Here is a 216,045-nt window from a genome sequence, read left to right as displayed (position 1 = left end):
AGAGATGGTTTTTTAGTATCTATTTTCTGGGTGGCTTTTAAATCTTCTCAGTAGCTCTGAAAGGCTTTCAGTTGTAAGAAGGCAAATTTGGCTTATGGGACACCCCCCACCCACCCTCCACACACACATATTGTTTCCCTAGATTTTCTTCTCATTCCCTGGAAATGATTTCTTTTGGAGATGCAGGCCACATTATTATTAAATAATTCTTACTGTATTCGTATGTATGTGGTGCTGGACTCATGTGAACCTGGAAGAGCTTTAATGTTCCAGTTTCCAAGGAATTGAGTCTGCAAGAAAGTTTCAGTGAGTGTGTGTGTGTGTGTGTGTGGGGGGTACTGGGGAGGGAGCCTAGGGGCCTTCTATCTCCATGCTACACCTCCAGACCTATTTTATATTTTATTTGGAAACAGGGTCTAACTAAGTTGCTGAGAGCCTCACTAAGTAGCTGAGGCTGGCTTCGAACCTGTGCAATCCTCCTGTCTCAGCCTCCCAAGCGTGGGGATTACAAGCATACACCACCATGCCTGGCTCAGCAATTTTTATAAAGCCTTAGAATTCCAGTCACATGAACCCTCTAACTTGGTTTTTGGTAGGATTTTTTCTTTCTTTCATGCTTTAGTTCTTAAAAATCTTATAAGGCTGAGCATGGTGGCGCATGCTTGTAATCCCCATGCTTTGGCTGGTGAGACAGGAGGACCGCACAGGTTAAAAGCCAGCCTCAGCTACTTAGTGAGGCTCTCAGCAACTTAGTGAGAACCTGTTTCCAAATAAAGTATAAAATAGGTCTGGGAGTGTAACCAGAGGTAGAAAAGCCCCTGGGTTCCACCCCCAGTACCACACACACATACAAATCTTATAGCCAAGGATGGTGGTGAATGTCTGTAATCATAGTACATGGGAGGCTGAGACAGGAGGATCGCAGGTTTGAAGCCAGCCTCAGCAGTTAGTGAGGCTCTCTTTCAAAATAAAGCATAGATAGCTGGGTGTGGTGGTGCACACTTGTAATCTTGTACTTGAAAGGCTGAGACAGGAGGATCCCAGGTCCAAAGCCAACCTCAGCAACTTATTGAGACTCTGTTTCCAAATAAAAAGTAAAATAGGTCTGAAGGTGTACCCTGGAGGTAGGAGGCCCCCTGGTTTCCATCGCCAGTACCACCAAAGAATAAATAAAATATAATAAAAACTGGAAAGGGTGAGGGGCTAGCTCAGAGGTAGAAGGCCCCTGGGTTCAATTCTCAGTATCCCTCCTCTCCAAAAAGAAAATATTTTAATAAAGTAATAAAATTTCAAAGTTGCATAACAGTAAAGTGAATATTATAAAGGAATGTTCATATTCATGGTACCTGGGATGTGATCAAGAAAGGCCCTCGGCCTGGGTCCTGTGGTTTAGAGCTGCGTTGGCCTTCTGGCCGCGTTGATCTTCATGGGAAGAGAAGTGAGTGGGTGTCGCGTCCCTCGACCAGCGATTAAGACACGACACGAAGCTCTTCTTGCAAGCCGTTTATTCAGGATACTCGTAATAACGGAATGGCGAAGATCTGCCTCGCGCAGGGCATTATAAACATTAACTCTCCCAATCACTTCTTGCCACATCTCACTCACTCACTGGCTCACGCTCGTCAGGTCACCACCACGTCATGTGTTACGTAACCCTAGCCTCCAAATATGGAGTTGCTTCCTGCACAGCCATGTGCCAATCAAGCTCTGAGGCAGGAAGCCGGCGCCATCTTTCAATGGCGGCTCACCACAAGTGGGGCTGAGAACGTGGCCTCCTTGGAGTTTGCGCCTTCTCTTTTGGAATTTGCACCTGGAATCCTGGAATTCCTTGGCCAAATGGCCTCACACCTGCTTCCGTGCGCACTGCTAGGTTTGAGGAGGCTACGAGGGGATTATTTGAAGAGGGATGGGTCAACAGCTTGAACATGGGCACTGGGGTCTCTATGTGTGTGAGTGACTCTTCCTGTAAGTGTGGGCTGTGAACTGGGGCTGGCTCTTCTCACACGATGTATCAGGGGTGGAGCCTTGAGGAGTCTGAATTCTGAGTGAACCTGGTCTTCTGGGTCATAAAGGTATATATTGGTCAAAGTAGGATAATAGGGTACATGTCCTATAACAATACGCTTACTTGATTTATCATTTAGAATGATATGCTCAAACTTAAGCAGGGCATGGTGGCTCATGCCCGTAATCCCAGTACTTGGAAGGCTGAGACAGGAGGATCGTAGGTTCAAAGCCAGCCTCAGCAACTTACTGAGACTGTTAGCAACTAATGAGACTCTATTTAAAAAAAAAAATAGCTGGGGTGGTGGCGCACACTTGTAATCCCCACGCTTGGGAGGCTGAGACAGGAGGATCGCACAGGTTCGAAGCCAGCCTCAGGTACTGAGTGAGGCTCTCAGCAACTTAATGAGACCCTGCTTCCAAATAAAGTATAAAAATAGGTCTGGGAGTATAGCCTGGAGGTAGAAAAGCCCCATGGGTTCTACCTCCAGTACCACAAAAATAAATAAATAAATAAATAAATAAATAAATAAATAAATAAAAAATAAGACTGGGAATGTTGAGGGTAGAATGCCCCTGTGTTTAATCCCCAGTACCTGCATCTACCTATTACTGAGAGAAATTTTAAGGGAGGAGAATTTAACCCCACAACTTAGAGATCGTTAACTTTATACTGGATCTTTTTTCTTCTTGTGGCATTAGAAATCAAACCCAGGGTCTCATGCGCACTGATCAAGAGCTCTACCTCTGAGCTGTACCCCAGGCTGCTCTGTACCTCATTTAGAAGGCTGGGTCGGTGGGCTGAGAGGGGCCTGTGTCTGGACTGAGGTCGCTCAGTGGTGCAGCAGGCTGCAGGCGGGTCTCCGGTGTGCAGTCAGAGCTTTCTGCTTCTCTCTTAATTCCTTCTCCAGAACCATGTTAGATGTTCATGTTGAATCAGAGACTTGTTGTGGTTTGGGATGATGTCACTGTGGGTTCCTGCTCTTGGCTAGTTTAGGGGGAAAGAAAAGCCAGAACTGCTGCAAGCTTATGCCAGGATTTATTATTACAGGTGGGGGTTGGGGGACTGCAGTGAAAGTTGCATGTCAGAGACACGACGGAGTGCCTCAGAAGCGAGACACCGATGCCTTAGCAAATGCAGTCTTTTAGCTGGTGAGGTGGTGCACGCGTGTCATCCCAGTACCTGGGAGGCCGAGACAGGGGGATCGCAGTTTCAAGGCCAGCCTCAGATACTTAGTGAGGCCCTCTGCAATTTAGTGAGAACCCGATTCAAAATAAAGAATTAAAAAACAGGGCTGAGGGCTATAGCTCAGAGGCAGAAGGCTCCTGGGTTTAATCTCCAGTACCCAAACAACAAGCAGAAAATGTAGTCTTTTTTTTATAGAACTTTATTATCTTGGCCCTCCTATCTTGCCAGCCAATAGCCTTCTTTTCCCACCACAGGCAGGTGCTGGGCTGTTAGTTATCTCTGCTGTGTAAGCCTCTTTGTTAGTCTTCTTTGTTCACCCTCACAAGGACAGACAGGTCTGACATCACTGATCAGAATGTGTCACTTAGCAAGATCAGGGGCTGCAAGGTAGAAGCCCTCATTGTACTTTGTTTACTTTTAAAGCTTAAAGCCTTTACTGTCCACCTGTGTCCTTGGTAAGTCTCAGCATCCCCTTATCTCTGTCTGCTAGAAGTTACGCGCTGTGTTGGAAGTCTGCTTTACGAGAGAGAAAAGAAAGACACAGGAATATAGCCTTTTAAGTGTAGAGATTTGGGGGCTTTAACTATTTTGTGTTATTAGTAATTAATATTGGGTTAATACAGCTTGCTTTTACATCTTTTTTAACAGTCTAAACTTTTGTGAGAGTCTGCATAATTCTTTCCTTCTAACTGCAAAATCCAACATTCCGTGTTCTCCACTTTATCTCTGGCCCCCAGGGCTAACGGCCAATTTTGAACTGAACAAGGTCAACCTTAGCTGGAGCTTTTGGCCTAGAGACAGAGAAGAGGGTTTTATTGTTGTGCCTAAGTACAGCTTATTCTTATTAGCAACTTAAGTACAGTTTATTCTTACAAGCAACTAGTACTACCCTTATTAGCAACACCGGTTCAACGCCCATCAAGGCTGGCTTTGTTCCTTCCTCATGGGTTACCCATCTTCCCCTCTGAGTGACTGGAGTGGGTCCCAGGTAAACAGGAAAGCACAATGGTTAACGAGCTCCCATAGAGCCGTCTAACAGTGATTTAGGGTCGTTCTTGTTTCATCTATCCCCTCCCCCCACCCTGAACTGGTTTATTTGAAGAAAAGCTCATTTTCTCCACAAATATTTCAATATGCATTTCTAAAAGAAAAGTATTAAAAGTAACCAGGACATCATTTCATGCCAGCAGTTAATAATAATTGTTTAATAAAATATCCAGGCATATTTAAATCTCCCTGTCTTACTTTTTTAAACAGTTGATATGTGATACGTTCAAATTAGGATCCAAACAAGGTTTATAAATTGCATTTGGTTGGTAGGCTCTACGGTCTCTTAATATTTATGTTCATTTTTCTTTTTCTTTTTCCCCTTTTTTGTAGTATTGTTGAAGAAATGAGTTATTTGGTTTTGGATTTTGGATTTTGCTGACTATATCCCCATGATAATGTTTAACACATTTAAGTGTTCTCTTTTACTTCCTGCACAGTGTTATTTAAATCAGAAGGCTTGAGCCGGCCATGGTGGCCCACGCTTGTAATCCCAGAATTTGGGAGGTTGAGACAGGAGGATCACGGTTCAAGGACAACCTCAGCTACTTAGTGAGGCCCTTTGCAACTCAGCGAGACCCTGTTTCAAAATAAAGAATAACAAACAAAGATAGGGCTGGGGGTGTAGCTTGGAGGTAGAGTGCACCTGGGTTCCATCCCCGCTACTGCAATAAATAAATAAATAAAAATAAAAAATAAAAAATCTAGAGGCTTGAGCTCATTCAGGTTTTATGGACAAGAAAACCCCATAGATGGCATTGTGTACTCTGTTAGGAGACCCATAGTATCTGAGCATCCCATCTCATCTCTCCCCTTAGTGGCCAATGAGGACCTTTGCTTGATTGTTTTGTATATCAATATTATTTTCTGCAACTTTGCTAAATTTGTTAATTCAAATAGTTTTTTAAATGAATTTCTTAGGCGCATTCTAGCTCTGAGCTGCATCCCCAGCTTTTTCTTCTTCTTTTTTTTTGGGTTGTACTGGGGGTGGGGTTGGAACCCAGAGGCTTTCTACCTCCGGGCTATACTCCCAGACCTATTTTATATTTTATTTGGAAACAGGGTCTCACTAAATTGCTGAGAGCCTCACTGAGTAGCTGAGGCTGGCCTCGAACCTGCGTGATCCTCCTGTCTCAGCCTCCCAAGCGCAGGGATTACAAGCGTGCGCCACCAGGCTCGGCTCGTTTTATCTTTTAATTTTGAAATAGGGTTTCCCTAAGAGGCTGAGGCTGGGCTCTACCCTGCAATCCCCCTGTCTCAGCCTCCCACATACTGGGATTACAGGTATATGCCACCACACCTGCTATAAGTGAGATGTGTCGTGTGAAAATAGAGATAGTTTGATTTCTTCTTTTCCAATCTAGATTCCTTTAATTTCCTTTTGTAAATCTAAGCACCCTAGCTAGCCCTTGGCTAGACAGTACTGAATAGAAGTGGTGAGTGGACATCTTTGACTCATTCCCAGTCTCAGGAGGAAAACATCCAGTCTTTCACCGCTAAGTATGGTGTTCGCTCTGCGTTTTTCATAGACACCGCAATTAGGTTGATTTTATTTTTATTTATAGTTTGTTAAAAATTTTTAATGATAAAAGGACACTGGATTTTATAAATGTTCTGTGTATTTTTTTCTTTTTGCGGGTCTGGGGATGGAACCCAGAAGCAGTTGACTTCCAAGCTACATTCCCTGCCCTACTTTTTATTCTTTATTTTGAAACAGGGTCTCACTGAGTTGCGGAGGGCCTCACTAAGTAGCTGAGGCTGTCAGTGAACCGCGATCCTTCAGTCTCAGCCTCCAATGCTGGGATTACAAGCGTGCGCCACCATGCCCGGCTTGCTGTGTGTATTTTGATGTTTATATATCTTTGGTTTTAAATTTTATCAATATAGTATGTTAATTGAATTTTGGATATTAAGCCAACATGTATTCCTGGGATAAGTTTTATTTGATCATAGGGTATACTTATTTTTATGTTTTTGGATTTAGTTTGCTGGAATATTTGCATCCATCTTATAGGAGATACTGGTCTGTAATTTTTTGGGGGTCTTCGGTTTTGATACTAGGGACTCATAGAATGAGTTGGGAAGTATCCCCTTCTCTACTATTTTTGAAGAGTTTGTCGAGGAAAGGTATTTAATTCTTTATATTTTGGTGGCATTTACCAGTGAAGAAGTCTGAGCTTTGCTTTGTGGGTATTTTTTTATTGCTAATTCAATATTTAATAATTATAAGTCTATTCAGATTTTCTGCTTCTTTTTGAGCAGGTTTCTGTAGTTGACATATTTCTAGAAATTTTTTTATTTTATTTGTTATTTATTAGCATGTAATTTTTTTTTTTTTTTGGTGGTACTGGGGTTCCTGAAACCCTTCTATCTCCAGGCTACACTCCAGACCTATTTTTATACTTTTTTATATGGAAACAGGGTTTCTTAAGCCAGCGCGGCTGGCTGGCTTCGAACCTGCGTGATCCTCCTGTCTCTGCCTCCCAAGCGGGGATTACAAGCGTGCGCCACCACGCCCGACTGTATTTCTTATAATCCTTTTTTATTTCTGTAATATTGGTATTAATATTGTTTTATTTTTTATTCTAATATTGTGAGTCTTCTTTCTTTTTTTCTTGGCCAACTAGTTAAGAGTTTGTCAATTTTGTTAATCTTTCCAAAGAACCAGCTTTCGTTTTCATTTGATTTGAATAAATCTCTTTGATTTTTTACTCTTGTCTTTATTATTTCCTTCTTTCTGCTTGTTTTAGCTATGTCTTTTTTTCATTTTTCCATCTTGACTTAAGGTAGAAGATTGGCTATTGATTTGAGGTCTTTTTTTTCCTTTTTATATTTTATTATATACTTTAATTGGTACATTATAGTATTACATCATAACTTTCTTCCTTTTTTGGGATGGAACCCAGGGGCATTTTACCTCTGAGCTACACCCCCAGCCCTATTTTTTATTCTTTATTTTGAAACAGGGCCTCCTCACTGAGTTGCAAAGGGCCTCACTAAGTAGCTGAGTCTGTCTGTGAACCTTAATGTTCCTGTCCTATCCTTCCAAATGCTGGGGTTTTAAGTGTGTGCCACCATGCTTGGCTTAACTTTCTTCCTTTTTAAAAAAGGCATTTTTCCTACAGAATGGGAAAGGATCTTTACCAGCCACCATTCTGATAGGGGGCTAATATCCAGAATATAAAAAGAGCTCAAAAGACTCTACACTAGCAAAACAAACAACCCAATCAAGAAATGGGCAAATGAACTAAATAGACACTTCACAAAAGAAGAGATACAAAGGGCCAATAGATACATGAAAAGATGTTCTTCATCACTGGCCATCAGGGAGATGCAAATCAAAACTACACTGAGATTCCATCTAACCCCAGTCAGAGTGGCAAGCATAAAGAAATCAAACAACAACAAATGCTGGCGAGAACTGTTGGTGGGAATGCAAACTAGTTCAGCCACTATGGAGATCTGTGTGGAGATTCCTAAGAAAGGTGGGAATAGATCCACCATATGATCCAGCTCTACCACTTCTGGGTATCTTTCCAAAGGGGTTGAATTAAGAAATACAGCAACATATGCATACCTATGTTCATAGCAGCACAATTTCTAATAGCCAAAATATGGAACCAACCCAGATCACCATCAACAGATGAATGGATAGCAAAACTGTGGGAAATACACACAATGGGATTCTATTCAGCCATAAAGAAGAACAAGATTATATATCATTTGCAAGAAGATGGAAAGCCCTGGAGAACATAATGTTAAGTGAGATCAGCCAACCACAGAAGGAGAAGGTACATATGTTTCCTCTAATATGCCCAAACTAGGAAACACAAAGGATACCAGTGAGACTCCAGATAATGGAGGGGAAATACCAGCAAAGTTTGAATGGAAAGATAGGAGAGGAGGAAGGCTGATCTTGATTAATGAGGGTCTACATCTGAACATGTGTAAAATTATGAATAAGACATGGTTAACCTGGACAACCATTGGTGGGAGGGGGGAAGGGAAAATGGGCAGGGGGGAGAGGGCACCAAATATAGTTTAAATGTATACTATTTATGTTCAATAAAAAAATTGTTAAAAGAAAAAAAAAGACATTTTTCAGCCAAGTGTGATGCCCATGCCTGTAATCCCAGTACTTAAGAGGCTGAGACAGGAGGATCACAGGTTTGAAGCTAGCCTCAGCAATTTAGTCAGACCCTGTTTCAGAACAGAAAATAGAAAGGGCTAGGGGGTAGGGCTTGGAGGTAGAATTTCCAGTACAACAAACAAACAGACAAGCAAGCTGGGCGTGGTGTGCACGCTTGTAATCCCAGGAATTGGGAGGCTGAGACGGGAGGATCGCAGTTCACAGACAGCCTTAGCTACTTAGGCCCTTTGCAATTTAGAGAGACCTTGTTTAAAATAAACAAAAAATAGGGGTATAGCTCAGAGGTAGAATGCCCCAGGATTCTATCCCCAGTATTGCTAACAACAACAACAACAACAATAACAACAAAAATAAAAACCCCAAAAAGTAACCAAAAAACAAAAAAAAACCCCAAACAGGCATTTTCAAGTATGAGTCTCTATGTACTATTTTAGCTGTATCCTATAAATTTCGATATGCTATATCTTCCTTTATTTATCTTAAAGTATATTTCTCTTTTGATGATTTCTTTCACCCATTGCTTATATAGAAGTGTGTCATCATTAACACATATTTGCAAGTTTCCCAAATCTGTACCTGGGGATGTCTCTGAGCTGAGGCTTGGGTGGTGGGGTGGGACAATGGTGCACTTCTCTCTGAGTGACACCCGTGTTAGGAGCTAAATGTATGGTAGATGGGGTGGGGAAAAGTCACAGGACTCTTTGGCTTATCTCTCAGCATGGACCCCTGCCCATAGCCAGGGCAAGGGTAGCCAGGGCCTGGCATTCTCAGTGGTGCCGCACCCAAGGGAAAGCCTCTTTTCACAGTGGGGTCTGGATAGAAGGGAACCCCCTTATTTCGGCTGTATGCACGTAGAACTCAGTCATGGCAACAGGTACCCGAGAGAAGGCTGACAAAGGACAACACCCAGTCACTCCTGGCAAGAGACGGCTCTGTGTTCTTGGCTATAGCCAGCTGGAGTGTTTTCTTTCTCACTGCGGTGGGTACAGAGAGGGCATGGATCTTGGTTCATATACCATAGACACTTGGAGTTCTGAGTTTTGGTCCTTCTCTCCCTCTTTTCCTTTTATTTTTGTGGTACTGGGGATAGAACCTAGGGACATTCTACCTCCAGCCCAATTTTATTTCTTATTTGGAAACAGGGTCTCGCTTAGTTGCTGTGGCCAGTTGGAACCTGCAATTTCCTGTTTCAGCTTCCCAAGTACTGAGATTACAAGCGTAAGCCACCAGGCCTGGGTCCCTCCTTCCTTCTCTGCCCTCTTCCCTCCCTCCCTCCTCCCTTCCTTTCTTTCTTTCTTCCCTAGGAATTGAACTCAGATGTGGCCTACCTCTGAGGTACACCCTAGTCATATTTTACTTTTGGGAATTAAAGCCAAGGGCAATCTACCTCGGAGCTATACTCCAGTCCTATTTTATCTTTTATTTTGAAATGTGGTCTCGATAAGTTAATGAGTCTGGTCTTGAACCTGTGATTCTCCTGCCTTACCCTCCCAAATACTGGGATTACTGGCATGTACCACTGCACCTGGCTTTACTTTTTATTTTGAGACAGGGTCTTCAAAATTGTCCAAGCTGGCCTCTAATTTCCCATCTTCCTGCCTCCACCTCCCGAGTTACTGGAATTGCAGGTGTATGCCACTGTGCCTGCCTGTGGGTTTTAAAAACAATGTTTCTTCATTTGCTGCATGCACTTATGACAATTCCCAGACACAACTTATTTTTTTTAATTTTTTAAATTTTACTTTATTTTTTGTGGTACTGGGGCGTGATCCTGGGTCTTGTGCATGCTAGGCAAGTGCTCTACCACTGAGCCACACTACCGGCCCACCCAGAGACTTCCAGTGCTTATTTATTTATTTATTTATTTGGTGGTACTGGGGGTGGAACCAGAGGCTTTCTACCTCCGGGATATACTCCCAGACCATTTTTATATTTTATTTGGAAACAGGGTCTCACTCAGTTGCTGAGAGCCTCACTAAGTAGCTGGGGCTGGCCTTGAACCAGTGCAATCCTCCTGTCTCAGCCTCCCAAGTGCGGGGATTACAAGCGTGCGCCACCACGCCCGGCATCTTCCAATGCCTTTTTAAAGTGATTCACATATGTTTCTGGAGAGCAGCCCATGAATCTCTGCCCTGTCCTGCCACAGGTGGAATATGGACTGGGCCCGAGCTCTTTCTCTAAAGAGAAACTCTTCCCTCGTCAATTATTTGGTTACTCTAAGTACAGTTTGTTCAAGAGGGGCAGATTAAACATTGCCTCAAGATAGACTAAATTAGGAAGCCAGATCTTCTGCCTAGTGGTTCCTCTTCCCGAGCCAAATCACAGCGATGTGATATCATTTGTGCTCTTAGACTGAACTGTATTTAGCTGACTCTTCATGGTGAGACGAATCAAAGAGGTGTTATATGAGTCGTTTTTCTGAAAATGATTTTTTTTTAATATAGATCACACTGTAGAATGACTTCTGTGCGCTGCATTTTTAAAATTTAACAACTTCTTTACACTTGGACTTAGTTGGCCTCAGACTTGTCCATAGACACAAACTCAATTTCTAGGCGTCAGTAGTAGGGTGAGGATGGGGCTTACGTTTCATTGGGGCTTACGTTTCATTTGCCTTTTCCCCCCAGTACTGGGGATTGAACCCAGGGGCATCTACCTCCCAGCTATACCACCAGCCCTACTTTTTTTCTTTATTTTTGAAGCAGAGTCTCACTTTGGAGGGCCTCACTAAGTAGCTGAGGCTGGCCACGCACCTGTGATCCTCCTGTCTCAGCCTCCCAAGTACTGGGATTACAAACTTGTGCCACCACACCCTGCTATTTGCTTGTTTTATCTGAAGACTGAAACAGAGAAGAAAAAAAATCTAACTTTTATAAGGAATCTTAATGAAGCAGCTCTCTGAAATTGGAACATTTTTTTTTTTTAATACTGGGAATCGAACTCAGGGACAGTCTACCTCCAAGCTATACCCCTAGCCTTTTTGATTTTCTGTTTTGAACCAGAGTCTCACTAAGTTGCTGAGGCTGGCCTTGAGTTTTCAATCCTCCTATCTTGACCTCTCCAAATTAGGTGTGCACCTCAAGACCGGCTTGGAATGTTTTTTTAAGTCTTGTTGATGAATACAAAATAACCTTTTGAGTCATGGCATATTTGGAATAAGAAGATATTTGCTATCTGAATACTAGCATTTGCTTTTCCTTTTTAAAGGGAGGGAAAACATTTGCAGGCTAAAACGTGTTTCATCTTCATCATATCAAGTCCTTAAAGTTGGAGGGTCACAAAGAGAACTTTGGGAAACACACCTATGTTCCAGTTCCTTATGATAGTGCTTTACATCCACTGTTCTGGTTAGCTCTCTGGTAAACTCCTTATAGATAAGGCTCAGAATTCAGGATAGATAGCCCAGTAGGCTTTGAGAGCATTAGAAAAAAGGCACCCCCGGGGCCAGCAGGGTTGGGATCGGAGCCTGTCGTGAGGCTAGACCGGTGCTGGGACCTCTGAGGCTGGGAGAGGAGCCAACCGAGGGGTTCGTTTGGTGCGGGGGCCAGCGAGGCCAGGATCGGGGCCTCCCATGAGGCAAGGCCGGTGCTGGAGCCAGCAAGGTCGGGATCAGAGTCTTCCGGGTGGCCAAGCCACTACTGGGGCCGTCAAGAGTGGGATCGGAACTTGCAATGCGGCATGCACAGAGAAATAGCACAGAAAATAAAATCCAGATGCTTCCCCTAATTAGCAAGAACTAGGAGGAAAGGGGGTACAGGAGGAGGTCGAGTAGTAGAAAGGGCCCTATTGAAAAGCAATTAAGGTGACCAATCAGAGGGGAGGGGATGAGGGAGGATGGAATCTCTTTAAAACTCATGAGGTACGTAAACAATTATATCAAGCATGGGATCGAGGGAGGGGGAGGGAATGGGATGGGGATTGGATGAGGGCTTACTGGATGATATGTGCTTGTATATCCTCTCAAGTCTTGTATTTCAAAGTCATGTATCATTAAAAAAAAAAAGCACCCCTTTAAGACACTTGACTGAATATCTGTTGAAAAATTCTCTCAATGAATCTACAATCTACAATGATTACCAGATCAGTAGCACTCCCAGAGTTGGTCTACAGCTTTTACAACGCACCCGGTGGCCATGCTGGAGAACTTAATTTTCCAGAAGTCAAAGGGCAGCAAGAGCTGTGCTTAGGACCTGGTGCTCTCACCATGGTCGGTGTATCCTGATGACCCTCTGACCCCCTCTCTTCATGTCAGCGGAGACTAGGATCCCTTAAGCAAAAAGGAAGGATGGGGCCACGTAGAAAAGAACGGTGTGAGGGGGAGGAGTGCCTGCCAGCCCCTTGCTTCAGCCTCCCAACGTTCTGAGCGGAGAGCAGCCGGGTAACTGTGGCTAACTGCCATTTCCCACCATCTGGGCCGTAGAAAACAGAAGTGAGACTCAGCCAGAATTGCTAGGAGATGTACTACTACTACTACTACTACTACTACTACTACCACTACTACTACTACTACTACCACTACTCACACTGATCTATACCTCCAGTCCCTTTTTTAAAAAATTTGAAACATGGGTCTCGCTAAGTTGCTGAGGCCTTGAAACCGAACCTCCTGCATCAGCCTCCAGTACTGGGTTATAGGCCTATATCAAATGCCTGTCTTGCTTTATATGCTTAATCTGAGAAGAGTACTTGAGGTGTAGCTTGTTGAAATATTGGCCTAGGAGGAAGCTAATATTCCCAAGACTAGCCCTTAGGTGTTTCTGTTCTTTGCTACTTTCTTTGCAATCCCTGTTGGAGACAGGCCCCCTGATTTGGGTCTTTGTGATTTTCTGAGCACATTTCCAGTGATCCTTGGCCCAGTTTGAGCTGTGTATAGAAGCAGGCTGTGACGGCACAGTCGGGCCTCCTGGGTCCTCTCTCTCCTCCTGAGCCAATCTCCTATGTTGCTCCTCACCTCAGGGGTGACAGACTCTGTTCTAGGTTTTTGAATTATGGAAAGCACTCTGGGTTTGGTAAGAAGGGATCTGTGTTTTTTACAGTGATTCTTAAAAATTCAGGGTATTCAAATGTGCCTAAAGGAATCACTGGCTAAATGAAGGTCATGCATCTCTCTGTCCTTTAGATGGAAATGATTAGCGGCCCTTTGCAGTCCAGGAGACTCTGGTACCAGAGTATGAATTTATTTAACATTTATGCAATACCCATTATGTGTTAGACAGTCAATTCTTAGACTCTCTTAATAGAAAAAGTTCTGGAGAAAGGGTAGAAAGTCATTTCCAGAAATAGAGCTCTTTGGGGAAAATTTCCTCGATCGATGGGTACCGTTGTTCATGACCACTAGGTGGCGCTATTACACCATTAAAACAACACTCGACACTTCAGCCTGGAGGCCTCTGGTTACTGAGGCCAGTGTTTTCGTCCACACATCCAAAGAGACTGACTCCTTTAGCGTAAATGAAGAAAAGCACATTCGATCCAGTTCAAAAGCTCAAGGTAGCACTTTGAGTTGTGGGGCTGTGTTTATTGTCATAGTTATGACCCCAGGGCTAGAACCTGGCATGTAAAAGGTACTTGCCGAATCTAATCAGAATGTCAGCGAGATAACTATTTCAAGAGTGTGGCAGGTTATGGATTTGGGAAAGTTGTGAACTATTGATGATCTGAACAACTTGTCGGTTGGGCAGAGACACGGGGAGGCAGTATTTGGAAAGGTAGAAATGTCAAAAGGGGTTGATACAGCTTTATACTCACAGTGTTTATCTTGAACAGATATCACTTAACTAAAAACACAAGGAGGGTATAACCCCAGACATTCTGATTTTGTTTTTCTTGAGTTTTGAAAGTATAGCTCTGCCATGGAAGTGATCTCTGAAGTCATTTACTGTCTCGTCTCTCATTCACTGATCTGTGATAAATCCATCCACACCACTCTTATTTATTGAGCAGCTGTTGTGTGCAGAGCCCTGGTGTGGGCTGTGCGATCATGGCCTTTTCTCCTCATGGTGACTTTGAGTTCAGTCATTACCACGTCATCTTGGCTGAAGCATCCACGTCTTTCCACGTTGCTCTCTTCTTCCTGCTACTACCCTAGTTCAGGCCTCGGCCTCCTGTCATCTGGCTGCTAAGTCAACCTTGAACTGTGTCACTGCCCTTGATTCTCCAGTTCTGCATAACTGTCATTATGGCACACTTTCTTTGAAACTTTCTCTTGCCCTTGGGATCAAACCCAACCTCTTTCAGTGGTTTAGGAGCCTCACAAAGCAGAGCTACAACCCAGCTGGGCTGTGCTGGCCTCCCTCCCCTCCCTCCCCACCCTTGTTGTATGTTCCCTAGCCAAGACTGATGATAATCGACCTTTCTCCTCCTCTGTACTGGGGATGGAACCTAGAGACATTCTACCTCCAAGCTTCTCCTAGCCCTATTTTATTTTTTTATTTTGAAACAAGATCTTTCTAAGTTGCTGAGGGCCTCACTAAATTGCTGAGACTAGTCTTGAACTTGCAATCCTCCTGTCTCAGCCTCCCAAGTATTGGGATTACAAGCTTGTGCCCCCATCCTTGACTTCTTTTCATTCTTCTAATGAGCCATGTTCTTTCTTACTTCCATACTTTTAATTTTGTTTCTTTGTCTTCATCCTGGAACATTTTTTTCTTTCCTTTGTTTGCTGGCTACTTTTGACTCATTCTTTAGGTCTCAGCTTACATTTTACTTAATTTGGAAATCAGCTTTTTTTTTTTTTTTCCTGATTGCTGTCAAGATGAGGCTCCCTCTTTTCCTTTCCTTCCACAGCCTGGCTGGGTTCTGGTCCTCTGCCTCCCTCCTGCTAGACTATGAGCCCCGAGCCATCTTCACTGCCCACCTCCAGCCCTAGCACAGCGCCTGGCAAATGGCAAAGGCTCAATAGCATATGTTGAAGGAGGAAGGAATGGAAACAATTGGAACCCGTCTCCTTCTTTAGGGCACTCACAATCTAGCGGTGCGAGGTAAGTGCTACAAAGGAGGTGGGAGAGGGGGGAAGAAGGGCTGGATGACGCAGTCGGGCTGGGCTGGGTGGACATGTTTGTTGGGGGATCTGGGCCGTAGGAAGACAAGTTTGGGGGTGCAGTAAAGTACGGAGCAGAGTGTTCTTGTGTGGGAAGAGCGAGAGGTGGGATGGGAGGAGGCAGCTTGTCCAATAGCCATTGGGAAGCCATGGATAGCTTTGGAATGAGGGAGCCATCCGACAGGAGAACTGTTACCAAAAATGCGGATCTGATGGAGTGTGAAACATGAACCAGAGAGGCCAGTTAGGAGGCTAGTGGAGAAGTCAAGATGGGAGGTGGTCAGGGCCGGGATTAGTAGATGGTGGTAAGGATGGAGACAAAAGGCTGTAGGCAAAGGAAGGAAGAGTGAACAATGAAGCTGGAAACCGGGACGGAAGGGCGAAGGGTAGAGAGGGAGCGCTGGGCCTGTTTGGGGGCAGCTACCACTATTGGAAAGGTGAGGCCGGGAGAGCTGGCTCGGGGGAGATAATAGGGCCCATCTGTCAAACTGTACAGCGCAGTTATGGCTTCATGGTCGTTTTACTTATGGAAACGCAATCAATGTATGGGATTAAAACATAAAGCGCAGGGGAGGAGGGAGTGACGGGGATAATATAATGCCACTAATGGGGGCCGATCCAACTCTCCCACTCAGTGAAAATACCTCCCAGAGGGAGGGCGAGATGGGGAAGGCAAATTTGCGGTTCCCCTTTTTATTTATAAAGCCATGTTTATTTTATGAGTGACATAAGGGCTTATTTGAGGGTAATTGTGGCTATTCACAATCTACATCTTATGGGCTATTTTGGAACTGAATTCCCTGGCAAGATTTAGCTTTGAAAAGATGTGTGCTAGGCTCTAGGTTGGGCAACGGGAAGACATGATGAAGACACATTTCAGGCCCTGCATGGGAGCAGCTCACAGTCTAGCTGAGTAGAAAGGTACAGAAGCATTACAGGTTCAAGGCCAGCCTGAGCAACTTAGTGAGACCGTCAGCAGCCTAGTGAGACCCTGTTTCAAAATAAAAAAAGAAAGGGATAGGGGTGTATCTCAGTGGTAGAATGCCCCTGGATTCAATTCTTAGTACCAAAAGGAAAAGAAAGGAGTGGGGGGAGAAAGAGAGAGAGAGGCAGATGCTTAGGGCTACAGACTCTGAGCATAGTCAGGAAGATAGGTGGCTGGTATTCTCCAGGGGAAGCAGCCCAGGAGCCTGGGTTGGAGAGATCTGGGTATCCTCATCAGAACAGGTGAGAGTAGCAGACAGGAGCACCCGAGATCTCAGGGCAGAGAACCATGAGCAAGAGGGGGGTCGAGAAACTTTTAGAGTGGGAGAAAAACCACAGCTGGCTGAATACTGACCAGACAGGTGTGTGTGTGTGTGCATGTGCGTGCATACATATGTGTCTCACTGGGGATTGAACACAAGGACCTTCTACCTCTGAGTTATACCCTACAGCCTTTTTTTTTTTTTTTTGTGGTGGTACTGGGGTTCTTGGAAGCCCTTTTACCTTAGGGCTACACTCCCAGACCTATTTTATACTTTTATTTGGAAACAGGGTCTCTTAAAGCCAGAGAGGCTGGCTTCGAACCTGCGCGATCCTCCTGTCTCCGCCTCCCAAGCGCGGGGATGACAAGCGCGCGCCACCGCGCCCGGCTTTTTTATTTTATTTTTTGGAAACAGGGTCTCACTAGGTTGCTGGGAGTCTTGCTGCAGAGGTTGGCCTTGGGAACCTGCAATCCTCCTGTCTCAGCCTCCCAAGTACTGGAATTAGAGGTGTGTGCCAGCACGCCCAGCCCAGGCAGGTGCTTTTTAAACTTAGGGTGACTGCTTAGTGAATGCACTGTTTCAGGAGAGTGGTGGGGGCGGGAAAAAAGGACCAAGAGTCACAGGAAAGCATAGGGAGTCCATGCCACTTCTCCGCTAGGGCTCCAGTAGGACTGACGTAGTAGGTTCCCTGGTTCCTGATGAAGTTTCCCTGGAGCCTGGGCGCTCCGGATGCCGTGGCCTCTTCCCACAACGATCTGCTACTGTCCCCTTGGCAGGGCGCTTCCCCATCACAGCGCACCGATCCAGAAACAGGCTCTGCTCTCCATCAGCCCATGTCAAGCTCGACGGGAGTCCAGCTGGGCCACAGATGTCAGCTGCGGCGGCTGCGCTGAACCAGACGAGTCTCCATTGTTTTCTTCCATAAGTAGAATCCATGCTCCTATACGGCAGCGAATGCTAACTTGCCAACGGCTTCCCTGGAGTTTGCTTCTTGTAATTATCTCATCAGAGTTTAGACAAGGCAGCCAGCTTCTAACATTTTATTCCAGGATGCAGGGAGCTCGGGATGTTTTTTATCCAATGGCTCCTCCTCCTGGTTATAGTGCTCTTTTAACAATAAGAAAATCCCTCTTGCATGTCCCCATATTGTTACCATTTCCGGTGCTCTCTTTATTCTTTTGCGTAGATCTGGACTTCAATATGGTATCATTTTTCCTCACCCTAAAAAGATTTTCAACATTTCCTACAGTGCATATTTATAGGGTTTGCATCATTTGCCTTTTGTAAGCCCGGGAAAAATCTTTATTTTGCATTTATTTATTTATTGTACTGGGGATTGAACGCAGGGGCATTCTACCTCTTAGTTACATCCCCAGCCTTTTAATTTTTTTAGTCAAACCTGCAATCCTCCTATCTCAGCCTCCCGCGTATTAGATCAGACACAAACCACCATGCTCAGCTTTTTGCATTTATTTACGAAAGATAATTTTGCTAGGTAAAGAAATCTTTCTTTCAATATATTCAAGACGCTGCTTCACTGTTGTTTGGCATATACTTTCCGATGAGAAGTCTGATGTCATCTTTGTTTCTCCATATGTAATTTGGGCTTTTTTTTTTTTTTTGGCACTGGGGGTTGAACCCAGGGGCGTCCTACCTCCTAGCTGCACCCCAGCCCTTTTTCATTCTTTATTTTGAAACCGGGTCTCACTGAGTTGCAAAGGGCCTAAGTAGCCGAGGCTGTCCGTGAACTACGGTCCTCCTGTCTCAGCCTCCCAAATGCTGGGATTATAGGCATGCGCCACCACGCCAGGCTAATTTGGGCTGTTGTAGTGTGGCTGCTTTTAAGATTCTTTTGTTTTTTCCCACTGGTTTTAAACAGCTTGACCACGATGCCCTTTGATAGAGGCCTCTGCATACTTCTTTTGCTCTGAGTTCATTGAGCTCCTTGGATTTGTGTGTTTATAGTTTTCATCCAATTTAGAAAAAGCCTAGCCATTATTCCTTTTTCTTTTCTTCTTCTTGTGGCGTTGGTGTGGACCCCAGGGCCTTGCACATGCAAGTCATATCCCAGCACCCAACCATTATTTCCTCAAATAGAGTTTCTGTCCCCTACTTCCTTTAGAGATTCCAGTTACCTATCCACTAGGCTTCTAGAAGTTCTCGCAGCTTGGTGAAACTCTGTACATTAAAAAAAAAATTTAAGACTTTTTGTTTCATTTTGGGTGGTTTTTATGCTATGTCATGTTCACTAACCTTTTTTTCCTCCAGTATCCAATCTATTATTAATTCCATCCTGTGTGCTTTTCATCTCTGACATTATATTTTTTACTTTGAGATGTTCATTTGGGTCTTTTTAAATATCTTCTGTGTCTCTACATATGCTTTTTTTCTCGTTTCTTTCTGGTGTTGTGGATTGAACATAGGGGCCCTCTACCATTGAGCTACACCTCTAGTTTTTTTTTTTTTTTTAAGACATGATCTGGCTAAGTTTCCCAAGCTGGCCTTGAACTTGCAATTGTCCCACCTCAGTTTCCTGATTCTAGGGGTGCACTACCACTCCCAACTCTATCTACCATACTTTGACAGCACATCTTGAACATGAGAGTTATGATGGCGATTTTAACGTCCTCATATACTAATTCTAGCATTGATGTCATTCTGGGTTCATTTTTATCAGTCACACTTTCTCCTCATGATGGGTCCTGCTTCTTTGTATGCCTAGTAACTTTTCATTGGATATCAGGCCTTATGAATTTGCCATGTGGGTGCTGGATATTTTTATACTCCTATAACTATTCTTGAGAGCTTGTTCTGGGATGTAGCTAAGTTACTTGGAAATAGTTTGATCCTTTGGGGTCTTTGAGCTTTTTTGAGATTGGATCAGAGCAGCATTGAGTCTGGGGCACAATCAAGGCAAGACCGTTTTGTGTTTTCTGCCCAGTTCCTGGTGAGTCCGGGGTCCTTCCATTCTGGTTCATGAGAATAAGAACTATTCCTGTGTATTTGTCAGTGGTTATTCCTTCTTTCGGTGGGTGGCTTTTCCTCAGCACTTTTCTCACAGCCCCGAGGGCATCGGTACTTAGCAGGAGATTTGAGGGAGACTCTGTAAGTCTTGGAGCTATCTCTCTCTGTGGCTTTCTCCTCTCTGGTACTCTGTCCTGTGAACTCTAGCTGCCTTAGCCAGTTGACCCAAGTTCCTTCGCCATTGTGACATTTAAGGCAGTAAGCTGGCATGACCATAGGGCTTGCCTTGACCATGGGGCTGACCTGACCATAGGACTGGCCTGACCATAGGGCTGGCCTTGACCATAGCACTGGCCTGACCAAGGGCTTGCCTTGACCATGGGGCTGGCCTTGACTATAGGGCTGGCCTTGACCATAGGGCTGGCCTGACCATAGGGCTGGCCTGACCATAGGGCTGGCCTTGACCATAGGGCTTGCCTTGACCATAGGGCTGGCCTTGGCCATAGGGCTGGCCTTGACCATAGGGCTTGCCTTGACCATAGGGCTGGCCTTGGTCATAGGGCTGGCCTTGACCATGGGGCTGGCCTTGACCATGGGGTTGGCCTTGAGCATAGGGCTTGCCTTGAGCATAGGGCTGGCCTTGGCCATAGGGCTGGCCTTGACCATGGGGCTGGCCTTGAGCATAGGGCTGGCCTTGAGCATAGGGCTTGCCTTGACCATAAGGCTTGCCTTGACCATAGGGCTGGCCTTGACCATAGGGCTGGCCTTGACCATGGGGCTGGCCTTGACCATGGGGCTGGCCTTGAGCATAGGGCTGGCCTTGAGCATAGGGCTTGCCTTGACCATAAGGCTTGCCTTGACCATAGGGCTGGCCTTTACCATGGGACTGGCCTTGACCATAGGGCTTGCCTTTTTTGGGGGGCAGGGAGGGTAGGGTGGTAACTGTCTTCTGTAGCCTGATGGCCAATATCTTTTTTTAAAATTTTGGTACAAGGGTTTAAACCCAAGGCCATTCTACCTTAAAGCTACACCCCCAGTTCTTATTTATTTACTTATTTTTGGTGCTGGGAATTAAACCCAGAGTGTTATGCCTCTAAGACATACCACAACCCTTGTAATTTTTTTTTTGTTATTGTTTGAAACAGGATCTCACTAAATTGCTGAGGCTGGCTTCCAGTCTGCAATCTTCCTGTCTCAGCCTCCTAAATTCTGGGATTCCAGGCATTTGCCACCTGGCCAGCTCTGATGTCCCAAATCCTCAAAATCATTATTTCCTATATTTTGTCTAATCTTTTAGTCATCTCAGGGGAAAGAAAAAATCCAGTCCTGTTATTTCACCTTGGAGAGAAGCAGAAAGCTATCTTTTAAGTTTGAAACACTTTTTGAGGGTCCCAGAATACACGACTATGCCAAACCAAATTGCTATGATCAGGCCAGGAAAAGAGGTGCTTCTGGAAGAGGACGAAAGGGCTTCCAAACCAAGTGCAAGGACACAGTTACTTGGGGAGAGACAGAGCACTCTGGTTCTCGTTTTCTGGCTCTTATTAAGTCTTTGATCTTTTATCAACTCAACTACTTCACTTACCTTTGGGTTTTGGTCTCGCTTACTTTGAAGCAATACTTCTCTGCCAATGCTGGAAATCTTCGATTTTATACTTGATATTCCCACTTAGCCCCTATTTGTCTATTGAGGCCACCAGAGGCTTCTATATCTGAGGCAAATTAGAAAGCTTCTCAGGGGCATTTAAAGCAACCAGTATCTGCTCCCGTAGAGAGCTACTAACCCAAAGATAGTGTTCTACCTTGAAGATGAATTGGTCACACACTCTTAAAAGGCAAATCCTTCAAGGGTGAATAAAATACCACTTAACAAAGCATTCCTGCTGCTTAAATTTAGGACAAGAAAAAAACCTGGCCTAACAATATTCCCTGGCTTTGAGCCCAGGGTATTTTTCCTCTTGGAATGAATTTGGTGCGCATTCATTCATGTGGAGTCGCAGCCTCCCGGCATTGATGTGGGATGGAAGGTCAACGACGACCGCCTTGTCACCAAATCTAACGGTCACTTCTCGGTTGTTAACCTACTTTACCTCTCAGCGGCACTCGACATCTTGTTGACAGTGATCTCCTTCAACCTGCGGTCCCTGGCTTTCCTTCTCCCCTCTGGCCTTTCATCTCTGTCTTTTCAGTTGGTTGTCGTCTTGATGCTGAACTGAGCCTCCTTCCTCGCTCTCTTATCAGGCCCTTGGCATCCCTGAGAACCCCCAAATCTGCACGTCTAAGCCTAAGTATTTTTTCTGAGTCCTGTTCAGGATGTGAGTGCTCACGGTCCTCCTCACTCGCCCGTCACAGCCTCCTGGCGTGGCTCTCCGCTTGTTCAGCCCTCCTTCCCAGGTTCTCCATGTCCGTCAGGCTCCCTCTAAACATGTGATTTTCAGGCCAGAATTCTTTGCATTCAGTCCTCCCCTCAGTCACCAAGTCCTATGGATTCGACCTCTTTCCATTCCAGCCTGCTGCTACTACGCTAGTTTGGTTTCTATTGGCTTTTACCTTGACGTCTGGAAAAGACTTCTAATAGCATTCTTTGCTTCCAACCCTCCTGCCACCTCTACTCCCATGCATTTTTAAACACTTTTATTTTTTGTGTGGTCTCAGGAATTGAATTTAGGGACTTTTGCATGTTAGGCAAGCACTCTACCACTGAGCTATATCCCCAGCTATTTATTTATTTACTAACTTATTGTAGGATTGAGGATTGAAGCCAGAGGCATTCTACCTCTGAGCAACAATCCCAGTCCAATTTTATCCATTCAACCAACCTTCCTTCCTTCCTTCCTTTTTTTTTTTTGTGTACTGGGATTCCTGGAAACCCTTCTACCTCCGTGCTACACTCCCAGACCTATTTTATACTTTTTATTTGGAAACAGAATCTGCGCGATCCTCCTGTCTCCGCCTCCCAAGCGTGGGGATTACAAGCGTGCGCCACCATGCCCGGCTTATCTTTTTTATTTCTTCTTATTATTTTTGTTTTGAGACACGTCTTGCTAGGTTTCTGAGAGTCTGACTGCTTGTTGGGGCTGTCCTTGAGCCTGCGATCCTCCTGTCTCAGCCTCCTAAGTGCTGAGATTACAGGCATGCACCACCATGCCCAACTCCCATTTAAGAAAAAAAACAAAACAACATGAATTAAAGCCTGATGGACTGTTGTCTTTTGATTTCTTTCTAAAATCTTTCAATTCTTTTAAAAAATCTTTTGATGATGGCCCTATGCTGTTAGGATAAAGCAGATGCTCCCTTTGTTTTGCTGTGTGGAGCTGGACATGTGTGAGGGCCTCACACAGGCTCCAGAAGGGCTCTATAGCTGAGCGGCTACCCCCCAGACCCTGTGCTCCTTAGACTCAAATATGGCTTGCATTTATTCCCTCCTTCGCACTCCAAGTTCCCTGTTAGGCTTCCTATTGTTCAATTCTTCAAACTACACGGCTCCTGTCTTGGTTTTTGTTTTTTCCGCTTTACAGATTTGCTTTCTGCGTGTAACTCTTTCTTTGCCTCCTTTGCTTTGTAACTCATCTTCCAAGTCGCTGTCCCTGGAAGTCTCCTCCGACATCTTTCGTCCTCTTGGTCTACAGCCTCCCCAGAACAGTGCTGCATTATTCTGTGCTCCCAGAGGATTTCCTCTGCTGTAACCCTCCTACCACCTCCTGCTGGGCCGCGCACTCCATTTTGTTCACGTTTATATCCCCAGTGTCCAGGATAAGGCTCAGACTGATAGGCACAGAGCAAAATTTGTTGCATTTATTTATTTATTTATTTATTTATTTATTTTTGGTGGTACTGGGGATAGAACCCAGAGGCTTTCTACCTCCGGGCTATACTCCCAGACCTATTTTCTATTTTATTTGGAAACAGGGTCTCACTAAGTTGCTGAGAGCCTCACCAAGTAGCTGAGGCTGGCTTCGAACCTGCGCGATCCTCCTGTCTCAGCCTCCCAAGTGCGGGGATTACAAGCGTGCGCCACCACGCTGGGCTGTTGCATTGAATTTATATATGAGCAACCATGGAGGTCTCAGTCCTGCTGATCCACAGCCGTCACTCTGAGCAAGGAGCACTGGTGTGGAAGATAGCCTTCTGCGGTGGGTCTCTTGCTGGGGGCTGGATCCTCGTTTCTCCACTATAAATTTACCAGTTCAGAAACTTGATTCACTTAACAACTCTACCTATGTTCCTTTATCTATAACTACAAATGCTGAACTTCTTAAAGGCAAATAGTACAACCAGAAGACTTATTTTCTTCTTCATTCTTTTGGTTCCTAATATTTTGTGCATTATCTAGTTATATTTCTTTTTTTATAAAAAGGTAGTATAAGCCCAGCGTGGTGGCGCACACTTGTAATTCCAGCATTTGGGAGGCTGAGACAGGAGGATCGTGGTTCGCGGACAGCCTCTGCTACTTAGTGAGGCCCTCTGCAACTCAGTGAGACCCTGTTTCAAAATAAAGAATAAAGCCGGGCATGGTGGCGCACGTTTGTAATCCCCGCGCTTGGGAGGCAGAGACAGGAGGATTGCGCTGGTTCGGAGCCAGCCTTGCTAGCTTAAGAGACCCCTTTTCCAAATTAAAAAAAAAAAATATGTGTGTGTGTGTGTGTGTGTGTGTGTGTGTGTGTGTCTGGGAGTGTAACCCGGAGGTAGAAGGGCTTCCAGGAACACCAGTACCACCAAAAAAATAAAATAAAATAAAATAAAAAAAAAATAAATAAAAAATTGGGCAGGGGGTGTAGCTCAGAGGTCAAATGCCGCTGGGTTTCATCCCCAGACCCCCCAAAAAAGGTAATTATATATATATATATATATATGTATATATATTTGGTACTGGGGAATGAACCCAGGTATATTCTACCTCTAAGCTATACCCCCAGCTCTTTTTCTATTTTTTAAATTTTGAAACAGTTGCTGGGACTGACCTTGAATCTGCCATCCTGTTTCAGCCTCCCAAGTACTGGGGTTACAGCCATGTACCACTGTGCCTGGTTTATAAATATTTTCAGCCCCTTCCTTCCTTCCCTCCTTCCTTCCTTCCTTCCTTCCTTCCTTCCTTCCTTCCTTTCTTCTCTTTCTTCAGAATTGAGCCCAAGTCCTCATGCATGTATACTAGATAAGTACCCTACCACTTAGCAGCTATATCCTCAGCCGTTAACTAATTTTTTAGTTAAGCTTGTTTTTATTGTTTTTCAATGGCCATTGAAAAGTCTATAATTTTTAAATTTTTCCCCAACCATTTGAAAATGTACAATCCATTCTTAGATTACCTATTGTACAAAAACAGGCAGTCAGCCAGACTTGGCCTACAGGCCATAGTTTGCCAAATGCTGAAATAATATGTTCACTAAATCCGAATCATCTTTGTATTCCTGGAATAAATGTCACTTGATGATGAATATATAACAGAGATTTTTGCATCTATATTCATACGTTAGATTGGTTTATGCAGGGATTTAACTAGTGGCGGGCACAGATATATTCTATTTATCCCATATAATATTAAATTTTTTGAATGAGTTGTCTGTATAAAACAATTTAGAAATAATATATTAAAATTTGAGTTTTGACTTTTTTTTTTTTTTTGAGGGTCTGGGGATGAAATCCGGGGCATTCGACCACCGAGCTACACCTCCTGCCCTATTTTTTATTCTTTATTTTGAAGCTGGGTCTCACTGAGTTGCAAGGGCCTCACTAAGTAGCTGAGGCTGCCCGCAAACTGTGATCCTCCAGTCTCAGCCTCCCGAATGCTGGGATTACAAGTGTGCCCCACCACACCCGGCTGAGGTTTAGACTTTTTAATAAAAGAAATGTGGCAAAACTTGGTGAATGTTAGATCAGTTTTGCCATTTTTTTTTTTTTTTTGTACTGGGGATGGAACCCAGGAGCATTCTACCTCTGAGCTACAGTCTTAGCCCTATTTATTATTCTTTATTTTGAAACAGGGTCTCAGTGGGTTTGCAGAGGGCCCTCACTAAGTAGCTGAGGTTTTCTCTCAATTTTAATAATTAATACTCTATTTTTTTGTGGTACCAGGAGTGGAACTCAGGGGCTTTTCTACCTCTGGGCCATACTCCCAGACCTAATTTTTTTGTTTTTTTGTTTTTGCGGTACTGGGGATGGAACCCAGGGGCATTCTACCTCTGAGCTATACCTCTGTTCCTACTTTTTAGTCTTTATATTTTTGAAACAGGGTCTCACTTAGTTGCAAAGGGTCTCGCTAAGTAGCTGTCCGTGAACCGAGATCCTCTGGTTTCTGTCTCCTGAATGCTGGGATTACAAGAGTGAGCCACCACACCCTGCCCCTATTTTTTTTGGTCTTTTTTACTTTATTTGGAAACAGGTTCTTACTAAGTAGCCAAGAGCCTCACTAAGTAGCTGAGGCTGGCTTCGAACCTGTGCGATCCTCCTTTCTCAGCCTCCCGAGCACTGGGATTATAAGCGTGTGCCACCACACGTGGCTATAAATACTCTTTTTGTGCACTACTGGAGATAGAACCCAGGGGCATTCTACCACTGAGATACACCCCCAGCCTTATTTTTTATTCTTTATTTTGAAACAGGGTCTCATGAGTTGCAAAGGGCCTCACTGAGTAGCTGAGGCTGTCCAAGAACCTCTATCCTCCTGTTCAGCCTTCCAAATGCTAGGATAACAAGCATGTGCCACCATGCCTGGTTAGTAATTAATACTTTCTAGAAAATCATACATTTTCCTTCAAATTTTCAAATTTATACAATAAGGTTGCAATATTTTTTCTTATAATTTAAAAATTATCATTGCATCTTAGCCCTTTTTCTCTTTTTTAAGCATATTAGTAACTTTTTTTTTTTTTTTTTTTGGTGGTACTGGGGTTCCTGGAAGCCCTTCTGCCTCCGGGCTACACTCCCAGACCTATTTTTTACATTTTCATTTTGGAAACAGGGTCTCCTAAGCCAGCGCGCGCGGCTGGCTTCGAACCTGCGCGATCTTCCTGTCTCTGCCTCCCAAGCGCGGGGATTACAAGCGTGCGCCACCACGCCCGGCTAAACATATTAGTAACTTTCTAAGTTTTTTTTTTTTTTTTTTTTTTTTTTTTTTTTTTTTTTTTCCGTGTCTGGGGATGGAACCCAGGGGCATTCGACCTCTAAGCTACACCTCCTGCCCTATTTTTTATTCTTTATTTTGAAACCAGGTCTCACTGAGTTGCAGAGGGCCTCACTAAGTAGCTGAGGCTGTCTGCGAACCATGATCCTCCGGGTCTCAGCCTCCCGGATGCTGGGATTACAAGCATGCGCCACCATGCCCTGCTTACTTTCTAAGTTTTGACAAAGGTCTATTTTATTGGCCTTTTCAAAGTCCAGATTTTAATTTTTTTTTGTTGAGGTCTATTTTTTCTATGAATCTATTTCAACTTTAACTTTATCACTTCATTTTATTTATTTATTTATTTATTTATTTATTTATTTATTTATTTAATTTTTGCGGTACTGGGAATGGAACCAGGGGCATTCTACCTCAGAGCTTCACCCCCAGCCCTATTCTTTACTCCTTATTTTTGAAACAGGGTCTCCCTGAGTTGCAAAGGGCCTCACTAAGTAGCTGATGCTGGCTGCAAACTGGGATCCTCCTGCCTTAGCCTCCCAAATGCTGGGATTACAAGGGTGCCCCACCACTCCCGGCTTATCACTTCATTTTAAAATTAGCCTCTGAATTAAACAGTGCCTCTTCAAACTTTTTGAAATGAATCTACTTTTCTTGTTTTCTAAATAAAATACATTTTTCGTTTGGACTTTTTATTCTATTCCATTGATCTGTTTGTCTTTTCTTTCTGATATTACATTATTAAAACAATATTTAATATTTGGTAGTCCAACTCTTTTTTATTATTTTCTAAAATTTCATGGTTATTAGGCCAGATGACATCTTAGTCACTAAGATTCTTTGATAGTTAATGTGAAATGTATCCAAATAAATCCTTTTACTCCCCACTTTCCAAACTCAAACATTCTTTTTTTTTTTTTAAATTAGTCTCTTAAAAATGCCAGTCGCCAGGCATTAAGTGGTGCATGCCTGTAATCCCAGTACTTGTGAGGCTGAGACAGGAGGATCAAAGGTTCCTGGCCAACTTCCGCAATTTATTGAGACTGTCAGCAACTTAGTGAGACACTGTTTCAAAATAAAAAATAAAATAGGGCTGCTGTGTAATGTCCCTGAGTTCAATCTCAGCAACATACACATATGCACGCATGCACACATGCACTAGCACTGCCTAGCAATTTGTGTATATGAACATGGCATATGTATGTAATATATTTAAGTATATTTTATGTGCTTGTGTGTTTGTGCATGTACATAGGATGCATGTAGAGTATGTGGGGTATGTGTACATATATGTGAAGCGTGTATGCAGTGTGTTTACTTGTGTGTATATGGGAGTATATATATGTTAATGGGATGTGTTACAGTCTGTGCTGTAACACATGTATATGTAAGTGAAATGCATATGTAAGTGTGCAGCGTATTGCCAGGCATATGTTTGTGTGTGGATGTGTGGGCTATTTATGCACGGATGGAGTGGGTGTGGGTGTGGGTGGAGTGAAAGAGAGATACTGAGGCCCACAGGGATGCTAGAGTCCTTAGGGCATGTCAGAGACAGCCAGGCTTGGTCCTCAAACTCCCCTGCCTTCTTGGGGAGAGCAAGGGCAGGAACTGACCCTTTCTGGATGTCACCTGTGGGTGGCAATATAGTCAACAGGCATCTCTCCTCCAGTGCCACTGCCCAGGCCTTACTCACGTGTCTTTCATCTCCTAACAAAATGGTAACCTGACCCTTTAAGAAAAGGAAACTTCCTGGGCTCCACCAAGAAAGGAGCCTTAGGGTGCAACGAAGCTGGTAACGGTGGTGTCACCAGAGGGGTCAGATCAGGGTCAGGGGGCTCCCGATGGACGGGTTAGCTACTGAGTGGGGCAGAAGGAGTCAAGAGTGAACCTTCAAGGTCCCCACGAGGGGTTGAAGTGCCCAGCACAGGCCTCCATCCTTTGTTCCCCCAGGCCACATCAGACAGTGCAGCTCAGCCGTTCTCCTGCCAGGTCCCACCCTCCTGAGCATTGCACCTGCCAGTTGCAGCATCCTGAGTCCAAGGTGGTCCCCGCAGCCCAGGCTCTGCAGCGGTCCCCAGCAGAGCTATGAAGAGGGTGACTGTCACCTTGGGCACTTCACTCTCCTCTTCCCTGTAGACATTCCTTCCCCCAGCTTCTGAATACCAAGCTTTCTAGTTCTAGGGACTGAGCATCCCCTCCGAGGGGACATCCTGAGGCCATGCTAAGCTCCTGCTCTGTTCTTGCTCCTGCAGGCCTACTGCACCTTGGGGCTCAGTGTCCTGTCTGCATTCCGTGGCTTGAGGCTAAGGCTGCCTATTTTCCCTGACTGGATGGAGTGGCCGGGCCCGGATACCTCCCTAACCAGAAAGGATGTCTGGACTCAGACTTCCCCAGCCAGGAAGAGGATCAGGCGTGCCCAAGTCCAGGGTGCAGGTAAGTCAAGGTGGGGGCCAAGACAGTGGGCCACACCTGCTGAGGGCAGTGTTCACTGTGTATGGGGGACAGTGGGGTGAGAATGGGGAGGGGCTTCACAGAGTGCCAGGATTCCAGGGTGCCACCCTCCTGTCTGACTCACTAGCACTTGACCACTAGTTGGCTGATTTCAGGGCCCCTTGTCCAGTTTCTGGGGACCAGCTGAACTTGTGGCATCCAGGCAGGTCAGCTGTCTCTGCCTGCTGTTAGCCATGGGGCAGGCGTGGAGGCCACGGAACAGGCTTTGGGCAGAGAGGCCTTGGTTCAAGTTGCAGCTCTGCCTGTTCCTGGCTCTGTCAACAGTGGACACCCCCTTTGGCTCCCTGCCTGAGGTTCAGATTTCTCCCTGGGAAATTGGAGCTAATACTTCCTGGGCTTACTGGGAAGATGGAATGAGGTGATAAGTGTAAACTGCTCTGCTTGGCTTCTGGCACCTGATACTCAGTATATGTACCTAACTCTTGTCTCTCGCATCCCTAGTCTCGGCTGGCGTGCATCACTGAACCACAAACACCCACTTGGTGCTCAAGTCAGGGCACCAGGGACAAACCGGCATTTCCCATTTTTAGATGTACAGCAGCTTTCCCTCCCACAGCAGCAGTCAGATAGCAGAGCAGATGTCTTGGTGTGAAAGCCTCCCTGGAGGTGTCTCATGAATGTTTGCCGACAAATCCACGCAAGGGCTAGCTCTGCCACTTGGCACCAGGCTGGGGAGATTCGGGGTGCCTACCCACTCCCTGTCCTCAGATGCTGGGGACCGTCCTTCTATCCTGTGGCACCAGCCAGGGGCTGGCTGGAGCTACTGCTCCCCTCTGCGCCTGTGCCAGGCTGCCCTCATCCAAGAGGAGGCTCAGGAGGGGCATCCCTGCTAGCGGGTTGGGCCAGTGCTAGCGTGGCCCCCACCAGTGTGGAGAACACTTCTCAGGGCCACAGCGCCGGCCCAGGAGCGCGCTTTTTTGCCCTCCCCTGCTTGGGGCTGATGATTATAGGTCTGAGCTTCAAAGCTGGCTACAGACCGGCTAATTGCAGCCTGGGGGAGCTGGGCGAGCAGGCCAAGCCCGCCCGAGTGGGCACCCCGGGCTGGGCCCCTCGTAGGATTGGCACCTCCAGCCTGAATCGCCGGGCTGGAGCCCGGGGTCTGGGTGTGGGCGCCGGGTTCCGGGCTCCTCGGGGAAGGAGCCGCCTCTGGCCACCGCCGGGCTGGCTGGGGCGCGCCAGCCTCCTCCCTCTGGCCCGCGCCCGCTGGGTCAGGTGGAAATCTCCCCATTCAAACGAGCGCGGGCCAATCAGGGCCCGGCGCGCCCGGCGTCCCAGCCCGCCGCGCCTCCGGCTCCCGCCCGCCCGGCTCCCAGGCTGGCGCGGGGGGCGGCGACCTGCGGCCTCGGTTACCCGCAGCAACGCCGCCGCTTCGGTCCCCCGACGCCATGCAGCACGCCCTGCACCGGGTCTCCCTCGGCAGCCGGCGCGCCCGCCGGGACCTCTCCTTCTACCTCTCCACTTTTGGTAAGTGCCTCTGGGGACAGGCTGTCAGGGCTACTCGCCCCAGCCCTCAGCCCCCAGAAAGGCCACCCCGTGGGCGACAGGCGGGGCGGGGCGGGGCGGGCGCCCTTCCTGGGGGGCACTCTCTCTGGCCCCTTCCTCCTGGATCGCCCAGGAGGGCTCCGCGCACAGGCCCGGGAGCGCGCAGGACACCACCTGCTGCCGCCCTGGTGCCAGCTGCGGTTGGTTCTGCCTGGCTTGGCTGGAACAATCACGCCCCTGTTCATCTCTCAGAGACCCCCGTCTGTTCCTCATTAGCGGACAGCTCAGGTTAAATCAAGGTCTGGTTATTACATTGGAAACTCTCATTCATCCTCTTTCCTTTGGCTCAGCGACTGGACAGGTGCAGGGTCAGCCCAGGCGGCCTGGCCTCCGGTGGGCTCACCTTGGAGGCTGTAGTCTGCCTTCTCTATCCTGTATCCCACCTGCGGTGGAGATGGGGAAATTCTCTCCTACAAAGCAGACCTCAGGAGATTCCCAGGGCTGCCCTGGGGGCTTGAGGTTGAGGGCCCCTGCCCAAGCCTCTGGGTTGTAAACTGGCCCCCAAGTCCCAGCTGGGCAGCAGCTGCGCCAGAGGCCTGTGCAACCTGCTGGCCTTCCAAGCTGCCATGGCAGCGCTAACAACCCTTCCCTGGGGTGCAGATCTGCAAGGCTCTTCATTTCCTCCCTGGGCCCGCAGCTCCCTGCGGGCAGCAGGTGTTTTTCCTCCGTGAAGACTTGGACCCAGGGAGAGGAAGATCTCCCAGGAGCCAGTTGGCAGACCTGGTATCTGAACTCAAGAATCTGGGGATGACCTGATCACACATTTTTGTTTGACTTTGCATACAATTTCCTGATAAAGTTTGGGGGAATTAACTAAGACAATTGGACTTTGCCCCAGTTTCAAAGACAGAACACTCCAGGAGTTAGGCCTTTGCCGGGGCCCCTGGCTCCCCTGCTCTCAGGCGGACTCCTGCCAAACACTTCTGGCTCTTCACAATCTGCTCTTTTCTTTAGGGGCAGAGGCAGGGATGGAAAAGAAGTGAAGGTTCTGGAGATGAAGGTGCAGTCTGGTGTCGTAGAATTCACTGGTCTGGTTGGTAGAGAATAGGAAAGAGATCCTTAATTAGACACCATCTGTTGAACACTCGCTAGGTGCCGTGCCTTGGGCCTCTTGTGTTGCCCACAAGCTCTCATTTAATGCTCCCGACCCTACAAGGCAATCCCTGTCAATCCCACTGAGATGGGGGGCGCTCTGAGACAGGGGGGGTTTCCAGGATGACCTGGGCTGGCAGGTTGGGGGTCGGCAGACAGTGTCAGGAGCGGTGGGGCCCTGTTACCTTAGCTGTGTCCTGATAAAAAACTGAAAATAGAGCTCACCTCCCGCCTTATTTTGGTTTATGCTCTTTCAGACTCCTCTCCCTCTAGCTCTCTGCTCTTCTCTGTGTGTCTCTCTTTTACCTAAAAGACCTTTTACCTAAAGGTCTTTTAACAAAACCAAGAGCCCATTCCTCTTCCTTACTGGTACGATGTGACGATTTCCTTGCATCAGGCCACATTCTTCTAGTGATTCATCTCCCTAGCAGATCTGGGAAGCTGGGGAGGGGCCGGCCCAGCAGGTGTGTGTGGGTCCTGCCCGCATGGCCTCAGGGCTGGGTCCATCCGACCCAAGGGCACAGCGAGGCTGGAAACAGCGGCTGCGGCCTGAGTGTGCACAGGCGGGCGGGAGCTGGGGAGGAGTGGGAGCCTCCTGCTCTAATCACGCACTTTCCTTCCAAATCTCTCTGAGGATACTATTTGGAGCATTTGAGCAATTCTCTTTTGTTTCCTGCCATCGCTCTGTTTCTTGGGGTGCCGTTTGTCATGGTACCCCTCTTTCAGGCAATTGGTTTTCCTAATACACGGAATGACCTCTGCTCCTCTGCTCATGAAGATTCCTGTCAGTGCTTACCAAACCCGCCCAAATGTCAGAAGGATCTTGGGAGTCTACTCAAACACACAGATTCCTAGGATCCTCTCCCAGAAATGTTGGTGTGACAGGTCCGGGTGGAGCCTGCCAATCTCTAATGTTAAGAAGCCACAGACATCTTTTGACCATCAGCCAGGTGTAGAGGCTGCAGATTCAGAGTCTGTTGGCCTCCCTTTACTGGGAAGTCTTTGCTAAGTTTCCTTTCCCTGCGTGGCAGGTCGCCCCTGGCCTTCAACAGGGGCTTGGCCTTGCAAGAACCTGGTGAAGACGCTGCTCCGATGGTGATCTTCTGAGTACAAACACGTAAAGGGAGTGTAAGCATCTCTGGAAATGTAAAGGGACAAAATTGTTTGGGTCACAGTTCCCTCAGGAGTACTGTATGTGTATTTTATGTGTGGGCATGAGGAAGAGGCCTGTTCACGTAGCATTCGCTGCCCGCCCTCCTGTCTTCTGGCCGATGTCAGGGGCAGAAGCGTGCAAGCCGAGGCTAGGACCCAACTACTTTAGTTATTCTTTATTGGAATAACCGATGTAATTTAAAGAAGTCATTATATAATATTTTCCCCAGGATTGATTATTTATTTATTTATTTATTTATTTATTTATTTTTGGTGGTGCTGGGGGTGGAACCCAGGGCCTTTCTACCTCTGGGCTATACTCCGAGACCTATTTTATACTTTATTTTGAGACAGGGTCTCACTAAGTTGTTGAGAGCCTCACTAAGTAGCTGAGGCTGGCTTTGAACCTGTGCGATCCTCCTGTCTCAGCCTCCCAAGCACGGGGATTACAAGCATGGGCCACCTCGCCCAGCTTATATGTTTTATTTTGATCAGGATATTCATTAGCTATTTTTGGTAACATCTTTGTTGACGTAATTGATAAACATGTATACAGATAATTCATTTAAAGTGTACATATCAGCCAGGTGTGGTAGCACATGCTTGTAATCCCAGTACTTGGGAAGGCAGAGACAGGAGGATCACAGATTTGAGGTCAGCCTCAGCAATTTAGTGAGGTTCTGTTTCAAAATAAAAAAAAAAAATAGGGCAGAGAGTGTAGCTCACAGGTACAATGCCCCTGGTTTCAATCCCCAGCACCACCCCAAACAAACAAACAAACAAACAAACAAACAAACAAACAATATAATTCAGCCAGGTGTGGTGTACAGCTATAATCTCAGTACTTGGGAGGCTGAGACAGGTAGATTGCAGGTTAGGAACCAGCCTTAGCAACTTAGAGAGGCACTCTGCAACTTAGTGAAAACCTGTTTCAAAATTAAAAACAGTAAAATAGGGCTGGGGTGTAGCTCAGAGGTAAAACAGCTCTGGGTTTAGTAAGACGCACACATGTGCATGCACGCTCACACACAAACACACACTCAAAGTGTACAATTCAGTGGTTTCTAGTAGAGCCACAGAGTTGTGTCCTCCTTATCACTGTCAACTTGAGAACATTTTCATCTTCTCAGGATGAAACACTGTACCCTTTAGGTTATTACCCCGACCCCGGTCCTTCGTCACCCCCAGCTGGTCTACTTCCTGTGTATAGATTGATCTACTTTTGGACATTTCATGTAATCATATAAGTGACTTTCTGTGATTAATTTCTTTCATTTATCATGATGTTTCCAAGGTTCACTCATGTCATAGCATATACAATATTTCATTTTTAATGAATAATATTCCACTGTATGGGTATACCACATTGTGTGTGCCCATTCATCTGTCAGTGTGTGTTGGGGTTGTCTCCACTTTTTGGCTCTTAGAATAATGCTACCATGAACATTTTTGTATATATTTTTATATGGACATTCTCATTTCTCTTGGTCATACCTAGGAGTAGATTTGCCGGGTGATATGGCATCTCTCTGTTCAGCTAGCCGAAGAATTGCCGAGTGTGTACACCTTGTTATGTTCTCAGCAGTACGTGCGGGTTCTGATTTCTCTACATCCTCGCCAACACTTGTTATTATCTGACTTTATAATTGTAGCCATCCTAGTGGGTGGAAAGTGGTATCTCATAGGCTTTCATTTTGGGTTTCCCTGATGACCAGGGATGTTGAACATTTTTATATGCTTATTTATATTTGTATATATTCTTTGGAGAAAAGCTTATTCAGATTCTTTGTTCATTTTTAAGTTGTGCTGTGTGTCTTTTAATTACTGAGTTTGAAGAGTTCTTCCTATATTCTAGATATGAGTCCTCTATCAGGTATATGCTTTGCAAATATTTTCTCTGAATCAATGGATTTTTCATTTTCTTTTTAGAATTTTTGAAGACCAAACATTTATAATTTTGTAGAAGTTCAGTTTATCTTTTCTTTTGTTGTTTATACGTGTGTATGTGTGTGTGTGTGTGTGTGTGTGTGTGTGTCTGTGTGTGAGACTTGGGATTGAACCCAGGGGCATTCCATCTTTGAGCTACACTTTTAGCCCTATTTTGTTTTTTAATTTTGCAACAGGGTCTCAATAAGTTGCAGAAGGCATTGCTAAGTTGCTGAGGCTGACCTCGAACCTAAGATCCTTCTGTCTCAGCCTCCCCAAAACTGGAATTACAGGTGTGCGCCACCACACCCAGCTTTTGTTGCTTATACTTTTGATGTAATAGCTCTGAATCTATTGCTAGGCGTAAATTCTCAAAGATTTACTCCTCTATCTTTTTCTAAGAGTTTCATAGTTTTGATTCTTACATTTAGGGCTTTGATCCATTTTGAGTTAATTTTTGTATATGGTATGAGGTAAGGGTCCAATTTCATTCTTCTGTAGGCTATCCAATTGTCTCAAGACCATTTATTGAAGATATTTTTATAATAACCCCATTAGATGATCTTGGTACCATTATTGAAAAGCAATTGACTATAGACACACGGGATAATTTTGGACTTTCCATTATACCTCTACCCATTATATCTCTGAGCTACACCCCCCGCCCTATTTTATTTTATTATTAAATTTTGAAACCGGGTGTGGTGGCGCACGCTTGTAATCCCCTCCGTGGGAATCTCAGACAGGAGGATGGCACAGGTTCGAAGCCAGCCTCAGCTACTTAGTGAGGTCCTTTGCAACTCAGTGAGACCCTGTTTCAAAATAAAGAATTAAAAAAAATAGGGCTGGGGGTGTCGCTCAAAGGTAGAATGCCCCTGGGTTCTATTCCCAATACCACACACACATACACACACACACACAAATAGGGCTGGAAGTGTAACTCAGAGGTAGAATGACCCTGGGCTCCATTCCCAGTACTGAAAAAAAAAAAAAAAAAGAAAAAGAAAAGAAAAATCCAAGTTCATAAAGATATTGGCTAAATAACTACAAACTATATTCTTGAAGGGATACCAACTTATTAGCTTGCTCAATAAACCAATTTACTAACCTACCTGGGGATTTCTGAACCAAATGCCTACTCTACCTGGGGTCTCTGGTAGCCTGGAAGGCACGAGTGGTCAGGGGAGCGAACAGGTGCCTTGCTCCAGGGTGTCCAGACCAGGAGACGAGGGGCAGCTTGGATGTGTTCTAAAGGCTGCTGGTAACTATGGGCGTGGATGACACAACCCACCTTTTTTTTTTAGAAATGTTACTCTCGATGAACCCGCAAGCTAAAACCTGTAGGAAGCATTTTTTTTTTTTTTTTTTTTTTTTTTTTTTGTGGTACTGGGGATTGAACTCAGGGGCATTCTACCTCTGAGCTACATCTCCAGCCCTTTTTATTTTTTGTTTGAAACAGGGTCTTGCTAGGCTGCTGAGAGTCTGACTGCTTGCTCAGGCTGTCTGTGAACCTGCGATCCTCCTGTGTCAGCCTCCCAAGTACTGGGATTACAGCTGCACCACCAGGCCCCGCTTGGGAGGGAGCAGGCGTAGGTGCAGGCTCTAGAGGCGTGCCTGGAGTCTATGGTTCACCAGAGAAGGCGCAGTTCTCAGGGCAGAGTAGACCAAGGAGTGGCAGGGATCTGCGGGCCATTTTCTTTCTCTTTCCATGTCTGTAGTGGCAGCATAATGTTGACCGGGGCCCCATTGGACCTTTTGTCCGCCTCTCATTGAAAGCGGCTGAGGTAAATGATCTCTTTCTGTAATGAGAGTGGAGCTTGAGGACAGATGCTCACAGCGGCTGGCTCCCTGTGCTGGGCAGAGCGAGGTCAGGCCCTGACCCGAGGCCTCCTTGCGTCCCTGCAAGCTGCTGCCGTTAGCCCTAGTCCAGCCCTGCTGCCCTGAGCCTGGCAGTTTACTTGGCTTGGCCAGGGAGGCCCGTCCACTCTTTAGGAGTTTAGCGCGTGCTGGGCAGAGCCCTCGGCATTTGCTGGTTTTCCTTTCTTTTGGAGTCCATCTGCTTGGGAGCTTTCAGAAAATTCCTCAAGGTTTCTGATGGTTTGATAGCTCTAGGTCTCTCTTTCTTTTTTTGTGATACTGGGGATTGAGCCCAGGGGCATTCTAACCCTGAGCTACACCCCCAGCCCTTTTTATTTTTTGGTTTTGAAACAGAGTCTCGCTAGGGTTGCTGAGAGGCTCACAACATTGCTGAGGCTGGTCTTGAACTTGTGATCCTCCTGTCTCAGCCTCCCAAGTACTGGGATTACAGGCATGTGTCACCGCATGCAGCTTCTTTCTCTTTCTCTTTTTCTTTTTCAATTCTATGTTTTTTTTTTTTTAAAACATATTCTATTATGAAGCATTACACACATACAGAAAAGTATCTCCCACAATGCTGGGTGATATATCAGAAAACACACCTTTGTAACTTTCACCAGTCAGAATTTGAACATTACCAATATCCTAAAGAAACGCATTTAAGTAATTTAAGCTTTTCAGTTCAAAATATTTTCTAGATTTTATTTTGTATTTTATTGGGGCTTTTCTAGAAGTATTCTCAATTTCTAAATGTTGAGGATTTTCTAGAAAAAAATTTCTTGTTTATTTTACATTTTGGTCAGGAAACATCCTTTGTATCCCATAGTTCTTTGAAATTCATTGAAATTTGCTTTAGGGCTCAGCATATTGCCAGTTTTCATAAATACTGTGTGTGATCTCAAAAAGACCGAGGGGGCTGTGGTGGTCCTTGTATATGTCAAGTTCAGGTCGGGCTTGCTAGTTATGCTGTTCCAATATCCTGATCCTCATGGACCATTTTTCTTCCAGTTTGTTCTATCAGTTACCAAGAGAGGTGCGCTCAGGTTCCCACTAGAATTGTAAACTTGACCATTTCTCACTGGAGTTGTCACTTTTTCCTTTATAAACTGTTTTGAAGCTCTATTAAGAACATACACACTTAGGGTTATCGTTTTGTTGAATCGCATCTTTTATTGTGAAATTTTCTTTTGTTCTGAAATCTTCTCTTTATTTCTATTAGGGACGAAATCGACTTTTCCTGGTATTAACATGGCTACCCAGGCATCTCATTTGCCTGGCCCAGCCTTTCCTGACCCTTGCCAGTCCCTACTTCTGTGTCTTTACATTTTGGAATGTCTATTACAGAGGGCAGGCACAGGGCGGTAGGGTGATTTTTTCTCTCCATGCACACCTGGGAGTGAGTATGTGTGTATGTGTGTGTGTGTGTGTGTGTGTGTGTGTGTGCGCGCGCGTATTTTGACCTCAGCCTCCTGAGGAGTTGGATAAGCTTAACTCAGTGTTAGAGACTGAGATTATTTGAAGTTGAGCTATAGTTCCTTGAAAAACTCTATCTGATTATAGTTTATCCTCTCCCTGAGGGGCAGCCTTTTAGGGTCCTAGTGCAAGAGGGACGGGCTCAGGAGAAGCCCACTTCTTGGCAAGTCCTGGCTTCCGACGCAGGCAGGGCCTCAGCTCAGCCTCTCCGCCTTCCAGTTGTCCCCTTGGAGCTTGGAGACACCAGGAGAAATCAGCCCAGGAGAGGACTAGGCTTACTTCCACAGGCTGCCGTCTCCCATATGCTGCTCAAAGAAAATGCTTTTAAATATTTTGCCTGGCGTTTCCAAAGCTTTCCTCAGTGGATCTGTCATCCCAGAAATGGAAGTCTCTGATATACGTTTTCTATTTTTTTAAAATCTTTTTTGTCTATCTTTTTTTTTTTTCAGTACTAAGGATTGAACCCAGGGACATTCTACTTCTGAGCTACACCCCCAGCGCTATTATTTTTTATTCCTTATTTTGAAACAGGGTCTCACTAAGCTGCGGCTCCTATCTTAGCCTCTCAAGTACTGGGATTCCAAGCATCAGCCACTGTGCCTGGCTTTGTCCATCTTTTACTCCCTCCTTCCCTCCCTCCTACTCCCTCCCTCCATTTATTCCTTCCTCCCTCCCTTCCTTATTTTCTCCCTTCCTCCCTCCTCTTTTTTGTTTAATTTTTGGTGGTACTGGGGTGGAACCCAGGGGTTTTTCTACCTCTGGGATATACTCCCAGTCCTATTTTATACTTTATTTGGAAACAGGGTCTCACTAAGTTGCCGAGAGCCTCACTCAGTAGCTGAGGCTGGCTTTGAACCTGTGCGAGCCTCCTGTCTCAGCCTCCTAAGCGCGGGGATTACAAGTGTGAGCAACCACACCCGGCTTCCCCTTTCTTATTTCCTTCCTTCCTTTCTTTCTTTCTTTCTTTCTTTCTTTCTTTCTTTCTTTCTTTCTTTCTTTCTTTCTCCCTTTCTTCCTCCCTCCCTTCCTTCCTCCCTTCATTTCTCATTTCCTTCCTTCCTTCTTTCTTCCCTTTCTTTTCCCCTTCTTTCCCTTCCTTTTTACTCCCATTCTTCCTTCCTTTCTCCCTTTCTTTTTTTTTTTTTAAAACTTTTTATTGGTACATTGTAGTCATACACCTTAATGGGATAAAAGACTTGTGGAGACATAGCTGCACACATAGCTAACACACCAGTTAACCTCACCCGATCCTTCCCTCCTTTCTCCTTTTCTTCCTTCCTTCCCAATGGAGCACCATCTGTGTGCCAGGAACTTCACATATATTAGTTCTCATAGATCTGTTAGAACAACAACTTCTTCTTCTTCTTCTTCTTCTTCTTCTTCTTCTTCTTATTATTATTATTATTATTATTATTATTTGCACTGTATGGGGTGGAGCTAGGGTTTGCACCAGGTCTCACTCCGAAACCCCCAGGATCTGTTCATAGTTCCATGCTTTCTCTCTTATGTTTTCTGTGTTATACTCGTTCTTCTAGAAAACCTTGATTGTTTAAAAATAATATAAATGTAAAACATAATGGAGATAAATGATGGATTCCTTTGTGTAGCTTAAAGCTATCAACAAGCACAGAACAGATGCTCATCACTATGAAATAACATATTTGACTATGGAGAAAAAGTTGTAATATGAAATAGATAAGGACGCTGAGTACTTTATAAAATATAGAGTTGATAATTTGGGATTTCAAATTACATGAATTTATATGTATGATTAAAAACATTATAATAAGCCGGGCGTGGTGGCGCACGCTTGTAATCCCTGCGCTTGGGAGGCGGAGACAGGAGGATCGCGCAGGTTCGAAGCCAGCCCCGCTGGCGTAAGAGACCCTGTTTCAAAAATATAAAATTGGTCTGGGAGTGTAGCCCAGAGGTAGAAGGGCTTCCAGGAACCCCAGTACCACCAAAATAAATAAATAAATAAATAAAAATTATAATAAAATCTGAAGGAAAATCACAAAAAGCAGAATAATGTGAATTTTCTACATAAATAGCATTGTATACAAATGTATATAAAAGCAAACCTTTTCTCTGCAGACGGAGCACCGCATGAATGTGCTGGGCCGTCCTTGGATTATACAGGCAACTTCACATTTTTTTAGTGGCAATGAATGTGGTTTGAATCTATCAATGTTCTTGTTTTGTGTGTGTGGTGCTGGGGATGGAACCCAGGAGCATTCTAACTCCAAGCTACACCCACAGTAGTATTTTTTATTCTTTATTTTGAAACAGGGTTTCACTAAGTTGCAGAGGGCCTCACTTAAGTATCTGAAACTGGCCACAAACCCAGAACCTCCTGTCTCAGCGTCCTAAGTACTGGGATTATAAGTATGTGTCACCACGCCCCGCTATCAATGTTCTTTAGTAAGAAAACTAAAAAACAGGGTGTAGGCGGCTGAGACAGGAGGATTGCAGGTTCGTAGCCAGCCTCAACTATTTAGTGAGGCTCTCTACAACTTAGTGAGACCCTATTTCAAAATAAAGAATAAGAAATAGGGCTGGGGGTGTAGACCAGAGGTAGAATGCCCCTGGGTTCAATTCCCAGTACTGAAAAAAAAAAAAAAAAAAAAGAAAAAAGAAAACCAAAGACCATGAAACAGGAGGGCTTTGTTCCTTAGTCATATTGGTTTAGCTTAAAACAATATTTTGTTTTCACATTTTTAAAATTGAAAAAATTTGAGCTAGGCATGGTGAGGCTGAGACAGGAGGATCAGAGGGTGGCAGCCAGCCTCAGCAACTTAGCAAGGCTCAGCAACTCAGTGAGACTCTGTTTCAAAATTAAAAAATGAAATAGGACTGGGGGTAAAGCTGGGAGGTAGAATGCCCCTCGGTTCAATCCTCAGTAACACACACACACACACACACACACACACACACACACACTTCTAAAAAATGGCTGTATGTGTGTAGCTTGGAGTTAGAATGCTCCCAGATTCAAACCCCAGTTACCAAAATAAATAAATAAATAAAATTGAAAATTGATTCATAATTGAGATCAGATTTATTTGACTTAATTGTGGAAGCAATTTATCCCAATATTTATTGACTTAAAGACCAAACATTTAGCTGGGTGTGGTGGAGCTTGTGATTGTAGTTCTTGGGAGGCTGAGACAGGAGAATCACAATTTCACAGCCAGCCTCAGCTACTTAGCGAGACCCTCTGCAACTTAGTGAGACCCTGTTTAAAAATAAAAAATAAGCCGGGCGTGGTGGCGCACACTTGTAATCCCCGCGCTTGGGAGGCTGAGACAGGAGGATCGCACGGGTTCGAAGCCAGCCTCAGCTACTCAGTGAGGCTCTCAGCAACTTAGTGAGACCCTGTTTTCAAATAAAGTATAAAATAGGTCTGGGAGTGTAACCAGAGGTAGAAAAGCCCCTGGGTTCCACCCCCAGTGCCACACAGACACACACAAAATAAATAAAAAATAAAATAGTACTGAGTATAGCTCAGAGAAAGACTGTTTCTGGATTCAGTCCCTAGCTTCCTTCTCTCTCTTCTCTTCTCTTCTCTTCTCTTCTCTTCTCTTCTCTTCTCTTCTCTTCTCTTCTCTTCTCTTCTCTTCTCTCCTCTCCTCCCCTCCCCTCCCCTCCCCTCCCCTCCCCTCCCCTCCTCCCCTCCCCTCCCCTCCCCTCCCCTTCTCTCTCTCTCTCTCTCTCTCTCTCTCTCTCTCTCTCTCTCTCTCTCTCTCCCTCCCTCCCTCCCTCCCTCCCCCCCTCTCTCCCTCTCTCTCTCTCTCTCCCTCTCTCTCTCTCTCTCTGCCAAACATTTATCAGTGTGTCTGTGGGTCAGGAGTTTGGGAGTAGCTGAATGGGATGGTTTTTACTCAGGGCTTCTCTGGGGGGTTGCAGCCAAGATGCTAGTGAGGGACACAGTTATCTGGTCAGGCTAAACTGGGGCCCGAGGGTCTCTTTCCAAGACGTTTATTCCCATGCCCCTGCTCTCGGCAGGAGGCCTGGGTTCCTTGCCACCTAGGACTTCTTGTCACATGGGCCTCTTCACAGAGCTGCTTGAGTTTCCTCTTGACATGGCAACTGGCTTCCCTGTGAGCAAGTGACAGGAAGATGGAAGAAAGAACCCCATGAAAAACAACCCGGTTCAAAAAATGGACCAAGGACTGGAGTAGATGTTTTTTATCTGTAAAAGACATACTAACGGCAAATAGCACACGGAAAGGTACTCAGCACACATTAGTTATCAGGAGAATGCCAACCCAACCCACCACAAAATGCTGTTACGCGCGAATGGCCATAATTAAAAAGACAGGCAGTAGCAAGTCTTGGAGAGGATGCGTAGAAACTGGAGTCCTTGTATATTGCTGGCAGAAATGTAAAAACGGTGCTACCACTATGAAAAAGAGCCTGGCAGTTCTTCAGAAAGTTAAAAACAGAATTATCATCGTATCCAGCAATTCCGCTTCTAGCTATATATCCAAGAGGAGTGAAAACGTGTGCCCACAAATATGCACAGGACATTTGTTGGGCACAGGTTGTATTTGTGCCCTATAACTGTGTCCACATATCTGTTGTACACAAATGCTCAGCGTAGCATTATTCATGATAATACCCCCAAAGCAGAAAGAACCCAGATATCCATCCCCAGATGGATGGATAAACAAAATGCGGTATATCCATACAAGGGAATATTGTTTGGCCGTGAAAAGGAAAGAAGTGCTAACACCTGCTGCAATATGGGTGATCCTTGAAAACATGCTAAGTGAAAAGAAGCCAGTCACAAAAGGCCACGTGTTACACGATTCCATTTACATGAGGTGTCCAGAACAGGCAAATCCAGAGAGTAGATTACTGGCTGCCAGGGCAGGGGGAGCAGAGAATTGAGGGTGACTGCTGATGGATAGCGGATTTCTTTTAGGCGAGGATTGCAATGTTCTAAAATTATGTAGCAGTGCTTGGTTGCACAACCCTGTGAGTATACTAAAGAACAAGGAGCGACATGCTCTAAGTTGGTGAATTTAAACCAAGCCGGCTGTTTAGAAAGAGGATAATGCCTATTATATCTTGTTTTTGGAAGTTAGCCACTGCCACCTCCACCACATTCTATTTCTTAGAAACAAGTCACTAAGCCGGGCGTGGTGGCGCACGCTTGTAATCCCAGTGCTTGGGAGGCTGAGACATGAGGATCGCATGTGTTCGAAGCCAGCCTCAGCTACTTAGTGAGGCTCTCAGCAACTTATACAGACCCTGTTTTCAAATAAAATATAAAATAGGGCTGGGAGTATAGCCTGGAGGTAGAAAGCCTCTGGGTTCTACCCCCAGTACCACCACCAAAAAATAAATAAATAAATAAATAAATAAATAAATAAAATTAAAATAAAATAAAAAGAAACAAGTCACTAAGTCCATCCCATATCAGAAGAGAGGAACTAGCCTCTATTTCTTGAAAGGAGGAACATCAATGCTATGGAACGGTTTTGAATCCATCACAGGGACAAAGCTGCTAAGAGCAGGGTGCCTGCAGCTGGCTGGGCTCTGGCCCTATCCCGCCCTGCACACAAAGCCCCAGTACAGACTGGTCCTCACACATGGAGGGCCAGCCTGTGACTGTTAGTGGCTGGCTGGGCTCTGTGTATACTCAGTCTCCTCGATACGTTTGTCTTGGTATCATCTTCCTGAGGTTTTCAAGACCTGACAGTTCTTAAATGGGCAGCTGCTTTTGGGGTGAATTGGGTTTTAGGATGACGAATGCTTTTGTTAGCTAGGTGATTTCTCATAGATGTGTTCTCTGCACACCCCAGGTGGCATGGGCTCCTTGGGGACACAGGCCTTCTGACCCCTGAGGCCAACCATGGGGTGTAGCCTGCTTTATTTATTTTTTGTATTGGCGCTGAACCCAGGAGCATTCTACCTTTGAGCTACACTCTCTTAGCCTGAGTTTATATTTTATTTTGAAACAGGGTCTCTCAAGGTTGCTGAGGCTGGCCTCCAACCTGCCATCTTCCTGATTAGCCTCCCAAGTCCTGGGATTACGGTCGTGTATGACAGTGCCAGGCTGCAGCCCACATCCTGATCTCTTTCTGACTGCGTCCTGAGAGTCAGGTTTCCTCTTCCTGTGGTCCTCTGTGGAGGAACGTCTGCCAGGAGCCCTTCTTTCTCTGGCTCCCACATCCTCTGCATGGTGTGGCCGAGCCCCTCACTCCTGTGTCCAGCAGCCCTGTGGGCTTGGTGGCTTCTCCAGGTCTTCTGAAGCTCTCTCTTGCCAGCAGTTTCTCTGGCCTAAGGGACTGTGTCTTCTCACTTTGGCTCCGATCCCACTCCCTGGGACTCTTGTAGCTTCTCTGGGTACCCATCACCCTTTGCAGCTGGAGTTGGTGCCCAGTTGCAGGCCGGTGGGAACTGGGAACATGCCCTCCGCATGGGATGACTTCAGACTGAACCCCCTGGCATTGTCTAGATAACCCCCCTGCCTGGCACAGGGAAAGAACAGGGATATTGGGAAGGGCACAGAGGCAGGTGCCCTGTTTTGAGGCTGCAGAGATTCAGCCAGATGACTCCTCCTCCACTCAGTGGCTTATTTCTTTCAACTTGGAGTCATTCCTTGGAGCCTGGCTTCTTTGGCTTCTCCAGAACGAGGAAGGCAGCCTGTCCCGAGCTTGCTGGCTCTCCTCTCCTGAACCTTAGGGTTGCATCGGCAGGTGCCATGGTGCCCGTTGGAAGAGGTACAACAAGAGGGCTGCGGGTGTTCTAGAAGGCGGCTTGCAGGACAGAGTTCTGGGGTCAGGGCAGACTTCTGGCCTGCAGTCCTGCCCTGGGTCTGCCTGAACACTGGGGCCCAGAGTTGCCTTCCATCTCAGGCACAATTGTTCTGGCTACCCCAGGCGGACCCAGGAGAGATGAGCCCCAAGTGTTGGCCATCAGAGGGCGTGGGCTCATGGGGAGGAGGCGGGGACAGGCGTGGTCCAGGGGAGAATCTCATTCTTTATCTTTCCCTCCTCTGTGAGCCCACAGCGGCTGAGGCAGGCTGCCTGGAGCCTGGTCTGCTGGGTTTGTTCTCTGTGTAATAGACCCTGCTTGGCAGGGCCTGTAAGGGGAGCTGTGGGGAGCAGTGGGGAGCTTGCAGACGCATCTCCATTCTGAGTCCATCTTTTCCTGGCCCATTCTTCACTCTGGCTGCAGTCTTGGTCTTACTTGTGTACCAATTTAAGCCACTGGGCACCCGGGGGCAGCGCTAGCATCTGCTCTCCCTCCCTTCCTCCCTCCCTCCCTCAGGGCCATGGGCAGGAGCCCAGCAAGTGTTTGCCAAATAGAATTAGTGTTGGAGACTTCTCCATCTTGATTTCTGGGAAGGGCCATCATTAGGGGATAGGTGTTGGAGAGAACAGCTCTTCCCAGGGCTTTGGAAAAACCTAAACGCACTTGGGTCAGAGCTGGATTTGTGCTGGTGGTGATTTCAGAAAAAAAAAAGAAAACAAACAAACAAACAAAACAAACAAATGTCTTGGTCCGTGTACTGGTGCACACCTGTAATCCCAGCTGGGAGACTGAGACAGGAGGGTCACAGGTTCAAGGTCAGCCTCAGCAACTTAGCAAGAACCTGTTTCAGCATAAAAAAAATAGAAAGTGCTGGGGATGTAGCTTGGAGGTAGAATGTCTCTAAGTTCAATCCCCAGTCCCAGTAAATAAATAAATAAATAAATAAATAAATAAATAAATAAATAAATAACAGTGTGGGGTGTAGCTTGGAGGCACAGTGCCCCTGGGCTCAATCCCTGGTATCCCTCCCAAATGTCTTGTGCTAAACCTGCCTCATTGCCACTGAGTTGTTGAGAGCAGGTCTGGTCTGGGCCAGCTGGCTGTGTCTGCTTCAGACTTCTCTCTCCCGCCCTACACTGGATTGGGCACCATTTTTATAGGAGGTTCCTCAGCTCTATGGAGCCTAGAAGTGGTAGGTGCTCAGGCCTGGAGGTAATGATACTGTGGAGCCTTTCTGCCGAGGACTCACCTTCCAGCAGGAGCTGATTACAGCCCGGGGAGGGTAGTAATCCCTGTTATTAGCTCCACCTCCAGGCTCTGGACACTGTGGTCCTGGAGACAGGAAGGCCACTCAGGCTGGACCTGGAACAGACCTCCTGGGCTTCTGAGACCTGTGTCCTGGGCAGGAGAGTGGCAGGGATTCTGATGGGCAAAGCCTGGACCGGAGTTTCCTGGCATCTCAGTTGCTTCTGGCTCGCGCTCAGCTCCTTGCAGTGCGAGGATGGGGGCTTGCCAGCTCCCAGCGGCTGGGATTCATGCAGAGTTAAGCAACACGCAGCTTCAACTCCTTTCTGTTCTTCAAAGCCTGCCAGCCAGCCCTGTAGCACAAGCCCCAGCCCCAGCCCGGATCCACGAGGCATCCAGAGATGAACAGCTGGGGCGACGAGGGGCTCTCTCACTGTGCCGGGGGGTGCGGGTCTCAGAGGGACTTTGGACTTCAGGTCTAGCGGGGAGAGCACCGAGCTGGCATAACCAGGTCCAGTTAATGAAAGTCACTAGGAGGTTGCAGTTGGCTCGACAGAAGAGGAACGCTGAACCATCCGTGATTTCTTTGTGGTACTGGGATTGAGCTCAGGTGTTCTACCCCTGAGCTGCACCCTCAGCCCTTTTTACTTTTTAGTTTGAAACAGGGTCTTATTAAGTTGCCGAGACAGGCTTCAAACCTGCACTCTTCCTGTCCTAGCCTCCCAAGTATTAGAATTGCTGGTGTGTGTGCCATCACACCTGGCGACAATCAGCTATTTCAAAAGAGAAAGGGCACTCATCGTGGCAAGGGCGCTCTCCCTCCCTGAGATGACGGCTGAGGGAGGTGACTGACGGCACTCAGGGTTATCACAGATGGAGCAGGTGCAGGAGCCACCCCCCTGCCCCGCCCCAGCATGTGTCCCCTGGGTGGATGGAGTCCAGCAGCTTTTTAAGGTTCCAGGGAGAGTCCAGAAGCTGGGCTGGGGTGGGGGTTATTTTTCCAGGGTTGGACAAGTGCTCTGCACTGAGTCTCACCCTCTGCCCTAAGGAGGATTTCGTTTGTTTGTTTGCAATACTGGGGGGTGGAACCCAGGGGCATTGTACCTCCGAGCTATACCCCCAGCCCTATTCTTTTATTCTTTATTTTATTTACTAAGTTGCAGGGCCTCACTAAGAAGCCGGGGCTGTTCATGAATCTGTGATCCCCTTGTCTCAGGCTCCCAAGCACTGGGATTACAAGCATGTACCACCATGCCCAGCTCTGAGGAGGATCTTTATTTTATTTTTGGATTGGAGATTGAACCCAGGGGCATTATACCACTGAGATTACACCCCTAACCCTTTTTATTTTTGAAACAAAAGACCTTAGTGACAGGGTTTTGTAAGCTGGGGAGGGTCTCGCTAAATTGCTGAGGCTGACCTCAAACCTGTGATCCTCCCGTCTCAGCCTCTCAAGTATGGGGATCACAGGGGTGCGCCACCACGCCGGCCCAAGGGAGTTTTTGATGGGTCACTGAGGAAGAGGAGTGTGACCTCTCTTCTCTGCCTCTGTTGGAGGCCTTGGGTGTCTGCGAGGATTACCTGAAGTTTTGTCTCGTCTTTTCTTTAAATAAAAACAGGAGAAGCTGGGAGAAAAACCTCTTCTAGCTCCACACTTTTTACTGCTGTCCAGCCTGGGGCCCCTCTTAGCTTGACTTTTCCTTTCCTCTTCTGTCTTTTGTTTGTTTGTTTGGTGGTATTGGTATTGGGGTTGGAACCCAGAGGCTTTCTACCTCCAGGCTATACCCTCAGACCTGTTTCATATTTTATTTGGAAACAGGGTCTCACTCACTAAGTTGCTGAGAGCCTCACTACTTGTGAGTAGTGAGAGCCCCAGCACAGAGCAGCATCAGCTGGGCGCGACGACCACTGCTGGGCGGTCCCGCAGGAGGAGCCCCTGATGGGGAGGAGGCTGAGCGGGGGCCTCCGAGTTCCCTCCTGACCAGGGGCCCTGTGCATCTTTGGAAGGCTTCCCGCTAGCAAAAGAGCCCCTGTCGCCCCCGCTCCGCGCTCAGGGCGCCGCAGTGAGCTGTCTCTCTCGTTTTTTCAGGTCAGCTGAAGCTGTCCATCGCCGTCCACGACCGCGTGCTGCTGCTGCACAGTGAGTATGGCTGGCTGCGGGCACCGGCTAGGGGCGGCCATTTACCTTCTGCCTGGAGCCAGGCTTGGGGATTGATGTCACCCTGGGCCATAGGTGTATCCAGTGTCCTGCTGTACGTCCATTGACAAGCGCCCGGCCCGGGCACTGACGCACCTGGAGCTGCCCAGTGGGCCTTCAGAGCTGTCCCCGGCTGCCTCAGTGTTGTCTTTGGCCCCTGTAGAGCAGGGCCACTGAAACGCCTTCCTGTCCTCCTCCCTCCTCTCTTCTGCCCTTCTGCCTTCTCTTTCTTTCTCTCATTCCTTCCTTCATTGATTCATTCATTCACTGACTGGCTGCTCAGTGTCAAGATTTGGGCGACAGACTTTGGAGTCAGACCACTGGCGTCGGAATCCCGGGCCCACTGCTCTCCGCACAGAGGGGCCTGGAGCAACGGTGCAGTAACAGTCCTTACTGCGTGGGTCCTTACAAGGCTTGAAGGAGTTAAGATGCGCGAAGAGCTTAGAACAGAGCCTGGCACAGAGGAAACCCTGTATCCGTGTTTGCTACATAAAATGGGAAACGGCAGATTCCAATGATAGGGAGTGAGCTTGGCTCTGTGCGAAGGGTTGGGGACACCAAGAAGCGCCTACCCCTGCCTTGGTGGCACTGATGGGGCGGCAGGGGGACGACACACACGGTAACAGGGTCTACACTCTACCCTGAGGTCCACACTCGACTCCCTCTCCCAGGCAGAAGAGCGGGAGGCCTGGGCACTTCACGCAGAGGGAGCAGCTAGTGCCGAGGCCCAGGGGCGGACAGGGTGCTTGCATGATGGGGGCTCAGCACAGAAGGATCTTAGATGTCACCTGTCCGTTTATCCATTTGTCCTTCCATCTGTCCGGTGCGTAAATAGTTACCAAGCTTCTGTTGAGGCCCCACCGCGGGACCCTTCTGCTCAGCTCAGAAGGCGCTGTCTGCCTCCAGCCTCCCTGGTTCCTGCTGTCCAAGGCCCCCACGGCTCTGTGCAGCTACTGGACCCCGTTGCTTTCTGCCTGCTCGTGCCTTGGTGCCGAGGCACCCACTATTCCTGCGCTTGCAGTAACCTTCCTTCTTTGTTGACCTCTTTTTGAAAACTAACTTTCCCTGATTTTGCCTTTGCAAGAAATGTGTCTGCCTTTGTCATTAAGGTTCAGGAAGGAATGCCTGTTGTGCTCATCGTTTTCCTCCAGGGGTCGCCCCCCCATCCACCTGCCTGGGCTGAGCTCCTTGCTTCCTCCTCCGATCTCACCGCAGCCTGGCTACACTGTGCCACTCTGGGTCTGGCCAAGCCATGGGCACGGGAGCGCAGTGAGGGCAGGTGCCAGGGAGACCCGTGGGCCATCAGGCCTGCATCCTGCCCTCGAGAACCACGCCCGCTGGGGCGGGAGGCCGGCAGGGGTGGTCACTGGGATACGAGGCAGAACAAACCGGCTGGCGCCTGGGGTCTCCTGGTCCTGGCCTGAGGGGGTCCAAGGTGAAGTTCCCAAGGACCAGACAAGGGGTGTTCTCTGCCCGCCAGGGCCCGACTCCAGCTGTGCAAACAGTTTTTGCAAAATGCATCTTGGCCTCCACCTCTCCGTTTGTCCTGCACAGTTTGCTTTGGCTTCTCCCCAGTCTCGGCCCTTCTTCCTTTCCAGCCTGTCCCCACTCCCAGGCCTCATGCCCCAGACTGCTGGGGACTCTGTCCAGGCCAGACTCTAGGGCGCAGTCACCCGAACACAAAGAAAACAGAAAAGAGGCTCAGGCTCTTTTTTTTGGCGTGTGTGTCCAGTGATGCTAGAGATTGAACCCAGGGGCATTCTATCTCTAAGCTACAGCACTGCCCTGGCCATTTATTTATTTATTTATTTATTTATTTATTTATTTATTTTTAAATAGGGTCCTCTAGGTTGATGAGAGTCCCACTGCTTGCTGAGGCTGTCCTGGAACCTGTGATCCTCCTGTCTCAGCCTCCCGATACTGGGATCACAAGTGTGCACCACCATGCTTGGCTAAGACTCAGGTTCCACCAGGCCTACTGTCTGATTTCTGTAGACTTCAGCAAATGCGTCATTCTTGCCTTCATGACCACTTCTGCACCCTCCTTTCTATTTCCTCTTGCCTTTATGTACTTGTGTGTATGTGTGTGTATGTGTGCATGTGTGTTTGTGTGTGTGTGTGTGTGTGTGTGTGTGTGTGTTAATGAGGCTCGAACCCAAGGATTGTCTACCTCTGAGCTACACCCCCAGCCCCATTTTATTTTTCATTTTGAAATAGGGTCTAAGTTGCTGAGGGCCTTATTAGGTTGCTGAGGCTATCCCTAAACCTGCGATCCTCCTTTCTCAGCCTCCTAAGTACTGAGATTACAGGCATGCACTGCCACACATTTTTTCATTTAATGGGTAAAACTACCCCATGAAATGCATATTATTGTCACTAACTCATGAAAAAATGGCAAATTCAGTCTCAGAGAGGTAAAGCAACTTCCTCTAGTACACAACGGTTAAAAAATACAGCTGGGATCTATGCTCTGGTCCGTCTGCCTCTGGAACCCAAGCTTGGACTACCGCGCTGCTCTGCCCACTGCACAGCACGGCTCACCGGGCAGGGCAGGTTCTCCAGCTTGGCCCCTCCTTTTCAGAAGGCAGTGTGGTGTGGTTGAGGGAGCACTGGCCTGGGAGTCAAGAGACTTGGGCTCGACATCCAACTGTCGTTCTCACTGCTCTGAGATTCGGGGCAAGTTTCCTACTGGCAGCCTCAGTTTCCCCACTCAGTGAAGGTTTGCACTCAACACGTTTGGAGTTCCCTTCCGGCTGGTGGATTCAGGGAATCGTCTGCACCCCATGAAGTCACGGTCAGGTGCTGCTAGACCTAGGCAGATGGTGGCGATGGGCTGGGCCACAGAGGTTCCCAGGGTCATTACACAGATTAAGGGCGGGGGAACTGAGGGCCAGGGCCTGCTACTCGCAGGTTCACCTTGTATTTCTTTCAGATCTTTTCGTTAGGGTGAGTGTGAATGTGTTGAGTATGTGTGTGAGTGTGTGTGCATGTGTGCATATGTGTGTGAGTGTGTGTTGTCTATTTCCATCCATCCACCCCAACATCTTAATTCTCTTTTAGTCATGGAGGGAAGAGGCCTGCTGAGCAAGGAGCTGGGCGCCTGTGATCCATATGTGAAGGTATGCCCTGGGGCACGCTGGAGTCCCAGGTCCCCACATGTCTGTCAGCTCAGGGCCTTTGAGGAGTGGCTGCCACCTGACTCACTGCCTCATTGATTAGGCTCTGTGCTAGGATGGATCCTTCCCTTTTACCCAGCTTGGTTCCTAGGGCTTTGGGCAAGAGCTCAAATCTACTCAGGGGCATTCTACCACCAAGCTACACCCCTCCTCCCCAGATCTATTTTTTATTTTAAACAGGGTCTCACTAAGTTGCAGATGGCTTCCCTAAGTAGCTGAGGCTGGCCGTGAACCTACAATCCTCCTATGAATAGCTGCAATCCAAGCCCTCGTGAAAAGCAATACCTTTCCCCCTTTCCATCCCAAACTAGAGGGAGGATGGCAGGTCTGTGCAGGGGAGTGAGGGACTGTTTCCGAGGGCTGGACAGTCCTTCTGAGGTGGGCCCTTGTGGTAAGGCCCCCTACTCCTTTGCATTCTTCCGGAAACCCTCCCCAGCTCAAGTCCTGGATGAGGCTTGATCCAGTGCAGGACTGGGCCCCTGCACTGGGCCAGGACGTGGACTTGGGCCTCACGGGAGGCTGACCCGGGGCCGCTTACGGAAGGCTTGCTGGCACTGCCTGGGAATTTAGAAGAGAGGAGGCCTTTGACTTAGGGGGAAACCTCCCTACTGGGAGGGAGTACAGAGATGATGTACTCTGGCTGGGCCCAGAGGCTGCCTTCTAGGTACCACCCACCACGAGGTTCTGACATCTGACATCTGACTCCTAGCAGGTCTGGCCCTGGGCTCCTGTTCCGGCATCCACCTGGGGACTCCACTCTGGCCTCTGCAGAGGCTGGTTTGAGGGACACTGGGAAGCCTGCAGCGTGGCGACGTGCGGAATTAGCAGCTGGGCTTGGGTGTCTGCCTGGCTGCGAGGTCAGCTAACGCTTATTTTTCTCCAATTTAAGATTTCACTGATTCCTGAAGACGATCGCATACGCTGTCAGAAGACGCAGACCATTCCAGACTGCAGAGATCCGGCTTTCCATGAGCACTTCTTCTTGTAAGAGTCCGGCCCTCCAGAAGAGAGGGAAGGGGTGTTTATCTGGAAGCAGCTCCACTTGCCAAATCTAGAGCTAGATCTAAGCAGAAAAACAGCAACTCGAAAGGATGTCTTTGTTCTCTCATTCTCTTGTGTCTTTGCATCCCTGGCCCGGGGCCCAGCAGTGAGGTGCATTGCGATAAGGTATCACTTGGTTTCTCTGATAGCTGAAATGCCCCGCCTGGAGCTGGCAGCCCCTGAAAAGGGCAGGCAGTTTCCCACTGTGCTGCAGGTCAAGCTTTCTCCTTTTTGCAGAAAGAATCCAAGCTGAGGGACGTTTAATTCCCTGTTCTCCTTTTTATTTAAACTTGCTAACCTCCCCGAGCCTCCGGCTTCCTGGTTTGTGAAATGGGGCTAATAATAGTACCTGCCCCAGGGAACGTGAGCTGTAACTGGGACAGGAACGCCCGGCAGAGAGGGAGCTGCTGCTATGGTTATTATTATTTCTCTTCCCAATTTCTGTGCTCTGGGGCCAATGGGAAGATCATAGACATTGGTCTTTTCCTATTAGTGAAAATTAATAATAATACTTTGTTCCTTTCCCCTCACACTTTACAATTTTGCATATTGTGGAAAATTAGAAAACATAGATAAGCAAGGGAGAAACCAGAAAGCAGCCAGCGTTCTGCCGAGACAGATAGGCCTGTCTGCATTTCTTGTCGGATCCTCTCATTTGCCCGGGTTTGTATGTCTGTGTTTACAAGATGAAATTGTTTTATAATGGTGTGTTGTGACCTCCCTTTTGTCCTTAACAATGTAATATAAACTCTATCTCCCATGTGAGTACTCGTCTCCTACCCTATTTGTACTATAGTTTATTTAACCAGCTGTTTAGGTTTTTTCCCCCGCATTTTTGCAGTCGAGACCGAATCCATGGATCTGGCCTACAGCTCTGCCCCGCCCAACCCCCACACACTGTGTTTGTCTATTTTGCTTTGCAGCCCTGTCCCCGAGGAGGACGATCAGAAACGCCTACTGGTTACGGTGTGGAACAGGGCCAGTAAGACCAGGTAAGGAGAACTGCTGAGCTGGATGGAGACCCTGCTCTGGGCCATAGCTGGAGCCAGGAGGCTGGCCTGCAGCAGGAGGGCCAATTAGTGCCTGTTGGCTAAGACGCTCCAGGTGAGGCTGAGGACCCTGTTATCAATGAGGATTTGATGGGCGCTTGATATCAGCAAGGCGCTGAGCTGGCCACGAGGTGCCAACCAGCCCACATGTGAACTGTACTCTTAAGGCGCCCCCTGTTCAGGTAGGGACGTGGGGTGCTGCCTGGAGATGAATGCAGTAACAACACGCACATATCCAGTTCTACAGGACTCTGGGCACCTTGAAAAATGGGCCCATTTTGCTCCGAGTCTCCATCGTACCTAGCGTGTAGCACCCAGATGGTTAATAAATATTGGCTGCATAAATAAGGGAATGGAACGCATCATAAAGACAGTAAGTGTGGGAAGAAGGAGAGTCCACTGGGCTGGCAGGATCAAGGAAGGCAGAGGTTAAGACCAGGAGAGAGGTTTGGAAAGGGCATTTAAGGCAGGACACAGCCCAAGAAACGGCAAGAGGCAGGGATGTGCATGGTGGGCTCAGCTGCCAAGAGGAGGCCAGCTCAGGGGCACAAAAGCCTTGGCAGGAGAATCTGAACAGGCTGGGCGTGCAGGCAGCCTGGATGCAGAGGCCACATGTCATCAGAGAGGGGAGGGCAGCCTGGTGCAGGGAGGTGTGCATTCAAGAGAGGGTGAGGATGGGCGGCTGAGGGAACCGGTGGGAGCAGTTCAGTGCTGTGGTCCCCATGGAGAGCAGGGCTCATTTAGCAGGTGCAGCCTAAGGAGTCAGGAGAGTGGTGGTCAGTGGCTAGTCAAGCACTCAGAACTGGATGGGACTGAGCAGGGGCCCATGTGAAGGAAAACCAGCTCCATGCACCAGCTTAGACCTGGGAAATATTTTTTTTGGGGGGGTTGAATACTATTTTATTTTTTTATGGTGCTAGGGATGGAACCCAGGGTCTTTCCCATGCTAGGCAAACCCACTACCGCTGACCTAAATCCTCAGCCCATGAATGCTTTTTAGGTTTTTTTTTTTTTTTTTTTTTTGGTGGTACTAGGGATAGAACCCAGAGGCATTGTACCTTTGAGCTACATCCCCGACTCCTATTTTTTATTCTTTATTTTGAAACATGGTCTCACTAAGCTGTAGAGGGCCTCATTAAGTAGCCGAGGCTGGCCGCGAAAATGGATCCTCCTATCTCAGCCTCTCAAATGCTGGGATTACAAGCATGTACCACCACGCCCGGCTTTAGTAATTTTTTTCTTACTAAATTTTATTAGCTAGCATACTTTTGAAAGTTGAGCCTTAGTCAACCTTCAAAATGAAACTTTTCATTTGAATAGAGTATCTCCTTTCCATTTATAGAATGATGATTATGGTGCTATAGACTCCATCCATCCATCCATCCATCCATCCAGCCAGCCAGCCAGCCAGCCAGCCAGCCAGCCATCCATCCCAGCCAGCCAGCCAGCCAGTCAGCCAACCAGCTACCATTTCCTGGCAGCAATATGTTAGGTGCTGAGGACTCATGGGGACAATCAGAGATTGTCCTGCTCTCCGGAGGATTACTGGTAGAGACATGAGGGTGTGGACACGGAGGGAATTATTATACTCATAAGGAGAGCAGCTGCTTGCTGAGTGTCAGCCTTGAGTGGAGTTAAAAGTGTATTAGCCCGTTTAATTATTATTATTATTATTATTATTATCATTATTGTGCTGGGGACTGAACCCAGGGACATTCTACCTCTGAGCTACACCCCTAGCCTAATTTTTGTGTGTGTGTGGTACTGGGGGTGGAACCCAGGGGCTTTTCTACCTCCGGGCTATACTTCCAGACCTATTTTATACTTTATTTGGAAACAAGGTCTCACTAAGTTGCTGAGAGCCTCACTCAGTAGCTGAGGCTGGCTTCGAACCTGTGCGATCCTCCTGTCTCAGCCTCCCAAGTGCGGGGATTACAAGCGTGTGCCACCACGCCCAGCGTGTCCCGATTTTTTATTCTTTATTTTGAAACAGGGTCTCACTAAGTTGCGGAGGGCCTCACTAAGTAGCTGATGTTGGCCGTGAACCCGGATCCTCCTATCTCAGCCTCCCAAGTACTAGGATTACAAGTGTGTGCCACCAAGCCTGGCTAAACCCATTTAATTCTTATAAATAAAGTTTCCTTTAATTTAAATTAAATTGAGAGTTTCCTTTCTAGTTTTTGGGAGAGGAAACTGGAGCTGAGAAAGGCCAGTAGCTCGCTCAGGGTTGGACCCATTTCTTCACCCTTCACACTCTCTTGCCTTGTGAGAGCTCGAGGGAAAGGACGGGAGAGCCCATGGAGTGGAGGGGGGGGCAGCAGCAGAGTGGACAGGCATCTGCAGACTCCTGGGTGCTGCTGGAGCACCAGAGCATGGCAGGCACTGGCTAGATGAGTTGAGGAGCTGGCACAGGCCGGGTCGCACCATCTGGGAGGTTCTCTTTGGAGAGTGGTTTTCCTCTCTGGTCAGTGGTTCTCCTTCCTGGATGTGCGTCAGCATCACCTGGGATGTTTGGGAGGAAAGCTGGTTCCCAGGTGCCATGCAAATCAACCAAACTGTCAGGCGTGGTGGCACACCCTTGTAATCCCCGCGCTTGGGAGGCGGAGACAGGAGGATGGCGCAGATTCAAAGCCAGCCGCGCTGGCTTAAGAGACCCTGTTTCCATATAAAAAGTATAAAATAGGTCTGGGAGTGTAGCCCGGAGGTAGAAGGGCTTCCAGGAACCCCAGTAAAGCAAACAAACAAACAAACAAACAAATCAACCAAACCCAAATCTTCTTGGGCAGGACCTAGAAATCTGCAATTAAGCAAGTTTGAGGGGTGAACCACTCGCATCCCATTTGGTCTTTGGGAAGCCGGCTGCCTAGATATACTACTGAAGGGTGTTGAGAGAGGGAATGGCAGATGTGCAGCCGAGCTCTTCGGTTTTGGTTGGTTGGGGTGAGAGAAGAGATCTGGGGATAGAGGAGGGTCGGAAGCAGAGCCAGGAAGCATTCAGGAGATTAGATCATCTGTACTTAGTGGTGATTTGCCTGTAAGAGCGGGAGTCATGTTGGGTAGCCGGTGTCCCAGAGCGAGAGGGGCTCAGCTTTGGATCTGGTGAGATGCAGGTGTGTAGTGAGCTGGAGGAGGAGGGGCAGCTCGGGGGAGTGAGGTCTGTACCAGTGGTGGGGGTGTGGGACTCAGGGTCAGAACCCTGTCTTTAAAGGGACAGAAAACGCAGAGAGGTCCCTGAAGGGGACAACACAGGGGTGTCAGAGAGGCAGACAGATGCTCGAAAGCCCACTGGGGTGGGGGACAAGGACCGGAGCCCGCCTCCTTCCAGAAGAGGGACAGGGACAGAGGTGCTGGGGAAGGAGCCAGTAGTGTAGGCCTCAGTTTTGGAAGCGAAAGTGCGTCTGGGGAAAGTGAGTCAGCCCCAGCGAGGCAGCGCGAGCCGGGCAGCCTCTCCGCATGTTGCCTATTTTGGGAAAGTGAGCTTCCTTGTTAAATAAATCATAGCCAAACTCGTGGTCACAGTCCCCAGCTCAGGGCTCAAGGGGGACGGGACAGGCTCAGGCCTGTGTGTGAGCAAGTGGCCTCCCTGAAGCCACCGGTCCCAGGGCGACTGGCTCAGCCTCTGTGGACTCTCTCCTTTACGGATCCATTTCTGAGCGAGGAGGCCTGAGCCAGAGGCGACAGACGGAGGACTTGCAGGAAACTTCAGCTCTGCCCAGCGCTCCCAAATCAAACTGTGCTTCACCGAGAGACGGGTGTTCAACTTATCAATGTGAAAAACATTATGGAAGGAAAGAAACAGCTTTTACTGGATTCTTTTCTGTGCCAAGCACGTTCCATACACTACTTTATTTAATCCTCATAATGACCCTGAGGAATAGGAATGATTATTGCCCTTCTTTGCAGAGAAGAGGAAACCGCGGCCTGTGAGGACTAAGGGCCTGGCTTTACGAGTACATAACAGCTTGCACTTACTTCCTCTGTGTGGATATTACCCTAAGTACTTATCATGCATTATCTCATTTAATCCTCATAGCATCCTACCAAGTGGGTATTTACTGTTGCTCTTTCACAGGTAAGGAAACAGGCACAGAAAGGCTATGTAACTGGCCCAAGGTGATGCAGCTGTAACTGGCCCAAGGTGATGCAGCTGGGATGCGGGAAAAGCTAGCTGCAAATCTAGGTATCTGGGTGCCAAGTCTGTGCGCCACCACCGCGCTGCAGTCCACCCGACTGCCTTGCTCGGGTGATAAATGACTCTAAATCATACTTGTTCTGTGTCCTTAGCTTGCTGCTCAGGCCTTGGGCTCATTCTTTGGGCTTGAATAGTGTAGTTTTATACCAGTCACCCGGCCATATGAGTGGTGGTCACATTTTGAAACGGTAGGCACTTGGAGGGAAGCATGGGGACCACGAGTCCTCACGCTACTCCCAGTGATGGCTGGAATCTCAGAGAAACAAGATGACCCCCAAAGAAGTGCTGGCGAGGGCCGGGTGATTCCAGGGCACCCTGGTGATGACAGTGGTCACCAGGGAGAAGTGGCCTTAGAGCACCACATCGTGACCGGGGGCCAGGCCCTTCCCTCCTGCAGGCCTCTGTCTCCAGGCCTGAAAAATACAGTGATCTCCTAGGGCTTCTCTCAGCTTCAAGTTCTGTGAGTTTTAAAAAATTACAGATATTTTCAAAGTATGCAAAGGTAGAAGGTATCGAGTAAGAATCCCTTCTGGACTCATGGGCACTTTGTCGCTTACCAATAGATGGTCAGGCTTACTTCCTCCTCATCCCACTTTTTTCCTTTTCCTTTTTTTTTTTTTGCGGGTCTGGGGATGGAACCCAGGGGCATTTGACCTCCGAGCAACACCCCCTGCCCTAGTTTTTATTCTTTATTTTGAAACTGGGTCTCACTGAGTTACAGACGGCCTCACTAAGTAGCTGAGGCTGTCCGCGAACCGCAATCCTCCAGTCTCAGCCTCCCGAATGCTGGGATTACAAGCCTGCGCCACCACGCCTGGCTCACTTTTCCCTTTTCTAATGGATTATTTTAGAGCAAATCTCAACTATCTCTTCATTATGCAGCATTATAGCTCATTGCTATACATCTCCAAATGATAGCTTTTAAAATCAACCATAGCCAGGCATGGTCGTGCACTCTTGTAATCCCAGTGCTTGGGAGGCAGAGACAGGAGGATCGCAGGTTCTCGGCTAGCCTCAGCTACTCAGTGAGGCACTCTGCAATGTTGTGAGACTCTGTTTCAAAATAAAGAATAAAAATAGGTCTGGGAGTGTAGCTTGGAGGGAGAATGCCCTGGGGTTCAATCCCCAGTATTGCAAAACAAAACAAACAAAAAACAACAAAAAATCATGATGGCGTGATCACATTCAGGAATAATAGTACTTTCCAGTAGCACTGGATACAGAACGAAGCTGCTTAAAAGTTCTGTTTGATGACGTGCTGAAAGCCAAATGGAAGTTTCTAGTCAATGATAGCATTTTCAGAACTTGTAGCCAGAGAGCAGTCTTGGAGAGAATTGTGATGGTATGTACCAAGTTTTTAAAAACCATATATGAGCTGGGCGTGGTGGCGCACACTTGTAATCCCTGTGCTTGGGAGGCTGAGACAAGAGGATCGCACAGGTTCGAAACTAGCCTTAGCAACTTAGTGAGACCCTGTTTCCATAAAAAAGGTCTGGGAGTATAGCCCTGAAGGTAGAAAGCCTCTGGGTTCCACCACCCCCAGTACCACCAAAAAAAAAAAAAAAAAAAAAAAACCCCACAAAAAACCAACCATATATAATTCAAGAATATAATCTTTTATACGAATAGTAGCTACATTTACGGAGGGTCTGCTTGCTATGTGTCCTGTGCCATCCTGGGCACGACAGGTGTCCCCTGTCCTTTAACCCATTTTACAAACAAAACCCCAGTGCCAAAGACAGTGGCCTAGTGTCAGAAAGCTCATGGCCCATAATGGGTACTTAACCTAGGGAAAAAACCTAATATAAAGCATGTACTAAATTTAAACCATCAAATTAAAAAACCAAGATTAAATTGTGGAACCTTAGCCGGGCATGCTGGTACATACCTGTAATTCCAGTACCTGGGAGGCTGATACAGGAGGATTGCAGGTTTGAGGCCAGCTTCAACAACTTAGCAAAACCCTCAGCAACTTAGTGAGAACTTGTTTCAAAATAAAAGATAGGCTGGGCATGGTGGCACACGCTTGTAATCCCAGCATTTGGGAGGCGGAGACAGGAGTATCACAGTTTGTGGACAGCCTCAACTACTAAGTGAGGCCCTTTGCAACTCAGTGAAGAACAAAAAACCAGGTGTGGTGGTGCACGCTTGTAATCCCAGCATTCAGGAGGCTGAGACCAGAGGATCGCGGTTCGCCGACAGCCTTGGTTGCTTAGTGAGGCCCTCTGCAACTTAGTGAGACCCTGTTTCAAAATAAAGAATAAAAAATAGGTCAAAGGGTATAGCTTGGAGATCAAATGCCCCTGGGTTCCATCCCCAGACCCACAAAAATAAAATAAAATAAAATAAAGAATAAAAAAAATAGGGCTGGGGGTTGTAGCTTGGAAGTAGAATGCCCCTGGGTTCCATCTCAGAGGTAGAGTGCTCCTGAGTTCAATCTTGCTACCAAAAATATTTTTATGTAACCCTGTAATGAAAATAATTTCAGTCTGAGGGGGAGGGAAGAGACAGACAGACAGACAGACAGGCAGGCAGAATTGAAGTTCTTTCTGCAGAAAAGAATGCATTTCATCTTGCAGTGGGTCTCTTCCACCCTCTGTTCAAAAGCAGCCCTAGCTCTGTTTTCCTATGTGCCCCGTGGAGTTGCCTCTGAGCTGTGGACTGGCTCTTCCCTCTGCCCGGAATGCTCTTTCTGTCATTCTCTCTGGCTCAGCTCCTTAGGCCTTCTGCAAGTATCTCAGCCCTAAACTACCTTTTGCCTCCCGAGCCTTCGAAATTGCTGCCTGTGTCATTCATCTGCCAGTCTCAGCCTGCCTGGTGACTGTATTGCTGTCTTGAGCTGCTCTGTGAATTCCTGCCTGTTTGTCTTGTTTCCTTAATACTGCGGCTCCTTGCCCGGTGCCTGCCAACCGTGGGCATGATGGATTCACCCATTTGTCAAGCCTTCGCTGAGTGTCCTGAGCCCGGAGCTCAGGCCTGGCAGTCAGACCTATCAAGGCTTGATTCCAGACATTCTGCACCTACTGGGATTTCAGACCTCTCCAGCTCTAGTTCTCAAGATTATAAGCTGACCAGTAGATTGCTGTATACTCAAGTTGCTTATAAAAAAGAAGTCTTCCATCCTCCAGAGGCTTTGCAAAAGCAGCCTTCAGAAATAGCTAATTGAAGAACACTCAGAGAGAGGTTCCTGCTTGTGGACATTAATTGTGACAATTTACTCTGCCTGAATGATCATGAAATCACTGGAGGCCCCTTAGCAGGAAGCAAAGCTCAAGGGAAGCTATTAACCATTTAGCATTCTCTAAGCACCAGGGAATAAAAATTCCACTTATTGAAGAGCCAAGGAGGGGCAGCCTTTATTACAGCTAATGCATCGGCCTGGACATTTAGGAAGTTTCAGCCATACCCTGCACCAGAGAAGTGTGTATAGCAAGGTGGTGTGGGCACCCACACATCAGCCAGGGTTCTCTTGAATGTTTCGACAAAGTGCAATCAGTAGGAGGATGCTCGCAAAGTCGAGTCAGCTTTGAGTGGCAGCTCAGATGTGTCTGCCACTTACGATGGTCGCTCAGCCGCCTCTCTTGGCGCTGCCCTGGCCACTTCCAGAGGGGCAGGAGTACATGTTTCTGGAGGTGAGCTGGGGGAGGTGGACGTGGAAAGGCTGCTTTGCTGGGGTGACCGCAGTGTCCTCCTGGAGTGGATTATTAATATGGCTTTGTATGATGGGAGGGGCAAGGAAGAGGGGGAGTGATGGAGCCGTAGCTGGAGGAGTGGCAGAGTGAGCACAGCGGGCAAGGCCCAGTAGGAGGCAGAAGCCTCGCCCCATGGCCGTGGTTCAGAGCATGGCTTGGCAACAGGTGGACCGGGCCCCTCAAGCATCCTGTGCCCCCACCCAACACTTGGCTTGGCTGCCTGTGAGGAGCTACTTTTATTTTGCTTAGGACTGTTGAGTGATGAGCTGCCACCCTTTCCGGAGGATCCAAACAGTATGTATTTATAGAGATCTTCTAGGTCTCTGGTCTCTGACTGAGACTGAGCCTGGAGAGCGTTCTCCGGGCTCCCATCCCCAGACCCCACTTTGGACCCTCTGAGTTTGGGTCCCAGGTGCAAGATCCCAGATCTCCTGATCCTGCTGGTCAGCATGACTGCATGGCTCCCTGGCTCAGGCTCCTGTAGACCGGGCCCTGGGAGGCATGTCTGCAGGCTCCCTGTCCAGGCGGTCCACCCCATCTTTGCCTTTGGTATTTGCCCCACAGGACAGGCTAGATTCCTCATCTATGTGGGCAGTTCAGATGTTGAATTTATGGTATTTCTTGATTAATAGTTATTAAAATAATCTATCAAGGAGTCTGAGTTGGGAGATACAGTTAGAAGAACAGGAAGAACAAAACAAAACAAAAGAAAACCCACAAAAGACTCCAGTGTTAAGATGGACAGGATGAGGTACAATAGAAGTACTTAAAATACATTTATATCACATTTTTTTTCCCTGATTGCAAAAATAGTGCTTGTTTCCTGTGAAATTTTGGAAACGGCGAACACTCAAAGAAGAAAACAAAAATCTCTAATAAGCGCCCTTACCAGACACAAACATTGCCGGTATTTGGGGTGTCTGTTTCTCATTAACCTGAGCTTTAAAAGCTTCCTTTCTCCAACCATGGCAAGGTGTTTTGCATTTCATTCATATTAATCCACAACGTCATTACTGGAAGCTGTCAAGAAGGAATCAGTCCCTGCTTGTTGGACGCTGAGGCTCCATGGTGGACATTCTTCAGAACATTCAGATTCTTCTTAACCAAGAGCCCAGACTGAGCTCAGCCCCTCTCCATAGCCTGACATTTCCCTGAGGCCTGGCCCTGGCTTGAGCCTCCATGCCCCACTGGCAACCAGGTCAGAGGGTCACAGTGACTTTTGTGTGTTGGGTATGTTTGGGCCTTAGTCTGAGAGCTGCTCAGGGCCTGAGACTAATCTCCTCCTCCTCCTCCTCCTCCTCCTCCTCCTCCTCCTCCTCCTCCTCCTCCTCCTCCCCCTCCTCCCTTCCTTTTTGCAGTACTGAGGATTGAACCCAGGGGAGTTCTACCTTCAAGCTACACATCCCAGCCCTATTTTTTTTTTTTTTTTTGTGGTACTGGAGTTCCTGGAAGCCCTTCTACCTCCAGGCTACACTCCCAGACCTATTTTATACTTTTTTATTTATTTATTTATTTATTTATTTATTTTTTTTTTTATTTTATTGGTGCACTGTATTCATACATCATAGTGGGATACAAACTTTTGTAGACATACATGCACACATCGCCCAGTCAGCCCCCACCCGATCCCCACCCCATTCCCTCCCCATCCCTCCTTCCCATGCTTGGCTTAGTGGTTGACATCTAGTATTATAGCAATTTATCCAAAATTAAAAATGATAATCTCACATAACAGTTTCATTTGTCTGATGCCAAGCTTTTGATGATTTAAAGATAACATTTCAATATTACTTTTTGCTTTCTTTCTTACCAGAGCATATTTTTTTCTGTTTTTTTGGGTGAAACTATCATATATTTATATATTCATTTTTCAGAAAAAAATCTATCCTAATATGGAATATGAATTCTAGATACCCAAAACGATCTTGAAAAGGAACAAAGCTAGCAGATATATATTTTCTGATTTCAAACCATATAAAGCTACAATAATTGAAACAGTGTAGTACTGTTCTAAAGGCAGATATATAAACCATTGGAGTTAAATACAAGCCTAGAGCTAAATTCTTCCCTATATTGTCAAGTTATTTTTGACAAGGTTTCCACGAACATTTGGTGGTGGAAATAATAATCTTTTAACTAAATATTGTTGAAAAATAATAATTACATGGAAAAGAATAAAATTGGACCCTTACCTAATCCCATATACAAGTATTAACTCAAAATAGATAAAAGACCTAAATATAAATCTTAAGACTATAAACTTTTAGAAGAAAATCTGGGTCATAAAACCTCACAACATTGAAATTGGCAGTGATTTCTTGGATATGATTTCAATGGCACAGGAAACAGAAGAATATACAAACTCCCTAAAAAATAAAAAAAAATATTGTATATCCAAAGACAATGTAAACAGAGTTAAAAGTTACTAATAGAATTGGATAAAATATTTCCAAATGCTATATCTGAAGGTATATTAATATTCTAACTAGAAATCCTAAAAATTAACAACAATAAAGGCAAACAATACAATTTAGAGATAGGTAAAAGACTAACATAAATAATGAATCTCCACAGATAACCAATCTTAGTTGTCTGTTGGATGGAAAATCTTGTTTCTCTGGTTCTGGTGAGTGTTACCTATTTCTTCTTTGTAGTTAATCTCTTTGAGTATTTTCTCTAGCGCTGGTTTTGAAGACATAAATTCCTTCAGTTTCTGTTTTTCATGGAAGCTTCTTATTTCTCCATCTAATTTGATAGAAAGTTTTGCTGGATAGGAAATTTTTGGCTGGAAGTTGTTTTCTTTCAGAGTTTGGAATATGTTACTCCAAGCCCTTCTGGCTCTCATGACTTGGTTTGGGAAGTCTGGAGTGATTCTAATTGGTTTGCCTCTGAATGTCACTTGGCCCTTTGTTTTTGTTGCCTTTAAGATTCTCTGCTTGGCTTCCACATTGGTCATTTTGACAATTATGTGGCGTGGGGATCCTCTTCTCTGATCCTGTCTAAAGGGAGTTCTATAAGTTTCCTGGACCTGTGTATCAACCTCTTGCTTTACGTTTGGAAAATTTTCTGCTATTACTTCCTTGAAGAGATTGTTGATCCCTTTGGTGTCACTTTCTTTTCCCTCCTCTATTCCAATTATTCTTAGGTTAGCTCTCTTAAGATGGGCCCATATTTCTTCAATGTCAGATTCCTGCTGTCGGATATTTTTTCCGAGATTAGAAACCATGCGTTCATTTTTGGATTGCTCATCTTCTAAGAGCGAGATTCTGTTCTCCATGTGGTCTAATCGGTTGTTTGTGCTTTGAATTGAGGCCTTTACTTCATTAATTGCATCCTTTATCTCTTTTTGGCTCTCTCTGAGTTCTTTTCGAAGCACCTCTATTATTTCTACAGTTATTTTCCTGATTTGATCTTCTAGAAATCTCTGATTTTCTGTTTTATCAGGTTCTGATGTTGTGGGGTTGTGGGCGGCATTCATTGCTCCAGTATTATTCCTCTTTCCCATGATTTCGGATGTTTGTGCCTTCTCTGGGTTCTTCCCTTGGGTCACTATAACTTCACTTAAGGTGTTCTGGATCTCGAGTCAGTAGTATCTCAGACCTCACTACTCCTTTACTGGGTTTTATCACAGAGTCTCTGACCCAGGGAGTCAATAGAGGCTGCTTTAAACTATGGGGGGTGCCAGGTTGCACGTTCTCCTATGGTGTGGTATCTCTGCCACCACCACTCCCTCACTGGGTACAGTGAGTACCTCAGTGAGGTACAGTACTGGGATTTCTCCTCTGTGGCCCACAATTTGACTCACTGTTCTTGAGTACGCAGATGTAGCTGTGCTGGATTCGGCGAATTCACTGCTGCTTCCGCCGCCGGTGGCAAAATGGCGCCGCGGCCACGCCCTCGGCCATGAGGCTGGCGTATTTTTTCTTCTCTGGTTTTTATTTCCACTCTGAATCCCTGCAGCGTGGGCTGAGCTCAGCCACTGGGAGCTTTAAATCCTCTCTGCACCGAAAGATCCCGCCTGGCTGTTCCGCAGCGGCTCACCTCCGCTTGCTGTAGCCGTCCGATGAGTTCGCCGCTGCCGCCGGCAGTATGGCGCTGCTGCCGCGTCCTCGGGCGCGTGTGTCTCCTCTGTGGCCCTGAGCTCTGTTCTCAGTCAGCTTTCTCTCTGGAGCCTGGTGGTTTTTTTGTTTTTCTGTTGATGGTGTTTTCTGGCTATGAAAGGCGCTGGTTTTGTGGTAATGGAAATTGGTTGTTAGCAGGGCTCTTAAGCCCCGCTTTTCTCGGTCGCCATCTTCCCGGAAGTCCTACTTTTTTATTTAGAAACAGGGTCTCTTAAGCCAGCGAGGCTGGCTCTGAACCAGCGCGATCCTCCTGTCTCCGCCTCCCAAGCACGGGGATTACAAGCGTGCGCCTCCACGCCTGGGTCCAGCCCTATTTTCTGTTCTTTATTTTGAAACAGGGTCTCACTGAGTTGCAAAGTACCTCACTAAGTAGCTGAGGCTGGTCACAAAGCGTGATCCTCCTGTCTCAGCCTCTGCAATGCTGGGATTACAAGTGTGTACAACCACGCCTGGCTTGCAATGTTCTTTTTAAAATCATTTTATGATTTATATTTTTTGGTACTGGGGATTGAACCAGGAGGCACTCTATCTCTGAGCTATACCCATGGCCCTATTTTTCTTTTATTTTGAAACAGAATCTCGTTCAGTTACAGTGTACTGCTGGCCTCAAACTTGTGATCCTTCTGTCTCTGCCTCCCAAGTACTAGGATTACAGGCATCTACCACCAGGCCTACATTTTTTTTTTTTTTTTTTTTTGGTACTGTGAATTGAGCCCAGGGATATTATACCTCCTAGCTATACCCCAAGCCCTTTTTATTTTTTTGTTTTGAAACAGGGTCTTGCTAAGTTGCTGAGGTTGGCCTTCAACCTATGATCCTGTTGTATCAGCCTCCTCAGTCCTGGGATTAGAGGCCTGCCCCACCATGGCGGGTGAGACAAATGTTCTTGAGCAGAGCTCCCGGAACTTTCCTCTCGACTGACCACCCCTAGTCAGGACCAGCTCCCCCACCTGCCCAGCTCAAACAGTTAAACCCCCAAGAGGTAGCTCAGAGCTTCTGTGGTTGGTAGAGCAAGCGCTGGGCCAAGGCCTAGGATGCTTGAGTTCTCCGGATCTGAAGGCTTACTGGTCCTGTGACCTCGGGGAGGGAACAGACTTTGGGCTTGTGCCCTCACAAGCCCCAAATGCAGGCCCAGTGTACAGGGCAACTTGGTGGCATACTTAGTAGTGAACTCACAGGTTCATCCCGACGAAGGGCGCTGACTTGGCCTCTGCTGTTCTCCAGGCACCGGGCACTTGTCGGCTGCATGAGCTTCGGGGTGAAGTCCCTCCTGACTCCAGACAAGGTGGGTCTCGGGGCACCTTCCAGCACACCATCTCGCACAGGCCTGGACTGGCATAGGCAGGCTTTCTCTGGAAGTCCCTGGGTGGATCTGCTATCTGTGACATGGTGCCCCTAAGACAGGCTCCAGGGGCCCGAATGACAGCACTGTTTGTCACCTGCCTAGCTGAGGGTTTGGGCCCCCTGCTTGGGTTGTCTCCTAGGAAGCTGAGTCCGGTGTCTGCCGAGGACACTGCAGGTCCCAGGTGGTCAGGTGCTTCTGGTGGCCCACTGCAGGCGTCCTCTTGATGTGCCTGCTGGGCCTGATACTTCTGGGCCCAGCCGGTGCCTCGGGGTAGATGGAGAAGCAAGTCCTCTGTGGAGTTTCCTTTGGCTGGGTGAGGACATGGGATGTGGAGCCCCTGCCTCTGGGTCACCAGCCCGTATCCATCTCTATTTGGCCTTGTCCCCCACCCCAGAACTGAAGGTGTCACACAAGTGAGGAATGGATCCCTTTTGTACATCCTGGAAATGTCCCGCTGGCCTGGTGCATGGCCCTGCTCCATTCCTGTCCTGGAAGTGAAGTCTAGTGGAGGATGGGGATGGCAGAAGACGCATTCCCTTTGTCTAGGTCCCGTGATTCTTTTGACCGCAGCCTCAGCTTCCTTCTGCTTGGGAAAAGATGTTCCCCACTGAGACTGTGCAGGGACCTCGGGATGCCTATTTTGTGTGTGTGTGTGGTACTGGGGATGAAACCCAGGGGCATTGTGCCACTGAGTTACACCCCAAACCCTATTTTTTAGTCTTTTTTTTTTTTTTTTTTGGTGGTACTCGGGGTGGAACCCAGGGGCTTTCTACCTCTGGGCTATACTCCCAGACCTATTTTATATTTTATTTGGAAACAGGGTCTCACTAAGTTGCTGAGAGTCTCAGTAAGTAGCTGAGGCTAGCTTTGAACCCGTGCAACCCTCCTGTTTCAACCCCCCAAGCGCAGTGATTACAAGCATGTGCCACCACGCCCGGCTTAGTCTTTTTATTTTTGAAACAGGGTCTCACCGAGTTGTGAAGGGCCTCGCTAAGTATCTGAGGCTGCCCGTGAACCACAATCCATTGGTCTCAGCCTCCCGAATGCTGGGATTACAAGTGTGTGCCACCATGCCCGGCAGGATGCCTATTTTTGACCTCTCCATTCCTCTTTCATTATTTCCCTTTTGATCTGGCAGTGAACGTTGATTTGGCTCCTCTTGTATACTAGGCTCAGTGCTAGGCATGTCAAAGAGCCTGTGGTGTACAATCTAGAGGCAGGTACAGGATGGGGGTCAGGCAAGTCCACAGTCATACCCCATGGGCAAGAGGCTGTGAGAATTCAGCAGCGGGGAGGACCAGTCCTTCCTGGAGCCTTAGGGAAGGCTTCCTGGAGGAGCAGGTGGCAGCCTTGGGGCGGGGCTAGAGTGTCTGTCTCTCTCTGAGGGACGTGTCCAGCTGTCTGACCTGTGCCTTCTGCCTCCTTTGTCCAAGCATGTCCTTCCTACTCTCATGACAGGAGATCAGCGGCTGGTACTACCTCCTGGGGGAGGCTCTCGGCCGGACCAAGCACCTGAAGGTGGCCAGGCGGCGGCTGCGGCCCCTGAGAGGTGCGTACCCAGCCCTCAGTCTTCCTCTCTCCCTCCTTCCCTCCCAGTGTTTCCGGGCACCTGCCACCCCGGCAGCTTCTGGGATTCCTGCTGGAATGCAGACTACGGGCTCCTCTTTCCCATGACACCTTCATTTATCTGGTTGGACTTTTTTTTTTTTTTTTTTTTTTTTTTTTGGTGGTACTGGGGTTCCTGGAAGCCCTTCTACCTCTGGGCTACACTCCCAGACCTATTTTATATTTCTATTTGGAAACAGGGTCTCTTAAGCCAGCAAGGCTGGCTTCGAACCTGAGCGATCCTCCCGTCTCTGCCTCCCAAGCGCGGGGATTACAAGCGTGCGCCACCACGCCCGACTATCTGGTTGGACTTTTCTTGGAGAGGGTCATGGACTCCATCCCACCTGGCTCACGGAGGAGGTGCTTCCTGAATGGCCTTCCCAGGAGCCATTCCTCAAGGAGCCTTGTTGACCTTGGGGCGCCTTGGTCCGCCTCTTCAAGCAGGATGTCAAGGTCCTGTCATGAGCCCCTGGGGCACACACCTTGGACTCCAAGTCCCTTTTAGTTCTGTCCTGACCACATGTAGCCCTGGCCCCTGAGCGCATGTCTGGCCCCAGCCGTGATCCTCTCCATGTCCTGGAGGCCAGGAATGGGCTGCTGGCCAGGACTGTTGAGCAGCCTGGTCCTCCAGGTGGTCTGCAGAAAGGGGCCTCCGATACCAGTAGAAACCTTCTGACCCTGCTTTGTCACCTTCCAGACCCACTGCTGAGCATACCGGGAGGCGGAGACACTGAGAATGGGGAGAACCTCCAGGTAGGTGGGGACAGGACTGGGCAGGGTGGTGTCATAGGAACATCGCTCTAGGGGTCCTCACCTGCTCCTTGTCAGTCCCTTGGCCCGGGAGGCCCCCAAAGAGGATAGCATTTGGTATTTGAAACTCAGCAAGTCGTGCGTTCTTGACTTCCTAAGATATCATGGTAAATGGATACCTTTTTCAGGCTGTTCATAGTCACACGGGGGTGCAAGAGTGCCAGGCCCCCACCCCGGGAAATGAGGGCATCTGGATCATACTGACTTTTTAGAAGCTGAGGCCTCCCTGCCCAGAGGCCCCCAGGCCCTCGGCTTCCCCTGGTACTGTGGCTGAGTCAGCCTCTCAGGGTTGGGTCGGCTGAGGCCAGGGAACAGCCAGGGTCCAGAACCTGAGGCTGCTGGTTTTTATTCTTGTCACTCTTCCTTCACGAGCTTGGAGTGCAACTTTCACGGGGGGTTGGAGAGAATTCTCTCAAATTTCTTCCGTCAGCCGGGCATAGTGGAGCCCTCTTATAAACCCAGTACTTGGGAGGCTGAAACAGGAGGATCACAGGTTTGAAGACAGGCTCGGCAAATCGTGAGATTCTCATCAACCTAGAGAGACCCTGTTTCCAAATAAGAAATAAAATTGGGCTGGGGTGTAGGTCGGTGGTAAACTGCTTCTGAGTTCACACACACACACACACACACACACACACACACACACACACACACACACCCTTACCCTTCAGTCTCTCTGCAGAGCATGATCCACTGGGAGAAGGGAAAATAAACTCCCAGCAATTCATTAGCATCTCAGGTACTGTTCTGGTCTAACCTCACCACCACCTCTAAAGTATTGTTCCTGTCCCATCTTCTAGGTGAGGGGGGCACAGGTTCAGAGATGTGAGGTCACTACAGCCAGCGAGAGGCAGAGGTGGGCTCTGAGGGAACCCTGGCTGCCCAGTACAGCACACGCTGCCTCCATCATGTGCCAATGGGAACTGACCTGGGCAACACTGACCGTTGACACAGGCCATATCATCTTACCTGGAGGTGCCTCGGCATCTCTGAGACTCTTCTGCTGCATTGACTCAGTGCCTTCTCCCAATCACGAGGCGCACCTGTGCGGGCCAGGCCCAGGGTCAGGTGCGGGATGGAGCCATGAGCCGGGTACAAGGTTTGGTTTGCCTTGGCAGAGCCCAGCCTCGAGCTGCGCGTCCCAGCATGGTGGCTACTTGCTGCCCGTGGCTATAAACACTTGAGTGTGGCTATCGGCACAGAGGAACAGAATGGCAATTTTTATTCCATTTTTAAGTAACTTCAATTTACACTGTGCATGTGTCTAGTTGCCACCATAGTGCATTAGAGTAACTTGTCAGCTCTGTTTTCTGTGATTTCATTTGGGATTTATAAGCATCGTCTGGCGTTTTGGGCTAGCTGCAAAGACCTTCCCTCCTCTCTCTGGGCTTGCTAAGCACAGGAAAGAAGGTCGCCAGGGAGCTGCCCTGGTAATTCATGTGAATTACATGGACATCGGCCTTGCAGGATTCTCCATGGGTCAGGAAAGTCCTGCTTTGGGCTGGCTTCTGCACACAAGCCTGGGCCCCTGGAACATTCTTCAGAGGTGCATTGGCTTTCTCTGGCTTGTGCACTGAGGGGTGTCAGCAGAGAGGGCATGACTGCCAGATGCTTCATCTCCGAAGGTCACCTGTTGAACTCTTGCATTGAGCAGGCAGGGAGATGGAGGTCCCCAAAACCTACAACCTGGGTCACCTGCCCACAGTCACACGGTAACTGAGCCAGAACAGCCTCTGTAATAAGGTTATTAGTGAAAATTAGGCATTCACAAGCAGGTGGGCGGGCTTCCCCAGGAGCTCCCAGGTGGGCAGGTGGGGCTGGGTGCATAGGCGGCCCTGCTCTATAGGATGCAAGGTGGGAGAAGGACCCAGGTTAGCCCTGCCTGAGCCTCCCCAGGCCTGTTTCTTCCTTGGTACGATGAGGAGGGTGGATTGTCCAGCGATTTGGAAACCCTTTCAACATTGACTTTTGGTTCCTATATCATCAGACTCTTGATGCAGCCCACTTAGGTGAACAAGGATTTTAAACAGCTCCTGAGTGGCAAGTGGCCCTCAGCCTATAGATGCTCTTGTTCCCCGTCTTTAAATGGGATGTCCACAGGTATAGCCCCCCAAGATGTCCTTAGATTCTCTAGGCAGGGTTACTCCCTGGATCTGCTCCTGGGGACCTGGGATTGGAGGGGAGAGTGGAAGGGGGAGGCGGGCGTATTTTCTGCCTGGGTTCTTCTTAGGCAGGGCAGCAGGGGTGTTTGTGAGAACATTGGAATCACAAAGTGGCCCATGGCGGAGAATGCAGCCAGAACAAAGGCGCCCTCTCCCCGCCAGGCCTGGGGAATACTAACGAGTTGACAGGAATTTTAATATAAAACTCTCCCTCTTCCTTGTCATTCTGAGGTTTCAGGAAGCCTTCGGGCTTATCTGCAGAGGCACACAGCGCAGACAGGGCTTGGGGAGGTGAGAGGTGATTTCCTGCCATTCTTCGGCGGGGCGGCTTCCCAGGGCGGTCATGCCAGGCTGACGGGCGGGCGCAGTGCGGGCTCCCGCTGCTGGGGGAAAGCTGGGTTTTCATGGGGCGGCAGCAGAGGCAGGACCCGCAGCCATGAACCGCTTCAATGGGCTTTGCAAGGTGTGCTCAGAGCGCCGCTACCGCCAGGTGGGTGCTTGGTCCCTAGGGAGGGCCTGGGGGGATTGGGGGACCTGGGGTGGGGGTTCACTCAAATGAGACCTCTTTCCACAGGCCTTGTTTGCCTTCTCTGGATGCCTGCAAGCACATTTTGGCCTGGGGGTGGGGCGGTGAGGCAGAAGTTGGACACAAGGCCCAGCCTGTTACCCTCTGTTCTGCGTTAGGTGCAGATGAGGCCTTGCCCTGTGCAGGGCCTAACCCCTGGCTGGGCGGTCTCCAGCTGATTTTCTGTTCTTTTTATCCAGGTAGGGGGTGTGGGTTAAAAGCCGCATCTCAAGTTTGAGCTGGCGAATGGGGAGGGGTTGGCTTTTGTGTTTTTGCTACTTTTCCCCACTTCTGAGGGATGGCAATGCCGTTCTGCCTTTTAAGTATGTGCTTATACGTGAGAGAGGATGTTTCCGTGTATGCATACACACGCATGATTCCCACCCTCACTCCCTGACACCTTGGGTCAGGTGGCTCAGGGCTCCTGTGGCTCCGGAGGTTGGGGAACCGTGACCCCCCACCCCCAGCCTTTTCTGGAACTGTGCTGAGGCTAAAAGAGGAATGTAGTCAGGGAAGGTGGAAGCAGGAGGTGTCCAGGGTTTGGTAATGCCCAAGTTGGAAGGGAGCACAGAAACTGTTTTGATATAAAAAACTTTAGTTAAGTCCCCCTGCTTGGTTTAATGATGAGACTGGAATCTGGGTCCTGATTCCTCTGGTGTGTGGCATGTGGGTCCCGGGGAGATGCTCGGAGGGGCCCCCTGTTCCCTCCCCAGCTCTCAGGTCCCATCCTGCCAGCCCCACTCCGTATTCCCTGCCCACCTGCAGCCAGGAAGAACAGCCCCTGTGACACCAGCATTCGGGTGGCAGGGTGTTGGCAGGGAGAGCACTGGCTGGGGTGTCACCAAGTCCCTGGTCTCCTTGAGAGTATGTGCCAGGACACTGGGGTGCCCTGGCAGTCAGTGTGGGCTGGATGTGGGGCTCTGGGGGCTCAGAGTTCAACGTGGCTCCTGTGGTAGAAACCAGTGCAGAGTTGAGAGCAACAGGCTTTCTGTGGGACCTGGGCTCCAATCCAGCTCTGCCCCTTTTATCTGAGACCCTTGAACAAGTCACTTTACCCCTCTGGGACTCAATCTCCTTGTCCCTAAAATAGAGATCGTAACATCCAGACCCTAGGCTGGGGGCGGAGTTGGGGGGAGTCGTCAACAGACAATGTATGCGAAGAGCCTGGCTCAGTGTCTGCAGTGTCCTCGGGAGTGTTCAGTAAACGGTGGCAGATGGGATGGAAGTCCTGACATGATGGAGCATCAGAGAGCAGGCAGGGGAGCAGTGTGGTGCAGGCCTGGCTGAGACCCGGGAGCAGTGGCAGTTTCTGCCTGGACAGGACAGAGCAGGAAACACTCCCAGGAAGGACAGGTCTCCGAGTCGAGGCAGGACTGTCCCCTCCCCTGGGCCTGGGCTCACAAAGGGGGAATGTGGGGTGCACAGTCTCACTTCAGAGCTTAGTTTTCCTTCTCTGTAAAATGGGCGTGCTTAAACCACGTTTCCTGGTGCAACAGTGATGGATGGACAGGCTCTGCACCCCACTCTCAGTGCAGTCAGATGCACAGGTCACAATTCTGCTTCCTTCACCTGAGCCAGGATATGAGCCTGCCCTCTCACAGTGTTCCTTCCACTCATTCTGTGGCTCCGTGGGCTGGACCATTCCCTGGGGGGCTCTTCCTAGGTGGGTGTTCAGGAAGGCAGAGGAGCTCCTGTTCCCGCCTGGATGAAGGCCCCAGGCTGTGGGAGCTCATTTCTCCTCTCCAATCTCAGCTCCAGGCCCACCACCCAAAAGCTGTGTGCTCAGGGCCCAGGAGGCCGTAGCGCTGTGGAGGGTGGTAGGATGGGGAAATGCTGAAAAGGTTTGGGGTCCAGCTGCTGCGTGGGGTGCAGGGTGGGTTGCAAGTCCCCCAACGCTCCCGGCTGGTCCCTGGTGCTGAGCCTCCTGGCGCCTTCTCTGGCCTGGGCCTGGGCAGCAGTTAGCAGTCATTCCTTTCCTCTGGCTTCCTACGCTCACTCCTGGGTTTGTTTTTCTTTCTTTCTTTCCAGTTTTTCCCCCTCTTCCTGTCTTAGCTGTGTGTTTTCCCAGAATTCTTATGGGAGCAGGGTATTTTCCTGCCCCCTCCCCCTTCCCCTTGTCTGTCAGATTTCCTGTTTTACAAACTTGCTTTGAATCCAGGCCCAGGGCTGGTGGGAAGCAGAGCCTCAGGGGCCCCAGCAGCTTCCAAGGGCCTCGGTCCCCCTGGTCCCCCATCTGCTCCCTGCCTGGCACCAGGCCTTGGGTCAGCAGGCAGGTGAATGTGGGCACGACCCCTCAGAGAGGAGCTGGCAGGGTCCCAGGAACCCAACACCTTGGACCTTTTACAGGCTTGCTGAGATGGCTTCTTTCGACCTGCCAGGGTCACTTTCCCTGTCCCCTCAAGGGCCATCCTGAGCTCACCTCTGCTAGGGGCCTTCTTGAGACGCTACTGAAGCCTTTCCTGACCTGACTCCCTTAGTGGTGGAAACGAGCCCACGAGCCGCGCTGTACACGACGTCCTCCCCCTGGTGGGTGCTGCTGGGCTGCCGTCACTGACTCAGCCTTGGCCACGCACAAGGGTGTCCAGAACCACAGCGCGGAGGACAGTCTGTGGCACAGTCCTGTTCTGCTCTCTTGATTGTCACCCCCTGCTCTGCTTTGGAGAAATCCATGTACTCCCATGGCCCCGGGAGCCAAGGCCTCCTGCCCCTGTACTTCAGCAGAGCCCGGTGTGCAGTGGGAGCTCAGGAATGTTGTATTGGTTTGCAAAGAGCACCCAGAGAGCAGGGCTCTTTCAGGGGCCTTCTGGAAATAGGGGCTGGGGACCTGCCCTGCACACAGCCCTCAGGGAGCACAGCAAAGTCAGGGGCTGGGCAGGTGCAGCCTGGAGGCTTCTGTTCACTGACCTCCTGGCCAGGACTGTCCCAGGGGCTCCAACACTCTCCCTTGACCTTTGGTCTGAACGAGCATCTCCATTTCCCTCCCCTGTGCCTATGAGGACAGCCACCAGGTTGGCCAATGGCACGAGGCCTCTGGGAATGGAAGAAGGGCACGGCCACCTTGCAGGCAGAGGGGCCTGGCAAGGTGGCCGTGCGCTCCAGTAGACCCTGGGGTGGAGGGCCAGGATGCTGGTGCTGCTCTTTCCCAGCCTTCTGTCCATCCCAGGCTCTCCCTGCATTGGCCCAGGGCTCCCTCCTGAGCTCTCAGCTCCCTGCTTGGCCCACAACCCAGTGCCCAGGTGCCCAGGCCAGGACAGGGACAGTGAGGGGCCCACCAGCTCCTTCTTGGCTCTGGTTCCCCTGTGGAGGAGGTGGCTGTCCAGCCTCGGCTCCTGGAGTGACGGGGCAGGGCTGTGTCCTAGATCACCATCCCGAGGGGCAAAGACGGCTTTGGCTTCACCATCTGCTGTGACTCTCCGGTCCGAGTGCAGGCTGTGGATTCTGGTAAGTGAGCCCCTGGGGGTGGGGGTACCAGTCCTCCTTGCCTGCTCAGCCCCTGGGCTGTGCAGAGAGGATGGAACTGGATGGGGAACCCCCAACTGGAACGGAGTCCTGGGTTTTCAAAATGAAAAGAATAATATTTTTAAATGACCACAGATGAAACTGAAGTTTATGAAAATAGACCCACTCATTGCTTTTATCAAAATGAAAATAGGCCTTTATATTTTGATTCCCAGTCTTTTCGAATAGGAACAAAAGCTGGATTTTTGCAATGGCTGCACGGGAAAGGCAGTCATTTATGAACTCCATTTGGAATTAGTATCTTATCCTGTTGAAAGCCTGACTAGCACTTCAAAGTAGCCATTCTGTCCTGATTTTTCACAAGTGAAAGATTTCTCCTCATCATAAAGTATGCATTTTGTGGGCAGAAGCCAGGGCTTGGGGGTCAGGGCATCCCCCATGCCTGCATGGGGTTGGCATTCAGGAAGCGGGGTTGGGGGAATTAATGAAGTGCGTGCCAGTTGTGACAGGACCCAGTTCTCAGTGGGGTTGGAGCCTTGAGGAGGGGACAGCCCAAGAGCTGGCTCTGGGGAAGGGGAGGGCAAAGGGCACCTCTTCAAGGCCTGGAGAGACACCCAGTTCAGCCCCTCCTTCCCCAGCTGGAAAAACAGAAAAAGGGCAGCCCTTCCTTGTCTGAGTCACCCTGGAAGCAAAGGACTCTAGGTCTCGGGAAGGGGCGCTGGGCCATAGGGGCCCCTGAGTGGGTTTCTCTCTCCCTGCAGGAGGCCCGGCGGAGCGGGCAGGGCTGCAGCAGCTGGACACGGTGCTGCAGCTGAACGAGAGGCCGGTGGAGCACTGGAAATGTGTGGAGCTGGCACACGAGATCCGGTGACAAGGGCAGCGGGTGGCATATCTTCCCCACCCCGGTCCTGGGCTGGTCGCCCTGCCCTACTCCTGTCCCCTCTCCTCGCCCAGCTGTGAGCAATTCACTCCACTCCTCAGGGAATCCATTTCTTGTCTTGAAAATGGAAGGTTCAGACTCGGAGCAATTTTGAGTCCCAGAGCAACCAGCAGGGAAGAGGTTCTTCAATAGACCCTGTGGTTTGCGACAGAGCCCCAGGGGGTTGCTGCCACTTTAGCTAATTATTTCTGCAACCTAAGAGCTAAGCCCTTTGTTTAAGGGTGTGTAGATACTGCAAATGTTTCCATCCTCCAATGAAACAAATTTATTTAAAATCTTTGGGACCCAGCCCTGTGTGGTGGCACACACCTGTAATTTCAGTACTTGGGAGGTTGAGACAGGAGGATCATAGTTTCAAGGACAGCCTTAGCAAGTAGTGAGATTCTCAGCAACCTAGTGACACCGTGTTTTAAAACAAAAACAAAACAAAAAGATAGAATGCCCTTGGGTTCAGCCCTAAGTACTGCAAAAAAAAAAAAAAAAAAAAAAAAAAAAGAATGTCTGGGCCCTCTTAATTGTGACCCTCTCCAGGGTAAGACCCTAATGGTCCCATCCTGGTTTGCTTCTAGAATGACTAGTGAGGGCGGCCTCTAGGTGGTCTTCTCGTTTCTACTTGCTTATACTGCCCACCACAGGCCTCACAAGTATGGTGCTCTTTGCCATTGAACCCAGCCTTGGTTCACCCAGGCCATCGCTGATAGAGTTGACCCAGAGGCCCCCCTCACTGCCCCTGCCTAGAGTGGCCTCCTGCGTTCATCGGAGCTCCCTTGGGTGATCTCCCTCCTCTCCCCTCCTCTCTGCCCTGAAGGCTCCACCCTGGCTTTTTTAGGTCTCCCCCAGACTCAGTTTCTCTGTGTGCTCCCTCAATTTCCAGGAGCTGTCCTGGTGAGATCATCCTGCTTGTGTGGCGCATGGTCCCCCAGGTCAAGCCGGGGCCCGATGGCGGGGTCCTACGGAGGGCCTCCTGCAAGTCTGCGCACGACCTCCAGTCACCCCCCAACAAGAGGGAGAAGAACTGCACCCATGGTGCTCAGGCGCGGCCCGAGCAGCGCCACAGCTGCCACCTGGTGTGTGACAGCTCTGATGGGTTGCTGCTGGGTGGCTGGGAGCGCTACACTGAGATGACCAAGCGTGGGGGTCAGCACACCCTGCCTGCGCTGTCCCGCGCCACCGCCCCTGCCGATCCCAACTACATCATCCTGGCCCCGCTGAACCCTGGGAGCCAGGTATGCATGGCTGGCGTGGGGTAGGGGAAAAACTTTGGGTCTCCAAAGGAGGCTGGGAGGTCTCAAAGACTCGAAATTGAGGTGATGGGAGAGTCGATCAAGGAGACAGGACATGTGCTAGCGTCAGTCTCTGCAAGGCTGTCCTGGGGAGAGAGAATGGATGGGCCTGTGTAGCCTCAGGGCCCAGGGTACACGGGTTGCAAAATGTGCACTCAGAGAAGAAAGATCTTTCCACCACAGTGGAACTGGTTGACTTGGCAGGTGGCAAGCTCCCTGTTGTAGGAGGTACGAAAGCATGATTATGTGGTGGGATGACAGAGTAGTCCCCAAACCATTAGTTCTATGAGATAGTCCGGGAAGAAAGTTTTCCAAGGTCACACACCTTTGGGAAATACCTCAAACTCTTCCATTTTGGGAGATTCCCAATGTACGGTCACCTTTTTGGGATTCTGAGTGCATCCTACAGTAAATAAGGAACCCAGCTTCCTCCAGACTTTCTCTGCTGTGGCACCCTTTATGGTGTGGTTGTTAGGGTCCCACCATTTCAGCAATCTGTGGAACACACTTTGGAATGAGCTGCTGTGAGGGAAGTTGGGGTCTTACCACGGGGTTAGACTTTGTGACCCATAAAACCTTTTGACTCTCATGTCCTGGGCTCTGCATTCCTTCCAAGCCCCCTCCCTTAGCTGGCGAGCAGAACTGCAGTCCATGCCCTGAGATACTCCAGCTCCTGCTCCCCAGGCCCGGTGTCCCCCAGCCTGCTGGGCTGCCCTGCCCTGTTCTTCACTAAGCAGGTTCTCCTGTTTTTCCCTTGTAGCTGCTGCGGCCTGTATACCAGGAGGATACTATCCCTGAAGGTGAGTCACCCACCCGTGCTGTGCCCCATGGCAGAGGTCAGCCTCCTCCTCCAAGTTCAGAGCCCTTTCTGATGGAGTCAAGGGTACCCCACATGTTGACAGCAAACCAGTGTGTTTTTCCTTGAAGTTGGAATTGAAAAGAAAGAAAGGGGACCTAGCTAAGAGACCATATGTCCAGGAGTCAGGCATTCAATTGAGTATTATCCAGGCTTCCTGAGCAACCATATGTGTTAGGTGCTGTAGGCAGGAGTTGGGAGTCATGTTGTGCAGAGCTGCATGGAAGGGAGTCATGGTGTGCAGAGCTGGGAGGTCTCAGGTTGGAGTTCTAGCTGTGTGACTGTGAGCAAATCATGCTCCCTCCCTGAGCCTCAGTTTCTTCATCTAGAAAAGGGAGTCAATAGTTCCTACTCAGAAGGCTGCTGGGGAGATTAAATGAGGACATGATTGTGAGTGGCCTGTATGCTGCGAGATGTGACCCAGGGTGGAGTAGACAGATGTCTCCGCCCTCAGTTGGATTCTTCTCCTTTGGCCTTCAAATCCTGGCCAGGGATGGACGTTGGGCTCAAAACATCCTTTTTCCCAGGAAGCCTGAGATATGGGTCCTGATGCTGGAGCTGAGTGGTTATTCCTTTAAGTTCTCACGTGCTTGCCAGAGAATTGGCTTTTAATCCCAGCTGGCATCCAGGAGGCCGAGACCCACCTCGCGGGTGGCCCGTGATGCCCACCGTGGGCAGGCTTGAGTCCATTGCCTGGTGCCTCGATGCCCTTGACCTCTTCCCAGCTCTTGTAGCCTGCTTCCTTGCTATTCCCATAGTCAGTAGCATGAAGACAATTCTTTTTGTGATCTTCAGTGAGTGCTTGTGTCTTCTGGGGAGAAAGGGGCTTTCATCAGGCTCAGGGGCATGGATGGAAGGCACCCCCTTTCTCTCTACTCTGGGGCCTCGGTGCAGTTGGGCCTGGCCTGCTGGAAATGCAGCTGTGTTCCTTCTGGGGAGGGGCCTGATTGTGATTCAATAGTAAGTGTCTAAAAAACTTTTGTTTGGCCCATCAGGTTAGGAAGCGAAGATGTCTCTGTTAAATGACGACTTCCTTAGGGGCAGGGCTGGGCCTGGCATAATTCTTTGGGCCTGGTACCAGACTCAGGGCCTGGAAGACAGATGACACATTATAGGTTGTGGTTGAGTGACCCACTGAAGGAGAGTGGCCCTGGCTGCATCTGTGGGTTTGAGTCCTGGGCATGGAGTAAGGGACCTGGAGAGCCTTCTTCTGCTCTGGGGATATGACCTCAGCCTAGGTGGTCCAGCTTGATTCCCGCTCAGCCGGAGAGATGCCTCCTGGGTGGATCCCCGCCTGTGTCCACATTTCCACCCCTGTCTTGAGAATATAATGCCAAGAAGGGCACAGTTGCCTAAGCCCCGGGGAAAGGACAGGAAAGGAGGTGATGATGTCAGTAGTAATAATGGTGACTTGTTGAGTGCATCGTATCAAGAGCTTGACTTCATAAAGTCACCAACTTTATTCATCATAATACTAATCCTTTTGGTATTCCTGCTCTTTGCTAGAGATTAAGTCTTTAGCTTTCAGTGCTAGAGTTCAGGAGCAGTGAAATTCAGGGCACAGAACTTCCCTTAAACACACTGTGGTTTGCCCCGAGGTTGAGGCTGTCACTGGGCTGCTGAGGCCTCTGGCGGGGCTGCCAGGAGGTAGCCTTTCAGGGGGAGTGTTGAGTTGGCCTGAACTGAATAAGGTCTGGTGCCCTTCCGGGGCCTGGGGTGCCTGTCCGGCTGTAGTTGGCCCGTTCTCCGGGGCCTCTGGTGCCCTCAGCATTGTCCCCTGCCCTGTGAAGGCAGCCCGGCCTCAGATTCAATGCCGCCAGGGCGGGATGGCTGCCAGGGCTCGCCTCGGAAGCTGAGAGTGAAGCTGTGTAATTACTGTTTGGCCCACGAAGCAGGTGTTAGAGGAAAAAGGGGTGAAATGAGAGTTTGGACCAGTCATCGGAAGAGGTAGCAGGTGGGAAGTAGATGGGTTCGCCTTCACAGAGATCAGCAACTGGGTTGCAATCTGAACTTTTCTCAAAAAAGATACTTGGAAAATCAGCTTTGGTGAGCCACAGCCCCTTGCTCTCCATCCTGGGGGATGTGGAGATGGAGCCCTGGGGCAGGACTGCCGCCTCTGTTGGGCTGGTCCCGCCTTCCAGCATCTTCCAGCCAAATGACCTGGAGCATGTTGCCCAACCACTTGGGGCCTCAGTTTCCTCTTCTATAGAATGGGGCTAAGCTGCCTTTCTTGTCTGAAGGCAGAGTCCTGGATGGGTTGGGTAGTTGATTTATGATACCCGAGGCCCCAGGTGAAGACTCCTTGACAGTCCTGGGCCCCTGGGCCAAGCAAGGAAAGAAGTGGATTCTTTTAGAAGTTTCGAGATCTAGACTTTGCCATGTACAAATGGTTGCCTTCGTTAATTTGGTCTGGTTGGCCTCGGTCCCCTCCTATCCAGTGCCATGTGGTTTTGCCTTCTCAGGTCTCGCGTTGGCCCTGTCACATTAGCCTGTCTGGTTCCAGGCTGACCCTGTAGCCCCAGAGTATGACCCGAGGCCCAGCAGCCCTCTCTGTTTTTCCACCAGCCTTGCTGGGTGGCTGATTCAGCAGCTCAGGGTTTGAGATAACACCTGTGACCCCCAAGTCCTTTCCCATCAGGCCTCTGTATGAGCTCCGCTGGCCCTGGGCCAGGTGAGGCAGCAGTTCTTATCAGCTCCGCTTTGCAGTGGAGAGAACTGACCGGAGGGGGAAGGACACCCTTTGGGGGCACACAGCCTGCCTCCGACTCGGGGAGTCATCGCTCAAGTTCATGGGTCTTACCGAACTCAAATTCTGTGCCGACCGTGGATGTGGGATGGCTTCTTCCAGCCCAGGGGCCGGGGCCGGGCAGTGCAGAGCCCTCTGGGGCCAGGCGGGATGAGGCGCTCTGTGGCTTGTTCCTGCACCTGCACCTCTTGCCCCGGCCCGGGTCTGCTCGTTCTATTCTAGCAGCTCGCCCAAGAGGCAGGAAGTGGTTTGGATGATTGTGGGTTGAGTGCTGCCCCCAGATTCCACTGTGCTCCGGGGTCACTTGTTGGGGGGTAGTTGACTTGTTTTTCTCACTTCTGAGTGAGAAGGGGTGCTGGGTGGGAGGAGGAGGCATGTGTGAAACCCGCTGGGCCATTTCCTCCGGCCTGGCCTTGCGTTGGTGGGGAGCTTCCCCGAGAGGTGGAGAGGTGTCTGGGTCAGGCCGCCTCCTTAACCCCGTGCCTTGTTCTCAGGGCTGGGGGCAGAAGGAAGCTGGGTGCTGGGACCCAAGCTGGGACCTGCGTCAGGAAGGGTCTGCCTAGTTCCCCCTGGCAGCAGCAACCCTGGGAGGTTCTGGGTATGTGTGGAGCCAGATGACTCTGGGGTTTGTCTGTCCCCTGCTTGTGTCCTGGAGTCTCTGCCACTCCATGTTCAGGATGAGGGTGGGCCCAGCAGGGTCACCTTAAAGAGGGATCCCTTTTGCCAGTGTGGTCTTCTGCTCTTTTTGAAAGGGAGGGGAGGGCTCTCCCCCTTCTCCCCCCCCCCCTCTCTGCCAAGTGAAGGACATATGATGACGCTTGACTTCCCAGAGTCCCATGGGGTGCCTGATTTCCAAATTTCTTTTCCAAGTAGAGAAATCGCAGCAACAAAACCAACAGTATGTCAGCAGCCAACTTGGACTGCCCCCTCGGTAGGCCCAGGCTCTGTCCTAGGACTCGGCTCTTTAACCCTCAGAGCAGCCCCCCTCCCCCGAGCCTGGCACTGGTACCCTAGCTTAGGAAGCCGGGACTCTGAGGGAAGTCAGTCTCCCCAGGTCACTGAGCCGGCAGGTGGGGAGTAGGGCTACTGGAGAGCAGCCACCGGCTCTGGAGCTCGTGTCCCACCTGAGACCAGGCCCGGCAAGTAGCACTTCTTATTTCTGACTGACTGGGTGAGCTAGTGGAAAGCGGATCCCACACATCCCGCGGGCTCTGCCACTACTGCAGAGAATGGATCTTTGTTCAGCTAGGCTAGGATGGTGGCAGGGTACAACCACGTGTTCTGCCACGCAGGGCTGTTGCCTCGGCTCTGACTCATGGTGCCAAGTGGGACCACGGGCCCAGTGAGGTCAGCTCTTCTGAGTTTTAAATATGAGCAGTTTCTTAATTTTTTAAGAGCATGAGGTGAATACGTGGCTAGGGTTTCAGTCACCAGGCAGGGATGGCTGCCTCTGTCACTGTTGTTGGTTCCTAGCTCTGTCCTGGCCCTGGAGTTGCTTGTTTACCGTCCCTGTCTCTTATGAGCGGGTGAGGGGTTTCTTGAGGCCCAGGCCCTGCCGGAGCCTCCCTGTGTCCTCGAGCCTCCCTCAGGGTCTGGCACAAAGCTGGTGATTAGTAATGGTGTCCACTGACTCTGTGTCCCTGTTTCTGCAGTGGGGACCTTTGCAAGGGTGATGGCGATGCTTCACTGACACCCCATCTCTGTTCCACAGAATCAGGGAGTCCCAGTAAAGGAAAGTCCTACACGGGCCTGGGGAAGAAGTCCCGGCTGATGAAGACGGTGCAGACCGTGAAGGGTCACGGGAACTACCAGGACTACCCGGTCCTGCGGCCACATGTTCCACACTCAAGCTATGGCACCTACGTCACCCTGGCCCCCAAAGTCCTGGTGTTCCCCGTCTTTGTACAGGTGAGCTTTATGCGGCTGGCTCCAAGGGTTGCCCCAGAGGAGGGCCTTGGCCCAGGATGCAGGGGCGACACCTTGTCCAGGATGGAGAGTCCCATCTGAGGAAAGACAAATGGTTTTGGAGGCTCAGGATTCTGGAGGTCAAGTGATCAAGCAGAGGTTTCCAAGAAGATGTGTAGGAAGCGTGGAGCAGTAATAGGGTCCCCTCCTTTCCTGCCTAGCTCTCCCTGTCTCTGGGCCAGGGCAGGTGCACTGCAATCGCTTGTTGTGATGTCTTAAGACCTGCTCTCTGAGGCTCCCTCGCCCTGTCTTAGCCAGAGGTTGGTTTGGAACTGACCGAGGAAGAGCTTGTACAGTCCAAGATTCATCTGGCTCCCACTTCTACTTCTCCCTCTTTTCTCCCCCTGCATATTTATTATCCCCCAACATCTCTCTCTCTCTCTTTCTCTCTTCTTTCTTTCTGTAGTACTGAGGATTGAACCCAGCGATATTCTACCTCTGAGCTACATCCCCATCCATATCTTTATTCTTTATTTCGAAACAGGTTTGCACTAAGTTGCGGAGGGCCTCACTAAGTAGCTACGGCTGGCCACAAACCTGTGATCCCCCTGTCTCAGCCTCCCAAGTACTGGTATCACAAGTCTCTCTTCCTTTTTAAAAATAATCTTTATTCCAAAAAAAAAAAAAAATCTTTATTCCATCACCCAGAAAGAACCAGTATGGACACTGTGGTATCTGCTCTTTGTTCACATATATACACATTCAAAAATTCAAAAATAGACCTTATTCTATTTCCTGTTGTCCTTTGTAGACAAAAAATGTGGCTTGAACATCCCTCACCCTGTTTGATGCACATTGAGTCCTGGTGATGCTACTGCTCTGCTTTTTCTATCCTGTGGACGTGCCATGCTTATTTAGCCAGTTCTCCATTGGACCCATACATCTACCCTTTTGTTTTTGTAATTTATTCTGCAGTGAAAAATCCTTGGGCATGAATTGTCTCTCTGATTATTTTTCTTGGGAAAGGTTCCTGGAAGTGAAAAAACTAGATCATGGGTCATGAACACATTGAAGTCTCTTTATGCATGTTGACAAGCTGCATTCCAGGAAGGCTGTGTTAGTGTACCCTCTCATTAGTGGCACAGAGGTGACATAGCCCCACGAGGGTCATTTCTGACCAGGCCCTCCTCCTCTGGTCTCCCTGGCATCCCATCCTGGGCACGTTATTATCCGTGGTTCTTAGAACTCCCAATTGGTTGGGAAGCCACACACCCTGGCAGGCACCACACCTCTCCCTCGATGGCTCTGTCCACAAGGCCTGGCCTCTCTTTTCTGTTGATCTCTTTCTTAAGACGTGGTGCTAATGTCTTGGCATCCCTGGGGGTTACTTGTTATTTTTGCCTTTTTTTTGTGTGTGTGATACTGGGGTTCCTGGAAACCTTTCTACTTCCGGGCTACGCTCCCAGACCTATTTTTATACTTTTTTATTTGGAAACAGGGTCTCCTAAGCCAGCGTGGCTGGCTTCGAACCTGCGCGATCCTCCTGTCTCCGCCTCCCAAGCACAGGGATTACAAGGGTGCGCCACCATGCCTGGCTTATTTTTTTAATTTTTTTTAATTTTTTTTATGACAAGACAAAATGATTTTCAAAGAAATCAGGAAAACTTTGTGAAAAGCTTTAAATTGTGAAATATATAAACTGAAAATGGCATAACCCTTAAATGCACAAATGAACAAGTAATTATAAAGCAAATCTCCACTAAGATGAAGGAAGAGACCCTGCCACCAGCCGGGAAGCCTCCGGATCGCTTCCTGATCACAGTTGCTGTCCCTCCACCAGAGGCGCCTACCAGTGGGGCTTCGCGAGGAACATTCCTTGCTTTTCTTTAGTTTTACCATCTGTATATGTTTCCCTAAATAACATAGTTTGTTTGGCCTCTTTCTGAGTGTTTCTTAATGAAAACCAGACTGCATACGTTGATTTGAGTCTTACTTCTTTTCTTCACGTTATTTGTAAGATCCACTGATGCTAATGTGCCTCGTTGATAGCTGTCTCATTATCTTTCTTTGGGCCCCTTGCTTGGGGTTGAGTGGCTGGAGCCATGTTATAAATATACATTCAGGAGGCTGAGTCCTGCTGGCTGATCTAGAGCTTAGGGAGTTTTCTCTCTGGGCTGCACCAGGCAGGATGATGGGGTGGGAGGTTTGGGTGACAGCTGGTTCCTGGGGACTGATGACTAAGAAGGAGTCAGCTCAAGCATATTATGACTGCAGAGCAGGGACAGGCCACAGAGAGGTCCCAGGGCCCAATCCCTTGGCCTGTGGCTCTCAGGATGCCTCCAGGGGCCGACCGACAGCAGAGACCTTTCTGTGAGGCATGGTCTGGGCAGTGGGGGCTTGGAGGGCCCAGAAGTCTGGGGTCAGGGACGGGAGGCTGGGGGGAGTGCCGCAGAGCACCCAAGCATGTGGTCGGACTTCCTGCCCAAGAGAAGGGCTCACGCTGGGGAGGGCTGACGGGGAAGGTGGCAGCCACAGCCCCACCACAGGACAGGATGGGAGCCTCTGCATTTTGGTTCCCATCTTGTGTAAGAGGGGGCATGTGGGTTCTGGCGTGGGGATGGCAGACTCTGCCTCTGTGGCCCTCTTGGCAAGCTGCCTGCTGTCCCCCAGGCCTCTTTGAACTGCCCACTCATCTCGAGCCTTGCTTTGATTTCAGCCTCTCGATCTCTGTAACCCTGCCCGGACCCTCCTGTTGTCAGAGGAGCTGCTGCTGTATGAGGGGAGGAACAAGGCTTCGCAGGTAAGGCATGCGCTCACTCTGGGGCTTCCTGCTGGGCTCCCTGGGCAGTCTTAGGCCCCTAACTTTTCTGTCCTCCTGATAGTCTTAGAATTGTACAGCTTCAGGGTAGAGGACACCCAACAGTTCTTCTAATATACCCCCTGCCCTCTTGACCCAATGGCTACCCAACTTTTTCTTGTATACTTCCAGTGCTGGGGAGCTCATCTTTCAAAGCTGTTCATCTCTGATGGTTAGAACGTTCTCCCAACCCCTAAGGACATCCCATTATTAGCCAGGTGTGTACACCTGTAATCCCGGTACTTAGGAGACTGAGACAGGAAGATGGCAGGTTCAAGATTGCAGCCTCAGCAACCTAGTGAGACTGTTTCAAAACAAAAATAAAAAAGGGCTTTGGGTGTAGCTCCGAAGTAGAAAACCCCTGGATTTAATAGTCAGTATCCCCAGCCACTACCAAAAAAAAAAAAAAAAAAAAAAAAAGAAAGAAAAAAAAAAAAGAAAAAAAATCCCATTGTTTAATCCCAGTTTCCTTTAAGGCGGAGAAAAATGGCAGTTCATCATAGCTGTGATGAGTGTCTAGGGGTGAAAAGATTAAAGCTGTTAGCCAAAGAGAATTTTTAGAGGAGTGCCAATTACTAAAAGTTCATATTAACCCAAATTTCATCTCTTCTGAGAGCTCAGTCTATGATCTCTCCTGGGCTCCGGCTCTGCCAGCAGGGGTCAGGCCTGGGGCCCCTGCCACTCACTCACAGGACCCCCAGAGTTGGCCAGGTTCCAGCTCAGTCCTGGAGCTTAAAGCTGCTTGGGAGCTCTGAGGTCCAACTGGCTACCTGGGGCCATGGGGTGAGGGTAGAGGGCGCGCTGCAGATCTGGCTCTGGGGCAGAGCTGCTCTGCCAGCTGAGTGGCTGATGGGGCTGTGGAAAGATGGGGAAACTTGGAGGCAGGGAGGCTGTCTCCAGCCCCGCCCTTCTGCTGGCTCCCTGGTGACTCCGCTTTCCCTCCATCTGGGTATGTGCCTATGTGAGCCACCAGGGCAGGGTCTGAGGCTGGCTGCTCGGGTCTCCTGTGCGTGGATGTGGCTAAAGCAGGAGCTTGGCTTTGTTTCGTGTTTTCTTTTTCTTTTTTCCAACGAGCAGACCAGAATTCACATGATCCAAAGCAGCATGGTCTTTTTCAGGGAGCTTTTTGGGGAGACCGGGCACTTATTCCCACCCCATTGTTATTACTGCTGACATTTCTGGGCCTCCCCCTTTGGGAACTTTCCTAAGGATTTCAATTTTCTGATTTGCCTCAGTGGGAGTGAAACCTCAGCTGGTGAGGGGGATTTCAGTTTTAGGAGTGAGGATTACCGGGAGCTGTGCTTACTAAGTGTGGGGTACAGCTAAGTTGGGTGTGGGGGTGGGGAGGGGGTTAGAGAATGGGGTGTGTGGCTGAACCTGAAGAAGTGGTCAGGATGGCAGCCACCCTGAAATGTACACATACACCTGAATTCATCCTTAAATTTCACTTACCATTCATCCTCCAGATGTTGAGCACTTACTGTGTGCCCTTGCAATTCCTTCCTTCATTTATTTATTTATTTATTTATTTATTTACTTACTTACTTACTTACTTAGGATTGAACCTAGAAGCATTCTACCTCCAAGCTACCCCCCACCCCTATTTTTGTTTGTTTGTTTGTTTGAAAACAGGGTCTTGCTAGATTTGATGAGTCTCACTAATTTGCTGAGGCTGTCCTTGATCCTGCAAACCTCCTATCTCATGGACATGCATCAGCACGCCTGGCTGGCTTCTGCATTTTATGTACTTGGTTCAAGTTAAGCTCCTGCAGCACTCTAGCCAGGCATGATTATCCCTACCTTGTAGATGGGGAAACTGAGGCTCTGGTGAGATGAACTGGAACTGGAAGCTCCCCTGACTATAAGGAACGGAGCCAGGGTTACACTTGACTCTCTGGCTTAGTATTGCCTCTGACAAGTCTGTTTAAAAACAAAGAAATACAAGCCAAGCCATAGTCGCGATTATCATTTATCCCCCAGATCGTTGCCTTGTAGACCTTTGGGAACTTAGAACCAAGACACTGCTCTCCCCTCAAAGACTGAAGAAAGTGATTGGAGGACAAGGGAAATAAATATATTCATTGTCTTGAAGTATGATAACAACCAAATTCGAGAGGTCTCGGTACCCTATCGTGTTAAGCTGAAAACAGAAACCAGCTCCGGAGGGACGTGGATAACGTCGTTGTCCCTCAGTGTTGGCTGAGCCTTCGGGATTCTTCCATTTTAGTTGCTTTCCTTAACCTTCTAGCTAATACTTTTCCTGGTGGTTGGTTCCTGAGTCTGCAGTGGCAGCCCCATGGAGAGGTGGTTTTGTTTTCCAGAGAGGGCTGAATTTTCTCCTTTACCCTCGACAGAAATCAAGAATCTTTATTTCTGGAATGGTCCCCCTTGCTTCTTTGTCCATCTCTTCTCCAGGCATGCTCAAGTTTGCTCATGTCTGAGTCTCACACCACACCACTGCCCCCCAGGAGTCTCAAACCTGCTGCAGGTGCCTTGAGATCAAATCAGCATTTTAGAACCACCTTTTTTTTTTTTTTATACAATTCAAACAATAGTTACTAAGCATCTGCCACGCTGCCATGTGGCCTGGCCTTTTGCTAGATTCTAGGAATACCGTGAAGTGTAAGACAGACACGCCCTCTCTTTACACACTGACTCACTCAGTTTACCATTAACCAAGACACCAAGGTCTTTTCTGCAATCCCTGCCCTGGGGCAAGTTCCCAGGAGAAAGCTTCCTTGGTCAGGGCCACTCTGGAGAAGTCACCCTCCAAGCAGTGATCCCTCAACCCCTGACCCCGTGGGAAAACAGATGTGTCCCAGGAGCAGGTGCAGGAAGCCACGTGGAAGCCTCCTCAGGCAGTGGTGGAAGGCAGAAGGTACCTGGACGTGGAGGTGGGCCCTGCTTCCTTTGGGCTCTGAGGCTCCTGTTAGAGGCCGGAGGGTGCACTCGCCTCCCCTGGGGGGCTTGCCCTCAGCCCTGCCTCCGGCTGGGTGCCAGCTCCATCCTTTCCCTGACTGGACCTTGGGGGAAATTTTCACTCAGGCCTTAATCACTTCCTGTCTAGACCATATTCTCAGCTCTGGGAATGTGGGCAGGGGAATGGCCTGGGGCCCTTCTCACCTTGCCTGCGGCTCCTCCCACCTGCCCTCCATCCAGCCCTCTCTGGGCCTGGGCCATTTTGGCTTTCTAGGCTCCTGACAGACTCTCCTCCACCCCTGTCCGGGGCTGGCTTCCCCTTGCATCTGGACGACAGGGCCAGATTTCTTTTGGTGTGCAGACATGTTTTGTGGGACACTGAGGGTTTGGGACCACTAGTGTCCCCAGCTCGTGCTGCGCTTTCTCTTCCTTTGCTTGGGCTTTGTAGAGCTCCCCCCAGACAGCCGACCCCTGGATCCTTCTGAACGCTCAATCGTTTTCTTCCCTTGGTTTGCTATTTATTTATTTATTTATTTATTTATTTTTGAACTCTTTTTTTTTTTGTTGTTGTTGGTCCCATTTGGAGTCTTTCACATTCAGCAACAGGACAGTTGTAGGATTATTGTCTTTAGGGTCAGCCAGACCTGGGTAATGGTGTTGACTGTGTGGCCGTGGACAGGTCACTCAGCCCGTCTTATTAGTAAAAAGCAGCGATGTGATTTAACTGAGAATCCACAGAGCAGAAAGTAAGTATTCAGCAAGTGGAGGCTTCTTTTGGGCTGCACGGAGACAGGGCTGTGCTGGGAGGAGGGATGGAGCATTCAGAAGCCCAGGCGTCCGGAGCCTCTGTGTTTGGGCCCTGCCGAGGCCCCGCTCCAGGACATCCTCCTGTTATCTCTGTGGCCCCTCAGGTCTCTGTGTTTGCGTAACCCTCAAGTTTCCAGGTGACCCTTTGACTATTACGTATTTTCAATTACAGAAGTAGCAGAGTTTCATTGTATAATAATGCAAATTAAACAGAATTGTACGATGTCAAACCCCACTCCCCAGAGTGAGGAGAGCAGTGTCTTAGATATTTTTAAAATGTTTAAATAGAGAGGGATTTGTATTTTTTGTTTCCCCAAATTGCATTATCCTCTAGGAATTTCTGCACATCACACTGTTGAGACTCGTGATAGACAGATTCCTATTTCTGTCCCCACAGCTCTGCTTTATTCTTTTAATAGTCGCATAAAGTTCTACCATTCAAAGGCAGCAGAACTTATTTTATCCATCCCCTCTTGATGGGCATTTATGTTATTTTTTTTTTCCTTTTTAAATCACAAAGCTGCTGCTGAGGACATCCTTGCGTGTTCATATTTATGTATCTTTATAAGCTTTTCTACAAGAGAAAGTCTTAGAAGTGGAGTTGGGGGGCCATCTTTAATAGTTTGACAGCGTGTTGGCTTTTAAAACTCTACCAACAACCTAGCCCACGCCCACTGTGCCCTCAATATGCCCTCAGACAGGCCCCCCGTCTGGTTCTTCTTACTTCAGAAGAGGCAGAGTGTCAGGTTTTTGACACCTCAAAGGGAAGTTCCCGGAATTAATAATACTTTTGGGGGATTTTTTTGGGAAGAATCTAAAATTTAATTTTATTGCCTTTAATGAAAGGCCATGGAAGGATTTGTAAAACAAAGAACAGTGTAAACTTTAGTGGCCCGTGGAGGATCAAGTGGATTTTTTTTTTTTTTTTTTTTTTTTTTTTAGCGTGAAACTATGCCAAGCATGCCTGTCGGTTTACCTATAATGTCTAAAAATAGCTTTGTTCTTTGTTTTCGGAGCAGCCAGTACATAAAGGAGATAAAAGTTAGGGACAAGTCTGTATTTGGAATGTAAGTAACTGGCTTTTTCTCGAACCGATTTCTCATTAATGCGGTTAAAATGACCTGCAAGGGATTTGTTCCATTACCTCACGCAGCTTGATGCTTCGCCTTTTACGAAGACCTTGGAGAAGTGTGAGGAGCAGGCACAGGGCCGGAGCCCGAGGCGTGGGCAGGACCAGTCCAGGAGAGGTGGCCTGGGGGGCACTGGGCGGTGGAGAGGCTGGTGGAGGCCGCCTGTCTTGGAGAGCGAGGGCTGCCCCTTCTTCATGGGTTCCTACTTGGAGGGAGGAAATAGAGGACAGGGGGCAGAGGCCATTTCCACTGCAGGCGGGGCCGCACCAGAGCTGCTCCTGGTTCTGCATGCGATGGCAAAGGAGGCACTTCCCAGACCTACAGGGCAGGCTGGGGCTCCCACGTCCAGGGGACAGTGGAGCAGCACCGATTCTTCCCCGGTGCAGGTGACGCTGTTTGCCTACTCGGATCTGCTGCTCTTCACCAAGGAGGACGAGCCCGGGCGCTGCAACGTCCTGAGGAACCCCCTCTACCTCCAGAGCGTGAAGCTGCAGGAAGGTAAGCGGCCTGGCGTGCCCCGGGCAGCGCGGCGCCTGGTTTGTGTGAACCTGGCTGCTGGCCATCAGTGGCCATTCGAGCATGCACTGTCCGGCTCTGCCCCTGGGCTGGCATTCCAGTCTAGACTGGCAAGCCTTCTGATACACCTTGAGCTTTTCAGGGAGGTTTCTATTTCAGAGACCTTCCAGGGAGGCCGGGGAGTGGTTTGGGAAGAGCTTTGGACTCAGACAGCCCCGTATTCAGATCTTGGCCCCGCCCCTCACCACTGGTGTGACCTTGGACAAATTACTCAACATCTCTGAGTCTGTTTCCTCATGGGTAAATGGGGATTATGATAGTATCTCAGAAGATTGTTGGGTTAAATTAGGTCATTTAAGCCAGGCATGGTGGTACATGCCTGTAATCCTCGTACTTGGGAGGTTGAGACAGGAGGATTATAAATTTGAGGCCAGCTCCAGCAACTTAGCAAAATTCTATTTTAAAAAACAAAACAACGGCTGGAGGTACAGCCCATGGTAGAATGCCTCAGTTCAATCCCTAGTACAAAAAAATGTAGGTCATTTATGCAAAGTGCCTTACCCACCCCAGGTGCCCCGTCAAGGCCGTGGTTACCCCACTCACCATGGGTATTCGCGCACCTCTTCAGCCAGCTGCACGATCCTGGCCAGACCCCAGGGAAGCTGGGGCTGGTGAGCCGAGCATGCAGTGGATTTCTAACCCAAAACTTTCCATGGCGCCCCGTCCACCGGGGGAACGGGAAGCCAGCTGCGAGTATCTGTTGAGCCGTTTGGTTTGGCGCCTGAGGTCTCTGCTGAAAGGGGCTCGATTTCCTCTCCCAGATTATAAAAACAACAACAGACCTGTTTGAGTACGGGCGACAGGGGCAGGGAGGAAAATATTACCCAGAGAAAGAATTCTGTTTTGGCGGGTTTTGCTCCAGGAAAACTTCCTGACTGCTCGCAGACCCATCCCGTGTGCCCCGTGCTCTGGCTGGTGTTCCTCCTTGGAAACCCCGTCCCTCTGTGAGAACCACTCTCGCCTGCCCGTGGGAAATCATTACAACTTCTCCCTCCCTGGCTGCCACTGACCAGGGCGGCCACTGGGGGGAGAAAGCCAGTCACTTCACTGGGGGTCAGCCCCTCCCTCCGGATGGGCCTGCTCAGCCCGACCAAGGGCAGGAAGGAGCCGTTCTCTGCTACTTTGGCATGGGCACTGGCAACCCGGGGTGCTGCCCTATCCCCAACAGTGGACTCTGCCCTTGGCCTCCTGCCGCCTGCCCGCCCCTCCCTGGCACCCAGCATCCCCTGCTCCTGTAATATACACTCCCCCACAGGGCAGGCGCTTCTTATCTCTTACCCCTGTCCACCCCCAGCAGAGCACTGATGTCCGACCTAGTGAGATCTGAGGAGCAAGAGCAGGGGCAGTGCTCAGTAATGCTCTGGTGTGCCCATTGCAGGTCTGGGGCCACAAGCCCAGGACCACCTTTAGCTTCTTGCTAAAAGAACCAAGGGCGAGCCGGGTGTGGTGGCGCACGCTTGTAATCCCAGCACTTGAGAGGCTGAGACAGGAGGATTGCGCAGGTTTGAGGCCAGCCTCAGCTACTTAGTGAAGCTCTCAGCAACTTAGTGAGACCCTGTTTCCAAATGAAATATAAAATAGGTCTGGGGGTGTAGCCCAGAAGTAGAATGCCCCTGGGCTCCATCTCCATTACCTCCCCCAAGAAAAGAAGAAAAAATAAAAAGGAATGGTGGGCAAAGGAGGGGCTCCAGCTGCCTTGCCTTGAGCGGAGGCTGGGGTGGGGGTAGGGGATGGGAGGCGGCAGTGGAGTGCCCAGTGCCCAGGGCAGTAGCTGGAAGTTTGAAGCCTGGGCGTAGCTTTGCTACTAATGTGCTGCGTGACCTCAGCTGACCCTTTCTTTCCCTCTTCTGGGATCCTTTCTCTGACTGTGAAGTAAGGGTTGGGCCAGCCCTTTGTGTTGCTGGTAAAACCTGGACTGTGCCCATGCTGCCCTGTGTCCAGCCCTAAGGTCAGGGGTGGGGCCTGGACTGGGAGTTTGTTGGGGTTTTCTGTTCCTGGAGCCCCCAGACTCAAGGCTTGGAGTTTCCGGGGTAGGGAGAGCTCCTCTAGGCGGTGACGGTCCAGGTGGGTGGTGCAGGCCTGGAGGTGCTGCAGGAGGCTGCATCTGGGCCAGCGACGGGGGCAGAGTGGCCACGGCGGCATGCTTCCAGGGCGATGACCACAGACAATATTAGAGCGTACTGGGATGGCATGGGGGGGTGCCCTCTGTGGATTTGTTGGGCAAGTGGCTGGGGGCAGATCTCAGGCCTCAGATGTTTGGGGGCATCCTCTGGGATGGCGCCCATGGCTGGGCAGCATTGAGCAGCCAGCTGCACATTCCAATGTCCATGTTTCTTACTGGGCACCCACATGCACACGCGCATGCACGCACTTCCCCCCAGATAATCTAGAGGCTCACCAAAGTCCAGGGCCCCCTTGGTCACAGTCAAGCTGGAGCTGCAGGACCCAGGGTCCTGAGTTCTGGTCCCCATCTCCTGCCCTGGCTGCAGCAGCCAGGACCTGACGTGAGGCTTTTAAGAGAGGCAGCAAGCGTCTCCGCTGGACCTCGGGCAGCAGAATGGTCTCTGGCTAGCATTGCTCACGGCATGAAATGCCTAGGTTTCTTGTTCATTTCATTGAAATCAACACGTAAGCGGTTCAATGTGGGGCAGAGAAGACGGTAAGCAAAGAAAGCATCCGGCCCCTCTGGCAGGCTGGGGCTGCCGAGGAGAGAGCCCACTCCACCCTGGGAGCCAGGACTCCGCTTTGGCTTGTCTGAGGAGCCCATAGGTCTGCCGGGCAATGGGGCACAGATCGTCATGGATGTCCAATGTGTGTTTGGGGTGAACTATGAATGACAGAAAGGAGAGGTGCCCCGGGGTGGGAGATCGGGATCCCTGCTCTCCAGAGCTCCCGGCTGGTGGCTGCTTCAATATTGCCTGCCTCCTGCCCAGCTTCCCCCAGCTCCAGGGGGACTGAATGGCGGTGTAATGGGAACAGGCAGAGAGCTGGTGCTAACAATTGGGACATCTCCGGTCAACCAGGGCCCATTGTGGTCTCTTCCTGCCTCCACCGCCCGCTGCTTTCGCCGTTCTTTGTGTTTCTGCCTCCCAAGCAGCCAGCATCACGCCCACAGGGTGTCTTCCTGGCCTGACCTGATCTCAGACATGGCCTGGAAATGTCCAGCTGGCTCGCGGGCTCCCCCGCCACTGTGGGGAGCCAGGTTCCCACTGGGGAACTCAGCTGCTCAGTCCTCCTGCTGGAGTGCTGGGAGCTCAGTCTTGGTGGGCATTTGCCCAGCTGTCCTCAGAGCCCACCTTGGTGCTGGCCACTGGGGCAATGGCAGGAAAAGGTCTGTCCTGCTCTGGGGCTCCCGGCCAGGTGGGGTGACCGCTGAGCACAGGTTGTGGTGGGGCAGATACGACAGTGTTGGGGGCTCAGGCTTCACAGGCCTCGTCCTGAGTTCAGTGGTCAGCTCCGCCACCGATTATCTGCCTTGAATGGGCTATGGGCCCGGCTGGGCCTCAGCCTTTGTATCTGGAGAATGGAGACAAGAGCTCTCCTGGCTGCCTCCGGGGGTGGAGGGGGTTTAGTGAGCAGTTGAGGTGGGATCTCAGGTCGGTGTGAGAGCGCTCTGGAAAATAACAGAGGAGTCAGATCTGGATGGCTGTCAGAACATGGTCGAGGATGCTGCCTGCATGGGCCCTGGATCCTTGTGGGAAGCGAGGCCTGCTCCTGAACCCTGACCGGCTCCCTGTCGCGCTTCAAAGTAGCAGAAGCAGTTAGTGTTTCCAGGAAAACCCAAGTGTGTGCCGCCTCAGTGTCCCTCTGTACGCCAGCCCCGATCCTAAGGCAGCAGGTGGTGGGGCCCCTCACCACCCGCGTCCCCGCGGCTGTGGCAGCTCTTCCCCGGCCCCTTGGTTTGCTGCTCTTTTATGAGGCTCTGAGTCATGCTGGGCGCTGCCCCCATTCCATCCTTCTGTCCCTGTGCTGCCAGCACCAGGCAGGGACGTGGAGCAGATGCCAGTGAACATCTGCAGGAACGCAGCGAGGCCAGGCAAGGAAGGGGGCAGGGGTGTGTCACACAGGAGCCGGCCAGGCGGCCCACCAGCCTCCAGGGGCGGCCATGTCCCCTCTGCCTCCACTCTCAGCTTCAGACGCTCCCCTCCCTTCTAGAGCCTTCTCTTTCCTCACTGCCAGCTTCCCAAACCCATATTATTAGTATTTTTTCATAGCGCTCTCTCTCTCTCTCTCTCTCTCTCTCTCTCTCTCTCTCTCTCTTTCTGTGTGTGTGTGTGTGTGTGTGTGTGTGTGTGTGTGTGTGTGTTTATGTGGTACTGGAGTTTGAATCCAGGGACATTCTATCTCTGAACTATACTCCCAGCCCTTTTCATTTTTTAGTTTGTCTTGCTAAGTTGCTGAGGCTGGCCTCAAACCTATAATCCTCCTGACTTAGCCTTCTGTGATTACAGGCCACCACACCCGGTTCCAGCGTGTTTTTTTTTTTTTTTAAACAGAAGAAAGCATCTCCTTATGTCTCTACCCCAGTGATGCCAGGAGCTGGCAGATGCTCTGGAGTTACAGCTTCCTTAGAGATGATGAGTCTGTTAGGCAGGGCTCTCTCCCTCTCCAGCCATCTCCAGATGGGGAGAGATGGAAATGGAGGGACATAGGTACTCTTTTTTTTTTTTCCCCTCTAGTGCTGAGGATTGAACCCAGGGCCATTCTACCTCCAAGCGATACCCCCAGCCATATTTTACTTTTTATTTGGAAACAGGGTCTCACTAAGTTGTTGAGGGCCTAAGTTGCTGAGGCTGGCCTTGAACCTACAATCCTGTCTCAGCCTCCCAAGTACTGGGATTACCAGTGTGCATCACACTCCCAGCTACATGGGGATTCTTCCTATTTGGCTCTGCCTGGAAACCTCTGGCCTTCAGGAGATTTTAGCTTAGGGAACTGCCCATATTCTTGCTTCAAGGGGACCTGGCCCTCACTACTTTATTTAAGAGTTGACTTGACTCACTGTTCTACTTTTACCTTGTTACCTTTCCTTTGTGACAGATTTTAGTTTCTTGGGCCATTTCTTTGCTTCAAGCATGTCATGAAGGGTCTGCTCTGAGCCCAGCACTGGAGCGTGGGCTGTGGTGGGGGTCTGAGCGTGGGCTCTAAAGCCAGGCTGCAGGGAGTGAATCTGGGCTCCCCTCATCCCATTGCTGCCTGGGGTGAACTACTTCCTCCCTCTGCATGTGTGTTCTCACCTGAGCAGTGGACGCTGAGAGTCCCTGCCTCCCGGGGTCGAGGTCATCGTGAGGGTTGAGCTGATACACAGTAGGCAAATGATCTGCCGCCCAGCTGTACCCCAGCCCTTGTGCGGATACATGGGAAGCTCTGACTTCATGGTTGGCACGTGGCACTGTGACAGTCCAAAGATCCCCGGCACTCTACATGTGGCTGCTGCACGTGCTGTGTGGTTGCTTACTTAAAAGTGACAGCCCACCTGGACAGTCGATTGCTTAAAGTACAGGGAGTTTCCAACCGTTCTGGGCCTGTGTTCCGGCGAGTGCCCCGACGGGGGAGTGCTGCCAGTGGCCAGGGCAGGTGTCTTGGAGGAGGGGGCTTGCCATCCCCTGGGCGCAGCTGCTGCTTCTCCATTTCTGCCCTTACATGTGCTGTCCTGGAGCACCCTTTCTTCCCACCTTTAGCTCTGGCTAAATATGTTCTCCTCCAGGAAGCCCTGGTCCACAGCCGGGGCCGTCTCTGGTCTTTGGGCTTCTGCCTTAGCTCCTCTGCTGGAGGAGGAGGGGACAGCCGACAGTCCCTCCCAGTACTTCTCAGCTGCACAGGGATTGGTAAATGGGCTGAGTTGGGGAAGCTAGACCAGGGTGAGGAGCTCCAGGAACACACATGGAGGGCTTGGCCTGGCCAGGAAGCCATCTCCAAGCTCCACCCAGCCATTACTAGGGATTGCTCCTCCTGGGCCCGTGCATTTCTTGGTGAAAAACAAGGTCAACCTAGGAACCAAATATCTCCTTATTGAATTTTAAAACAAAGAAGGCAACTGTGAGTGTTTAAAGAAAAATCCAGACGTGTGCTGCCTCTGTGCCCTTTACTGCAGGGATCGTGGACAAGAGGAGGCCTCCTGGGATGGGTGGCAGCTCCCTTGCCTGGCTGTGTGATGCCCAGAGAGTGCCCCTGACAACAGCTCCTGGGTGCGGGTCAGCATTTCTGTGTCAGGCCCTCCTGTGGGCGGGCGGGCGGGCAGGCGCCTTACAATCGCACATCATCCTGGCGAGTGAGTGAGCGGGCTTCGCTCCAGATGCTGCCCTGCCGCCCATGCCTGCCTCTTCCTCTCTATTTTTCTAGGAAGCACCACACACAGCCTCCCAGGCAAGACAGCCGGCTGCGCCCCAGCGGACCACTGAGACTCTCCAGCCAGTTCTAACCCCAGTCTTCTTTTTTGTTCCCTTAAAGGCTCTTCAGAAGACTTGAAATTCTGCCTGCTATATCTGGCAGAGGTGAGTCCCTCTCTCTGAATCTGAGGAGTGATGTGCGAGCTGGTGCTTGGGGGAAGGAAGGCCTGGGGTTCTAGGGGTGGGCTCTGAGCTGGCTCCTGCAGTGGTTGAGGGAGAGTCCAGAGGGTAGTTCCTTGCTCTGTAGAATGAGAAGAGCAGCCCAGCGCCCTGCCTCTTAACCTCAGCCGCAGCTCAGGAGTCATAACCAGGGCGTGGCACCACAGCTGTGCATCAGCCTGTTCATTTATTTAGTAGCCCTTTCTCTGGGGACGCCCCGACTCCTGCACCTGCCTCATTCATCCTCTTTTTCTAGGAAACACCACCCATGACCCCTCCTACAGGGGTCTTGTCAGTGTTTCAAAGGGCCTGAAGGTGATCGTCCCTTTCCAGATCGTACAGGCTAAGGCAAACATCGAGTGTCTGGGTTTGGGTTGGAGTGAGACCCACCCCGAGTGACTGATACTGGGTATCTCCGTCTGATCAGAAGCTTAGGTGGGCAGCGCTGTCTATGCCTTGGTGGAGCAAAAGTAGGCAAACAATTCGTTACTTGATATGATTTAATAGATTAAAAAATCATGAACAAACCAGGGGTTTGAGCAAAGAGGCCCTTGGTGATGAAAAATTTCAAAGCCACTGAGCCATACGAATTCTTTTTAATTTTCAGTGAATTTTCTAGTCCCAGTTTTGTGTCTCTGCTGCTATATGGGTAGGATGGTATCTGTTTCAAGCAAGGATTCCAGAGGCTGTTCCTGCTCTCTGCCCCTGTTTAAGCTTGCCTTACCCAACAGTAGTCCTGGGGAGCTGTCTACACTGGTGGGAGAGTCCACACTGGCCTTACCCTGGAGTTAAGGCATGGTCTAGACAGCTGAACCAGAGGAATATACACTTTTGGGGAGGAGTTTGTGCTGTTTGTGATTAAGAATCATGCCTTCAGTTCCTGGCTAGGAAAAGAGGCTCAAGGCCTCAAATGAATATTTGAACAGACCCCGACCCCAGGGCAGGGGGGAGAAGATAAGTCATTCATAACAAGTTCACTTCTGGGGGAGCAGAGTTCCAAAGAGGCACAGACCCTGGCAGGGCCGAGCTGGGGACTGAGCAGCCCGGAGTGCAGACCTGAGGCCATCAGATGTCAGCCACATCTCCACAGGGAGTGGCCAGTTGGGTGCCGGAAGATGTCCAGTTCCACAAAGCCGCGCCAGCAGAGACAGAGGAGAAGGCGTGATCAGGGCCAGGCCCCTCCAGCGCTGTCACCCGGATTCCAATTCTCCTTAGCAGCTCCTAAAATGAGGCACCAGGACCTCTAGTGCCAAGAGCACTTCCTGCCAGGCGGGTTTGTTTTTCCCAGAGAAGAGCACTTCTGCTCCATCGGCTCTGTGACGTCCTAGCCCTCCAAAGATTGGCCAAGGGGTATCGATTTGGGGCCTTTTATTTCAGTAAAGTGCCAGGTGATCCGACCCTGGGGCCTGGGAGATTGAAACTCACAGGCAGCTGGAAGCCTTTCTTCCCCTAATGGGTTGCTATTTATGAAAGGCGAGTGTGTAATGCAGGGAAGACAAGACGTCTGCCCACTCTGTGGCCTGGGACATTCTTGACACCGATGGCTCTGGGTCCTGTGGAGAGCCCCAAACTCACATCTTAGTTAGACCTTCCTCCAGCTGTTTTCTCTTGATTGCCTGCCATGCAAGTGGCACCCTGGGAAAAAACCAGTGGGCTGAGTCAGGGTTTGGAGGGATATTTCTATTCTGCATTGAGAGAGCCCCATTCGCTGGGTGGTGGCAAGCTCGATTGTTCCCAGCTTCCAGGGCCTGGGTATGGTTGCCCTAAGAGCGTTTGGCCCTGGGTCTCTATTCCCCTGCAAATGGTCCTTCAGCCCCTGCAAATCCATGGGACAGATGGAGCCCACAACTGGCTTCATTGGGTATACTGGTCAGGGACCCTTCTCTTACCTAGAAGCTGATGCTGGCCCCTTTAATTTAAAAGTCTGGGCCAGGCATGGTGGCGCATACTTGTAATCCCAGTACTTGGGAGGATGAGACAGGAGGATCCCAGGTTCACTCCTGGCCAGCCTCCGCTACTTAGTGAGGCCCTCTGCAATTTGGTGAGACCCTATTTCAAAAATAAGGAATAAAGCCGGGCATGGTGGCGCACGCTTGTAATCCCAGCATTCGGGAGGCTGAGACCGGAGGATTGCGGTTCGCGGACAGCCTCAACTACTTAAGTGAGGCACTCTGCAACTCAGTGAGACCTGGTTTCAAAATAAAGAATAAAAAAATAGGGCAGAGGGTTTAGCTCAGAGGTAGAATGCCCCTAGGTTCCATCTCCAGACCTGCAAAAAAAAAAAAAAGAAAAAAAATTAGAGCTGGGTGTGTAGCTTGGAGGTAGAATGCCCCCAGGTTCAGTCCCTAGTACCATAATAAATAAATAAATGAACAAATAAGTAAGTAAATAAATAATCAATCAATCTCTGGGCTTTGGAGTTAGGAGGACCTGGATTCAAATCTTGGCCTTGCCACTTCCTGAGTGACTTGGAGCATGTTTTATGGTCCTCCCTGACCCAGGAGCCCAGGCTCTCCTTGCAGGGCTGTTGTGATGATTAAATGAGATTCAGTAAGATGCCGTCGTCCAAAGCACTTAGCACCGAGCCCTGCACACAGCGCTGAGTGAGTGGCAGCTACTGTGATTGTTAGCTTTACAGCAAGAGGAGGGGCCTTTCATATTCATTTACCCTCCATTAGAGACATTACACACGGCTTATTGATCTTTTAAAAAGGAAGCTAGGAGGAATATCTCACATTCTTTGTAATGTACATACACAGTTATATAAGATCACAGGCTCTGGGGGGTGACTCTCCTTAGGGCTTAACCTCTCTGATCCTCAGTTTTCTCCTCTGAAGAATGTGCCTTCCCTCCCTCCCCACGTCACAGTCTCCAGAGTCAAATGAGGGTAAGCTTGGCAAAGCTAACCAACCGCCTTCAGTCAGAGCTGGACAGGCCTTGGTCTTACAAAGAAAATGCAGAGCTGGGCGCAGTGGCGCACGCCTGGCATCCCAGTACTTGGGGGGCTGAGACAGGAGGATCACAGGCTCGAGGCTAACCTCAGCAACTTAGACCCTGTTTCCAAATAAAAAGTAAAAAAGGGGTGGGGTATAGCTTAGAGGTAGAATGCCCCTAAGTTCAATTCCAAACATCTCACATACACACACACACACACACACACACACACACACACACACACACACTAATAATAATAATAATAATAATAATAACAATAATAATAATAATAATATTAGTAGTAGTTCAGGAGCAAGGAGATTAGGCCGGATGGGTGTTGCAGAGAGGAGCTGGGTGTCTGGTTGGATTTGAGGATGGCCATGTTTAAGTGCAGGGGTCCTATGGAGCTCGACATCTGTGTCTGGCTGGTCCCCACCATGGATTAGGTGAGGGAGCCTTCATGTGCCCTTGACCCTGGAGCCTGCTAGTGAGGGTCCAGTGTGAGTCAGCACGAAACCATCGAATTGGATCACTTGGAACATATGCTGGATTAAGAGAGATGGCTCACACATGGGGCAGCCAGACAGGTAATGAGAACCTCCAACTTAGATTTAAAGAGATAGGAATGCAGCCTCCCCAGAGGGAGCTGGCTCAGGACTTCTCTCTCGACCAGGTCAGTCTCCAAAGCTTAGGCTCCCAAAAATGTTTGCTCATCTAAGATAGGCAGCCCCCCTCCCCGACCTTACGCCTAGACCAGGCCTCGGTTGTGGGTCCTTGGTGCTTGGAAAGCCTGTTGAATCCTCGAGCATTATAGAGGTTTGACTTCCAGCCCTCAGAGCCAAAGATCCATCTTACACTCTGCCGCTGAGACAGGCAATTATGGATGCCATGCTAGGTGGGAAATGTGGCTCCCAGAGGAGATTTCTGAGGAGGCTCTGGGCTAAGTGCCTTGGCTTCAAGTGTCTTACCTCATCCCTTTTAATCCTTACAAATGATCTGGCTGCTGTTTCAGGTGAAGCAACATGACTCCAGAGGGGTGGCTCTTGTGGGTGTCAGCAAAATAGAATGAGCACAACTGCTCCCTTGCAAAAGTTATTGGAAGAAAAATCGAGGCTGGTAAAGTGCCTAGGAGTGTGAGGGCCTGGAGGTGGGAAGGGCTGTCCCAGGATCAAGGATAGGCAGCCCTGTTGCTGTGAGAGGCCCTCCCAGCTCGGGGGGACTGTTTTGTGCTTTTATAGGTGAGCTCTGCAGCTGTTTGGAGATCCATGGGCCTGTAGTTTCTTCCAATGGCCTGGCACTCTGGTTGCCTCCATACCCTGGCTTGCAGAGGAGAACTCCGTGCCAACCAAGCACGGTATCCTTACCAGGTGGTGAGGCCTCCTCAGATTTTGGAGATGAAATCCCAGCAAGTGGTTCTCAAAGGCTTGGGGGTCTTTTCTCCATGGATCATTGGCCATGAGACTGGGGGAGGCCATTGGTCACTCTGAGCCTTGGTAGTCCTCTTCCATAAAACGGGAAGAATAATTCATGCCTTCCCTGCCTCTTCTTAGAATTGCCAAGATCACAGTGAGATCATGGAAGGTGCTTTTTAAAAATTGACAATTAGAGGACAGGAATTGTTATTAAGGCAGAATTCCTACTTCATAACAGAAAGAGAAGAGGACATGGAGGCTGGAGGAGATTAAGGAATCTGCTAAAACCCGCAGGGCTGGAAGGTTCAGGTCGGGGCCAGCTTTGGGAAGTGGTGGCCTCTCTAAGCTGGAAGGGACCATGTGCCTCACCTTGTCCTCCCTTCACCAAGCGGCAGGAAGCAGAAGGGCCTCTGGTCAGCGCCTCGCCAAGGAATTTGAATCTTGGTCTTTTTTTTTTGTACTGGGGATTGAATCCAGTCAATCTCCCTCCCAGCTACACCCCCAGCCTTTTTTATAATTTATTTTGAATCAGGATCTCATTAAGTTTTTAAACCTGTGATCCTCCTGTCTTAGCCTCCCAAGTACTGAGATTATAGGAATGCACGACCTTGCCTGTGGAACTTGGGAATCTGCTAGGCTTGTCCTGTCCCTTTCCCTGCAGTGGAAGCTCAGGGCTGCCTCAACTCATCACTGGGCTCCCTGAGGCCAGCAGGGAGGGCTTTCTTCCTCTGTCCTCCCAGCTTTTATGAAGATCAGCTTCTGAGTGCTTTCCTGCAGCAGAGGGATGGTTAAGTTGCTGAGGCTGGCTTCAAACCTGTGATCTTCCTGTCTCAGCCTCCCAAGTACTGGGATGACAGGCGTGCGCCACCACACCCTGCAGGGCTTAGCCGTCTTTACATCTTTATTTCCAGTGCTTAGCATAGTCCCTGACACATCAGAAATGCTAAGTGAGTGAATTACTGAATAGCGACAAGAGCTGCACATGCTGGGGCCCGAGACCGTCTCACTGTGCGCCCTCCTAATAGCTTGGCCACGTAAGTGAGGTCATTATCAGTCTCATTTTGCAAAAAGCACCTGGTTTTCCTGAGGTTGACATCTAGGAAGATGCAAAGCTGGGATTCAAGTCCAGCTGCCAAACGAGGAAGGAGTGGGTAGAAACCCAGCCCTTTGCCCAGTTTAGCTCCCTGGCTCTGTTCACCTAATCACAGCCCTGTGGAGTTATAATTGAATCCTAGCCCAATCAGAGCTTGTCCTGGTGGTGGGTGGTAACCCTGGGCTCCTGGGGCCGCCCTGCCCCGCCTCCTGCACATTCTGGCAGCTTCAGGTCCCGACTCCCTGGTGCCCCCACCAGAGCTGACCTGGGCTTGACCTCGTCCGGGAAGTTCCTCTGTCAGCCTGCGCTCACGGAGGCCAGTCCTCGCTGCACACAGTGCTAGGCCAGACGGAAAAGGCCTTCCTAGAAAGAGTGTAGTGTCTAGCCCACTTGGTGGGTTTTATTTATTTATTTATTTATTTATTTATTTATTTATTTATTTACTTTTGGTGGTACTGGGGTTCCTGGAAGCCCTTCTACCTCCGGGCTACATTCCCAGACCTATTTTTACATTTTTATTTGGAAACAGGGCCTCCTAAGCCAGTGCGCGTGGCTGGTTTCAAACCTGCGCGATCCTCCTGTCTCTGCCTCCCAAGCACGGGGATTACAAGCATGTGCCACCACGCCCGGCCTTTACTTACTTATTTATTTATTTATTTATTTTTTTTATGTTAAGATTTTCTTTTATTGGTGCATTCTGCTTATATATGACAGTGGGATTTGTGGCTGCATTTTTGCACATGCCCATGCATAATTTGACCAATTATATTCTCCAGCACCACCCTGTTCCTTCCTCTCCCTAGCCCCCTTCTCCTACTTTGCTGGTCTCCCTTGTATTTTTACGAGACTCTCTGCCTTTCTTTCTTTTCTTTCTCTCTACCTTCCACATATGAGAGAAAACAGACAGACAGCCTTTGACTTGTTGAGTCTGGCTTATTTTTTATTTTGCTTAACATAATGCTCTCCGGTTCCTTTTTTTTTTTTTTTTTTTTTTTGCTATACCGAGGATGGAAGCATTGTACCTCCTACCTAGCCCAGCCCTAGTTTTTAGTCTCACTGAGTTGCGAAGGGCCTTGCCAAGTGTCTGGGTTGTCCGTGAACTGCGACCCTCGGGCTCCACCTCCCGAATGCTGGGATTACATGCGTGCGCCACCACGCCCGGCCAGTTCCTTTCGTTCTTAGTTGGTGGGATTTAAATGGCAGCTGAACCAGGGATGGCGCTGCCCTCAGTGCGGCTGAAGCCATCCCCGAGGCCGGCTCCAGTGCCAGGCAGTAGGGGGCTGCAGAGGGCTGTGGCTGCCTGTCCTGCATTTTCTAAGGGACTTGGGGTGCCTTTTGGGGTCTGCTGGTGTGTCCATCCACCGCGTCTAACCTTGACCTTTTGATCAGATGACTGTGCTGAGGGGTTCTCTGAGCTGGGGGTGGGTCTTGGCTCCCCAGAGCATTAGCCTGAGGCCCTGTGCGTTCCCTACGTGTTCCCCAGCTGCTGCCCACCCCAGGAGTGACCTCACCATCTCTGCCCCACAGCTCCCCACAGGCCTCCACGGTGCTGGGAGCCACTGCCTCCCTCCCTTCCTCCAACCCAGCGCATGGGCCCATAGCTCCTCAGCTGGTCCTGGAACCTGGGATTCGTGTGCCTTTGAAGCTGTTAGCAGGCACACCCTTTCCTGCTGCAGCCTCGCCCTCTGGAGCCCAGGGATGGGCTGGGGCTGGGGAGCCCCTCAAGCCGGGGAGCAGCCCTGACCGTCCACCCTTTCTCTCTCTTCCCTGACGTCAGAAGGCAGAGTGCTTATTCACTTTGGAGGCGCACTCACGGGAGCAGAAGAAGAGAGTGTGCTGGTGCCTGTCGGAGAACATCACCAAGCAGCAACAGCTGGCAGCCTCGTCCCTGGAGAGGAAGGTAAGGGCTTCGTCGGCAGCTGTGGCCCCAGCTGCCTCGCTCCGCCTCAGCCAGCCTGGCTCTCGAGCCTCTGCATTGAGCCGGGGGTTGGCTGAGCTTGGCGCTTGGGTCTGGGCACCGAGCTCTTGGAAAGAGGCCTGAGGGCCAAGGTCTCTCCCCCCTGGGCTTTTTCTGGGGTCTGCTCGGGGACAGTGATGAAACCAAATTGAGCATGACCCATCGATTCTCAGCTCTGCTCTTGGGTTCGCCTGTAACATGGTTTAATTTGGTCTGGCCTCCCTGCTGCTGCCTGGCAGGCGTCCACTTTGTCGTTGGGTAGGCCATGCCCAGGGGTGGCACACTGGAATTCAACGCTGGCCCATTGTAGACCTACTTGAGGGAATGTGTGCGGCGGAACCCGTCATAGTTTGATGCGGGCCAGAGCCAGAGAGCTGAGTTGGGATGGCTGGGGGCTAAGGACAGACCAGTTGGTACTCAGGGCTGATTAAAGCTAACGGGGGAACTGATCTATCTATGCAGGGCACCGCTCAGTGCCTGGGGAGGGGGATGGGATGGGAGCTGGATCTTAGATACTCCAATGCCACCATAAGATACAGTTTTAGGCCCTTGTTTGTAAGCTCTTTAGTCCCTTCTCTTACTAAACATGCTGGCCGTTTGGGGCTCCGGTGTAGTTGTCTGCAAATAATTGCCGAGCTGGTCATTATGCTGGATCTGGGGAAAAGGAGAAATGAGAGGGAGCTATGGCCTGCTGGAACCAGCAGGAGGTGGAAAGAGACTGCCAGCAGCCTTTCCTGGCTGGTGGACAGCACTGGTGGACATCAGCACCCTAACTATTGGCAAAGGGAGTGTGAACCTGAGAGTCACATGTCCTTAGACCTGAGTCTCCTGAGTCACTCTGCCGCTGGCTGGCAGTGTGAACTTGCGCCAGTCACTTTATGGTTCTGTGCTTTGATGTTTCTATCAGTCATCCGGGAACCATAGTTCCTCCCTTAAAGGGTTGTTGTGAGAATTAGAGGAGAAAGTGCATATACAATTCAGAGACTGGACAGCGCTGCCTGCCCCAGGCACCACTGGCCAGTCCCCACTGTCAGGTTCCTCTTCTGAGAAGAGACCTGTCACCATGGTGACAGGCTGCTGTGACCCATTGATCACAGTTGGCCACAGTCAGAGTCCAGGCTGCCCCCCTCCCCTTCCTGGGGCAGCCCCTGGGAGGCCGAATGTCTGGATCCTCTGTTCTAGGGGAAGAGGTCCCTGCATCTCGGCTTCAGAGCTTGCTGGCTCTGGAGTGTGAACACTTAGCCTCCCAATGTGCTGGAGACCTCTCCATCCACGGGCTTGGGCGCTGTGAGCACCTGAAAGGAGGCCGTGTCTGAGAAAGACTCTGGACCTGCAGAGTTTTGGGCTTGGCTGGCTGGCTCCAGAGTGCTCCAGGGACTGGTTCCAGGGCTTCTCTGAGCTACGTGTGCATCCTGGGCAGGCAACGGTTTGGATACCTAGTCACACTGCAGTTAATGGAGAAGCTGGACTGGGCAGGAGAAGGCAAAGGAAGTGTCTGCCCCCGAGACAGTCTCAGAACCACTCCTGGGCCCGAGACCAGTCCCTGCCCTGCCTTGTACCTCCACTACGACCTCCCTCCTTGCAAGGCAGTTACAAGACCAGCTTTTGTGTGGCAGCCCCTAGGATCTCTCTGCTGGACATTCTCCATCCATCCCCACCTCCGCCATACCTACTGAGAGTCTTGGTAACTCATGACTTCTAGCCACTTATAGAATACTTCCTGAGAAGAGTTTCACTAGATACAATTCTCCAGCCATGTATCAGCCCAGGAAGGCTTTAGTGATATTAGCGATTGGGCCTTGGTGGCTGTCCAGCAGGCCCACCCCATCATCTACTTGTATTGTGAACCTCCTTCCTGAGGGCTGGGCCACAGCCTATCCACCAAGGTTGCAATCCTCCGGGGGGGGGGGGGAAGAGAGAAGTCTTAGCAGAGCTCGGACAGTGGCTTCTTGCTTTTCAGGCATAAAGGCCCAGCCTGTGTTCTCTAGGGGAGTGCTCCATCTCCTGCTGAATGGCCTAAGCCCCTGCTCATTTCAGCACCTCTCAGGGAGAGTTCCCCATACTCCCCCACCACCCCTTCCCAACCCTCATCCCTGCTGCTTTCAAGAGGCGCCTGCCCCTTCGGGTAGGAATTCTTCAACCATCTCAATGGTGGCAAAATAAACTCTTCCTCCCCAAATTCCCAAATGGAAATAAATGGGATTTCCCCAGGAAAGGGCATAGATACTTGCGGGGAGGATGGAGGGAATGGAAGGAGATGGACTCAAAGATCAGCAGAGACCTGGCTTTGTGAGCCTCAGCAGCCACTTCCGGCCCTGGCCATAGTGGGTCCCTCCTGTGGCTCTCTCTGCTCTTCAGATGTTGTGCATACCACGAAAGCTGAGGTCCTATCCGTTCGTTCTCCATTAGGGAACTATGCCCTGAAGGGCTTCCCAAGATACCTGCTGCCTTAGGGGCCAGATCTGATCTCCTCTTGGTGTGGGGAAGGGCAGGCACAGGCTTTCCGTGCATCCTTTCCCTGGGGGCTCCGCTGCCTCTCTCCTGTTCTCTCTTCACTAAGCACCGCAGGTTAGAGTGATTCTGGATAGGCCCGAAGTTTCTCTTCTTGTGTGGAAGTAAATGACCCGCATCTTCTCCTATTCCAGCTTTCTGCTCCTGCTCAGCACCCCTCTTCCCCCTTTAGGACCCTGCCCATTTCTTGCTTCATTACTTGTCCCTGGTTGGCATTCACCTTTCCTCTGCTTGAGATAACTGGCCGAGCCTCCTGCACTAATACCCAGCACTGCTGCGATGCCTCTCCTCCAGATCAACTCAGAACTGGTCCCTCTGTGGCCACGAGGTTCTAAGCTGGTACGGAGAGGCAGTGTGTACTATTTGGTTATTCAGTCAAATACGCATCATTATGTGGGCCCTGTCCCTGACACTGGTGTAAGCCCTTTGGAGTCACAGAGATGAATAAGACATGGTCCCTGTGCTTATGGAATTCTCCTTCTAACTGGAGAGAAATCACTCAGGCCCAAGAACGGGAGTCCAAACATTAAAGGCCTTGCCTGCGCGTCTGAGTGGTCCAGGGCTTCTTGGCTGTGCACTTGTGGTCCATGCAGTGAGCTTCCTGCAGGGTACCCCCATGTGCTTGTGCTGGGCTGGACTCTGGGAGCCTTCTGTGTGGAGTAGGCTTGTCCCAGCCTCGGAGGGTGGTGGCAGGGTGCAGTGCTGCATGGATTGGTCCCATCCTCAGAGAGGGCCTTGGGCTCCATGATGGGAATGCACAGAGGACATTGTCTCACTCTGTCCTCAACAGATCACAGTCTAGTGGCAGGAACACATATGGCCACAGATACTTCAAAGTAATATAGTAGTGATGCGACCTCAGGAGAGCCACTGAGCTTCTCGGAGCTTCTTAGATTTTCATCAGTAAAGTGGATGGACCCATGGGGTTCTCGTGAGGATCGAACCCGTAATGTGCTCGGCAGAGGGGTGCACAAGAAGATCTCTGTGAAGTGGCAGCTCCTTGCCATTCTCATCACCTTTGTGAGGGATGTCTGTGTAGGAAGATTCGTCTGGTGTCCTTGATGACTGTTCCATGCCACCTCCCAGGATGCCGGGCTCAGGCAGGGAAACAGGGGCTTCCTGGGTCTGCTCTGGCTGTAAGACTTTCCCAGATGTGGTGTGTGCCACCTGTCATCTCCCCTGGGGCATCTAGAGGTGGGCCTCTGAGTGCCTTAAACAAGGAGGCAGGTCGTGGAGCCAGGCAGCCCTGGCCTGAGTCGACAGTGAGCTAATTCCAGTTCTGTCTGGTTCCACAGAAACTCCACCCTTACGGCTCTCTCCAGCAGGAGATGGGCGGTCAACTCCACCAATGCTACCCAGGATAGAAGCTTTACCTCATCAGCACAGACTGTGATTGGCCAAGCAAACCCGAGGGCGGGACTCTGCTTCTGGCAACTTAACCCTTTCTGGGGCATCCCCTACCACAGAGTAACCTCATCTCAACTGGACCCAAAGCGGAGGACCAAGATGGTGGGCCTAGGGTCATCCTAGGGGAGTGGTCCTGAGGTTGTGTGTGGACTGACAACGGGAGGAGCGGAGTGTGAGAGGCCCTGGGAGCATGTGCAGACTGGCAGCAGGAAGTCCCCGATGGAGAAGACTCAGGAGCTTGTTCCCTCCAAGGAGCCAGAAGCCAAATGGCATTGGGCCTCTACTTTGGGGCAGCAGGAGAGGTTGGAGAGGCCACCCTGGTGGAGAACAACACCGTGAACTGCTGCTGCCAGAATACATCCCCACCCACTCTCCTCTTTGCATCTGGACATAGTCACTTGACCATTCAGGGGATATTTGGGTCATCTCCTTTGTTCCAGGTTCAATGTGAGGAGCTGGGGACACTGTGGGGGCGCCAGCTGGGCATGGCCTCTGCTCTCACCCAGAGTCCGGTATTAGCAGGGAATGAGCATTAAATAAACCACCACCAACACACCCGTGACCCCACACTGGGAGACTCTGTGCAGGCACAGAACAGAGGCCTCTAGAGGGCACCATCTCTAGATTGTTCTGTGTGGGGTGTGCAGAGGGGCAGGGCAGAGCTTGTAAGCTGAGACCTAGGAGGCCAGAAAGGAGCTGGCCAGCCCTTGGGAGAGAGCAGTCTAGGTAGACAGAACATCACGGGAAGTTTCTGCAGTGGGCGGGCGCTTGGTGTGCTGGAGGGGTGGAGAGAGGCAGAGGCGGCTTGTGCAGGACTCAGGTGGTGACTGTTTTATTGATTTCATTCGACATATAGTGAGGAGCCATGGAAGGCTTTTGAGGAAGGGAGTCACAGAGTCTCAGGGACATTTCTGCAAGATCAGATTGCAGATAGGGTAGGAGGCAAAGGTGAGGGGCCGATGGCTTGTCCTGGAGGGTGGCTGGGGGTGGTGGGTATGTGAATGCCAAGTTCCGGAATGAGAAGAGGTGATTCCCTGTCCCCCCACCCACTCCACCACCTGCCCTTGCTGCCTTGGGGATGTGAGTGAAGTGTAGGGCCTTCCTCAGAGGGCTGCCTGCTGGCCAGACCTGAGAAATGTTCCCGGAGTTGCGAGCAGTTCGTGCTCAGCCTGGCAGTGTGGGAAAGTTCGCAACCCAGGCCTTGGCCGTGGTGCCCACGCCCTCCCTCCGTCCTCTGCTGAGCAGTCTGATGGGAAGCTAGAACCCTCTGCTCTGGAAATGGCTTGCTTTCTGTAACATTCCTAAGGGTCAGGGACCGGGCTGGGTGTCTTCAATTGTCCTGCCACCAGGCAAAAGGAAGACCTGCTGAGGCTGCACGTCTGAGGGGAAGGGCTTATGGCAAAAGGGTACCCGTAAGACTGAGTCATTTGCATAGGAGAAAAGGATGAGAGAGGCTGGAGACTTAGCTCGGCTCCTGACTTGCATATCCTCTGTGTTTTCAGTTCCTTTAGAGAAGGTTCTTGTACCCTGTGAGTTTGTGCAGCTGCTATGGCCACCTGTACACAAAAAGTGGTAGCCTAGAAGAGTCTGTGTTCCTCACCTCCCATATGCGTCAGCAGTCTAAAGGGGTGGGATGGATCTGCAAGTGTTCAGGCTAATGGCCCTGCCTAGCAGGGCACAGACACTGCCTGGCCTGGCACAAGTGATATGGCGCATCTCTGCCAGCCAGGTCTCGACCCGCAGGGTGAATCCCGTGGCTGAGTAGCCGGCTCTGCACAGACGGCAAGCTGCATTTCGATTTCATTTGATTCCCTTAGAAAATGACATTAAGGGGAATGTGGGACACAAGAGAACGGACTGTCTGGGAAGGCAGCAAGATTGTCCCTCCAGCAGACAAGTGCGGGGACAGGAGCTCTGGCCGCAGAGAGCTGGAGCCTCTGAACACAGCGCCCCGCCCTGGGGATGGGACTTCCTTCCCAGTCAAGCACTCAGTGGAGCTGATGACCCATCAAGTCCAGACCCGGTGGGAAGTGCACAGGTGCTCCGGGTGGGCCCGGCACCGGTCCGTCCAGTGACTATGGTGCGCCACAGTGCTGCTGCCACGCTGCCTTCTGAATCGATGCAATAATTAATTTGGCTCCATGGGCTCGAGAAGATGAAATACGACCCGGTGGCCACTGCTCTTCGGCGTCCCAGTCCGTCCCAGCTGTTCAAGATGATGAGCAAGCTATGGAAATTGCATCTGAGAGTCATAATCACGGGAAACATGGCCGGCCCCTCCCACCACATAAATCCTGCTAAGAAGCACACAATGGCCTCTTTCCTGATGGGCCAATTGTCTTGGTTTGGTGTCTCGGCACAGGAGCTGGGAGGATGGGAGCACAGCCGTTCATTGTGGGGAAGGCCATCTGTGCCATTTGAGTACAAAGCGACCCTTTCAGTTCCCCCGCACACCCTCGGATTCCATTTTCATGTTTTCTTATGTCTTAGAGGCTCTGGGTCTTTAGAAACTCTCATCTCTCCTGTGAGCTGTTATGCTGCTGGGCCTCTTTTGGCCCTTTGGGAGTTGGAACAACATGGACCTTTATGAAATAACGACATTTATTTGTGTATGTCCTTTTTTAATGCTTTTAATTCCCCCCCCCTCAATTCTGCCCCCTAAACCCCTCATCTGTCACACACAGCACCAAGGCACCAAGAAGGTTCTGCAAAGTGGAGGTGCAGGCCGTTTTGCAGTATGGGGGACTCGCCAAAGTGAGAAGCCCACAGTAGAGCATGGGCTTCCGAGATGATAGCGGCGGTCCTCAGGCTCGGTCCCCTTAAGCTTCCCGGAAGGCTCCAAGAAGTAAAGTGGTTTATTCTAGGTCACAGAGCTGCTAAGAAGCCAAATTAGCCCTCCAGCTAAGGCTTTCCAGCCTAAGCCATTGTTCTTTCTAGATGCACAAGTTTGCTTTTAGGGATAGAAGCAGGACAGAATCATTTATCTCTTCCCAGAGGAGGCAGAAGGTGATTACCAGCGCGTTAGAAGTTTTGGCCCATCCAGCTGTAGAGGCGATGCTTTTAGTCAGGTGCGATGGGGTTCCTTATCCTCTCTGCTCTGCGGAGAAGAAACTTCTGGTATTCATTTCCTTGGACGGTGACCCAGGCTGAAAAGATCAATCTTTCCCCACCAAGATTTGAATGAGGTCAGATGGGAAAGGCCGGCACGAGCTCCTGAGACAGGCTCTCTGGCGCCGGAATGGTTGGGTTCCACGCTTCCCCTTTTGAGTCTGGTATTCGGGAGGATCAGCGGATAAGATCCTGGGGGACCGGCAGCAGTGGAACGTTGCCAAGTCCTGTGTCCAGGTCTTGCTAATTGGCTGATTTAAGATCTCAGCCCCAAGTGACTGGGAATCAAGTAGATTGGATTTTAGCTTCCCCGCGCTCCCTAAAAAAAGAAGCAGAGTCTATAGGCAGCCTCCAGCTCTCCTTCCTTCCTCCCTCCCTCGCCACTGGCCTGGCTGTGGGTAGACAGCCTTCTTCACCATCTTGCTCCTGGTCTCAGCCATCTTGTTATTCTTTTTTGCTCCTATGGAGCAGAGCACCGCCTTACCCTCTATTCTGTCTCAACCATCTCTTCTCCCAGGTTCCTCTCTGGAGAGGGTTACCTGCCACTCTCCCAGCAGTCCCCAGATCCTTGGTTTATGGGCAGAATGATAACGCTAGGTACTCTGATGAGCACACATACTGGGAGCCAGGCACCATGCCCAGCTTTTGACGCACACTGTCGCTTTTAATTCTCGCTGTAGCATTACGAGATTCGTTATCCTGTTACACATTGACTCCCATAAAGCCCCATGTGTAGATGAAGATGCCAGGTCTTAGAGGAGTGAAGAAACTTGCCCAGGGTAGCACAGCGAGTGGGCGGCTCAGATTGCAACCCCGCGTAGCCCCGCTCCAGACACCCGCTTTCAATTATTAGGCTCTACTGCTTTCTGCAGCTGGGAAGGGCTTTGGCAGCTGGGGTCACACTCCTACTTAAGGGCCATCATGGGAGGTCGTGGTCTTCAGGATAAAGCCCAGATATCTATCTGCTCTCTGGGCTCTCCTGCCTGCTCTACATTCCTGCTCTGCTCCTACAGCCTGGCCACGAGGGACGACTTCCCCCTCTCCAAAGTCCCTGCTCCTTCTGCCCATCTTTGCTGTCCCCACTGGCTGCGGTCCTCAACCTTCAAGGCTTAGCACCTCCTCTGAGACACCTTTCTCCTGCAGGATCAGAAGTCCCAGCGTCCCCATGCTCTCCCAGAGCCTTACGTTCACCCTTAGCATGGCAGGTCGGGCCTTGAGCCCCTTGGGAGCCAGCAGAGAGAGACCATGTTTTATTTGTCTTTCATTTTTTTGTTGTTGTCTAGTCCATACTAGGTGCCTGGTAGATGTGGTGGGATGAATGGGGCTGTCCAGTCCAATCCTCCTATGTTCTTGAATCTAGGTGAGGAAGCAGGCTCAAAATAGGGGAAGTGGCCTGGCCAAGGTCACTCAAGTTAGTGTCAGAGCCAGGGACAGAACTCAGGCCAGCTGACTCTCTGGGCTCAGAATTCCTCCTGTTGCCACTCAGCTTGGCAGATGCCAGAGCTTGGATTCCCACTCGGCCGATGAGGCCATCTGGCTAGGTTTGCATCAGAGTATGGTAGCACCTCTTTTCCATGTTGACATAGGATACCCTGGAGGGGAAGGAAGCCTAATCAGAGCTGCTGCAATGGTTCTTTTCCCCAGGATTTGGGGCTCCCCTCTCACGGAGTTCTTGCCTCAGAGAAAACCAAAGCCAGATTCTGAAGTTCTTTACTCCAGGGCTGACTTTGCTGGCACTTACTGCATGATCTTGAGCAAACTGTTTCACATCTCTGACCATCCAATTCATGACCAAGACACGGACATGAGGGAGTTGAACTTCAGTGGTCACTAGAAGTTCTCAGATTCCAAACTATTAGGCTATAACAATAAGGATCAGTATAGTGTAGCCAGCCCCTGAGAAAGGGCAGAGACCTTGACCTACCGCAGAAACCGGTTCAGATTCATCCTCACAGTCACCATCCCTGGACACGTACCTAGACCCTGGACACAGCTGAGTGCAGGGTTTCAGAGGGAAGGATGGGCAGGGTTCAAAGCCTTGGGACTCTGATAACAGGCAAAAGGAAGAAAGAAAGCAGACGTTTTAAGGCTTCACATATAAAGATGAGTGTGGATATGTGCAAACGTACCTGTTTATATTAACGCACTCGCAACACATAGCTATGCTTATGGGTCTTACGCTAGAAAGGCCAGCACATTAGAATCCTGCTCCTCCCCACCACAGGAGCCTCTTCCAGTCCCCGCCCCCTAGTAGGCCAGCACCAGGAGCTTTCCAACCCACTGCCTTCCAGCCCTCCTTGCTTTCTGCTCAGGTGGTTGGGCATATATGGGACTCTCCTTTGAGCTTCAGGCTAATTCTCAGGTAGGAGTCATGGTGATCGGTCTACAGTGCTTTGGGTGTCGAGCATGACTGGAAGTCCGCTTTAGACCCTTCCCCAGAAGTCGCCATTGACTTTTTTTTTTTAATTGCCTTTAAGCCGGGCGTGGTGGCGCACGCTTGTAATCCCCGTGCTTGGGAGGCTGAGACAGGAGGATCGCACAGGTTCGAAGCCAGCCTCAGCTACTTAGTGAGGCTCTCAGCAACCTAGTGAGACCCTGTTTCCAAATAAAATATAAAAATAGGTCTGGGAGTATAGCCCGGAGGTAGAAAGCCTCTGGGTACCACCAAAAAAAAAAAAAAAAAAAAAAAAAAAAAATTGCCTTTAACATCTATCTCACTCAGACAATGCTACTCAAGATAAATTTTCTAAAACGGGTGTCTTCTAAACATATGTTGGGCAGGTTTCTATTTTCTTTAATTTTACTATTGTAATGTAGTTTTCAACCATCTCTCCCCTACAGAGGAATGTTAAGGTGAAGTAGGCTAGCCTTGGAAGCTGACCATGACTTATAACACCATTTTCAGTGGGAAAAGGGATTCGGAAGTCGGAATTCACTCTTAGAAGACTTGGGAACACAACCCAACACATATCTAAAAGCAGAGTGTTTATATTGAGTAACTAGGATTTTGGTAGAACCATAGAATCTTCTCAAGTGGAACTGAAAATCCTTCGCAGCCCCACTGAGAGCAATCGATTAATAAGGTGATTTCTAGAAACCAGGACCAAGAGAAGGGCAGGAACTTAGCCAGGGGCACGTGGTCGGTAACTTTTGAAGATTCTTCTGGGCTGGGGTATGCGTGTGTTAGGGGGCCACAGACGATCTTGTATGGCTCTCCTTGTCTCAGTCAGCAACCCACTGTCTTGTCACTAAGCCACCACTTTGGGTTGTCACGGAAATAGTAAGAAACCAGGCTATAATGGCACGGGGAGAGGTTGTCTAGTCAGCCGGCTTGTCTAGAAATTCCTGGCGCGCACTTGCTGGAGCAGAATGAATGGGCAGCTGTGTTCTACCTGGAACAGAGAGTAGCTGGGCTGGTGGAGACACTCCCTGTTTCTAAAGATAGATGTTGCCACAGCTGCGAGAGGAAGAGGAGGGGGCTCCTTTGAGAGTTGCTGGGACTCCTCGCCCCTTCTTCTTCCTGCCAGGCCCTGTGCGAGGAAGTCTCACAGAGTCACTGAATTCAGACCCGGGAGGGTCCTGGAGCCACCAGCCAGCCCCAGACGTGGAGGCCCTGGGAGTGCAGAGAGGAGAGGTCTGGCCTGCGTCGTTGAGCCTGGGGAGAAAGTCCCAGAAGGCGTGCTGTTTTCCTTCTGCTGTTCCAGAGCCTGGCCCCAGGCCTTGGGAGGGTTTCTCTCACTGCTTCTGGGCGCACAGGGCCTGGGAACTCCTGGGGCCGGATGCAGTCAGCTTCCTGAGAGTCGCCCGGCAGGCGAGGGGTCCCCTGGCTAGTTCACCCCATGCCCTGACCTTGGCTGGCCGGCCTTCATCACGGTCCCTCCCCCTGACTGGTGTCCCCTCCCTTGCTAACTGGTTCTCTTATCGTCTCCTGCACAGTCTGCAGGGAGGGAGGACTAAGCTCTGCACTGAACTGGCCTGCAGGAGGAGGGCCTGGTGGTTGAGAACCTTTCCCTGCTCTGCCCCAGGTACAGGCAGAGGCAGCTCAGGGGCCTGCGGGCTTGCAGGCCGGCTGGCCAGGAGGTTCCAGTACCAGCGCGGCCTCTCATCAGCTATGGGTAACAGCTGGAACACCATCACACAGTCTCCAGTGATGACCACAGGGGATGTTTGTGCAAAGCATCTCCTATAGTAATGCTGCGGGTAACAGGTCCTTAGTAATGGGAGCACTACCATGAGGCGAAGATGGAGCAGGGAACACACTCTTGCTTCTCTAATGCCCCCCCTCCTGAGGCCTCACCCATGGGAACATGGCAGGGTCATTTTTTTTCTCTCTCTCTCTCTCTCAAATGCAGTTGCCTTTTTGTGTGTGTGTGTCTGTTGCAAAATTAATTAGTGTAATTGGTGTTTATTATAGATATTTAAAACAGAAGAATCAGGAGAAGGAAATGACGTCTACTACTCACCAGCACCCACAGATAACTATTGTTAACTTTTTTTGGGTGTAGCCTGTCAGGCATTTGTTTATACACACGTGTATCTTATTTGCAAATTGGGGTTACTGGTTCAATTTTCTAACCTGCTCTTTTGCATTTAACAGGATAGTATATCCATGTTTCCCTGTCAATAAATATCCTTTTTCAACACCATTTGTTGTGCCTGCAGAGTGCCTCATTGTGTAGATGAAACAGGCTTTATTTAAATCATCTCCAGGAGTTCATTCAACATTCAAATTGCTTCCAATTTTTCCTTGTTACAGACACCTGAGATAAAACATCCTTGTAGATCTGTCTTGGCGTTTCCAGCAGTCAGTTCAACATCAGTACATGTTTGACTTTCAATGATTATTTGTCGAATAAATAAATGTTTTGTTGGAACAAATTCCTGGTAGTAAAGTTTCTGGGCAAAAAAAAAGAGGATGCGTATTTGTAAGGTGGATTCTCAATCCCATTGCTGAATCGTTCTTTCGATTGGCTACACTAGGCTGGGTATGGTGGTCCACGTTTGTAATCCAAGTACTTGGGAAGCTGCGATAGGAGGATCGCAGGTTCCAAGCCAGCCTCAGCAACTTAGTGAGGCCATCAGCAATTTAGTGAGAACTTGTTTCCAAATACAAAAGAAAATAGGTCTGGGGGGATAGCTTGGAGGCAGAATCCCCCAGGTGCCATCTCACAGTACCACAAAAACCAAACCAAAAGAAAACCCCAAACAAACAAAAAACCAAGGCTGTACCGGTTTCTAATCCCACTTTAGAAGGAGCAGCTCATCCTGCTTTGCCTGGGTCTTTCCATTGTTAGCACTGAAAGTTCTGTTTGCCAGGAAATGTTGAGGTCTTGGTAAAAGAGTATCTATTTCCCTACTATCTATCTCAGCAGTGCAGTGTATTATTACATTTGTTTTTCCTTCGGTACTTGGGATTCAACCCAGGAACATTCTACTTCCAAGATATACCCCCAGCCCTTTTTATTTTGAAACTTGGTTTTGCTGTTACTGCAGCCATTCTAGGACATAAGATCCTCTTGTCTCAGCTTACCAAGTACTGAGATTACAGGTGTACACCATTGCACCCGCCTGTAATGTTGAATTGCCATTTTCTGGATGACTAACATCATATATATAAAAATTTTAAATACTTTCTGGCTTTGGTGGTGTGGTGGTCACTCTAGGATTATACAATGCTCACTTTTTTTTCCCTGCTTTGAACTTTATGGTTTTAGTTCAACTTTTAACATTTTTATCTGTGTGGAATTTACTTTGGTATCTAGTATGAGGAGGAATATTTTTCAGTCTTTCTGAATAATTATTCTCTACAAGGCTTGTGCATTATGTAGGGACAAGTCCTTTCTTATTACTATTCTTTAAAATTGTCCCACCTCATCACCAGGCGTGGTGGCACACCGCACGCTTGTAATCTCCGCACTTGGGAGGCAGAGACAGGAGGATTGCGCAGGTTCGAACAAAGCCAGCCGTGCTGGTTTAAGAGACCCTGTTTCCAAATAAAAAAGTATAAAATAGGTCTGGGAGTGTAGCCTGGAGGTAGAAGTTTCCATCCTCAGTACCACCAATATATATATATATATTTCCCCCCCCCAGGTCAAGTTTTGAAAAACATTTATATGTGACTCTCATATTTTTACTAATTTATTTGAAGAAATATAAATTCTTACTATATTGTGAATTAAAATATTTGCTTATTTAGTATTATGTATGTTCTTTTTTTTGCAGTACTAGGTATTCAACCTGGGGGCATTCTACCTCCAAGCTATACCCCCAGCTTTATTTTTATTCTTTATTTTGAAACAGGATCTTACTAAATTGTGGAGGGCTTCACTAAGTAGGTAAGGCTGGCTGTGAACCTGCCGAGCCTCTTGTCTCAGCCGTCCAAGTACTGAGATTACAAGCATGCACCATTACACATGGCTTATATATGTTCTTTAACTGATGATATACTTGAACAAAAAATTCTAAACTTGGGCTGGAAGCCAGGTATGGGTGGCACATGCCTATAATCCCAGCCACTTGGGAAGCTGAGGCAGGAGGATAGAAAATTTGAGGCCAGCCCAGGCAACATAGTGCTCAAAAACAAAAAACAACCCCCCAAAAAACCCCAAACCACAAAAAACAAACAAACTAAATTCTCCAAATGTTTATTCATTCACATATTATCTTACTAAATAATATCATATTGAAACGGGGGTTTCTTCTGAGCACCCAAGATGAAACGGGGGGGGGGGTTCTTGAGAAGAAACCCAGTGTTTCATCAAAGATGAAACAGAGTTTCTTGAGAAGAAACTCAGCGTTTCCTTACTTGGTTCTTGTCTACGGAGAGCAAAGAATGACAGACACCTGCAGACCACAGGAAGGGGAGTAAATGGTTTATTGGAAATAGCAGGGAATAGGGAAAAGTGGCCGAATACCCCATAGGGGCTGTCAGAACTCTGGAGTTCAGCAGCTGCCTTCAGGACAATACTTGAGAGTAGCCCAAGCTGAATGCCTTCAGTTGCAAGCTGCTTTCTCCCAGAGTCCACGCAATCTGCCAGAAAAGTGCAGGTCACCCCTAGGGGCCTTGATGTCCAGCAGAGGCCTTCAGGGCACTACCCGAGTGTAGCCCGGGCCATGTGCCAGTCAGCAGTCAGTTGCACCCCACCTTCTCTCAAGGCTAATGCGACGAGAGAGAGAGAGAGAGAGAGAGAGAGAGAGAGAGAGAGAGAGAGAGAGAGAGAGGGGCTCCCCAAAGGGGAGGGGTTTCCCGAGAGGGTAAAACCTATTTTGGTGACTGTGCTAGGGGTTTATATATGTCTGCATGTCCTCTATTGGTTGTGGTGAGTTTGGGATTTGGGGACTTCTGGGAAGCAGCTCTCAGAATTTGCATAGGGTATTTGCATGTCCTTTGAAGAGTCTCCTTTCAGTAGGAGTGTCAGACTTGCTCCAGTGATGTCTCCTGGGTTTGTTGATTAGTAAACAGATGATTTTGTGAAGCTTTGGTCCTTCTTATCTCTGAACCTTGGAATAGCTGATCTCTTTTAGGAACCTTGGAAGTTAATTAGTATTCCTCGCCCCTCAGGAAGTTAACTTTTTTTCTACGGAGGCCTCTTTCCTATCTGCCTATTTCCTTTCTATCTCCTCAATATTATAGGTAAATTTCTGTAACTCATCTATAAAAACTTAATGTATTACAGAAATCTTTCACATCAGTACTTAAAAAGTTCTCCATCTTTATTTTCAGTAGCCAGTGGGTCATAACTTACTGATCACAGTTCACTTGTTTCTAATGTTTTAAGGCTACAAATAATGTTTTAATACAGGACTGTCCTGTGGATCACATTTTTCTGTATTTTCTGTAGGGTGGGAATGACGTACACCACCAAAGTGCTCTGCAAAAGCTTTCCTTCCCTTTACTGCTCAACTCTACTGTGATTACCCTCATTTTTTTTTGGGGGGGGGGTGGTGGTACTGGGGGTGGAACCCAGAGGCTTTTTACCTCCGGTCTATACTCCCAGACAGCATTTTATATTTTATTTGGAAACAGGGTCTCACTAAGTTGCTGAGAGCCTCACTAAGTAGCCGAGGCTGGCTTCGAACCTGCGCGATCCTCCTGTCTCAGCCTCCCAAGCGCGGGGATTACAAGCGTGCGCCACCACGCCCGGCTCAGGACCTTACATCTTAATTGTCATTTGTCTGATGACGAGTGCTCTCCGGTTTCTTTTATATTTACTAATCACCTGCCCATCTTGCTTCCTCTTTGTCTTATCAGTTCACGGCATTTGCTCAGTGTTCTTACTTCAAGAGGGCTTTATGTGATTAGAAATATTAACATATGACTATAGGTTATAAATATTTTCTTTTTTCTTTTCTTTAAAAATTTTTTTATTGGTGCATTGTAGTCATACATCTTAATGAGATAAAAGACTTGTGTAGACAGACACGCACACATCACCCAGTTAGCCCATCCCCGATCCCCACCCCACCCCCTCCCATCCCTCCTTCCCATGCTTGGCTTAGTGCCTGACTCTGATAGGTTTAAGTACATCATGTGTTTAGCAGGTTTCCCTCTTCCCCTCTCCAATCCCCTCAGTTAGGTCGCCTTGTTTGCTCCTCTATGGGCTCTCCTTCTTCATCTGGAGTTCCTCCTGTGACCCATTTATCCCTAGCTTTCTCATATTAGGGAGAGCATCCGATTTCTTATTTTTTGCGACTGACTAATCTCACTTAGCATAATGTCCTCCAGTTCCATCCATTTCCCGGTAAATGATGTAATTGTGTTTTTCCTTATGGCCGAGTAAAATTTATAGGTTATCAATATTTTCTCAGGTTGTCATTTGCCTTTTAATTTTATTTATGCTGTCATTTACCATGCAAATACTTTTTTTTTCAATACAACATTTTTGTGATCGATTTTTTTGCCTTTGGGGAGGGTGTGACTATACTCTCTAAGGCCTTTCCTACCCTGAGGTTATGAAGAATGTTTTATTCTAGTACGTTTATCCTTTCATTCTTTTAATTTTTACATTTGTATTTTTAATTCATCTGCATTTGATTTAGTGCCTGGGGCTCTTATTCATTTGCCTCCCTCATATAATTGATCTTTTTTTTTTTAACTGTTTGTCCTTTTTTCTCTGAAAGTGAAAATTCATAGACAAATTTTCACATAAAGTTGGTTGCTTTTGAACTGACCCCCTCATTAACCTATCTATTTTGGCATCAGGTAGAAAATTGTCATAGCTTCATATTGTTTTAGTTGTATTAAACATCACAAAGCCAGTCCTCACTTTTCTTCTGCAAAATTGCCTATGGCATCCTAGCCAGGCATGGTGGTACACACCTGTAAGCCCAGCACTTGGGAGGCTAAGGCAGGAGGATCATAGATTTGAGGCCAGTCTTAGCAACTTAGCGAGTCTCTCAGCAACCTAGTGGAACCCTTTTTCAAAAACACAAAATAAAAAGGGTTGGGTATAGAATGCCCTTGGGTTTAATCCACAGTAACACACACACACACACACACACACACACACACACACATACACGTTATACATCCTGATTCTAGTCAGCTTGTGGTCTCTCTTCTACCTCCCTTCCTGATTGAACACCAGGCATTCTACCTCTGAGATACACCTCCAGCCCTATTTTATTTATTTATTTGTTTATTTATTTATTTGTTTGTTTGTTTTGCCAGTCTGGGGATGGAACCCGGGAGCATTCGACCTCCAAGCTATACCCCCTGCCCTATTTTTTATTCTTTATTTTGAAACAGGGTCTCACTAAGTTGTGTATGGCCTCACTTAAGTAGCTGAGGCCATCCGCGAACAACAATCCTCCGGTCTCAGCCTCCTGAATGCTGGGATTACAAGTGTGCACCACCATGCCCAGCTCCTATTTTTATTTTGTTTTATTTTATTTTATTTTATTTTATTTTATTTTTGCAGGTCTGGGGATGGAACCCAGGGCCACTTGACCTCCGAGCCACACCCCCTGCCCTATTTTTATTCTTTATTTTGAAACAGGGTCTCGCTAAGTTGCCGAGGGCCTCACTAAGTAGCTGAGGCTGTCTGTGAACTGCGATCTTCTGGTTTCAGCCTCCCGAATGCTGGGATTACAAAGCCTGTGCCACCACTCCTGGCTCCTATTTTATTTTTTATTTTGAAACGAGGTCTCACTAAGTTGCTGAGGCTGGCCCTGAAACTATAATCCTCCTGTCTTAGCCTCCCGGGTACTAGGACTGCAGGCATACACCACCGCGCCCAGTGTTTACACGTTTTTCACTCTCGGGCCTTTTACTAGACGTAGTTTGTCTTCACTCTGACAACGCATCACGAGCATGGCGGGTGGCTCATAAGTCTTAGTTTTCCACCCTACCTGCCAGGTAGTATTGAAAGCAGCTGGAATTTTAATTTCTGGTTGTTACCATTTTAAGACATCAGCCCTATTGTGTGTTAAAGGATCATTTATTTAAGGTTGCCCTGACCTCTCTCTTATGTTGTCTGCACAGTGGCTCTGGCTTCAGTGCTCCCCATTCTTCCTTCCACCAGCACCTCACCCTGGGCTTTGATTCCCTTTTGTTGAGAGACTTTTCTAGAAAGGGTCTGGGGCAGTACACTTCCTGAGTCCTGGTGAGTCTGAAAATGTCTGCCTTCACGTAGTTGGTAGTTGACGTGTATAAAGAACTCTGGGCTGATGGTCTGTCTCCTCTAAACCTAAGAGCAGTGCTCTGTGGTCTCTGAGCCCTTAGTGGTGTAGGAAGCGCTATTTACTTGATTTTCTCAAATTTCTTGAAGGAAACAGCAGGATTTTGCTTTCCAATCTTTGGTATTTGGGAATTTCACCAAGAAGTTCCTAGTTGCTTGTTTTTCTGGGTACTAACTCCGTAACCCCTTTCAGTCTGAAGACCTGAATTCTCCCTTAGAATTTTCTGTTAATTTTTGAGATTGGTAATGATCTATGTGTTCAATTCCTTTTTCTAGAATTTCTACTATAAATAACGATTATGATGATGATGATGATGATTATAATAATAATAGTACTAAACATTTATGAAGCATGCTTTCCTCCGCTAGAATATGTAAGCTGCCCCACACTATTTTATTTCAACGCTGGGGATGGAACCCAGGGCCTCACACATGCCAGGCAAGTGCTTTACCACCGAGCCACACCTGCCCTCAACATTATTATTATTACCCCCAATTTAACAAAAGAGCCGCGAGGTAACTTTTTATTTGTTTGTCTGTCTTGGTGGAGCTGGGAACAAACCCACGGGCATTCTACCGCTGAGCTATGCCCTCAAGTCCTATTTTATTTTTATTTTGAAACAGGATCTTGCCAGGTTGATGAAAGTCTCATTACCCACTGAGGCTGCCCTCGAACCTGCGATCCTCCTGTTTCTGCCTCCCAAGTGCTGGGATGACTGGCATGAGTCACAACGCCCGGATTGGTTACTGTTATTATACTCCTCACTTGTCGAGTCCACCCCCAGAGCCACGCCTGACTCCAGAGATTTGACAGCTAGGGACTCCATAACCAATGGGGGAAAGCCTGGGGGTTCTAGAAGGATGGACTGAGTCACATCGAGCTACTGAGGACCAGAGAGGGGCAGGGGCGATCCAATTTCCCCAGTGAACTTGGAGTTGGGACTCTTCCCCTCCCTTCCATTTCTGCGCTATCAGTCACCCTCGTCCATCCTCCTCGCAGTCCCCAGGACTCCTGAACAGCCTCTGGGTGGATCTTCCTGTGCCTGCTCCTGTCCCTTTACTTGCCACTCTGAACAGCAGCCAAGAGAACTCTTCTGTTGAGCAAACTTAGTCACCTACGCATTGCTGAAAGTTTGTTGAATGACTACATGAATGAACACATGCTTTTGGAGTGTCTAATATGCTAATCACGGGTGATACATTAGTCAGGACAAAAGCCTGACTCAAAGTAGATTCAGCCAGTAAGCGGAATTCATTGGATTATGGGGAGTTGCCTAGTTAGATCAAGGCCTCGATCGATGTCACCAAGAACTAGCTATTTCTTGGCTCTGCCTACGTATGTGCTGGGTCATTCCCTCCGTGGTGTAGGAGAGCTGCCAGAAGTACCGGGGTGATAGCCCTACAGTCTGACTCTGTCAATCATTTCGACAGTAGTCCCCGGGCCTGAGTCCCATTGGCCTATGCTGGGTCTGGTGCCCATCCCAGTCACCGAAGACAGCGGGATAGGATAGACTGACTGGCGGAGGCCCAGGCCCCATGCCTGTCTCTGGAGTGGGCGATGCATCAATTCCATTTTAATCATCTGATTTGAGAATGAAGGAGGGAGATGTTTCTCTGATGGCCAAAGGGTGAACGGAGGCTGGTCAGGCCAGAGCTCAGGAGTCCTCCTTTATTCTGTTTATCCACCAGCAAAGTCTTCATCCCTATAAAGTTAACAGCCTAGAGTGGTAGAGGGACGGTTACAGGAGGGCCCGACGCCGACCATGAGCACAGGGAATAATTCCATCACAGTTCTGACCAAGGGCTCCGTGTAGAATGACTGTTGGAGAGTTTCCGAGGCAGAGAGAGGACAGAGGGTTGGGATCTACGAAGACTGTCCCAGGGGAGGACCTCAAAGCAGGTCAGTGTAGGCGGAGGAACGAGGAAGGTGGCAAAACAGGAGATGAGGCTGGAGGAGTACTGGGGCCAGGTGTAGGGCCTGAAAAGCCAGGGCCAGGAGTTTGAACTTTGTCCTTGGGGCAGTGGGAGCGGCTTTAGTTGGATCCGAGGTGCAGAGAGCTCCCTTGGCCTGGGGGAGGAGGAGGAGCCCGGGAGGCTTGATGTGGGACTAGGGTGGAGGCGCTAGGGATTGAGAGATGAAAGGTCCACGCGGTGTGTAGGAAGTAAGATGGACAAGATGTAGTGATTGATGGCTGAGAGAGGGATAATGCTCAGTAGCGTGGCTCAGGCAAATGGCAATGGCAGTGCCACTCTGAGCCAGGAGCAGCGGAGGAGGGACAGTTGTGTGACCCGGCAGTGAGTTCCACGGTTGGCGCAAGTAGTATGAACCGGCCCGAGTCGCTGCGCTCCCATAGAATGAGGCTTTTTCAGTCATGGCCTCTAGCCCGCCCGCAGAGAAGGAAGGGCTGCTTGCTTTTGTAGAACTCACAATAGGTACGGTTTGTTACGTTGGTTTGACAGCACCCGCACCGGCCTGCGCCCTTCTCCCCGGGGCCCATCTTCTGATTCCAGGCTTAGATGTTGCAATGTCCAGTTGCCATGACGGTTGCTAAACACCCTCAGTCTTGCTACCTATTACACTGCAGAGCGGCGATAAACCCTTCGTGAACCAGCACCATATTTTTTTAAATATTTTTTTTATTGGTGTATTGTAGTCATACATCTAATGGGATAAAAGACTTGTGGAGACATACATGCACACATCACCCAATTAGCCCTCACCCAATCCCCACCCCATTCCCTCCCCGTCCCTCCTTCCCATGCTTGGCTTAGTGGTTGACTGATATGTTTGTTTAAGTACATCATGTGCTTTAGAGAGTTTCCCTCTCCCCCCTCCCATCCCCTCAGGTCGCCTTATTTGCTCCTCTATAGGATCTCTTTCTTCACCTAGAGTTCCTCCTGTTACCCATTTTCCCCTAGCTTTCGCATATTAGGGAAGGCATCTAATTTCTTATTTTTTTGTGACGGACTAATCTCACTTAGCATAATGTCCTCCAGTTCCATCCATTTCCCTGTAAATGATGTAATTGTGTTTTTCTTTATGGTTGAGTAAAATTCCATTGTGTACATATCCCATAGTTTGGCAATCCATTCATCTGTTGATGGACATCTTGGCTGGTTCCATACTTCGGCAATGGTGAATTGTGCAGCTATGAACATAGGTACACATGCATAGATACGTATGCATTAGATTGGTTTCCTTTCTTTTGGGTAGATACGCAGAAGTGGTATTGCTGGATTAAATGGTAAGTTCGTTCCCATTCTTCTGAGGATCCTCCATACTGTTTTACAAAGTGGTTGCACTAACTTGCAGTCCCACCAACAATGTTTTAGAGTTCCCACTTCTCCACATCCACGCCAACATTTGTTGTTTGTGTTTTGAATGATTGCCATTCTAGTTGGATTAGGTGAAATCTCAGGGTAGTTTTGATTTGCATCTCTCTGATTGCCAATGATGTTGAATATCTTTTTCATGTATTTATTGGCTTTCTTCTTTCATGAAGTTTCTATTTAGTTCGCTTGCCCATTTTTTATTGGATTTTTTTAGTGCCAATTTTCTTGAGTTCTCTGTATAGTCTAGATATTAGCCCTCTATCAGAGGAGTAGTTGGCACAAATCTTCTCCCATTCTGTTGGCTCTCGATTGAGGTTCTTGATAGTTTCCTTTGCTGTACAGAAGCTCTTCAGTTTCTGTCGCGTCCCTCGACCAGCGATTAAGACACGACACGAAGCTCTTCTTGCAAGCCGTTTATTCAGGATACTCGTAATGGCGGAATGGCGAAGATCTGCCTCGCGCAGGGCATTATAAACATTAACTCACCCAATCACTTCTTGCCACATCTCACTCACTCACTGGCTCACGCTCGTCAGGTCACCACCACGTCATGTGTTACGCAACCCTAGCCTCCAAATATGGAGTTGCTTCCTGCACAGCCATGTGCCTAATCAAGCTCAGAGGCAGGAAGCCGGCGCCATCTTTCAATGGCGGCTCACCACAATTCCCCCTTTTTGTTTTTATAGGCAACAGGTAAGAGCAGAGGTTTGACCCCTATTAATCACTGGCACCTTTTTCTAGGGACGGGTACTTGGGTGCCTAACCCGTGTGCAGTCAAGCGTACTCTTCCTGAGGACCAAACTTGTGCCCTCAGCTGCAGTGCTTTGCCTTGCAACCTGAGCCACTATGCCTTAGCTGCCACGAGCCAGGCTTGGGGTGATTGTCCTGCCTCGATAGCCACACAGGCCTGTATAAACATGGCTGTATTATGATTAGAACTTTGGCGAAGACGAGCAATGCACCAGACACAAAACAACACAGCCACAACCAATAATCCCATCAAGGCCCCCAATTCAGCCCATTCCTTTAGATGATTCATGGCACGAGTTATCCAAGATGACAGTCCTTCGGCCAAACTGATGTCCACACGAGTCGAGTTGACGGTGACCATGGCAGTGCGTAATCTCTCTAGTTGGGTTTCAAATTCTCCCGTCCAGTTGCCTAAAAGATAAATTGACAACTCCCGAGACAGGTTAGCGGCTTTTATAAAGTTTTTGTATTGAACGCTGGTAACACAGAGACCAGGATATCTCCATTCACATCCAAGCTGTGCAAGCTGCCATAATACCTCAACTTGTTCTTAATTTTGGTTAGATTACCAGCAGATTTCCCTGAGCTCCTAAGGGATTTCCATGCTCTAATAGCACAAAAATTTATTTGATTATAAACTTCCAAAGGAAGTCGGGTTTGGTTTTGGGCATGTAGCCCTTGTCCTAAAATCATATCTCGATCCCATTGAGGATTTCCAGCAAGAGCATTAGCAGCAGCCTGATCAGAGGCATATTCTATGTTAAAGGCCTTCCATTCCAAAATTGTCCAGGGGTGAGGCATGCTCGTGTTAATCCATTCCAGTCCCCTGGCGTCATGCAGTTTCTAGCCAGAGCTTCCACTTGGGCTAATGTAAAGGAAGCTGTGACCCCATACATGCGAACTGATTCTGCTAATGCCTTAATGACCTTAAAATCAAGGGGTTCATAAAAACAAGCACCCTGTGTATCTTGAAAAATAGGAAAGGCCAACGGGAGCTCAGTTCTAACACGTGACCAAACTTGAGGGCAAAAGGAATTATGAGATCCCTGAGTGGAGGATGGTAAGGATGGCGGTGGCCCAGGAGGAGGATCTTGTAAACCTGAGGGCATAGGAAAGTCCGGATCTAATTTAGGCAAACGAGATTTTTTCGAGGCTGAATGAATTGACACACAGGCCATTTGTTTCTTTAACGAACCCTTTTCTTCATCAGAAGAATCAGAAGAGGAGTCTGGCCCTTTAAATTCAGACAAATTCGGATAGAGTGAGGAACAGACAGGTTCCTTTGCTTCACTAACTGCCCGTTCTGACTTATGCTTTTCAGATTTCTGTTCTTTGAGTAACTCGAGGGCGGTTTGCCCTTCCTTAATAGCATCATCATATTTTTGATCTTTTAAACAACCTTTGACCAATTTCCAAATAGGTAGAACACAGGGATTAAGGCTTCCCTGTTGCTTGGCATATTCAAGATCTCGACCAAGCTTTTCCCAACTAGGAACTGTCAGGTTACCTGAGACAGCAAACCATGGAGCAGCTCTGTCACAATCATTTAAAAATTTCTCTAAAGTAGACTCTCTAAATTCTAAACTTCTAGAATAAAGTAGCTCCTGGAGAGCCAAAAAAATTGGATGAGACTGTGAAGCCCCCATCCCAAAACTAAGCTCAAAATGAAATTCAAAAATGGTCCGCCTTAATCGCGGCTCTACCTTCGCGTTCCCGCGTCTGCTTTAACCGCAATTCCACTTTCACTTTTTCGCGTCTGCTTGACCGCAACAAATGGTCCGCCTTAATTGCGGCTTTACCTTTGCTTTCCCGCGTCTGCTTTAACCGCAATTCCACTTTCACTTTTTCGCGTCTGCTTGACCGCAACTCCACTTTCACTTTCCCGCGTCTGCTTTAACCGCAGTTCCACTTTTCACTTTCCCGCGTCTGCTTGACCCGCGGCTCTACTTCCACTTTCCCGCGTCTGCTTTGATCGCAGCTCTACTGTCACTTTCCCGTCTGCTTTGATCGCAGCTCTACTGGATTTGCTCTCCCCTTATCCACAGGTGAGAGCCGTTACCCGCATTTTTTGCGGACCCCCCAACTTACCAGGGGACTTACCGGTGCACCTTCCCTGACGACAGCAAGTTCTGAGCTTCACGCACGGGAGCTGTTTTTTCCCCGTACGGGCCACCAGTTGTCGCGTCCCTCGACCAGCGATTAAGACACGACACGAAGCTCTTCTTGCAAGCCGTTTATTCAGGATACTCGTAATGGCGGAATGGCGAAGATCTGCCTCGCGCAGGGCATTATAAACATTAACTCACCCAATCACTTCTTGCCACATCTCACTCACTCACTGGCTCACGCTCGTCAGGTCACCACCACGTCATGTGTTACGCAACCCTAGCCTCCAAATATGGAGTTGCTTCCTGCACAGCCATGTGCCTAATCAAGCTCAGAGGCAGGAAGCCGGCGCCATCTTTCAATGGCGGCTCACCACAAGTTTCATGCAATCCCACTTATTGATTCGCCTTTTAGTTTCTTGTGCCTGTGGGGTCTTGCTGAGAAAGTTTTTCTCTGTGCCTCTGTGTTGCAGTGTTGGACCTATGCCCTTTTCAAGGAGCCTCAAGGTCTCTGGTCTACAGCACCATACTGCAGAGCACATTTTGAATTAATAGATCTAGTCCAACCCCTGGGCACCTTTTAGAGAAAGGGAGACTGAGACTCAGAGAAGAGAGTGGCCTTGCTCCAGAATTTGCGAAAGATAGCAGCAAAATTAGCAACTCAGTGCGGTTTTTTTCCCCCACTGACCTTCTGTTTGGATGGTCTGGCTCAAGCCCAATAGTCCAGGCAGTGAGTGGACCCGGGGGAGTGCATGGATGAGCTGCATCGAGCAGCCAAGGCCACAGGTCAGCCTCCCGGAGCTCAGTCAGTGGCCGGATACTGCCCAGGAACTCGGGTTGTTAGGACATAGCCTGGGCCTGGAGCTGGCACAAGCGCCGTGGGTCGAGGATTGCTCCCCGGGGCCCGAAATCTCAGGCCAGCGTGTGGCCAGTTGGGCTAGAGCCAGGAAGGGAGATGGTCATGGCGCCTGGCCATCCTGTGCTGTGCAACCACCCAAGGTCAGGCTGATATGGGTGAGGTGAGGGCGAAATGCCTCTGGGCTGGAGGCAGAAGCCGGTCAGCAGCTGTCCTTAGGACCTGAGCTCTTTATAGCAGCCATTGGCTTCCTGGTCGCGGATGTAGGCTTCTCCTTGCCTGGCCAGGAACTGCAGTTCCCAGGAGCAGGCTGGGCTTGTCCTTTGCTGTCTGAGGTCACCAAGGAAGGGCGATGGCAAGGGAAGAGACGTTGAGGAAATGTGAGTTTAGGACCAGAACATGCAGTTCCATGCCCAGGCCTTGGAGCCAGACTGTTTCGGGTGTGCTGCTTTTCTGTGTAGCCTTTCTGCGCCTTAGTTTTCTGACCTCTCAGATGGGCATGATGTTCATAGCCTGCTGTTGATAAACAGTAGTGATTATCAGCTATTAGAACGTGCCAGCCATGTGCCGGGCTCTCCTGTTACCCCTCAACAGCTACGCTCACGTAGAATGCTACCATTTATGTGAGCCCTCTCCAGATAAATTCTGTCCTCTTATAGATGGTAGTAATGATACCACCACAGTGGTGGCTGCTATCTATGGAGCCAGCCACGTCACACGCACCCCTTCATCCAGACCCCCGCGCAGCCCAGTGAGACAGATGGGAGTGACCCTATTTTACAGATCAGGAAACTGAAAGTCGGATACATAAAATGACTTGTCCCATATTAATTCACACTCAAGAGTTTTTGGACTCCAAAGGCTGTGCTCTTCCCAGACACTACTGGCTGAGCCAATTCCTTTAGCGAGAGAGAGCTGAGAGGGGTGTGGGACTGGCCATGCAGGGGGGAGGTGGGCTGAGGCTCCAGGTCCTGGCCTCACTTTAGAGATGGAGGGTAGAGGCTGTGAAGGGGAAGGGACTTACCCTGGACTCTGCAGGCCACAGGCAGGAGCTGCCCGTGAACATGAACCTAGAGACACTTGCTCCATCCTCCTCCACCCCATCAGTTGTGGCATGTGTCCCCCAAACATAGCTCGTGCCACTGGGAAGAGCAAGGTCTACACCTTAGCAAGCAGCAGGAGAGCGTGCGCCCTGCCACGGCCTTAGGACCCTAGAGGTTAAATCGTGGCAGCATTGGTGTCCAAATCTGCTATGCCTGCCCACCTCTTACGTGCATCCCGGGAGCAGGCTGCCACTCTGCCAGCTCTGTACCTTGGCTCCTAGCATGGGCTTCAGCACAGAGCAGGGGCTCAGAAATCAAAGTTTCTTGGCTGACCCTGTGCTGGGGAAGGTTTATCTGCCTGGAGTCTACAGACCCCCAAACCAGGGCTGTGAGCCCCGTGAGGAAAAGCCCAGCGTTTCCTAGGTGGGTGGCACACCCAGAGCTTGGGCTGGGTGGGCGTGTTCAGAGGACATCGCCAAGACTCCCCATCCCCCAAGTGGTGTCTGTGTGGAAGGCAAAGTGAGTTTCTGTCTGTGCAGACTCTAGACGGGGTCTTGAGAATACACCCCAGGAAAACTGAGCCTAACTCAGAGGCAGGAAGGGCAAGACAGGAGACCTCGAGGCAGTGTGGGTAGGGGGAGAGCGGCCTGTCCCCAGCATCTGGGCAGTATCCTCGGGCCACTGTTGCACCTCCCCAGGACCTCTCTGAAGCCCGGGGCCCTGCCTGGCGATCCTGCCCTCCCAAAGTGGGATGTGGTCCCTGCTGACTGCCCAGGTCCCAGCCCTGGAGCTGTAGGGAGTTGGTCCAGGGTAGGCTGCATAGCCAGCTGCCTTTCAGTACACTGGTGGGTTGGTCTGGGCTTGCTCCCTGGCTCTGTACCTACTGTTGTGGGATCTCCAGCACGTTGTGTAATTTCTCTCCAGTGATCTACCTGTGAAATGGGGATATTAGAAATCTGATAACATTCTGAAGACTTAATGAACCAAGAATGAGAAGGGCTTAGAAGAGTGCTTGCATAGTGTGTTAAATAATTGTTAAATATGCCAGTCAGTAAGCGGGGCCAGGCCCTGAGTGCCCAGGTTCTAACCCCTGTGGCCCGTAGGCCCGCCGGGTCTCCTACTCCTTAGGTCCTGTTTCCCTCTGTCCTGACAGCACCGTCGCTTGTGTAGGGCTGAGGAGCACCGGGATGTGTGGAAGGGGCACTGGACATGGACTCAGCAACCTCTGCCCCCAGTCTTGTCACCTGGCTCCTTTTCCTTGGCAAAGTCACCCTCACTGCACCTCTACTTCACCAGCTGTACACGGGGCGGAGGAGTGAAAGGTCTCCAAAGGCCCTCTAGTTGTCAGCGGCTCCGGTCCCTGCCCAGGCTGTAGGCTGGTAGGGCCGCTGCTCTGCTGTTGGTGTCTGGGGCCAGGGAAAGCAGGGGCTGCCCCAGGGCTCCTCTGGGAACTCAGTGATCCCTACCCCATGCTTCCTCCTTATTGCTGTGGTCTAGCACACTGATGCACGTGTTCTGGACCCAGTACCCTGGGCTGGCAGAGACCTCACAGCGCAGTGTCTAATTATGGCCTCGTTAGTCCAACTGCATGGCTGCCATCTGCCTCTTGCACTGGACAGCCAGCTCTGTGGGCACAGAGCGCAGCCTGGCCCCTCCCTCGGGGCCCGAGGCCTCCCACAGAGCAGGACGCGGTCAGTGCTCCGGAATTATGTGTCCATCAAAAGAAGGTAAAGCTGAAGGCCCTCGTATGTCATGATGTCCTATACTCAGGCTCTCCCCCTGAGAATCCCGCCCCAGGCCCAGAGATTCCCTCCTGGAACCAGCCAGCCCGCTGGGACCATCTCAGCCCCATCAGAATTAGCTACCTCCTGGGACTGGCCGCCTTAGTTTCCCAGATAGAAGGGCAGTCCCTCTTCTCAGGAGCCTGTAAGATGGCAGCCTTCCAGTCTGGAAGGTTCCTGGCCCCTGGAAGTACTGCCCTGGCTCTGCCCCAGGGACGAGGTGTGGCCATCTCAGATGAAGGCTGGTCTGTGCTGTGGACCCTAGTAAAGGATGGTCTCCTACAGCCCCAAGCATGTGTGTGTGCCGGCAGGACTGGGAAGGCAGAGGTAGAAAGGGCAGGGGGCAGGCAGAGACGCAGAGGGCAGGAGAGGCTGAGGACAGGGCTCAGTCTGGGCTGGCCGAGGCGGGGTGCCCTGAAGATGGGTGTGGGCCTCTTGTGCCTAGCTGTTTCTGTGCATACAGCTCAGGGTGGCTTCCACTCGGGCCGAGCTGCCATGGGATGGACACTTACAACTGAGCCCGATATTAATACCACAGGTGGGTAGGCCAAGGCGGTCTCAGCCCCATTTTATAGATGCAGAAACTGAGGCTCAGAGAGGGGCAGCAATGTGCTCATTGAGACACAGACTCAATGCTGGAGCTGGAACTAGAACCTGAGCCCTTGCCTCCCAGACCAGGGCCCTTTCCTCTGCCACCACGTTCCCACTGTTGGGGCCTCAGGGGCAGGTAGCTCTTGCCCTGTTGTGATGGCCATTATGCTGGGGAGAGGAAGCCTCAAGCTCTCTGCCCATCTCCTATTCCCCAGTTTCGTGTACAAAGATGCACAATAAAACATGTGTCCAGCTGTAGTGGATGCTGCCCCAGGAGGTGTCCTAAGCTGTCCCTTCCTGACCCCTGGGGCAGCTGCATTCTCCGAGTCAGCAGCTTGGCAGGCAGGCTGTGGGACCCAGCTTCCATTGCAGCCGCCCACTGGGATGGAGCAGCAGCGCGAGGGGTGGAGGTGTGACCAGGAAGCCGCAGTGATTGGCTGGGTCCTGCCAGGGAGCAGCAGCCAGAGGCTTCCCGCTGCCCCAGCCGGTGAGCCCTCAGATGTACATGGGGTGGAGCCCGCTTGCTTGGGATCCCAGGGCCAGGGGTTGCTGCCGATGGGGATGGATGCCTGTCTCTCTGGAGCAGCACTTTGGGGGCCAGTTTGGGTCCTGGGGATTGGCGGCAGGGGATCAGGGCCAGCGTTGGCGAGTGTGTGTGCACGCGAGGAGCCGGCTCAGCACCTCACAGGCTAAAGGACAGACGAGCTGGCTGAGGACTCTTGAGACATCCCAGACTCCTCGGGTGAAAGTGGTTTGGGAAATCACAGAGTTTTCTATTTGATGGAAGAAAAAAATTCAGTCCCTCTCCGGAGTGGCAGCGGCCGGTTGGACAGGGTGTGTTTGGGAAGGGCGCTTGCTGGAGGAGGAAGAGGAGGAGGAGGAGGAGGAGAAGGAAGAGGAGGAGGTGGAGGAGGAGGAGGGACAGAGATGCAAAGGTTCTGAAAACGCTACCTAGATGTGGGAGGTGGAACCTGGTCATTTGCTTCTGCCTTTCCCAGCAGGTACCGCTCCCCTGGGGAACTTGGGTAAGTCCATAAATAGCTCTGCTGACACAAAGGAGCTCTGTCTGGGGAAGGCAGCCGCTTGACACGGCCGTCCGCCTGCCCGTCCGCCCGCCCGCCAGAGCTGCCACCGCCAGGGACGCCTGCCCGCCCGCCCGCGGGAGGAGCTGGGTAGAGACCCGGGCAGGCAGGCTGGCAGCAGCAGCAGGCAGCTGGGAGTCGCCTGAGTCCCTGCTGGAGCGTGCTGGGTAGGTGCCTGTGTGGCAGGGGAGTGTATGGGGTAGGGGCCTCTTGTCCAGGCTGCCCGATGCCCCTGTTTCTATTGTTTCTTCCCCAGGGCAGCCATTGATAAACATGTTTCGACTAAACCGGTTGTGTTCCCAGATAGCTGTGTGTGTGTGTGTGTGTGTGTGTGTGTGTGTGTGTGTGTGTATCAGGGTCTAGGGGGCATGCTTCCACTGTTTGCTGCTCCCCACTTTTGGGCTAACTAGCCAGCTTTTCTTTCTGGGAGGGACAAGGAATGTTCAGTGACCGAGAAGTCGGGACGCTGCCTGAGGAGGGAGCGCTTGGCCGGCAGTGTTGGCTATTGTGGACGGGATGTTGGCCACACACCAGGCACTGGGGGTGGCAGCTCTGCCCAGTTCTACTGGGAAGGAAAGAGGAGGTCTCCGAGGCTAGCCTTGGGGGTTACTTCTGATCCCTGAGATTTGGATTTTGCAGAAATGTCCACGGGAAACACAAGCAGGCTTGCTCCGCCTCTGAGCTCAGTGCCCCTTAGGCAAGCGCCTTTACCTGCTGCTTTGGCTCTGCTGAGACCCATTGGAAGCGCGAGATTGTGGTGGTGGTTAGAGAGTCACTCAGTCCACAGAGCTAGTACTGCAGACCAGCAAAGGCCAATTCTTTCCTCAGCTTGGAGCATCCACACCTCTGTTCGTGTGCTGGGCAGAAGAATCTTTCAATCCTGCTGCCCAGGGCTGGAGGAGGAGGAGGACCTAGGCACAGGGAGGGGGAGGGACCTTGTTCAATTTCGAGCAGCAGGTTTGTGGCTGAGCCAGACCAGGGTGGAGGACTCCTGCCTCCCAGCACAGTGAGGACAAGACATGGGGAAGACACTACCCCGGCCTGAGCTAAGAAATTCAGCGTGAGATTACTGGCCTGGTGCAGGACCACCAGGCCCCGAGGTGACTCTTGCAAACTTTTCACACCCTGATGCCCAGCCTGTGGCTGGGGTAGTCCTGGCTCCCCTCTCAGGAAAGCTGGAGTAGGCGCATCTCCGGAGGCCAGAGCTGCAGAGGCTCATCCCCTGGTGCCTGCAGGATCCCAGCCAGGGCACTACAAGTCAGAGTCAAAGTTTCCACCAAGGTCCCTTGAGTCCTCTGTGCCCAGCCCAAGGGCACCTCCCCTCTTCCCCTGCCCTAGCTCGTGGCATTGCTTAGCCCTGGGCGGGCCCTCTGGGGAGCCAAGTTCCACAGCAGGACTCGCTTGGGCCCATCCCTGCATCTGAGAAGCAGATGGTGAGGATGGAGACCAGGGTGGCAGTGACCCCTGGGTGGGAAGGGTCCAGGGTTTGAGCTACAATGTCGAGGGGGCTTCCGACTGTAAGTACCTGCTATCACTGAGACCGCCGCGCTTCCCAGCCAGCTTCCGTGGGTGCTGCTCCATCTGCCTGGAAAGCCCTTCTCTTCCCTTTCTTCCGGGTCTTAATCCTACCCAACTTTCACAACTAGAGCAAGAAAGTTGGTCCATTGGCGGTGGCAACCCTGGTGGTGCTTCATGCCCTATTTATGCAAAATGTGGGCCTTATTCATCCCTTAGTCACCCAAGGGCTGGGCCTGGCCTGGAGGGGGTGTCAAATTGCCCTGCCACTGGGTGGGTTAGCTTATGTCTGATGAGAGAGTGGGCACTGCCAGCTTGTGGGCCTTGAGGAGCGTCTGCCTTAGGAGGCCCCAGTCTCTGCACGCCAGGGCTGCATCCACAGGGCCAAGGGGCTAGGGGCTGGGTTTGACAGAAGGTAAGGTAGGAGGGCTTTTGACTTGAGCTTGGCTGAGGTCATAGGGAGACCTGCTCAGGGGTCATGCTAGGCTGGGTGGCATCCACCCAGTTTGGGCCGTGGAGGGTGCAGGAGGCAGCCTCCGCTACTTTGAACCCTTGGTGCTCGTGGTCCTTTGCACAGAGCACAGGGGCTCAGGCTCCGCTCCCAGGACCCCCTAAAATGGTAGCAATGATCTAAGGCTGGATCTGAGGGATTGGTCCTCAGCCCCATGGTCTTCCTGGCTCTCCCAGAAGGGGGGCAGCTGGGGAGGGAGTGCCCATGCCAGCCGGCCCCTAGAGACCCTGAGAGTTGCTTCCCTTTTGGTCTCCAAGGTGCTAGAGATGGTGGAGTCAGTTTGTCTTCTGGATAGAGAGAAGACCGAGGCAGGAAAGGAGGACATTGCTTAGGGTTATAGGCAACCCAGCTGCAGAGCAGGGGTCAGATCCTAGGACTCTGGCTGCCTAGCCAGGGCTCTCTCCACTGCCCCAGCTGGAGGTCTCGGGATACCAGGGCTACTTCTTGGGCTCTCTCTCTTTGGACTTCCCAGTGACACACTCCTTTTTGGACCCTTAGACTGACTGACTGGAGCCCTGCTGTTCCCTAGAAAAGTAATGTGGGTGGCAGGGAAAGCCCAGGAGACCATGGCCCCTGCTCCCTGGATGACCTCAGGCAACGATGCCTCATCTGGGGTCTTTGTTTCCCCGTTTCCCCGTTAGAACAGCCAGGGACTGGACCAGGTATTGCCAGCCTCTTTCAACCATCTGATTCTGGAGTTCTCTGCAGACCCCCTCCTTTTCCTGGGCTCCAAGAGTCAGGGGGGAGGCCAGGGTTTGGCTTAGCAGGGAAGCAGCCTCTAACCTTTTCCTCAGGCGCCTCTGGGCAGGAGCCTTCTCGTGCGAGCTGCAGCCCAGGCCCCGGCTGGGAGGTTTGTTGTTTGTGGATCCAGGCCGTTTCCAAGATGTCATTGCTCAGGGAAAACCATCATTCCTCCCAGGGATAAACAAGGCCGCTTATGGCTCAGCCCCCTAAGCCTGGAGAGGCTGGAGCCACTCAGGGCAGGCCAGCTGGGCTCAGCCCCAGGGAGCCGCCCCCGTCCCTGCGTCCCTGCACAACCGGCCGCGCCCAGGCATCCAGGAGTGGGGGAGCAGGGTGCTGGGCCACACGGCCACACACCACTTGGGAGATCAGAGCTTCCAGGCCCCGAGGAGAGAGGTGAGAGAAGAGGTTCCCAGGGTGCCCTCTTCCTCCTGGCCGTGGCCTAGGTCGTCCCTGCAGGTATGTGGAGAGCTGCCAGGTACACCCTCTGCTCCATATGGCCCAGGGTTTCTCCTCTCTCCCTGTCCCCCCTGGGCCAGCATGCTTGCACCTGGCACTGTGGCTAGACTGCTGCCAGGGAACTGTCTGTGCTCCGCAACTTAGGTGGGGTATGCAGTAAGTTACATGGGACTAGACTGGGCTCTTCACGTGTGGCAGGAGCCGTGCTATCCATGGGGTTCGCCTCAGGCCAATGGCAGAACTGCTGGCACTCAGGACAGGTAGCCGAGGGTGAGAGGACATGGACAGGGGCAGGAAAGGGGCTTAACAGAGCCTCTGGGGGCCAGATGGCTGGAGGGAGCCTTGAGGAGAGGCTGGGTTAGCCGGGGAAGTGCTGGGAACACAGGTGGTGTGGCCACCATGCAGGTGTCTGGCCAGGACAGGAAATTTTTCCTGCTCAGCCCTCAATGAGTGAAGGTCCTGGTGGGTCCACATGGCTTCCTGCTGTCCTCTCCGCCCCCCTCTCTCCCTGCTTTTCTTCCTTCCTTCTGCACCGATGCTTAACCTACTGTGTGCCATGTACTTGGCCTTTTATTTTTAAATTTCCTTTGAGATGGGGTCTTGTAAGTTGCTCAGGCTGGCCTCAAACTTACGATTCTCCTGCCCCAGTCTCCAGAGTATCTGGGATTATAGGCTAAATGGCTCCATCTTTAATCTAGTGACAGGGATGGGCAGGTAACAGATGGAAACAGCACACCTTTGATGGGGATGCACCGGGGCTGAAGGACCCCTGGGGAAGCTTCAAGCCTAGCCTGGGAGCCCCAGTGAAGCTTTTTGCCTAAGACAAAGCTGAGTCTGGTTGTGTAGACACGTGCCCATCCTGGTTTATCCACCCCTTTGCAGCACTGACGTGATTTTTGCCTGGATGTAGACATTGTTTCTCGCCGGTCCAGCGACGCGCTCCTCCTTGTCTCGGGAGGCTAATGTTGGGAGTCATGTTGGGAGTATGGGCTGTGGACGGAGGATGGGCAAGACACTGAGCGCTGAGCGCCTCTGCCTGCGTTTCCTTAGGCGGTGGTCCAGCCTCCTGAGTAAATGAGATGTACATTAAGGCTCTTGGTCACACCATGCATGCAGACTCATTTAGCAACCCTAATCTCATGGGTGGCTGTTAGGAAATGCAAGGACGAGGGTGAGGTGCTTGGTATGGGCGGGGCCTGAGGAGAAGGCGGCCAGCAAAGGGCAGGCAGGCACAGCTTCTGCAGGGGAGACAGCGGAATGCCCGAGCAGAGATGAAAGCAAAGGCCAAGGGGTGAACAGAAGAAAGAGCCACTGCCCGGCAAAGGACACTGGGATGAGGCTTTTGTTTGTCTTTGAAATAAACCTTTAAAGCGTACTTACAGAGGGTTTAAAAGTGTACATCTGGTGCATTTTCACAAAGTGAACACAACCATATAAGCCCCCCATCCAGGCCAAGAGCTAGAACCTTCCAGTACTCCGGGAACCCCAGTTGCTCCCACCTCCCAGGCAACCCGTGTCCTGATTTCTCTCACGGATTACCGTTGCCTGACTTTGAACTTTGTATAAATGGAATCATTGAGTAAATAGTCTTTCGTGCTGATTTCTTTCCATCAGCATTTCAGAGGTGAGAGTCGCCAACACGATTGCATCCGCAAAATCTCACTGCTGCCTGGAGCTGCGTTGTATGCGTTTGCCGTCGTTTACCCACTCCACTTCTGATGAGCATTCTGCCTGTTTTCAGCTCCAGGTTATAATAGGCAGCGCTGCTATGACTATCCCTGGACGTGTCTTTTGACCCACTATCTCTGCTTTCTGTTGGGTAAATACCTCCGGTTTGCAATTGCTGAGTCACAGAGTTGTGTATAATTAGCTTTGGTAGATACCATCATATAATTTTCCAAAGCGTGACACCAGGACACCTCCTTGGAGCTGTGATGAGAGTGCCCGTTGCTCCAGATGCTTACCAACATTATTGGCATTAGATACTGCGATACCTAATTGTGGTTTTGATTTACATTTCCGTGATGACTAATGCGGTCAAGTACTTTTGCATACATTGATTTGCCATTTAGATAACCCCTTTTGCAAAGTACCTGTTCAAGTCTTTTCCCTGCTTTATTATTTTTTTTCCCTATCGGATTGTCTTTTTTTTTTTTTATTGGTTTGTGGGAACTTAAAGATATTCTGGCTATGTCTTAGTTGTTAGATAAATACATTGTGAATATGTGTTCTCATTCTAGGGCTTTTTTTTTTTTTTACTCTTTTAAGGGAATATTTGAAGAAAAGTTCTTAATTTAATGTAGTCCAACTTGCTGATCTTCTTTAGGAAGTTTGTTGAGTTCTGTTCCTTTGCTTATTACAAGGTTATGGCTATAATGCTGTCCATTGGTATCTGGGGATTGGTTCCAAGCTATACCATGGATACTGGAATCTACCCGTATTCAAGTCCCTTATACAAATATGGCATAGTATTTGCATATCACCTACGCACATCTCCCTGTACACTTTAAATCATATCAGATTACTTTTAATACCTGATACAATACAAATGCTATGTACATGATTATTATATGTGTGTTGCTTAGGAAATAATAAGAAAAAGGTGTCTATTTTTATTGTGGATATTTTTTTTCTGAATTTTTAAACTCTAGTTGAAAAAGTCTGAAGATACCAATATGGAGAGCATATTAATTTTTTTCTCTTGTGGAAGTTTCATTTTATGTTTCATATTTAGCTCTAAAATCCACCTGAAATAGATTTTTCTGCACCATGTGATGCAGAGGCCAAGTCTCTTTTGCCCGGGTGGATATCCAGTTTATTAGAGAGACCAGCCTTTCACTGTGGGAAATTGCCGCCTTTGTTAGGAATCAAGGAGGATGCACATATGGGGAGGGGGGCTGGAGTTTGGAGTAGGGATTCACCAGGTGACAGGGAGGGAAGGGTGCTCTAGGCAAGAGGCAGAGTGTGAGCCCAGGTTTATAGGCGCAAAGCAGCATGGCTGGATGGAAAGCAGGAGAAAAGGTGCAGTGAGGTTGGCCAGGGACACAGGAGAGGGGCAGGGGCTTGGCCCCAGAGGGCTGTGCGTGGGGTGGTGAGCAGGAGGAGAATATACTTAGGTCTATGGGAGGACAAACCTGACTATATGGGACAGAGGAAAGGCCCTCAGTGGGGATGGTAGGAGGGTGTCCAAGCCAAACCCAGCTCCCGCCTCTCTCGGCAGACGGCGTGCATCTGATGGGGGAGTGGGTAAAGCAGGAGTGTGCTTGTTGGGCACAGGATTGCATCTGTGTCCAGTGTGTCCAGATGCCCACTCCAGTGTCCTAGGGCAGAAGAGCCTCCCTTTTGCCCCCTTCCCACACCAGCCCCCCTAGCATCACAGGCCCTGAAGGTGGAGACATTTCAGGAATGGCGCAGGCAGGCAGGCAGGCTATGGCTGGAAAGGGGGACCTTCTGCTTCTCCTTTCCTGCTGCACCCACATGCAGGCCTAGCCTCCTCTTGGGCTCTGAGATCTGACCACTCTGGGCTGGCTCAGATTCAGAGCCAGACAGACCCCCTTTGAAGAAAATGAGACCTGGACAGGGGAGTGACTTGTCCTGGCCACACAGTGAGCCAGAATGTCTGAGCCCAGGAGAAGACTGAGCATAGACCCATCCGCCTCCCTAACCTCCAAGGACTCTTAGGCTGTGATAGGGGTCAGAATATGTCAAGCACCCGGTCTCAGAATCAGATGCAGAGGAAGGAGCTAATAGGAGAAATAAGCGTGGTTACTGGAATTTGCAAATGCTCGTTGAGCATCTAATTGCCAGGCCCCACAGTAAGCATTTTATGTGGAGCATCCTCAGTGCTGCGATGTGGTCACTAGGTATTTGTATCGCCACTTTGCAGATGAGCAGATCCAGCCTTGAAGAGGTTAGGCAGCCTGCACATGGGGTCCGAACCCTGACTCATCGGTCTCTAGGCCCCAGTTCTTTACCATAAAGCCTTTCCTCCTCCACCTCTGCTCTCAGAGGGCTCCCTGTTCACTGGGCTAGTTTGGGGATGGCCCTTGGTGCCCACCCTTGAGCTGGGGGGGGTACAGCAGCCTTGATTGGGAGGCATCCCACTGCCCCATGGTTGGCAAGTGGGAGTGAACCCCAGGCCTGCCCAATTCCAGATGCTAGCCTTGTGACCACAGCACAATTTAAGCCCTTCCCTGGGGTCTTCCTGGTGTGGCAGAGCTTCTTTGTTTGATCAACCTAATACAGAATACTGCAGAAAAACCCAATTTGGAAGGGGTCCCTGGGAGGAGACAGTTTGGAAGGGTCTCCAGGCATGTGGAACACTGCATGTCACCCCCAGCTAAGTCAGACTCCTGCCCCAGCCACTTGCAGTAAGAGCAGGGCCCTGGCATCTGCTGCTGCCCACCACTCCCAGCAACCTGCAGTGCCAGGCCCAGGTGCACGCAGGAAGCGCTCTCTGAATGAAAGGAGAGAGGGAGGGAGGGAGGGAGGGAGGGAGAAGGAAGTGAAGAGGACAGGAAAGGAGGTCAGGGGGTGGTAGCAAAGCAGACCGCCCCTTCTGCTTTGTGCGCACATGCATGTGTGCCCTAATAGCGCTACCTCTTCGGGGCCACTTCCTGCCCATCCCACAAGCCCCGGTTAGACACTTCCTCGCCTGTCCTTGCTGGAGGGCTTTGGGCTTCCCTGCTGCTGCCCACCTGACCTGCTCTGTGGCCCCAGGCAGGCCTTAGGCCTTGGCTCATCAGGACCAGGGCCCTGGCTTGTTCCCCGCAGACCCCTGGAGTTACTCAGTAAATACCTACAAAGCCCAGCCATGTACAAGTCCTGTGCTGGGCACTGGAGGCAAATTTCAGAAAGGCACGGTCCTGCCCAGAAGGTGCCAGGGCCAGGTCAATCCCTCGTGTGCACCTGCGCCCCAGGGGCTGTGAAAGCACAGAGGTGGTGGGAAAGACAGACAAGGCTTTCGGAGAAGTTGCTGGGGCAAGGTATGGTGCAGCAGGGAACCCGGGGGAAGGCAGGTGGTGCTGCCGGGCAGGAGCACAGACGTGTTAAGAAATTTGGGACTTGCCCTGAAAGCAGTACCTCCTTAGGACTGTGGGGGTAGGGAAGGTGGAGTTAGAGATAGTAGAAACAGATAATAATGAAAAAGATGGGGGTCATTAATTGGGCACCTGCTGTGCACCAGCCACTGTGACAATCCCTTTACATACAATTACTCACTTCCAACAACCCTGTGAGCTTAGTCTCACTGGTTCTATTGTGAAAATAAGGAAACTCAGGTTAAGTAACTTGCACAAGATCAAAAAACAATTAAGTAGAGGAACTCTAGGGAGACAAGGGAGTGAGTCAGCTAGGAGGGGATCCAATGCGCCAAACACTGCTTTCAGTGTAAGGACCAAGTTTCTTAACATGTGTACTCTCCTGCCCCGTGGCACCACCCAACTTCTTCCAGGGATCCATCTTTCCTGCCACCTCTGTGCTACCACAGGCCCCTGGGCGGGGGTGCACGGGTGAGAGCTGACCTGGCCCTTGCGTCTCTTCCCATAGACCTGGCATCTTCAGGACAGGAATGTATCTTGCCGCTGTCTGGCTCTGGTGCCCGGCACAGGTCTTGGCACATGGCTGGGCTCTGAAGGTGTTTGCTGGGGAGCCCTGGGCAGGGGGGAACAAGCCAAGGCCACAGACCTGCTGAGCCAAGGCAGGGCCTACCTGGGGCTGCTGAAGCAGGGCAGGCCGGGCAGTGGCGGGTGAGCCTGGTGTATCTAAGTGGGGCTCATGGGATGGGCAGGAAGTGGACTTGAGGAGGTAGAGATCAAGGAAACGAGGGGATGAGGGCACAGGGCCGCCGAGGGGTAGGGCGCCAGGTTGGAAGCGGGGCGGTGGTGGAGCCCATAGGGGCTCCTCTGGAGCTGAGCACCGGGGCTGGGCCGGGGGCTGGAGCTCTCCCCGCGCCAGGCCTCCCTCAGTGCAGTACCGCGAGGGCCGGGGAACCTGCTCCCAGCTCGCTGCCTTTCCCGGGGGGAGAGCTGGAGATATAGAAAGCTGTGGACGGGGGCAGAGAATGCGAGTCTGCAGCCCCACTGTTGACGCTGTGATGTCTGTGGCCCCAAGAGAAGGGGCCGGGCAGGGCTGTGCCAGGGAAACAGTTCTGAGCTGGCAGATGTCCTCTGGCTTGGTCTGGTGACAGTGCAGGAGGGGGAAGCTTCCTAGGGAGTGTCTTCTCTCTCCTCTGGGATTTCCTTCCCTGAGGGTTGGCTTTGTCTTGAGAGCTCCTGACCTGGGCCGAGCTGCTTCTCCACTGGGCCTTGGCATTGCTGTCAGTACAGTGGGGCTATGCCTTGCTCCCCACTGACCCATGAGTCATGGCATCCTCAAGGATAGGGCAGTTTCACCCCGTGGTCCAGTGCCTCCTCTCCCCGCTCCCTTCTCCATGGATGAGGCACATGAGTGGTTAGTTGCCAGCTCCCCTTCCTGGACGCAAGTCAGGCCTCTTGTGCGCAGACTCCCATTATACAGGGAGCGGCGAGCGTGGGATTGAGTCCTAGGCTAGACCCTGGCCTGGACTCTAGTCTCGATTCTGTCGTATGATCTTGGGCAAGTTGTTTGCTTTCTCTGGGCCTCGGTCACCTTGCTGTCAGCTCAGGCTGCTCCACAGAGGCATCTGGGAGTTAGAAAAAAGTAAAAAACAGGCCTAGGCCCATAAGCCGGGTGTCATGGCGCATGCTTATAATACCAGCATTTGGGAGGCTGAGACAGGAGGACCAAGGGTTCACAGACAGCCTCAGCTACTTAGTGAGGCCCTTTGCAACTCACTGAAACTCTGTTTCGAAATAAAGAATAAAAAATAGGGCTGGGAGTGTAGCTCAGAAGTAGAATGCCCCTGGGTTCCATCCCTAGTACCACAATAAATAAATAAATAAATAACCAACCAACCTGGGCTTTTCTCTTAGGGACTCTGATCTGGTAGGTCTAGAATTGGGCTCCCTGTAGGTATTTTTAGATGCTCCATGGGTTATCCTGAAGCGCACCTCTCTGATGAGGACCAACAGTCTCCATCAGTGTTTCAAACCTGCCCGTGTGCCTGACTCACCTGCTGCCTTGTCACGGTGTGCATCCTGTTACATGTGGTTCTCAGCTGGTAGGTGTGCAGTGGGGCTTGAGAGCCTGTGCTCCCCGCAGCTTCCCGCAGCAGTAGCCGCACTTCGCGGAGTGAGCCTAGATGGTCCTGTGAATGGCTCCCTCACTCACTCAGTCACTCAGTCACTCACTCATTCACGAAACCCTTAAGGTGGGGAGTGGAGAGGCTGGAGGACGAGGCAGAACCCAGGGTCTTCCAGCACTACAGACCTGGACTGTACTGGAGAGGCCTTGAGGAGCCACATTGAGACTTTTAAGTTCAGGTTGACGTGAGAAGGCCCCCCCAGGCAGGGCCCGGGCGCAGCCAGCGGGCTCCAGGCCGCCACTCAGGCCGTGCTACAGGCGCCCTCTGGGTCCTGTAGCACGGGACATGGAGAGAGTAGAAGTGTCTTTTATGAAAAATGAAAAATTAATTTTTTAGACTAGTTTTCAGAATTGAGCAGAAAATACAGAGTACCTACGTGCCCTCAGGGCCCACCACTGACCTCATCCCCATTGGAAGTTTCCTGAGATTTGACGAGGGGCAGTCCTGAGGCCTTGGTAGTGGGCAGGGGGTGATTGTTAATGAAAAGGAGAGAATGATACCCAGGTCCTTGGTTTGGGCGACTGGCGGTGGCATCAGGCTGAGCCACTAAGAGGAGGAATGGCCTCAGGGACAGGTCACACAACCTGGGGTACATTGAGTTGGAGGCACTGACAGGGTATTAAGGGGGAGATCCTTCCTCTCTGGGCCTCCGCTCTGGCCCTCAGGAGGCCTCTCACAGGCTGGCCTCGCCAGCCCCTCCTCTCTCTCGGCACCTCTTGCTCTTCTTCACATTGTGGCGGTGGTCGGCATTTATCCTGCGTTTGTATGGGTGGCTTGGTTAATGTCCCTCCCTCCTCTTAAGCCCGTGCACCGCACCAGGGTGCAGGGACCGCGTCTTCGTTGTTTTCTGTTGGATCCACCAGGTCTAGAAAGTGCTTGGCTGCAGAGCTCCTCGAGAGGACTGTGCGAGGGCTTGCCCATGGGGTGTCGTCCCAGGAGAGAGGTCCAGGCGGGCCGTGTGCCTGGGAGGCATCAGTGGCCCTGTGGTGCGGAGGCTGGTTGGAGCTCGGGGAATGGGTGGTACAGGAGGGAGTGTGCAGGAGCTGAAATGAGGGCCCAGAGCAGGTCCTGACAGGCAGGCACAGTGGGCCACGACGGAACAGAGAAAGGCTTATTTAGCAAATCGCTCAATCCAGGGATGGAGAAGTCAGCGCCAGGCTGCGCTGGGGTGGGCATGGCTATTACTCTCGGAGCACTTTACTTATTGGCCACGCAGCGCCAAGTTCTGGAGGTACATTAGCTAATATAGTCCTCTAACAGCACCGTGGGGAGGTGTTATTAATCCCACTTTATGGCTAAGGAAACCGTGGTTCAGAGAGGTTGAGCCCAGGTCCCCTAGCCAGTAAGCGTGAGGCTGGGCTTGGTCACCAGATCTCCCACCTCTGTCCTTCTGGATTTTCCCAATGTGTCCAGTTGAAAATGGGGACAAGAATGGCCTGGAGGGTCCCTGGACTGGCAGTGACCCAGAAGCTAGGGACCTGGAGCGTCCCAAACTTGAAGGAACAGCCCAAGTGTGAAAGCCCAGCCTGGAGGCCCGAGGCGGGTCAGGGATTTTAAGGGCCTCTCCCTTTCCCAAGAGACTTCCCGTCTCACCAGGGTACTTTCCTGGCCTTTCTTGGCTCTCTGGGAGATACCCTCATCCTCTTTCATGGTGGAGAGAGCCAGACATTCCAGGATCACACAGCTAGCAGAGGATGGGGATGGACGGCAGCCCAGGTCTCCTGACTTTACATCTAGTGGCCTTTCGGTAAACTCCTGGCTGTGTGCAGGCTGCCCTGGGATGGAGGCAAAGCCCAGGGGGAACCCCCACCCTGCCAAAGGAGGAAGTGGTTTCTAAGGGCTGAGCCGGGTACCTGGTGGCTCTGATGAATCATCAGGGAAGAGCAGCAGGTTGCCTCTGGGGTCAGAAGTCCTGGGTTCACAGTTAGCCTCTGTGTGACATCGGGCAAGCCACTTCCAGCAGCCCACTACCAATCCCTAGACCCAGTAGCCCTTGGGTCTGGGGACCGGGAGCCACGGCTGGTGTGAGCAGATGCTCTGAGCAGCGGGCGTTCTGAGCAGCATGGCGGCCACCCTTCCCCAGCCTATTTCTTGCTCTGGATTGCATCTGGGAGAGGATTTGATTAGATCCTAAACAGCGGCTCCATTTAGAGGGCCTGGTTCATTTCCTGTGTGCTGCTAGCAGGCGAGACAAGGGCAGAATTAACCCTGGTCCAGCCATGCCAAAGACGTGATGGACGGAAAGATACAGACCCCCTACAGGAGGGGGGCCAGCCGCATCCAGCGCTCTGGACCCAACGGGTCTCTGGGGCACCCCGGCTGGACTCCTGGCTCCCCTGAACTCTCTCCATTAAAGTGCTCCCACCTGCCTTGGGCCAGGTGCCTAACTTCTGCTCTTCTGCTTCAACGAGGACGGCACTGCATCTGACTTGTCCCTGCCACCCCCCAGGACCTCCCCGGGCTCTGCAGAATGCATGAATGCACACATGCCCCGCCCCCACATCGTGCTGGCCCTGCCCAGAGCAGGTGTGACGCAGACATCTGTGTCACTGTGTCGTGACCCGACGGCCCACGCTTGCCATTCATTCTGCAACCTCGCCCTCATCTCTCTCTCTTCTCTTACCTTAATTCACTCCCGTGCTTGCCACCTGCCACCCCTGGGGTTCTCAGGTCTCCTGTGGCTGTCCCAGAGCACCCTCAGGCCACCCCACGCCAGCTCTCCCAGGAGCGCAGGCCTGACCAAACTTGCCTGTGGTGGTCACAGCTTGTACAGCCCCATGGGGAACAGCGAGCTCTGGGCCTTGTCTATGGACCAGCTGCTCCTCACGGGATAGGCTCAGGCCCCTGCGGCGCTCCCAGCCTGTTGCCCCCCCCCCCATAGGTCTTCCCTAGGGCCCTAAACCTTCTGTGTAAGGAGCCTGGGAAGGAGACTTAATCCTGTATCAGCCTCTGACTCCTTATGTAATTCCCTTACCCCCTGGGGCCTCAGTTTCCCCACCTCTAAAATAACATGAGCCTACTTATAGCCACCATCATGTCAAATGCTTTTCCTGGGCCTGGCTCTGAGAGGGAGGCTTACCACAGCCCCGAGAGTCCAGTGTGATGCCCCTGGGGTCCACTCCAGTTGAGGAGACAGAGGCTCCGGGAGGTTGCAAGCCTTGGCCAGAGACACCCAGCTAGACACTACTTCCCTCCACCTGTCTGGGCTCTGAGCAGAACCGCTGAGCAATCTGGGAGCTTCATCCTGGGTGCTTTCTTAGCCGGTCCCTCAGGGTAGGGCCCTCAGGGACTGGCACCCCTGCTGGCACGGCTCTTCCCCTCCTGGCTCTGTTTGGTTTGGCCGCTGTGGCGAGGGCAGGGCTGGCGAGGCAGGCTGACTTGCATTTCTGGTTTGGGGCCTCTCGCTGCACTTTCCCTGCATGGACTGGGCGGGCTCTGCCAACAGGCACCTCTGGGACAGACCTGGGCCTCACCCGCCCACACCCTCTGGCCCAGGAAAGTGGAAACACAGCCTGTCCCTCTCCGTGGCACGCTGTGCCAGGCCCTGCAGGCACCGGGCTCCTGCTTCCTCCCGTCTTCCTCAGAGGACTGTGAGAGGCAGGTGGGGGGCCTGGCCCGGGGGGAGGGTTGCGAACGTGGGGCTGCTGTGGGGCAGTTAGTGTTTCCTGGTGGAGATGCACCCTGGTGGGTGGGGCGATGGGTTGGGGACTGAGACTAGCCCCAACCCATCAGACTTAACTCCTGAATGGTGCGGGTGGCTTTGGGCAAGTCTAGGCTGGGACCTCAGTCTTCCTGTCTATTGAGTAGAGGAGTAGAGGGTCCCTCTCTTTCCACCTAGGAAGAGCCTGGTGGGCTGAAGCTCTTAGTTTCTAGAAGTTCTGGATTGGGGAGCTGGCATCACGGTTGCCAGCTTTGGTTCTGGGCATTGGGCAGAGTTCACGTCTATGGGCACTTGAGGAAAATATGCCTCTGTTGAGGTCCTTGAATTCTGCATCACCCTTTAGACCCACTCATAAAACCACTTGGCCACCAGCACCAGCATCTTCTTTTTTTAAGAGCTCCATACACTCTGGAGTATATTGCCCTGGTTTGTCGCTTGGGCATGTCCGTTATCCCATTTCCTAAGTGGAGACCTGGAGGCTCAAAGGGCTGGTGACTGTGATTCTAGTTGGCCTTGTCCTGCTGTGTGATTCTAGGTTGGCCTCTGCCCCTCTCTGGGCCTCAGCCTCTCTGTCTATTCAATGGGTGTGGGGGTTCGATCACTGATGTTTTAGGGTTTGGGGCTATCAGGTCTGGGGGGTCCCTGGGTGGTCAGCTCCCAGCTGCAGGCAGGAATCACAGGGCAGGAAGGCTGTGGAGTCAGCGGGCACCTGTCTCTGGCCAGGAAGCTGGAGGCTGGATCTGTGCCCAGTCTGACTCTGGCAAGATCATCCTCCCATCCTGGAGGCCTCGATCATCCTCCAGGCAGGCCTCTTTCACTTTCAGGCTCCCAGACAGTGGCTCTTTTCCCCATCCTGCCCTTCACATTTGCTCTGGGGCTCCCAGCTGCCAGTGTGACCCCTGACCTGTGTGTGCAGCTCCCTGCAGCTTCCCGAGCCATTGCATGTACTCCAGGTGAGAGGCCTGGCTGGGCTTCACCAGACTACTCCACAAACTCAAACCCTTCTCAGCTTAGGTGCAGCCTTTTGCTCTCAGGGCAGCTGTGCAGTGGTGGATAAGTCACTGCTCTTGGGACTCAGTTTTCCCATCTGTCAAGTTGTCCATGGACTGTACAGCAAGAGCCTGTAACCTATGTTCTGTGGTTCCTTCCGCCAGCATGTGTGTGTGCATGCTCCACTGTGCATCTGTGTTTGTGAGTGGATGTCGGGCCTTCTGCTTTCGTGTGGTCTAGGTGGCTATGGCCTTTCTTTCTTTCTTTCTTTCTTTCTTTCTTTCTTTCTTTCTTTCTATGTTGAACACAGGGGCATTCAACCTCCAAGCTACACCCCCAGCCCAATTTTTTTATTCTTTATTTTGAAACTGGGTCTCACTGAGTTGGAGAGGGCCTCACTAAGTAGCTGAAGCTGTCCGCGAACCGGGATCCTCCGGTCTCAGCCTTCCGAATGCTGGGATTACAAGCGTGCGCCACCACGCCTGGCTTGGCTATGGCTTTTTGAAGAACAAAACCTGGGCTCCAGCATTCCAAGTCCTTGAGTGTAGCAAGGGTCTCAGCCCAGGCCCTAGACCTGCTTCTCCATGTGGCTTAGCCCCACGGACACTCCTGATGTTCTCTGGGCCCCAGTCTCCCTGGTTTTCAGACTTTCATTAAGGGAAATATTTTCCCCTTTGCAAATGAAATCTATAGTCGGAACCCAGCCAACCCCCCAGAGGTCCCCTGGTGTTTGCTGGCAGGAAATGCTTTGTTTTTGTTTGTTTGTTTGTTTTTCTAAAGAGTTTGAAAATCACAGGGTGGGTGATCCTTCAATGAGGTTCTGTGTGTATCTGTGACATCTGGTCTGTCCAGGTGTGGGCAATATTTTACAGTTCTGGTTTTATTCCAGTTTCCTGGTTTCAAAAAGATACTTAACATTTAGAGCAAATTCTTGTTTGAATGACTCACTCAGATTTTTTTTTTTTTTTAAATGTTGGTTCTGGTAGAGAGATTCTTTGACTACTGTCAAGATTCTACCGCTTAGTAACTGCGCTGGCTCCGGGGCTCAGTGTGTTTCTGGTCCATGAAGGCTCAGACTGCCTGGCCTCTCCTTTAATCACAGGGGAAACATCACCCCATTTCCTTTTCTGTAAGATGAGGACGGAGATGCTCCCTTACAGGGCGGTGGGATGAATCATACAAGGTGGGGTCTAGACTGGTGTGGCACCTAACACACAGCGGAGGCCAGGCATGTTTTGAATGGAGCAGACATTTCATTACGAGTGAGCAGGCAAGGGTGGGGACCCTTACACCAAGGGGCTCACAGGTGGACAAGGAGCCACGTGGACTTTCTGCCTGACTTGGTATCAATCAGCCCCCATGACAACTGGCTTGTGCACCCTGCCTGGCCTCTCGTGGCCTCTTCTTCTGAGCCTCCCTTCTTTGCTTTTTGTTTCCCAGATGTTTGAGACGGAAGCAGATGAGAAGAGGGAGATGCCCTTGGAGGAGGGGAAGGGGCCAGGCGCTGAGGATCCCCCATCCAGCAAGGACCCCTCTCCTGCCCAGGACTTGCCTCCAGAACATGACCTCCCACTCAACAAGGACTCCTCTTTGGGGCAGGAGCCCACTCCTGGCCAAGAATCGCTGTCCAGCAAAGATTCAGCTACTTGCAAAGAACCCCCTACAGGTCCAGAAGCCCCATCGAGTGGGAACTCCCTCCCAGGCCGGCTGTCTCCTCCGGTCCCAGACCTCCCACCCTGCCAGGACCCTCCTGAGGGTCAAGAACCTGCTCCTGGCCAGAGCCCTCTGCTCAGCAAGGACCTTCCTGCCTCCCTGCCTGCTCAGGACCTTCCACCCTCTCAAGACCTGCCTCCCAGCCAGGTCTCCCTGCCAGCTGAGGCCCTTGCTGCAGAGACCACCAGCCCTGGGGACCCACCTGCAGCCACTGTGGCTCTGCCAGTGGCCTCCAGACCTGCCTTTGTGATCCCTGAGGTCCGATTGGACAGTGCCTACAGCCAGAAGGCAGAGGCTGAGGGGGGCAGCTCAGGAGAGGAGGAGGATGCAGAAGAGGCGGAGGAGGGCGAGGAAGAGGAGGAGGAGGAGGACACAAGTGACGACAACTACGGGGGGCGCAGTGAGGTCAAGCGCAGCAGCATGATCGAGACGGGCCAGGGTGCCGAGGGCGGCCTCTCGCTGCGTGTGCAGAACTCACTGCGGCGCCGGACACACAGCGAGGGCAGCCTGCTGCAGGAGGCCCGCGGGCCCTGCTTCGCCTCCGACACCACGCTGCACTGCTCTGACGGCGAGGGCGCCTCCTCCAGCTGGGCCATCCCTTCGCCCCGCACCCTCAAGAAGGAGCTGGGTCGCAATGGGGGCTCCATGCACCACCTGTCCCTCTTCTTCACGGGACACCGGAAGGTAAGAGGGAGAAGAGTAGGGCGGCCGGGCACAGGACACGGGTAAGGAGGAGCCACCTGTCCTACCCCACTGTCCTGTAGGCCTCCCCGTGAACCCTCAGCCCACTAGACAGAAGATGACATGATGCCCAGAGCAGAGCTTAGACTTAGACCCAGGACGTTAGGATTTCAGATGCTGGGTCTCTACAGCTCCATCATTCTCTGGTTCCCAAGTAGGTTGGGCCTGGCGCAGGACATTGTGTATTTGGATTTAGTCTTTTATTTTTGAGACAGCATCTCACTGAGTTGCGAAAGGCCTCACCAAGTAGCTGAGGCTGTCTGCGAACCACGATCCTCTGGTCTCTGCCTCCCGAATGCTGGGATTACAAGCGTACGCCACCACGCCCGGCGTGTAATTTGGATTTAAAGGATCTGAGATAAGCCAGATGTGGTGGCACATGCCTGTAATCCCAGTACTTGGGAATCTGAGACAGGAGGATCGCAGGTTCGAAGACTGCCTCAGCAAGTAGTGAGACGCTCATCAGCCTAGTGAGACCCTGTTTCAAAAGAAAACCAAAATGGGACTGAGGATGTAGCACGGAGGTGGACTACCCCTGGGTTCAATCTCCAGTACCACAAGGATCTGAGGTAATAGCCTGAGAAGAAGAGTTACAATATAGACTAGAAATCCATCAGCCAACAACAGCAAAGTTTTTTAAACCCCGGGCCAGCATTTCTCGAAGCGATTTGCAGTAATTCATTAATTCTCACAACAGCCCTATGCAGTTAGTATGTTTGTGCCTGTTTGCAGATAAGGCAACTGGGGCATAGAGAAGTTATCTAACTTGTCCTAGGTTACGCAGTTTATAAGCGTCTGAAACAGAATTAGAATCTGGTCCCAGAGCTCTTAAGCGCCCCGCTATTTGTCTCACACAAATATTTATAAATAGCTAAATAAGTGTTTATGGCTCTCCTGCTGTGTGCCAGGCCGGTTCTCAGTGCCGCAGCAGGGGCTGCAGAAATGCGTGAGGCGGCTCTCAGCCTGTGAGGGGCGCGTTATCCCTGCGGGTTGGGAACGTGGCCTAACGGGCGATGGATTGCGCCGTGGCCTTGAAGCCCACCAGCCAGTTGGAGTCTGGGCCTTGTCTCTGACTGTGTGTCCTTGGATGAGTCACTCAGCTCCTCTGAGCCTTGGTTTTCTTCTCTAGAAAGTGGGGGCTAATCGCACTCATGTCCCAGAGTGGGTGAGGATGAAGCAGAGGAGGCCGGCGCCCATGACATGAGCGACCTGGGGACATGAGGGACATGGTGCGGGCCCTCTGGGAACAGTGGCTCCGCGGAAGAGAAACAGCAGTGAAAGCGTTGTTATGACAACTGGCCCAGGCTAGATGGGAGTGCAGCAGATCCTCAGAGGCCTGGACGTTCAGGATACTCCCCAGGGCCCTCCGGGAAAGCCTGTGGAGAAAGATGCCCCCCAGCCTGGCCTGGAAAGTTGAGCAGGTTTAGAATAAACAGAGGATGAGGCAGGCATTCTTTGACAAGAGCAGGGTAAAGGGCAGTCCTAAGGGGCCTTGCCTGCTGCCATTCCCTGCCCCAAACTCATGGCAGACATCACTAATAGACCCCAGCACACTTCACCACCACGCTGGGTCACAGCCTCCGCAGCCTTCATAGCTTCTTGGCCACTAGCAGTCAGGCCGAAAGGGCAGGCTGCAGAAGGGGCCTTGAACTTTGGGCCCAGAAACTGGGACTAGATCCTAGTTTGCTCATCTGTAAGCATGCATGGTTCTCAAAGCTTGGTGGGCCCCAGAATTCATGCGTGGGGATTATTCATGTGTGACTTCTGGTCCTCAGCACCAGGCCTCTAGAATCAGTATTTCCAGGGATGGCTTAGACCCTGCATTTTAAACAACCCTCCTTCCCCTCAGGGGATTGTGATGCTAACCTAAGCTTGAGTAACATTAACATCGGTCATCTCCTGGGTCAGCTGCTTCAGGAGAGAGCCCAAGACTCTGTTCATCCAGGGCCAGGCCTTAAGACCACTCCTCTCTGGGGACTGGCTAAGGACCAAAGGCCCACCGGATACCTTAGGCCTCCCAGTCCTGATTCTCCCCACCAGACTCTTCCCATTTCTGTTCCTTCTTCCACCCTTTTCCCAACACAGATATAAATTTACACACATTTGTGTATACATATATGTTTTCTTTTGGTGCTAGGGCACCAAAAAAAAAAACAAAACAACAACCAAACAAACCCCAGGGGCACTTTATCACCAAGCTACACCTCCAGTTTTTTTTTTTTTTTTTTTTTTTTTTGACAGGTCTCACTAAGTTGCCCAGGCTGACTCTGAACCTGTGACCCTCCAGCCTCTGCCTCCCAAGACCGGGGATTATAGGCACGAGCTACCACGCCAGTCAGGTCCGTGCATGCACTTCTCTCTAGTTCCCCAGCTCCCTTGACCCCAGCTCCTATTTTGGACAGATGCTTCCACCCAGAAGTCCAGCAGGCCCGGGCCAGCTTTTTTTTTTTTTTTTTTTTTTTTTTGTATTCAGAATTGAATCCAGGAGCATTCTACCTGTGAGCTTTATTCCCAGCTCTATTTTATTTTTAAATTGGAAACAGGGTCTCACTAAGTTGCTGAGGGCCTCACTAAAGGCGAGACCGCCTTGAACCTGGGATCCTCCTGTCTCAGACTCCCGAGTACTGGGATTATAAGCATGCGCCAGTTTCTCTTCCATCTCAGCTTCCTCCTTCTGGGGTCTAAAGTTCCCACTGCCCCCCCACCCCACCCCGCTCTGCTTTGGCCTTTCATTTCTTTCTTAGGCTCCAGTGATTCAGAGGGAGCCTCTGAGGCTGCCCCTGCCCCTCAAGTGGCTACCCTCCTGTGCAGTCTCTGCTTACCTGGCCTCTAGCCCTTCATCCTCCTTAGCCTGCTGCCTCCAGCCGGCAGCATTGGTGAGGAGCCCATCCCAGGAAAGAGGAATTGAAGCCTGGCCAGAACACACACCAGGTCTGGGGCCATGTCGCACTGGTAGCCTTGGGCAAGTCTCATCCCTCCCTGAGCCTCAGTTTCCTCCCTGGAGAAGTGGGTATGATGATAATACCTCCCACATAGGGTTGATGGGAGATTAACTAGCTTGATGCAGGGATTTGGGGTAGTGCCTGGCACTCAGCACCTGCCATAAACGGTCAATGTCCCATTCACAGAGACCCACAGATCTCCCTTCTGACCTGCACAACATTGCAGCGAGGCGGTTCTTCTTACAGGGGGGCTAAAGCTGCTTCATCCTGGGCCACACCGTGAGTCATGATGGACCTTACGCCATCTAGTCCTCTGCACCTCTACCCCGAACTCTGCACAGGTCATGCCGAAGAGGCCCTGGGGCAGGAGGGCTAACAGGGTGGGGGGGCATGTTTCCCCATGATGTCGTCTTCCTGGCTTGGGCCTGGCTCTCCTGGGAGGGTCAGCGACAGGCCACTACTCTCAACCAGGGGAGAAGGCTACGGAGCCAGGTGGCCCCAGGTTCAAGCCTCAGCTCGGCCTCCTCCTTCCTGGCTCTGATCTTGGCCATATTCATTGCTTCTTTCTCGGAGCTCCAGTTTTTTCTTATAAAATGGGAATGTAAGGTCCTCTTGGAATTGTCTCCGGGATTCAAGGTAGCAGCCGAGGAAAGCTGTGTGCCAGCGACATGAGGGTGTGATCACGGAGGATGTGGGCCAGGCTGGGTGGGCTGCCGTGTGGACAGCTGTGGCTGTCCAGAGCACAGGCCACAGTCCACACTTGGCCCCTGCTGCCTGTCCTCCCCCACCCCCGCTGTCACGCTACCCTCGAGTGTCCTGAGCGTTCTATCATGAGCACAAGTGTTAGAACCACAGACCTCAGAGGCCATCTCGCAGGTGGGCACAGTGAGGTCCAGAGGTAGGACAGGCCATTCCTGTTACCTAGAGATAATGGGGCTCCTGGGTGGAGTTGAGTTGGTGCATGGCGCCCCCTGCTGCCAAACCCCGGAGGTCCAGCGGGCAGGTCCAGAGGTCTTTATCTGCCCCTTCTGTGGAAACCAGAGCCACCCCCCCTCCCCGTACATTCTGTGCCTGGGCCCAGGACACAGTTATTGAATTGCACCCCTGCCTTGGTTCAGCTCAGGGTCACAGGTTCAGCTCAGGGTCACGGGCCATGCTTTCATGGCAAGGAGACCACTGACAGCGGTCCTTCCCTGGCCAGGCTGGCTTTCTCCCCCTGCAGGCCACTGGCTCTGTCAGGGGCTGCTAGAGGATGCCAGCCCTGCTGCTCAGAGCCTCCCACCTAGGTCAGAGGGTCAGACAAGAGGGCCCTAACATGCCCTCCAGCTCCAATACATTATAGCGCCTCAATGCTCCTATTTGTAAAAAGCTCAAGGCAGAATTATTTTCCATATCTAAACAAGCGAGTATAGAGTTTAGATCCACTGTTTTTACAAGGCCATGTGGGCCCCGGCCTGGCATCCATGGATAGTCAGGTAGTCCCAAAGTCAGACCAGAGCCAAGAGGGGAAGTCAGCTGGGGCCCCAATCACAGAAGAGCGCTCAGTCTCCCTGGGCTCTGTAGCCAGATGCCAAATTCTGTGTACTTTCCAGCTTAGAGAGCCCAGGCAAGTCACCGCAGGGCTCCAGCCCTCTGGTTCCTCAGTTGTGAACCGGGCAAATTGCAGCAAATGGCTCTCAGAATTGTTGCAAGGACCCAGAAAACATGTTAAGCCAGGTGTGGTGGTGCACGCCTGCAATCCCAGCATGTGGGAGGCTGAGATAAGAGGATCATAGGTTTGAGGCCGGCCTCAGCAACTTAGTGAGAACCTGTTTCAAAAAAAAAAAAAAAAAAAAAGGGTGGGAGTATAGCTCAAAGATAGAATGCTCCTGGGTTCATTCTCCAGTACAAAAGAAGAAGAAGAAGAAGAAGAAGAAGAAGAAGAAGAAGAAGAAGAAGAAGAAGAAGAAGAAGAAGAAGAACAACAACAACAACAACAACAACAACACATGTTAAAGCACTTTCTTACAGCGCTCAGTAAATAATGACAGACCCTAACATAGCTAATGGTTCCCATGTGATTTACCTAACCCTCACCTGATGGCCATAGGGCAGGTCCAATCGTTACCCTCATCTTGCCAATAGAGATACTGAGGCACCAGAAGGGGAGGAACTCAGCCGAGGTCAGTTAGCTAATATGGGACTCAACTAGGATTCATATCCAGGCAGCTTAGAACCTACCCTCTTAGTCACTACTATAATTACACTTATAATGAGAGTGAGAATTGTAATTATTATTCCAAGAGGTGGTGAGCTTCCAGTCCCTGGAGATGGCTGGGTGAGGCCAGGCAGGCCCCAGGGATCCCGCGGGAGTTCAGGGAGGGCGGGGTGGCTCTGGGCTGTCCTCCATTCCCCTTTCAGCAAGGCAGGGTGGCAGGAGATGGTGAGGAGCAGAGGGGCAGGAACAGCCCTGTGGCTGCGAGGCCCTGGGCGTGCCCCGCTGCCGCTGTGGGAGGAAGACCTTGGGGCTCCCCTTCCATGGCCGAAGGCCACAGCCTCCCTGCAGACTGGGGAGTCCGGGTGCTGGGAGTCACAACTCTGTCTCTCCATCAGAGCTGTCTTCCGGGCCCACAAACCCTCCAGGGTGCCGGGTTTCCCTGGCTGCGGGGGCCCGACCCCCAGGAGCAGAGCTGCCCAGGCCCCTGGCAGGCTGCGGAGCTTGGCCTGGTCCTTGCAGAAGATCCCTCCCAGCAGTGGAAGGAAGAGCGTTTCCCAGCAGCGCTGAGGCTGGGGGCAGCAGTGGGTGGGAGTGGTCCCCTGGCCCATTGTGTGGGGCTGATAAAGTGCGGAAGCTGAGGTTAGAATGGGAGGAAGCCCAGCGCAGAGGCCCATTCCCACGGGTGGGGGCTTCGGGCACTGCTGAGCCAGGCCCGCTGGACCTCAGCCTGTGTGTGTGCCGGGGAGATAGCACTGACACCGGGCAGCTGGGCTACAACAGAGGGCACCGTGTGCAGCAGGATGGGGCCATGGGGGCCCAGGGTTCATCGCCATCGCTGCATGGGCCATCGCTGCAATCCTGCAGCCGAGGGGCTGGGCACGGTCTCCCGAGTTGGTGGAAGCGGGACTCATGCCCAGAGCCTGCCCCTGACATCACACAGCCCGGGGCGTGTGCCTCTGCGTGCACGTACACACACGTGCTGATGGCTCTGGTGGGATGGCCACTCAGGAAGGAGGAGGCGCTTCCCCGGAGTCTTTCACTGGAAAATGTGAAATGGGCCCCATTTGACCAGCAGCGTCCTCTGGTGGAGAAACAGAGGCTCTGCATTCTGACCAGCTTCCCCGTCTAGCTCTGTCTACTGGGGACCCTCCAGGGCAAGTGACTCAGAGCCTCTGTGTGCTGTGTGGACTTACTATGAGGATTAATGGGATAGCAGCTAGCTTATGCCCATTGCAGGGGCTGACCTATAGTGCCAACTCCATATATTGAAAGTTCCATCCATCCATCCATCCTCTGTGGGTGTTCCTGAAACCAGTAGTTTCCTCTGCATGACTATGTCTGGAATAAGATTGCTTTCTTTCCAGAATCATGAACATGGCTTAGCCCATCTTCTTTATTTTACATGAGGAAACTGAGGCCCAGGGTGGTTCTTAGGAGGAGTCCTCTGGCCGAGGTCCAGCCCTGGTGGCCTCTGCCCGGACTTGAGACATAGGTTCACTCAGGGGAAGGTGGTGGTCTGAGGAAAGGTGTGTCTGATGGGGGAGGAGACGGGGACTGAGGGAAAGCACTGGGAAAGGCTATGGGATGGGTGGGATGAGCTGGCCGGCCGCAGTGCAGCACGGGGGTTACAGCTGCACCCTGGATCCGGCAGCGTGCCTGTCAAGCATCATCCTCCAGTCTGCTTCCCCTCTCTTGGAGTCATCCAAGACATTTGGCTCACCGAGCTCCTAGCCTGTGCTGGGCCCAGAAGTGACTGAAGCAGACAGAGGCTTGCTTTTGGACACTCACAGTGGAGCAGAGGAGACAGATTTTGGAACAAGCCATTATGGGTACAGTAGAGATGAAGAGGGCACAGTTCTGTCCTGGAGATCAGGAAGGCTTCTTGGAGGAAGGAGGCATTTAGCTGCTTGGCTGAGGCCTAGGTCTTACCGGAAGCTGGGTGGGAGGCGGGAGGGTCACGACGGGGGAGGTGGAGGCGTCACTGGTGGGAGGCAGATCTGAGGGGGTTGCTGGAGCAGGGTCGGGACTGGAGGACAGCAGAAGGACTTCTGACTGACGTCACGGTGGAATTTTCTGCCCAGATCCCGAGGTGGAAGGGCCTGTCAAATAATGGAGTGTGGCTATTATCCCGAGAGTATTAGGGAGCCCCAGAAAGCTTTCGGCAAGAGAGGTGCTCTCGGGCCTGTGCAATGGCTCACTTCATACACTGCTGACCAATCCCAGGTCTCCTCTGAAGGAGGGTCCTGAGTTAAGTGTTAGGATCCCGGTCTGAGAAATTAAGGATTAGAGGCTCAGGAAGGAGTTAGCGATGAGCCAGCTCTCCAGTGGGAGGCTGGCTAGAGCCCTGATCTCCTGTCTCACTGCCACCCTCAATCATGACCTCTGTCATGAGCAGTCTCTCTGGCTTCTCCCCAGCAGTGGGTTCCCACGTGTACCCACCGGGGCCCCTTTGGCTGGGGGCTCTGCCAAGCCGATCTCACTCTGTAGAGAGGCTGTTCCATGAAGTGGGGCCTTCCTCCCTCATCCGCCCTGCCAGGATGGGGTCACAAGTGCTTTTGGGGCCCTGAGCCTCCGGGCTCGGGCAGCAGCCCCTGGACACGCAGACTGCATTGTGCTGTCTTCTCTCTGCAGATGAGCGGAGCCGACCTCGGGGACGATGATGAAGCCTCCCAGAAGAGAAAGAGCAAAAACCTGTACGTGGGGAGATCCATGGTTCTCATTCTTGGGATCAGGGAGGCTCCTTAGCTCCTTGCCCAAGGCCTTGTCTCTCGTCTAGGGGTACAGGTGGGGAAAAGGGCTGCACTCAGCCCCACCCACAGCCCCAGACCCACACCCAGGAGCAAGAGGATCTTGAGACTTTGCTGTGGCCCGGGATGGGGTCACCAGGGTCCCACCATTCACAGAGTGAATTCACTGAGTGTCGATTTGATACCGGGGAGCCACAGTGAGCCAGAGGCAACTAGCCAGTCACACTGGAACCAGCCAGGCTCTGCGCCATGCTGTGACGTGTTGGAGTCCTTGCTCCCTCTGGGCCCTTGTGTGACCCGAGAGAGGGCGGAGGAGCGGAGGGGCGGTTCACCATTCCACTTGGTCCTTGGGAGCTCTTGAATGCTGTCTCTCAAACTGCCAGGAGGGGGCGCTGCTGGCTCAGCCACCATATCCCACATGCCCCAAGGCTCATTAGAAGTGTGTGTGTGTGTGTGTGTGTGTGTGTGTGTGTGTGTGTGTGTGTGTGTGTGTGTGTTGCAGAGGGAAGGTAGGAAGGGCTCTTCTTAGGGCTCTGTGTACCCCCTAGGCTTGGGGCCCTGGGATCTGGGGGAAGGCACAGGGGAGAAGGTGGTGGGGCATATCTCCCGCAGGATAGTGAGCCCCGCTTCCTCCAGGTTCAGAAGCACCCACCATTATGCAGAAATTGGACTTGGGGAAGAGGACAGGAGTCTTCCCTAGATGCCTCCCTTGCTGTCCCTGACCTTGACCTTGGCTGGGGCCCACTGCCCCTTAAGCCCTTCTCCCCCAGTTCCCTGCCCTCTCCAGGATTCTGCTACAACCTTACCCTTCTCTCACTCTGCACCCAGAAACAATTGCACTTGTCCGAGAAAGTGATACACGAGAGCAGTCCTTTGCACTAGCCATCCTCACGTAACTGGCCGGTTAGAGAGGAAGGGTCCACGCGGCCCTGGAGCTGCTGTGGAGGGCGCTCGGGCAAGCCGCACATGGCATGGTGCCACAGCGGCCCTGGCCCAAACACCGGTCTCCTTCCAGAACGGGTTCTACCATGGGCATGCTGGAAACCCACACTCTTAAAAAGCTTAGTGGAGGACTCAGCATCTGGGATAAGAAGAATAGCCAGGTACTTGTAATCCCAGTACTTGGGAGGCTGAGACAGGAGGATCACAGGTTCCTGGCCAGCCTCAGCTACTTATTGAGGCCCTCCGCAACTTAGTGAGACCCTGCTTCAAAAACAAAAAATAAAAAATAGGGCTGAGGGTGTAGCTCAGAGGTAGAATCACCCTGGGTTCAATCCCTAGTAACACACACACACGTGTGTACATACACACACACTCTCATGATGTGTACATTACATATGCCATCTGATTTAATCTTCACCCTTATTTTTATTTTGCATTTTCTTTTTTCTTTACCTTATCCTCATTTTACAAACGAGTAAACAGATGCACAAGTTAGTTAATTGTCCAAGGCCCATGGTGCTAAGTAGACGAGCTGGGATCTGAGAGCTGGCATGTTGGCTCTAGAGCCTCAGCTATATGTATCTGTGCTTCCAAGAGGAAAGGCAGGGCTGGGCGGGAGCCACCGCCTCCACCAGCCACACAGAAACACAGTGGCTCAGGGTAGGAGCCCAGGATGGGGCTCGGGGAGTGGAGGCCTCCAGCTTGGACTTCCAGCAGGTCTTCCCTGGGCTTCTGTGTCGCATCTGGCCTTGGGCGGGGGGCAGAGCAAGGGCCCCAGGCCAGGGAGCAGTGTGCTGCTGCCCCTGCCCCAGCAGGGCCCTCTGAGGGCTCCCAGCTTACCCAGAGGGCTGCTGGCCCCTGGTCTCCTTGGTTTTATCTCATTGGCTTGGAACCTGCTAGAACAGGGTCCCTATTCCTGGACAGTTGCCCCAGACCCCCAGGACAGGTGTGGGCCTCAGCGCCCTTCCCAGCACATTTGTACCAGGTGCTGTCCCAATGCTGCTTTGAATGTGTTTTTTCTTCGGGTCCTGCAACGGCCCCAGCAAGAGGCCCTTGACCTTCACAGAGGGCTCGGGGCTGGACAAAGGGTGCACACTTGCTTACTGCTGGGGCTGGGCTTTGAGCCCCAGGCTAGCGGGCTCTGGGGCCTGGGCTCTTGGCCTCCTCCTGTTCCAGTGCTACACAGAAGTCCCACAGGTCTTGGTGCTATTTTAAGCTTGGATAACTTCAAAAGTAGAAATGCTATAAACTCACTTGAAAGTTCAATGATTTAAATTTCATTTATTCTTATTCAGCTTTGTGATTTTTATTGTCCAGTTTTTTCATCTTAGACTTTGGTTTCAGACAGAAGAAAAGAGACCAAAACTCAAAATGAAAAATTTATTATTGAAAAATCACAAAATGAAATATACGTAATAAATTGAAGAATTAAACTTTCAAATGATGGTTTTTTTTTTTTTTTTTTGCAAGTTTCTAGAATTGGTACATCTGAAATTACTCAAGCTTAAAACTACTGAGACTTTGGGGGCCTCCAGTCTATTCATGGATGGATAGACCCAATGCTACCGACTGAGGCTGATTGGCGCTGTTCTCCTGAAGGTGCCCAGCTCCTGGGAATGAGGGACCAAGGGAAGGAACTGGAGAGGGAGGCATTTAACCCCTTTCTTGCCAGTAGCTTTGCCCAGTGCTGAAATCTGCCTCTTGGAGGAGAGGCCTGGCTAAAAATGGTTCTTGGCTAAAAATAGCAGGTCCTGCCCCCCTGGTGGCAGAACCACCTCCCTCCCTCCTTTCCTGCCTCCTCCCTCCCAGCAATTTGCTGACTTGTCTCCCCCCCCCCATCAGTCTCACTGCTACCATGGTAACCAGGAAGCCAGTCACAAATAACTGGGTCTGGCTTCCTGCCCAGGGGCGGGTCCCAGGGGCTGGCCCTTGCAGACATATGCCCCGTTCAAGAGCTCCCTCTCAGGGTTGGCCAGAAGGGATTTTTTTTTTCCTGCTCCCTCTCCTGGTCCCTCCCATTTCCTGGCTCCTCCTGTCTGAGTCTCAGCCCCTGCTTGTGCCTGGGAGTCCAGTCGTCCACCCAGATTCCATAGAGCAGCTCGGGCTGCCGTGTGCACCACTGTTACCGGCAACCCGAGCTACAGGGCAGGGGGCAGGAGCCCTAGGGGTGCTTCCTGCAGCCTGACCTGGGCCTCAAGGTGGGGGGCCCTCCAGAGATGCTCCGGGGCATGTACCTCACGCGCAACGGGAACCTCCAGAGGCGCCACACGATGAAGGAGTAGGTACCCTTCACCCCAGCTTGTACCCTCCCTACCCTGAATTTCAGGGGTCCAGTGTGCCAGCCCAACCAACTCTCTTCTCCGCTTCTGTCCTCAGAGCCAAGGATGTGAAGAATAAACTGGCCATCTTCAGGCGGCGGAATGAATCCCCAGGGGCCCAGCCGGGCGGCAAGTCAGACAAGATGATGAAGTCATTCAGGTAGGTCCTCCTGGCACCCCGGGACCCTTTGGGCACTCACTGGGCCCTGGGAGCAGGGCTGGGCAGTGGTACTAGGGGAAGGGGATCTGTGGGTGCCATCCAGTTCTGGGGAGTCAGAGGCTCTTACAGAGGGTGCCTGGTGCCCAGCAGCAGCCCTTAGGAGGAACAGCTGGCCTAAAAGAAGTCCAGCAGGGAGGGTGGGGCTGGGAATGGTCCTGGCCCCAGGGAGGGGTGTGCCCTCCTCCTAGGCTCCTGTGGCCCCAGCCTCACAGCCGGCCCTTCCCTCACCTCTCAGGCCCACCTCAGAAGAAGCCCTCAAGTGGAGCGAGTCCTTGGAGAAGCTGCTGCTTCACAAGTGTGAGTGGGTCCGCCCGTGGCTCCAACCCCTCCTGCCTTCCCTCTCTCCCCTCTTCTTCCCCCAGAGAAGCTGTCTCCCCTCTCCCCAGGGTGCAGCCAGGTGTCCTGCCACAAGGGAGAGGCTGGTCCGAGGGAGCAAGGGCCTCGCTTTGACCCTGGAACTGGCTCCTGCCAGGCCCTCCGTGCCCATGGGACCTGGCCTTGCCCGCCAGAGGCCGTGGGGACCTGTGTACTCAGATCCGCATTCCCAGAATTACGATAAACATTTCCATGTACTGAGGGCTTGCACTGGGCCAAACGTGCCCGCTGTCTCCGGGGCAGGATCGCATCTGAGCCCCAGAGGGTCCCTGAGACAGGACCGATGGTCCCTGTTTCACAGATGAGGGTGCTGAGGCCTAGAGGGGGAGGCCCGTCTAGGCTTAAGCGACAGCAGTGGCAGGCGAGGGCGACGGCCCAGGTCTTAGGGATGTGGAAGCCTCCTAACTTCACAGCCCGTCCACTCTCACGGCCCCGTGGGGGAAGCGGGGGATTTTAAGGGCAAGGTGCCGGCTTTGCCTCTCATCAGGCTCTGGGCTTCTCCTTACAGATGGGTTAACAGTGTTCCAGGCCTTCCTTCGTACGGAGTTCAGTGAGGAGAACCTAGAGTTCTGGCTGGCTTGTGAGGATTTCAAGAAGGTGAAGTCACAGTCCAAGATGACGGCCAAAGCCAAGAAGATCTTTGCTGAATTCATCGCCATCCAGGCGTGCAAGGAGGTAGGGTCCAGGTGGCCAGCCCCCAGCCCCCTGTCCCCATGGCCCCGCAGCCCTTCAGTTACAAGGAAGCAGCCAGCAGCTCAGGAGGGAGAGAGACCAGGCTCACTCTTGGAGGCTGTGTGTCCAGAATGGGGCCAGGGGGAGGATGGGATCCTGCTTCATAGTGAAATTGGCCCAGCCAGGTACCAGGAGCATGTTAGGTCTTTTGTGTGTATACCTTCATGTTTAATCTTCACAAAAACCTATAACCTAGGTGTGAGTGTTATTTTCATTTTAAAAACAAGGAGACAATGTCCAGGAGCCTAGTGACAGTAGCTGACATTTATGGAGTGCCTGCTGTGTGCAGAGTGGGGTTAGGGTTAGGGGTTAGGGTTAAGGGTTCACGTTAGGGGTTAGGGTTAAAGCTAGGTTAGGGGTTAGGGTTAAAGCTAGGGCTAGGGTTGGGGGTTAGGGCTAGGGTTAGGGTTAGGGCTTAGGGTTAAAGGTTACGATTAAAGCTAGGGTTAGGGGTTAGGGTTAAAGCTAGGGCTAGGGTTGGGGGTTAGGGCTAGGGTTAGGGCTTAGGGTTAAAGGTTACGATTAAAGCTAGGGTTAGGGGTTAGGGTTAGGGTTGATGTGGGGGTGTTCTTGCTTTTGCTTAATTATTACGATTCCTTGTGGAATGGAATATTATTCCTAGACTACAGATAGGAAAACAGAGGTGTGATGCACACAAGGATTTACTTAAGATCACCCAGGTGTGGCACTCCTTACTGGGTGACCTGACCTTAGGATTTTCAGACCCTAGAAACCCTACACTAAGTGATAATACCAGGACTTGTGTCCTCTGGCTCGAGGGCCTCTGCTGCGGGGGCTCCTTGTGGTGTGGTACAGGGGGCTGCAGCCAGGGCACGGGGATGGCCCAGCTTTCCTAGCATGTCCAGGCTCCGCCCGTCGCAGGCAGCTCTGACCAGGTCCCCTGGGTCTCTGCAGGTGAACCTGGACTCCTACACCCGGGAGCACACCAAAGACAACCTGCAGAGCGTCACGCGGGGCTGCTTCGACCTGGCACAGAAGCGCATCTTCGGGCTCATGGAAAAGGACTCATACCCTCGCTTTCTCCGTTCCGACCTCTACCTGGACCTCATTAATCAGAAAAAGATGAGTCCCCCGCTCTAGGGACCACCAGTGGAGAGCTGAGCGTTCACACCTAGCGGGCTGGGCCCCGGCCCACCTGCCTCCCTCACCCCCCCGCGACGGAGGGGGCAAGCAAGCCCCCAGAGGCTGCGTCTCCGGACAGACAGATGGACATTTGGATTCGACACCTGGACCTAGAGAGGCCAGGCCACTGGAGGAGTAGAAGGACTGACCCCACTGGGTCCCCGCTGCCCCGGTACGAGGGGCCCAAGGGCCCTGGCAGTTCAGGGGCCCCGGCTAAGCCAGATGTGGAGCTGCCGCTCCCCGCTCTGGATTCGGAGATTTCGCGCTGACCAAGTTCCTTAAAGAACTGGCCGATGGGGCAGGAGGCCCAGGCCTAGGCTCTGGGGCTCTCCTGGGGGCTGCTGGGGCTCGCAGCTCAGACCCCCACCTTGAGTTTTATTTATTTAAACAGTAGTTGGATGCTTGGCACGTCGTCCTGTAATAGGAAACCCTTGCCTCATCAGTTTTCCTGATTTACAAGTGCAATATTTTAACCAATGCCTTGTGAATGCCTCCTGCAGAGAAGGTGGATAGCTGTCTCTAGTTTCAGGGCATTTGCTGGTCCTGGACACCAGGGGCCGGCAGCTGGACCTTCCGGACTGATGGGGCCTGGTGGGGCACGGCAGCGTGACCGCCACAGAAATCCGGCACCCCCTGGGTGGGGCGCCCATCGGGGGGCTCCAGGAAAGCATGGCTCCCTCAGACTACACAGTAGCCAAGTTCCGGAGCAAATAAAAGGCCTGTGTTATTTCTCGCTCTCAGTCCATTCTGTGTCTTCCTGGTCTCCAGTCTTCATGGAGCAGCTGGGGGTGGGAGGGTGGCCCTGGAGCTGTCCCTCCAGCTGCTCCTCTCACTGCCACCTGCCGCCCAGCCCAGGGATGGAAGGAGAGCCGCTTTCTGGCTGCCTCCCCTGTGCTGGGTACCACGCCACACTCCTTCCTTCAGTCCCCACATCTTCGGTCCAAGCCTGTTACCCCCATTTTACGTATGAGGAGCAGGAAGCCCGGGCAGGTCAGGTGACTCGTCCAAAGTCACACAGGCAGGAGGGGCAGAGACAGGGGTCAGCCTACGCGCGACTGGCTGCAGAGCCCGCGCTCTGGCGGCCTGTGTCCCTGATGCAGGATGGCACCCTCGCCGGGCCCATCTGGCTGTGTGACCTTCAGCAGTTGCTCCATTTCTCTGCTTGGCTGCATCCTGAGGTTCTAATGGAACTTTTGGGTGGATGGCAGTGGTCAGTAGAGGTGGACAGGGCCAGAGTCTTGGGTAGAGTTGGCAGGCTGCTGGAGGCTTGTGGACAGAAGGAAGAGCTGGGAGGTGGCAGGAGGCGGGACACCAGCATCCCTCAGTGGCCCTAGGCAGTGCTCGCTCCTCTGTGCCTTCATTCCCCTCTTGCCTAACCGGAGATGCAAATTTAGGAAAGCCTGGACCGTGCATTTTCCAGGCCAGGACCTGGACCACTTTGCCCATGAGAACCCAGGCCACACTGGTGCCCGAGTGGCCCCCAGCACCTCCCAGGCGGGTAGTGTGGAGGGTGCAGCCTGCGGCAGGGCCTGACTTGGATGGAGCTGGATGGAGTCTGTGTGGGAGGTGCTGGGCCTCATCTCCTTGGACCATATTCTCTGCTCAGGGTCCAGGGCCCAGGCCACTCACGGGGCCTGGAGATGCGGAGTATGTGGGGTTATGCAGTCACGCTCCTCCCTGCATCCCCTAGTCTGCCCCCATGCACAGAGAGGATCAGAACTGGCGATCTCTGGAGGCCATTGTGAGTTGGAGTGGTCTACGGGTTTGCAGGGCCTGGGTGGGCCAGGGTGTGAGCATGGAGAGGGTCCCTGGTGTTGCGTCCACTGCAGATCTGGGGGCTTCATTTGGGATGAAGGGCGCGCTGTCTGACCCCTACCCCCTCGCCCCTCGCTGCTCCTGACATCTCCTCCCATCTCTGTGTCAGAAGGTTCTCCTGTGAGACCAAGCTTCTCTTGCTCCCAGGTACCCGGAGCAGGTGGTATGAGTCAGGTGTGACGTCTCTGTATCCAGAGGCTGCTGGGAGCAGCTTTGGAATGTGGCGGTCCTGGGTGTGAGTCCCGACTTGCTCTGTCCCCTTGGCAAGCCGCTGCACCCTCTGAGCCTCGTGGTGGGGCGATGCTATTGCTTCCTCAGCAAATCCAGAGAAAGGGCCCACCTGGAGCCGGGCATACAGTAGCGGCTTGGTGCATATCTGCAGTCTTTGCCCCTCTTCTTCTGAGGGCACAGAGAACACCGATTGTCTTTTCTTTTTTTTTTTTTTTTTGCGGTACTGGGGATGGAACCCAGGGACATTCTACCCCTGAGCTACACCCCCAGTTCTATTTATTTATTTATTTATTTATTTATTTATTTATTTATTTATTTTTGGTGGTACTGGGGTTCCTGGAAGCCCTTCTACCTCCGGGCTACACTCCCAGACCTATTTTATATTTTTTAAATTTGGAAACAGGGTCTCTTAAGCCAGCACAGCTGGCTTCGAACCTGTGCGATCCTCCTATCTCCTCCTCCCAAGCGCGAGGATTACAAGCGTGCGCCACCACGCCGGGCTTTTTTTTTTTTTTTTTTTTTATTTTATTGGTGCACTGTCTTCATACATCATAGTAGGATACATACTTTTGTAGACATACATGCACACTTTTCCCAGTCAGCCCCCACCCAATCCCCACCCCATTCTCTCCCTATCCCTTGGCTTAGTAGTTGACATCTAGTATTATGGCAATTTATCTAAAATTAAAAATGATAATCTCACATAACAGTTTCATTTGTCTGATACCAAGCTTTTGATGACTTAAAGATAACATTTCAATATTTCTTTTTGCTTTCTTTCTTACCAGAGAATATTTTTTTTCTATTTTTTAGGAGAAACTATCATATATTTATATATTTATTTTTCAGAAAAAAATCTATCCTAATATGGAATATGGACTCTAGGTACCCAAAACGATCTTGGAAAAGGAACAAAGCTAGAAGATATGTATTTTCTGATTTCAAACCATATAAAGCTACAATAATTGAAACAGTGTAGTACTATTCTAAAGGCAGATATATAAACCATTGGAGTTAAATAAAAGCCTAGAGCTAAATTCTTCCCTATATTGTTGTTATTTTTGACAAGGTTTCCACGAACATTTGGTGGTGGAAATATTAATCTTTTAACTAAATTTTTTTTTTTTAAACAGGTCTCACTGAGTTGCAAAGGGCCTCACTAAGTAGCCGAGGCGGCTGCGAACCCCGATCTTCCTGTCTCAGTCTCCCAAATGCCGGGATTACAAGCGTGCGCCACCATGCCCAGCTTCCCTGCTTGCCTTTAAGAGCCATGCAGGGTATTCTCACGTGGAGCTCTGGGCCTCACTGAAGCTGGAGTGCAGGGAGCAGGGTGATAATTCTGAACAAGGGCACCTCTCCATGTCTTCCAGGCCTGAGTTCAGGAACCTGACAACCAAGGCCCAGGAGGATCGCTGACGCCACCCACTCCTCAGCCCCCCAAATGGTTAGAGGCAGAGGTGGGTCCGAGCCCAGGACTTCTGAGCACAGCCTGGCTTCTATGACATCTTCTGCTTAGAGGAGTTGCGGGTCTAAAAAGACTCATCTTCCTTTCCCTTTGGAATCTGGGGCTTCAGCCTTGAGCCAGGCCCTCCACCTTCCAACCTCAAGTTGTCGTGAAAAGCCAAGTCCGGGAGAACAAAGTCAGGCAGATGGAATCCCCATTTCGGAAGGGCCCACTGCCGCTTACCATGACTCACAGTCTGGCTCCAGAGGCCACAGAGCAGCTGGGCCGGCTCCTCTTCCCTGGCTTTGCAGGGCTCCTGAAACAACGCAGCACATCCTCAGCCCCACTAGGCCTCAGACTCTTCCCCTGTACAGTGTCATTTGGGTTGGTCCCCGTGTGTCTTTCCCACGTGGCCAAGAGACTATAGGTCATTGTGGGACCCTGCGCTGTGGGGGCCTCATGCAGCTTTGGCCCCATTACAGCTGGGAGGAGGGAGGGCGGCGGCGGCTCGGCATGGGGTGGGGAGGCCCAGGCCTTGGAGCCAGGCTCTGCTACTCACTACTAACTATCCATCTTTGAACATATTACATCGTCCCACTTTGCCTTGGTTTCCTCGTCAGATACCAGCCGCAGGGGGTGGGGGGGCATCGCCTGCACCAGCTGCTTGCAAGCCAGTCAGGCCTCTTGCTTGTGGCCTCTGCGGTGGAAGCAGTGTTCTCTCCACCATCTAGCCCTAACTGCTGCCCGGGGCTTGGGTGCCTTCATGGGTTTCCGCTAGCATCCCTTCCATCGTGGGGAGCTCATTATCGTCCCTTGGGAGTCCTCTCCATCTGAAGCCAGGCTCCTGGGGCAGGTCCACCGGAGGCCACCACCTACGGGCTCCCTGGATTCCCTGGCCGTGGTCCTCCCTGCTCCTCTCTGTGACCAGCTTCTCAGATCCCCACCTCCACCTTTGTTGCCCCTCATCACTTTGCCTACTGTCCCCTCCCCAGATCCCTCCTACTGACATCCTGACCCAAAAACCCTCTCTGCTCCCCCAAACCTCAGCCCCACCCCCATGACCTGGCTCCCACCCCACCTCTCCCTCAGAGCTCTGGGCCTCCAGCCTGGGGCTGGGAGAAGCTACTCCTACGCTGTTGTTTTGTTTACAATGGGCAACATCTGTGTAACATCTGGCTTTGCCTGGCTGGGTCTGGCCGAGGGAAGAGGGTCCCCTGGGCCTCCTGCCAGGTAGCAAGAGGAGGTGGGGAGGGATTGAGGAGCAGCCATGGGGCTGACCAGGTCTGCCCCCTACAGGCCCCCCCCCCCCCGGCCAGAGCTGGGGTTCAGGTTGCAGATAGAAAAGAATAGTTCTGAGCCGGGCGTGGTGGCACACGCTTGTAATCTGGTACTTGGGAGGCCAAGACAGGAGGACTGCAGATTCAGGTCAACCTCAGCTACCTAGTGAGGTCCTCCGCAACTCAGTGAGATCCTGTTTCAAAATAAAGAATAAAAATAGGGCTGAGGGTGTAGCTTGGAGGGAGAATGCCTCTGACGTCAATCCTCAGTAACACACACACACAACTACACAAGGCACACACCTGACAGCCCAGTCTGTCCCCACGGAAGGCCTGGGAGGAAGGCTGGGGGACAATCTTCATTCTACAAGGGAGAGAATCCAGGTTCAGAGACAAAGCAAGTCACAGCGGAGCAGGCTCTGGGGTCCCAAGAGCCTTCTGTGACAATCTCCACATCCAGGCCATCCCAGGGACACAGCAGCCGGCTGCAGGAACCGCAGGGACTTGTGTACTGGCCACTGGGACTGGACGGGCGAGTTTTGCTCCGGAAGCCGAGGAACCGAGGGGCTCAGGAGTGTGGAGAGGCTGTCTTCCCCGTTCATTCATGACTTACCGTGGTCTTGTCAGCTATGAAATGGGGAAAAAGTCACCTGGCTCCTGTGGGCCCAGTAAGGTGACATGTGAGCCTCGCATGGGCAGGCACAGAGGGTGCCCCGTGCGGGGCAGCTTGCGGGGACTGAGCCCTGGAGGGTGGTGCCAGCTGCGCGGAGGAAGCCGCTGCGTCTGTCAGGTTCCCACCAATACCAGAGACTCCACCACATGCAGGCCCCAGAGGTGGGGTGCAGGCCCCAGGTCCCACCTGGGCCCAACGCGTAGCTGGCTGGTTCTGGGCTCTGCCCTCAGATCCTCCCCAAGCCCTGTGTGACCTGGACTTTGGGGCAGGCCCTGCCCTGGTCCTTGTCTCCTTCTGGAAACCCAGGAGAATCAAGCTTCTCCTCCTACCGGAGGCCCTCACCAGGGGTAGAGGGGTCTGTGTGGCGTGAGGGCTGGGCTCAGGCCTGCGCAACCCAGCATGGGGCCCTTGTGTGCGTATGGGGGTGTGAGGACTGTGCAGCCACTTCCCTGGGGCTGGGGCCCACGTGGATGCAGCCGTCTATTTACCGCTTGCCCTGGAGCCTGTGGGTTCAAGCCCCTCGGGACACTGCCCTCCAGTCCTCTAGCCAGGCTGGGGCTTCCATCTGCCGGTTATTTACAAACTCCTGTCCTTGGGGCAAAGTGCACACCCCCACCCAGCCCCCCTCATCCTGCACCAGCCAGGCTTGTGGAGTCCCTCCAGGAGCAGCCTAGCCTCAGCCCCCAGAGGGAAGGCATTAGGAGGAGGAGCAGAGGCCAGGCCCGGGTGCTGGACCAGAGGGAGGAACCCAGGCTCCAGGCCTGGCTCTGCTGCCAGCCGTGGCAAGTACCCACCCTCTCTGGGCTCACTCTCCCCATCTGAAAGGGCAGGTGAAGGGCCTCCCAAGTCCTCTTGCTGTAGGAATTGGCTCCCTCTCCTGTGTCCTGCCCTGTCGACTATGGGCTATAATGACTGGGTGGGAACATGGGCTTTGGAGGCTGACCTACGTGGTGTTGAGACAGGCCCCAGAATTTACTTTACTGTGTGACCTTGGACAAGTTGCTTAACCTCTCTGATCCTGCTTTCTTACAGAGGGCAACATGGTTCTTAGCTTATAAGTTGGCTGTGATAACAGGAAAACAACCCATGAGCTCTCTGTGTACAGTCTTGCAGGTCTGCCTGCCAGTACTAGAATGTACCAAGCTCCCTTCCAGGTAGGGCCTTTGCACATGCAGCCCCTGTGCCTGGAGCACCCGGTCCCCTCCTTGAATTAATGACCATGATGTTGAGACCACAAAAATAGTAATCGCTAACACTGATTTTTTTTTTTTTTTTTTTTTTTTTGGTGGTACTGGAGGTAGAACCTAGGGGCATTTTCCTTCGAGCTACACCCCCAACTCATTTATTTATTTATTTATTTATTTAGCATGTCTGGGGATGGACCCCAGGGGCATTCTACCTCTGAGCTACACCCCTGCCCTATTTTGTATTTTTTATTGTGAAACAGGGTCTCACTGAGTTGCAGAGGGCCTCACTACGTAGCTGAGGCTGGCTGCGAACCGCGATCCTCCTGTCTCAGCCTCCCGAATGCTGGGATTCCAAGGGTGCGTCACCACGCCTGGCTTTATTCTTTTATTTTGAAACAGGGTCTCAACTAACTTGCTGAGTCTGTGCATAAACCTGCCATCCTCCCGTCTCAGCCTCCCAAGTACTGGTATTACAAGCAAGCGCCACCACGCTGGGATTATTGAGTTTTAAAAACCACCATGCACTGGGCTCCGGCCTTGGCTGAAGGCTCCTTTCTCCGTGCTCACCATCGTGCACGTTAAGACCCGCTCTGGGAACCCCGGAGCAAGCAGCCAGCTTGTTTGCCAGATCCCGGCTCTCCACTTGGCTGTCTGAACTCAGGCAGGTGACTCCATCTCTGGGCCTGGTTTACTCATCTGTACACGGGGATAGGAGTGGCACCTTATTTTGAGGCAGAGATAATAACTACATAAGTAAGTTGGGCATGGTGGCACACGCTTGTAATCCCAGCACTTGGGAGGCTAAAACAGGAGGATCTGGGTTCGCAGCCAGCCTTCAGCTACTTTGTGAGGCCCTTTGCAACTTAGTGAGATGCTGTTTCAAAATAAAGAATAAAAAAATAGGGCTGGGGGTGTAGCTCAGAGATAGAATGGCCCTGGGTTCCTTCCCCACTACCTCAAAACCACACACACACACACACACACACACACACACACACACACACACACACAGAAGTATAGGAGTCCGTAGCTATCTAAGTGCTTTAATAACTAAATCATTATTTCCCAAGTAAGGAAATTGAGGCACACGGGGAGTGCACCTTGCCCACCATACAGGTGAGAGGAGATGGGCGGGTGGGCTCCACAGCCCGTGCTCCTGAGCAGCAGCTGGATTCCTCGTCCAGAGCTTGGCTTAGATGTTGCTTCCCCAGGAAGCCTTCCCTGACCACCTGACGAAGTGGCCCTGCTGTGCGTCCACACGGCGCCTCACGCCCTTCCTCCCCGGTTGACAGAGGTGCGTGTCCCATGGTTCACTGTCTCTTCCTCCCAACCATAAAGGCTTGGGGACAGGGACCGCATCTGTCTTGCTCCTTGCTGCATCCCAGCTTTGTCTGTCTCAGAGTCTGACACATAGTAGGTGCTTAATGAATACTTATTTACTGGATGGGAGCCATGGAGGGCTTAGCATGTGCAATACACAGGACAAGCTCAGGAAAAGAAGCCCGGATAAGATGCTTCTGTATGGGCAAGGATTGAATTCTGCTGGGAGTGACGGAAAAGACAACATCGAAGTTCAGACTTCTCACTCAAAAGGGAAGCTCAGGTCTCGGCGGCCCGGGCTGGGCGGGCGTTTCCATGCCAGCCAGGAACCTGCATTTCGTCCATTTCGTTGCTTTGCCGGCCTCAAAATGTACTTTCCTCCTCGTGTTCAAGATGACTCCTTGGGCTCCAGCCATCACAGAGGAGCGAAGGGTCTAAGATGGGGTAAAAGGTGAGTGTCATTTCTTAGAGAAGGTGCCCCAAACCATCACATGACATTTTCCTTTACAGCTCAGTGACCGGAACTTAGTCACATGGCCACACCGAGTTACAAGGGAGGCCGAGAAACATGGTTCTGATTTAGATAGTCATGTGACCAGATAAAAATCAAAGGCCCTATTACCCTGGGGTAACAAGGGAGTAGAACAGATGTTGGGGAACAGCCAGCTCTCGCTCACCTTTGACCAACACGAATCGTCTTCAGGCTATGGAGAAGAGGTGGGGCAAGTGGGCATATATCAGTCAGCTATTGCTACGACAGTGCTGCATGACAAAAGGCCCCAAGCTCAGTGCTTAGAACAGGGATCCCTGATCCGCCTGCTCTGCCGGGCAGCTGGAGTCAGCTGACCCGGGAGGAGCTGGTGGGTGTGACTTGTTCCCATGGGCTGGGCTCAGATCTGCCCCTGTGACCTTTCCCCCTGCTACAAGGGTCACAACTTCTTAGGGAAACTTCTCACTGCAATAAAAGTGTGTGTATGTATTATTTTTTCCAATTTAGAAATTTGGAAATAATTATATATTCATAGGAATTACAAGGATAGTAGAGAGGTCCCATGTGCCTTTCACTTAAGGGTATAGCCCAAGGAGCACACCTCCCATAATTAACGGTTCAGTGTCTAAAACGGAAACCGACAGTGGTACGATATGTGCGCATAGTTTTAGATCATGTAATCACACGTGTAGATGAGTGTAGCCACTACCACAGTGCAGACGCAGAGCGATTCCGTCCCCCAGAGCTCTCCTTCGAAACCTTTTATAGCCACCCCATCCCTCGCCATCATCCCTAACCCATGGCAACCCCTAATTTTACTCTATCTAATTTTGTCATTTTAAGAATATAGTATAAATGGAATCACGCAGCACGTGACCTTTTGAGGTCATCTCCTTTCATTGCAGAATAATGTCCTTGAGCTGCCCCCGAGCCATCGTATCAAGAGTCAGATCCTTTCCGTTTCTGAGTAGTGTGGATGCACCCCAGTTTGTTTATCTTGCGATCTTCTGAGGGACATGTTGGTTATTTACAGTTTGGGGCTATTGCATATCCAGCTGCTATAAACAGCTGTGGAGAGTTTTGTAACTTCTCATTTCTTTGGGAAATGAAATGCCCAGGAAAGCAATTGCTGGGTCATATGGTAAGTGCAGGTTTTGATTTTAAGAAACTGCCTAACTATTTCCCAGAGGGGCCGTACCACCAGAGACCCATCTCTCTGCATCTCTGCCGGCCTTTACCGTGGTCCTTGTGCGTTGTTTTAGCTGTCGAAGCAGATGTGTGATGAGAGCTCACTGAAGTCTTAGTTCACATTTCCCTAGCGGGTAGTGCCGCTGACCATCTTTTCACGTACTTATGTGCCATCTGTATATTCTCATGGGTGAAATGTCTCTTGCCCATTTTCTGATTATACAGTCTGCTTTCTTAATGTTGAGTCTTGAGGCTACTTTATATATTCTATGGATGAATCTTTGGTCATGAATTGTGAATAATCTCTCTGAGTCTGTTGCTTGTCTTTTTAGTCTCTTAAAATTGTCTTTTGAAGCGGGGCGTGGAGGCACACACTTGTAATCTTAGCGTCCGGAGGATCGCGGTTCGCGGACAGCCTCAGCTACTTAGCGAGGCCCTTCACAACTCAGTGAGACCCTGTTTCAGAAAATAAAAAGGCTAAAAAATAGGGCTGGGGGTGTAGCTCAGAGGTACAATGCCCCTGGGTTCCATCCCCAGTACCACACACACAAAAAGTGTCTTTTGCAAAACAAAAACATTTATTTTGACAAAGCCCAATTTATTCTTTCCTTTACATAAATTGTTCTTTTGGTATTATGTCCAAAAACTTTTTACTAAGCCCTAGGTCCTGAAGATTTTCTTGTATGTTTTCTTCTGAAAGTTTTCCAGTTTTGCACTTAAACCTATGACCCATTTTGAGCTAATTCTTGCACAATAGATGAAGTTTAGGTAGAGCTTCATTTGTTTTTCATTTTTTTGCATAAGGACATTCAATTGTTCCAAATCATTTGCTGAAAAGATTATCCTTCCATTGAACTGCTTCAACAAGACAGCTTTTTGAGATATCCACATATCATCCTATTCACCTAACGTGTACAGTTCAACAGTTTTTTTTAGCACAGTCACAGATCTGTACAACCACTGTTCCTATCAATTTTAGAACCTCAATTTTCATCGTGTGTGTGTGTGTGTGTGTGTGTGTGTGTGTGTGTGTGTGTTTCTGGGGATTGAACCCAGAGACAGTCTACCTCTGAGCTATATCTACAGCCCTTTTTCACCCTTTGTTTTGAAACAGGATCTTGCAAGGTTGCTGAAAGTTTCACTATGTGGCCGAGGCTGTCCCCAAACCTGCGGGCCCCTGTCTCAGCTTCCCAAGTACTGGGATTCATCACCTCTTAAAAAATCTTCAAGCCCATGAGCAGCCCCTCCCGTCCCCGGAGCCCGCCCTCCCAGCCCTAGGCAGCCACAAATCTATTCCTGTCTCCAGATTCGCCTGTTGCGGACATTTCACATAAAGGGAGCCACACACCATGTGGTGTTTTGCAACTGCCTTCTTTCACGGGTTGTTTTTAGGGCTCGTCCTGTTGAAGCCTGTATCAGGAGTTTCTTTTTATTGGCTAGTAACGTTTCATTGTCTGTAATTACATTTGATAGACCACATAACGTGCCACATTTCATCTGCCCTTTCATGGATGGACATTTGGATTGTTTCTGCATTTTTGCAATTTCGAACAAGGCTGCCATGAAAATTCATATGCAATTTTCCCGTGTGGACATGTTTTCAGCTCTCTTGGGTATATACTTAGCTGCGGAATTACCGAGTCATGAGCAAGCTCTATGTTTAACCTCCTGAGGCTTTGCCAAACCGCACGGTTCCACATCCCCCCAGCAGTGTGTTCAAGGGTTCCAGTCTCCCTGTGGTTTCACCAACACTTGTTATAATGTCTTTTTTTATTTATTAGATCCTTCCTAGTGGGTGTGTACTTTTTAATTAGATTCTTCCTAGTGGGTCTATTTCTAGGTCCTCTATTCTGTTCCAATGATCCAGTGCCGCCCAGTCTCGATTACCGTGGTATATCCCAAGTCTTGAAATCAGGTCGGGTGACTCTTCCCGTGTCATTCTCCCCACACCCCCAAATTATGTATGCTATTCTTTCTCCTTTCCTATAAAATTTAGGATAGTCTTAACTAACCTATGAGAACTCTTCCTGAGATCTTGATGGCAATTGCACTGAATCTGTATTTCAGTTGGTGACAAAATGTGTACTAGGTTGCGTATCCCAACCTCTGATGGCTCAGAATGGCTCTCCATTCATTTAGCTCCTCTTTGAGTTCCTGTGTGTGTGTGTGTGTGTGTGTGTGTGTCTCAAAGCTACGCTCCCAGACCTGTTTCTTTTGAAATAGGTTCTCACTAAGTTGCAGAGGGCCTCGCTAAGGGCTGAGGCTGGCCGCGAACCTTGGATCTTCCTGTCTCAGCCTCCCAAGTACTGGGATCACAGGCGTGCACCAACATGCCTGGCTTATCTGATTACTTTCATTAGCATTTTGTACTTTTCAGCAAGTCTTGTACATGTTTTGTTAGATTTGCTTCTATTTCAGTTTCTAAATGATTTCAAATGTTTTTTTTTTTTTTTTTTTTTTTTTTTTTTGGTGGTACCGGGGTTCCTGGAAACCCTTCTACCTCAGGGTTAGACTCCCAGACCTATTTTTTTTTTTTTAATTTGGAAACAGGGTCTCCTAAGCCAGCAAGGCTGGCTTCGAACCAGCACAATCCTCCTGTCTCTGCCTCCCAGGCGGGGGATTATAAGCGTGCGCCACCACGCCTCGATGGCTCAAATGGTATTTTTAATTTCACTTCCTATGTGTTTTGCTGGTATGTAGAAAAGCAATGGGTTTTTGCAGGTTGATCTTTTTTCTTGTGACTTTGCTGAATTATTTCTATTTCTAGAAGAGTTTTGTGTGTGTGTGTGTGTGTGTGTGTGTGTGTGTAGATGCCTCTACATGTATCTGTAAATGAGGATAGTTTTTTAGATCTTTTCTGATATATATTTTATTTTAATAATTATTGTGAATAAGTAATTTATTACCTTTGTTTGCCTTATTAGACTTCAGTATTTTGCAAACAAATATATTTGTTATAGGTGCGTGTGTATGTGGTGCTTGAAAATGAACCAAGAGGCATTGTACCTCTGAGCTACACCCCTAGCCCCATTTAAATTTTTATTTTTTAACTTGTAAACAGGGTTCTGCTAAGTTGCTGACAGCCTCATTAAGTATCTGAGGCTGGCTTTGAATCTGCGATCCTCAGGTCTCAGCCTCCCAAGTACTGGAATGTACAAATGTGCAGCAATATACCTAGATTTGTTATAAAGGGTTTTTTTTGTAGCTATACTTTATATAGTAAGTTAATTTATATATAGGAAGTTTGTTTATGTAGGAAGTTGCCCTAATTTTCTGTGAGTTTTTATTATGAAAAGTGTTTAACTTTGTTAAATACATTTTTATATCAATTAATAGAACAGTAAGATTTTTCTTATGTAGCCTGTTAATAGGATAGATTATATTGACTGATTTTCACATATCAAGGCAGGCTTGCATCGTGGAATCAACTTCTTTTGGTGACAGTTCTACACACACACACACACACACACACACACACACACACACACTTTGGTGTTTGCAACCCACAGCTGGACCCATATTCCATGGTGACCAACCAAGTCCCCAGGGCTCTGAGGACACTCTCTCTCTTAGCCTTCAGCTCCTCCCCCGGGGCTGGGGAAGCCCTGGAGGCCAAGGCAGCAGTGGGCCCTTGCCTAGACCAGCTGAGGCCATTCAGGGCTGGTCTCAATGGAGCAGAGCTTCTCCTTGATGACGACCCTCGCCACCCCCCCTCCCCCAACAAATGGCCTCCAGAGCTGCTCAGGCTGCCTCCAGCCTCGCCCTCACGCGGGGCGTCTGCTGGTCCTGCCACCTGGACGGTCTTCCCCTGTTCTCCCTCCTTAGGGACTCCAGCCTGTCTGTCTAGGACCTTCCTCCCCATCCACTGCAGTCTGAGCCAGCCCCCACCTCCTAACTCCCCAGCGACTCCAAAAATCTGCCCCAAGGCCTGTCCCTCGGGGCTCACAGCCGGCCTTGAATGTTCCACAAATATTTTGCGGGTGTGATTTTGGGCTCTGGGTCAGGGTGATCTGGGAACTGGCCAAGCTGGACTTCGCCCAGAGTGGTGGCCAGGAAGTGCAGGGGCACCGCTTGACCCCCGCCGGGAGATAAGCAGGCACCCAAACACTCCAGGGGGCTATTTTTAGTTGCTGGTTCTGGGCAGGCAGGTTTGGGCCTGGAGGGAGAACAATGAGCCGCCGGGGGCTGCTTGGGGAGGCCAAGGATAGAGACTGGCCCTGCTCAGGTTGGGGTGGACAGGCTGCGGGCAGGAAGAGCTTCTGTGCCCGGCTCTTTGTCCTGCTTCCTGCGGGGCCCAGCTGAGCACCAGAGGAGCAGCATCTCTCCAGGCCCGGGCCACCCTGGGGTCGGACACAGCGCCAGCCCTTCCGGCCTTCTCCTGTTTATCGGCCTTGTTGTGCAGATGTGGAAACTGAGGCCCCAGAGCAGGCAGGCCAACAACCTGCTCGCCCACCGTGAGCAAGAGGGGTCAGGATTCACACCCAGCCCCCTGCTCCCCATCCCCCTGTCAAGCCCCCAGTCCCAGGCTGCCCCTCCCAAGCCTCCCTGGAAAAGGGCTTCCACTGATGCTCATAGACAAGTCCCCGGCCTTCCTCGAGGCTCCCTTTACTCACCTGTAAAATCGGGGTGGGGGGACTTTCTCTTGGGTGTAAGTACTGAGGGTCAGAGCCACAGGCAGGGGGGCGGGGGTGGGACGCCCACTGCTGCATCTCCCCATTTCCAGACTTTGATGGTTTAAAGAGCCCATGAACTCAAGTTTGGTTCATTCAGGAAAGGGTTCAGCCAGGAAATGCTCTCTGAGCTACCAAGGGGGATTTGGGAGGGGGGTGCTATGGGCCCCAGAAGACGGGCGGATCATATCTGCATGAGTCTTCAGGGAATTCACAGTCTGGAAGGGGAGACGGGCCCACAGACAGGCCATGACAGCACAGAGAGAGAGACAGACACGCGAAAACATCTGTCGTGGTCAGCGTGGGCTGCTGTGGCCAAGTCTCACAGCTGGGGTGGATCAGACAACGAAGACTGGCTTTCTCACAGTTCTGAAGCCGGAAGTCAAGGTTTTGGGGGTTGGCTGGCTCTTCTGAAGACTGTATTCCTTTCTTTCTTTCTTTCTTTCTTTCTTTCTTTCTTTCTTTCTTTCTTTCTTTCTTTTTCTCGTCCTCCTCCTCCTCCTCCTCCTCCTCCTCCTCCTCTTCTTCTTCTTCTTCTTCTTCTCCTTCTTCTGCTTCTTCTTCTGCTTCTTCCTCTCTCTCTCTCTCTCTCTCTCTCTCTCTCTCTCTCTCTCTCTCTCTCTCGATTGAACCCAGGGATTTTCTACCTCCAAGCTACACCCCTAGCCCTTTATGTTTTGAAACAGGGTCTTGCTGGGTTGCTGAGTTTCTTCCTAAATTTGGTGGAGGCTGTTCTCCAACCTGTGATCCTCCTGTCTTAGCCTTGTAAGTGCTGAGATTAGGCACGCGCCACCGTGCCTGGCCATCCTGAAGTCTTTCTCTGTGGCTTGCTAGTGGCTATCTTCTTCCTGCATCTCCCCAGCGTCTTCGCTCCATACCTGTTGGCCTCCATGTTTCTTCTTCTTAGAAGGACACCCATGAGCCTAGACCAGGATGACAGTCCTTCCCACTCTGATGAGCTCATTTAATCTTGATCCACTTCAAATACGGCCATATCCTCGCTTCCTGTGGATCAGGGTTTCAACTTGTGAATCTGCGAGGGGGGAAGAGAGGAGGGCATTTTTCAATAACAGCCATTTGAGATAACTAATAACAGGTCAGGCTCAGTGGTGGACACCCCTACTCTGAGTACTTGGAAGGAGGAGACAGGAGGAACGCAGGTTCAAGGTCAGCCTCAGCAACTTAGTGAGACCCCGTCTCAAGAAATAAATAGGTCTGGAATTGTAGGTTAGTGGTAAAGTGCCCCTGGGTTCAATCCCAGGACCCTTCTCCCCCAAAACGGAATTAACTGCAGCAACGTTTGTACATTGGCTGAGAGTAAGCCCTGGGACCTCCAGGGGTCAGCTTTGGCCATGTGTGTATGTGTGTGTGTGTGTGTGTGCGCACATGTGTGTTAGTTACTGGAGATTGAACCCAGGGGCATTCTACCTCTGGTCTACACCTCCAGTCCTAATTTTTTTAAGTTTTATTTCTAAAAAGGGTCTCACTAGGTTGATGAGAGTCTCATTTCTTGCTGAGGCTGTCCTCGAACTTGTGATCCTCCTGTTTCAGGCTCCCAAGTACTGGGATTACAAGCATGTGCCACCATGCCTGTCCAGCTTTGTCACTTTAACATGAGAAGTGGGGGCATCCAAGAGGGGAGAGAGAAGACTTTCCAGAACACTTCCAGAGGTCAGGTCCTTGTACCCCAGAGGTCAGGTCATTGTACCCCAGCTGCAGTTGTCAAATTTCTAACAGTTGTTCAATCTGACCCAGTGTGTCCAACACTGGGGACTGAGCCCCACCATCCCCTGTCCGTCAGGAAACTTGGTCATTCAACTCAGCTTTCCCTATTAGGCCTTGGGGATCCTGTGGGAGTTGGGGTGTTTCTAGAGCAAAGCCCAGCAGGCCGGAGGGCAGACGACAGCTGTGGGTGCTGCGGGCAAGGAGGACCTCCAGGTGGAAGCCCGAGTCCATCAGCACAGGGGTGGGAGAACATGCCGGGCCAGCGGTGGGGCCTGGAGCTATCTCATCCCTTGAGGGCAGCAACAAGAGGGGACACAGCAGCTTGGTCTGGGAAGAAGGCACCCACTCTGTCCTGGAGGGAAGGGCTCAAGGAAGGCTTCCCAGGGGAGGTGGAGACCAAGGTGGGTCCTGAGGCGGGAGTCACGGTTGGCCAGAGGAGGGCCATGGCACTCCAAGCCAGGGACTCTGAGAGGCTGAAGCTCTGTAGGCTCCAGGTGGCATCTTGCTGAGCGGTCCCCTGGGTGCTCACCAAGGTGAGCTCCTCCATGGGAGGTGAAGGCAGGTGGCTGTCGGGGACATGGCTGGGACTGGCCTGTGAGGTATGGGGTGAAGAGAGCTGGAGGGTGCGGGGGTGCTGGCCACACGGCAGGGGCCTGGGGTGGCCAGCTGTGCAAAGAAGACACTCTGCTGGTCTCGGGCCCAGCGGTTTTGAGCAGGGCAGGGCCATGTGAGATGGCTCTGGGGAGGAGTCCCCAGGGTGGACAGGGAGTGGGGAGAGGGCCATGGAGCTTGGTGTGAGGCAGAGGGAGGGCAGAAGGCCACTCCAGGACAAGCAATTGGCGTGGGTTCCACGTGCGACCATGTCCCCTGTTCCTGGAAAGACTCGACATGGCTTTCTAAGAGCTGTTGTTCCTTTTTGCTGTTTCTTCTGGGGCCAGGAGGAGAGGCACCTTTGTACCAGTGAAGCCCAGCCTGTAACTTGTGGCCACCAGGGCAGCTGGGGACGGGAGCAGGACACACAGAGCCTCCCCTGTGCCAGGCCTGTGGCTACACGTGGTCCTCCCACCATCCTGAGAGGGAGGAGCTGATCCTCCATGTTACAAAGGGGTAAACTGAGGCTCAGGGAGGAAGGAGGATGTGCCCAGGGCCAGGGCTCCTAAGAAGCTCCCTGGATTCCAGCTTGCAAGAAGTGGGGTGAACTTATAGCAGTCCTTCCTGCTTGAGGAGAAAAGGGGGCATGTGAATAAGAAGCTTTCCTGAGCTTCTCAGAAGGGTGGAGCTGGGCAGGGGAGGCCCGTATCCCTCCTCTGCTCAGCTCCATCCTCCTCTGGGCTTTGTCCTGGGCAAGGCCTGCATCTCTGTAGACAGGAAAGTGGAGGCAGTTACACACTCGCAAGCAGCCCTGACTTCCATGCCTGTACCCCAAAGTCAAGGAACTGCCCTCCCAGATCTGGACTCTCTTCTCGGCTTCTGGTGGCTGCCAGGAGGCTGCCTTCTCCTCTGTCTCCCCTCTGAGCCTGTTTCCTCTTCCAGAAGGACAGGACAAAGAGTCCGTGCCTCCTTGATGGGCGAGGGAAGAGGGAAGTAGGCTGCGCTTACAGGGAGCCCGGGCCCCTCTCTGGGATGTAGTGGCTGCTGCTGGAGTTTTTGGACTCTCCTCAGAGCCTTCGTGCCTCCTTGCTGGCCCTGAGTCCAGGCCCCAGGGGGAGGAGCTGGGCTCGGGGCTCTGAGTCCCGTTCTGTGGGGACCACACTTTTCTGTGCCTCCGTCTCGCTGCCTGTGGCTGTTTGGGCTGCGGGATATATGGACAGTTCATAAACAGTCAGCCTGATTCTTGTTTCCAAGTACAATGGGACTTTCGGACTGGGTGTCACAGGAGGAAGGCCGCTGTGATGTGACGCGGGGCTGGCGGGGCCACTTTGCTACACGGCCAGTGCCCGCCCTGCGTCCCTCAGCAAAGGGCCCTGGAGACACCTCCAAGGAGGGTCACTTGGGAGGGTCACTAGGGGGAGCGGGGACCCTCTCCCCAATCCCAGATGTGCTCTGGACGGTACCAAGAATGACCCCTGTCTACAGCACTCGCTCAGCACACATCAAAACTCCAACACATATCAAACACGCGCAGACACACAGCACATGCCAGATACACACAGCACACATGCTCCCCACCCTACACTGAACACACACATGCGTCAGACACATGCACCTCCCAGATCATACCACAGATACACACAGGGTGCACACATGCAGCCAAACATATAACATCACACACCAAACATCACACATCTAGAGCATGTTCACACGCGCACGCACACACGCGCACACACACACAACACACACACACACACACACACACACACACACACACTGCAGGAGAACACTGCTACATTTTTAGCTTTTTTTTTCTTTTCTTTTTGGTACTGGGGATGGAACCCAGAGGCAGTCTACCTCTGAGCCACACGCACACCCTACTCTTTTTTATATTTTTTGTTTGGAAACAAAGTCTTGCTAGTTGCTGAGAGTGTCACTCATTGCTGAAACTGTCCTCAAACCTACGTCTCAGCCTCCCAAGTATCGGGACTACAGGCGTAGGCTAATAGGCTGTGCGCCATTTTGCATCTTTTGGTTGAAAAAATGCATCTCAACAAAGATCTGAGTTACGTGATGCTTGAAATGATTTGGTATTTGATTCATCCCCACAGTATCTTTAAACAACTGGCAACCAGTCACTGAGAGATACCTGTAGCATACCCTTTATTCACATCCCAGATGTGCCTGGGTCCGATGGATCCAGGCGCACAGTAGGAGGTAGGAACTCTAAACAACCGGGCCGGGGTGCGTGTGGAGACCTGGTTCAAGCTGTACTTCAGTTGCCCTTCATTGGCAGGACTTGGGGCTTGAACCATCCTGGCCCCTTTTGCTGGACCCAGTACATGGCTGCGCGTCTCCGCGTCCCGCGTGCGCACGGCCGCGTGCCTGTGAGCTCACCGCCTGCAGCAGGAGCATCCGCAGGAGGCTTCCCCGCCAGCTCCGCCCAGCAGGGAGAGCAGATGGAAAATTGGAGCAAGCCTCATCTTGGGTCAGGGAAGAAAATATTCTTTTTTTCCCCTTCTCTCTAAAAATATGCTCAGGGCTTTTTTGAGCCTTGATGCAATAAAAACCAGCTGTGGCTCCCAACGCCCCCGCAGCCTTCGCCCAGGGAGAAGGAAAACAAAAACAGCCACTGGAGGCAGACCAAGCCGCGGCCAGGCGCCGGCCCAGCCTGCAGGCACCTCTGGCCCAGAATGGCTCCCAGAGGGCTCCAAACAGTCCCTGTTTGTTTGTCCTGGTGTGGGCACAGGGCACAGAGGCCACTCTGCCCGTCCTCTCTTACATCTGGGCACAGAGGATGACACAGTGAACCAGGTGCCCGGGCGCCTCTTCTTCTTACATACAGTCTGCGAGCATCCTCTGGGAGCAAGGGCAGGAGAGGCTGAGTGGAGCCTGTAGGTGACATTTGGTTGGCCTTCAAGGAAGGAGACAGGGCAGAGTGTTCTAGAAGGAAAAATCAAAATCCTCAGAGGCTTGGATGTGGGGACAGTGAGCACCTGGGGAGACCAGATGGAGGGAGGGGTGTGGAGACATGCGAGCTGAGCTGGCACGGGTGACTGGGTCCCTGGCCTCTGGGTGGGATGTTTCTTGGGTGATGGGAGCCTTGAAAGGCACTGGAGCAGGGTAATGGATTGGCTGAGCTGGATTCCTTGCAGGATATTCGGAGTGGGAGATGGTGGCCTCAATGGAGCCCGAGGCTAGGTTAGGGAGTTCCTTAAAGCGGGATCCACAGTATCCGATGGGGTTTTGGTACCGTGGCCTCCAGAGGAGATGTGGACAGGTGCTGGGGTTCGGAGCTACAGCTGGCTTTTGGTTGTGTCTTGGCTGTGGATGCCTGTGTCCTCCCTGGAACTCTGCCTCCCCATATGCAAAGAGCCACTATGGGGCCTCGCCCTTGTCCCGGAGAGTCAGTGCTGAGGCCCCTGGGGCATCCAGGCTGCCCCTCTGCTGGACAGATGGAGACGCAGCACTCACCGGCCTGACAGCAGACAGGTGTGAGCCGGCACCCAGGCTCCAGGCCCTGGAGGAGGATTTCCTGGTGTGGCTTGTTCGCTCCCTGTCAGTAGGGAGCAGCCCCCCTCCCCGCCCCATATCTCTTTAGGGAGTTGGAAGAGGCCCCTGGAAGAGCTCAGCCACCTGGGCTCCTGTCCTTTGGCACAGCGCTGTGGAGTGGGCTTACCACCTATTCCTTCGCAGAAGACAGGACTGAGACTGCAGCGGAGCTGGATCCCCCAGGCTGGCACAGAGCTGAGCTGGGACGGACCCCATGCCTCTGCCTTTGGCCGCTCTGGCCCAGGCCCTCCTTCCTGCCACACCCTGCTCCCTCCAACCAAACCTGGGTGTCTAGTTCACTGTGGGGTCTCAGGGCCCCTGAGTAGGCACTCAGGTAAGCTCATGGAATGGCTGGATGGTGTGGCACTAGCGCGTCCACCCCTCGTCCACAGCCCCTTGCTGGCTAGGTATCCCAGTCTCCTCGCAGCACCCATGGACGGGATGCGCTCTCCCTGTCCCAACCTGCTCCCGGAATGCCCGCGCCCCTGCAGGTAGAGCTTGGCCAGGTGAGTGGCACCTGGACAGGTGAATGGAGGTGACAGTCTGTAGTTACCTCAGATCAGGGAGGACAGAGGAGAGGCGGAGACCACTATAACTGCCAAGGATGATTGGGGACCCCTGAAAAATTAGAGGCTCTCCCAGCCAATGGCTGGCCAACTGAAACCCTGATGTGAGCGGTGTGTGCCTACCACGGGCCATGCTGCTTCTTCAGCTAAGCCTGCCACTTGGCCTGGTGCTGCTCCTCCCTTTCCGGTTCCTCTGAGTGGTGCCCGCTGCTTGGCAGTGACAGCCCTGGGGGCAGCTCCTGCCATGGTGACAGATCTGCCATCTTCCCAGCCTGCCCTGCAGCTCCCAGCCAGCTTGAGGTCTCCGCCTTCCCAGCCTCAGCTTAGACCTGCCAACCTCTTCCCTGACTTGTCTATCCTTGAGTCCCGACACCTCTCTTTTCCTTTCTCTGCAGCCTCTCTGAGCCCTGCAGCAATCTGAGCGTTCCCCAAGAAATATCATGTCCCGAGCACATTTTATTGAGCGCCTGCTAAGTGCCAAGAGCCAGCTAAGTGCTCTGCATTTGCTGGTCTTTTAAGGCTCACCACAGGCCTAGGAAGTAGCCAGCTATGCAGACAGTGACAAGAAACACATGGCTGGACGAGAGGACTTAATGCCCTCCGCGTCAGACTGTGTGCACGCTGCAGACACCTGGAGAACGTCAGAACCTCCCGGTGCCCGGGTCCTGCCCCAAGGCTTGCGGTTTAATTGCTGTGGGCGTGCCTTGGGCTTGGGAATTTTTAAAAGATTCCCAGAAAATCCTACTGTGCAAACAAGTTTGGGAACCACCTCGGTTTTCTGAAGAGAGTTTAATGAAGGGACTTTCAAAAACCCAAACAGCTTTACTGAGATTCAAATGACCTGCGGGCAATTGCATACTTAAATATATAATTTAAGCTTTTTAAAACTATCTCTTTTTCTTTTTGTGGTACTGGGAATAGAACCCGGGGGTATTCTACCACCGAGCTACATCCCCAGCCCTACTTTATTTTTTATTTTGAAATAGGGTCTCAGTAAATTGCAGAGGGGATTGAACCCAGGGGCATCTCCCTCCAAACTACATCCTCAGCCATTTTAATTTTGTTTTGAAACCAGATCTTGCTAAGTTGCGGAGGGTCTCCCGACATTGCCGAGGCTCTGCTTGAACTTCTGAGCCTCCCGAGTACTTGGAGCACAGGTGTGCGCCATCACGCCCGGCTTTGAAAACCATCTTAGCTATTTTAAGTATACGTGTTCAGGAGCCTTCAGTCTATTCACAGTGTCGTGCAACCAATCTCCAGTTCTTTCTCATCTTGCAAAACCGAGAGTCTGAGATTCTATACCCATGAGCAGCTTCCTTTCCCCTCCCCCAGCCCTTGGAAACTACCATTTTACTTTCTGTATTTATGACTTGGACTATGCCAAATACCTCATCTAACTGGAGTCAAAACTGGACGTGATGGTTTATGCCTATAATCCCAGTACTTAGGAGACTGGTGGATAACTGGTTCGAGGCCAACCTCAGCAACTGATCCCGTTTCAATAAAACAGTTTATAAAAAGGTTGAGGGTGTAACTCAGAGGTAGAATGCCCCTGGGTTCAGCCTCCAGTGCAATAACAATAACAATAATAATGGAGTCATATGGTACTTGTCTTTTGTAACTGACCTGTGACCTGTTTTATTTGGTATGATGTCCTCGAGGTTTATCCTTGTAGTCTGTGACAGGATTTCCTTCCCTTTAAAGGCCGAACAATCTTTCTTTCTTTCTTTCTTTCTTTCTTTCTTTCTTTCTTTCTTTCTTTCTTTCTTTCTTTCTTCATTTTGGTGTTACTAGGGTTCCTGGAAACCCTTCTACCTCCAGACTACACTCCCAGACCTATTTTTATATTTTTATTTGGAAACAGGGCCTCTTAAGCCAGCAAGGCTGGCTTCGAACCAGCGTGATCCTCCTGTCTCCGCCTCCCAAGTGCGGGGATTACAAGCGTGTGCCACCACGCCTGGCCTCCGAACAATATTTAATTTTTGTAGGTATCACCTCATTTTCTTCACCCAGCCCCCTGTTGGAGGACATTTCAGTTGCTTCTACCCCTTTGCTACCATGAATAATTCTGCTATGAACATGGGTGTGCAGCCATCTCTTCCGGATTCTGCTCTCAATTCTTTTAAGTATATAACACAGAGGTGGGATTTCTGGATCACATTGATTTTATTTAAAGATTTTTCAGGGATAAAGAGGAAGATGGTGGCGGCCACGGTCGCATTGGTGATCGTGGCCCCCGAACAGGACAAACATTCCTCGGGGAAGCCCTGGACACCAGATCTTGGCTTAATATCGGATTGGGACAACTTAAGGAGACACTTCTAGCCGCGACTTCCTATCTAGAATACAGGAGAGAGAGTGGATAATGGTGGAATTAGAAGCAAGAGGACAAGGAGGCACCAGCCATGCAAGAAAAGCGATTTTTGGAAGACCACCCAGAAGGGATTAGAGAAAAGACCACTTCAGCCGCGCATGCTGGGGACTCTTAATAACACACCTTGTAAGAAAAATGAGCCAGGCGTGATGGAGGGAGCCATGCAGTGCCGGGCGGGAGCCGAGCCGCGTGTCCCGGGACTTCAATGTACCTGGCTGCCGTGCTTCTTTGTGCTGCGTTGGGGGCCGCAGTGCACCTGGAACAGCAGATCCTGCTCTATGTGGTGAGGCTGTGGCCTCCACTCTTGGAAGGGAGATAAAATTCATTGCTGCTGAGTGTGTGATCTCACAACCCATTCAAAACACACATACTGTCTTCTCTAATTAAAAAAAAAAATATTGGAGAGGGGTCAAGATGGCAGCGGCAGCAGCCAGGATCAGATGTAACAAACTCTATCCAATTCACTTGGAACTTTTGAAAAGAAAAAAAAAAAAACCCCACGAAGGGGGACTGCCCCTGCTGCACATGCTTAAGAATCCTGGACATCATATCATGTAAGGAAGGAGCTCAGCAGAGAACCAGGAGGAAGGTGGCGCCAGCGGAGTGGTGGGTGGCACCGGTGGAGTGGCGGCAGGGCAGCACAGAGGTGCAGGCACTAGTGCCAGCGGCAGAGATGGAGGCTATTATTTTGGAGAGGCAGAGACCTGATTCAATACACCTTGATCTTCTGAAGAATTTGCCCCAAAGGTAGAAATTGGAGGGGCAGACAGATCCAGTCCAGTCCACCTTGAGCTTTTGAGGAAATCTCCCCCAAATTTGACTGCACCTGCCACACATGCTCGAGAAGTCTGGACAACATGCTAAGTGGCAAAAGAGTTTGGGGGATATCAGATGGAGCTCAGCATAGCTGGGATGAGCCTACACGTTGTGTGTTCTGGGAATCATCAGCCCTCATGGCCACCGTGCTCCTCTGCACAGAATGGGAGGCCAGGGTGCATGTGGAACTGCAGAGCCTGCTTTCTGAAGAGAAGCTATGGACCTCTGCCCTTGGAGGGAAGACAAAATTTATTGCCACTAGGTATTTGGGGTCCCAGCTTTTGCAAAAGACTTGTACTGCTTTCTCATATTAAAAAAAAAAATGGAAGAATGCTGGGCATGGTGGTGCATGCTAGTAATACCCGTGCTTGGGAAGTGGAGACAGGAGGATCGCACTGGTTCGAGGCCAGCCTCGCTGGCTTAAGAGACCCTGTTTCCAAATTAAAAAAAAATTTATATATATATATATATATATATATATATATATATATATGTGTGTGTGTGTGTGTGTGTGTGTGTGTGTGTGTGTGTGTGATAGGTCTCCGGGAGTATAGCCTGAAGATAGAAGGGTTTCCAGGAACCTAGCCAGGGAGGCTAGGATTAGAGCCTGCCATGAGGCAAGGCCAGTGTTGGGGCCTCTGAGGCTGGGATTGGAGCCTGCCAAGGGGTGAGGCGGGTATCGGGGCCAGCGAAGCTGAGATCGGAGTCTGCCATGAGGCAAGGCTGGTGTAGGGGCCTTCAAGGCTGAGATCGGAGCCTGCAGAGGGGTGAGGCCGGTGACAGAACCAGAGAGGCCAGAATTAGGGCCTGCCACAAGGCAAGGCCAGTGCTGGGGACTCTGAGGCCAGGATTGGGGCCCGCCATGAGGCAAGGCCGGTGCTGGGTCCTTCAAGGCCATGATTGGAGCCTGCCGAGTGGTGAGGCTGGTGCCGGGGGCCAGTGAGGCCAGAATTGGAGCCTCCCGTGAGGCAAGGCTGGTGTTGGGGCCTTCGAGGCTGGGATCAGAGCCTTTCGAGGGTAAAGGCTGGAGCCAGGTCAGCAAGCCTGGGATCGGAGCCTGCCGTGAGGCAAGGCCATTTCTGGGTCCTCTGAGGCTGGGATCAGAGCCTGCTGAGGGGTGAGGATAGTGCCAGGGACATTGAGGCCAGGATCAGAGCCTCCCGTGAGGCAAGGCCAGTGCTGGGGCCTCCGAGGCCGGGATTGGAGCCTGCCGAGGAGTGAGGCCGGTGCCAGGGCCAGAGAGGCCGGGATCGGAGCCTGCCATGAGGCAAGGCCAGTGCTGGAGCCAGCGAGGCCGGGATTAGAGTCTGCCGGGTAGTCAGGCCAGCGCTGGGGCCTTCAGGAGTGAGATCGGAACTTGCAATGTGGTATACACAGAGAAATATCGCAGAAAATAAAAAATCAGATGCTTTCCCTAATATGCAAAAACTAGGAAGAAATGGGTAATAGGAGGAAATCTAGTTGAAGAAAGGGTCCTATGGAGGAGCAATTAAGGTGACCAATCAGAGGGGATGGGATGGGGGAAGATGGAATCTCTAAAATGCATGATGTACATAAACAAATATATCAAAGTTAATCACTAAACCAAGCATGGGATCGAGGGAGGGGCAGGGAATGGGATGGGGATAGGATAAGGGCTTATTGTATGATGTGTGCTTGTATATCCTCACAAGTCTTGTATTTCATTGTGATGTTTGACTACAATGCACCAAAAAATATATAAAAAAATTTTTTTTTCAGGAACCAACCACCCATACCGTTTTGCATAGTGGCCACACCAGTTTTTATTCCCACCCACAGCATCCAGGGTCCCATCTTCTCCACATCCTCACCAACATTTGTTATTTTGTTTGTTTGTTTCTTGAGAGCAGTCATCCTACTGGGTGTGAAGGGCCATCTATCTCATTGTGGTTTTGATTTGCTTTTCCATAATGATTATCGATACTTAGCATCTTTTCATGTGCTTGTCGGCCATATGTAAATCATCTCTGGAAAAGATACCAAGGGACCTTTTGCTAAGGTGTATCCATAGGGGACCATGCTCATCCTTGGCCTGAAGGAGCAGGAGGAGTGCCTGGGGAGCAGCCCCGGGGGCAGGAGCTATGTGGGATGGGGCTGCCCCACAGGACTGGGGACCCCGGGAGAGGTGGCCCACAGAGGGAGCAGGAAGAGTCCCTGACCTCTCTCCTCCTGCTGCCTCCTCCTCTCCTGCCTGAGTGAGGTCAGCAGGCAAGGGTATACCAGTGAATGAGGAGGAAGGAAACACAAAAGAATAACACAAAAGAAGACTGTTTCAAACTCCATCTTAGAGTTAAAGAAACTGGGAGCAGAGTTTGGCATAGCACGGCAGTGGGGTGGGGTTGAGACGTGTGCTCTGGTCCAGCTGCCTCCAGGCGGAGGGCTCTAACCATTAGCCCACACGGCCTCTGGCGTGTGCAGTGTGTGGTGGGGACATGTAGCCAACCCCCCTTGATCTGCCTCCTCCTTCTATCTAGAGCACAGGGGTTGGGGGCTAAGGTGATTCCGTTATTGGTGGGGCTGAAGGCAGCAGAGAGGATTGCTGCCCCTCCATCTTCCCGTCCTCCCGCATGGGGGCCTCCCTGCCACTTCACTGTTCTCATCTGCTCCTGAAGCTGGCAGAGTCTCCACCAATTCTCTGGATCAAATATCTCATTGCTCAGAGGAGAGGCTGAGGCTCAGACTCATGTCTAGGAGCAGGACCAGGCCTCCTAGGGCTCCTCCTGGGGCTCCTTTCAGGGTGGCCTGAAATCCACTCCCCAAATCCACTCTTTCGGGCAATGAGGGTCAGGCTCACCCTTTTGGGACCTCACCCCTGGGGTGCTCTTTGACATTTGTTACACGGGGTCAAGATGCTCCTCCAGACTCTAGATCAAGAAAGCAGTGGGGTCAGTGTGCAGGCACCGGGCCAGCCCTCCAGGAAGACCCGTTCTCAAGCACTTTGGTGACACCTCTGGCCTCGCTGCTCGCCAGCGGTAGGGTGGCTACTGTCCTTTCTGCCTCCAACGGGGGACACCTTCCCTTTGTGTAGCCGGGAGTTTCCACCTGGGAGTCCCTGGGTGTTGGGGATGTTGGACCATCCCAATGGGAAGGGCTCCTAGCTACACCCAGGGTCACCCTCTTGCAGAGTGGACCTGAGTCCGAGGAGCTGAGGGCCTCGCCTGGGCTGGCAGAGACTGCTGCAGTGTGGGATGCTGGTGAGGCCTGAGGCTGGTGCGCGGAGCCCTTCCTTCCCGCCCCTTCCCTGGAGTTCTGCTTGGCAAGCACCGGCCTGCATTTTTGCAAGGTGATGTCATCCGCAGATCATGGTTTTTCCGTTCCTGGTGGAGCAGGAGTTCCAGATATTGCGCTCTGGGGGAGGGTACCCGGACAGCTGATTGCCCACCCCTCGGGCCAGAGGGGGCTGGGCAGATGCCTTCCCTGTGACAGCCACATCTGAGGTAAAAGGCAGGGTCACTGACTCAGGCCTCCTGGACCCTGGGATGGGCAAAATTGCAGTTGTTGGGAAAGTGGGGGGCTGTTTGGTGCACACTGTGGGCTATTTAGTAACATCCTTTGATGCTGGTAGAACCTGGCAGTATCATATAATCTACCTCTCAGATTTTTAGACAGTAGAGGGGAGTAGACACTAGGAGAAACGGGGAAATTCTTTTCATCCCCTGGAAGAAAGTGGCCTTCTACCTCCTGCCCTTTACCCACCACTGTAGGTAGAAGAGGGATCTTGAATGTGAAGCCCAAAAGGTACTTTGTCTGAGTACCCCCGCCCCCATTTCAGGGTGTCAAGACATCCCTGGAGGGGATCCAAGGGTCTGGGAGGGTCCAGGACATCCTGCTGGTGGGACACAGCTCCTCTCACCACTCCTTACGGAGCAAAATTGCTGATGTATTTTTCTGGGGTGGGGGAGAATAAAAATAAATGCTGGCTTTTGCACTCCCATTCCCAAACCCATCTGGAAAACCGAGCTCATGGAGCTTGGCTGCCTGAGTGCTGAGGGCTGCATCTGGCGGAACCTGGAGTCACAGCGGCCCTCGGACATCGGAATAGACACAGCTGACATTACTTTCCTGTTACACGGCTCCTTGGAATGTCGGCCCCAGGAGGCAGCCCGTGGGCAGGCGGGATGTGGTGGTTAAAACAAAAAACCAAACAAAAAAAAAAACCTCTATCCAGGCTGGAGACTGGCTCAGCTTCTGATGTCTGTGTGACGGGAGCCCCTGCTCTATACCTCTCTGGGCCTTGATTTCCCCATCTGTGAAGTGGGATGGAGGGAGCAGTGATTCTCAAGCTGGGGTCCATGGACCACCCGCATCAGAACTACCAAAAAAATGTATCCCAAAGGGACACGCCTCTGCAGACGTCCTGATGTTCTTATGCGCTCCCAGGTGGTTGGGATGTGAACGACTTTGGGAACTCAAAGGTTTGAGGATCCCGAATCCCCCTCCTCCCAGGTCTCAGTCATAACCAAGTGTGAGGGTCTCGCCAGAGGCCGGAGGGTGAAGTTACACGGTGCCTGGGACTGGGCATCGCTCCTGAAGATCGTCTGCTTTCAAGCTCTTGGCAGGGTCCCTGAGGTCCCCGATCCAATTGAAGTCACTGCTAAAGCACTTTATTCCTCCAACAGTGAAATTCTAGCTGCTAGTTACAGAGTTTGGTTTCAAAATTGTGCCATTTATTATTGTTGGATTGCCTCGCAAGCCCATGCACAGTCATCCATCATTTAGAGTGCATTATTCCACAAGAATGCATTTTCCAGATGAGGCCTAGTATTTCTGTTCTGTTAAAAAACATGAAACCTTTCTTTAAAAAAAAAAAAAGGTAGGCTTTCACAGTGGCTTACCTATTAATGCCTTTGTGTGGGTGTGTGGCGCTAGGGATTGAATCCGGTTTACTCTACCTCTGAGCTACACCCCTGGCCCTTTTTTGTCTTTTTTTTTATCTGGAAATAGAGTCTCGCTAAGTTGCTGAAAGCCTGGCTATGTTGCTGAAGCTGGTCTTGGACCTGCGATCCTCCTATCTCAGCCTCCCAAGTACTGCGATTATAGGCACAAGTCACCATGCCCGGCCCTATTTCTACCATTTTATATGAAGTTCAGGAAGTGTCATTTTACCTTGGATAATTTTAAAGATTCCCAAACTTTGTGGTTGCTACCTAGGCACTGAATGTCCCTTGAGCTTCTAAATTCTTGTGTCTGGTTTTTAAAAAGCTTTGCTTTTATAATAAATAAATAAATAAATAAATAAATATGTATTTGTTATGGTACTGGGGATTGAACTCAAGGGCATTTCTATCTTCAAGCTACACCCTATTTTTATTTTTTAATTTTTGAAACAAGGTCTTGTTAGATTGCTGAGAGTCTCATTAACTTGCTAAGGCTGGTCTTGAACCTGTGATCCTCCTGTCTCAGCCTCCCAAGTACTGGGATTATAAGTGGGCACCACCATGTCCAGTTTATTTTAAAAGGTTTTTTTTTTTTACCCATAAGGTGTCTGTAGTTACTTCTCACTACATCATCACAAGTCCTGATGGAAAACCAGTATCCCACATGTTACTAACTTATGCTCCCGCAGCTGGGTATAGGGAGGGGTTCTTTTACGTTTCCAGCCTACTACTAGATGCTTCTGATAGCTTTCTGGATAAATAAATATGAAATAAAAGAAATGCATTACATTTTTCTACAGAATTAATTTGTATCCCAGGTGGGCCTGCTTTGTTTCTGAAATTGAGAAGCCTCCCCCCCCCCCCCCATACATCCAAACCCTGTTTTGGGAGTAGCTCTCTTACTCCTGACTACTTTATGCTGTTTGGGCCAATCAGATTTACTGGCCAGGAAATTTGCAAGTGGGATCCAGAACTGGGGAGAGTCACAAGTGGGGAGCTGAACCTACAGACCAAGGGACTCAGGGGCTGGAGCTGCCCTCGTGGGCCACTGGCAAGCCCAGGGTGAGCCTGGGATCCAGGCTGTGGAGCCTTCCTGAGCAGAGGGCGCACAGTGTGTGTCTGTCAGTGGTGATGGTGGCAGGGGGACTCAGGATGCCACCTAGTCAAGTGGGGGGATGCCCTAGTCAAGTAGTAGAAAATCAGGGCAGAGAGAGGCCTGTCCCTTTTCTACACATTAGAGAGTGAGGCCCTGCAGGTGGGGGCGGGGCACAGCTGCTGGAGGCCACCCAGAACTGACTAGAGCTCAGGGGATGAGGCCGCCTGGTCTCCCTCCCCACGTTCTGTTCTGCCAACCTCCCTTCTGCTGGGAATCTGAAGCCTGGGCAGATGCAGGTGAGGCATTGTTTGCTCCAGATATCTCCCCAGCGGCTGGTCACAGTGTCTATACTTCCACCATTTTCTCCCCACCCCCACCCCCAGTACTGGGGATGGAACCCAGGGGCATTCTACCTGGGAGCTACACCCCCAACCCTACTTTTTATTCTTTATTTTGAAATAAAGTCTCACTGAGTTGCAAAGGACCTCACTAAGCAGCTGAGGCTGACCTCCTGCAAACTGTGATCCTCCTGTTTCAGCCTCCCAAGTACTGGGATTATCAGCGTGTGCCACCAAGCCTCACTCAATTAGAGTATTTATTGCTGGGAGTAACCTCAGGCAAGTACATACCAGGCATATGCAAATTGGAAGGAGCGATTAATGGATCAAGGAACACAAGATAAGAAAACTCACATTTATTGAACCTCCAGGCAACTTATACGCACAGCACAGCCTTATAAAAAGAGCCCAGTCACGCCCAGTTTACAGAAGAGGAAACGGAGGCCCAGAGAGGTGGGGTAGCTTACCCAAAGTCATGCAGCCAGTCAGGAGCTGGGCTCAAATCTGCTTCCAGAGACCGGGCTGTTTTCTTCAAAGCCAGGAACAGGCTGAGGAGGGGGGCTGGTAACAAGCACTCGTCCCACAGACTCAGTGGGACGAGTGGCAGCTGGGGGAATAAGGACCGAATGGCTCCATCATCTTGAACCCCTTTCTGAGTCTCAGTTTTCTCACCTCCAAAAAAGGGTGGATCTGGATGAACTCCGCAGCCCCAGAGCACTCCAGGCTGTGAGTGGCCTCAGGTCCTGGGCTTGTGATAGAGGACCTACTGGTCACAGGTGACTGGTCCAGGTTCCAAGTCACCAGGCCATCAGAGCATGGTTCTGCAGCCTGACTGCTTGGCTTCAAATCTCCCTGCTCCACCCAAGTCCTTTAACTGTTTCAGTCTCAATGTTATCATATGTAAAATGGAGACAATAACAGGACTTACTTCATTGTTAGGATTGAGTTGCTACCTATGAAATTGGTGGACAGTGCCTGGCATGTATAAATGCTCAATGCCTATTAATGATTACTATCACACCCCATGTCTTGCGGCACCCTTTGCAGGTGAGAGGGCCCAGCTTTCTGCCTACAGAACATCATTCTCTTCCCAGACGGAGTGATAGCCCCAGGATCTAGCAGCTGGACCCCGTGGGCTTGCTTCTTGGGCAAAACGAGTCCATGATCACTCAGACATGACACATGGCCTGGCACCCCATCCCGGATGCAGGCAGCCAGTCCTGGGTTAAAAATACTGCTGTCCTGAATGGAGCCAGAGAGGATCATCCTGCGACCAGCAATTAGTGTCCATGTTAAAACCTGGCTCTGGCTCCCCACCGCGGCCTCAGCACCCCCTCACTCTGGGCGGGGTTTGTGGGGAAGGACTATGAGGAAGGGTAGGGTGCCAGATGGATTCTGTAACAAGCAAGGGCCAGCAGCCCCGTCACCCACAACTGAGATAAGATTAGAATTCCCCTTGTTGGAGGAGATAGATACTTCTGGAGATCATAGGGGTGTAAATTAGGTTTGGGCTCTGGGAGTGTGGTCTCTGCCACCCACCACCTGCTATAGGGAGGGCTCAGCTGTCCCTGAGAGGTGAGCTTTGACCATCTCACGAGGATCAGAGATGGAAGTGGGCTCCAAGCTCATCTGGGCAGCGGAGCTAGAGGTGAAGCCCAGCTGTAAATGCCCATGGGACCCGGTGGGAACAGGGTCTCAGGGGCGTCCATCTGCTGTGGACCACGGCTTTCCAGCGCCTTTCTCCTGCAGTGGAGCTGATGGCTGGCATGCTTGCAATGTGACCTGGGAACAGGCTCCAGGTGGGGGAACAGGCTCCAGGTGGGCGGTGGTAGCAGGGCAGGGCTCAGCCCAATCCAGTGGCACCTCTGCCTGCCTAAACCTTTCTGGGCTCCTCCTCTGTGACTCCTTGTCATGGAAGCCATTCTGAACTCAATGCTGCCTCTCCCTGACCCTCAGAGACAGCACCTTTGGCCGGACACAGGAGACAGAGCAGCTAGAGAGGACGACACGGCCTTCTAGTCTCTTCCACCACGTCCTGACCTGCCAGGATTTCTCTTCCAGGATCTAGGAAGTTAAGGCTTATGGGAGTTTGAGAACTGGGGAAACTCTAGAACATCTTTAGAAGTCTTCACATCCTGAAATTTTGGAACCTCTGGAATCTTAAAATCTGGAGAACTCTTAGAATCTTGGGTTCTTTCGACATTTTGGAATGTCGGGATCTGACAACATTTTAGAAGTTTGGGGCTCCTTGGGCCTGAGAGTGGTGGGTGTCCTTCTGGAGAAAAGATGGGCATTTGTCAGCACTTTTGACCCCTTGACTTCAAATCTCCTGATTGGATGAAATTTGTTTGTTTCAGATTTTTTTTTTTTTTTTTTTTTTTTTTTTTTTTGGTGCTACTGGGGATGGAACCCTTCTCCCTCCAGGCTACACACTCAGACCTATTTTATATTTTATTTGGAAACAGGGTCTCTTAAGCCAGCGCGGCTGGCTTCAAACCTGCACGATCCCCCTGTCTCAGCCTCCCAAGCGTGGGGATTACAGCGTGCGCCACAATGCCAGGCATGTTTGTTTCAGATTTTTTTAAATGAAATGGTACCATCTTAAATGTTTGCTATTGTTTCTCTCAGATAAATAATGTTTGCTGACCTACTAGATCCTTAAGCTTCCAGGATGTGGAACTGGGGATTGAACTCAGAGGAATTCCACCTCTGACCTACACCCCTAGCCTACTTGTTTGTTTGTTTGTTTGTTTTGAAACAGTCTTACTAGGTTTCTGGGAGTCTCACTACTTCTTTGTGGCAGCTGTCTTCAAACCTGCAGTCCTTCCATCTCAGCCTCCCAAGTACTAGGGTTACAGGTGTGCTCCACCACACCTGGCTGCCTCCAGGTGCTTTTATGATGACTTTTGCCCCTTGTGTCACAGATTCATAAGATATGCAACTGGGAGGAGATGTAGAAGCCACCTGCTTTTGCAGATGGCACAACTGAGGCCCAGAAAGGGCACAGCATTTGCCTGGGGTCCTGCAATGATTCAGGGCCAGATCTGGGGCATGGCGGCCCCTGGACCCCAGCTGTCCACTCCAGCACCCCTGTCTAGGTTACTGCCCTCCCGCGCTGGTGGAGGATTTTCAACGCCTTTCTACAGAGCTTCTTTCCACTTTTCGGTTCCCTCCCTTCCTGCTAAATGAGGCTGGAGACGCTTAAGCCAAGCCCAAGCTCTGTAACATGAGATATGTGTTGGGAGCAGGGGTACAGCCAGGTCACTTCCAGCAAGCAGGATACATCAGGAAACAAGGAAAACAGTGTCCACTGCAGCTCAGCCAGCGCTTGTGGAGTCTGGAGAGCTCTTGACGTCTAGGGGGGTCCCCAGCCGGCTCTCCTCCAGCCCTTCCCAGCGTTCTCCCACCAAGGCTTCCTGCTACTTTCCTCTACCTGCCCGGGCTGAGGCATCTTCCCTGCTGTCATGATGGCTATTTCCTGTCTGCCTCCTGCTGCCTGTGAGCTCACAGCCTTCCTGCTCATTTCCCTTCATACCGTTCTGCCTCGGCCCTCGCTCCCAACTTCTCACCATATACTCTGTGTCCCCCAAAGGGAGAGAGCTGGGTTTGTGGGAGTCCCCCTCCCTGGACAGGCCATGGATTAGATGAGCTCTCATAGCGGTCTCTGATTCCCCAGCACCACGCAGGTGTCCATCTCCAGCCTGACACTGTGTCTCCGCGTTAGCGTGCGCCCCAGGGCTGAGGCCTCAGTCCCACCGCACTGGCCCCACTTTGCAGCTACCTGTACATCTGATGGACTGGCTGTAACTTTGGGGTTCCCACAAGCCCCTCAACCCCCTTGTGCCCCCTGTGATTTTCCTCCTAATGATACTCTTTGGCCTTTCTGACAACAGATGCGCTCTGCATGATTATTTAAAAGCACCAGGTTGCATTTCTCTAGGAGAGCAGGGATCAGACCTGTTTTGTTTAGCTTTCTACACTCCAGCAAGGATCGGCCTACCATTGAATAAATGGATTAATGCTGTCGAATCAGGGATGATTATGATACACCAAGGCTTGTAATAAGAATGAATTAAGCCAGGTGTCATGATGCACATATGTGGTCCCAGCTACTTGAAAAGTTGAGGTAGGAGGATTGCTTGAACCCAGGAGTTCAGCTCCAGCCAGGGCGACATAGGGAGGCCCTGTCTCTTAAAAACGAAAAAAAAAAAAAGTGAATTGGAAAAAAATAAACAACTTGAATATTCAATAACAGCCTACTAAAAATACATTATATAGTAACCTATGATGGAATTTGCATGGCCCATAAAATAATTTAAAAGCATATTCATGCCCAACAGCATTAGTCATTAAGGATGCAAATCAAAACCACAATGAGATGTTGCTTCACACTCATAAGGATGGCTATAATTTAAAAAAAAAAAAGCGGGGTGTGGGGTGAATAACCAGCGTTGGTGAGGATGTGGGGAAACTGGAGTCCTCATACATTGCTGGTAGGAATGTAAAATTTTGCAGCCACTGTGGAAAACAGCCTGGCAGTTCCTCCAAAAGCTAAACATAGAATTACCATAAGACCCAGAAATTCCAATCCTAGGTATACATCCAATAGATGCGAAAACATGTTCACGGAAATCTTTTACATGAATCTTTGTGGCAGCATTCGTCACAATTTATAACAAGTAGGGGGAAAAATCAAACATCGATCTACCGATGAACGGATAAAGAAAATGTGTTTTGTCTACACAATGGAACGGAGTATTGATTCATGCCAGGGCCCGGATGGACCTTGAAAACATTATGCTAAGTGGAAGAAACCTGTCACCAATAGCCCTGTATTGCATGATTCCATCTACGTGACCTGTCTAGAAGGAGAAATCCACAGAGACAGAAAGTGGTTGCCTGGTGACCGGGGTGGGGGTGGGGGAATTGGGACAGACTACTAATCAATATGGGGTTTCTGTTGAGGGTGACGGAAATGTTCTGGAATTAGAAAGCAGTAGTAGTAGACAACATAGTGAATATACTGAAAGTCACAGAATTATACACATGTACGTGAATTAAATCTCCAACATACAATGGAGAGGGGGTTGGAGGCAATATGGGGGTGGGGAACAGAAACACAATATTTTTTGTGTGGTATAAGGGGATTTATTTATTTATTTATTTATTTATTTATTTATTTTGTGGTACTGGGGGTGGAACCCAGAGGCTTTCTACCTCCGGGCTATACTCCCAGACCTATTTTCTATTTTATTTGGAAACACGGTCTCACTAAGTTGCTGAGAGCCTCACTAAGTAGCTGAGGCTGGCTTTGAACCTGTGCGATCTTCCTGTCTCAGCCTCCCAAGCGCAGGGATTACAAGTGTGCGCCACCACACCCGGCTATAAGGGGATTTAACCCAGAGACATTCTACTTTTGAGCTACAGCCCCAGATCTATTTTATATTTTATTTGGAAACAGGGTCCCACTAAGTTGCTGAGAACCTCACTAAGTTGCTGAGGCTGGCCACAAAGCTGTGATCCTACTTTCTCAGCCTCCCAAGTACTAGAAGTGTGCTACCACACCCTGATACAAATTATCTTGCCATATATGTAGGCAGGAAACAAGACTTTACATTTTTACAGCATTTGTTTCTAGGGGTGGAATTATGGGCCATTTCAATTATTTTTCCTTACGCTTTTAAAAAATATCCTGTAATGAATGAATATTACTTTATTCATTTTAAATAGGATTAAGGACTGGGGTGTGGTCCTATGACAGAGTGCATGCTTAACATGTTCAAGGCCCTGGGTTCAAGCCTTAGCACCAACAAATAAATGAAAAAATTTAAAACAGGATTATAGAATCCTATTACTAGCTATTTAAGCAGGCCTGTTTGCACAATGGGTCTCAATAGACAATAGGTCTTAGCTCCCAAGTGGCCAGGATCTGGGCCACTGACTAGAGAATTTGCAGAGGAAATGGTAGAGAATGCCCTGGCTCTTGAATAGGAAACTTTGAGGAAGGGGAAAGGGGGAGAAGATACGTGAGTGAAATGTTTCTTTGAAGAAAGCTGTTAGGGGGCAGGGGCCTGATGAGATCACCAAGGAAAACAAATACCACTTACTCAGGAGACTAGAGTGTTACCAGCAACTACAACTCCCAGCATGCCTTTCTCTCCTTGCCGGAGTTGGCCAAGACCTCAGAAAAGGATCCTGATTTGTTTTGTAGTTTTACTATTGACATAGAGCCTTGTGTTTTCTGAAGTTGAGGACTGTCTCTTCCTTGAGAGAGGAGAATGCTTTGCCCTGTGTCAGGAAAGAAAGGAGGGCTGAATCTGAGAGAACCCACCGCCTCCCTGAGGCCAGATGTGGGCCTGAGAATGGCTGCTGACTGCTGTTGGTCCTCCAATGCCTGGCCAAAAGAATCTCCTGGAAGCTGGAGTGGGGGTGAGGGCACTGCATGTGGGGGCAGCTGGCTCAGCCACAAGCTTCAGGCACCTGCCCTGAACCTGCCCACCAGAAAGATAGCTGGGGATGGAGTGGAGCTGCCCCCCACACCACTAGCGGGGAGGAACTCCCCTCGGCCTCCCTTCAGAACTTCCCTTGGGTTGAATCTTCACCTCCCGTATGGAGCTGGGGTGGGGAGAGAAGCTGACTCCCATCCCTGCTTCTGGACCAAAAAAAATCTGCCTGGGCATTTTCTTGCTTGTCCCAGGCTGTGTTTATAACTTAAAGGGACTGTCACTCAAAGACTGAGCAAAATGTCACCCCTCTCATCAGAGTCACCCCACCAAAGGACTACATTTGAAAGAAATGGTGAGACACAGAAACCAAGTTGTGTTTTTAATAACATCCGCAGTTTGGGCTGTTCTACCTGCCGGTTCCCATAGCTTTATTTCTGTACCCACTGAGAGCCGGGCTTTGGGCTACCAAATCCTAGGTTTGCCTTATTTACCCTCAGAAAAAATCCTCAGGGCAGACCATACCCTCTGATGATCCAGAAGGAGAGACTGAAGTGACTAGCAAGCGGCAGGTCTGCCTCCCCGAGTGGCAGTCTCTTCATCTACAAGACGAGATGCTGCTGTCACCTTGTAGCATTGCCCGAAGGTTCATTCATGGAGGGGTGGCGGTGCTTCACACACCATGAGGTGCGGTCCAGGCTCACAGCCCTGCTGAAGCCTGCCGGCCCCCTTCCCCATCCCCTGCCTGAATTGGAGCTGTGGATCTGGTCTGAGGCTCCTCCAATCTAGAAAGGACTTGCTGGTACATTCGGTTTGGGAGCTCTGCGAATCCCCCTTCCTGGCTCGTCCATCTCTGGGCAGTGGATAGCAGAGATCCCCTCAGTCAGGATGGAGGGGTCCCTTTCCAGGGAGGATTCTAACTGCCAGGCCAAGGTCTGGCCGGCTCAGCTTTTCCTGGGCAGGGCTCCCTGTTAACCTCACTTGACGTGGAAGTTTCTGGTTTACTGGGAACCAGGCAAGAATCCGCCGAGTCCTCAAAATGTGAGAGGCTGAGGTTTTTTTTCTGCTGGAATCTGCCTGGCTGCCTGCTGGCTCTTGCCAGGGGATCCAGAGAACTGGGTTTGCAGAAATCTGAATTAAGGTACAAGAGAGCTCTTGTCCCCAGCTCCCAGCCTCCTGGCAGGACAGCCTCAGCATCCACACTGGGAGGGAGGTTCTCTAACCTGCAGCCCAGTGTGCCAGCCTCACTTGCTGTGTGATCTCAGGTGTACAAAGAGAGGGTTGCTTCTCCACCGTGTGTGAGTGTGTGTGTGTGTGTGTGTGTGTGTGTGTGTGTGTGTGTGTGTAGAGGGGAAGAGAGAGGCTTTGGAAATTGGGGGAACCTTTGTTCTCTTGAGGAGGTTGGGGAGCTATTAGCATTAAATGATACTGGGAAATCAGAATTCTAAGTGCAGGATTCTAATGAGGTCCAGTTGTGCCTCATTGAGCAATTCTGGGCAAAATTGTTGCCGAAGTCTGTGACTTTTTGGATTCTTACTGGAGGAAAGCTCATTGCTACTCATTGATTTGAGGAAGAATGTCCTAAGTGAATATAGTTATCATTACCAGAGTCCACTGGGTTCCAGGCACAGGGCCAAGGATTCTGAAGAAGGCCCGGCAAGGCCCGGCTGCCCTGGGAGAGGCTGGGACTGGCTCACTGAGAGGCCGTGGTGGTATGACTGAGAAGTCTGGGATGGAGGCAGTAAGGAGGGGAACCCCACACCTCAGAGACTGAGGAGACCCTGAAATTTGGGGCAAGGGAAGAAGAGGGGAGCTTGGCAAGGGGTAGGAGGCCCGGCCCTGGGAAGGCAGTGGCCATGTGAGGCAAAGCAGGCTGAGAAAGGTTCCTGGAGGTGCGGGGCCGGGGAAAAGAGGATTCTTACAAACAAGGATATCGAACATCTTAAGCAAAGCTGTTCTGCAGCATCAATTTGGCTACAGCCTCTCTACAAATGTCCTGAGAGAATGGGGTTTCCCGGCACCCGAGGAAGGGGCCAAATGTCTCATCTTAGCGGGTGCTGGCTGGCACCCGGGATGCCCCGCAGCCTGAGTGCCCCGGGGAGGCAGAGGAAGAGCAGGCAGACTGGGAGAAGGCAGCAGCCCTCCAATGAAGTCTCAGGGAGAGCGACCCACACAGGCAGGAGTGGCAGTGGCCGTCGTGACCGCACACCCACCCCACAGCAGGTTTGCAGAGTCCTACACGACAGTGGTTAAACTGACGGGTTCCCAGTTCAGGGTGCCCGAGTCCAAACCCAGGCACTGTCCTTGCTACCTGTGTGGCACTGGAAAGCTCGTCTCCTCTCTAAGCACGGACTTCCTCTGCTGTGTAGCGGGGTAGTGGGGGGTAGTGTGAGTGGTCCCCTTCAAGGCAGAGGTGAAGATTACGTCACCCATAGGAGGCGCCGGGCTCAGCCCCGCACACACACCTTCCTATTGGCATCAGAGACTGTGACGTTCAAGCCCCATGAGACACAGCGGCTGACATTTGAGTGATACCTCTGTGCCCTCATCGAATTCCCACACCAGTTCCACAGGCATATGTTTAATCTCCATTATACAGATCGAGAAGCAGAGGCTGGGGGCGGGGGTTATGGCTCTGGCCCCGGGTTACACAGCTATCAAGCTCTGGAGCCAGGGGTGGAGCTCAGGACTCTGTGACCCTCTAGAGCTGTCCTGCGGTGGAGACACCTTGACAGGTGATGAGCTACCTGTCACTAGGCAAACCAGAAGAGGATTTCCGCTCTGGGCAGGAGCACAGGAGCTCTAGGATTCAACATGGTGACTCAGTGCTGGGCCTGGGGAGGGCCGTGGGAAGTCCTGCTTGGCTGCCGGGCCTGGGTCATGGGGTTTGAGGACCAAAAGGTTCTAGGAAAGCTGGCAGACTGACGTGGTCTCTGTGCTGTCCCTGATACTTACGAAGGCCTGTGTGTGTGTGTATGTGTGTGTGTGTGTGTGTGTGTGTGTGTGACTGTGAGTGTGTGTGTGTGTGAGACTGACCACTTTCCTCTTCACCAAGGCCTTGCTGCTGAGGCCACCCCAAAATGTCTACTCTTGAGGTCAAGATTCTGACCCAGAAGTTGGGCAGGCAGTTTCCGGAGGAAGATCCTAGCAGGAGGGAGGCGGGAGGCTTGGTGACCACTGGGCCCTGACATTTTTCTTGCAGAAAGTCTGTCCTAGGGAATGGGCAGGAGGGATCCTGCCTCTGGAGGGAGGGGGCAGGTCCCCCTTCCCCCACAGTGGGCTCAGGGCCTGGGACCCGCAGGCCAGGAGTCAGGGGTCTGCGGGGCCACCTCCCCACATCTCTCCAAGCAAGGGACCCAGCTGCCGCCTTCCTGCTCAGAGAGGTGGTGCGGAGGGTCTCGGAAGTCTGACTCCACTTCCTCGGAATTCCCCTGTTAGGATGGTCCGAGCATTCCCCTAAAAGGCCTGGTGGGTGGGTGACTGGCCCCAAGAAGCTTTACTGCATTAAAGTGAAGGAAGGCGACTGGGGGCCGAGGTTTCCGGCAGTAAAGGTAGCAGGGATATTCCTGGGCTTCAGGCAGGAGCCTTCTTCCTGTTGAGGGCCCTTGAGGAAGATCGGCGGCCCCCAGGCCTCCGGCCCAGTGTGGGAAAGCAGGCTGTAACTTTCAGCAAGAGGGATTAGGGCTTGACACGCGGTTCAAAGATAAAGCAATCGCTCTGATGCCCCGCTCTGAGGGCTGTTTGGTCTGGAGCTGTAAACAAGTTTAACAAGGCTGAGAGGACTCGGCAGGCTCTAAGCAGAGCTGCAGAAGCCAGAGGAAGGTGCGGCTTCTGAGGAACTGCAGTCCCGAGCCTGGCCACATTCCTGGTACCGTGCTGGGCATCTTGGCAGTGGGTAAAAGGTTTCTGTTCCCAGAAACTTGTAGCACATTGCTGAAGAAAGAACTGAAAACTAAAGTCAAATGCCAAAACAAAACAAAACAAAAACAACTTGTCAAAGTTCACATCTTAGATGTAAATATTTGTGGAGCACGTGCTGAGCCCTCTGTATGTGTAATATCATGGGATGGATAAAGAAGCAAGGGTTTGATCCCCTGCTTTGCAGAGCGGGTCTGTGGGTTCAGAGAGGTTGTGTCACTTGCCCAGGGGCACACAGCAATCATTGGCGGTCTGGGCTTTCCCTGTGGTGGCACAGATGCTCCCATGAAGTGCTCTCATTGGAACCCTTCTTGTTCTCTCTGCCAGGAGCGGTGCTACCTGGTGAGGGTACAGGGGCCATAGGCCAGACCCACCCTCCCCGCTGAATACTTTCATGACTGGTGTGGAGGAGGAATTTCTGCTGCCAGGAACGTAGGGATGGGAAGGATGCAGGGACACGAATGCAGTAGGTAGCCGGGCAGGGTGCAGGACTGGAGGGAGTGAGGCTCAGGGTCTCCCTGGTCACAGCTCTGTGTGGTCAGGCTGGGTAAGGACCTGCATCCCAGTTCCAGGACCAGTCGCAGAGGGGCGGTTTGGCAGAGACAGAGAACTTCAAACTGCCCAGGGAATGCTGCCCCTGCAGGCGGGCAGAAAAATGGTTCGGAAATCTGGGTTTGGAATCAGGTGTTATCTAGATTCCAGCCCATCTCCAGCTCTGCGTGACTCTGAGCAAATGAATTTGGCCCTCTCCGAGCCCCAGTTTCCCCAACAATAACAACACTGTCCTTGTGTGGCAAGCATTTGGCCCAGTGCGTGGAGCCTCAGAAGTGCCCCAGAAAGGGGCGAGTCCCTCCTCCGCTCACTCCCTGGCCTCAGTTTCCCCAGATAACAGGAAGGCAGCTCGGAGAGGCCAGGGCTCATCAGACTCCAGGCAGCCGCTAACAGGACCTGGTCCCCACGGGGATCAAGTTTCCAGCCCCTCCACGGAGCCAGATAAACACAGGGAGACAGCGCGGCTCCCTCAGCCGACCACTAACGACTAGATTCCCAAGCGCCGCAGCCGCGGCTGCCCACTCTGATTGCGTCTGGCTCCAGCGTCCTGGCCCTTTGCTGTCACCCTCTTGGGACCTTGGGCGCGGGAGGGGCGCGGCAGAGGCGGAGTGCACCAGGAGGAAGCAGATGGCCTGGCCCTCCCCTCCGAGCTGCCCTTCCCAGCTGCTTCCTCCCTCTGTTGGTGACTTCGCTGGACCAGTGGCGCTGCGGGCAGATGGGACAGAGCCCAGGGTGCCCAGGAAACTCCCTCCGGCCCCACTTGCTGCGTCTCAGCTCTGAGGTCAAGCCCACTGGCCTCTGATCATAGCTCTTCCCTTCTAGTCTCTGGCTTCTCACTTTCTAGGAGAAACCAGCATGTGTTTACTGGGCACAGCTATGTCCTGAGCATAGGTGATCAAAAAAGAGATCTTCTCAAAGATTTTAGAATTTCTGCCTGGTGAACTCCTATCCACCCTCCCAATCCCAGTTCAAAAATCGCACCCACTTGTTTCGGGCCACTCCCTCACCGGGTCTCTGCCCAGCACTCCGTGACCTTTCGGCAGTTGGGGATGGGGCCGTGTGTTCCTTCTTGAAGACCTTTACAGGATGCTACACCCTCTGCTCCCTCCCACCCACCATTCCTGGGCAATAAACGCCCATCCTTCAGATCTCAGTGTAGAGGGCCTCTCCCACGTGTATAAAGCGAAGGCTCCAAACTTTACCCCAAGGCCATTATTGTGTTGTGTTATTGAAGCATTTTCAGCATGTTTATCCGATTCCTGCCAGTTTTGGACTGTAGATCCCCGGGCAGGGCGGGGCCTGTGCGGTTCCTCTCGCCATCTCGGGGGGCCTGGCAGGGGTTGGCTGCGAGCACCTGCCCTGGCACACACACACCTGCCGGAGGAACCCTGCCGCCCCCACCCTGCGCTGTCTGTGGCTTCCCAGCCACAGGGACCTTCTCTCTCAACTGCACCTCCCTCGGCACATTCTTTCTTGTTTCACTCTGTGATATTTTTATTTGGGAGTGTTTTCCATAGAGAGAAAAGAGCATACACATGTGGCTTGTTTAACAATTTTGAAGCAAACACCCACTTACCCAGGGGATGTGGGAGGTCACCAGCAACAAGAATCCCCAGCATGCCTTGCTCTCCTTGATAAAGTTGGCCAGGACCTTGATCTTGGAGGCTTTCCTTGACTTGTTTTCTAGTTTTGCTATTGACATGGGCGCTCCTCAAGCACAGAGTTGAAGTTTGCCCGGTTTGGGAACCTTGGGCGCACCCTCTCTCGCACGTAGGTTTCTTTATTTTATTTTATTTTAATTTATTTATTATTATTAATTTTTTTTGGTGGTACTGGGGTTCCTGGAAGCCCTTCTACCTCCGGGCTATACTCCCAGACCTATTTTTACATTTTTATTTGGAAACAGGGTCTCCTAAGCCAGCGCGCGCGGCTGGCTTCGAACCTGCGCGATCCTCCTGTCTCTGCCTCCCAAGCGCGGGGAATTCCAAGCGTGCGCCACCACGCTCGGCTCACACGTAGGTTTCTGTGTCTGGCTCCTTGGGCTCAGTGAAGTTTACTCATGCGCAGGGCAGGGACTGCCGTGCGTTCATTTTGTAGTCGATTGTTCTACTGAATGACACCATTTGTTCATCACTTTGTGCATAGAGGCTTAGCTTCCTATGGATGGCGCCACACAGTGGGTAGCGTTTGACATCCACCTTCTTTCACTCCCATCACCTTTTCAGAGTCATCCGTGTGGATATGGATAGTTTGCTCCATCTGGTTGTGGCGTCCTAACCCCAGGTGTGGACATGCTGCCGTTTGCTTACACAGTCACAAATGGAGTGACGCTGGGTCGACGCAGTTTGGGGGTTTCATGAATAAAACTCCTCTGATCATGGCTGTGCAAGTCCTCTGCGGACACGCGTTCTCATTGCTCGGCAGAGACTCCCAAACTCATTTGGCTTTATTGCTGCCTTTTCAGAAAGATATTGTTCAGAGTCCACCGGGAAATCTACCTTCTGTAAGTAAATAAACAGAAAGATATAATAAAAAAAAATTGAGCCAGGCGTGGTGGCGCACGCTTGTCATCCCAGCATTGGGGAGGCAGAGACGGGAGGATCACAGTTTGCGGACAGCCTCAGCTACTACTTAGTGAGGCCCTCTGCAACTCAGTGAGACCCTGCCCTGTTTCAAAAAAAAAGATGCTGGGCGTGGTGGCGCACGCTTGTAATCCCCGCGCTTGGGAGGCAGAGACAGGAGGATCGCGCAGGTTCGAAGCCAGCCGCGCGCGCTGGCTTAGGAGACCCTGTTTCCAAATAAAAATGTAAAAATAGGTCTGGGAGTGTAGCCCGGAGGGAGAAGGGCTTCCAGGAACCCCAGTACCACCAAAGAAAAATAAACAAATAAATAAATAAATAAATAAATAAATAAATAAATAATGGACTAAAAAATAGGGCTGGGAGTATAGCTGAGGTAGAATGCCCCTGGGTTCCATTTCCAGTATCGCAAAAAAGAAAAGAAAAAAAAAATTTTCTTTTTGAGCCGGGCGTGGTGGCGCACGCTTGTAATCCCGGCATTTGGGAGGCTGAGATGGGGAGGATCGTGGTTCACGGACAGCCTCAGCTACTACTTAGTGAGGCCCTTTACAACTCAGTGTTGTAAAATAAAGAATAAAAATTAGGACTGGGGGTGTAGCTTGGAGTTAGAATGCCCCTGGGTTTCATCCCCAGTACCGAAAAAAAAAAATGCATTCTTTTCTGTATCTATATTTTTTTCTAGTACCTTCTGGGGGGCAGTATCACCCACTTTGGGAACTTCTGCTCCAGGGTAAATACTTGGGAGTGGTCAAATGGTGAGTATATAGGTAGCTTTATAAACAACTACCAACCCATCTCCTCCCTCCCTCCCTCCCTTCCTTTCCTTTTTCCCTTCCTTTCTCTCTTTCATCTTTTTTCTCCTCCTCCTCCGTCCCCCTTCTCTCCCCTCCTTTTTCTCCCTGAGCATTAAACCCAGGGCATTCTTTGGGGGTCTAGAAAACACAGCCGGACAGCAGCCAACAGGCATTATTTAGGAATAAAACCTGGAAGGAGGCCTCTGACCCGAAAGAACCCATGAGGTCAGGAGCCTGCCTCCTTGCGGGCTAGGGGCTTTCACGGGGCAAGGAGCAGGGTTGCGGGAGGTCATGTAGCTGCTGGTTGGTGGCTAGCGGCTGGGTCATCTCGGGGCAATGGTCAGGGGCGTATCACACTCTGTTCCGGTTTGCTCGGTCCTCCTCTAGCAAAGCTTCACAGCCAGACCTCACAGTGCCCACACTTCTACATCCAGGCTACATCCTCCAGTATATATATATATTGGAAACAAGGTCTCACTAGGTTTCTGAGAATCTTGCTACGTTGCTGAATCTGGCCTCAAACATGCAATCCTCCTGTGTCAGCCTCCCAAGTACTGGATTGCAGGGATGTGCTGCCACACCAGCTTACCAATGTATCTTCAACGCAGTTCACATCCTCACCAGCTGCGGTGAGAGTTCCAGCTGTGCCACATCCCTGTCGGCATTGGCTGTTGGCTGTCCTGGCGTGTGTGCGGCAGCATCTCATTTTCGTTTTTATTCGCATTTCTCTAAGGACAAATGATGCTAAGCATTGTATGGGCTTAGCCAACAAGTAGCTATTTAGAGATTTTAAAATGGAGTTGTCTATCTTATTATGGAGTTGGAAGAGTTCTTTATAGATTTTAAATCCAAGTATTATGTCAGAATTCTGTATTGTATTTTTTTCCCCATTCCATGGCCTGCGATCTTAGCCCTAGGTTTTTCATAGATCTTCACCAAAGTGAAGAATTTCCATTTATTTTTTGTTTGTCCAGAGTTTTTAATCATGTACAAGTGTTGCATCTTGTCAGTTTTTTCTAAATCTGTCCAAAAAATCACGTGGCTTCTCTACTTTATTCTGTCGATATTATGAATATTAATTAATTTTCAAATGTTAAGCCAATTTTGCATTCTTGGGATAAGTGTATATAGTCATTATACACCTTGCTAGATTTGCTTTGCTAAAATATAAGGGGTCCTTTGCCTCTCGGGGTGCGAAGGACATTGTTCTCCAGTTCCTTCCTCCTTCCTTTCTTTCCTTCCTTCTGTTTTCACGCATTGTGAATTATTTTGTGTAATTTCCAAATAGTCAAAGATTTCTCAAAATATCTTCCTGTGACTGGTTTCAAATTCAATTATATTGCGGTCCGAGATGGTACTCTGCACGATTTCAATCTTTTTAAATTTGCTGAGACGTTTTTATGTTCCAGCACCCGGTCTTGGTGAATGCTCTGTACACGCTTGGAAAATGAGTGTCCTGCCACCGGTGGGTGGAGCGCTCTCTAAATGTCCACCCAGGCCAGTTGGTGAGAGCATCGCTCCAGCCTCACCTGTCCTACTGATTGTTCAATTCATTTTTATTTTTCTTTCTTATTGCACAAGAAATAGCATGAATATTATAAGAAAAGTCAAGAAGACTCAGATGTAATAGAGTACTTGAGATGATGAAGAGTCATAGGTTTTTTTCTCTATCAGAAGTGACAGGTGCTGTTCCCCTACCCCTTTTATTTCTTATTTGTACTGGTGATTGAATAAAGGAATTTTATACCCGGGAACTATGCCCTCAGCCCTTTTTATTTTGAGACAGGGTCTTGCTAAGTTGCGGAGGCTAGCCTTGAACTTGCAATCCTCCTGTCTCAGCTTTCCAGGTACTGAGGTTACAAGCGTGGGCATCTGTGCCTGGCTGGCAGATACTGAAGGACTGGGTCGTGAAATCATCATGAAACAGATCTCAGAACACTTTGGCCTGCCTCGTCAGGCTGTTGGTCAGGAGGCAGATGAGAGGGCTTCAGTCCCTGGGTTTCGGTGGGAACAGCTACTCCTTTAGACCTCTTGCAAATGAAATAAGTACTTGCTGAGTGTGGTGGAGCACACCTGTAATCCCAGTGCTTGGGAACCTGAGACAGGAAGATTGTGGGCTCAGTCTTAGCCCCAGCATCTAAACCAGACCTTCAGCAATTTAGAGAGACCCTGTTTCCAAATAAAAAGGGCTGAGGGTATAGCTTAGGGCTAGAATGTCCCAGATTTAATCTCCAGTATAAAACCAAAATAAATTAATGAAACAAAGCAGAGCAAGCACTGAGCTGAAGCCCGTAGGAGGTGCACTGAATGATTCTACCAAGCAAGACTTCGGAGCAGAAAAGGAACCCATAACATTATCTTGCAGAGGAAGGGGCTCGGGCATGTGAGCTGAAAGGCCTGGGGGCACGTCTGGCTTTGAGACCCTCTGATCCGGCAAGTGAACGGGTCACATCCTGACAGGATGTGGGTCGGGGCACAAGTAGGCTGCCATATTTGTATGCAGATGAAATAGTCACAAATTTCGTGACTCATGAACCTGGGAATTCTGAGCATCCTGCCCTCTGTGGATCCAGAGTTCCTGAGCCTCACCTTTCGGATGGTGCTTACGGTGTCGTGAGCAGAGCCAATACGCTCTGGCTCATTGTCCCCGTAGGGGAGAAGACAGTCACAGTGACCAACCAAGGCGTAGGAATGGAGCCATGACGCCAGTGCAGGAGACGAGAGGGACACCCCGAAGTTCATAGGAACCCGCCCACTGGGGAGGGCAGCAGCGGCGGGGAACCCATTCGCTTGAGCCTTGTTTGGAGCCAGGTCCTGGGTAGGCAGATGTGTCACAACAAGAAAATGGAGGCTCGGAGAGGGCCAGGAAACTGCCTCTCATCTCACAGAGAGGAGCTGGATGTGTGTGTGCATGTGTGTGTGTGTGTGTGTGTGTGTGTGTGTGCATGTGTGTGTGTGTGCGTGTGCATGTGCGTGTGTGTGTGTGTGCACGCGCGCACGTGCAGCACCAGGGATGAAACCCAGGGGATTCTACCTCCGAGCTACACCCTCGGCCCTATTTTTTAGTCTTTTTATTTTTGAAACAGGGTCTCACTGCATTGCGAAGGGCCTCGCTAAGTAGCTGAGGCTGTCCACGAACCGGGATCCTCTTGTCTCTGCCTCCCGAATGCTGGGATTACAAGCGTGCACTACACGCCTGGCTTGAGGAGCTGGAATTTGAAATACGGAAAGTCTAGCTCGCAAGTTCATTCCCTTCAAGCTGGAGGAGGTAGCCTAGGCCCAGGTATGGAGGTCCCTGCCTGCCAGACCAGGGTGCCTGGAGTTCAGACTTTATTCTGAAGGTAATAGGGAGCCATGGAAGGTTTCTGAGCAGAGAAGGGGTGGGAGAGGGAGGGAGGGAGAGAGGGAGAGGGAGAGGGTGAGGGTGAGGGGGGAGAGAGAGAGAGAGAGAGAGAGAGAGAGAGAGAGAGAGAGAGAGAAAGAAAAAGAACCCGGAGATCCTTCCAGCACTGCAGAGGGAGAGACAGTGGAGGCTTGGTGGGGAAAACCTCCACTGTCTGAACCACAATCACAACTGAACCACAGCCGGCTGAGCACCAACGTGAAAGACAGAGGAGACCCGGTGGGGAGTGGAAAGAAGGGCTCCACTACATCTTGAAAATAGGCGGAGAGGAGAGAGTACGGAGAGACGCTGGCAGAGCCAGAGGCGCGGCGTGTGGCTGCTGGGGGTGTGTGTATCATTCTTTCCTCTTGCTCCTTGATAACGCCCAAGGGAAACACATAAGAACATCCTAGACTAGGCATCAGAAGCCTTGCTGTGGAACTCAGTGTGACCCTAGGCACTTTACTCCCTTCCTGAGCCTCAGTTTCCCCACACGTCCACTGTGTAGGGTTGGCGTGGCCAGTGCCTGAGACCTACTTGGCAAAGGGGCGAGCCCCCTGGTGGATCTCTCCACTCCTGGGCCTTCTGGGCCTTCCCCAAGGATCAGACACCCCTCCTGCCCCTGCTCCGCCATGTCCGTAAGCCTACCGCTGGTTTCCACTGGACTCAGAAAACTACGCAAGCCCCTGCCATGGCCTTCCAGGCCTTCCATGATCTGGTTCATGTTTCCTTCCAGAATGCCACCTTCTTCTCCCTCCCGGTCCTCCAGGCATTCCAGCCATGCTGGAATCCTCTGAACTTCTGAAAATGCTGTTGCTGCTGCCTGTCCTGCTCGCCTCCTGTATCAGTTAGCTATGCTGGGTAACAAGCTGTCCTGTGCATAGCAACCTCTGGGTTCTGAACCCACCTGTGCACCTTCGCCAACGGCAGAGGTGGTCTGCTGGCCTTGGCTGATGCTTCAGGAGCTGGTAGTCAGTGAACTGTTGGTTTGTCCAGGCTGGCCTGGGCTGAGATGGCGGACACTACCTGGTTCATCAACTGTGCACCCTTCCCTCCCCTCCAGCAGGATTTCTGGGTGAAGCCAGGAGTCCAAAGGACAGGGTAGGACCCTGAAGCAGGTTTTCAGCCTCTGCTTGGGTTGAGTCTCCTTATAACCTGCTGCCAAAGCAGGTCACCCGGCTGAAGCCAGGTTTCAAGGATGGGAAATGGATCCTGCCTGTTCAGCGAGAAGAACTTCAGGGTTGGGGGCCAAAGGACTGGACACAGGGAAAGGAGAAAAGTTGGGGTGTCTATATCTCTTCTTTCTAGTGTCTTCTCGTGCTCTGTCACCTCCTTGGACACCTGGCCATCCCAGGGGCAGCAGTCCTCCTGAGAGGACAGTCAACAGCTGGTCTTTCTCTGTCATAGACCTGATTTGCTTCCCTGGACCATTTCTGCGAGCCCTTTGTGTCCCTGGCCCAGCTCAGGGTCTGGCACATAGGAGGTGCTCAGCAAACACTTGTGCACCAACCAACAGCCCATGACAGCCACCTTCTTGGAGAAAGAAGAGCCACACTGTGCCTCCACATGCTCAGGGTCCCTCCCCTGAGCTGCCACATGGCAGACGTGAGCTTTAGAGAAAGCAGCTCCTGCACTCAGCCTGTCCCCTGTCCCTCGCCATGAGGAAAGAGGTTCATGAGACCAGCTGTGGGCTCATGTGACCCAGTGACTCCACCCCTGCTGGAAAGCCACACTGCCTCATTAAAGAGCGCCAGGCCATTCTGTCCCAGAGGGCCTGCGGGCCTCGCTCCATTGCCCTCTGCTACTAAAATAGACCTTAAAACAGCCCTGCCAAGCGAAGGCTTCTGGAGCCTCAGAACTCAGGTCGAAGCTGTGGGATCCCGAATCCTGGGAGATCAAGGCTGGCAGAGGCTAATCTGGGGTGGGCAGGACAGGCCTCAAACCCTGATCTTTGTCTCCCGGGTCTGGTGGAAATTCCAGCTATGTCCCCATGTTATGGGTGTAGACATCCAGA

The 216,045-nt window shown here is 51.0% G+C and overlaps 1 protein-coding gene across 9 annotated transcripts; it reads left to right on the top strand.

Annotated features, from left to right (window-relative positions):
- Window positions 1-29,087: 29,087 nt before the first annotated feature.
- Window positions 29,088-166,070, top strand: RGS3 (regulator of G protein signaling 3; the record flags this gene model as incomplete). 9 transcript variants are annotated; one of them, XM_080709628.1, is made up of 23 exons in its annotated part: window positions 29,088-29,190; window positions 48,410-48,460; window positions 51,578-51,636; window positions 52,583-52,677; window positions 53,658-53,726; window positions 67,013-67,073; window positions 68,592-68,682; window positions 69,436-69,491; window positions 75,635-75,716; window positions 76,496-76,601; window positions 77,549-77,900; window positions 78,718-78,757; window positions 83,271-83,467; window positions 86,181-86,264; window positions 91,564-91,675; window positions 98,204-98,247; window positions 105,518-105,640; window positions 151,483-152,439; window positions 160,267-160,328; window positions 163,701-163,802; window positions 164,098-164,159; window positions 164,746-164,912; window positions 165,885-166,070. In XM_080709628.1, the coding sequence occupies 23 exons, from the start codon at window positions 29,088-29,090 to the stop codon at window positions 166,068-166,070; spliced, it is 3,261 nt and encodes a 1,086-aa protein (XP_080565754.1). The 9 variants fall into 9 exon arrangements, with proteins under 9 accessions (XP_080565754.1, XP_080565757.1, XP_080565755.1 ...); XM_080709629.1 differs by lacking the exon at window positions 29,088-29,190 and adding an exon at window positions 30,654-30,732; XM_080709631.1 differs by lacking the exons at window positions 151,483-152,439; window positions 160,267-160,328; window positions 163,701-163,802; ... (1 more) ...; window positions 164,746-164,912; window positions 165,885-166,070 and adding an exon at window positions 109,504-109,572.
- Between the last annotated feature and the right edge of the window lie 49,975 nt (window positions 166,071-216,045).

The sequence above is a fragment of the Muscardinus avellanarius genome (assembly GCF_963383645.1).
Source record: "Muscardinus avellanarius genome assembly, chromosome: 13".
In the NCBI taxonomy this organism is placed as follows: domain Eukaryota; kingdom Metazoa; phylum Chordata; class Mammalia; order Rodentia; family Gliridae; genus Muscardinus; species Muscardinus avellanarius.
The sequence above is the reverse complement of the archived record's forward strand: the minus strand, read 5'-3'. Positions and strand labels throughout refer to the sequence as shown.